Source organism: Schistocerca nitens, chromosome 10 (genome assembly GCF_023898315.1).
Source record: "Schistocerca nitens isolate TAMUIC-IGC-003100 chromosome 10, iqSchNite1.1, whole genome shotgun sequence".
NCBI classification, from domain to species: domain Eukaryota; kingdom Metazoa; phylum Arthropoda; class Insecta; order Orthoptera; family Acrididae; genus Schistocerca; species Schistocerca nitens.
In genome coordinates, this window is record NC_064623.1 from 74,398,294 (window position 1) to 74,686,651 (window position 288,358).

A 288,358-nucleotide genomic window follows, 5' to 3' on the forward strand; every position below is an offset into this window, starting at 1 on the left:
AAAGGCAGAGGAGGGACATGCAAAAGGACTCGGGGGAGAGAAGGGGGGCAGAGAGAGGGTAGGTGGGGAAAAAAGAGGATTGAAGGGGTGGAGAGGGAGCCCAAGAAAAGGATGGAGGAAAGGAGGGGGGGTAAGGATCAGAGTTAATAGGAGTGATAAATAGAGGGAGAGAGGGCATCATCCGGGATTGGGTAGAACGGGGGTAACCCTGGAGATTATATGGGCTGCAAGTTGGATAATCCATTGAGATAAACGACTTTGACAAAGGACAGATTATTATAAAGCAGATCCTGTGAACCCATAACTCAAAAACAGCGAGGCTTGTCGAATTTCACGTGCTACTGTCGTGAGCATCTACAGGCTGGTACATTGATAGTGAGCGGGCCAAATATCTCACGAAATAAGCGTCAAACGAAAAAACTACAAAGAACGAAACTCGTCTAGATTGAAGGGGGAAACCAGAAGGCGCTATGGTTGGCCCGCTAGATGGCGCTGCAATAGCTCAAACGGATATCAACTGCTTTTTTTTTTTTAATATGAACCCCCATTTTTATTACATATTCGTGTAGTACGTAAAGAAATATGAATGCTTTAGTTGGACCACTTTTTCGCTTTGTGATAGATGGAGCTGTAATAGTCACAAACGTATAAGTACATTTCCGCCAGTGCCGGCTGGAGTGGCCGAGCGGTTCTAGGCGCTTCAGTCTGGAACCGCTCGACCACTACGGTCGCAGGTTCGAATCCCGCCTTGGGCATGGATGTGTTTGATGTCCTTAGGTTAGTTAGGTTTAAGTAGTTCTAAGTTCTAGGGGACTGATGATCTCAGCTGTTAAGTCCCATAGTGCTCAGAGCCATTTGAACCATTCCGCCAGTGCGGATGGTATTTGCTTCGTCATACATTACCCGAGTTAAAATGGACCGTTTACCAATTGCGGAAAAGGTTGATATCGTGTTGATGTATGACTTTTGTGGTCAAAATGCCCAACGGGCGTGTGCTATGTATGCTGCTCGGTATCCTGGACGACATCATCCAAGTGTCCGGACCGTCCGCCGGATAGTTACGTTATTTAAGGAAACAGGAAGTGTTCAGCCACATGGGAAGCGTCAACCATGACCTGCAACAAATGATGATGCCCAAGTAGGTGTTTTAGTTGCTGTCGCGGCTAATCCGCACATCAGTAGCAGACAAATTGCGCGAGAATCGGGAATCTCAAAAACGCCGGTGTTGAGAATGCTACATCAACATCGATTGCAACGGTACCATATTTCTATGCACCAAGAATTGCATGGCGACGACTTATAATGTCCTGTACAGTTCTGCCACTGGGCACAAGAGAAATTACGGGACGATGACAAATTTTTTGCACGCGTTCTATTTAACGACGAAGCGTCATTCGCCAACAGCGGTAACGTAAACCGGCATAATATGCACTATTGGGCAACGGAAAATCCACGATGGCTGCGACAAGTGGAACAACCGCTACCTTGGCGGGTTAATGTATGGTGCGGCATTATGGGAGGAAGGATAATTGGCCCCCATTTTATAGATGGCAATCTAAATGGTGGAATGTATGCTGATTTCCTACGTAATGTTCTACCGATGTTACTACAAGATGTTTCACTGCGTGACAGAATGCCGATATACTTCCAACATGATGGATGTCCGGCTCATAGCTCGCGTGCGGTTGAAGCGGTATTGAATAGCATATTTCTTGACAGGTGGATTAGTCGTCGAAGCACCATACCATGGCCCCCACGTTCACCGGATCTGACGTCCCCGGATTTCTTTCTGTGGGGAAAGTTGGATATTTGCTATGTGATCCACCGACAACGCCTGACAACATGCGTCCGCGCACTGTCAATGCATGTGCGAACATTACGCAAGGCGAACTAATCGCTGTTGAGAGAAATGCCGTTACACGTATTGCCAAATGCATTGAGCTTGACGGACATCATTTTGAGCATTTATTGCATTAATGTGGTATTTACAGGTAATCACGCTGTAACAGCATGCGTTCTCCGAAATGATAGGTTCACAAAGGTACATGTATCACATTGGAACAACCGAAATAAAATGTGCAAACCTATCTACATTCTTTATTTTAATTTAAATACCTACCTGTTACCAACTGTTCGTCTAAAATTGTGAGCCATATGTTTGTGACTATTACAGCGCAATCTATCACAAAGCGAAAAAAGTGGTCCAACTAAAACATTCATATTTCTTTACATGCTACACGAATATGTAATGAAAAATGGGGGTTCCTATTTATAAAAAAGCAGTTGATATCCGTTTGAGCTATGGCAGCGCCATCTAGCGGGCCAACCGTAGTGCCATCGTTTCCCCCTTCTTTGTAGTTTTTTTCCGTTTGACGCTTATTTCGTGAGATATTTGGTCTGGTCACGATCAATGGACCACCCTGTATAGAAAGAAGTAGGACCGTGAAACTACCACTAGCCGCTAAATGGTTGGACGCTCATGACTCTTCATAGGGTTTGGGGCCTTGTCTGCCCTGTAAAGTAGGATAGATTGTGATCTGTGGCATTTCTGACCAAAGAGCACAACCCTGGTGGACGCACAAGTGTTTCTGAGTTTCGGAGCACACCTTTAATCGTACATTGTTGAACTTTGAGCTCCACAGCCGACCACCCCTACGTGTTCACGTGTTGACCCAACGAAGTCGTCAATTACGAATGCAGTGGGCGCGGGACCACTGGAATTCTATCGTCGACCAATGGAAACGTGTCGGCTTTTCGGGTGAATCATATTTTTGCTACATTAGGTCACCGGTCGCCTCCACAAACGCCGTCACAAAGGTAAATGGAAATGCCGGGTGGCTAGGGCCGCCCGTCGGGTGACCCTTCGTCGGGTGCAAGTCTTTCGAGTTGACGTCACTTCGGCGACTTGCGTGTCGGATGGGGATGATGATAAGGACAACACAACACCCAGTCCTTGAGCGGAGAAAATCTCCGACCCAGCAGGGAATCGAACCCGGGCCCTTAGGCAAGACGTTCCGTCGCGCTGACCACTCAGCTACCAGGGGCGGACGTCGCCAATGTGAACAGGAGCTTGGAACGTGCCGCGCGCCTTAGTTTCAGGCTGGTGGGAGACGTGTTATGCTGTGGGAGACATGTTCCTACGCTTGCATGGGACCTCTGGCGGTAATCGAAGACACGTGACAGCTGCAAGCCATCTGCATCCCTTCATGCTTGATGTCTTCCCCGACAAACTTGTCATCTCTCAGCAGTATGATTGTCGGCGTCTCGGAGCCTGAACAGTGTGGTTTGAGGATCATTACAGCGAACTCACGTTGATGTCTCGGCGACCAAATTCGTGATGTAAATCCTACGGACCCATCTGTATCACTATCGGGTGCCATCACCGCGTACGCATATCAGCGACCCATAATTACGACAATTACATGACATTCGCGTAGTGGCGGCAGGAAGGGCATCCGGCCACCCCTTCGCTTAACCTTGCTAAATCCGATTGTAACCACGCCGACCCTGCGAATACTGCGGGACAAAGGTGTAACCAAAAGAAAACATGACTGAAGCTAAATTCTTCTGGGTTATTAGGCCGCGTCATGTTTCTTCTAAAATGTTCGACGTTTCGACCCCTCTGCTGGGATCTTCCTCAGGATCTTTTGGTGTCTCCTACTGTTAGGCTGGAGAAGTGATAGTATTGGTTAAAATTCGTATGGCTACCATTGGCAGCTGGCAGTTGACGATAAATAACGAAAAGTGTCAGGTGATCCACATGAGTTCCAAAAGAAATCTGTTGGAATTCGATTACTCGATAAATAGTACAATTCTCAAGGCTGTCAATTCAACTAAGTACCTGGGTGTTAAAATTACGAACAACTTCAGTTGGAAAGACCACATAGATAATATTGTGGGGAAGGCGAGCCAAAGGTTGCGTTTCATTGGCAGGACACTTAGAAGATGCAGCAAATCCACTAAAGAGACGGCTTACACTACACTCGTTCGTCCTCTGTTAGAATATTGCTGCCTGTGTGGGATCCTTACCAGGTGGGAGGACATCGAAAGGGTGCAAAAAAGGGCAGCTCGTTTTGTATTATCACGTAATAGGGGAGAGAGTGTGGCAGATATAATACGCGAGTTGGGATGGAAGTCATTAAAGCAAAGAAGTTTTTCGTCGCGGCGAGATCTATTTACGAAATTTCAGTCACCAACTTTCTCTTCCGAATGCGAAAATATTTTGTTGAGCCCATCCTACATAAGTAGGAATGATCACCAATATAAAATAAGAGAAATCAGAGCTCGAACAGAAAGGTTTAGGGGTTCGTTTTTCCCGCGCGCTGTTCGGGAGTGGAATGGTAGAGAGATGGTATGAAAATAGTTCGATGAACCCTCTGCCAAGCACTTAAATGTGAATTTCAGAGTAATCATGTAGATGTAGATGTAGATTGGTGGGCCATAGTCATAGGCTAATACAGAAGAAGGAACGTTGGTAGCTCATCTCCTGTGGATACCATTGGCGGTCATCGTCATTGGATAGAAAGGCAATATTCCACACTTATGCTGGAGACGGGTTATTGGTTGAAATGCCTGCTACCGCTATTGTTTGGTCGTCATCAGTGGCTAGATTCGAAACGGACAGAGCAAGAGAGGGGGAATGTTTACCCAAAATATTATTGTCCGCCGAGGTGACTTGCAGCGCGTTGTTTATGCCGCTCACACACCGCGGCCGCTTATTTACTTCCTTTATGGCGGGGAACCACGATGCCGGAAGCCTATAGCCGTCTTCTCTATTGAAATTAGATGAATTCTTAGAAATTTCAACCGCTTCTCCGACCTTTCTCCTATAAATGTTTGTTTCTTTATCCAGTACACGTACGTTATTAAAATCGATGTCAGAGGCACAGTTCTCTTGATGTTCCGCTATTGCCGATTTTGCACTTTGATTTAGCCGCATATGCCGTTCGTGTTCCTTAATGCGTTCTTTAACAGTTCTTCCCGTTTCTCCTATACGCACTTTGCCGCAGCCACATGACACTTGATAGACGCCTGCATTGTGGATGTAATCAGGTGCATCCGTTTTCCGTCGGAAAAAGTCTTTTATTTTGTTTTGACTAAAGAAAGATGTCTGAATTCCATTTTTCTTTAAAATTCTGCGTATGTGGTCAGTGGCCCCACAAACGAACGGTAACCTGACGGAGTGAGAAGGCGGTTCCTCGTCATTCTTATTAGCGGTATAAATATTCCGCCTAAAAGCCCTGTCGATTGAATAACTATCATACCCATTTACCTTCAATGTCCTCTTTAAAAAATTAGCCTATGACTATGGCCCACCAATGCTATCCATATGAATTTTAACCAATGCTATCACTTCTCCAGCACGAACGCCAGAAAATTCCCCCTTTATAAGTGGACGCGACACTCGTCTCTGACAGTGTTGTAGCAGCAGTGGGTACCAAAAGATCCTGTGGAAGATCCCAGCAGAGGGGTCGAAACAGCGAACATTTTAGGAGAAACATGACGTGGCCTAATAACCCAGAAGATTTTAACTTCAGTGACAACGGCCACGAAAGCCTGCAGACTTGCAGAAAACATTACCTTTGCGTAGATATCTAATGCCACATACCTCCACGAACCTACCAGCAAACTGTCGGATCGCTGACACACATACATTTCATTCCAAAGATGGGCAAACAAGCTATTAAGCAGGTGGTCATAATATTTTGGCTCATAAGTGTATACAGTTAATGACACGGGGGTGGTGTACCGTACTTAAGAATACTACACGCGTCAGTAGTAGATGTGTTATGAGCTCGGTGGTGCTATCTCCCCTGTCCAAGGACGCAGCAAGACACAACACGTCATGCTGTTCCAGTAAAGTCAAGTTAATATGCAGAGTATCGATAAATTTCCACTATCATTTCAAAAAATCATAATTTCGAACCTATCAGAGACAAGTTGTGATACTGGGTTGGCGCACAAATCTGTACCGCATTTTCATAAATGCAATAAACACAACAGATACACATACCAGAGATATTAGTCATCAATAATATATACTCCTCCACTGTTTACAACACTGTGCCAACGCTGGGCTAACTTTTGGATTCCGTGACCATAGAAATCACGTGGTTTTGAGACGAAGAATTCGTCGATCCCTGTTGGGAGCAAATTTTCTTACGAAAAGAAAGTTCCTTAAGGGGCTCCGGAAAGGCTCAAAATCATGAAAAGTTCAATTTTTACTTTTTTGCGTTTTCTGAATCTGCAGACTATTACCTTTTAATAGATATATAATTTATTCAATTCCGAAGATTACAACTATTTTTAAATTTTTTTTGAAATGTGTTCTACATGGGCGTGACCCACTGTGGCGCTGTTAAACTGCTGTCAAATGGTGTTATTATTAACGTCCGTGTTCATCAGGTACATTTTAGTGATGTGAGATAAAGTATGTGTTGTGGCTAACCTGTGATGGTTCAATATATATCGCTGGTGTGATTGTCGATTGTTTCATGTTTATTTACTCTGTCGTTATCTCGAAAATATTCGTAATTAATTCTGTTTCTTGAGTCTCTGTTTTGTTGAAGTATAATAATGAGTAAAAGTAAAGTTATTAGAAATCCTCTGAAGGCTTTTAAGAAAAGGAGAAATGTTGGAAAGCCAAAGGTATGTGTTATTACTGTAAACAATAAAGACGATGAAAATCCCCAACATAGCTTGTGTCCCAAAGAAGAAGACAGTTGGTGTAAATATAACAAAGGATTGCTAACTGGTGAAGTGTACACTCATAAGCATAGTCTGCCTCATGCAATAATGGAGGTGATAAAACCTATTTTCAGAGACTTAGCAGCACCTGAACTGTTGAAAAAGTGTATTCACGGAAAAACTCAAAACCCCAATGGATGGTTCTGAGCACTATGGGACTTAACATCTGTGGTCATCAGTCCCCTAGAACTTAGAACTACTTAAACCTAATTAACCTAAGGACATCACACACATCCATGCCCGAGGCAGGATTCGAACCTGCGACCGTAGCAGTCGCGCGGTTCCGGACTGCGCGCCTAGAACCGCTAGACCACCGCGGCCGGCAAAACCCCAATGAAAGTGTAAATAGTGTTATATGGTCGAGAATCCCCAAGACTGTATCTGTTGGAATAGAAAATCTTCACTTTGGTGTGTATGATGCTGTTGGGACTTTCAATGATGGCAACATTGTTAGGTGCAAGGTATTTAGAAATATGGGAATGAAGATAGGTTCTAACATGGTACGAGCGATGCTTGCTTTAGACAAGGAACGCCTTCGGGCTGCAGACAGGGCTGTAAAGAGTCTAGAAATAGAAGCAAGAGTAAACAGGAGGAGGAACAAGAGGAAGCTGGAGGAGGAGTTTGCAGAGGATGAAGATAATCCATCCTATGGACCTGGAATGCACTAAAAAGTTAATCCAATCTTTGTCACTCGATTCCCAAAACTTTTATTTTCTCATACTAATTACATGTTTTCTAAGGATCTTCCAAACATATTTGTTTCAAACTTTCAGTAAATGTTACACAGTACCTTCTGCATAATTTAACACAGCCTTTTTCCAAAAAACTGTATATTTTTGAATATATAAATAAAAAATTGCAAAAAAATGTTGTGAATTTTCATTACCATTGAAAAAAAATCATCTTTAATAACTAAACAAAAATTTTGTAAAATCCCTGTGTTAAGTTGTAGCCCATATTCCAATAAATAATCTGTAAAAAGTTCAACTTCCTACCTCAAATACTTTGTGAGGAAAGATGTAATTTATAAGCGTTATTTTAACATTGAAGTATAGGGCGTTCCGGAGCCCCTTAAAGGTTGTCAGATAGAGAACGAAAGAAGTGAAAATGTGAGGGCATAAGATCAGTTGAATAAGATGGGAGCAGAATGACTTCCCAACCCAACACCGGTATAGTGTCTTTTGTCAGTTTAGCAGATTGCGGGCGGGTTTTATCATGGAGTAGCGTCAATTCAACCAGTCTGCCCAGTCGTTGTTCTTGTATTGCATGTGCAAGACGTCTCAGTCGGTCAGTGATGGTTATACTTCGGGGAAGCAATTCGTAGAACACCGCACCGTCGCTGTTCCACCACATGCAGGACATTATCTTTTGTGGATGCGAACAGATCTTTGTATGGGGAGCTGCTGCTCCGTTTAGGCTCAACCATTCCTTCCTTTTCCTACATTCTGCTAGACTGACAAAAAATTCTATACTGGTGTTGGGTTGGGAAGTCATTCTGCTCCCACCTTATTCACCTGATCTTGTGCCCCCACATTTTCACTTTTTTCGCACTCTATCGAACAACCTTTAAGAAACTTTCTTTTCGCAAGAAAATTTGCTCTGAACAGGTATCGACGAATTCTTCGTCTCAAAACCACGTGATTTCTATGGTCGTGGAATGAAAGAGTTATCCCAGTGCTGGCACACTATTGTAAACAGTGAAGGAGAATATACTCGTATTATTCACGACTAATATCCCTAAACGCCATTCCCCGTCATCAGTAACGATACAGGATACTTATGGTCGATGTTGCTCAAAATCCAGTTGATCACCAGCAAGCAGAGATAGCGATATGGGCACCTGCTGATTCTTGTCATTTTGGCTTGGAGCATGCAGTATCAACATACCTGATTTTTGAACCTTCCCCACTACATGCAAATGTCGCACTGTGGTGGAATGATCACAGTTCACCATGTTTGCCAGTTCTCGAATACACATGGAGCATTGTGAATTAATGCGTTTCAAGAATCATTGTCATATACTAAACAAATTGACTGTACTATTGGCATATTTGATATTTTATGATTTTTGCAGCGAATAAATTGTTTTTCATGTTTAGTTCACAAATCCCGTAAATTGTGAGCCAGTGGTGTCATGAACTTACGTCTGATATCCTTGGTTGTATTCATCTTCTTCCATCTCTTGACCGTGTGTGTAACATTAATTCTTGATCAGACTTCCTCTTCCGATGCAGACCGCTTGTTGACCTTACACTGAGATAATGCACAGAAGAAAGGAAGACTTTAGTGGTTTTGCACAAAAACGAACTTTGAGGCTTAGTATTTTTATAGGATTATTATTCAGACAATACGTTGATTCACAAGAAAAACGTCTTCTCGCCACGAGAACTAAAGACAGAGTCTCTCCATTAATTGACAAAAAAATTTAAAGGAGTTTTTTGCCCGCTAATAATTATCACTGCTTTCAAATTTTTGTCATAGCTTGTTGGGGCTTTTCCTTGTGTACCTATACACATAGTCCGAAGGTCTTCCTGATGATGATGATGTTTGGTTTGTGGGGCGCACAACTGACCGGTTACCAGCGCCCGTACAAATTCACAATCTTTTCTCAGTCCAATCTCGCCGCTTTCATGAATGATGATGAAATGATGGGAACAACACAAACACCAAGTCATTTCGAGCAGGTGAAAATCCCTGATCCCACCGGGAATCTAACACGGGACCCTGTGCTCGGGAAGCGACAACGCGACCGCGAGACCACGAGCTGTGGACGCAAGATCTTCCTGAACGTGGAGAGTAACTTACATCGAAACGATCCACCTTAAAACAAGAAAACCATTTTCTTGCCGTGTTGTGTGGCTCTGAGCACTATGGGACTTACCTTCTGAGGTCATCAGTCCCCTAGAACTTACAACTACTTAAACCTAACTAACCTAAGGACATCACACACATCCATGCCCGAGGCAGGATTCGAACCTGCGACCGTAGCGGTCACGCGGTTCCAGACTGTAACGCCTAGGACCGCTCGGCCACTCCGGCCGGCCTTGCCGTGCTCTGTCCAATGGTATTATCACCATACGCGGCGCAAATGTTTCTGGCAACCTCCACTGCTATCACCCTCTACTGAACTCAAAAAGAAGAATATGTTCCAAATGTTCCGATTTCCCCAGTTGGAACTCCATTTTCTAACATCCAGAGCTCCACTCAGTACCTCCAGATGATAAAACGATAAAATATAAACTCAAACAGCAACAATTAACCACAAATGGAAAATGACAATCGATAAATAAACCCACAGCAACACGCTAAACAACAACGCTCTCGAATTTATGCACCATTCTAATACTTCGTTGTAAAACATCGAATAGCTCTCTAAATTATTTTAAATTCTGATCTGTCTTAGATTTGACTTGAAATGCATCAAAATGACGATAGACTAGGTGAATGTGCAGTGCGTAATCTGGTATGCAAAATTCCAAACTGTGATAATGGTATCGCATAATTATAGACGCCATTTTAACAGAACACAACCGCCAAAATTAGGACTGTGAGGTGGATCAAAAACCTTAAAAGGCTGACCTCTCTCTAAACATAGCACCCCCCCTCCCGCCCCCCCCCCCCCCCTCGCATCCTCTCTCTCTCCTCCATTGCCTCAAGCACTTGTTGTCAGCTTGAAAGCTGACAGAATGGCGGTGTGCTGCGACTTCACACGGGAGGTGGAACGCGAACGATGCGCTTCCTAGAAGTGGCTGGACCGTGACGGTCAAGAAGTCACACCATTAGGCTTCTGTTTGTGGTGTTACGTCGAGGATCCCGTGTAGACGACGCTGGTCGATGGCATTCCTACCCTTCGTGCCCCCATCACTGAAGCAATCAGAAGTGTTGGTGCTACAATACTGATCCTCGCATGGGCAGATGGTTCAAATGGCTCCGAGCACTATGGGACTTAACATCTGAGGTCATCAGTCCCCTAGAACTTAGAACTACATAAACCTAACTAACTTAAAGACATCACACACATCCAAGCCCACACACATCCATGCCCGAGGCAGGATTCGAACCTGCGACCGTAGCGGTCGCGCGGTTCCAGGCTGAGGCACCTAGAACCGCTCGGCCACAGCGGCCGGCGCATGGGCAGAACTCGAATTTCGCCTAGATGTGCTACGAGCGACGAGTGGGGCACACATTGAAAGTCTGGCACGACAGAACAAAAATCTCTGAGAGCTGGTAAACGTTTTACAGCAAACCACGATGATCTTTCACTAATAGGTTCCAAGTTATAAACTTTTGAAATCATACGGGACTTTATAAAATCGCTGTATTTTATTGCAGCTCCGAGGCAAAGCTGAAAAGGTTGATAACAGTGAGCATGTTGCTCTTCTGCCATCTGATGTTGGTGATACTGTAAGTAAAGACGATGATTTAAGTAGAGGGAAATTGCAGCCTCACGGTGATGTCTGTAGTACTGATGTACTCAACCCTACCGTATCTTCCGCTTTATGTAACGAGCGAGCCGGCCGGCGTGGCCGAGCGGTTCTAGGCGCTTTAGTCCAGAACTGCGCTGCTGCTACGGTCACAGGTTCGAATTCTCCCTCGAGCATGGATGTGTGTGATGTCCTTCGGTTAGCTAGGTTTAAGTAGTTCTAAGTCGAAGGGACTGATGACCTCAGATGTTAAGTCCCATAGTGCTTAGAGCCATGTGAACCATTTGTAACAAGCGCTGAGGCGGAAGCAAATTTATTGCAAAATGTTGAATACGTAGGATACACAAAATCTCAGCTCGTGGAAACTGAAGGATGTGATTCTATGTTTAGTAACACTGATGAGCCTCAAGTCATGGCAGCAAAAATGGGGAAGAAATTTCTCTTCAGAAAAAGTCCGTTATTGGTGAAAATGTATTATTATCAACCATTTGTTGTATTGAAAATTTAACAATAGCACAGGAAAACGATAACTCTGATACTGTAGTTGTTGGAATGTGGTACAGTATGTATGTTTACTGAAAACAGGCAGTTGGTTCCATTCCATGTGTTTATTGTGCGAAGGTAGATGTAAATTGTATTTGCCTTGTCGTTAACGAATATTCTTAACGTGGTAGCAGTTTACTGTTGTTGAGTAAAAAGAAGATTGTTATTTGAAAAAGTAGTGCTCGGTTCTGTACTAAAACGAAGAGAAGTGGGCTTTATGAAATTGGACATGGCTGACATTAAGATACGAAAGTATGATGGAGGAGACTATGGGAACCGAAAACGGCGAATGGAATGTATCTGAAATTGAAGAAAAGCTATACAGTGGCTTCTAGGGCAAAACCATGCAAGCACAAATCGGATACTTAGGAAGAAGAAAATCTCACTGCAGTGAACTACATATGTGGAACGATTTCGAAAAAGCAACCGGAATTCATGAGTAATATGGTAACAACATTTGAGATAAGGACAAAATTAGATGTATTAAAACGAGGATAATGGAATGTAGTCGAATTAAGTCGGCTGATGCTCAGGGAATTAGATTAGGAAATGAGACACTTAAAGTAGTAAAGGAGTTTTGCTATTTGGGGAGCAAAATAACTGATGACGGTCGAAGTAGGATATAAAATGTAGACTGGTAATGGCAAGGAAAGCGTTTCTGAAGAAGAGAAATTTGTTAACATCGAGTATAGATTGAAGTGTCAGGAAGTCGTTTCTGAAAGTATTTATATGGAGTGTAGCCCTGTATGGAAGTGAAACGTGGACGATAAATAGTTTGGACAAGAAGAGAATAGAAGCTTTCGAAATGTGGTGCTACAGAAGAAGGCTGAAGATTAGGTGGATAGATCACATAACTAATGAGGAGGTATTGAATAGAATTGGGGAGAAGAGGAGTTTGTGGCACAACTTGACTAGAAGAAGGGATCGGTCGGTAGGACATGTTCTGAGGCATCAAGGGATGACCAATTTAGTTTTGGAGGGCAGCGTGGAGGGTAAAAATCGTGGAGGGAGACCAAGAGATGAATACACTAAGCAGATTCAGAAGGATATAGGTTGCAGTAGGTACTGGGAGATGAAGAAGCTTGCACAGGATAGAGTAGCATGAAGAGCTGCATCAAACCAGTCTCTGGACTGAAGACCACAACAACAACAACAACGACATACTCCAAGGAATCGACAGCACTACAAACTGTGTGCAAAAACAAATTGTTGAAACTTAAGTTAAAAGTTACAGTGACAGAGCAACATTTTTCAGTTTTTTTTATTATTATTCAAGTTCTCCCTGAGACATTTGAGTCGCATCGTACTTCTGCTTCCATCAATACCGCAGATTTTTCAGTCTGTCTGAAAAAAGCGAACGAATTAAAATTTGGAGGCACGATAGTGACGGAAAAGGAACAGCTTAATTGCATGTTGAAAACGTTGCCGTAATATTTCAGCTATGCAGCATACTTGATCGGTGTTTAGAAAGAAGAGGATAAGACAGTGAAATACTTTAAAAGCAAAATTCAGATGATTGATTTAAAAGGCAAAATATTGAATGTGTGGAATACACAAAACACCAGCTCGTAGAAACTGAAGCAAGTGATTCCGCATTTCGTAACGCTGACGAGGCTCAAGTCATTTTGCAATAGTGTGACACTAAAAAGAAAACCAGTGAGAGCTACGAGGAATAGTTACGTTGTGGATGTGGCAAACAAAGGTCCTTTTAGAGCGAATGACGTCAGGGATTAAGGACTCGTGGAGTACTTCATCAGCCCGCATCTCGTGGTCGTGCGGTAGCGTTCTCGCTTCCCACGCCCGGGTTCCCGGGTTCGATTCCCGGCGGGGTCAGGGATTTTCTCTGCCTCGTGATGGCTGGGTGTTGTGTGATGTCCTTAGGTTAGTTAGGTTTAAGTAGTTCTAAGTTCTAGGGGACTTATGACCATAGATGTTAAGTCCCATGGTGCTCAGAGCCATTTGAGTACTTCATCAGTCGCGGCAGTTGGGCGAAGCGAGGTGCGTAGTGTGGGTAACAATGAGCTGTTCGCATGGTAGAGGTGAACAGCGTCGTTCAGGAGGCGGTCGTCATCCAGAACGCAGAGGCTATCAACGGAACAGAACAGGCATGTCCATTGTTGTAACGGAGGTACAACCCACGAAAGCATGTCATAATGATAAGTCAGGTAGCAAAGTACCGACTCGCTGGTTACTGGATAGCGTTGTACAGATCATGTTGTTGATTGTGGAAACTATGTTTATGTATACATAACATTAATACTTTCTGTGATTATTAAAAACGTGGACAGTAAAGTTTAGCAGTCTACAAAAGTAGGAACCATAAATACACTACTGGCCATTAAAATTGCTACACCAAGAAGAAATGCAGATAATTAACGGGTATTCACTGGACAAATATTATACTAGAACTGACATGATTAGATTTTCACGTAATTTGAGTCCTTAGATCCTGAGAAATCAGTACCCAGAACAACCACCTCTGGCCGTAATAACGACCTTGATACCCCTGGGCATTGAGTCAAACAGAGCTTGGATGGCGTGTACAGGTACAGCTGCAAATGCAGCTTCAACACGATACCACAGTTCATCAAGAGTAGTGACTGGCGTATTGTGACGAGCCAGTTGCTCGGCCACCATTGATCAGACGTTTTCAATTGGTGAGAGATCTGCAGAATGTGCTGGCCAGGGCAGCAGTCGAACGTTTTCTGTATTCAGAAAGGCCCGTACAGGACCTGCAACATGCGGTCGTGCACTATCCTGCTGAAATGTATGGTTTCGCAGGGATCGGATGAAGAGTAGAGCCACGGGTAGTAACACATCTGAAATGTAGCGTCCACTGTTCAAAGTGCTGTCAATGAGAACAAGAGGTGCCCGAGACGCGTAACCAATGGCACCCCATACCATCACACAAGGTGATACACCAGTATGGCGTTGACGAATACAAGCTTCCAATGTGCGTTCACCGCGATGTCGCCAAACACGGATGCGACCGTCATGATGCTGTAAACAGAACCTAGATTCATCCGAAAAAATGACGTTGTGCCATTCGTGGACCCAGATTCGTCGTTGAGTACACCATCGCAGGCGCTCCTGTCTGTGATGCAGTGTCAAGGATAGCCGCAGCCACAGTCTCCGAGCTGATAGTCCATGCTGCTGCAAACGTCGTCGAACTGTTCGTGCAGATGGTTGTTGTCTTGGAAACGTCCCCACCTGTTGACTCAGGGATCGAGACGTGGCTGGACGATCCGTTACAGTCATGCGGATAAGACACCTGTCATCTCTACTGCTAGTGGTACGAGGCCGTTGGGATCCAGCACGGCGTTCCGTATTACCCTCCTGAACCCACCGATTCCATATTCTGCTAACAGCCATTGGATCTCGACCAACGCGAGCAGCAATGTCGCGATACGATAAACCGCAATCGCGATAGGCTACAATCCGACCTTTATCAAGGTCGGAAACGTGAGGCTACACCTTTATGAAAGTCGGAAACGGTACGCATTTCTCCTCCGTACACGAGGCATCACAACAACGTTTCACCAGGCAACGCCGGTCAACTGCTGTTTGTGTATGAGAAATCGGTTGGAAACTTTCCTCATGTCAGCACGTTGTAGGTGTCGCCACCGGCGCCAACCTTTTGTGAATGCTCTGGAAAGCTAATCATTTGCTTATCACAGCATCTTCTTCCTGTCGGTTAAATTTCGCGTCTGTAGCACGTCATCTTCGCGCTGTAGCAATTTTAATGGCCAGTAGTGTAGATATTTTCCAGTTTATGATGACGTGATTCCGACTGAGATGAGAAATGTATTTTGCGTCAAAGGCACGGATAGAGATTTGATTATACACGTGAAAGTAACAGAAAAATTATTCCAAAAGGATTTGATAAGCACAATAAGTTACTAGCGATTACTTTGAAGGAAGACAATCTGTATAAAATGACAAATAGAAATTATAAGGAAGAGATTAATATAAATAGTGTGAACAGTTAGGATATTATCTCAATAAAGGAGAAATAGAATTGGCAATGGAGCATGTAAATTTTCAGGGTTTGAGTATATTGTGTAAATATCAGGTGGGAAATATACGTATTCCCAAAAAGTTTAGAATAAGAATTTATAAACTGAAGCGCCGAGAACCATAAGGACCTAAAGCACGCTGTCGTCAGATCCACATGACAGCGAATCCCAGAGAAACCGGCGAGGCAGCTTTCCGTGAACGTTCATATGTACGATTTGGACCTGCAGCACAGATAAATCGGGCTCACCGTAAGACCAACAGATGCCAGAAGAATGCATACATGCTACAGTATCAAAATCGACGATGGTGTGCTTTAGATCCTTATGGTTCTCAGTGCTCAACTGTAAAGTTTGTATTGAAAATAAAATGCATAATTTACATTTTGAAAACAACGTAAGCAAAGTAAAAGAAACACTAAAGATTATTCATAGAGATGTGAACGGGTCACAGTCAACTGAAAGTTTACGTGGAGAAAACCACCCTCTGACTTTTATTGGTGACAGTAGTAAAGCAGCTACAGTCAACACTATCAATTCTTAAATTCAAGTTTATGAGAGTTTTGTGGAATATGTTAATGAAACTGGAAATTTAACTGGTAATACTATTAAGAAATTTAGGTGTGACTGTGGGAAAGAACGATTAAATTCTGATGTTTATCAGTTTACAAGAGAACAAGCCGATTATGAATATGTCACGATGCCTGTACTCTGAAACAAGAGTAAATAGGAGATTTTTGCCTGAAGTAGTTTATGTAACTGCATACCTTTAAATAGAGTTTTAGATAATACCGTCGAAAGAAAATACTTTTTTTGGGAAGCAGTCTAATATCAGATATTTAAAGTTGTATGGGACTACTGTTTTTGTACATGTACCAGAGTGATTTAGAAAATCAAATTTGGTACGTAAAGCAGCCTTGGGTATTGAAATAGGCTACAGTGAAGTTGGATACATATTTATTAACAAATCATAACTGTATACTGAATTTATACAGTCGTGGGAAGTTCCGCTTGTGAGGTTTCAGACAAACTGCTGGTCTCTCAACTGTGTGACAGACGTTCCATGTTTTTACAATGGGTATCGATATCTTGTAAAAACCTGTCAATGCACTCTAGCATTGGCCTTCCCTATTCCTGGTGCGATGGCAGCGTTTCGTCTGCAGCTATCACTCCACTTAAGATTTTTCTTCTTGCCCATAGTTCCACTTCCTTCCACAGAAATGCTCACCACGTCAGGCATGCCCTTCGCAAATCGAAGTGCTTCGTTACCAAGATAATTTCTCTTTTCTTTCAAAAAGTTCTATAGCTTCTCATCTTAGTAGTAAACATTCCGAAATTTATCCCAAAAACCTGTAAATACTTCTGAACGTGGTTGGCTTCTCCAAAGACAATAGTCTATAAACTTAAAAACCAAAAAAACGATAAATCACACAATGCAGGTACCAGAGTTTGATCATCTCCTCTGATTTCTGTAGTTTTCCTACAATCAGATAGTTCTTCAGTGCCACAAAGAATCTTTTTCGAGCACTGAAACACATATTTGATGACTCTGTAGTGAGCATGCCATCACGTATGTGAAAGTCTCTTAACTACAATACCAAACTTTTCAGAATAATCCACCTGCACGTAGAATCTAAGTAAAACTTTTTAAGGTACCCAAAAAGTCAGGCATAATGGAAATGTAGAAAGAGCGTGCCATCGGTACAGACTGAGGAAGAGGTTTCCAAAAGATAGGAATCAAAAACATGATAACCAAGCGATTTCAAATTAAACAATTAGGTGAAGGATTATTTTGGTATATATATTGACTACAATCATGCAAAGAATGTAATGACTCTTAGTCAAGAGATCTATATTGAATCTCTAGCCAAGAAATATCTGATTCTACATTCAAAACTGTGCAGTACACAGACTGAAGTGAATTTGAAATTAGAACCAGCACAAGATACAAACAATGATAATAAGTACAGAAACTTGATACGTGCTACCCTGTGCTTTAGCTCAGAAGCATATATAAGTTTCAGTGTGAATTACTTGTGTAGATTTTAAAATTTTTGCGATGATACTTTATGTACGCTTTGCAAAAACTGTATCACTCAAAATATTTGAAATTAACATGTGGAAAGACTAAAAATATTGATCTCTTAGATTGTTTTGTAGTTACAGATTGGGCAGATAACTGCACAGCTCATAAGGCTACATCAGCTTATGTAATTAGAATATTTAGAGTCATAATATTTTGAAAAGCTAAAAACAAGGAGGTGTTACGAAATCTACTCTTGCTGGGTATGTAGCATTGTCAAAAGCTGTCACTGAGATTAAGCTAATTCTGAATATTTTAAAGTTTTTTAAATGTACGAAGACATGTCAGGAACAGTCAGTACTGCTAGATATGGTAACTTTACAAAAAATTCAAAGTATGTTGCAATACACTACCATTTTTAGAATTGATGTTATGCGAATAGAGTTATAGACATTTGTAAAGCAGATTCACTAAACAATGCACCAGATATTTTTACCAAATCTTTGAGTGAGGTTAAATTTGTAAGACTTCTTGAATGTTGAATGTAATTTGACTGTAAAATAAATGTAAGCATAGGTGTACAACGCAGTGCATTTGTGTCGCTAGTATCTACAGTGTTGAGAGCGCCCTCAACAATCGGTATATATGTTTACAGCAAAGTGAACGATTTATTGTACCCAATATAGAAACGAAGCCATACCCACCACAATAGTAAAGTTTTATATGCCAGCAAGCTCTGCAGACGAGAAGGAGACTGAGAAAATGTATGATGAGATGAAAGAAATTACCCAGGTAGAGCCGAAAATTTAATAGTTATGGGTGACTAGAATTCGATAGTAGGAAAAGGAAGAGAAGGAAAAGTAGTAGGTGAACATGGACTGGGGAAAGGAATGAAAGAGGAAGCCGCCTGGTAGAATTTTGCACAGAGCATAAATTAATCATAGCTAACAGGTGGTTTAAGAATCATGAGAGAAGGCTGTATACGTGGAAGAGACGTGGAGATATCAAAGGGTTTCAGACTGATTATATAATGGTCAGACAGAGATATAGGAACCAGATTTTGAATTGTAAGACATCTGCATTGGCAGATGTGGACTCTGACCACAATTTATTTATTATGAACTGCTGATGAATTTAGGGAGATGAAACCTGAGTAAACTGAAAGAACCAGAAGTTGTAGAGGGTTTCAGAGGGAGCATTAGGGAATGATTCATACAAACAGGGGAAAGGAATACAGTAGAAAAAGAATGAGTAACTTTTAGAGATGAAATAGTGAAGGCAGCAGAGGATCAAGTACATAAAAAAGCGAAGGCTAGTAGAAATCTTTGAGTAACACAAGAGATATGGAAATAAATCGACGAAAGGATAAAATACAAAAGTGCAATAAATGAAGCGAGCGAAAAGGAATACAGCGTCTAAAAAATTAGGTCGACAGGAAGTGCAAAATGGCTAAGCAGGAATGGCAGGAGGACAAATGTAAGGATGTAGAAGCTTCTATCACTAGAGGTAAGATAGATACTGCCCAGAGAAAAATTAAAGAGACCTTTAGAGAAAAGAGAACCACCTGTATGAATATAAAGAGTTCAGATGGAAAACCAGTCCTAAGCAAAGAAGGGAAAGCAGAAAAATGGAAGGAGTATTTAGAGGGTCTATACAAGAGCGAGGTACTTGAGGCCAGTATTATGGAAATGGAAGAGGACATAGAAGACGATGAGAAGGTAGATGTGATACTACATGAAGAAGTTGACAAAGCACAGAAAGATTTAATTCGAAGCCGGCCGGAGTGGCCGAGCGGTTCTAGGCGCTACAGTCTGGAACCGCGCGACCGCTACGGTCGTAGGTTCGAATCCTGCCTCGGGCATGGATATGTGTGGTGTCCTTAGGTTAGTTAGACTTAATTAGTTCTAAGTTCTAGGGGACTGATGACCACAGCAGTTAAGTCCCATAGCGCTCAGAAACATTTGAACCATTTGATTTAATTCTAAAAAAGACTCCAAAGGTTGACGTCATTCCGTCAGAACTACTGATAGCCTTAGGAGAGCCAGTCCTGACAAAACTGTTCCATATGGTGTGCAAGATGTATGAGACAGGAGAAAGATCCTCATATTTCTAGAATAATATAATAATTCCAATTCCAATGAAAGTAGGTGCAGATATGTGTGAATATTACCGAACTATCAGTTTAATAAGTCATGGTCCCAAAATACTTCTTTACAGAAGAATGGGAAACAACTGGTAGAAGCCGACCTCAGGGAAAATCAGTTTGGTTTCCGGAAAAATGTCGGAACACGGAAACCTTCGTTTCTAGCATTTGTAGACTTAGAGAAAGCTTTCGACAAAGTTGACTGGAATTGTCTCTTTCAAATTCTGAAGGTGGCAGGGGTCAAATACAGGGAGCGAAAGGCTATTTAAAATTTATACAGAAACCAGATGGCAGTTATAAGAGTCGAGGAGCACGAAAGGGAAGCAGTGGTTGAGAAGAGAGTGAGACAGGGTTGTAGCCTATCGCTGATGTTATTCAATCTGTACACTGGGCATGCAGTAAATGAAATAAAAGAAAAATATGGAGCAAGAATTAAAGTTCAGGGAGAAGAAATAAAAACTTTGTGGTTTCCCAATGACACTGTAATTCTCTGAGAGACAGAAAATGACCTCGAAAAGCAGCCGAACGGAATGGACGGTCTCTTGAAACGAGGATATAAGATGAACATCAACAAAAGCAAAACAAGGATGATGGAATTAGGTTACGAGACGAGACACATACAGTAGAAGGCGAGTTTTGCTGTTTGGGCAGCAACATAACTGATGATGGCCGAAGTAGGGAGGATATAAAATGTAGACTGGCCACGGCCAGGAAAGCGTTTCTGAAGAAGAGGAGTTTGTTAACATCGAATATAGGTTTCAGTGTTAGGAAGGCTTTTCTGGATGTATTTGTACGGAGTGTAGCCATCTATGTAAGTGAAACGTCGACGATAAAGAATTTAGACAAGACGAAAGTAGAAGCTTTTGCAGTGTGATGCTATAGAAGAATACTGAAGATTCGTTGGGGAGATGACGTAACTAATGACGAGGTACTGAATAGAATTGGGGAGAAAAGAAATTTGTGGCATAACCTGGCTAGAAGAAGGGATAGGACACATTCTGGGACATCACCAGTTTAGTACTGGGGGGAAGTGTGAGGAGTAAAAATTGTAGAGGGACAACGAGAGATGAATACAGTAAGCAGATTGAAAAGGATGTAGGATGTAGTAGTTATTCGGAGATGAAGAGGGCTGCACAGGAAAGAGTAGTTTGGAGAGCTGCATCAAACCAGTCTTTGGACCACAGACCAGAAAAACAAGAACAACATACTTACCGGGCAAGAAACAGCTAGTTGCGTGCTGTTACAGTGTTCAATGTGTAAAGATAAATGCCTTGTTTTGTCATCAATAAATATTTGTAAAAGTTGTAATTATTTCGTAATTGTAAAAGAAAATTACGAAGCAACACGCCGGGACAGAAGCAAGAATATATACAACCCCAGGTTAAAAATGATGTCAGAGTAACCGCTGAAGTTAAAGCTGTACATAAAAATTAAGTGCAAAAATATTATTGCAGAAGTTGCCGAGAAAAAACATAAGTACAAATTTCTGCTAACTTTTCGACAAAGTAAGTCGGAAACAATAGAGGAAGATGTCATGACTAATCGTATTACATTGTGGCACGAAGGTACCGTGGAACAGGCAGAGCCACAGATTTGACAGCCCTGCACAGGAAACAACTGGTGCAGGTGAAGCAGAGAGACATGCACCTAATTCTTATGAGCCAGAGCAAAAATCTTTCATAATGTTTTTGGTCTGCAATTAGTAAGTATCGACTTACAGTAGCCAAACAGACTCAGTAACAAAATCTTTCATAATGTGCTTGTTACCAGAGCTGACGCAGCAGTCATAAGATGTAAATTCAGTTGTTTTGAGTCTCGGAGAACTATATGGAATGGGCAAACAACACAGTGAAAACAAGAAATGACGTTGGCACTTTTAGAAAGTGTTTTTTGAGGACATAATGATCGAATAAAATTCAGAAATATTTGTTAATTGACATCTGAACCGGAATAAGTATCAACAAAACTGCAGATCAATGACTACGGTTTGGGAGTATTCCAGGACGCATCTCAACTATTTAGACGCATGTACGGACGTAAAAATTTTTTGTCTGGAGTGGAACTACAATTCTGATTTAATTTGCGTCGTAGAATGATAGCAGCCACTGGAAATAATTATGACTAACGTATAAAATTATGTTGAAGTTAATGTTTTGAAGACAGTTTTCTTTGCCGTTTTTGTAAGGAAAATCGGAACCTAGTTTGACGCATAGTTGATTGAAAAAGTAATTTACGTTGCTCACTTCTAGTGACGTTGAAACTTAAACGGAGGTACAGATAAGAGGCTGACTCTGTCCTTGGTGATTAGAGCATTAAGACAAAGGAATGACATTAACATTTGCTGTGGGTATTAAAAGATGATTCCTGTTTTTACTTCGAGAATTAATTCTGTTTTAGCGGTAATTGAATTTACGACCTCTTTTGAAATCTCCTTATTACACTGAAATACCACAGCCTGTTTTTCGAGCTTTAGATTATAAAGCAAGTAATACTTGTGTCTCCTCAAATAATTGAACGTATACACTGGGAGATAGTGGTTTTGATGAAAGGGCTTTAGTAGTATCTTCTGCACTCCACGTGACACCATACCCATTTCTTATTCACCTTTTATATCTAGCGCGTGCACAGTCATTTCAGTCTTATATTTCATGTAACAATAATTTTTTGTAATACATAAGTTTCTTTATAATCGTACTTTTCTGGGCAATATTTCTCTTCTTTATTGTCTCTAGTTACTTGTTGAGCTCCTCTATTGTTTTATCACCAGCTAATGTGGATGGGTTCAGAAGTGATTCAGTGCTAATTGCCTGGTCAGCTTTCCTCTTTTTTCGATGTAATGAATGAAAACTTGCTAAGGCACTTTCTTTCCACACATATCTCGTTTAGTCTCATACTGTGACGATGTATAGTCAAAGACAAACAACGAGTACACAAAGTGTTGACAAATCACACATGCAGAATGACAGAAAGAGAAATTTTACTGTGTAAACTTTAATATAATTAAGAAATTACTTCTTATGTAGTCTCCTACAATGTTATAATCCCCATACAGCATTCTGTGTGTTATTTACATGCTATTTACATACTTTGTAGGAAGGGTCTGCATTTGGTGTCAAGGACCTAGCCAAAGAGGAGTCCACACCCCCCTATTACCTAAATGACATTACGAGCAACTTAGTTGCCAAGTGGTGAAATTGAAAGATGATATGATTTTCTATCATACGGCGAAAAAGAGATTTCACTATCGGCAATCAACGAAGCCAACGATATATTCAAAGTATCTACATATCAATAGCAGTATCGGCTATTGCCCAGCCAAGACAAACTTATTTACATTTCTTTGCCGTGCTGGAGCTCAACTGTCTTTTTGCTAGTCAGTTCAGTTCTTACTGGCAACTGAATTTAATGTAAGTGCTACCGTTTACTGTTTTTGTTGCTGTTTGCTGCTGTGATTCAGTTTCTTATTGTGGACAAGTCTGCAACACGAAATAAGAGGAAAATGGATTTTGTCACAGGAGATGATTGGTTGGTTGGTTTGTGGGACTGAAGGGACCAGACTAATAGGGCCATCGGTCCCTTTTTCCACGAAGTTGAAACACCTACAAAGAACAAAAACGAACAATGAAGATGACAAAGACGGCACAGGACATGAAAGACACAGACAGAGACCAGAAAAAAAGAAATTAAAACCACACTGAGTGTTCAAATGGTTCAAATGGCTCTGAGCACTATGGGACTTAACATCTGTGGTCATCAGTCCCCTAGAACTTAGAACTACTTAAACCTAACTAACCTAAGGACATCACACAACACCCAGCCATCACGAGGCAGAGAAAATCCCTGACCCCGCCGGGAATCGAACCCGGGAACCCGGGCGTGGGAAGCGAGAACGCTACCGCACGACCACACTGAGTGTGACAGTGGTTGGCCGACCATAGAAACAAAAAAGGAAAAGCCAACCACCAAGAAACGCACTAAGAACCCCAGTCTAAAATCGTAGGCAAAAGGAAAGACTCAACACAAAAAAGGACAAACACTTAGATCAAGCGATAAAAGCCCCCTGTACGAATAAAACTGAAAACTGAGTCTGCCATCGAAACGTCATCTGATAAAAGTGCAGGAAGTGTATCAGGCAGCGCAAACGTCTGCCTGAGCGGAGTAAAAGCGGGCAGTCCAGCAAGAAGTGGACCACCGTCAAAGCTGACCCGCAGCGACATATGGGTGGGTCCTCGCGGCGCAATAAATAGCTGTGCGTCATCCAGGTGTGGCCAATGCGCAGCTGGCAGAGAACAACAGACTCCTTGCGAGACACCTGCAAGAGGGAGCGCCACATACCGGTAACCTCCTTGATGGCCCGAAGTTTGTTGGGTGAAGGAAGGGCGCGCCATTCTTCACCCCAGGTGCGAAGTACCTTCTGCCGCAACAGTGAGCTGAGGTCACTCTCCGAAAAGCCAATCTCCAAGGCTGGTGCACCGACAGCCTGTTTTGCCAGTGTGTCAACACGTTCATTTCCCGGGACGCCTACGTGACCCGGGGTCCACACAAAGACCACGGAGCGGCCGCAACGGGCAAGAGTGTGAAGGGACTACTGGGTAGCCATCATCAGATGAGAGCGAGGGAAACACTGGTCGATAGCTCGTAAACCGCTTAGGGAGTCACTACAGATAACGAAGGACTCGCCTCAGCAGAAGCGGATATAATCTAGGGCGCGAGAGATGGCGACCAACTCGGCAGTGAAAACACTGGAGCCAACCGGCAATGAGTGTTGTTCATAATGATCCCCTAGAGTAAAAGCATAACCCACACGACCAGTAACCATCGAATCGTCAGTATAGACAACGTCAGAGCCTCACTGAAACAAATAATCTGCTGGAAAAAAAAATAGTGCAACTGGAGAGACGACGTCGATTTTGATTCGATTACGGAGTATGCTACCTGGGGGATAGTAGATGCACTAATAATGGTTTCAACGTCGTGCACCAACAGTGGCATTGCTACAAGAGCGCCATCTGTGTCTACTCTTTAATAGGGAACACTCACAGCCAGAAAGCTCAGCCTGGTGCAAACGTGTGAAGCAAGCAGGCAACCGTGACTGGAGATGTACTCGCGCCTCCTACAGCCAACTGAGCGAGTTTCAAAAGCGCCAAATTGTGGCCTTCGGAATGGAGGGATGGTCCAGCCACACAAGCTGGACGCGCTGCAATGATGCTGGTATCATTGGTCACTTGAACATTCTCACAGACATGGACGAGGCTCTGGACGTCCACGCAGCACAGACCGCCCGCCCCCCCCCCCCTTCCTCGCCCAGGATATTTGTATTTGAAGGGTAGTAGTGACAGATCGTGGGCCCTAAGTGTCAACATGAACAGTGGGACTATGGGCATGAAGACCTCTAGCGCCTCTTCCACTCGCGCCCCAGCATCGTCGTGCGCGGCTTGGCTGGTGTCGCCAGAGGATCACTTGGAAGATGGAATGGCCTACAGTGTTGGTGGAGGGACGCTAGCCAGCGCTCCAAATGTGCAGACTATTGTTAAACCCATTCTTTTGCTATTCTTGCAACAGGAAGATGATGTGTTTATTCCAACAGGATAATGCTTACCAACATGCTGCCCCTGAAACTCAACGTGTTCTGCAGGACGTGCAGCAACTTATTTGTCCAACATGCTCTTCAGACTTGTCTCCAATCGAACACATGTGCTATGCGATAGGGTGAGAGGTGACTCGTGCTACTCGTCAACCGTCAGTTCTTACAGAACAATGTGAACAGGTCGAGCAGGCGTGGAATAACGCATCCCAGGACAGTATCCGTCATCTGCACGTTGGAATGGCTGCTCGAGTCAGCGCCTCCATTGCCGACCATGGAGGCTACGCCACATACTAGTATGGGTGTTTCAGCATGGGTCCATACCTTGTACCTCAGAATTGCTTGTGCTATCGATCTGTAAATGTAATCGTTTCATATACTCGATATACACTGTTGCAACAATAAATCTCTGAAAGGGTAAACTAATTTTGCTCTGGAAGTATAGTTCGATAATGGAAAATCATCCACAAACTTTAAGTGGACGCACAGCTCCACTCATTAGTCAGTATCTCCAGAGTCTCACATTGTCTCCATAGCATCTGCCAAGTGTCGGTGCATGTAGATGTTAACAGTGCCAGAACTTACCTAATGCCACTGCCAGCAGAACCACTCTGGGTGTACTGTTAGTTTAGCTTTAGCTAGTCGTCGTTCACTGGGTTCAGAAACTAGACCAGAGCTTAAAGCTGTCTCTGTGATGGAACTGTTTAACAACCTCGTCATAACTCATTTTCATATTCATGTTATAAACAAACTTTGTCCAAACAGGCTTTGGAGTCCCAAACATACCGACAAACTGCCATGTCGTCCTCAGCCCATATGCATTACTAGATGCGAATATGGAGAGTCGTGTGGTCAGCACACCACCCTCCCAGCCGTTCTCAGTTTTCGTGACCAGACCTGCTGATTGAAGTAGCTCCTATGGTGGCCTCTTCAGGGTTGGGTGCACCCCTTGTGGCAACAGCATTCAGCAGAATAGAATGTTCTTCAAATCAATCGCAAACACTGGTTGCCAGTGACATGACACTTTGTCATCCATAAAAATTCCATCGTTGTTTGGGAACATGAAGTCCTTGAACGGCTGCAAATGGTCTCCAAGAAAGGGATCATAATCATTTCCAGTCAATTATTGGTTCCACAGCGTGAAAACACAGCCCACACCATTATGGAGCCACCACAGGCTTGCAGAGTGCCTTGTTGAGAACTCCGGTCCGTGGCTTCGCGGGGTCTGCGCCTCACTCCAATCATCAGCTCTTACTTAGTGAAATCCGGACTGATCGACCAGACCACAGTTTTCCAGTCGTGTAGGGCCCAACCGATATAATCATGAGACAAGGGTAGGTGTGGTGTCACCGCCAGACACCACACTTGCTAGGTGGTAGCCTTTAAATCGGTCGCGGTCCGGCAGTATACGTCGGACCCGCGTGTCGCCACTGTCAGTGATTGCAGACCGAGCGCCGCCACACGGCAGGTCTAGAGAGATTTCCTAGCACTCGCCCCAGTTGTACAGCCGACTTTGCTAGCGATGGTTCACTGACAAATTACGCTCTCATTTGCCGAGACGATAGTTAGCATCGCCTTCAGCTACGTCATTTGCTACGACCTAGCAAGGCGCCATTATCAATTGCTATTTATCTTGTGATGCATGTACCGTCAGACCGATGTTCACCAATTATGGATTAAAGTTAAGTGTTCCAACAGCTACATACTTTATTTGCTACACTCAAATCCTTTAACTGTTCCAGACCTCACGCCAGCCTGCGTGAGCTTAAACGCGTGCCTTTCGGCTTCACCTCCTAGTGGCTTGGCTGTCTTGCCAAGTCACAACAGTAGGCGCTGCAGGCGACGTGGTCCTGTTTAGCAAAGACAATCGCGTCGGTCTTCTGCTGCCATAGCCCATTAACGCCAAATTTCGACGTCACCCATTGTTTTCTGCCGTTATTCCACGCAGTGTTGCTTGTATGTTAGCACCGACAAACGCCGCTGCTCTCGGTCGTTAAGTAAAGGTCGTTTTTCCCTCGCTCCATTCGTGAGTGGAATACGAAAGGAAATGACTGGTAGTGGTACGTGGTGGCCTCCGACATATTCCATATGGCTGCGTTGTCCGTGGTGAGAGGTAATGCCTGAAATTTGGTATTCTCGGCACACTCTCACCACTGTGTATCTCGAAATGTTGAATTCCTTAACAATATCCGAAAAGGGATGTCCCATGCGTGTAGTTCCAACTACTATTCCACGTTCAAAGTGTGTTAACTCCGGTCGTGCGGCCATAATCACGTAGGACACCTGTTTACGTGAATCACCTGAGTAGAAATGAAAGTTCCGCAAATGCACTGCCTTTTTATAGCTTGCGTACGCGCTACTGCTGTCATCTGTATATCTGCATATCGCTATTCCACGACTTTTGTCACCACAGAGTGTATACGTGTAATGCATACGTCGATCGGTCCAGCACCGTGAAACTTCCTGGCAGACAAAAACTGTGTGCTGGACCGAGACTCGAACTCGGGACCTTTGCCTTTCGCGGGCAAGTGCTCTACCATCTGAGCTGCCCAAGCACGACTCACGCCCCGTCCTCACAGCTTTACCTCTGCCGGTATCTCGTCTCCTACCTTCCAAACTTTACAGAAGCTCTCCTGCAGTTCTGCAAGGTTCGCAGGAGAGCTTCTGTAAAGTTTGGAAGATAGGAGACTACATACTGGCAGAAGTAAAGCTGTGAGGACGGGGCGTGAGTCGTGCTTGGGTAGCTCAGATGGTAGACCACTTGCCCGCGAAAGGCAAAGGTCCCGAGTTCGAGTCTCGGTCGGGCACACAGTTTTAATCTGCCAGGAAGTTTCATATCAGCGCACACTCCGCTGCAGAGTGAAAATCTCATTCTAGAAACATCCCCCAGGCTGTGGCTAAGCCATGTCTCCGCAGTATCCTTTCTTTCAGGAGTGCTAGTTCTGCAAGGTTCGCAGGAGAGCTTCAGTAAAGTTTGGAAGATAGGAGACGAGATACTGGCAGAAGTAAAGCTGTGAGGACGGGGCGTGAGTCGTGCTTGGGTAGCTCAGATGGTAGACCACTTGCCCGCGAAAGGCAAAGGTCCCGAGTTCGAGTCTCGGTCCAGCACACTTTATCTGCCAGGAAGTTTCATATCAGCGCACACTCCGCTGCAGAGTGAAAATCTCGCTCTGGTTCAGCACTGTAACTGATGACAATTGGTGTGTGACAGAACTTGTAAAACTTCGTGTAGTGCCTTGGCTCGAACCAAGCACTGACGATGAAGGATTTAGTATGCTGTAGAATCGCTGACATGTGTTTGGAAAATGCAGCAGCCAATCAGTTACCTATTGTACCGTTCTCGATGTTTCCACTGTGCTTTTCCTTCTTTTTCATTCTTTTGAGAACTTTAGAACAGACTGTGAATATGATTGTAGTATTTCCATGTGTGTGTCTGTGTGCGTGTGTATGCGTGTGTGTGTGTGTGTGTGTGTGTGTGTGTGTAATATTCCAACACCTGTTGAGTTTTTAGTAAGTCCCTTTTTGTAACTACTCTTGAATCATAAGACATACTACCGCTAAGAAATGACTGCTACAGCACTCGGCGGCACGAACGCGGGAAGAGTGCGTATGTTGATGAATGTCCTTAAATGCCTTCAAGGGAAATCGACTCCGCCTAACTAATGACGTGACTCTCGTGAAGGCGCCGTCTATGTTAGCGTGATATCAACCGAAAGTGAATCACCGTTATTGGTTCCGATGGGCAGGCCAAATTCTCAAGTGTCTGGCAGGCACGACTCAGCAACTGCCGTAGCATTTCTTTTTTATGGGAGGCTTTTGTTACGCTCTGGACAAAGGGTGCTCAATCCCCCAGTCATAAAGTTTAGGAGATCCTTTACGGTATTTGTAAAGCAGAATATTATCTTCGTTATTTCTTATCCGTGTGTGTTCGTAAGATTTCTCAATGCTGTAAAACAAATGTCCATTTATCATCAAAATTAGATAATCTTCGTAGAGCGGGTGCTCTTTATGGACTGATTTAATAGACTCTTGAGTGCCAGGAAATATTTACTCCTGACACGACCGCAAGAAGCTGCCTGTACCAACAACTTTCCTGGTGGAGTGATTTAACGCAGGAGTGGCGTTGGCTCCAAAAATGTGGAAATCGCGTGGGGTGGGATCTGGACTGTGTGGAAAATGTACAATGGCGTCCCAGGTCAATTACTGCAGCGTACTTGAAACAACCTTGGCATCAAGTGAGGGGACCCACATGGCGATTAATACTGAAATAATAAATAGTCCACATAGCTTTTTTTCATCTGTCTCGTTTTTATCCGAACACCACTTGTACATCACATTACTGTGAAAACTTTTTAAAACGTTCCAAATTAAATTTTATCTCCTGAGTCTGAGTACAAAATAAGTTTTTTGAACCCATTCTGTTTTAATAAACGTAATAAAAAATCGTAACGTGACCAAAATTATGAGGTCTCGAAGTTTTCATAGCGAAATTTGATATTAATTTAAAGAATAAATTCTACTATTTTATGGCAATAAAATTGAAGATTTCAAAAGAATGCAGTTTTGTAAAAAGTAATGTTTGTTTACAGAACTGTTGCGATTGGAAAACTGCAAACGCCTAGAATATATGTGTACAAAACCACAAATTATGTAAGCACTCAAAATGTGCCATTGTGTCAGTCAGCTGTTAGTTAACTTTTAGACACACTTTCACTCCATTTGTCTGCGTCATGTGAACAATTTTCGAGTCTTTAAGTACGGCTCAGCTTTTGTCACGTAAACATGAGATTCAGTTTTCTGTTCACAATATGTACGATGTTATGAATACACACGAACGTCTGTCAAATAAATGATTCTTTTCGGAAGAAAAAATATGCTCTTGTCTGCCCACATCAAATGAATTTCATTTCGGAGAAAAAAAGTAACACCGAATAAATACGCAAAAATCATATAAATACAGCATCCACTTCACATAGACACTGATTCCAGTGGTGTGCAAACAATAATATTCAACAGAGCGAGGAAAGATGGATATTATCTTCAAAAAATTGTGAGTATTACTACCCTACATTACTTTCAGTGCCCAATAGTGGTTTTCCGTCCGCCTGACCTTCAGTAAGACTGAAATGTATTTTATGTTCCTTAATATGTACGTTAATTTGGGAAGGATATTTGTAATTGTGTTTCCTCAGCTGCGATATCTAGAATGCTTAGATGCCATGTGGGATGAGAAATGCTAATAATTTCGAGTTTGTGTAACCTAGGCTTATACAAGTATGTGGTATATTAGTAATAATGTGAGAACAAAAAGTGAAACATTGATAAGTAAAGTAGAAATAAAATTTAATCTTTTTTTATTAAACATCCCAATGAAACACGAATATTTAAAAAAAGTCTACTTCTATAGGTCCGTTGACATATGAGAATAATAGGAGCAATCGAAATTTGCGCCCTGCTCATATGACACTCCACACATGAAAAGGAGATTACTCGATGCGAGAAACTCGCACACTGGAAAAGACAACAGCAGGCGATAGAGTAACATCAGTGATATAACACTTAAGTATTACATGTGTATCGTCAAGGAGTAATATACTGCACAAAATACCTACATTCATATTAAAAAGTAAATATGGTAATGGAAACTACATACACAATTTTAACCCATACTGGGAACGAGAACAACATTTGATTAAAACCATGGTAGGATATCCTTCCTGCCGGTTCCAAATGTCGGCGCAGGACTAAACTTAGTCAACACTGTGGCTCAACTTCTTGTATAGTCATCCTCTTCCGAAATGAAATCCATCTCACTGTAAAGATACATTCTTATATTTATACAGGAACAACCCAGGTAGCTCCCTTTCAATTTGCGGGTAGAGTAGGGAAGGGAATCACTAGCAACGACACGAAGCAACCTCTACCATGCAGTATATCTTTATTTGCGCTGCGTGTGAGTGTGTGTGTCTGTGTGTAGGACCTGTGAGTTCCAGAAAAAGATCCAGATATATTACGTAAGCAAATTATTTGCAAATTAGTGTGGCCCTTATTTTGTACTTTTTAAATTTTTATGTAATTTTTCTTTAGTTCCATTCCATGTTAAAATGGGCTTCATTAAGTTTGAGCATACTGGGATAGAGGAAAGGAAGGTCCCTTGGCCCTCAAATTTATAAATGCAAAAAATTACATCCAGACAAAACAAAATTACATCCAGAAGAAATGGTCAGATGTCGACGTAGCTTCGTACGTGCACGCATCATTAGCTGGTACGTAAATGACTGGAGTTGCAGATCTCTTTGACATGTAGAATGGCCATCAAACCGAATTACTTTCATCCGTGTATAGTGGGGTTCCGAAGACCGGTGGGATGTATACAGGGTGGTCCATTGATCGTGACCGGGCCACATACCTCACGAAATAAGCGACAAACAAAAAAACTACAAAGAACGAAACTTGTCTAGCTTGAGGGGGGAAACCAGACGGCGCCATGGATGGCCCGCTAAATGGCGCTGCCATAGGTCATACTGATATCAATTGCGGTTTTTTTTTAAATTAGAAACCCCCATTTTTTATTACATATTCGTGTAGTACGTAAAGAAATGTGAATGTTTTACTTGGACCACTTTTTTCTCTTTGTGATAGATGGCACTGTAATAGTCACAAACATATGGCTCACAATTTTAGACGAACAGTTGATAACAGGTAGGTTTTTTAAATTAAAATGCAGAAGGTAGATACGTTTGAACATTTTATTTCGATTGTTCCAATGTGATACATCTACCTTTGTGAACTTATCATTTCGGAGAACGCATTCTGTTACAGCGTGATTACCTGTAAATATCACATTAATGCAATAAATGTTCAAAATGATGTCCGTCAACCTCAAAGCATTTGGCAATACGTGTAACGACATTCCTCTCAACAGCGAGTAGTTCGCCTTCCGTAATGTTCGCACATGCATTGACAATGCGCTGACGCATGTTGTCAGGCATTTTCGGTGTATCACGATAGCAAATATCCTTCAACTTTGCCCACTGAAAGAAATCCGGGGATGACAGATCCTCTGAACGTGTGCTTCGACGACTAATCCACCTGTCATGAAATATGCTATTCAATACCGCTTCAACCGCACGCGAGCTATGTGCCGGACATGCATCATGTTGGAAGTACATCGCCATTCTGTCACGCAGTGAAACATCTTGTAGTAACATCGGTAGAACATTACGTAGGAAATCAGCATACATTGCACCATTTAGACTGCCATCGATAAAATGGGGGCCAATTATCCTTCCTCCCATAATGCCGCACCATACGTTAACCCGCCAAGGTCGCTGATGTTCCACTTGCCCCAGCCATCGTGGATTTTCCGTTGCCCAGTAGTGCATATTATACCGGTTTACGTTACCGCTGTTGGTGAATGACGCTTCGTCGCTAAATAGAACGCGTGCAAAAAATCTGTCATCGTCCCGTAATTTCTCTTGTGTCCAGTGGCAGAACTGTACAAGACGTTCAGAGTCGTCGCCATGCAATTACTGTTGCATAGAAATATGGTACGGGTGCAGTCGATGTTGATGTAGCATTCCCAACACCGACGTTTTTGAGATCCCCGATTATCGCGCAGTTTGTCTGCTACTGATATGCGGATTAGCCGCGACAGCAGCTAAAACACCTACTTGGGCATCATCATTTGTTGCAGGTCGTGACTGACGTTTCACATGTGGCTGAACACTTCCTGTTTCCTTAAATAACGTAACTAACCGGCGAACGGTCCGGAGACTTGGATGGTGTCGTCCAGGATACCGAGCAGCATACATAGCCCACCCCCGTTGGGCATTTTGATCACAATAGCCATATATCAACACGATACCGACCTTTGCGCAATTGGTAAACGGCCCATTTTAACACGGGTAATGTATCACGAAGCAAATACCGTCCGAACTGTCGGAATGTTATGTGATACCATGTACTTATACGTTTTTGACTATTACAGCGCCATCTATCACAAAGAGAAAAAAGTGGTCCTACTAAAACATTCATATTTCTTTATGTACTACACGAATATGTAATAAAAAATGGGGGTTCATATTTAAAAAACCGCAGTTTATATTCGTTTGACCTATTGCAGCGCCATCTAGCGGGCCAACCATAGCGCCATCTGGTTTCCCCCTGCAAGCTAGACGAGTTTCGTTCTTTGTAGTTTTTTCGTTTGATGCTGATTTCGCGAGATATTTCGCCCGGTCACTATCAAGGGGCCACCCTGTTTAAGGAGCGTGAAAAGCACCTAATGTTGACTGATCACAAGGAAACGGAGAATTTCCGTACTTGTGTTACCACGCCATAGAATTTGAAGGCGCCTCATTGTGCGTCTATGTTTGGTTCTTGACTGAATTGTGCTGTATACAGATTTGTGGAATATTCGGATATTATAGCATACATGCAGTGGAACAGGAAAGGCGTAGTCATCATCAAAGCACTGGTCGGCAACAGCTGGCCATCACAAGGAAAGGTCGCCGTGACGTACACTAGGCACTTTGTAATTTATTGAGGGTATTTTTGTTCCGTCGTTGAAACTACAAAAATCCGTGATTTTTTCCACCAGACGCGTTTCGTTTTATTGAGGTAAAGCATCATCAGTGGCCTGTAATTAAGTCATTCGCATTTTGATTTACTTTTAGATCGAAAAACAGTTCGTTAAGAATATGCTGAATTGTACTTACAGCGATTTTCGCTTGATTTCTCGCTTACATGGAGAAATGCTGTCTCCTAGGTCGCTAACAAATCATACTTTTTCTGCGTTGGACACTGATCATTTTGGTCTAATTTTTAGTTGTTCTGCAGCACTATGCATTTCTTATCTTTTACACAGCACACTTTTATGCACACCCATGTATTCTGTTTGTTTCTATATTTCTAAGTATGATTTGTGATTTGTGTTTTGTAGTATTGCCAGCATAACATTTCCACTGCTTTGCTTTGATCTACAACCTTTTCTCTTTTCATTTCTTTTCTTTTCTTCTCTCTATTACATTATTGTATGCGTGTAATTCTATTTAACTATGTTGCTTTGTATTTATATACTGTGTAAGAGCAGGGAAGGAGAATAGTGATGGATGGACCTTTCTCTCCAGTGTAGGGGGGAGGGAGTAACCATGATGAGTGGATATAAGTGTATGGCAGTGTGATGGAGTGTGAGTTAGAGGGGAAGGTGTGGAGCAAGAAGTGAAATGAAAGTGTGAGTGAGGGGGGGGAAGGTGAAGGATGGAAAACGCTCTTTTCTTTTTCATGTAATTTCGTCAATTATTTTATATAGAGCCTGATTTACAATATTTATTTGGTCATTGAGGAACGGTTCATTTTGTGTTAAAGCTATTTGTATGGGGAAATTTTCTTGGAAAGGGAGGAGATGTCCATCCTCACTGATTTTTGTGATGTTCACATCTTTTTCAATATTCAAGATTTTAAACTGCAACTGTTTTGGCTCTCATCATTTACCGTGAAGTTTTTCAATATTACTTGGTCCACAGTGTTCTTGTTTTAGATGATCTGAAAATGTTGAATGGTTAGCACCGTACTTAAATACTAGGATATGTTCTAACATCTTGAGTAGATATGTCCTGCTAGTCATTCCAATGTATATCTTTTCACAATCTCTGCAACAGAGCTGATAGATACCAGATTGATGGTATCTGTCTGGTTTTGATTCCAGTTTTGGATGTGTTTTTGTGTTGAATTGTTTGTTTTGTAAGCAATGTTTATACTAAAACGTAGACTTTCACGGCCGGAAATGTCATGTCCATTATAATTATCTGGGCTGTTATGCCGTGGTCAGTGGCGAGCCAGTGGGTGTGTTGGACCTTCCATCGAGCTACAGACCCCCTTGAAGATGTCCCCCGCAGACGGGAACGAAACGTTGGGAATTTACACAGAATTCATCAACCGACCACGGCATAACAGCCCCGACAATTATAATGGACAAGCAATGTTTATGCCTTGTATATTGAATGCGTTACCTATTTTATGTGTGAATTTGTTGTGGTTCTCATTGATGCCATTTTTTTTTTGTAATGAGTTGGTGTGGTTTGGTAAGTTTCCTTCATTATATGTCTCTTTATTTTTTTTTTATTAGTTTAGCTACCATTGTTCCTTTGTGTCCATATTTTAATGCTATTGTTTAATAATGGCTCGCTCTTTCCTGTTCAGCCTGTTTAACATGTCTCTGATTGCTGCTTGTTTGTGGTTCCGCGCGTGGTTTGAGGTTGCATTTAAGATAACGTCACGCATTTTTGTAGTTGCAACTACAGAACAAGAATACCCTCAATGATTGTAAAGCAAGTACGGACACTATGGCCACACAAATGAAGAACTTCGTTAATTTCTCCCGTCTGTTCCTGCCATCCAGTAACAAGTGATGAAATTCCCTGCAACACTCTATGTGTCCCAGCCCTTTGGTTGGAGGCTGCCTACAGTCGCACTAGGGAATTACCGCCCACATGCAGGCCACTGATAAACCACAAACGGCTGCTTTTGGAGTGGTCCCCCTGATCACGTAGAAAGCACTTCTGAAGAAATACGTCTTAGCTGTATGCTCTGTGATGAATCGTCGCTTTGCATTCGCAAGACAATTACCGGCGGAGAGTATGACACCTGCCTGGTAAGAAGTCCCACCCTTCCAGTGTTCTGGACGGGCACATCAGTGCTACTCCAGGTGTCGTGGCATGACGAGCCATCACGTGTAAGGGGGAAACATATTGTCACCACACATTTGATATTCTTCTAGGTCCACATTTACAGGGTTATTACAAATGATTGAAGCGATTTCACAGCTCTACAATAAGTTTATTATTTGAGATATTCTCACAATGCTTTGCACACACATACAAAAACTCAAAAAGTTTTTTTAGGTATTCACAAATGTTTGATATATGCCCCTTTAGTGATTCGGCAGATATAAAGCCGATAATCAAGTTCCCTCCACACTCGGCGCAGCATGTCCCCATCAATGAGTTGGAAAGCATCGTTGATGCGAACTCGCAGTTCTGGCACGTTTCTTGGTAGAGGAGGTTTAAACACTGAATCTTTCACATAACCCCACAGAAAGAAATCGCATGGGGTTAAGTCGGGAGAGCGTGGAGGCCATGACATGAATTGCTGATCATGATCTCCACCGCGCCGAAAATTCAAAGCGTTTGACTTTGTCATCGGGTGTCAGGGCTTGTAGCAATTGTAAACGGTAAGGCTTCTGCTTTAGCCTTTTCCGTAAGATTTTCCAAACCGTCGGCTGTGGTACGTTTAGCTCCCTGCTTGCTTTATTCGTCGACTTCCGCGGGCTACGCGTGAAACTTGCCCGCACGCGTTCAACCGTTTCCGGCTCACTGCAGGCCGACCCGCTGATTTCCCCTTACAGAGACATCCAGAAGCTTTAAACTGCGCATACCATCGCCGAATGGAGTTAGCAGTTGGTGGATCTTTGTTGAATTTCGTCCTGAAGTGTCGTTGCACTGTTATGACTGACTGATGTGAGTGCATTTCAAGCACGACATACGCTTTCTCGGCTCCTGTTCCCATTTTGTCTCACTGCGCTCTCGAGCGCTCTGGCGGCAGAAACCTGAAATGCGGCTTCAGCCGAACAAAACTTTGTGAGTTTTTCTACGTATCTAAATGGCTCTGAGCACTATGGGACTCAACATCGTAGGTCATAAGTCCCCTAGAACTTAGAACTACTTAAACCTAACTAACCTAAGGACATCACACACACCCATGCCCGAGGCAGGATTCGAACCTGCGACCGTAGCAGCCCCGCGGTTCCGGACTGCAGCGCCAGAACCGCACGGCCACCGCGGCCGGCTTCTACGTATCTGTAGTGTGCCGTGACCATATGTCAATGAATGGAGCTACAGTGAATTTATGAAATCGCTTCAATCATTTGTAATAGCCCTGTATATTAGATCACTGTTTACGATGCACCAGATTATCAATCATTTCATTGGCTGATACTGGCTAGCACCAGGTACTAATAATTTCTGTAGTACTGCAAGTTAGGGAGTTAATTAAGGCTGAGCACTGACAGAAGAGGCGAAGGGAGCCAAACGTTCCTCAGAAGCCGCTTATCAGCTAAAGAGAAGCTGAGAAGAGACGCGTGGTGATCAGCGGAGGTGCGACATTTACTGCCTTCAGAGAGATCAGAGCATGGTCATTTTACGATGTAGCATGGACAGAGTGGGTGGGTGATTGTTCTCTGGTGGGATACAAAACGTTCCAGAAAAGCATACCTGGAGAAATATCGTCAGAGGCGGAAGAAGGGGACAGGACATACTTTTAGTGCGCAGGAATGCGTGGGGTCATAAACGATGGTGGTGAGCTGACTTTCAAGGAATCTTCTCACAGGAAGAACCGAGGCACACTTCTCACCGAAAAGCAGACACGCGTTTTTGATTGGCGGAGTTCTATGGATCCAGAAAGTCTTCTGAAAGGAATATGAGTTCCAAGTGATTGGCTGACAGATTCGTAACCCACGTAGTGCAAGGTTATGTTTCTGTCATGACCACAGGGATTCGTCGCCTGCGTGCAAGTGTAGTCGCCATGTGTCGATGCGGGTGTGGGTACGGCATGAGTGAGGACTTTCATGTGGGGACTGATCAGAGAACTTCGATCCCGATCAAAGACATTTCCCTCCAGGGACTGAGCCGTATTGGAGAATCTGCTGGTTATACACTCCTGGAAATGGAAAAAAGAACACATTGACACCGGTGTGTCAGACCCACCATACTTGCTCCGGACACTGCGAGAGGGCTGTACAAGCAATGATCACACGCACGGCACAGCGGACACACCAGGAACCGCGGTGTTGGCCGTCGAATGGCGCTAGCTGCGCAGCATTTGTGCACCGCCGCCGTCAGTGGCAGCCAGTTTGCCGTGGCATACGGAGCTCCATCGCAGTCTTTAACACTGGTAGCATGCCGCGACAGCGTGGACGTGAACCGTATGTGCAGTTGACGGACTTTGAACGAGGGCGTATAGTGGGCATGCGGGAGGCCGGGTGGACGTACCGCCGAATTGCTCAACACGTGGGGCGTGAGGTCTCCACAGTACATCGATGTTGTCGCCAGTGGTCGGCGGAAGGTGCACGTGCCCGTCGACCTGGGACCGGATCGCAGCGACGCACGGATGCACGCCAAGACCGTAGGATCCTACGCAGTGCCGTAGGGGACCGCACCGCCACTTCCCAGCAAATTAGGGACACTGTTGCTCCTGGGGTATCGGCGAGGACCATTCGCAACCGTCTCCATGAAGCTGGGCTACGGTCCCGCACACCGTTAGGCCGTCTTCCGCTCACGCCCCAACATCGTGCAGCCCGCCTCCAGTGGTGTCGCGACAGGCGTGAATGGAGGGACGAATGGAGACGTGTCGATTTGATATAATCCATTATGGAGTCGAGGTAGCAGTTGTCGTTATACTAGTTATCACATTTAGCATTCAACCGCGATTTTTATATATATTTTAACAACGCGTTTCGAGAGACAATGCTCTCATCATCAGGTTGTAAAATCTATGTCGCGAAATTAAACGTACTAAAAAGACAAAATACCATCACCAACTATTGGTGATGGTATTTTGTCTTTTTAGTACGTTTAATTTCGCGACATAGATTTTACAACCTGATGATGAGAGCATTGTCTCTCGAAACGCGTTGTTAAAATATATATAAAAATCGCGGTTGAATGCTAAATGTGATAACTAGGAGACGTGTCGTCTTCAGCGATGAGAGTCGCTTCTGCCTTGGTGCCAATGATGGTCGTATGCGTGTTTGGCGCCGTGCAGGTGAGCGCCACAATCAGGACTGCATACGACCGAGGCACACAGGGCCAACACCCGGCATCATGGTGTGGGGAGCGATCTCCTACACTGGCCGTACACCACTGGTGATCGTCGAGGGGACACTGAATAGTGCACGGTACATCCAAACCGTCATCGAACCCATCGTTCTACCATTCCTAGACCGGCAAGGGAACTTGCTGTTCCAACAGGACAATGCACGTCCGCATGTATCCCGTGCCACCCAACGTGCTCTAGAAGGTGTAAGTCAACTACCCTGGCCAGCAAGATCTCCGGATCTGTCCCCCATTGAGCATGTTTGGGACTGGATGAAGCGTCGTCTCACGCGGTCTGCACGTCCAGCACGAACGCTGGTCCAACTGAGGCGCCAGGTGGAAATGGCATGGCAAGCCGTTCCACAGGACTACATCCAGCATCTCTACGATCGTCTCCATGGGAGAATAGCAGCCTGCATTGCTGCGAAAGGTGGATATACACTGTACTAGTGCCGACATTGTGCATGCTCTGTTGCCTGTGTCTATGTGCCTGTGGTTCTGTCAGTGTGATCATGTGATGTATCTGACCCCAGGAATGTGTCAATAAAGTTTCCCCTTCCTGGGACAATGAATTCACGGTGTTCTTATTTCAATTTCCAGGAGTGTATTTTTACAAGTGTTGCTTTCGATACAGTGAGCGCGTGAAGTCACTTCTCCATGACAGAGTTGTTTTTCTGTTTACTCGAGTGACGATCGTTGAGTGCTCTGTGGAGTCTGACACGGTAAAGTGTTTCTTTATGGGAGAATACCTGAGTCGAATTTCTGTTCCTGGCTAGTGAGAAAACAGAAGTCTTGACTCGTGTTCTGTCTTGAACTGAGGTGGTTTCATGCACTAGGAGTTTGCTGAGTAGGCAGTTACAGGTACGCCACGTAGGTCACGTGCACAGCGGCCAACGCCCCAGCGAGCATACCATTGGCGCAGCACTTTAAGAGCTGATATGTGCTCTCTGTGTTTGCGCATAGGGAAATAGTAAATGCGTTGAGGTCCATTTGATTGTTTACTAAGCGTTTCCTGAAAGAGTCAGTCAGGATGAAGACCTGCTGTTTCTCACCGCTCAAAATATCAGCCAACTATATGTCCATCTAAAAATTTGGGTGTGGTCTAAAGAAAGTCAAATTTAAGTTCTGCCAATTTCGAGATTACATGTAGGGTAGAATCTGATATAGTGTACTTCTTATTTATACTTTTTTTTTGCACTCTAGATTTTGACAATAAATATTTACGGCATCCACGCTGTGATTTATTCTAGTAGCATAGGTCATCAGTCACCTAGAGCTTAGAACTACCTAAACCTAACTAACCTAAGGACATCACACACATCCATGCCCGAGGCAGGATTTGAACCTGCGACCGTAGCGGTCAGGCGGTTCTAGACTGAAGCGCCTAGAACCGCACGGCCACACCGCCCGGCTCCGGACTTTCAATTTGACGCCACTTCGACGACCTGCAGTCGATGATAGGCTGATGAAGAGGACAGCACAATACCCAGTCCACAGGCGGAGAAAATTTCCCCACCCAACTGGGAATCGAACCCGGGCCCAGAAGATTGACAGTCCGTCACGCTGACCATTCAGCTACCGGGGGCGGACTAAACTGAAGTAAAACCACAACACAACACTTTTTTTTACGGAAATCCGTAGATGTAGGTTGTCAATGGCATTGTCATCTTAACCATTTGTAGACGTGAGAATTCCATTGCGGACACAAAGTTTGGCAACTACACATCCTGCGCCCCACATGTTACACACACAACGGTGGTTTACACGGGTATTACTTCAGATCATCAGTGGTAGTGATTTCGGAACCTCTGACGACACAACACTACACCACGGTCATCCTGCGCCAGCCTGTGTTACCTCTCATGCACATACACTACTGGCCATTAAAATTGCTACACCACGAAGATGACGTGCTACAGACGCGAAATATAACCGACAGGAAGAGGATGCTGTGATATGCAAATGATTAGCTTTTCAGAGCATTCACACAAGGTTGGCGCCGATGACGACACCTACAACGTGCTGACATGAGGAAAGTTTCCAACCTATTTCTCATACACAAACAGCAGTTGACCGGCGTTGCCTGGTGAAACGTTGTTGTGGTGCCTCGTGTAAGGAGGAGAAATACGTACCATTACGTTTCCGACTTTGATAAAGGTCGGATTGTAGCCTATCGCGATTGCGGTTTATCGTATCGCGACATTGCTGCTCGCGTTAGTCGAGATACAATGACTGCTAGCAGAATATGGAATCGATGGGTTCATGAGGGTACTACGGAACGCCGTGCTGGATCCCAACGGCCTCGTATCACTAGCAGACGAGATGACAGGCATCTTATCCGCATGGCTGTAACGGATCGTGCAGCCACGTTTCGATCCCTAACTTATGAGGACGTTTGCAAGACAACAACCACCTGCACGAACAGTTCGACGACGTTTGCAGCAGCATGGACTATCAGATCGGAGACCATGGCTGCGGTTACCCTTGACGCTGCATCACAGACAGGGGCGTCTGCGATGGTGCACTCAACGACGAACCTGGGTGCACGAATGGCAAAACCTCATTTTTTCGGATGAATCCAGGTTCTGTTTACAGCATCATAATGGTCGCATCCGTGTTTGGCGATACCGCGGTGAACGCACATTGGAAGCGTGTATTCGTCATCGTCATACTTGGGTATCACCCAGCGTGATGGTGTGGGGTGCCATTGGTTACACATCTCGGTCGCTTCTCGTTCGCATTGACGGCACTTTGAGTAGTGGACGTTGCATTTCACATGTGTTACGACCCGTGGCTCTACCCTTCATCCGATCCCTGCGAAACCATACATTTCAGCAGGATAGTGCACGAGCGCATGTTGCAGGTCCTGTACGGGCCTTTCTGAATACAGAAAATGTTCAACTGCTGCTCTGGCCAGCACATTCTCCAGATCTCTCACCAACTGAATACGTGTGGTCAATGGTGGCCGAGCAACTAGCTCGTCGCAATACGCCAGTCACTACTTATGTTGAACTGTGGTATCGTGTTGAAGCTGCATGGGCAGCTGTACCTGTACACTCCATCCAAGCTCTGTCTGACTCAATGCCCAGGCGTATCAAGGCCGTTATTACGGCCAGAGGTGGTTGTTCTGGGTACTGATTTCTCAGGATCTCTGCCGCCAAATTGCGTGAAAATGTAATCACATGTCAGTTCTAGTATAATATATTTGTCTAATGAATACCCGTTTATCATCTTCATTTCTTCTTGGTGTAGCAATTTTAATGGCCAGTAGTGTATATATGGTGGTGGCATTTTTCAGTAGGACAGTGCTCCTACACACACATTACCCATCTCTCTATAGACTGTGTGAATTATGTTGAGGTACTGCTCTGGGCAGCAAGATCTCCAGAACCATCAACAATAGAACCAATAGAACATGTGTGGGACCAGCTAGGTCGTCAACTCCGCTACATTGTCTGTATAGAGGATATCAACAACCAAGTCCAACAACTGTGGCCATCTCGTCACCGGAGAGGACACAACAGCTTTGTCAAACCCTTCTAACCAAATTATGCATGCATCCAGGCCAGGGAAGTGCAGCGTCATGCAGGTAAGTGGACTCGCACTGCTACACTCTTCATTTCATTTTCTCCTGTCATGTGTGGTTCACCTTTTTTGTCAGGTAGTGTATCTATAAAAGTATCAGCCTTCCTATTAGTTCTGCATGATAAGTTCATTCATTACCCAATAGGCAGTTTGGTTACCTCATTCTCCTTAGTTGAATGTGTAGTCGCGTCACAGATCTCTTTTTTTGGGTCACGTGGTAGCCCAGTCTCCCCAAAACAGGCAGAGAGGGGCGGAGCTGGGCGGCCTGTTCCCTTTTACTATCCATTCCAGGCCACTTCAATAGTCCTTCACTTTCAAAGGTAGGTATCGCTGATAGCAAGGACATCGCCGCCATCTTCATTCACAGGAGATGGTTAATTTTCTCATTATTCTCATGAAATAACTGAAAGCCAACAGCCACTACATTTAAACGTTTCTCTTTTAAAGTAGCCGAAGCGTAAATTACTTTGCATCAAAGTACCACACTGGCTGTGCAGGAACTGAAAATTAATTGGGGGAAAAGCACGAATTGGGATACAGGACTTATAAACTGTCTATCAACATTCGAAGGTGTGTACCAATAGCAGAGACAGATACAAAACCCGCCGGAAGGTCGTCGGACATTCGAGTTGAAAACCATTTACGATTTACGTGTCCTGTATATATCATCTTTGCGGTTTTTGATCCTAATTTGTCTTGTGTTTCGAAGATGAAAACGGTCAGAGCATTAAAATTTATAAGAAGGAATCTTCAAACTAAGATATTAAAATGTATCGAGAAGGAATCGATTAGTTCCAGAACTCTTCAATAATAGGCTCAGTCAGTTTCTTTCTAATAAAACAAAAATGAGTGACAAGTCCATTTACAGTGGTATTAAAACGAATATGTCGTCAACACACTGCATCTAGTCAGAGTCAGCGCCTGCATTGCCGCTGTGAAAGCTACACCTCTTACTAGTATGGATGCTTCAGCATGGATCGATACCGAGAAGCCGGCCGAAGTGGCCGTGCGGTTCTAGGCGCTGCAGTCTGGAACCGCGAGACCGCTACGGTCGCAGGTTCGAATCCTGCCTCGGGCATGGATGTGTGTGATGTCCTTAGGTTAGTTAGGTTCAGCTAGTTCTAAGTTCTAGGGGACTGATGACCTCAGAAGTTGAGTCCCATAGTGCTCAGAGCCATTTTTTTGATACCGAGAACCTCACTATCTCCAAATGACAAAATGACAGCATTTAAAATCAAAATAGCAACAGTGAACTCGAAATAAAAAAGCAGAATAGATAAATAAACCAATAGCAACCGGAATACAAACATGCAAAACTAAAACACTACCGATGATGCTGCCACCAAAGCGGAGTTACTGAATACAGTTTTCCGTAATTCCTTCACGAAAGAACACGACGTAAATATTCCAGAATTCGAAACCAGAACAGCTGTTAGTATGAGTGACATAAAGGTTGATATCTTAGGTCTTGCGAAACAATTCAAATCACTTAAGAAAGTCAAGTCTTCGCGTCCAAATGCTATACCAATCAGGTTCCTTTCAGAGTATGCAGACACAATAGCGCCTTTCTTAGCAATCATATACAACCGCTCACTTGACGAAAGGTCTGTTCCTAAAGACTGGAAAGTAGCACAGGTCACACCAATATTCAAAACAGGAAATAGGAGTTGTTGTTGTTGTGGTCTTCAGTCCTGAGACTGGTTTGATGCAGCTCTCCATGCTACTCTATCCTGTGCAAGCTTCTTCATCTCCCAGTACCTACTGCAACCTACGTCCTTCTGAATCTGCTTAGTGTATTCATCTCTTGGTCTCCCTCTACGATTTTTACCCTCCACGCTGCCCTCCAATGCTAAATTTGTGATCCCTTGATGCCTAAAAACATGTCCTACCAACCGATCCCTTCTTCTAGTCAAGTTGTGCCACAAACTTCTCTTCTCCCCAATCCTATTCAATACCTCCTCATTAGTTACGTGATCTACCCACCTTATCTTCAGCATTCTTCTGTAGCACCACATTTCGAAAGCTTCTATTCTCTTCTTGTCCAAACTAGTTATCGTCCATGTTTCACTTCCATACATGGCTACACTCCATACAAATACTTTCAGAAATACGGAAAGATTTGCAGTCATGAAATAGGAGTAACCCATGGAATTACAGACCCGTATCGCCGACCTCAATTTGCAGTAGGATATTGCAGCATATACTGTACTCGAACATTATGAATCAGCTTGAAGAAAATGACTTATTCATACATAACCAACACATACACAGAAAATATCGTTCTTGTGCAACGCAGCTAGCTCTTTATTCCCATGAAGTAATGAGTGCTGTCGACAAGGGATCTCAGATCGTTTCCATATTCCTAGATTTCCAGAAGGCTTTTGATACCGTTCCTCACAAGCGACTATTAACCAAATTACATGGATATGGAGTATCGTCTCAGTTGTGTGACTGGATTCGTAATTTCCTCTCAGAGAAGTTCGTAGTGTAGACGGTAAATCATCGAGTAGAACAGAAGTGATATCTGGCGTTCCGCGAGGTAGTGTCATAGGCCCTCTGCTGTTCCTGATTTACACAAATGATCTAGGTGATAATCTGAGCAGCCCTCCTTAGATTGTTTGCAGATGACGCTGTAATTTACCGTCTAGTAAAACCATCAGACGATCAATTCCAATTACAAAATGATCTAGAGAGAATTTCTGTATGGTGCGAAAAGTGGAAAAGAAAAGTGCCAGGTCAGCCACATGGTTACTAAAAAAAATCTGATAAATATTGTGTATACGATAAATCGCACAATTCTAAGTGCTGTCAATTCGACTAAATACCTAGGAATTACAATTACTAGCAACTTAAATTGGGAAGACACATATATAATATTGTGGGGAAGGCGAAACAAAGACTGCGCTTTGTTGACAGAACACTTAGAAGATGGGACAAACCCACTAAAGAGACAGCCTGCATTACACTTGTCCGCCCTCTGCTGGAATATTGCTGCGGGATGTGGTATCCTTTCCAGGTTGGATTGAAGGAGGACATCGAAAAAGTGCAAAGAAGGGCAGCTCATTTCGTGTTATCGCGCAATAGGGGTGAGAGTGTCACTGATATGATACCCGAGTTGGGGTGGCAGTCACTGAAACAAAGGCGGTTTTCTTTGCGGCGAGATCTATTTGCAAAATTTCAATGACCAACTTTCTCTTCCGCATGTGAAAATTTTTGTTGACACCCAGCTACGTAGGGAGAAATGATCATCATATTAAAATAAGAGAAATCTGAGCTCGAACGGAAAGATTTAGGTGTTCCTTTTTCCCACGCGCCATTCGAGAGTGGAATGGTAGAAAAGTAGTATGAAAATGGTTCGATGTACCCTCTGCCAGGCACTTAATTGTGAATTGCAGAGTAACCATGTAGATGTAGATGTAGAACTTAGGCACCAACCTAATACTAGGCGGTAAGCTGGCTTTTGCAAGACAGTTGTGGACAAAGGCTCCCATCAAATAATTCTTATTGCTCGGAGCAAATTTTCTTTGATACATGGCAAGGAAAAGCATATGTTACTACTGAATAAGAACAGGGAAACTGACCAATTTAATGAACTATTTCGCCCTCAAAATTACGAAATTAATCGACAGGATACGTCTGCGATGTATTTTTAACTCGTGCAGACAGATTAGAGACCAAAAGATTATAGATTTCTTAAAAACTCTCTCTTTCTTGGAGATAGTGACTATGGCAGTTTGTACAGACTGCAGTACTGACTTCGTAAGGCATGCCCGACAAACTTGTAATGAGCTGCTAAGTACGGTCCGCCACGCAGATTGCAGTGGCGATATATAAGGCGATGCGGTGCGCCGTGACCGCAGTAGCTGACGGGCAGTTGCAGCAGCAGCCATGGATGTGAGTGTCGTATACTCGCTGGTACCTGCTCTGTTGGTAGTTATGGCGAACGAGGGTGAGTTTACTTCTAGCAAAGATTATATTTCTCACTGCCACGTGCAAAACGACTGATTGGTTAACTAGAAATTTTTATGGTTCTTCGTTGCCATTGCCAAGCGTTAATCATTGTATCATTTAATTTCTGTTGTTTTCTTCTGACTAGTTTGTAACGGCCTACCTCCATTATCTGTCCTCCGAGACATCTCTTCGTTGCAGAATGCGATTTGCGCCCAACACACACACACACACACACACACACACATGCAAAACCTTTCACATAAAATTAATTAATTTCAGGCATAGCCATAACAGCTTACATTTCGTAATTTTTGCGTAAATATTTTGTCTGCATCAAGTTGTATATGGTTGCAGATGACAAACTGTAAAAAAAAGAACAGACACTGTAAACACGTAATACAGCAGGAAAACGACACAATGCGTTAAGAAAGTATGTGCTCTTCAGACATCTGTAATTACGATTTGAAAACTAATATTTTCATGTATATAAACAGTAAAGAACATTCCTTATGTTTAACAGCCATAAAATTTAAAAAAAAAAACAATGATGATGCTGTAACTGCAGTGAAACATGTCTGGGACCAAATTGTGTTTTTTTAAAGGCGGACCCCACTGAAAAACGAATTTATTGTTAAAGCGAACAGAGACCAAAGAGCTTCAACCTCAAGATGAGTTACTACTACTGTTTGATATTTGTACTCACTTGTTTCGAGGCACAATGGATCCTAAAATTAAGCACCATAACCTCTTTTCCAAGCAGAAATTGTGCATATTGTTTCTCAAGAATTCGTCTTAGTTCTGCTCATACGGGAACACCTCTTGCAAGAGTCCGATGATCAGGATGTAGCGTGTGCAGTGAGTGGAGCCTATCTCCCTGGTACTAAAATCTGCAAAACGCTGTACGCAGCACTTGTGTACACCCACTACATCAGTTTTCTAGCCGAGAGTATTGCAGATATCAGTTCGCCCATTATTTCCTACAAAGATACGTAGTAGGGAAGTACTGCCCCATCAGATGCCATGCAGACACCAGTGTATGCACGGGGCAGTACAACGTGGTACACTGTTTCGTCCTCTACTGCTTTCACTCTATCGTCTATCAAAACCACCCATTCATCTTGCATTGTATCCTTTTCTTCCGTTTCAGCGATATGCCTAACTCTTCCTTCGACACTCTCAGCATCCTCCGGTTACTTCAAGTTATGCGGATCCCATCTCCCTAATTTCCTACATTTGTGCAATCTCTTCGTTTGCAGTCTTGCTCATGTCGAATAAATTATGGTCAGAGTCCGCATCTGAACCTGGAAACTACTTCAAAATTTCGTTTGTAAGTCTGCCTCATTACAAAATCAATCTGGGGCCTCCTCACCTACCGAGCGAGGTGGCGCAGTGGTTAGCACACTGGACTCGCATTCGGGAGGACGACGGTTCAATCCCGCGTCCGGCCCTCCTGATTTAGATTTTCCGTGATTTCCCTAGATCACTTCAGGCAAATGCCGGGATGGTTCCTTCGAAAGGCCACGGCCGATTTCCTTCCTCATCCTTCCCTAATCCGAGCTTGTGCTCCGTCTCTAATGACCTCGCTGTCGACGGGACGTTAAACACTAATCTCCTCCTCCACCTCCTCACCTGATTCTTAATCCAAGTGTCAGCGATAATTAAATTATGCTCTGACCAAAGTTCTACAGTAGGGTTTCCTTTTCATCCCCGTCCCGACGTCGACATTCTGCTGGTATACATGCTTTAAAAAAAAAAAAGCTCTGAGCACTATGGGACTTAACACCTGAGATCATCAGTCCATCAGTCCCCTAGAACTTAGAACTACTTAAATCTAACTAACCTAAGGACATCACACACACTCATGCCCGAGGCAGGGTTCGAACCTGCGGCCGTAGCGGTCGCGAGGTTCCAGACTGAAGCGCCTAGAACCGCTCGGCCACACCGGCCGGCATTTGCTTTTCTCCGTTTCTTAATACAGAAATACAGTCCCCCATAACAATTAAATTTCCGTCTCCATTAACTATCTGAATAACTTGGTTCATCTCATCATACGTCCTTACAGTCTCATCACCGTCTGAGAAGCTAGTTAGGCTTTACAACTGTACCACTATCTTGGACGTTGGATTATTGCCTGTTTTGTTTACGATAATGCATTCAGTATGCTATTTTAGCAGCTTTCCCGTATTGCTATTGGCTCATTCATTACATTATTAGATCTATGTCTGCGTTACCCCTATTTGATTTTGTATCGATAACCTTGTACAGATGCGATAACGGCACAGAAGTTTTCTATACCTACCTGGGACAGAGGGTAGCGAAATGGGTGAGGTTAGCTGGATATTTTGTCGCTTGACATTATCACTATGTATCAATATGTAGCAAAGAGGAACAAGCCATTTAACTGAAAGTGTAAACAGAGAACTTCAACATTATATTCTTTCCTACTCCCTACAGCATACCGCTGTTGAGAATCCAAACTCTGTTAACGTTTTCTGAGCTCTGTCTAGTCAGTCAACTGTTGACAGTCAAACTACCTCTTATCAAACCTAGGGATATGTACCACCAGCTCTGTACAGGCTACAGAAATCCGAATGTGGTGCTATTTTATTTACGGAGTAATACGAGGTGTGGCTAGAAAAAAACCGGACTAGTACTGGTGAAACAATAAAACGAATGCAATAAGGCTGAAAGTCGCGTGGCCTGTCACGTGACTCTCGCTCCGCCTACTGCTCGAGTTTCATCTGCCTCCTGCACTCAGTCTGCCCGTGGCGTCTGTTTTAAGTAGTTGACGTTTTGTCTGTGCTTCGGAAAATGTTGAGTGTACAGAAAGAACAGCGTGTTAACATCAAATTTTGTTTCAAACTAGGAAAATCTGCAAGTGAAACGTTTGTAATGTTACAACAAGTGTACGGCGATGATTGTTTATCGCGAACACAAGTGTTTGAGTGGTTTAAACGATTTAAAGATGGCCGCGAAGACACCAATGATGACACTCACACTGGCAGACCATTGTCAGCAAAAACTGATGCAAACATTGAAAAAATCGGTAAACTTGTTCGACAAGATCGCCGTTTAACAATGAGAGCAGTGTCTGAGTTAACAGGAGTTGACAAGGAACAAGTTTACCGATTTTTTCAATGTTTGCATCAGTTTTTGCTGACAATGGTCTGCCAGTGCGAGTGTCATCACTGGTGTCTTCGCGGCCATCTTTAAATCGTTTAAACCACTCAAACACTTGTGTTCGCGATAAACAATCATCGCCGTACACTTGTTGTAACATTACAAACGTTTCACTTGCAGATTTTCCTAGTTTGAAACAAAGTTTGATGTTAACACGCTGTTCTTTCTGTACACTCAACATTTTCCGACGCACAGACAAAACGTCAACTACTTAAAACAGACGCCACGGGCAGACTGAGTGCAGGAGGCAGATGAAACTCGAGCAGTAGGCGGAGCGAGAGTCACGTGACAGGCCACGCGACTTTCAGCCTTATTGCATTCGTTTTATTGTTTCACCAGTACTAGTCCGGTTTTTTTCTAGCCACACCTCGTATATTCAAGAGGATGCCATCATCATTAAGCAATAAGGTGGAGCTGCATGCTCCTAGGAAAATCACAGTTATACTCTCCCCATAATTTCAGCTGTTCATAGAACCAACACAGCAAGAATGCGTTGGATAATGTTACAAGGCCAGGGTCAGGTAATCATCCAGTCTGTCGACCCGCAGGTATTATGGCCACGAATGAGTAGATTAATGAGCTATTCTAGAGTGTCGGAAGATGCGATTTTTTTGAATTTGGGAGTGCTGCAAGCGTGAGTACATGTACTGTACCACAATTTTACGAGAATTAGCAGGTGTTGTGTGGGAAATACGAGGGCTAGGTTTAAACGTGCAACAAGCCACGCATTTGCATCACATGTACAACTGAGTGCTAATCCTCTGTCACCTGGACAGTTCTTGTCATAGTTACAGAAAGCATGGAGAGAGCTGCCACCTGAATTAAGCCCGATAACATACTTGTGGTGTGCATACTGTAAGACCTTCGGTACACACACCATCAGATTATTTGACTTGTCGCTCTAACAAAGTAGGCGAGTGTCAGCAATATGTCTCGTGGTCTTATCGTGGCGTGTTTATCTTCTGCCGTTAGGTCAGATGATAGAAATGCCACTTGCACGCTTAGAGTAGCAGAATGACGGTGACCAACTTTAAACAGAACTTGATTAACTTTCACACACATTTATTAAAATAATAAAAAGCGTAGACATTACGTAACTTGATTCTGGATGGTATGTACAGGAATATGGTTATCTTATGAGGCGCAGACTGAAATTTGACTATAGACTGGTACAGACAAATGCAGACTGGTACAGACTGGTACAGACAAATGCAGACTGGTACAGACTGGTGCAGAGAAATGCAGACTGACTAATCGGAGGTCTGTACACCTGTTATAACACCTCGCACGTTCAGGTATCACTGCGCGAGTTTGTTCCGCGAGGAGAAAAGGTTCTACGTTAGCAGCAATCTCATTGGCTGCATTACATATTAATACGTGGATCGGCGGAAGCAGAATTTGGTCCGTCTCTAAGGCAGCGCCATCTTGTAGTGCGGAGATGGACGAGCGCTGCACCTGCGCTGTTGTGCTTAGCGGGGCGCGCTCTAGTGGGAAAGTTGTGTACGCGCTGACTATGCGGAACTATGTACACAACAATACTATAAGGCAAAATCACCTTCTACTGCCTGCTATAGCTCTATGCACTAACTCCCTCCCAGAGTTAGTGGCATCGTACAGCAGGCCAGCAGCATGTCTGACTCCTGCCTACTGTCAGCAAGTGACTCGCCGAGCACACCAACCATCTTCCAGCATCGAGGAACAAGTGCCACATGGCATTTGGTTTACCCAGATGTGACACAGCTGGGTGCCACTGGGGCAGCAGCAGATTCGGCATTGTCGAGGGTACACACTGCCAGAGTGCAAGCCTCACTGCTCGCTTATGTAATGGGGCCGCTGGCACACGGCGAATACTCAACATCGGGTTCATAAGGCATGCGGGTAGGCAGCACAGCACAACTCAGCCGCCAACCGGCCACTGGTTTGGTATGCTGCGCAGTGCGGATGCTTCAACAGCGAACTTGTTAACTCAACAACTGTCTTTCTTCTCTGGAGCCTCTTGGGTTCCCCTTTCGCCCTCGACACCTGCTCACTCCATGCTGGCTTATACCCACTCCCACCTCCTCTTGGGACATTACAGAATGACACTGAGTGTGCTAGAAAAGGGAGAGAGAGGAAGAGAGATAAGATTCATACTTGAAGACGTTTTAAGTGTGTGACTTGTTTTGACTTCAGCCTCAAAGCATTTTAAATCAGCATATGTGCTTTAGTCCATCTCTTATGGCATTAAATTCTTCAAGAATGCCATTAAATTTCAGCCAAATGATTTGTGATTTGCCTGCTGTTACTAAATGACTGTACTTTTGCTTATAGATTCGTCATGATATTGTCAGCATGTGCCACTATCGAGGAGCTACACATAAAGTTTATAATACGATTTAGCTCTACAAGTATTGCTTTAATATTACATCAAAATATACTACCAAACGACTTAGATTTATGGTTTCTACTTCTGTTGACATTTCTCATTCTGTTTACTGAACCAGTTTGTAACAAGAAAGTACATACAAAACGATTGTCTTGTAGTACTTTAGCATTATATGTTTTAGAAAGTAGAAAAGACATCTTCTCGAGATGTCTGCTAACACTTCCTCTTTATATATAACATTCAGATATTTATATACAACAGGTGTTTAAACAATACATAGCCTATGTCCGTCTTAACTTTTAGCAAAGTTTCATACAAAACTTGAAAAAATCAGTCATGATTTTTCGAGGTTTATGGTAGCAAAGTTAAAATATTGCTTTTCCTCTTATTCTTGCGACAGTTTTTTGCACCATAAACTAACAAACATATGGATGCACATAGACTATATCCTTCTAAATACACATAATATATTAACCTGTATATCATATAGTAGGAAAATGTCATCATCAAAAATCTAGAAGAGTTCTTTAGTGAAGTTTCACAAGATGCCATAATAATCATTTGGACAGACTTAGGCGACGTGTATATATTATTACGGTATCTTGTAAAACTTTGAAGTAAATCGCTAAAGAAGTTTTTTAGATTTTTGGTAATGACATTTCCCTACTATACGATATAAGGTTCATATATTACATGTGTTTAAAAGGATATAGTATATGTGCATCCATATATTTGTTAGTTTATGGTGTAAAAACCTGAAGGAAGTCGCAAGAAATTTTCCAGACTTTGCCAACAACATTTCTCTTTTACGTAGTATGTATAAGTTGGTGAAGGACTTTTCGATATCATTGGTAACAATCTTTCCCATTTGTATAGTATGTATATACTTTATACCATATGTATTAAAATGTGTAGCGTGTCTGTGTGACTGTTTATCGGAATAACATGTAAAAATCTGAAGTTAGTCGTTCAAGAACTTTTCAAGATTTGTGGGAGCGATGTTAAATTATGAATTGATCGAACATTTAGCGGAACACTGTGTAAAAATTTCAAGTAAATCGGTCAATAACTTTCCGAGATTTTTTATAAAAACCTTTCCCCTTTCTATAGTACAAATATAACCTATGTCTCGCCAGACGTTTATGAAAACGTTGAGTCAAGATTGGAAGTAAATCTTTCGAGACTTTAACAGACTTTTCCTAACAAAGTTTTTCCTTTATATTGTGTAGAGGATGACTCAGGAGGAATGTCACATAATCTGTGAGGTGATTGTACATGTGAAAATAAACTAAAAGTCCTATGGACACGTGCCTGATTTTCAATCGTTACAGAATTGGAGCAGGTTTAAAGCTACACACATCCACGAATATTTATGAAGACAAGTGTGAATATTACTACTGAAATGCTGTTTAGGCGCTGTTGCGGACATAATAAGGAATGTTCATAAAGTTCCCCACTCATTTCAACGCCCCTGTCAACACATGGGACAGTGTGTTTTGCTCCACTCGATCATCATCTCGGCGGGCTTTAATGTGGGCAACAACGGCGATGTTGCAAGTGACTAGTTCTTCACGTGTATCCACGTTCGCAGAGTACAAATGTTCAAATGTGTGTTCGTATGTGTATGAGTTTCTAATGGACCAACTGCTGAGGTCATCGGTCCCTACTTAAACCAACTTACGCTAAAAACAACACTCACACCCGTGCCCGAAGGATGACTCTAACCTCCGGCGGTAGGGGCCGTGCAATCCGTGACATGAAGCCCTAGACCGCACGGCCGTAGCGTACACATTTCCCTTTATCCAGCACCATAAACAGAGATCTGATGGGGCTGAGTCATGTGATCTGGCAAGCAGTTGATGGGTCCACCGCAGAAAATCTACCGTTGAGGAAATGTGTTATTCAGATACTTGTATACTTGTCTGATACAGTGAATTGGTGATCCATCGTATTGCATTTGCCGCCATTGCTCTAATGTCGCGTCTTTCAAAAGTTCTGATAGGTCTTCTATCTGGAAATATGTGTATGCTGAGGCTGCCATTCGATTTGGCCGGGAAACAGGGCCTATCACCATCTTATCAATCATACTACACCAGACGTTCACTGAGAACCTAAATTAGGATCTTGTTCCCCTAGTTTCATGTGGGTTCTTCATCGCCCATGTACAAGAACTGCGGGTGTTCATGAGACCCCCGCGTGTAAATGTAGCATCATCTATTAATAAAGTGCATTGCATGACATATTTGTGTACAGCCAACGTTCACAAAATTGTTTCCTGCTTATTGAGTCGCCTGGATGCAGATGTTGCACGGGTTGCACATGGAATGGGTGCACGCCCTCACTCCATAGTGTACGCCACATTCACGTTTGCGGAATATCGAGTTGGCGGCTAAGGTGCCATGTACTGATGGTGGGACTCTGTCGTACTGTTGCAATAATATCTTACGTTTCCTCAACTGACTGGACAGTCACACGTTCTGATATTACATGTGCACTGGGTAGTGTTCACGATTCACGTAGTGGTTGTAAAACCCTGGCAAATACCGTGGCACGGGTTGTTCGTCGATCAGGGAAACATCTCTGGTATTCTGTCACAGTGGCATGGGAACTGCCATCAAAGCACAGGTGAACAGATGCGACTTGTTGGTATTCGCAGACACAATCCATTTACTCAATGATACAACACTCAAGCACAACACGCACACGGCCTGACAACTGCACAGGAATGAGTGTGACGTTATTTTGGAATATAGCAATGTTGTTTTTCTGCCTTTTAATCGAGGTCTGTTAGTAAATATCCTAATCCACCGTTCCTGTGGGTGTATTTTTCTTATTTGATGTTCTTACAAACACAGTTGCATCATTTGATGAAGTAATAGTCAAGTTTTAATCACTAACAAACGTCTTACACGAAGTCCTTTACACCACTGGCCATTAAAATTACTACACCAAGAAGAAATGCAGATGATAAACGGGTATTTATTGGACAAATATACTAGAACTGACATGTGATTACATTTTCACGCAATTTGGGTGCATAAATCCTGAGAAATAAGTACCCAGAACAACCACCTCTGGCCGTAATAACGGCCTTGATACGCTTGGGCATTTAGTCAAACAGAGCTTGGATGGAGTGTACAGGTACAGCTGCCCATGCAGCTTCAACACGATACCACAGTTCATCAAGAGTAGTGACTGGCGTATTGTGACGATCCAGTTGCTCGGCCACCATTGACCAGACGTTTTCAATTGGTGAGAGATCTGGAGAATGTGCTGGCCAGGGCAGCAGTCGAACATTTTCCGTATCCAGATAGGCCCGTACAGGACCTGCAACATGCGGTCGTTCATTATCGCGGGTCGTATCACATCTGAAATGTAACGTCCACTGTTCAAAGTGACGTCAAGGCGAACAAGAGGTGACCAAGACGTGTAATCAATGGCACCCCATACCATCACCCCGGGTGATACGCCAGTATGGCGAGGACGAATACACGCTTCCAATGTGCGTTCACCGCGATGTCGCCAAACACAGATGCGACCATCATGATGCTGTAAGCAGAACCTGGATTCATCCGAAAAAGTAACGTTTTGACATTTGTGCACCCAAGTTCGTCGTTGGATACGCCATCGCAGGCGCTCCTGTCTGTGATGCAGCGTCAAGGGTAACCGAAGCCGTGGTCTCCGATCTGATAGTCCATGCTGCTGCAAACGTCGTCGAACTGTTCGTGCAGATGGTTGTTGTCTTGCAAGCGTCCTCATATGTTGACTCAGGGATCGAGACGTGGCTGCACGATCCGTTACAGCCATGTGGTTTATCATGTCAGCACGTTGTAGGTGTCGCCACCGGCGCCAACCTTGTGTGAATGCTCTGAAAAGCTAATCATTTGCATATCACAGCATCTTCTTCCTGACGGTTAAATTTCGCGTCTGAAGCACGCCATCTTCGTGGTGTAGCAATTTTAATGGCCAGTAGTGTATATCTAAGTTCTACCAGAAATAGAATCTGTATCTGCATAGCTTGAATGTGCATGCTGCCATTTCTCTGAACGAGACACCAGTTTGTTGATACCATGTTTGCAGAATGTTGGACATTGTTGACGGAACCGCAGTATCACTTCTTCTTGCACCGCATCGTGTCGCAGCGCTCGTGTTGGGTCTGGCAATGCTGCTACCATATCATTATCCTAAGTGAAAATCCAGTGTCATCCCAACTGACGCACTTGGTCACAGGCCAAACAATGTCTCTTAAACAAATTCAAATTACCCTGATGGAAGATGATGTGTATCAAAATAAAAATCGGAGTCCATGAGAGATGGAAAAGGAAAGGTTAACGACAGCCCCGGACATTTGCACAAGCCCCGCCCATTTACCCCCCTCCACACCTACCCCCGCCACACCAACCAAGAGCGCATCAATATGATCTTTGGTAGTCCTCGTCGCTGTCGTGTTTTTATTCGTCGTTTTTTGTTTTACCGCGGTTGTTCATACAGGGTGTTTCAAAAATGACCGGTATATTTGAAACGGCAATAAAAACTAAACGAGCAGCGATAGAAATACACCGTTTGTTGCAATATGCTTGGGACAACAGTACATTTTCAGGCGGACAAACTTTCGAAATTACAGTAGTTACAATTTTCAACAACAGATGGCGCTGCAAGTGATGTGAAAGATATAGAAGACAACGCAGTCTGTGGGTGCGCCATTCTGTACGTCGTCTTTCTGATGTAAGCGTGTGCTGTTCACAACGTGCAAGTGTGCTGTAGACAACATGGTTTATTCCCTAGAACAGAGGATTTTTCTGGTGTTGGAATTCCACCGCCTAGAACACAGTGTTGTTGCAACAAGACGAAGTTTTCAACGGAGGTTTAATGTAACCTAAGGACCGAAAAGCGATACAATAAAGGATCTGTTTGAAAAATTTCAACGGACTGGGAACGTGACGGATGAACGTGCTGGAAAGGTAGGGCGACCGCGTACGGCAACCACAGAGGGCAACGCGCAGCTAGTGCAGCAGGTGATCCAACAGCGGCCTCGGGTTTCCGTTCGCCGTGTTGCAGCTGCGGTCCAAATGACGCCAACGTCCACGTATCGTCTCATGCGCCAGAGTTCACACCTCTATCATACAAAATTCAAATGCGGCAACCCCTCAGCGCCACTACCATTTCTGCACGAGAGACATTCGCTAACGATATAGTGCACAGGATTGATGACGGCGATATGCATGTGGGCAGCATTTGGTTTACTGACAAAGCTTATTTTTACCTGGATGGCTTCGTCAATAAACAGAACTGGCGCATATGGGGAACCGAAAAGCCCCATGTTGCAGTCCCATCGTCCCTGCATCCTCAAAAAGTACTGGTCTGGGCCGCCATTTCTTCCAAAGGAATCATTGGCCCATTTTTCAGATCCGAAACGATTACTGCATCACGCTATCTGGACATTCTTCGTGAATTTGTGGCGGTACAAACTGCCTTAGACGACACTGCGAACACCTCGTGGTTTATGCAAGATGGTGCCCGGCCAAATCGCACGGCTGACGTCTTTAATTTCCTGAATGAATATTTCGATGATCGTGTGATTGCTTTGGGCTATCCGAAACATACAGGAGGCGGCGTGGATTGGCCTCCCTATTCGCCAGACATGAACCCCTGTGACTTCTTTCTGTGGGGACACTTGAAAGACCAGGTGTACCGCCAGAATCCAGAAACAATTGAACAGCTGAAGCAGTACATCTCAACTGCATGTGAAGCCATTCCGCCAGACACGTTGTCAAAGGTTTCGGGTAATTTCATTCAGAGACTACGCCATATTATTGCTACGCATGGTGGATATGTGGAAAATATCGTACTATAGAGTTTCCCAGACCGCAGCGCCATCTGTTGTTGACAATTGTAACTACTGTAATTTCGAAAGTTTGTCTGCCTGAAAATGTACTGTTGTCCCAAGCATATTGCAACAAACGGTGTATTTCTATCGCTGCTCGTTTAGTTTTTATTGCCGTTTCAAATATACCGGTCATTTTTGAAACACCCTGTACTAGCAGTGTTGTGCTGTTAGTACTTCTTAACAGTTTGTGTAATACTGTCAAAATGAAACATAGACATGCACTCTCAATAAAGTTTTCATACACAAGGTACCTAATCTTGACTGTTGTGGCCAACTGCTGTCAAAACTGATATCTAAAAAGACGTTAAAGTACGACAAGATGTGTTGGAATGACACTGACGAAATTATGTACATATGTTTAACAATAGGCAGCTCTAAAGCTCTCAAACACTGAAGAAAAACTCAACGTAATCTCGTGTCTGCTATAAGCAAGCAGTCATAAGAGTTCACAAGTAAAAATTCACCCATTACACAGGCAAATATTAATGAAGAATGTCACTGTATAAATATCTGACTGCTTGCATTACGCATTTCTACATTATCCCACTCTTATATTCTGTAGTCTTAATGAGGTAATCAGAAACAAACCAAGACATCGACTTTGCCTTGTTTATGCACAACATTGACTTTAGACAATCGAGATAATGGACAGCATCCTTGGCAATACTACCAATAATATTTCCCAACAGAATTTCTTACACTACGCGAGGTGACGGAAATTTGCCCTTACTGCAGTTAACAAATATCAGATTTTTTGATATAGTGCACATGAAAGCTCATGAAATAAAAAAGACAGTGTGGATACCATTTTATTTTTATTCCTTATTGATGATTTTTCAACTCGCATATTCAATGAACATATTTCTAATTCTTTTCACAATGGTATCGGAAAAACTGTATTTCGTACTAACTACGAATTTTCTCCCTTGTTATGACTGGCATATCTGTGATGCGAACAACTTTCATGTTGGAACATGCGGCAGACCATGGGCAGAGCTTAGGATATGGATTGGTGTGGAGGGGGGTGATTGGGCGGGACTTGTGCACCGTCCGAGGCTGACGCTAACTTTACGTGATGGAAACCACTGTTTGCATGCAAATCATGTTTATAATTAGAGGAAAATCTTGGTTGTGGCAATCAAAGGGCCTTTCGTCTGAAGGATTCGCCTAGCTGCAGATCCAGCTTTTGCAATAGTTCTCAGGTAGATAAAAAGAGCCGAGAATTAAACAGAATTGTGTCAGAGCGTGACGTCTTGTTTCAGACTCATGGGCAGCTCCTGAGCGCGGAATCTTTCGCATCGTCGATGGCAAAAACGCCACGAAGTGCCAGTTTCCACATCAAGCCCTCGTCCTAAGCGACGAGAAGACTATATGTGGCGGTTCGCTTATCACGCAAACTATAGTCCTCACCGCTGCGGGCTGTACTGTAGGGTGAGTTGAAACAACAGCTAGGCGAAAACTTGCACAGACTGTTCAACGTGTGACGTAGCCGTACTGGGCAATAACCAAGTTTAATACTGTAGCTGTATACTCGTCTGGTTAGATTATGTCACGTGTCGCAGTTTAATAATTTGTTGATTTGTTGATTTGTTATACCATATGTTTGTCATGGCAAGAAGAAGTGTAAAGTTGACTACACATTAATGCAAGATTGCACATCAAGGACAGGGTGAGAATGCTGACTGTACATTTCTGTGTATCAATATACCATATGTTTGTCATGGCAAGAAGAAGTGTAAAGTTGACTACACATTAATGCAAGATTGCACATCAAGGACAGGGTGAGAATGCTGACTGTACAGTTTGGACACGGAGGACGGCTAGAAGCTATAACTCATCTACATCTACATCTACATGGTTACTCTGCAATTCACACTTAAATGCCTGGCAGAGGGCTCATTGAACCATTTTAATACTACTTCTCTACCATTCCACTCTCGAATCGCGCATGGGAAAAAGGAACACACAAATCTTTGCGTTCAGGCTCTGATTTATCTTATTTTATAATGATGATGATTTCTCCCTAGGTAGCTGGGTGTCAACAAAATATTTTCGCAAGCGGAACAGAAAGTTGGTCACTGAAATTTTGCAAATAGATCTCGCCGCAAAGAAAACCGCCTTTGTTTCAGTGACTGCCACCCCAACTCCCGTATCAAATCAGTGACACTCTCATCCCTGTTGCGCGATAACACGAAACGGGCTGCCCTTCTTTGCACTTTTTCGATGTCCTCCGTCAATCCAACCTGGTAAGGATCCCACACCGTGCAGCAATATTTCAGCAGAGGAGGGACAAGTGTAATGTAGGCCGTCTCTAAAGAGACTTCTAAGTGTTCTGCCAACAAAGCGCAGTCTTTGTTTCGGCTGCCCCACAATATTATCTACGAGGTCTTTCCAATTTAAGTTGCTCGTGATTGTAATTCCTAGGTATTTAGCCGAATTGACAGCACTTATATTTGTGCAATTTATATGGTTCAAATGGCTCTGAGCACTATGGGACTCAACTGCTGAGGTCATAAGTCCCCTAGAACTTAGAACTACTTAAACCTAACTAACCTAAGGACAACACACACATCCATGCCCGAGGCAGGATTCGAACCTGCGACCGTAGCGGTCGCGCGGTTCCAGACTGTAGCGCCAGAACCGCTCGGCCACCAGCGGCCGGCTGCAATTTATAGTATACCCTAAATTTATCGGATTTCTTTTAGTACCCCTGTGGATAACCTCGCACTTTTCTTTGTTTAGTGCCAATTGGCACTTTTCGCACCATACAGAGATTCTCTCTGGATCATTTTGTAATTGGAACTGATCGTCTGATGATTTTACTAGACGGTAAATTACAGTGTCATCTGCAAACAATCTACGGGGGCTGCTCAGATTATCACTTAGATCAATTATGTAAATCAGGAACAGCAGAGGCCTCATGACCCTACCTTACAGAACGCCAGATATCACTTCTGTTCTAGTCGATGATTTACCGTCTATCACTACGAAGTGTAACCTCTCTGAGAGCAAACCACGAATCCACTCACACAACTGAGACGATACTCCATATGCACGCAATTTGATTAATAGTCGCTTGTGAGGAACAGTATCAAAAGGCTTTTGTAAATCCAGGAATATGGAATCGATCTGAGATCTCTTGTTGGCAGTACTCATTGCTTCATGGGAATAAAGAGCTAGCTGTGTTGCACAAGAACGATATTTTCTGAATCCGTGTTGGTTATGTATCAATAAGTCATTTTCTTATAGGTGATTCATAATGTTCGAGTACAGCATATGCTCCAAAATCCTACTGAAAATTGAAGTCAGTGATATGGTCTGTAATTCAGTGGATTACTCCTATTTCCTGTTTTGAATATTGGTGTGACCTGTGCTACTTTCCAGTCTTTAGGAACAGACCTTTCGTCAAGTGAGCGGTTGTATAAGATTGCTAAGAAAGGCGCTATTGTGTCTGCATACTCTGGAAGGAACGTGATTGGTATACCATCTGGACCGGAAGACTTGCCTTTCTTAAGTGATTTGTTGCGCAACACCTGAGATATCGACTTTTATGTCACTCATGCTAACAACTGTTCTGGTTTCGAATTCTGGAATACTCACTTCATCGCCGGCCGGAGTGGCCGCGCGGTTAAAGGCGCTTCAGTCTGGAACCGCGCGACCGCTACGGTCGCAGGTTCGACTCCTGCCTCGGGCATGGATGTGTGTGATGTCCTTAGGTTAGTTAGGTTTAAGTAGTTCTAAGTTCTAGCGGACTTATGACCACAGACATGTAAAAACCATTTGTCACTGAGGTAGCTACATTTTCATATCATACTCTGATGCACAGTTAGTGTTTAAGGATGACGGATTGCGTCACAGGTACTATGATAGACCACTAGTCTATCATAAGGTTTCCTACTCTGTTATCACGCACTTAATGCGCTATTAACTACGGAGCTGAACAGTGGCGTCTTTCATTTTGAAGCATGGCACTTCGCTGACCACCAAGTATTCGGGCTGCCGATATAGATCTGAGCGTTTGGAGGACTCCGGCTATCCGGTATGGGCTTCGAGAAGACGCGAGTGTTTAAATCGGTCAGACGCATAAGGAATGGTACTGGCGAGTTGCAGGAGGAGCAGAGGACATCGCACGTGACCTGGTCAGGAAGTCCCCAACCTACGCCGCAAACTCAAATTTTATGGCATCTCGAAGACCACCTGTACGGTTGGTTCAAATGGCTCTGAGCACTATGGGACTTAACCTCTGAGGTCATCAGTCCCCTAGAACTTAGAACTACTTAAACCTAACTAACCTAAGGACATCACAAACATCCATGCCCGAGGCAGGATTCGAACCTGCGACCGTAGCGGTCGCGCGGTTCCATACTGTAGCGCCTAGAACCGCTCGGCCACCCCGGCCGGTCCACCTGTACGGATTGGAGACAATAGCGCCCCAGTAACCCCTGACAGTCACGGCGGCTTCAAGCCTGACTGGAGTTACTTGTCGTTTTCTTGTTTTTTGGCTACTTGATACTGCAAGGCCACGTCTGTGTTAATGTGGAATTGAACCTGTTATATCAAGTCGCCTCCGAGTCATTGTGCGTATGATCATAGGCCAGTGTAACTGACGCCAATTTGTTGTTCCAGGCCATATTTTGTGCAAGTGTACGAGCATCATCTGTTATCCAGGGTGTAAATTTTAAGTTGACAAACCAGAATAACTCGAAAAACAAGCTTCACACGAAAAAATATGTGGAATCCAAAGTTGATTATTTTCGAGGGGGACATCTGCTGTTGCTAAAATTAGCCCACCCTGGGGGTGGGGCGGGAGGCAGCTTTAAAATTTCAAATGTTAACCCCCACTTTTAATGGCAGAATCAGATTCTACATAAAAAAACGATGTACATTTTGTCTTAAACATTTGTTTTGATTCTTGGTAGTTGGCGCTGTAATTCAAGAAATTGCATCTTCTCATTTTTGCGTGCAAAATGGTTACGGATAAATAAAAAATACTTATTTACTTCGTAAGTTTTGATTGCCTAAAACTAAAACTCTCCCTCTCTCCCCATATGGTGGGGTCTAAGAGAGAGGAATTAGAGTTTTACAAATGCTGACAAACAAAACTTATCCGAATCTGCGGAAACAATTAATATGTCGGACAACATTTGTAAAACTCTAATTTATCTCTATCAAACCCCACCCTATGGGGAGAGAGGGAGAGTTTTAATTCAGCGAATCAAAATTTTTTACGAAGTAATTAAGTATTTTTTATTTATCCGTAACCATTTTGCACGCAAAAATGAGCACATGGATTTCCTTGAATTACAGCACCAACTACCAAGAATCAAAACAAAGGTTTAACAGAAAATGTACATAGTTTTTTATGTAGTATCTGATTCTACCATTAAAAATGGGGGTTCACATTTTAAATTTTAAAGTTGCCAGGGGGCTGGGGTGGCGGGCTAAGTTTAGCACCAGCAGATGTCCCCCTCGAAAATAATCAACTTTGGATTCCACACATTTTTTCATGTGAAGCTTATTTTTCGAGTTATTCTGGTTTGTCAACTTAAAATTTACAGCCTGTATTTTGAAACAACGAAATTAAATTTGTAACATAATTTGTGTTAGAGGCGAAGCACCCTTAATCTTTGCATCCAAGGCGCTGAGATTTCTTCTTCCAGTTTACAAGCAATTTTAAGGAGTGATAAGCTTGTATGTGGGGTCGCTTTCTCAGTAAGTTGAGATTTCCAACATCTTGGGCATTCTCGTCTGTAGCCTTATATGCGCGGGTTACTGTTCCCTTCTGATGCATGTTGGCAGGGTAGCTTTGGCAGCGAACGACGCGTTCGTGTTCCTTGTGCTTGGAGCAGAGACGTGTTTGCTTTCTGCCGTGGCGACACTTCCGTGTTGCACTGGCTGGCAATCTGGCGATCTGGTGACTTGGTGACTGCACCAGCCGCGCCGCGGTGGCTCAAGCTAAGTAAAGTTGATCGTTTGATGCGTGCCGCGGCGGAGTGTCGCCGATTAATCGGTAACCATTCGTCTGTCCTCTTTGGTGAGAAGGTTTATAGCGTGTTCTGAAAGCCCGAAGTTCCTCCTCGCTATACCTGCTCTTTAGCTACTCGTTTAAACCTTGTAACCTTATTTGCTCCTTCTGGAACTAGTTAAGTTTTAAGGCCATTTACCTATCAATATAAACTGTCGAATGTTCTTTTCGATCCATAGTCATTAGCTAACTCCACTCATTGTGAAACTTGCCTGCTTGTTCCTTGTTGACTGTGGTAGGCGTTTGTTGTAGTTCTCAGCTTGCCTTGTATTTTGGGCGACTGTAATTTATATTAAAGGCCATTGCCAATGTCTCTGCTGGTGTGTACCAGTTGAGTGTAGCATTTAAATTGCACGTCCTCCCAACTTATCGTGTGTTCTGGGCAATTGTATTTTTATTAAGGACCATTGTCATCGTTTCTGCCGATATGCAACAATTTATATGGCAGGGTAGCTTTGGCAGCGAACGACACGTTCGTGTTCCTTGTGCTTGGAGCACAAGGAACAGATCGCCAGATTGTCAGCCAGTGCAACACGGAAGTGTCGCCACGGTAGAAAGCAAACACGTCTCTGCTCCAAGCACAAGGAACACGAACGTGTCGTTCGCTGCCAAAGCTACCCTGCAGATTAAATTGTGTGGCTTCCGAGCTCTGCCTGTATTTTGAGGGATTGTGCATTTTATTGCTTACGGGATTTTTATTAATGCTTATTGTGTCTTGAAAGGAGAATATAAGATGAACATCAACAAAAGCAAAACGAGAATAATGGAATGTATTCCTGTTAGGTGATGCTGAGGCAGTTAGATTAGGAAATGAGACACTTAAAGTAATAAATGACTTTTGCTATTTGGGGAGCAAAATAACTGATGATGGTCTAAGTAGAGAGGATATAAAATCTAGACTGGTAATTGGAAGGAAGGCGTTTCTGAAGAAGAGAAATTTGTTAACATCGACTATAGATTTAAGTGTCAGGAAGTCGTTTGTGAAAGTATTTGTATGGAGTGTAGCCATGTATGGAAGTGAAACATGGACGATAAATAGTTTAGACAAGAAGAGAATAGAAGCTTTCGAAATGTGGTGCTGCAGAAGAATGCTGAATGTCAGATGGGTAGATCACATAACTAATGAGGAGGTACTGAATAGAATTGGGGAGGAGTTTGTGCCACAACTTGACTAGAAGAAGGGATCGGTTGGTAGGTCATGTTCTGAAGCATCAAGGGACCACCAATTTAGTATTGGAGGGCAGCGTGGAGGATAAAAATCGTAGAGGGAGACCAAGAGATGAATCCACTAAGCACATTCAGAAGGATGTAGGTTGCAGTACGTACTGGGAGATTAAGCAGCTTGCACAGGATGGAGTAGCATGGAGATCTGCATCAAACCAGTCTCAGGACTGAAGACCACAACAACAACATGCGTTGTTAAGAGTTTTCCAACAGGCAGAATCAGTGGTGTGGCTTATTATCCTTTTGTATTTTGCATGGGCGTTATCCACTTTGTGACGTCTTACCTATGCTTGTAAACTGTTAGTACATTTAGTGGCCGTCATTCTAATTCATTTTACTGATGGAATTGTTTGTTGAACCCGCTTGCAGCCATGCCTAGTTGGTGTGACTTCTTTCTTGTATTTGGGAGCAACACGAGGTATTAGAAAAGACAGTACAAGCAGTTACGGTGACGTTTCTTACCAGAAAAATTAGGGAGACACCACATCTTATATGGACTGGAAGAAGGACATTAATATTGCTTCTACATTCTGATGCATTTGCAACCTACATACAGATCTGTCACCCAAACATTCTCTCCATCTTCATTGTGTTGGACCATCCAACAGATAAAAATTATCAGCAATAAAAACTGTGCTAACGTCACCCAGCAGAGAACTTGATATTACCGCAACTCTCTCTTGCAATACATCGACAACAAATACCGTCTGCGTGCCGATGTTGAGCGTAAATGAGCTGCAGCAACATCTCCCTTTCTCTATACGAGTAAATGCATCATTAGCTGACCATTAAATCGTACCTTATTGCAACCTCTCTCAGCCAATCAATGCATCAACTTTCTATCATCCTTTAACGCAGATCCATACCAACTTAGAGGCAGTTGGTCCTCTTTTCCAGGAAATCATAAAAGTCAGCTGTTGACTTACATGTATCGCTATTACTTCAATAGACATACAGCAACAATTTTAGAATACGTGGCGAGAAGTGATGTCATGATCGCATGGTCGGGAGTAGAGTGCTGCAGCGCTCAATGTTTGACCGGTCACGGCTCGCCTGTTGACAGTGGGACCGAGCCGCTCGTGTCCGGCCCCACACGCCTCGGCTCGGTCACGTACTCGCCCCATGTCTGTTGTCCGGATTCCGGACTCGCGGATAACCGAGCATGACCGGTCACCGCCGACGTCTCACCTCGCCTCGCCCCGGCTCGCTGCACTGCGCTGTACTAGTCCACCGTCTCTCTCTCTCTCTCTCTCTCTCTCTCTCTCTCTCTCTCTGTCACACACACACATACAAACACACACACACAGAGAGAGAGAGAGAGAGAGAGAGAGAGAGAGAGAGACACTGTATTTATCTCTGTCTCTCTCTCTTTTAATACAAAAGTAAAGTTTCGAAGAACGAGTACGTGACACAGCTAAATTCATAAAGCACTTGTAAAGTAATATGATATTTCAACACAATCGCGGATAGGAGATGTAGCAATTTTATGTCTGGAAGTGATCACAGTCTTCTCACAAACGAAAGTCAAGGGTCGATTTTTTATCCTTTGTACCTCCTCTTAAAAAATACATATGTTACTACACATCAATTACGCTAGTTAATTATAAAACTATCGCGTGTCATAATGAAACAGTGCTTTTAACTGCAGTAATTACTCACCTGACAGTCAGTGTCACTGACACTGCAAATTTGTTGCACTTTGTGAAACCGAAGTAGAGCTAACTGGATTGTCGGTTCTTTTTCGCCTTCTAATTCATCTGTGGCCTCTTTAAATGGTCTCAGAAAATGCGCAATTTTTCCTCCAAACTCACTATCATATTCTTGCAATCTGTAAGCGGAGTGCTTTTCCGTCAGCAAAGCAGCAACTTCGTTATACTGAGTGTGTAAGGATTCCAGCATAGTGTACAAGCTGGTCCAGCGTGTGCAGACCTTTTGTTTCAACGATTATTTCAAAGACGAGCAGAGGCCATTTTTGTTAATGAACCTTACAATGAATTTCGCAGTATATATTGTTGATGCGATGTTCGGGCATGATTTAACAAGAAGTTATCTTCATCGAAAGTATGGCTAAGTGCTGTGTTTATACAATGAGCAGCACAAGGAATCCTTTCTTGATTTTCCAAAGCCTTTATTACATTAGCAACCTGGTCGGAGACAAACAAAACTGTGCAACATGAGCGGCGAAATGTCCGAATCAGTCATCCTCTCTTCAATTGCTTTCATAATATTTACTCCCGTCTTCTTAACGTCAGGGAATTTTGTTGCAAATAAAATATTGTTCACAGGAGACCAATCTGTGTTAAAGTAATGTGTTGTAAGTGTCAAACAGTGCACCTGATTACGCGAATCAGTCCACATATCAACTGTCACAGCACTTGTTTTATTAATAACTTCCGCAATAACAGAAGGCATTGTGCTGCTTCGCATTGCATCAGCTTGTTCTTTGACATGTCTGCTTATAGTAGAGGGATGTGGCATGATATCTGCCACGTTAACTTCTCCATAATGCGCTCCTAGATGTAGTAATTCTTGGCCTAATTCTCTGAAACCTTTACCGGAAACAGCATTAAAAGGTCTCATATCTTTAGCACAGATTGCAACACATTTTGCTGTAATACTATTTTTTATTAGTGCTGGTATTCCTCAGGGAGCTGTATCTTTGTGACCGAGGTTTCGTGCAACTGTGTTCCTTTAAATGAGGGTTTCTCGACTGGAAACACAATAATGTGGAGCCGTTTATGCACGATACGAACCCAGTGGTCGCACTGTTTTCGTCTACAACCAACAGAAATGTACTCCATACTTGGCTTTTTAGACCTCCCACTCCTTCAATGTGTAAACAATGGTTTCAATCTTAGGTCTTACTGCACTGGCTTCCTCGCGCTGCTTGATTACAGAGAGAGACACACCACGAATGAGAAGCCCGTACTGGCTGCAGTCTCACACGGATAATGACAAGTGTAAATGTGTTTGAAGTTATGTGCTACGTATTCGGTCACGGCTTCAATGTTCGGTCACTAGAACTAGTGCGGGCAGCCTATCCAGTTAGGGTGTGCTCGCCCCATCTCGTATTTCGTGCTCGCGTACTCGGTCATGCAGGACTCTAGTCGGGAGTGACATAAAAATGATGAAATTACGAAAATTGGCGAAAAATACGTATAAATTGAGGGACAATACGCCAAAATGCTTGAACCAGTGAAATGCTTGTAGATGAGAACGAGTATTTGGGAGCAAGATGAATACGAGAGGAAGTTGACATGGAAGTACCAGGAACCAAGGAAACAGTCATTTTTCATCGATATGAATTAGACGGCTGGAATAGAATGTTTAACGTTAATGATCATCAAATGTAGACTAATAAATTTATATTTGTCGGATCACAAGCCAAGGCGTGGCCCCAGAGTTGGCGGAAACTATCTTATAGACTTTTATAAAGCGTCCTTAAGAGCGTTGCTTTACCAGCTGGGGGGATTGCAATATGCACCCCCAGAATGGATCGCGTGTTTGACTCTGCGCAAGACTGTTTAGGAGTTTCAAAACCTAACAAACAGTATTTATGATGCGCTTCTCTATACTCTTCACGAATCACAACCATGTAGTGTCAGAAAACAAACACCTTACAGAACAGTTGCTGCATCGTTTTTAACAACATTGTACTGTATGTCTACTGAGGTAATAGTGATACACGCAGGTTGACTGTGTCTTAGATCCTTGCTTGGAAAAGATAACCATCTACCTATAATTGACATGGATCTGCATTAAAGGCTGACAGAACGTAGATGGAGTGAACGTTTGAGAGGGGCTGTAACGAGGTATGATTTCATGGTAGACTGATGCATTCCAGAGAGGGCGAGATGTTGCTGCAGGGAAATTATCATGCATTTAACAATTTTTTCCGTTGATCTCTCAGGGTACATCAGTTGTGTGGTATAACTTGTGAACGACTCGTGTACAATTGCGTGTTCTATGTGTGACTTAGAGCGCTATCTACCTTCAATTGTTACCAGCAAACGTCTCCATACAACAGTTAGCATGTGTGACCAGTCATGTCCGTAGATGGAAAAACTTATTTTAACAGTCTCCTCTAGATGAACAAGGCTGTATGCCATGTACTCTGTTTCTCTGCCACATCTTGGACACAAATCGAGTGCAGTTTCATAACTGAAGTGATTGTAAGTTGGTAACAGTTGTTTGTGAGATTTTGCAAAACTTACATATGGATTTGCTTCAAAGTCGTCTTGCTTACAGAGTTAGGGCAGCATGGCGTCTAATTTTACATGTCAAACACCGCTGTTATGCGTTTGTCTGTTTCCTTGTAAGAGAAATTTTCCATTGCTGAAAGTTGGATGTCTATGATTCTGCGGTGTGCATACACAAAGTCTGAGATATTACACTACTGACCATTAAAATTGCTATACCACGAAGATGACGTGCTACAGACGCGAAATTTAACCGACAGGAAGATGATGCTGTGATATGCAAATGATTAGCTTTTCAGAGCATTCACACAAGATTGACGCCGGTGGCAACACCTACAAAGTGATGACATGAGGAAAGTTTCCAACCGATTTCCCATACACAAACAGCAGTTGACCGGCGTTGCCAGATGAAACGTTGTTGTGATGCCTCGTGTAAGGAGGAGAAATGCGTACCATCACGTTTCCGACTTTGATAAAGGTCGGAATACTGCCAATCGCGAATGCGGTTTATCGTATCGCGACATTGCTGCTCGCGTTGGTCGAGATCCAATGACTGTTAACAGAATATGGAATCGGTGGGTTCAGGAGGGTAATACGGAACGCCGTGCTGGAACCCAACGGCCTCGTATCACTAGCAGTCGAGATGACAGGCATCTTATCCGCATGGCTGTAACGGATCGTGCGGCCACGTCTCGATCCCCGAGTCAACAGATGGGGACGTTTGCAAGACAACAACCATCTGCACGAACAGTTCGACGACGTTTGCAGCAGCATGGACTATCAGCTCGGAGACCACGGCTGCGGCTACCCTTGACGCTGCTCCACAGACAGGAGCGCCTGTGATGGTGTATTCAAAGACGAACCTGGGTGCACGAATGGCAAAACGTCATATTTTCGGATGAATCCAGGTTCTGTCTACAGCATGATGATGTACGCATCCGTGTTTGGCGACATCGCGGTGAACGCACATTGGAAGCGTGTATTCGTCATCGCCATACTGCCGTATCACCCGATGTGATGGTATGGAGTGCCATTGGTTACATGTCTCGGTCACCTCTTGTTCGCATTGACGGCACTTTGTACAGTGGACGTTACATTTCAGATGTGTTACGACCGGTGGCTCTACCCTTCATTCGAACCTTGCGAACCCCTCATTTCAGCAGGATAATGCACGACCGCATGTTGCAGGTCTATACGGGCCTTTCTGGATACAGAAAATGTTCGACTGCTCCTGCCCTGGCCAGCACATTCTCCAGATCTCTCACCAACTGAAAACGTTTGGTCACTGGTGGCCGAGCAACTGGCTCATCACAGTACGCCAGTCACTACTCTTAATGAACTGTGGTATCGTGTTGAAGCTGCGTGGGGAGCTGGACCTGTACATACCATCCAAGCTCTGAGTCGATGCCCAGGCGTATCAAGGCTGCTATTACGGCCAGAGGTGGTTGTTCTGAGTACAGATTTCTCAGGATCCATGCACCCAAATTGCGTGAAAATGTAATCACATGTCAGTTCTAGTATAATATATATGTCCAATGAATATACGTTTATCATCTGCATTTCTTCTTGGTTTAGCAATTTTTTATGGCCAGTAGTGTATAATTTCTGAACTGTACTCAGATGTGAACCGTGTGTGCTATACAACTCTTGGAAGCTATATTGTGTATGTATCATATAGATTCTATGTTTTTCTTTGGTGTCGACGGAAGCTGTTTCATCATCTTATGTTTTGTCACAGTAGTGAGTGGGACAGAGAACATGCAGGGTGAATGTATGTCAGATGTTGGACATAAGAGGTATGGTTGTAAAGTTTTAAGAATGGACGTGTAATTGTACAATGGTGTTACTTACATTGTACTGTCATGCACCTCCTTCAAAATAGCCCCCTTCTGACTGGTGTTTCCACTTTTGGAAACATTCCTAGATTTATTTTCCTGAAGTGTGTTAAGGACACTCTCTGTATTTGCCTGGATGTCTTCAATCGAGTCAAATCGCTTCCCTTTCAGTGAAAATTCCAGTTTAGGAAACAGGTATAAGTCTGCAATGGCCATATCAGTGGAATATTGCGGTTGTGGAAACACAGGAATTTTGAATTTGGTCAAATATTCAACAATGGAGAAGGCATGATGAGCTGGAACATTCTCATGGTGTAGCACCGAACTCCAGTCTTTTCACAATCCAGGCCTTTTCTTCCACACCTTTTTGTGCAACCGCTGAAGTACACATTTGTAGCATTCGTGGTTAATTGTCTGTCCTCCAGAGGTACATTCATGACGCACAATACCGGTAGAATCGAAAAAATGGCCAACATTATCTTCACCTTTGACCGACTTTGCCGTGCTTTCTTCAGTCGTGGTGAACCTGGTGTCTTCGACTGCGAAGATTGCACTTTGGTTTCATGATCATATCCATCACCTGTAATTACCCTATTTTACAAATCTGGGTCATTTTTAGTCCGATTAATCAGTTCTTGACACACTTCAGGTCGGTATTGTCTCTGGTCACTTGACAACACTTTTGGAATGAATTTTGCGGATACTCGACGCTTGTTCAGATCTTCGGTTAAAAATGCCTGAAATACATAGAAACAAATTAAGTTCATCAGAAATCTCCCTAATTGTAAGTCTACGATCAGTGCGCACTAAGTCGGGAACTTTCACAACATCTTCATTCGTTTTTGAGGTGGAAGGATGGCCGGACCATGTTCATCTTCAAATGATGCATGGCCATTTTTTAAATCTGTTGAACCAGGCAAAAACATTTGACTGGCTCATAGAATTATCTCCAAAAGCTGTTTTTAATATTTCGTAAGTCTCAGAAGCTGATTTCTCGGTATCAAAACAAAATTTCATACTAGTTCGTTGCTCCGTTTTTACGTCCATTTTCATGCAGGCAGAATCCGGCAACAAGCCCTATCAGACTCGCACTCAACCAGCTGCCACAAAAAACTGAATAAAGGAAACGCAGTTTCCTGTCAGAGGGCGTTCAAGGACAAGGCAATGAGTCACTCCCGCCCTCCGTGTATGCGCCCACAAAACCAGTAAGCAGTAGCGGATCCAGTGTAAAAACTTTCCAGTCACACCTCGTATGTGTCCTGCATCAGAGCGTTACACTCCACATGACTTACGTTTCGGCAACAACTTGGCTTTAACATTATCACATGTTTAAGCGCAGAACCGTGTAGCCTTAGGAGTGTACTGGGTGCTCAAAAAGTCAGTATAAATTTGAAAACTGAATAAATCACGGAATAATGTAGATACACTCCTGGAAATGGAAAAAAGAACACATTGACACCGGTGTGTCAGACCCACCATACTTGCTCCGGACACTGCGAGAGGGCTGTACAAGCAATGATCACACGCACGGCACAGCGGACACACCAGGAACCGCGGTGTTGGCCGTCGAATGGCGCTAGCTGCGCAGCATTTGTGCACCGCCGCCGTCAGTGTCAGCCAGTTTGCCGTGGCATACGGAGCTCCATCGCAGTCTTTAACACTGGTAGCATGCCGCGACAGCGTGGACGTGAACCGTATGTGCAGTTGACGGACTTTGAGCGAGGGCGTATAGTGGGCATGCGGGAGGCCGGGTGGACGTACCGCCGAATTGCTCAACACGTGGGGCGTGAGGTCTCCACAGTACATCGATGTTGTCGCCAGTGGTCGGCGGAAGGTGCACGTGCCCGTCGACCTGGGACCGGACCGCAGCGACGCACGGATGCACGCCAAGACCGTAGGATCCTACGCAGTGCCGTAGGGGACCACACCGCCACTTCCCAGCAAATTAGGGACACTGTTGCTCCTGGGGTATCGGCGAGGACCATTCGCAACCGTCTCCATGAAGCTGGGCTACGGTCCCGCACACCGTTAGGCCGCCTTCCGCCCACGCCCCAACATCGTGCAGCCCGCCTCCAGTGGTGTCGCGACAGGCGTGAATGGAGGGACGAATGGAGACGTGTCGTCTTCAGCGATGAGAATCGCTTCTGCCTTGGTGCCAATGATGGCCGTATGCGTGTTTGGCGCCGTGCAGGTGAGCGCCACAATCAGGACTGCATACGACCGAGGCACACAGGGCCAACACCCGGCATCATGGTGTGGGGAGCGATCTCCTACACTGGCCGTACACCACTGGTGATCGTCGAGGGGACACTGAATAGTGCACGGTACATCCAAACCGTCATCGAACCCATCGTTCTACCATTCCTAGACCGGCAAGGAAACTTGCTGTTCCAACAGGACAATGCACGTCCGCATGTATCCCGTGCCACCCAACGTGCTCTAGAAGGCGTAAGTCAACTACCCTGGCCAGCAAGATCTCCGGATCTGTCCCCCATTGAGCATGTTTGGGACTGGATGAAGCGTCGTCTCACGCGGTCTGTACGTCCAGCACGAACGCTGGTCCAACTGAGGCGCCAGGTGGAAACGGCATGGCAAGCCGTTCCACAGGACTACATCCAGCATCTCTACGATCGTCTCCATGGGAGAATAGCAGCCTGCATTGCTGCGAAAGGTGGATATACACTGTACTAGTGCCGACATTGTGCATGCTCTGTTGCCTGTGTCTATGTGCCTGTGGTTCTGTCAGTGTGATCATGTGATGTATCTGACCCCAGGAATGTGTCAATAAAGTTTCCCCTTCCTGGGACAATGAATTCACGGTGTTCTTATTTCAATTTCCAGGAGTGTAGATAGGTACAAATTGATGCACATGCTTGGAATGACATGGGGTTTTATTAGAACCAAAAAAATTCAAACGTTCAAAAAATGTCCAACAGATGGCGCTTCATCTGATCAGAATAGCAATAATTAGCATAACAAAGTAAGACAAAGCAAAGATGATGTTCTTTACAGGAAATGCTTAATATTTCCACCATCATTCCTCAACAATAGCTGTTGTCGAGGAATAATGTTGTGAACAGCACTGTAAAGCATGTCCAGAGTTATGGAGAGGCATTGGCGTCGGATATTGTCTTTCAGCATCCCTAGAGATGTTGGTCGATTACTATACACTTGCGACTTCAAGTAACCCCAAAGCCAATAATCGCACGGACTGAGGTCTGGGGACCTGGGAGGCCAAGCATGACGAAAGTGGCGGCTGAGCACACGATCATCAGCAAACGACACGCGCAAGAGATCTTTCACGTGTCTAGCAATATGCGGTGGAGCCCCATCCTGCATAAACATCGTACGTTCCAGCAGGTGTTTATCAGCCAGGCTGGGGATGATGCGATTCTGTAACATATCGGCGTACCTCTCACCCGTTACGGTAGCAGTTTTGCTGTCCAGCACCATCTGTCGGACATTTTGTGAATTTTGTTTTTTATTTTTTCTAATAAAACCCCATGTCATTTCAAGCATGTGTGTCAATTTTTACTTCTCTATCTACATTATTCCGTGATTTATTAATTTTTCAAATTTATACTGACATTTTGATCACCCTGTATGTGTTTATGTTCTACAATCAACCTTCTTGTACTGGCCCCAGTCACTAAATACTTCAGAATTGATAGCACAGTTGATCTACGTAAAATGCTTCAAACCGTCCATCCGGAGCTCCATCATGCATAAACCACATGTTTCGTGTTAACCATCTGTTATATCATTGCAGTACTCTCATATCCACTATACACCGATAAGGGGTGCTAATCTCCACGACATGCACAAATCTGGAGATATCTTGTGCACTTGGATGGGTGCTGTGAGTAAGAGTTGTTTGGAACAGTCCTTGCTGAACAGCAGTTACTGGCTAAGCTTGCTCTAATCCTTCACAAGACGTGTAATATGGTAGACCCTCCTACTTCTGGTCAGTTGCAAATTAAATCGGAGACGATGTTGCAGGGATGGTTCGTCAAAGACAATGCGGGGACAACTTTAAATCTCCAACTTTATCCTATGAATGCCAGGATACTCTGTGACTCCCACCCACATAGGGAATGATGGGCAACCGTAACTGTAAATTCCACACTGCAACCGAAGTGCCAGAAATATGTAGATAACCTAAATGCATCGTTATAGGACGCTGTCTGGTGTACTTTGGTGTATATGTCCGATAATTAACCATGAATGAGCGGACTGGACGGTCATCTACCTACGTTCTCAATCTAGTATATGGTACTCGCAAATTAGTGGAGGGGTAGTTTACTGATGATATATAAATTGGTTATCATGATTCCATGTCACTGGTTGGCATTGAAATTACGGAAAAACTGGTAAACTTAATAAAACTGATCACACTATCAACTGTGATGCTTATTACAGTACATCGTCCCATATTGACAGTGTCTTTTCCAACCCATCTGTCCACTGTTACACTGTTGATTACCACATAATGTTTGAGCGACACCTCTTGTTTGAGATGGAGAGGCCCGCATCTCGTGGTCGTGCGGTAGCGTTCTCGCTTCCCACGCCCGGGTTCCCGGGTTCGATTCCCGGCGGGGTCAGGGATTTTCTCTGCCTCGTGATGGCTGGGTGTTGTGTGCTGTCCTTAAGTTAGTTAGGTTTAAGTAGTTCTAAGTTCTAGGGGACTGATGACCATAGATGTTAAGTCCCATAGTGCTCAGAGCCATTTGAACCATTTTGAGATGGAGAGAGTCTTGTTGGAATCAACACCTCCGGTGATGGCCACCACTGAAACAGTGATCATATACATGGCTTGAATATGAAGAATAAAAGCTATTGGTCTCTTTAAAATTGAACACTGAGGCATTTGCTACCCTGTCACTGTGGAAGATGAGATTAAATGTAAAAGTCATCATCTTCCGACAGCGGTCTGTAAAGCCCCACAATGCCGCAAACTCTTCCACATTCCGTATGTTGCTATGTCTTCCTCATTTTTGTTAATTAGAAACACGTTGTGTGAGCAGAATAGTATACACCATTCGATGTGTAGCAGATGATGCAGTTGTTTATACCAAAGTAGCAATGCCAGAAGATAGCAAGAATTTGCACAAGGACCTGCAGAGAATTGATGAATGGTGCAGACTCTGGCAGTTGACCCTGAACATAAATAAATGTAATACATTGCGCATACACAGGAAAAGAAATCCACTATTGTACAGCTACACTATTTACACTATTGATGACAAACAACTGGAGACAGCATCTGCTGTAAATTATCTGGGTGTAACTATCCAGAGCGACCTTAAGTGGAATGACCATATAAAACAGAGAGTGGGAAAAGCAGACACACGATTTAGATTCATCTGAAGAATCTTAAGAAAATGTAACTCACTCACGAAGGAAGTCGCTTATGATGGTCTTGTTTGCCCGATTCTTGAGTATTGTTCATCTATCTGGGACCCCTATCAGGTAGGACTGATAGACGAGATAGAGAATATACAACGAAGAGCGGCGCGTTTCGTCACGGGATCGTTCAGCCAGAGAGAGAGCGTTACGAAGTTGCTAAAAAAAACTCCACAGGCAAACGTTACAAGAGAGACTTTGTGCATCACAGAGAGATTTACTACTGAAATTTCGGGACAGCACTTTTCAAGAGGAGTCAGGTAACATATTACTTCCCCCACATACACCTCGCATATTGACCATGAGGAGAAAATTCGATAAATAAGAGCTAATACAGAAACTTACCGATAATCATCCTTCCCACGCATTATTCGCGAGTGGAACAGGGTTGGATCCATAGAATCCAACGCAAATGTAGGGACTTGATTCTAAATGTCAGAAAGAATTTCTACCAGAAAGCGCAGTGCTATAGATAAAAAAAGCCAGTGTAATGGTCATAGGATTTTGTACATTTCTTTTGACTTCAATCCTACATTGCATTTTTAAAATGATTCCTCACATAGCACACCATCTACTGTATGCGATCGTTCTCAATCAAGCATCATCCTCCCTCACCTATAACCCAGTGGATCTATCGCAGAACCTCTGTACCTGCCTACATAACTCCGAGATCTATTTGTTAGTGTGATAAATATACAACTGGCCATTAAAATTGCTACACCACAAAGATTACGTGCTACAGACGCGAAATTTAACCGACAGGAAGAAGATGCTGTGATGTGCAAAAGATTAGCTTTTCAGAGCATTCACACAAGGTTGGCGCCGGTGGCGACACCTACAACGTGTTGACATGAGGAACGTTTCCAACCGATTTCTCATACATAAATAGCAGTTGACCGGCGTTGTTGGTGTAACGTTGTTGTGGTGCCTCGTGTAAGGAGGAGAAATGCGTACCATCACGTTTCCGACTTTGATAAGGGTCGGATTGTAGCCTATCGCGATTGCGGTTTATCGTATCGCGACATTGCTGCTCGCGTCGGTCGAGATACAATGACTGTTAGCAGAGTATGGAATCGGTGGGTTCAGGAAGGTAATACGGAACGCCGTGCTGGATCCCAACTAGCAGTCGAGATGACAGGCATCTTACCGCATGGCTGTAACGGATCGTGCAGCCACGTCTCGATCCCTGAGTCAACAGATGGGGACGTTTGCAAGACAACAACCATCTGCACGAACATTTCGACGACGTTTGCAGCAACATGGACTGTCTGCTCGGAGACCACGGCTGCGGCTACCCTTGACGCTGCCTCACAGACGGGAGCGGCTGCGATGGTATACTCAACGACGAACCTGGGTGCACGAATGGCAAAACGTCATTTTTTCGGATGAATCCAGGTTTTGTTTACAGCATCATGATGGTCGCATCCGTGTTTGGCGACATCGCGGTGAACGCACATTGGAAGCGTGTATTCGTCATCGCCATACTGCCGTATCACCCGGCGTGATGGTATGGGGTGCCATTGGTTACACGTCTAGGTCACCTCTTGTTCGCATTGACGGCACTTTGAACAGTGGACGTTACATTTCAGATGTGTTACGACCTGTGGCTCTACCCTTCATTCGATCCCTGCGAAACCCTACATTTCAGCAGGATAATGCATACCGCATGTTGCAGGTCCTGTACAGGCCTTTCTGGATACAGAAAATGTTCGACTGCTGCCCTGGCCAGCACATTCTCCAGATCTATCACCAATTGAAAATGTTTGGTCAATGGTGACCGAGCAACTGGCTCGTCACAATACGCCAGTTACTACTCTTGATGAACTGTGGCATCGTGTTGAAGCTGCATCGGCAGCTGTACCTGTACACGCCATACGAGCTCTGTTGACTCAATGCCCAGGCGTATCAAAGCCGTTATTACGGCCAGAGGTGGTCGTTCTCGGTACTGATTTCTCAGGACCTACGCACCCAAATTGCGTGAGAATGTAATCACATGTCAGTGCTAGTATAATATATGTGTCCAATGAATACCCGTTTATCATGTGCATTTCTTGGTGTAGCAATTTTAATGGCCAGTAGTGTATATAGTGGCAGCATGAGGAAGTTGCAGATATTGACTTACTTCCACGTTCCTTAGCCAAATAATTTTCCAAATTCGGCGAGAAGGGTGATTTTATTACTAGCTTACACCGTTGGCGACGTACACCCGCGATTTCGATTTGTTAATACACACCCCAGCGAACACCATTTGCAATCAATGTCGCTGTATTTGTATGGAATAGTGTTATATCCTAGCCAGTAATGCCACCCGAGCCCGCTGCCAAAAGGTTGGCAGCATCACAGTCCGGACGCCATCCGCATAAGCAGCGCCAGCGAGACAGGAAATCGCCGCAAGTCTGCGCGCGCCACCGCTGGCTTCTGGCTTCTTAAGCGCTGGAGTCGCGAGCGCTAGGACAGTTCTGGATTCGCCGCTCAGTTGTATACTCGCCACCGAATTGTGTACTTCCTAGTCAGTTGTGTGTTCATCACAGCAGAGTTGTTGTTTGTCGTCAGCCGACGCTGACCTAGCCGCTCCGACTCGAACTAGACAAATCTCTGTATCTTCGTTAATAAAGATAAGTACCGACTTTTATTTAATCAGAGTGTATGGGTTTTCATCTTTCTGTTCACTGTTCCAGCGGACCGGTCGGCCCGCTATTAAAAGTGTGGCTGTGACTTCGTAAGCCGTTTCTACAGCGAAGTGTTTGTAGCTACGAACACCGCCACAAAAAATACCACTTCATTCGGAAGTAATGTCGTAGGCACTTTATAAAGCTTGTATAGTTTTTAACATGCATAGTCAGTCATACTTGTGTGCGCCTGTAGAACCAAGACCACTTTTTATGCTGGGTGACTGTGGTACTGTCGTTGCTACCGTGTTTTTAATAGCTGGCTTCTTATAAAACGATTACGTCTCTCTTCCTAAGACACACTAGTCCCACTCGTAAGAAAAACAAATGAAGGATGTCCATCCATCGCGAATTTCCGCTCAGTACTGTTTGTTGTCACCAGCATTCAGTTATTGGTGAAGTATTATACGGGGGATATTCGGAAAGTAAGTTCCGATCGGGCAAGAAATGGAAACCACTGTGAAAATCTAATGAAGCTTTCCACATTTGTGTTTGACAGTTTCTCTAGTATCCCTGTCGATTGCATCACTTCGCTCTTTTCAGTTCTGAGCGCGTGGTGAGCACATAAAGATGCGTAGAAAATGCGTGTCTCCCGCCACGTATGAGGTCCTCGTGAGAGATTTCGCCTGATGTTATGCAGCCCAAATTACAGAACTGTCATACGGTTCCTACTTCGTGACAATTCTCGGTCGCAATCTGCAAGGGCAATGAAAATGCTCCGGCAGCGTTTTCGATGGGAAGTGTTTGATCACCCGCGCTACAGCCGGTAATTGACTCCCTCTCTGTTTCATCTCTGCTCACATTTGGCTATGAAGACAACATTTTCGCACAGACAACGAGCTATAGATGAGCGTAGAGAATTGGCGGCAAGCACAGGCGGCTGTCTTTTATGATGAGGGTATTGGGAAGTTGGTATAATGGTGAGGCAGATGCCCTAGCTGGAGCAACGACTATGTAGAGAAGTAGATGGAATGTGGAGCCAACTGTCGCCAATAAAACATTTCTGATTTTCAATATAGTTTCCTTTCGCGACTGATCAGAACTTACTTTCTGGACAAGCCTTGTATTTAGCAGGGGTTGTGTGATAGATTCGCTGTGATCAACAGGAATACAAAGTATGTGTTGGAGTGTAAAGTTACTCTGGTCAATCTTCGAACATGAACAAAGAAATTGACTATGTTCAATCGTAAGGGAGCTATGGATTTCACGTGGAGAATTGCGATTTCATCACATCGAGAGCCGTAAGGGGCACGAAAGATTTAGCGTGGAAAATAATGTCCAGTCATAAGGAGGATGTATACAGGGTGGTCCATTGATCGTCACCGGGCCAAATATCTCACGAAATAGGCGTCAAACGAAAAAACTACAAAGAACGAAATTTGTCTAGGTTGAAGGGGGAAACCAGATGGCGCTATGGTTGGCCCGCTAGATGGCGCTGCCATAGGTCGATCGGATATCAACTGCGTTTTTTTAAATAGGAACCCCCATTTTTATTACATATTCGTGTAGTACGTAAAGAAATATGAATGTTTTAGTTGGACCACTTTTTTCGCTTTGTGGTAGATGCTTTGTGGTAGATGGCACTGTAATAGTCACACACGTATGGCTCACAATTTTAAACGAACAGTTAGTAACAGGTACGTTTTTATATTAAAATACAGAACGTAGGTACGTTTGAACATTTTATTTCGGTTGTTCCAGTGTGATACATCTACCTTTGTGAACTTATCATTTCTGAGAAGGCATGCTGTTACAGTGTGATTACCTGGAAATACCACATTAATGCAATAAATGCTCCAAATGATGTCCGTCAACCTCACTGCATTTGGCAATACGTGTAAAGACATTCCTCTCAACAGCGAGTAGTTCGCCTTCCGTAACGTTCGCACATGCATTGACAGTGCGCTGACGCATGTTGTCGGGCGTTGTCGGTGGATCACGATAGCAAATATCCTTCAACTTTCCCCACAGAAAGAAATCCGGGGACGTCAGATCCGGTGAACGTGCGGGCCACGGTGTGGTGCTTCGACGACCAATCCACCTGTCATGAAATATGCTAGTCAATACCGCTTCAACCGCACGGGAGCTATGTGCCGGACATCCATCATGTTGGAAGTACATCACCATTCTGTCATGCAGTGGAACATCTTGTAGTAACATCGGTAGAACATTACGTAGGAAATCAGCATACATTGGACCATTTAGACTACCATCGATAAAATGGGGGCCAATTATCCTTCCTCCCATAATGCCGCACCATTCATTAACCCCCCAAGGTCTCGCGGTTCTAGGCGCGCAGTCCGGAACCGTGCGACTGCTACGGTCGCAGGTTCGAATCCTGCCTCGGGCATGGATGTGCGTGATGTCCTTAGGTTAGTTAGGTTTAAGTAGTTCTAAGTTCTAGGGGACTGATGACCACAGCAGTTGAGTCCCATAGTGCTCAGAGCCATTTTTTTGAACCCCCCAAGGTCGCTGATGTTCCACTTGTCGCAGCCATCGTGGATTTTCAGTTGCCCAATGGTGCATATTATGCCGGTTTACGTTACCGCTGTTGGTGAATGACGCTTCGTCGCTAAATAGAACGCGTGCAAAAAATTTGTCATCGTCCCGTAATTTCTCTTGTGCCCAGTGACAGAACTGTACACGAAGTTCAAAGTTGTTGCCATGTATTTTCTGGTGCACAGAAATATGGTACGGGTACAATCGATGTTGACGTAGCATTCTCAACACCGACGTTTTTGAGATTCCCACTCACGCGCAATTTGTCTGCTACTGATGTTTGGATTAGCCGCGACAGCAGCTAAAAAAATGGTTCAAATGGCTCTGAGCACTATGGGACTCAACTACTGTGGTCATTAGTCCCCTAGAACTTAGAACTAATTAAACCTAACTAACCTAAGGACATCACACACATCCATGCCCGAGGCAGGATTCGAACCTGCGACCGTAGCAGTCGCACGGTTCCGGACTGCGCGCCTAGAACCGCGAGACCACCGCGGCGGGCCAGCAGCTAAAACACCTACTTGGGCGTCATCATTTGTTACAGGTAGTGGTTGACGTTTCACATGTGGCTGAACACTTCCTGTTTCCTTAAATAACGTAACTATCCGGCAAACGGTCCGGACACTTGGATGATGTCGACCAGGATACCGAGCAGCATACACAGCACACACCCGTTGGGCATTTTGATCACAATAGCCATACATCAACACGATATCGACCTTTCCAGCAATTGATGAACGGTCCATTTTAACACGGGTAATGTATCACGAAGCAAATGCCGTCCGCACTGGCGGAATGTTACGTGATACCACGTACTTATACGTTTGTGACTATTACAGCGCCATCTATCACAAAGCGAAAAAAGTGGTCCAACTAAAACATTCATATTTCTTTAAGTACTACACGAATACGTACAAAAATGGGGGTCCTATTAAAAAAAAACGCAGTTGATATCCGTTTGACCTATGGCAGCGCCATCTAGCGGGCCAACCATAGCGCCATCTGGTTTCGTCCTTGAAGCTAGATGAGTTTGGTTCTTTGCAGTGTTTTTCGTTTGATGCTTATATCGTGGGATATTTAGCCCGGTCACTATCAATATTTCCAGAGCCTCAGCCGTCAGGAGAGAGTATTTCTGATATTTCGCCCAATGTCAAATGTCAGCAGATTGGGGCCACGTTTGTAGTATTTAATTGCAATTACAGTTAAATATTAGCCTGGTTTCCTAGGACGTTGCGGTTTAGCGTGTGGGCCCTGTTGCAGAGGTATCCGGTGAAGACAAAGAGCTGACATTTCTGGCTTACGGTCCGAGCTGTAGCTCAACAGCCCGAACAGGAGATGTGAGGTACGAAAGTGCAGCCTGCCTGTGTCACCCTCTAGGTGGGTGAATAACGAACTAATACTCAGTATGTGCTGGGCAGCCTTCATGATGGCGTGTGTTGCGAGTATTCTCCGATGGAAATGGAAATGCCGTGTGGCTAGGGCCTCCCGTCGGGTAGACCGTTCGCCTGGTGCAGGTCTTTCGAGTAGAAGCCACTTCAGCGACTTGCGCGTCGAAGGGGGTGAATTGATAATGATAAGTACAACACAACACCCAGTCCCCGAGAGGAGAAATTTTTCATCCCAGTCGCGAATGGAACCCGGGCCGTTAGGTATGACATTCCGTCGCGCTGATCACTCAGCTACCAATGGCGGACATTCTCCGATTTTTATGCAGGAATTTGAGAAGATTCAATACAGAAATTATTTGTGATGGACAGTTATTCCCTCCAATGTAAATTGATCGATTGACTGCTTGTATTTTCACACTATACATTTCCTTCCTTTATTTAGTAGAGTGAATATTGATTGTGATGTGTGTTGTTTGGATCTAGATGGTGAAAAATAGGTGGACGAGACATTTGCTGGTTCTCTAGACATGAGAAACATACGATTATATATATTAATACCTTAATTGACTTTCTGAAGTACAAGGGTGATCTGGAATCTGTTACATCGTTAACATCGCTATTCGTTACAAAACACAAGTGGAACTTCCAATTTGCTCCATTTTCTAGTTTTCATGTAATGATCTTCGCAGACAGGTTAAGTTTCTAGTTAGTCAGTGGTTTCCATCCCACTCCTCCAGACCCTGGAGGTGATCGCAACTTACACACTACTGGCCATTAAAATTGCTGCACCAAGTTGCTCCACTGGCCGGACGTTTTCAATTGCTGAGAGATCTGGAGAATGTGCTGGCCAGGGCAGCAGCCGAACATTTTCTGTATCCAGAAAGGCCCTTACAGGACCTGCAACATGCGGTCGTGCATTATCCTGCTGAAATGAGGGGTTCGCAGGGCTCGAATTAAGGGTAGAGCCAGGGGTCGTAACACATCTGAAATGAAATATAACGTCCACTGTTGAAAGTGCCGTCAATGCGAATAAGAGGTGACCGAGACGTGTAACCAATGGCACCCCATACCATCACGCCGGACGATACACCAGTATGGCGGTGACGAATACACGCTTCCAATTTGCGTTCACCGCGATGTCGCCAAACACGGATGCGACCATCATGATGCTGTAAACAGAACCTGGATTCATCCGAAAAAATGACGTTTTGCTATACGTGCACCCAGGATCGTCGTCGAGTACACCATCGCAGGCGCACCTGTCTGTGATGCAGCGTCAAGGGTAACGCCAGCCATGGTCTCCGAGCTGATAGTCCATGCTGCTGCAAACGTCCTCCAACTGTTCGTGCAGATGGTTGTGTTGTCTTGAAAACGTCCCAATCTGTTGACTCAGGGAGCGAGACGTGGCTGCACGATCCGTTACAGCCATGCGGACAAGATGCCTGTCATCTCGACTGCTAGTGATACGAGGCCGTTGGGATCCAGCACGGCGTTCCGTATTACCCTCCTGAACCCACCGATTCCATATTCTGCTAACAGTCATTGTATCTGGACCAACGCGAGCAGCAATGTCGCGATACGATAAACCGCAATCACGTTAGGCTACAATCCCACCTATATCAAAGTCGTGATGGTACGCGTTTCTCCTCCTTACACGAGGCATCACAACAACGTTTCACCAGGCAACGCCGGTCAACTGCTGTTTGTGTATGAGAAATCGGTTGGAAACTTTCCTCATGTCAGCACGTTGTAGGTGTCGCCACCGGCGCCAACCTTGTGTGAATGCTCTGAAAAGCTAATCATTTGCATATCACAGCATCTTCTTCCTGTCGGTTAAATTTCGCGTCTGTAGCACGTGATTTTCGTGGTGTAGCAATTTTAAAGGCCAGTAGTGTAGTAGAAACCATGACAGCTAGCAGACCAGACCGGAATCAGTACCGTTAGCAGACTCATTTGAACTGGGCGAACCAGCCCATACTCTGTACACCAGTTTGGAGAGTGACTTCTGTCTGTTGAGGACGCTCTGATCGCGCATCAGGCAAGCTTGTGCGGGGGCAGTTGCCTCGTGACCACTGGCCACCGCGGGTGACTGACTTTCCTCACGGGGAATATCTAGTGCTGCTACGATATACGGTGCATGTGCTTATCTTTTTCTTGGTATGTGTCTGTCTTTATGGTATATGTATGTGTCTGGTGGCCGACAGTTATATGCAGGATGCAGAAGTAAAGATTTTGTGTGGTGCTGGGTACAAATTCTGTTTACTACTTCGATATGGATGGTTGTACAATCTTTTTTGGTGACAGCCTGGATGGAAATCGGTTTCACGATGAAAAATTCAAGCCTTCCTCGATAGCACCAGAACAATGTAATTGAGAATGTGTCTTTGGAGGCAGTTTCCGTATTTCATTATCTGCAGATCACTTTTGCAAGGTTTAACTATCAGTGCAATATGACTGCTGTATGTTTTTCGATCTGTACAAAATAGATTGCCGCTGAAATTCTCGCAGTTTGTCTGTCTGCAGAAAGTGGTGGGCAGTGATCCCACACCGGCAGCTAAATTCAGTAAGAACCAACCAGAATGCTCCAATCACAGCAAGTCCCATGACGTGTGAGACTCACAAGGTAACCTTTGAACACGGTATGGTACCCTCTACAGATTGGTTCGAAGAACAAGACAGGGTCAAGGAGTGCTAGTTCTGCAAGGTTCGCAGGAGAGCGTCTGTGATGTTTGGAATTAAAGCGGAATTAAAGCTTTGAGGACGGGGCGTGAGTCGTGCTTGGGTAGCTCAGTTGGTACAGCACTTGACCGCGAAAAGCAAAGGTTCTAAGTTCGAGTCTCGGTCTGGCACACAGTATTAATCTGCCAGGAAGAGTCAGGGGCAAGGTGTCTACGGAAAGTTCCGTGACATCTGACAGTCACTTGATGTCTTCTTTGTTCGAGTGTTCAGAGATAAGTCCAAGCAAACCAACGTCCTCTGGTTTGGACAAGTGAGATGGTGTCCCCCAACCGTCATGGTGGCTTTAGAGCAGGTCCAGACCAGCAGTTATAGGGCATAGAAAAACCACCGACAATTCCAGCCATTTTTCTCACTACTTCGAATTTTTGTGTGTGGTTTTTTTTCACGATCTGTTTGCGCGTTTCGAAAAATATCATGAACTTTTAGATATGTAGTTGTTCTGATTTTTCCCGTCTGTGCTTAGATACCAGTGTGCCCCGAAAAGGTCGGAAAATAATAAATAAGAGCCTTAACATCTGTGGCTCCAGCAGCAAATATATTTCCAGCAGCAATATTTTTCTCTCTGTGGCAGTGCCTTCAGACAAGCAGTTACAACTCGAAATGTGATGGCCGTCCTATTTAGAGTTACAGAAATATTTACATCGTCGTTTTGATGTGTAAAATCGGATATTGCAGTTGGTATCGGTTTCGGGATCGGTAAACTAATTCGGGACTGACGAATCATTTCTCATTGGCATAGCTTAGAATGCAAATATTCATGCAATTCCAGAGTATCGTGATGGTCGCAGCTCCAACTAAAGCTCTCAAAGTGATTTACGCACAAGAGTGTTTCGAGTTGTAGTTTTGTGATATATTCAATTTTTGAAGCGAATTGTTTAATTAATGTTTCCTATGGCGCACATCTGTTGTATACATGGAAGAACCCTGGAGATACTAAAAGGTATCAGATAGATTATATAATGGTAAGACAGAGATTTAGGAACCAGGTTTTAAATTGTAAGACAGGGGCAGATGTAGACTCTGACCACAATCTATTGTTATGAACTGTAGATTAAAACTGTAGAAACTGCAAAAAGGTGGGAATTTAAGGAGATGGGACCTGGATAAACTGAACGAACCAGAGGTTGTACAGAGTTTCAGGGAGACCATAAGGGAACAATTAACAGGAATGGTGGAAAGAAATACGGTAGAAGAAGAATGGGTAGCTTTGAGGGATGAAATAGTGAAGGCAGCAGAGGATCAAATAGGTAAAAAGACGAGGGCTAGTAGAAACCCTTGGGTAACTGAAAAATATTGAATTTAATTGATGAAAGGAGAAAATATAAAAATGCAGTAAATGAAGCAGGCAAAAGGGAATGCAAACGTCTCAAAAATGATAACGACAGGCAGTGCAAAATGGCTAAGCAGCGATGGCTAGAGGACAAATGTAAGGATGTAGAGGCTTATCTAAAAAATGGCTCTGAGCACTATGGGACTCAACTTCTGAGGTCATTAGTCTCCTAGAACTTAGAACTACCTAAACCTAACTAACCTAAGGACATCACACACATCCATGCCCGAGGCAGGATTCGAACCTGCGACCGTAGCAGTCGCGCGGTTCCGGACTGAGCGCCTAGAACCGCTAGACCACCGCGGCCGGCAGAGGCTTATCTCACGAGGGGTAAGATAGATACTGCCTACAGGAAAATTAAAGAGACCTTTGGAGAAAGGAGAACCACTTGCATGAATATCAAGAGCTTTGGCGGAAACCCAGTTCTAAGCAAAGAAGGGAAAGCAGAAAGGTGGAAGGAGTAATAGAGGGTCTATACAAGGGCGATGTACTTGAGGACAATATTATGGAAACGGAAGAGGATGTAGATGAAGATGAAATGGGAGATATGATATTGCGTGAAGAGTTTGACAGAGCACTGAAAGACCTGAGTCGAAACAAGGCCCCCGGAGTAGACAACATTCCATTAGAACTACTGACGGCCTTAGGAGAGCCAGTCCTGACGAAACTCTACCATCTGGTGAGCAAGATGTATGAGACAGGCGAAATACACCCAGACTTAAAGAAGAATATAATAATTCCAATCCCAAAGAAAGCAGGTGTTGATAGATGTGAAAATTACCGAACAATCAGTTTAATAAGCCACAGCTGCAAAATACTAATACGAATTCTTTACAGACGAATGGAAAAACTAGTAGAAGTCGACCTCGGGGAAGATCAGTTTGGATTCCGTAGAAATGTTGGAACACGTGAGGCAATACTGACCCTACGACTTATCTTAGAAGATAGATTAAGGAAAGGCAAACCTACGTTTCTACCATTTGTAGACTTAGAGAAAGCTTTTGACAATGTTGACGGGAATACTCTCTTTAAAATTCTGAAGGTGGCAGGGGTAAAATACAGGGAGCGAAACGCTATTTACAATTTGTACAGAAAGCACATGGCAGTTACAAGAGTCGAGGCGTATGAAAGGGAAGCAGTGGTTGGGAAGGGAGTGACACAGGGTTGTAGCCTATCCCCGATGTTATTCAATCTGTATATTGAGCAAGCAATAAAGGAAACAAAAGAAAAGTTCGGAGTAGGTATTAAAATCCATGGAGAAGAAATAAAAACTTTGAGGTTCGCCGATGATATTGTAATTCTGTCAGAGACAGCAAAGGACTTGGAAGAGCAGTTGAACGGAATGGACAGTGTCTTGAAAGGAGGGTATAAGATGAACATCAACAAAAGCAAAACGAGGATAATGGAACGTAGTCGAATTAAGTCGGGTGATGCTGAGGGAATTAGATTAGGAAATGAGACACTTAAAGTAGTAAAGGAGTTTTGCTATTTGGGGAGAAAAATAATTGATGATGGTCGAAGTAGAAGGGATATAAAACGTAGACTGGCAATGGCAAAGAAAGCGTTTCTGAAGAAGAAAAATTTGTTAACATCGAGTATAGATTTAAATGTCAGGAAGTCGTTTCTGAAAGTATTTGTATGGAGTGTAGCCATGTATGGAAGTGAAACGTGAACGATAAATAGTTTAGACAAGAAGAGAATAGAAGCTTTCGAAATGTGGTGCTACAGAAGAAGGCTGAAGATTAGATGGGTAGATCACATAACTAATGAGGAGGTATTGAATAGAATTGGGGAGAAGAGTAGCTTGTGGCACAACTTGACTAGGAGAAGGGATCGGTTGGTAGGACATGTTCTGAGACATCGAGGGATCACCAATTTAGTATTGGAGGGCAGCGTGGAGGGTAAAAATCGTAGAGGGAGACCAAGAGATGAATACACTAAGCAGATTCATAAGGATGTAGGCTGCAGTAGGTACTGGGAGATGAAGAAGCTTGTACAGGATAGAGTAGCATGGAGAGCTGCATCAAACCAGTCTCAGGACTGAAAACCACAACAACAACATGGCACATCTTCTGAAGCAGCAGCATTTGTAGAGTTTTGCGACATATCCGAGATATGTGTGCGACAGTGTTCCACACATTGCATGAACACCAGATTTAATATTTCCTGAAGCAGTTTGTGTTCATCGACAGGGTGTATTCGTGTCACACTCTCACTAACACAGTAACCTTTTAGAAACTGAGTCCAATGCATCAGTTTGTTTTACAGTACGTGCTCTCACGTCTCCCCCACGGATCTCAATATTTTTAGTAAAGGAAAATATAGATAAGTCAAAATCACATGTGGAAATGAGGAAAAAATCCTAAGTTAACTTTACGCGTGTGCCACATAGCGACATGAGAAGTTATGTGTTTGCAAATAATTTACAATGAAGCGGGCGGCGTGCCAAACATTTATTTCATTTTTACCTCAAATACTGGAAAACACACATAGAAATATTACTTACTGCTAAATTTCCAGCATTTCAACAAATAATACATCATTTCCAAAGTGAACATTGCGTTATAGATACAGATGTCTTCCTTTACATTACAGAATACGTCCACGCTAGCCTTAGGCAAAACAGCCTCACATCATTTTTATCAGACTACTACTAGAAGCATCGTGACTTGCGGCTCAGTTTATAAGTATCTGTATGAACCTTCTAAAGCCTCACAACATTTACGAGTAGTTTCTGTTTATCACAGTGTACTGTCCATGCAACATGCATACTTACATTAAAATGGGTTCTCGCGTTGCATTTCCAATAACTACTATTTGCATACACAGTACAAGTAGTTTTCGAGTAACATAGGTAGTGCAGGGCCCCGTAATCTGTAGATTTAACATATACAACCATCGTAGACCAGCTTGCTTAACCTAAATGCTAACAGTCTAAATTTTCCACCTGTAATTAACATCTAACTACCAACAACACTAAGTTCATAGACTTGTTTCAATTCATACAGATTCCACATGTACATAGGCCACCCAAAGTTTCCAGAAACAGCACTTGTTAACTGATAAAGCACTATTAATATCTCAGGTACATCCATTTATTTGATTTAGTATACAAATGACAATTATCATTTGTGTAGATTTTTTTTAATCTTGGTGGGCACCAGTCGCTTAATATTGTTGGTTTTAGGATAAGCTAGTAGCTACCTTCCTTCTTGAAGCATCGTGACTATCTTTCATAGACCTATCTCTTAGAATTCCTTTTGCGTAGAAGGTTTCGGCTACTTTTTCTAAATAATACTTTCTGTTACCTGATATCTTTGTATTTGTCATGCTTTCTTGACGCAATAAACATTGAAAGCGTGCTCTCTCAATGAGCGTGATTAAGGTTTGTCTTTTCTTCTCAGAAACATTCTTCCCTCTGAAGGATGGAAATGGATCTGTCCGTTCATTCTTCTCTTTCGTTCTGCATACTATATCAGCTGGAGTGTATTGTATTGTTCACAGTGGCAAAATATTTCCGGTCTGTCCGAATAATTCCAGACATTCTATCCATTGTGTCTGGTCTGTTGACTATTTTCACAAGTGCGCATAAACCTGAAAATATGCGAAAAATACTTGCTGGTGCGTTGCTTTTGGGATGAAAACTTGATATAAGTATTTTTTTAGTCTTTAATTCAAGAAAAAATGTTTTCTATGCTCAACAGGCGACATTTCGTACGTCAGCTGACAGCAAGGTCCCAGGCTTGCCAACTCTAGGCATGCAGTCATTTGCTCTTCTTCCAACGATTGGGCCTGTTGCAGTAGAATATAGTTTAACATTCTTGGAGAAAATATCATACAATATTACTTCATCGTAACTGCATCTCTGGTTAAGGGCAAAGATTGTGCAATATCAAATCAAACTATTTGTAACGGCTTTGATTACGAAATGGGATGTAATTCTGCATGATTGCATTTGTTTGCCGGATTTCTTTTCTAACATATAAGACATTTCTTAAGCAGCTGCTGTATTCGTCTCCTCATCCTTGGAAAATAGCAGAACAATTTGATCTTTATTCCACATTTAGTTGCGCTGTACTACCCCCACACATGATATGTGTACCAAATTAAGGAATTCTCTCATTCGGCTGGAATGCAAACACACCATATGTCAGATCATACATCATTTCTAGGAAATAGAACTTAATTAAGTATTTTATAATGTTGCTTCAATTTTTCAGCAGTTCTTGGGCACCAGTGCTGGGAAGCATTTAGCATATCAGCCATATTTTTGTACATATATAAAAATTACTGTTCTTGATAAATAACGTACAGTAATCAATGGTTTGTTCCAAAATGACCAACACACAAAGCATGACTTCTTAGAGGCCCAAACTGCATTTGGAATTTCCAATTCGATGGCAGACTAGGCATGTACACATTCTGGCAATGCGCATCTAGCAAAGCTTATAGTAAAAATATCGTGCATGTCGTCTTCTTCATTAACTTGAAATAAACACGCCCCAAAAGCAGTGAATGAGGTCTCACTAACAACATAGGAATCCTTGGAAATATCTGGATGATGTAAAATATCAGAATTAACTAAAGTGTATTTCACTGAATCAAAGTGTTGCTGCTAGTCCCTTGTCACACCTACGATGCACTTTTCTTGAGCAAGTTTATTAAGGCTGTGCTGTTCTGGTGTTGATTAGGTATGAAATACCCGAAAACTGAGCGTGATCCAAAAAATATCTTGAGCTGTCTTTTAGCTCGTGGGTGAGGAAACGTCTTTATAGCACTGATTTTGTGTATATCAGATGTTTATATGGCCTACAATTTAATCTTGCGTATTACAAATTTTGAATGCAGTAGATGTGCTACAACTCCAGTTTCTGACCACTTTTGTAATTTTATCTACAATAAACCTAAGTGCTCTTCCTATGCAGCGGTGTTAATAGATCAACAACATACAATGCTACGTCATGTAATGTCAGGGCCTAAAGCTGTGTCCAAGGCATTAATAAATACTGTTAATGATAAAGCTTAATAAAAAAGTAATATATACACCAAAACTATAATTCGAAAGGAAATGCATCGAACTGGTAATCCTTCCTCCAAAGGTGAATGCAGTACATTTTCAGGATTATTTTATTAGGCTTACCTGCCTGTATGAAGATCTCAAATCTATGATGGTACAATAAGTTTGGTGACACAAAACAAAAGTATGATGTATAGATCAGGGTAAGGACGAAAAAGGCTAACATAAAAACATAACTCAGGAACACCTAACGCAATTCCTACAACATTTGGTATACATCATTCATTATTTGTATAAATGTACTGTCAGAGTACAATACATCTGAAACGACATGCTGTTATTTCTTTCCTGTAATTACATGATTTGCAACACTATAAATATATGAAGCACAACCAGTTCGCAAGAGTGAGCACTGCAGCAAAGCCACTAACTCTGACAGCATATTTCAGGCCAAAGATCACCCCTACAACTGAATACCCCAGACGTATTGAACATCCTCTGCTGAGACGACCGTGTAAAACAGTGGAAAATCAGACAGCTGCCAGCGAAAAATATGTGTGATATACGTGCTTGTGGTTAAAGCTATGGGCTAGGAGACAGCTGACCAGATTTTCTGAGGCAATAAGAATTTTTTAACTTTTATGAATTATTCTCTCAGCACCCGATGTATATAAACATATTAAAAGCTCAAATACACTGCATTAATGTTCACAGTTTTTCATTGTGAACCGTCTTTCGGCTTTCTAGACCAACATCAGACAACTGGACTGTCTGTTCATTTTTAAGTTTTTGACGAGCGTCAGTCCGACCAATTACAACTTTATAACTGGAAATAATGTTCTTTACTTTTGCTCCCTCTTTATTCATTAACTTAATAACAAAACTCATCATGATTATTATTTTTCATTTCCTCCTCATTTGAAATTTCATCCCCTGATTCATAGCAGAAATTTGTGAATATCTATGCACCCAGTTTCTCTTCATTACATGAATGATTATGATTTATAACATTAACATTGCCTCATTTTCAAAATTTTCTATCAGGTTATTGTCAGCTCTTATGGTATGCTGCCCTGTTATCATGTCCATAAGATTTTGAGTTTATTCTCCGCTAGACTCTTAGCTTTTTATTATTTACATCTCTTGTCTGTAACTTACGGGCTCCCAATGGGATGTCCCTCAGTTTCACTAAAAATTCCCCCGTGTCTTCTATTGTCCCTGATCTATTATTTCCATTCTGTGGCCTGCCTATGTCTTCCAATTCTCTGTTCGCATTCCTGTTTCTTTCATTTCAATGAAAATCTGTTTCTACCTGCCTCAAAATCATTCCTATAATTTAAAACATCTTTCCTCTCCTGTTTTCCCCCGTTATAATTTTAATTCCACCCCCATGTTCACAACCTAACAATTCACATTAATTAAAATTTTGTCTCATATTGTTCTCTAAAACTTGGTCCAGCTTCTCAACATATTTTAGAAACTATTCATTTGAGGCATCTGCTCCATAAATTAAGCCCTACTCCGTTTCTCCTGGTTATCTTCCTTTTAGGGCATCTATTTGAATAAACTCATCGAAAAGTCTGCACAAATGTATTAGTCCCATAAACTGTCTCTCACAAAATTCGTTCGCTCTCTCATGTCCTTCTCTATAGTTTGGCCTATTCAGTACTTCCATTTAGAGCCTCCCTTGTTCTGATCCCCACCAACTTTTATTTAGAAAACATTTTTGAAATGCAGTGTAAGACATATCTCAACTGGGCTTTTATTAATAGTTTAACTTTTTATGACTGCTGGCACGTTATAAAAAATGTGTATTCCTCAATAATGGACACCATTCTGGTACTAATGTAATGACTTCCTACCTTTGTGAAATTTACTTACATTTCTATTACTAATAAACTAATGAAATGGTCTGATAAATGTATATTATTTAACATGAATTTCATTAATGAATAAACATGCTGTGGAGCTGCAGTTAGTGTCCTGAGTTCCTTGAACAGACATTTGCACGATATTCTTTGGTTCATACAGCAGTATTACATATTTTTGCACTAGGAAAACTTTAATTTGGCTTGATGAGTTACCCAAAAAATGGTACCGTGCGGCATTGTGGACTGTAAGTAAGCGAAACATCTGCAGTGAAACTAATTCTTTTTAAGGTGCTTCAGTAGTTTCATGGCATGTTCTTGTCATCTGACTTTATTATCAAGCAGTAATCTCAAGGATAACACTGTCAAGCTCTTACATCTGCTCGTCATCATGTTTGAAGTACACACACGGAGGAATCCTCTGTATGTACTAGGTTTTTATCAAAAGAAATTACCTAGGATTCATCAGTTTCCAGTTTTATGATGGCTGATACCATAATAAAAGACTCTTACCTACTTACACTCTTTGTTTCGCATCAGAGAGATACCATTTGAATCATTTTGCTCTACTTCCTGGGACACTTTAATATTCTAATTTATTTAAAGGATTTTGTTTTTTACTTCGTCCAGTACCTTCCGCAGATCACAATGTATACCAATAACCTGCATTTATTGTCTAAGGAATTAATTGTATTTTCAGTATTTCTGTAACTAGCCTTCTCAGTTTCGTAACCATTTAGAAATCCGAACTGTGACATTGAAAGTTTATTATTTGTAATCAGGTGGTTAAGAATCCGCTTGTAGATCACCTTTTCCGAAATTTTCGAGACTGTTGGCAAGAGTGGAGTAGGGCGGAAATTTGGTGGTACTTATTTATTTCCCTTCTTATGTAAACTCTTGACTTCAGCATATTAAAACAATTCGGGAAACGTTTCACTGATAAATGCCTGAGTACACAGGTAACACAGTATACTAGTAATTTAGAAGAACACAGTTTAATTAATTATGTTTATACAGTATTGTGTTTGAGTGTTGTAGATGTACTTTTGATTACTACACCCATAAGCAAAAGTTAGCGACCTTGCTAGACTTCTTCATAACTGAAAAGAGGAAATTTACTGTCACAGGTTCAAAAAACTGGCCATCCGCCTGGGAACCAACCAGCGGACTCAGAAGGATACAAACACCTGGACCGCCGTCTCCACCTGGAGCAAGGCGCACCCTGACTACGACTTCGACAGCCATAATGAAAACGATGTGGCTCTCGCGTTCCTGCCTGAGAAAGCTCCTCTGGGCGGTGAGTTGAGCAAAAATAAAGTAGCATTTTTGTTTTATACACAGAGCATGAGAAAGACGGAGGGAGAGTGTGTAGTGATTGAGCAAAACCCAGATCCTAGTAGACTGAGAAAGCACTGCATGCTGTTCTGACACTCATATTTTCCTTTTTATATACCACTCATATTTCTCTTAGTTAATTCAGTACATTATACACTGTTTTTTACATTAATTATCTGATAGACTGACAATGCCAGGTAACGTACATATCTCTATCTTATATTAACCCATTAGCGCCGGAATTAATTTTTTCGCGATTTTTTAAAAAAAATTGCGTTATTATGTCTGTAAAAGGCATAAATTACACAACAGAGTTGTTTTGACGAAAGTCATTACCGCCATTAGCGAGATATTTGATGCTGCCATATGGCAACGCTAGGCGCTTTCACTACCGAAGTTTATATGGATTATTACAACTTCAACTAAAATAAGTAGGTTATTGAAATTTCTTATTACATATACAAGTTTTGTGCAAATTTATTATTCAGTCTTCATCATACAATTGATACTTTATAACACAGTACAATTAATAATCAAAAATCAAACCTTTAACTTAGCATTATTTTACACAAAATGGAATAAAACAGTCAATACACAATCCCACATTACACTTTGAACGCACTGTTCTCATAATAGATTTACAATCCTTGTGTGCGCACCTTTTCTTCTTCTTTCCTTCTGTGTGCTGGACGAGGTGGTCAGTCTTATAAAACCTAATTGAATCTGATATGCGGCTGTCGGAACATGCCCTTGATGCAGACGGTCTCCCGGCTCCTTTTGGTAAAGCTTGGTGTCTTTGCAAGTACACTGTTGCTACTTCTCTCTTGAAATCGAGCTGAGAAATAGTATGGTTTCTTTCTTTATTATACAAAATCCAACTGTTTTGTATGGCGACATCTAACATCCATGTAAAGAGACACCAGTACCATTTGTTGCTTCTTATTGCAGTGCGATAGCACGCTAGATTCTGATCCATCTGATCAGTACCTCCCATATATGTATCATATTTGGCTACCAGTTTTGGTCTGGGAATCATTATATTTCGCTTTTTTAGTTGCGATAATCTCTTGACTTGGCCAACTTCTTGTGCACCACATGAAGAAGAGATCATTGTGACAACCGAGTTGTCCAGCCACTGCACATACAATAATCCATCATTCATCTCTATTCGGATCTGGGGGCTCAACAAACACATCACCTTCAATATCGTCATTATAAAGAATCTCCAGCACCTCAGCAATCAAGAATCCTCTTCTAAAACAAAAAAGAGAAAATTCGTCCTTTTACTGAGTACAAGCGCCTAGCATTGCCATATGGCAACACCGACGTTCAAACGGCCTAAATGAACGTAATTTATTTCACCACAAGCAATAACCTCCAAAGAATATATATTTGTGTATTTAAACCACAACCATACTAAAAAACCAAATTATATATCGTAAGTTACTGTGTAAAACATACTTACTCGGACTTATACTCCATTTTTCTTCGTCATTCAGCAAACGACGACTTCCAACACTGCAGAATTTAAATGTATTGTTAAAACTGTTGCATTGTAGTGATCTTAACTGTCTTGTGGAACGGAATCCAGTGCAGCCAACACTCTCGCTTCATTGATGTCGTGGAATCAACGATTTTAAAAAAGTGTTACAAACGTTGCCATATGGCAACGCACGGCGCTAATGGGTTAAATTAGCTAGGGTACCCAGCTCCGCTCAGGGTTACGCCTTAACTGGCTCTACATCTACATCGATAATCTGCACTCCACCTTATGGCGTGAGACGGAGGGTAGCTCGGACCATTATTACTCATTTCCTTTCCTGTACCACTCGCAGATAGAATGAGGGAAAAACGACAGTCTATATGCCTACGTATGATCCCTAATCTCTCGTATCTCATCTTCATGGTCCTTCTGAGTACGTATTATGAGGCAACAGAATCGTTCTGCTGTCAGCTTCAAATACCGGTTCTCTAACTTTTCTCAATAGTGTTTCTCGAAAAGAGTGTCACCTTCCCCCCAGGGATTCCCATTTGAGTTCCCAAACCATCTCTGTAACACTTGCCTGTTGTTCGAATCTTCCAGTAAGCAATCTAGCAGCCCGCCTCTAAATTGCTTCGATACCACATTTAAGCTGACCTGGTAAGGATGCCAAACACTCGAGCACTACTCAAGAATAGGTCGCGCTAGCGTCCTATGTGCGGTGGCCTTTATAGGTAAACCACACCTCCTTAGAATTCTCCCGATTAACCGAAGTCTACCATTCGCCTTTCCTACCACAATCGTCACACGCTCGTTCCATTTCATATTGCTTTGTAACGTTAAGCCCATTATTCGAAGGACATAATGTCAAGCAGGACACTGCTAATGCTGTATCCGAACATTATGAGTCTGTTTTCCCTACTCATCAACATTAACTTACATTTTTACACATTTAGTGCTAGCTGTCGTTCATACTAACTAGAAATTTTTTCTAAGTCATCATGTATCCTCCTACAGTCATTCGACTTTGACACTTTGCTCTACACCACAGCATCATCAGCAAACAACTGAATTGTATGTATTGTATTGTATGTTAACCGGGGACCTAGAAACGACGCAGAGGCTCCGTCCCCGCCGCAGCCGCAGTGGTCCACAACCCTACGACGACTACAGCAGTCCACTTCACCCCTTCGCCGCCCCACACCGAACCAAGGATTACTGTGCGATTCGACCCCCGGTGGACCCCCCAGGAACGTCTCACATCAGATGAGTGTAACCCCTATGTTTGCGTGGTAGAGTAATGGTGGTGTACGCGAACGTGGAGAACTTGTGTGCGCAGCAATCGCCAACATAGTGTAGCTGAGGCGGAATAAGGGGAACAAGGCCCACATTCGCCGAGGCAGATGGAAAACCGCCTAAAAACCATCCACAGACTGGCCGGTTCACCGGACCTCAACGCCAGTCCGCCGGGCGGATTCGCGCCGGGGACCAGGAGCTCCTTCCCGCCCGGAAGGCCGGGCGTTAGACTGCACAGCCAACCGGGCGGGCAAACAACTGCATACTGCGGCCCATCCTGTCCGCCAAATCATTTATCTATATGCATTATAATAATGGTCTTATCACACAGCACTGGAGCGCTCCTCACGATACCCTTGTCTCTCATGAACAGTAACTATCGAGGACAACTTACTGGGTTCTATAACTTAAGAAGTCTTGCAGCCACTCGCATACCTGTGAACCTATTCCAGATGCTCATAGCTTCGTTAACAGCCTGTAATTGAGCACCATGTCATATGTTTAGGAAATATAGAAATATGGAATCTGTCTGTAGCCCCTCTTCTATAGTTTGCAGTATATCATGTGAAAGAAGGACAATCTGAGTTTCGCAAGAGCACGAGCTACCCATAAGTGTCCCTTTTATCACTTCACACCCCCATATCCCCATATTAGGTTACCACAGACGCGTTACCTCAACACAATACTTTTCCAAACGATCTGTGTATAACGTTGGTTGAAATTACTACAGATGTCCGAGAGCTTCGCTGGGACACAGACGTACATGCAAGTGCACAAACACATGAACAGATGCACACACAGTCATTCATTTTCTTTCCAAGATGACCAACAATTCCATTCTTCGCTTCTGAGTTGCGGTGGCAGTTTTCCTCGAATCAAGGTGCTCATAGAGTACTACAGATATGACGACATGAGATAAATTCTGTAACAACAACCATGTTGTGATTTCAGTGAAGCTTTTAGGAGGAAATACCTATCGAAGTAACTTTCTGATAACACAGGTTATTTGTACTTTTCGGGTCCCGCATATTACTACATTGACTTGTATAATTTGTTACATGATCTTCCACTAACAGCCAACATCCAGGAGGTCTGGCTGGAAAACTGTCTGTTATTTGCGATGGATGGGTGGTTGTATTGTATTGTTATGTACTGTAGTACATTCAAAGAATTAAATTGATGAAATTCTAATGACAAGAAAGGTCGTTCCGTATCTGGACGCCAAAATGTAGTGAACTGAAAATCTGGCACGCAAAGTGTGAGAGTGAAAACGAATGTTTAAGGGATTTAAATTTGTAACGCTCGAGCCGGTGAAATAATTTTTACTTTTTCTTCACATATTGATCTGGTAAGAGGTGAATTTTATTTATGAGCCAATCAGCTGGCATTATTTTGTGTGCTGAGATGAATACGTATATGTACTACTATGCTGTGGTTAGCATTATAACAAATAGGAAGATTTTGTTTCATTTTCTGTGACATTATTGCTGACTAAGATTATGCTCCAGTATAAATTTTTTTTTTTGTTTAAATGGAGATGAAGAGTAGGCATGCGGCGGCGCGGTCAGATTTTGCCACATTTCACTCACTTTCTGGTGAATCTCTTCTCACACGCACCCTCCTTGAAATTATTGAAATGCAGTTCTCAGCCGGAAAAGACTATAGAAAAAACAGCTATACACCTGGTAACCACAAGTCGTACTAAAAATTATTTCGTCACTGGAAGGTAAATAATTACATGAAAATATTGAAGTGCGTAAAATTTCACCCTGTTACGGTAAGCATGCATACACCAGTTATCACCAAGCCTTATTCTATCTAAGCTATACAAAGTTTGAAAAGTCAACACGCACACATCATTCATAACGGTAGCCAGTTTGTGATAATTATTAATTATCCTTCATCGAAAGTTTACAAATGGGTTGTTTCTATTAGAATACCTCGCTCAAATGTTGCTATAATGGTTTTCACACAACAAAATGTTCACGTTCGCTAGTAAGCAATACACCACGTGGAATTTAGTTATTTAAAATGTCACCAAAAGTTCTGAATTTCACACTGGGTATTAAATCGAACTCTCTTACACACTTTACGGCACTTCTGAAACTGTTTGATACCGAATGTTACAATATTAATAATCAGTACGTCTGATCACTATGAGAGCCAAGCCCCGACTCTACTCATCTCTCTACATAAAAGAAGTTTCTAGTTCCCAAAACAGTAATGAAATCCTGAACTCAGATTGGAATGTATACCGCAGAGACAGGCTGGACAGTGAGGTGGGAGGCGTGTTTTTAGCGAAGGTCACGGTTAAAGCAGGCTCAGACATGGTAATTGGATGTCTCTATACGCCCCCTGGCTCAGCAGCTGTTGTGGCTGAGCACCTGAAGGATAATTTGGAAAATATTTCGAGTAGATTTCCCCACCATGTTATAGTTCTGGGTGGAGATTTTAATTTGCCGGATATAGACTGGGAGACTCAAACTTTCATAACGGGTGGCAGGGACAAAGAATCCAGTGAAATGCTTTATCTGAAAACTACCTTGAGCAGTTAAACAGAGAACCGACTCGTGGCGATAACATATTAGACATTCTGGTGACAAACAGACCCGAACTATTTGAAACAGTTAACGCAGAACAGGGAATCAGCGATCATAAAGCGGTTACTGCATCGATGATTTCAGGCGTAAATAGAAATATTAAAAAAGGTAGGAAGATTTTTCTGTTTAGCAAAAGTGACAAAAAGCAGATTACAGAGTACCTGACGGCTCAACACAAAAGTTTTGTCTCAAGTACAGATAGTGTTGAGGATCAGTGGACAAAGTTCAAAACCATCGTACCAAATGCGTTAGATGAGTATGTGCCAAGCAAGATGGTAAGAGATGGAAAAGAGCCACCGTGGTACAACAACCGAGTTAGAAAACTGCTGCGGAAGCAAAGGGAACTTCACAGCAAACATAAACATAGCCAAAGCCTTGCAGACAAACAAAAATTACGCGAAGCGAAATGTAGTGTAAGGAGGGCTATGCGAGAGGCGTTCAGTGAATACCAAAGTAAAGTTCCATGTACTGACTTGGCAGAAAATCCTAAGAAATTTTGGTCTTATGTCAAAGCGGTAGGTGGATCAAAACAAAATGTTCAGACACTCTGTGACCAAAATGGTACTGAAACAGAGGATGACAGACTAAATGCCGAAATACTAAATGGCTTTTTCCAAAGCTGTTTCACAGAGGAAGACTGCACTGTAGTTCCTTCTCTAGATTGTCGCACACATGACAAAATGGTAGATATCGAAATAGACGACAGAGAGATAAACAATTAAAATCGCTCAAAAGAGGAAAGGCCGCTGGACCTGATGGGATACCAGTTCGATTTTACACAGAGTACGCGAAGGAACATGCCCCCCTTCTTGCAGCGGTGTACCGTAGGTCTCTAGAAGAGCGTAGCGTTCCAAAGGATTGGAAAAGGGCACAGGTTCTCCCCGTTTCCAAGAAGGGACGTTGAACAGATGTGCAGAACTATAGACCTATATCTCTAACGTCGATCAGTTGTAGAATTTTGGAACACGTATTATGTTCGAGTATAATGACTTTTCTGGAGACTAGAAATCTATTCTGTAGGAATCAGAATGGGTTTCGAAAAAGACGGTCGTGTGAAACCCAGCTCGCGCTATTCGTCCACGAGACTCAAAGGGCCATAGACACGGGTTCACAGGTAGATGCCACGTTTCTTGACTTCCGCAAGGCGTTCGTTACAGTTCCCCACAGTCGTTTGATGAACAAAGTAAGAGCATATGGACTATCAGACCAATTGTGTGATTGGATTGAACAGTTCCTAGATAACAGAACGCAGCATGTCATTCTCAATGAAGAAAAGTCTTCCGAAGTAAGAGTGATTTCAGGTGTGCCGCATGGGAGTGTCATAGGACCGTTGCTACTCACAATATACATAAATGACCTTGTGGATGACATCGGAAGTTCACTGAGGCTTTTTGCAGATGATGCTGTGGTGTATCGAGAGGTTGTAACAATGGAAAATTGTACTGAAATGCAGGAGGATCTGCAGCGAATTGACGCATGGTAAAGGGAATGGCAATTGAATCTCAATGTAGACAAGTGTAACGTGCTGCGAATACATAGAATAAAAGTTCCCTTATCATTTAGCTACAAAATAGCAGGTCAGCAACTGGAAGCAGTTAATTCCATAAATTATCTGGGAGTAGGCATTAGAAATGATTTAAAAAGGAATGATCATATAAAGTTGATCGTCGGTAAAGCAGATGCCAGACTGAGATTCATTGGAAGAATCCTAAGGAAATGCAATCCGAAAAGAAAGGAAGTAGGTTATAGCACGCTTGTTCGCCCACTGCTTGAATACTGCTCAGCAGTGTGGGATCCGTACCAGATAGGGTTGATAGAAGAGACAGAGAAGATCCAACGGAGAGCAGCGCGCTTCGTTACAGGATCATTTAGCGTTACGGAGATGATAGATAAACTCCAGTGGAAGACTCTGCAGGAGAGACGCTCAGTAGCTCGGTACGGGCTTTTGTTAAAGTTTCGAGAACATACCTTCACCGAAGAGTCAAGCAGTATATTGCTCCCTCCTACGTATATCTCGCGAAGAGACCATGAGGATAAAATCAGAGAGATTAGAGCCCACACAGAAGCATACCGACAATCCTTTTTTCCACGAACAATTCGAGACTGGAATAGAAGGCTGACCCGATAGAGTTACTCAGGGTACCCTCCGCCACACACCGTCAGGTGGCTTGCGGAGTATGGATGTAGATGTAGATGTAGATGAATATGCGCGAATGTGCTAATTTGTGATTGGCAGAGAAACATCACGGCCAATCGGAAAGCAGAATCAAACCCGCTCAGTTTCGCGCGTGTATACGGACCAATCGCAGTTTGTCACTGAATCAAAACAGTAAATTGACATATATACATTCTGAAAATTCACAAATATAAAATCAACTCCCTCTTAACAAAACTACTTTACTAAAATCATAGTCTCACTTCCGCAGTACCACGAACTGACGAAATAGTTTATAACAAATCCCCAGATACGAATAACTAGCATACAAGCAATTCTCGAACATTCCTACGAGCCCAATTACTTCAATGTACAGTATTAAAGCTTTACATATATCATTATTTCACATTCACACCTTCATTGACTATCATAACTAAGCACAATTATGATAGTAGTTAATAAACAGAAAATTAAACAAACAAAACTGCAAATAAAAATGTTGTTGTTGTTGTTGTTGTTGTGGTCTTCAGTCCTGAGACTGGTTTGATGCAGCTCTCCATGCTACTCTATCCTGTGCAAGCTTCTTCATCTCCCAGTACCTACTGCAACCTACATCCTTCTGAATCTGCTTAGTGTATTCATCTCTTGGTCTCCCCCTACGATTTTTACCCTCCACGCTGCCCCCCAATACTAAATTGGTCATCCCTTGATGCCTCAGAACATGCCCTACCAACCGATCCCTTCTTCTGGTCAAGTTGTGCCACTAACTTCTCTTCTCCCCAATCCTATTCAGTACCTCCTCATTAGTTATGTGATCTCCCCATCTAATCTTCAGCATTCTTCTGTAGCACCACATTTCGAAAGCTTCTATTCTCTTCTTGTCCAAATTATTTACCGTCCATGTTTCACTTCCATACATGGCTACACTCCATACAAATACTTTCAGAAATGACTTCCTGACACTTAAATCTATACTCGATGTTAACAAATTTCTCTTCTTCAGAAACGCTTTCCTTGCCATTGCCTGTCTACATTTTATATCCTCTCTACTTCGACCATCATCAGTTATTTTGCTCCCCAAATAGCAAAACTCCTTTACTACTTTAAGTGTCTCATTTCCTAATCTAATACCCTCAACATCACCCGACTTAATTCGACTACATTCCATTATCCTCGTTTTGCTTTTGTTGATGTTCATCTTATATCCTCCCTTCAAGACACCATCCATTCCGTTCAACTGCTCTTCCAAGTCCTTTGCTGTCTCTGACAGAATTACAATGTCATCGGCGAACCTCAAGTTTTTATTTCTTCTCCATGGATTTTAATACCTACTCCGAATTTTTCTTTTGTTTCCTTTACTGCTTGCTCAATATACAGATTGAATAACATCGGGGAGAGGCTACAACCCTGTCTTACTCCCTTCCCAACCACTGCTTCCCTTTCATGTCCCTCGACTCTTATAACTGCCATCTGGTTTCTGTACAAATTGTAAATAGCCTGTCGCTCCCTGTATTTTACCCCTGCCACCTTTAAAATTTGAAAGAGAGTATTCCAGTCAACATTGTCAAAAGCTTTCTCTAAGTCTACAAATGCTAGAAACGTAGGTTTGCCTTTCCTTAATCTTTCTTCTAAGATAAGTCGTAAGGTCAGTATTGCCTCACGTGTTCCAGTATTTCTACGGAATCCAAACTGATCTTCCCCGAGGTCGGCTTCTACTAGTTTTTCCATTCGTCTGTAAAGAATTCGTGTTAGTATTTTGTAGCTGTGGCTTATTAAACTGATTGTTCGGTAATTCTCACATCTGTCAACACCTGCTTTCTTTGGGATTGGAATTATTATATTCTTCTTGAAGTCTGAGGGTATTTCGCCTGTTTCATACATCTTGCTCACCAGATGGTAGAGTTTTGTCAGGACTGGCTCTCCCAAGGCCGTCAGTACTTCCAATGGAATGTTGTCTACTCCGGGGGCCTTGTTTCGACTCAGGTCTTTCAGTGCTCTGTCAAACTCTTCACGCAGTATCGTATCTCCCATTTCATCTTCATCTACATCCTCTTCCATTTCCACAATATTGTCCTCAAGTACATCGCCCTTGTATAGACCCTCTATATACTCCTTCCACCTTTCTGCCTTCCCTTCTTTGCTTAGAACTGGGTTGCCATCTGAGCTCTCGATATTCATACAAGTGGTTCTCTTCTCTCCAAAGGTCTCTTTAATTTTCCTGTAGGCAGTATCTATCTTACCCCTAGTGAGACAAGCCTCTACATCCTTACATTTGTCCTCTAGCCATCCCTGCTTAGCCATTTTGCACTTCCTGTCGATCTCATTTTTGAGACGTTTGTATTCCTTTTTGCCTGCTTCATTTACTGCATTTTTATATTTTCTACTTTCATCAATTAAATTCAATATTTCTTCTGTTACCCAAGGATTTCTACTAGCCCTCGTCCTTTTACCTACTTGATCCTCTGCTGCCTTCACTACTTCATCCCTCAGAGCTACCCATTCTTCTTCTACTGTATTTCTTTCCCCCATTCCTGTCAATTGTTCCCTTATGCTCTCCCTGAAACTCTCTACAACCTTTGGTTCTTTCAGTTTATCCAGGTCCCATCCCCTTAAATTCCCACCTTTTTGCAGTTTCTTCAGTTTCAATCTACAGGTCATAACCAATAGATTGTGGTCAGAGTCCACATCTGCCCCTGGAAATGTCTTACAATTTAAAACCTGGTTCCTAAATCTCTGTCTTACCATTATATAATCTATCTGATACCTTTTAGTATCTCCAGGGTTCTTCCATATATACAACCTTCTATCATGATTCTTAAACCAAGTGTTAGCTATGATTAAGTTGTTCAAATGGTTCAAATGGCTCTGAGCACTATGGGACTCAACTGCTGAGGTCATTAGTCCCCTAGAACTTAGAACTAGTTAAACCTAACTAACCTAAGGACATCACAAACATCCATGCCCGAGGCAGGATTCGAACCTGCGACCGTAGCGGTCTTGCGGTTCCAGACTGCAGCGCCTTTAACCGCACGGCCACTTCGGCCGGCGATTAAGTTGTGCTCTGTGCAAAATTCTACCAGGCGGCTTCCTCTTTCATTTCTTAGCCCCAATCCATATTCACCTACTACGTTTCCTTTTCTCCCTTTTCCTACACTCGAATTCCAGTCACCCATGACTATTAAATTTTCGTCTCCCTTCACTATCTGAATAATTTCTTTTATTTCATCATACATTTCATCAATTTCTTCGTCATCTGCAGAGCTAGTTGGCATATAAACTTGTACTACTGTAGTAGGTGTGGGCTTCGTATCTATCTTGGCCACAATAATGCGTTCACTAAGCTGTTTGTAGTAGCTTACCCGTGTTCCTATTTTCCTATTCATTATTAAACCTACTCCTGCATTACCCCTATTTGACTTTGTGTTTATAACCCTGTGGTCACCTGACCAGAAGTCTTGTTCCTCCTGCCGCCGAACTTCACTAATTCCCACTATATCTAACTTCAACCTATCCATTTCCCTTTTTAAATTTTCTAACCTACCTGCCCGATTAAGGGATCTGACATTCCACGCTCCGATCCGTAGAACGCCAGTTTTCTTTCTCTTGATAACGACATCCTCTTGAGTAGTCCCCGCCCGGAGATCCGAATGGGGAACTATTTTACCTCCGGAATATTTTACCCAAGAGGACGCCATCATCATTTAATCATACAGTAAAGCTGCATGCCCTCGGGAAAAATTACGGCCGTAGTTTCCCCTTGCTTTCAGCCGTTCGCAGTACCAGCACAGCAAGGCCGTTTTGGTTATCGTTACAAGGCCAGATCAGTCAATCATCCAGACTGTTGCCCTTGCAACTACTGAAAAGGCTGCTGCCCCTCTTCAGGAACCACACGTTTGTCTGGCCTCTCAACAGATACCCCTCCGTTGTGGTTGTACCTACGGTACGGCTATCTGTATCGCTGAGGCACGCAAGCCTCCCCACCAACGGCAAGGTCCATGGTTCATGGTCAATAAAAATGACGACAGTATTTTGACTACAACTCAGTCTCCGTCAGCTAGTAGCCTGGTAACTACACATACTCACACACTCAGCCGCTTGACAGCACCTGCCCTTCGTGTGACGAACACTGCGGTTAACAAAATTCAAGAGGATGCCAAAATCACGGGAGAGATCGTTCACAAAATCTTAATCTGAACAACACCGTGTTGCTAGAGGAGGCCGAAATGCACGCGTTCAAGCTCACGCAGACTGGCGTGAGGTCTGGAACAAAGGAGTTGAGTCTAATAAGTAAAGTACGAAGCTCTTGGAATACTTAACTTTAATCAATAATTGGAGAACATCGCTCTTGATGATTTATTAATAACAATCTCAATATAAACTGGTAATGGCGCCTTGCTAGGTCGTAGCAAATGACGTAGCTGAAGGCTATGCTAACTATCGTCTCGGCAAATGAGAGCGTATTTGTTAGTATATCATCGCTAGCAAAGTATGCTGTACAACTGGGGCGAGTGCTAGGACGTCTCTCTAGACCTGCCGTGTGGCGGCGCTCGGTCTGCAATCACTGATAGTGGCGACACGCGGGTCCGACGTATACTACCGGACCGCGGCCGATTTAAAGGCTACCACCTAGCAAGTGTGGTGTCTGGCGGTGACACCACAATACTTCGGAGGCGAAAGTGGAAAATGTTAACTGTGGTGTCACCGCCAGACACCACACTTGCTAGGTGGTAGCCTTTAAATCGGCCGCGGTCCGTTAGTATACGTCGGACCCGCGTGTCGCCACTATCAGTGATTGCAGACCGAGCGCCGCCACACGGCAGGTCTAGAGAGACTTCCTAGCACTCGCCGCAGTTGTACAACCGACTTTGCTAGCGATGGTTCACTGACAAAATATGCTCTCATTTGCCGAGACGATAGTTAGCATAGCCTTCAGCTACGTCATTTGCTACGACCTAGCAAGGCGCCATTACCAGTTACTATTGATACTGTGAATAATGTAACGTCAAGAGCGACGTTCACCATTAATGGATTAAAGTTAAGAATTCCACCAGCTACGTCTGTTTTTTCTAAATTCTAATTTCCTTGTCCTATTCCAGACCTCACGCCAGCCTGCGTGAGCTAAAACGCGTACCTTTCGGCTTCCTCTAGTAACACGGTGTTTGCTCTCCTGCCAACCACAACATTAACTACTTTACTCCACCTCTGAACAGGGAAACCACTAGTCACCAGATTAAGCCCCAGAATGCTGGTTATTGGTACGATTAGGCGCAATGATATTAATGTAAAGATAATCTATTATAATGGTGGGAAGAATTGTATTAAGAACCAACCGAATTCAGTTACTAGCCTAGCAGAGGAAGTATCGCAGTCGGCTCTGCAAGCACATTTGGAGGCTATCCCTGTTGTGAACGTTTTGCATACCAACGCTGCGGGGAAGTGTAGTGTCTACCAAGTCATAGAAAATAATTTGTGACTCTGCCAAAATAACATTTCGCCACTTGCTGTTGTTGTGGTCTTTAGTCCAGAGACTGGTTTGATACAGCTCTCCATGTTACTCTATCCTGTGGTTTGACACAGCTCTCCATGCTACTCTATCCTTCTTCATCTCCCAGTAACCTCCTGGTTCGCAGGAGACGAGGTACTGGCAGAAGTAAAGCTATGAGGACGAGGCGTGCGTCGTGTTTGGGTAGCTCAGTTGGTAGAGCACTTGCCCGTGAAAGGCAAAGGTCCCGAGTTCGAGCCTCGGTCCGGCACACAGTTTTAATCTGCAAGGAAGTTTCATATCAGCGCACACTCCGCTGCAGAGTGAAAATCTCATTCAGCTCAATAAGATATTTGGTTTCTGTGCGTACTACTGCCAGAACCAAGTCAAGTAGTGACATATGCTCAACAGCAAATCAGCTAAGTAGTGACGTTGGTAGCAATATGTTTATTAAAGCCCTGAAATAACTGCAAAAAATAAACCAATAAATACAAATAAAAATAAAAAATAAAAATATGGAAAGGCAATAAGGAAGAGAATAATTCAGAAAATACGCAGCCGGCCGGAGTGGCCGAGCGGTTCTAGGCGCTACAGTCTGGAACCGGGCGACCGCTACGATCGCAGTTTCGAATCCTGCCTCGGGCATGGATGTGTGTGATGTCCTTAGGTTAGTTAGGTTTAAGTAGTTCTAAGTTCTAGGGGACTGATGACCACAGCAGTTAAGTCCCATAGTGCTCAGAGCCATTTGAACCATTTTTTTGAAAATAACGCAAATTAAAACAAGATTAGAAGAATTTTCACACGATATGAAAGCATTTCAAGTCTCTCAGCTGTGGTAACTAAGACAAATTGGAGTAAAAAATGAGGCTCAGAAACCTCACTGACTCTTTAAATTGGCATCCCACATGTGCAAGTCAGGTAAATTAAAAATACAACAACAATTAAAATGAACGCGCACACACTTATCTGCCGAATACTGGAAAAAAACGTCTTGCAGCCCACTGCTCTAAGCTTCGCACCGTAAGTTGCAACTGACAGGTCGCTGTTGCAACACTGGAGGAGGAACAAAAAACAGCAAACTCGTTCACAAGTAAGGAGCATTGTACAGGATTGCTTACTTGTAGAAGTGTTACTGGCTATGGCTATGACAATGAGAGTGACACTTAAAACACTTCCCTGAGGAACATCATTCGCCTGCTCAAAACGATCCGACAGCATTTCACCAGCTCGGGACCTAAAAAAGTGGTTAGACGGGAAGGACCGAATAAAGATGGGGAGATGGCCACAAAAGCCCCACTGATGGAGTTGCACGAGGATACTGTATCTCCAGGTAGTGTCGTATGCCTAACTGATATCAAAGAATATACTGGGACAGTGATGGTTACGTGAGAAAGCCTACTGAATAGCCCCTTCTGGCAGGGTTGTCGACAGTGGACCGAAAGCTGCGGAATCCATACTGAGAGCGGATAAGGAGTTGCCTGGTCTCCAAGAACCAGACCAGACGAGAGTTTACCATTAGCTCCAAGGTCTTTGGTACACAGCTCGTTAAGGCGACGCTCCAGTAACTACCGGGACATGTGCGGTCCTTCCCTGGTTTGAGGAGCGGTATCAGAATTGCCGAGATGGGGAAGTTGCCCTTCTACCATTAAGATTAAAACAGTCGAAGAGGATTTCCTTTAACGCTGCTGGCAAATGTCTAATCATGCATTAACGGATATGGTCGTGACTGGGTGTGGTATCACAAGTCTCAGAAAATGCTGATTCCTGTTCCCACATGGAGAAAGGGCACTTATGAGACTCACTAGGGGAGGCCTCGACGTTTGGAACGCGGATTTACTGCAAACTTCGAACACTCGTAGTACTCCATTTGGACAACAAAATGTGTAAGCAGTAGCACGTACTTCTCAAGCGTTATTGAGAAAATCGCAAAATAATTTCGATCGTCAAATAGATACACCTGTGCGTGGCCATTTATACCACGGAAGCGGCGGCAGCCGACTGGTTAGCGCTCAAGCCTTGTAATCGTTGGGTCGCTGGATCGAGTCCCGTTCGTCAGTTTTTTTTTTATTTTATTTCCAACACAGTCATTTTCTTTACTATTTGTATTACAATTGATGTAATGGCAAAAATATGTGTAATCGGATGAACTTTTATTAAATTTACAATGTTATTTGGCAGTCTACAAATTTTTATTATCACAAATAATATAATTTACTATCGACTAGTAAACGACCAAACGCATAAAGTGATACTGAAAATGTATGCTTGTCCGTGTCTTCAAAATTGTTCGTATTTAATCGAAAGAACGAGAAATTGCTTCTCGTGAAGACGCTATTAAAATACAGTCGATGCTGCATGACCAATCAACAGCGTCGATATTTAAGGAAATGCTGCGTTATGCATGGTTTGCTTCCAAATTATCGTCTGAGAGAGAGGTTTTTCAAAATGTTAACGAGGTTTGTTTCCCCACGGAAAACCTCAAAAGACCTTACGTATGCGGAAACATGGCATTTATTCAATGCAACTGGTGCCGTTTTCCATGTTTTTACGAAAAATACCATCCTGCACCTTGTACTCGTAATGCCGAAAGCGACGATTAATTGTACATCTTCCGAAAGCCGTCTGTGCCGCTCATAAACTTGGATGTAACAATTCGCTACGGGCTCCTTCCAGGTATGAGGGATTTCTCAAATCACGGACAAGCGTACATTTTCAGTATCACTTTATGAGTTTGGTCGTTTACTAGTCGATAGTTATGAATATATTATTTCTGCCAAATAACATCGTAAATTTAATAAAACTTCATCCGATTACACGTATTTTTCCCATTATATCAATTGTAATATAAATAGTAAAGAAAATGACTGTGTCGAAAATAAAATAAAAGAAAAAAAAAACTGATGAACGGGACTCGATGCAGCGACCCAACGATTACAAGGCTTGAGCGCTAACCAGTCGGCTGCCGCCGCTTCGTGCTATTAATGGCCACGCACAGGTGTATCTATTTGACGACCGAAATTATCTTGCGATTTTCTCAATAACGCTTGAGAAGTACGCGCTACTGCTTACACATTTTGTTGTCCTAATGGAGTACTACGAGTGTACGAAGTTTGCAGTAAATCCGCGTTCCCAACGTCGTGGCCTCCCCTTGTCAGAGTTGTGCTATCGCCAAGTCCAGCTTTCCGCCCTGTGAAGTCTCACGGTATCGACGGAAAGCCGGATCCTGGCTGACATCGGCAGTAGTCGTTGGAAAGTGCGCTGCCATCTTCTGAGTAATGTCTCCAGGCGTTGTTTGGCGGCACCCATGTTTCCGCACCGCTGCTATTGGTAAACGATTGTGTGTACCGGAACACCTCCGAATGGCTTCCCATACTTCCACAGAACAAGTGGAGCGGTTTATAGAGTGCAGGAACGCTTGACATTACCTTTTCTCGCTCTCCGTAATTACGCGTTGATTCTTGGCTCTCGCTACTCGAAAGACTGTGTCTGCAGTTGGGCGGCATTTAAACGGTCGAAGAGCCGCACGCCTGGCCCAGATTTCCAAACGGCATTCATCAGTACACCGAGGTGCGGGATGCCTCCTAAGATGACCTGAAGACGTTGGGATGGATAATACAGCGACATGACAGATCACTCATGTGTTATGGTCCGCCCATTCCTGGACTTTGTTGCAGTGTTTAAACTCAGCCAGCTGGCTGAATGGCATCCAGTTAGCTCTGCTGACCATCCAGTTTGGTGCCTTCTGTTCAGGTAATACTCCACCCAGGAGGCGAATACGGAGTGGGAAGTGCTCACTGGAATGCAGGTCGTCAGTGACTTCCCACTGAACAGCGTCGCCCAGGGCTGGAGAGGATACAGTCGATGGCTGATAATGACCCAGAAGCAGCACAGAAATGAATAGGTGTACCGATATTGAGGATGTATAGCTCGTGAGACATCATGAGGTTCTCCAAAACCCGCCCCCAGGGGGCAAGTACAAGTCAAGCCCCACAAGACATGATTGGCATTGAAGTCTTTCAGTAGGAGTAATGGGTGAGGAAGTTGCTCTATAAGATCCGTGAGAGCCTCAGAGTCTATTGCATCTGGGAGATATAAATACAGTAAGCAAACATAATGAACTTCAACTGCAAAGGCTTGCTGGTCAGGGGGGGGGGGGGGGGGGGGAAGCACAGGAGTAGTGTTTGTTATTGACAAACTAAGCAACCCCTCCTTTGTATCTTTCCCCAGCCATGTCATGCTTGTCACAGGTTGTACAGCCCTGAGGTGCAGGGCTATCAGACACTTTAAAATTCATTTCCTGCAAACACAAGCACTGGGTCCATTCCTGTACTGGCAGTTTCTGTTCTTCCAGATACGTCCTGGACCCATTAATGTTCCACTGTAATGTTGTTGTTGTTGTTGTCGTCTTCAGTCCTGAGACTGGTTTGATGCTGCGCTCCATGCTAGTCTATCCTGTGCAAGCTTCTTCATCTCCCAGTACTTACTGCAACCTACATCCTTCTGAATCTGCTTAGTATATTCAACTCTCGGTCTCCCTCTACGATATTTACCCTCCACGCTGCCCTCCAATACTAAATTGGTGATCCCTTGATGCCTCAGAACATGTCCTACAAACCGATCCCTTCTTCTAGTCAAGTTGTGCCGCAAACTCCTCTTCTCCCAAATTCTATTCACTATCTCCTCATTAGTTATGTGATCTACCCATCTAATCTTCAGCATTCTTCTGTAGCACCACATTTCGAAAGCTTCTATTCACTTTTTGTCCAAACTGTTTATCGTCCATGTTTCACTTCCATACATGGCTACACTCCATACAAATATTTTCAGAAATGACTTCGTGACACTTAAATCTATACTCAATGTTAACAAATTTCTCTTCTTCAGAAACGCTTTCCTTGCCATTGCCGCTGTAATATGGGAACCAAATACCAATGGGGTCGTACTTTCACCCTGATGAGCCCATAGTGGGTACAAGCTCAGTCTTGGGGCGAAATGATTGCCTAATCCGATATCAAGGTCCATTAGCTCTACAGAAGAATCTTGTAAAAGGTGTCAGAGAGAATGACGTCGACGTCATCGGACTGTTTACTTCCGGGCTTCATCAGCGGTGGACACTTTGATTTTTCGGCCTGGGTAGGCTTTGGAGCCACAGCTGCGGCGGTGGAAGTGACAGCACTGGACAGAATCCCAGATTGAATCTTTGGAGAGGCTGGGAGCTTTGAACTCTGCCACTGCCCTGCGACGCCCTTTTCTGAAGCTCTTGAGAGAGGTACAGGTGCCTAAGCAACTCCTGCTGCACTTCAGAAACGCAGGTGTTACTGCTGACACAAGCGACCTCCGGTCATGTAGCAGCATCGGCTTTCTGCGTGGGCTGTTTAAGAACCAAAGCAAAGGAGGTAGTGAACACTGGGAGCAGCATGGCTTTTTTGGCCTCACCAAATGGGATGTGCTTCGTAGTCTTAAGCTCTTGTACCTTCTGTTATTTGAGATACGTGCTGCAGCGCCGATTCCAGAGAGGGTGAGCCCCTGAGCAATTCATACACTTCAGTGGTGATGAACACGTGATTCCTTCATAGGCACCCTTACCACATTTGCCACAAGTGGCTTCTCTCTTACACCCAAGAGTAGTATACCCAAACGCTGGCATTTGAAACAGCTCATTGGCTCGTATACATAAGGCCGCATGCTTTATCGGAGGAAACTAGTCTTAACGTCCAGAATGAGATTTTTGTGGTGTCACCGCCAGACACCACACTTGCTAGGTGGTAGCTTAAATCGGCCGCGGTCCAGTAGTACATGTCGGACCCGCGTGTCGCCACTGTGTGATCGCAGACCGAGCGCCACCACAAGGCAGGTCGCGAGAGACTGACTAGAACTCGCCCCAGTTGTACGGACGACGTTGCTGGCGACTACACGTACGAAGCCTTTTCTCTCATTTGCCGAGAGACAGTTAGAATAGCCTTCAGCTTAGTCCCTGGCTACGACCTAGCAAGGCGCAGTTAACCATATCTGGAGAGAGTCTCACTTGTATTCACCATAGAGATGTACCACACGAGAGAATAAAGTTAAGTATACGAGAAGCTCCGTTCTTTTCTTTATAGCTTTCATCAAGTATCCTGTTTCAGACTTAACGCAAGACGGCGTGAGTTGACGCGTGCCCCTTTCGGCTACCTCCGTGTGGCGTAGCTACCTTGTTACGCCACAACAATTTTCACTCTGCAGCGGAGTGTGTGCTGATATGAAACTTCCTGGCAGATTAAAACCGTGTGCCGGACCGAGACTCGAACTCGGGACCTTTGCCTTTCGCGGGCAAGTGCTCTACCAGGAGAGTTTCTGTGAAGTTTGGAAAGTAGGAGAGGAGGTACTGGCGGAAGTAAAGCTGTGAGGACGGGGCGTCAGTCGTGCTTGGGTAGCTCAGTTGGTAGAGCACTTGCCCGCGAAAGGCAAAGGTCCCGAGTCCGAGTCTCGGTCCGGCACACAGTTTTAATCTAACAGGAAGTTTTAGTCTTAACGTATTCTAGAGGTTTTATGCTGCTGAAAGTCAGTATAATGAGTCCTATTTGACAAGATTGCCATCCACCCTTTTCATGATGTTTCGCACATCAACTATTCGTTCTTGAGCCCACTTAATAATAATAATAATACTCATGAGAGAAAATTGTATCTCACCTGAGCGGTGAGTGTTTACTTATAATAGGATATTACAATGTTCTTTTTCTTTCACTTTCAGCCGGCCGGTGTGGCCGAGCGGTTCTAGGCGCTTCAGTCTGGAACCGCGCGACCGCTACAGTCGCCGGTTCGAATCCTGCCTCGGGCACGGATGTGTGTGATGTCCTTAGGTTAGTTAGGTTTAAGTAGTTCTAAGTCATAGGGGGCTGATGACCTCAGATGTTAAGTCCCATAGTGCTCAGAACCATTTTTTTCACTTTTATTTCCAAGTTATTTGTAATATTTCACTAAGGACGGTACAAGATTATGTTAAAAAATAAGATTTTGAAGCCAAAAGAGTGGGAAATAATATAGTTTATTGGAATGCTGAATAAACCCAATATGCTTTCAGAAAAAAATGTGGAGCAGTGCTTATCGAAAGCTTCCTGTAAGCAGTTCAATTGGGTATTTTTGTTCCTGTGCAACCTACCGCCAGAACCAAATCAAGTAATGATATAGGTTCAACAATAAATGAGATACAGAAAGGAAACAAGGAAGAGTAACAAAAAGAATGTAGAATAATTCAGAAAAAACTGGATATTAAGATAGGGAATTCAAAAAAGTGTCCAAAAAGTAGCATGAATCTTTGAAAACTTTAAGATATAATGAAAGCATTTGTTGAGGTACACAGTCATAAGCTAATTTGTCTGCCCAAATACAGAAAAATGAAAATATAGAAACTGATGTTGCATGCCCATTTCTGCCTGTGTATTTGGGCAAATTTCAGGAACTACTGTAGAGATGTTAATACAGTTTTCATTAACAGCTGATCTGATTCACAACGTAGGTTCAAGTACATAATTTATACATATTTCATGGAAATTGGCTCAACTGTGATCAATAAAGCCAGCCTCCCATGTGAAAACGATGCCATCCACATGTATCTGTGAATGACATAAATTGGCGATACAGCCAGCGCCATTTTGAGGCCAAAGTGACACAGGTTGCCGCTAGGGGCGCCAGTGAGAAAGGTGGGGCAGAGGCACCACAACTGTGACGTCTCCATACAGGACAGACCGATTAAAATTATTTGATAGTTGACGTCTGTCACTTGTTGCTACTGTGTCGCCTCATATGTTGCAGGGTACCGCTCGGTTACAGGCGACACACAAACACGGCGCTCACTTCAGGAAAAATTTGGAAATTTGTGATAAATTCTTATGGGACCAAACTGCTGAGGTCATCGGTCCCTGGGCTTAGACACTACTTAATCTAACTTAAACTAAATTACGATAACGACAGCACGCACACACCAATACCCGAGGGAGGACTCGAAACTCCGACGGGGGCAACCGCGCGAACCGTGTCAAAGCGCGTTTGACCGCTCGGCTATCCCGCGCGGCTGCTCACTTCGGAAATGCAGTTAAGGTGTAATGCCGAGCGACGCTGGAAGCGGCCATTGCGAGGTATGACCGAAATAGGAGATGCTCTGTCGACATCTGATTTAAAGCGACCAATGACTGAACTGCGGCAGACGACTCGTTTTGTAGCCCTGAATTTAAACTCATGTTCTAACCTAACTACAGCTTCGTGATGCACAATGTATCCGAGAAAACTGCAATCAACAATCTGCGGCAGAACTAAAATTACGATCGCTTTGCTGACGGCGTTTAAGGCTAATCTCTACGAGCACACTCAAAACAGCAAAAAGTTCATAATATATTTGCTTTCATAGCCACTTTTGCAGCAAAATTTCAGTTTAATTGGTAAAAGCAAACTACAATTTCTCGCTGTCGCTGGTTACCTGAAACTCTTCTCACACTGGCTACGTGGGATGCCCCATTATTAACCGATGAGAAGTTCGCGTCGACACTTGTTTCCAGATTATAGGCAGTACAAGCAGTCTAAAAGCGAAAAAATAATGATACAAAGAAAAGTAAGAGCAAATGAAAAGTCAATACGATAACATAAATAATTTGGTAAAGTATTAGAAGTAAAAAAAATACATTTAAACCAGTTAATTGAATAAGAAAATTCGCTGCATTTGGTAATATTCTAACCTTCGACCTTCGACTGGTTAGATTTGTAAGTTAACCACTAAACCATGCAATTCCTCTGGAAGAAGCTTTCCTATCTACAACTCTGGTGTTCCAGTCGCAACGATCGACAGCCGTCGGAAATTTGGCTTTACGTAATGTGGTGCGAAGCTTATCAAATGTAATCCGACCTCTGTGATTATAATAACTGTATAAATGACGCTGAATCGCGTCTTGTGCGGAAGGATACAATATCGTGTGGCCAGTGCTGCATATGAAACATGTGTATTTCGTTAGCATCATTGTGTGTGTGTGTGTGTGTGTGTGTGTGTGTGTGTGTGTGAGTGTGTGTGTGAGTGTGTGTGTGTGAGTGTGTGTGTGTGTGTGTGTGTGTGTGTGTGTGTGTGTTGTTTTTGGTATGGTTATCACGTGTGACGAAATACGAAATAAAAGAGCCAGACCCACAATTTGGGATCCAAACATACCAACAAAGAAAGCCAGACAAGTAATTGGAAGGGAACTGATCAACTGTTGTTAAGTTTGGCAACGGCGAACGGTTCAGGTGTGACTTTGTGCGCTCTAATTGGAGGAAATCAACTACAAAGCATGAAGTGTCAACTATCAAGCAATTTTAATTGTACTATAGCAGCGGTCACTTCGGGTGACAAGCTGACAGGGGCGCCAGGGGCACCCAAGTACAAGATTTATAAGCAGTGCATATCACAGTTGGTACTAATGTAAACACCGTCCGATCAGGCCTTGAAGACCCAACCATACCGACCGACCACCATGCCATCCTCAGCCCACAGGCGTCACTGGACGCAGATATGGAGTGGCATGTGGTCAGCAAACTACTCTCCCAGCCGTATGTCAGTTTATGAGACCGTAGCCGCTACTTCTCCATCAAGTAGTTCCTCAGTTTGCCTCACAAGGGCTGAGTGCACCAAGCTTGCCAACAGCGCTCGGCAGACTGGATGGCCACCCATCCCAGTGCTAGCCCATCCCGACAGCGCTTAACTTCGGTGATCTGACGGGAACCAGTGCGACTCCTGCGGAAAGGCCGTTGTCATTAATCACACCCTATTACGTGCAAACTGGTTAAAGTATGACGAATTAAAGTCCTGGCTGTGTCTTTCTCTCCGTACGTGAAATCTAATCCCAGGGATTTTGATACAGTTTTCGATAACACATAAAATGGTTCACGAGAAAGGTTTCTGTATGTAACTTATTACTGCTACACCAAACATGTCGTCTGGTCACAGATAGTCCTACCTGTGTGAAACCAGTGTGGATCCCCATTGATTTAATAGAGAGAGATGATTGTATCACTTGAGTGGATGACGTAGGAAATCGGTTGGTCGTAGATGCTACAGAATCGACCAGTGCAACAGAAAACAGGTATAAAGAAATGAAAACTCGAAAAATTTAGATCGACAAAAACCAGACATACAATGTGGATCAGCAAAACAAATGAAAAGGGTAGAAAATTGATGTACAAGTAGCTCATGTTAGGTAAAGTGCTAATACTCAATATACAGCGGGAAAACAAGGAAAACTGGAAAATTTTAGAAGCAGGCGTGTCAAAAGCAGCTTAGAAATAAGCAAAGGAGATTAGGCAGGATTCGTAGTACAAATTTAAACGAAGACCACTATTTAAAAGTGCTTCGAGTATTCCATTTGTGGAGAATGTAAAAGTATTTTTTGCTTCTTTGTGGATAGGCCAGTGAAAAATTAAAGAATAGTGAAAGCAATTTATCATATGTTACAACGAAGAAGGTTTTGAGCTAGAATATCACCCAAGGCATTGCATTGATGTGACACTAAAAATAAATTTAAGGCAAAAACCAATTGAATGGCTTCAGGTAAAGATAACAAATTAGATTTGTATATTTAGGATAAAAACTGCTCTAATCAAGAGGAACACATCAGCAAAGCGGCGAAACGTTTCCCAAGTGTAGTGTACTGTATTATGTAAATAGAATAAAGTTACTGCAAGGGGAATATCTTAGTAGTGCCAGGAGAAAAGCAAAATGTGCAACTAAGCTAATGGATTACAGAGAACTTGACAAAAGATTGAGGTAAGGGAAAATTAGAAAATAAAACCATTTCAGAACGAGGCTTTCAGGCATGGTGATAACATCACACAGTATTTTGTAGATTGGTCTTATCTGTGGTGGAAAAAATGGAAATTTACTAAGCTGATTATCAGAAATATAATGTAAAACACGTTATTACATCAATTTCTACCATTAGTGGAACACAAAACTGTCATAAAATGTTAATTATGGATAAGTTGTAGTTCAGGGAGATATAAATGTGTGCAAGACCCATGGTGTGGAATGCCTATCAGTATCAGCAATAATTGTGTGGTGGCAATATAACACAGAGATGGTGTTTGATTAAGGCAGGATTGATGATGTCTGGGCAATAAAACAGTAGTTACTGTTAAGGACTTTAAGAAAAGCTATATTATTAATTTATATTGGGAAATACAGCGATTGGAGCAGATTTGCAAGTTATGAGAAGTTATTTTTGATAAGTAAAAACACAGCTTTTGAAGATGTGTGGGTGTAAACAATATATAAGGCATAGACTTGCTGTGCACGTTGCACAAGAGCTGAGTGGAGGGAGCATGTAAATTTTTGAGACATTTCTGGACGCTGTCAATATAAGACTTAGGGATAAGGGTCTGATAAACTGCCTGAATATTATCATACTAGGATTTTAATACTCTGTTCAGTGGTTGCAGAGAATTTATAATGGTAAATTAAAGTGGGTCTGCCATATTGATCTGTCTGATATCAAACATGTTACACCATAGCCGTTGCTTCTTCAACAAGTTTCTTCCTTTTATTGTTCCTGAAATACGTATATTCATACAGTTTTATGTAGGCTAAGACTACATTTCATCAGATTTTGTTATTGTTTAAATTACGTATGTACATTACATTACGTATGTACGTGTGTGTTCTGCTCCTACTACCAGAGATCATCCATAGATCTAAATTATGACATCATGCCCTCTGCAACATAAGTGTGTAACGGCAACGTCTGAATTGAATTTTCGTTTAGAATACAACCATTAAAATACTGTGTATTATGCTGAAGTTGAGTCATGTAACCACTTTCTTTCGGCTTGACCATTTTGAATCTACACATCTACAATTCAATACTTGACCTGTTGTGCAAGAGCAAATACGCTTTAATAGCTTACACTTGCCACATGCACTTGTAGATCCTAACCGACCTAGAAATATACGATTCCTAACAGCTATAATTATTTGTCTTCAAATGAAGTAAATACTGCTGTAATTTTGCTCAGTTCACTGTTCTCAGTCTATAATATAAAAATGAATCGCAAAATGTGTTGGTAAGCGCATAACTCAACAACGCCTCGACCAATTTGGCCAAATCTTTTTTTAAAATGTTCGTTGAAGTTCAAGGATGGTTTTTACGGCGAGAAAAATTAGAATTATTGCTGGAAAAACCCTAAAAATAGCCCTTTTCTTTTTCCTATACAAATGATTTGTAACTAAAACGTAGTCAATTTGAGCTTTATTGCTATGGTATAAAGTTCATATTAAATTACAAGCACTCACTGTTGTCTAAGCAATGTAGGTGTGTTCCTAACGTCAAAGATCATATCTATCAAAACAATGTGCGTGTGTGCGTTGGAGCACAGAATACATAGTTGGAGAAGTTTAATGTCGCGTTCCGAAACTCGCGTTTCTTTTGTATTAGTTTCGGCACGCGAGATAAAATGCATCAGTTTCCACGTCATTACATCAGTCAAACAAAAATCGCGTTACAATTCGTACGGCTTAAAAGGATTTGACTTCAAGGCATATAAAATTTAAAAAAAAAAAAAGTTGTCTGTGACCTAATCTACTGAGTTTGCTTTTGTCAACTGATACACGAAACAAATTCGTGTTTTGTGCAGAGTGTTTACTTAGTTAGTGTTTGTTTAGTTCGTGATTAGTGAAAAACTAATTTATATTTGATATGCCTCCTATAAGACGAAGCAATTTAGGTAGAAGAACCAGAAATGCTACAAACCAAGCTAATTACCGATCTAATCGTACGGCACAAGAACGTGACGACGGAAATGAACGTGAAAGAATTCGGATATCACAAACGCGTGAAGCGCGAGCGCGACATTCAACTAATAATCGCGCAAGTTTGAATCGAGCTGCTTTCAGTTACGATGTGTCAATTGACTACAGTAACTACCAATGTGTTGTTATTGGTTCTATGAACTCGGTTTGCTCACACTGTAAGGCATTAAAATACAAAAACGAAGCCAATGGATTGTGTTGCGCAAATGGTAAAGTGAAATTGATACCATTGGACCCACCACCAGAACCATTGTACTCATTGGTTTCAGGAATAGGAACAGATTCTATACACTTTTTGACACATATCCAACAATATAACAATTGCTTTCAAATGACTTCATTTGGGGCAACAAATGTAGTTCGGGAAAATTTTATGCCAACTTTCAAGGTATGTATTATAGCAGTTACTCATAATTATTTTAGCGAACAAAATTTTCTGTCACAAAAGTTAAGATGTGTCATTAATCTTCAATTTCTTAATCACTTATATATCACTTAGTCATCATATTATATGGTGATTCAGTTTCAGTGACACTTTTATTATATTTTATATTTGATAGATATTAGTTTAAACTAAATATATACTTTTTAAGATCAAATATTATTTAAGTTTGATCACTGACAATCCATTAATTTATACCACACCATAATATTTTATTTTATTTACAGATACAAGGGCAAATATATCACAGAGCAGGTTCACTGTTACCAGTGTCAGATAGCGACAACAAATTCCTGCAAATTTATTTTATGGGCAATTCACCACAAGAAATTGATCTGCGTTGTGCACATAACAATTTAGTAAAGAGGTCTATTGTAGAACAATTACAAACTTTATTTCATCAACACAATCAATTGATTATATTGTTTAAAACTGCCCTGGATCTGATGCCATCCGATAATCACAAAATTGTAATCAGAGCTGATAAAACACCTGCAGGTCAACATACAAGACGTTTTAATGCACCAACTATTGATGAAGTTGCTATCGTTGTAGTTGGAGAAAACTTGGAATCCCGTGATATTGTTTTACATCGTCGGAATGATCAATTACAACGTATAAAGGAAACACACCGCTCATATGATGCACTGCAATATCCCATTATATTTTGGCAAGGTGAAGATGGCTACGATTTCTCAATAAAAATGATAAATCCCATTACAGGTAACTAAAATATTAATTTAGCTATGGCGATAATATCTCAGTCATTATATTATGTATTTTAATTTTATATTTGAATGTTATTAAAAGAAAATCTATTTACAGGTTCAGAAACCAACAAAAAAGTCAGTTCAATGAACTATTATTCATACCGCCTAATGATTCGGGAAAATGAAGAAAATCACATATTGAAATGTCGGCGATTATATCACAAATATGTTGTTGACATGTATGTAAAAATTGAAACGGAGAGATTAACATTCATCAGGTTGAATCAAACCAAACTCCGATCTGAAGAGTATATTCACCTTCGAGATGCGATTAATACTGATGGAAATGCACAGAATGTCGGTCGGATGACTATTCTTCCAGCAACATACATCGGAAGCCCTCGGCATATGCACGAATATGCTCAAGATGCCATGTCGTATGTTCGTCATTATGGTACAGCAGATTTGTTCATCACATTTACATGCAATCCGCAATGGATAGAAATCAAGCAGGAGTTATTCCCTGGGCAATCACCCATTGATCGTCATGATATTACAGCCAGAGTCTTTAGACAAAAGTTGAAATCTTTAATGGATTTCATCGTAAAACATAATGTGTTTGGTGAGACACGCTGCTGGATGTATTCTGTGGAGTGGCAGAAACGAGGATTGCCACATGCACACATTTTGATTTGGTTGGTTGAAAAGATAAGGCCAAATGAAGTTGATGCAGTGATATCAGCTGAAATCCCTAATGTACAAGTAGATCCTGGATTGCATGAGGTAGTTATCAAAAACATGATACATGGTCCCTGTGGAACTCTTAATCAAAATTCACCGTGTATGATGGATGGTAAATGTTCAAAACGATATCCACGGACATTAATATCGGAAACAATTACTGGTAATGACGGTTATCCATTGTATCGTCACAGATCGACAGCAGACAATGGAAAATCAACAATTGTCAAATTAAATCAACAAGATATTGAAATAGATAATCGTTGGATTGTTCCATATTCACCCATTTTATCAAAGACATTCAAAGCACACATCAACGTTGAATCTTGCCATTCAGTGAAATCTATTAAATACATTTGCAAATATGTAACCAAAGGGAGTGATATGGCTGTGATTGGAATTGGTGCAGAGAATTCCAATGATGAAGTTACCCAATACCAAATGGGCCGCTATGTCAGTAGTAATGAAGCAGTTTGGCGAATATTTTCTTTTCCTATTAATGAGAGACACCCTTCTGTTGTTCACTTAGCTGTGCATTTAGAACATGGACAAAGAGTGTATTTTACAGCACAGAACGCAGTACAAAGAGCTGCTCAGCCACCATCTACTACATTAACCAGTTTTTTTGAGACATGCCAAAACGATCATTTCGCACAAACATTGCTATATTCTGAAATGCCAAAATATTATACCTGGAATCAATCCTCAAGGAGATTTATACGACGGAAACAAGGAAAACCAGTTCCAGGATATACAGATGTATATTCCACCGATGCGATTGGCCGGATTTATTCAGTACATCCAAGCAATGATGAATGTTTTTATTTACGACTGCTATTAGTCAATGTACGTGGCCCAACATCATTCCAACAGTTACGAACTGTTCATGGTGAATTGTGTGGATCCTACAGAGAAGCCTGTCAACGTTTGCAATTGCTTGAAAATGACGCTCATTGGAAGCAAACTCTCAATGATGCTGTAATATCATCACACGCTCATCAAATACGAACATTGTTTTCTATAATCATATCTACATGCTTCCCATCAAACCCAATTGATTTGTGGATCAAGTACAAAGATTATATGTGTGATGATATTTTGTATCAAATACGGAATAGAATGGGAAATCCAAATATACAAATCAGTGAAGAAATTTACAATGAAGCATTGACTTCAATTGAGGACATGTGCTTGATAATGTCAAACAAACTATTAATTCAATTAGGCCTGACCGCGCCCAATCGTCCAATGCATGACGCTTTTAACCAAGAGTTGCATCGAGAAAAACTGTATGATCTCAACGCTTTGAAAGAATTAATTCAAACAAATCTTCCACTGTTAACTGAACAACAGAAGTATGTATTTGAAACTCTTATGAAAGTAACAAATGATGAAACTGGAGGGATTTACTTCTTAGATGCACCTGGTGGTACAGGAAAAACTTTTTTGATTTCATTAATATTAGCAACAATTCGCTCACAAAATAAAATTGCACTTGCACTCGCTTCGTCGGGAATCGCAGCAACTTTGCTTGAAGGTGGTCGAACAGCCCATTCAGCACTAAAATTGCCATTAAATATGCAAAGCAATGAAACTCCAACCTGCAACGTTTCGAAGAACTCTGCAATGGCAAAGGTTTTGCAGCAATGTAAATTGATTGTTTGGGATGAATGCACGATGGCACATAAAAAATCTTTGGAGGCTTTAGACAGAACCTTAAAAGATCTACGGAGCAATAATAACCGATTTGGTGGTGCAATGATTTTATTAGCAGGAGATTTTCGTCAAACATTGCCAGTGATTCCACGATCAACGCCAGCTGATGAACTCAATGCATGTCTAAAGTCCTCCAATTTGTGGAAACATGTCAAAGTACTTCATTTAAGCAAGAATATGCGTGTCGAGTTGCGAAATGACCAATCTGGAAACATATTCTCTAAACAACTCATTGACATTGGTAATGGCAAATTTCCTATAGACATGTTGACTGGCTGCATTAACTTTCCTCAAAGTTTTTGTCAGTTAACTCGATCAAAAGATGAACTTATTCAGAAGGTGTTTCCAGATGTTTCTCAAAATTACAGAAACCATGATTGGTTGAGCGAACGAGCTATACTGGCTGCAAAAAACATAGATGTAAATGAATTAAATTTCAAAATTCAAGAACAAATTACAGGCGAATTGAGGATATATAAATCAGTTGATTCGGCTACTAATCAAGATGATGTAGTCAACTATCCACCGGAATTTTTAAACTCGCTGGATTTGCCAGGATTGCCACCTCACAATCTTCAATTAAAGGTTGGATCGGTGGTTATAATGTTGCGAAATATCAACCAACCGCGTCTTTGCAACGGTACACGGTTAGCGATAAAAAAATTACTAAACAATGTGATAGAAGCAACTATACTCAAAGGAAAGTATAAAGGAGAAGATGTTCTCATACCGCGCATCCCAATGATTCCGACTGATGTGCCATTTGAGTTTAAACGACTACAGTTTCCAGTGCGGCTTGCTTTTGCTATGACTATAAACAAGTCCCAGGGGCAATCATTAAGTGTTTGTGGTATTAATCTAGAAAACCCATGTTTCTCAGATGGTCAATTGTATGTTGCCTGTTCCCGTGTTGGAAAACCATCAGATTTGTTTATCTATGCGCCAGGTAATCAAACAAAAAACATCGTATATCACAAAGCACTACAATGATAATAATAATAATTATGATTCACATGATTAACAATAAAGCGATTACTTACTTTTAAATCCTTATATATGTTTTATTTAATTATTTTTTATTCACAACGCCCTATCACCAGGGTGACGGTTCTGTTCAGGAGAATTTTTTTAAATACGTAGGCAAAAAAACTGCCATATTACAAATCTTTTTGACAGGACGAAGTCTGTCGGGTCAGCTAGTCACTAATAAAAATATCTGTGTTTATATCACTAACACTCATTATACTGAATAACGGTCTCTGCGCGTTTTCTGGTACATTCTTGCTTTGTTGAATTAATTCAGCGTGAAGGAAAATTCGCGCTCTCGTATTTCGCAGTGCTATTTTTCACATACTGTCACAAAATTTAGTCCTACACATATTTCTGGCATTAAACTGGCGTTAAAGATTGGCAATCTGGCAACACTGTAATCATATGTATGACAACCACCTCTTGCAGCAGTTAGGACTAGTACTGTGCAACTGGTGCAGTGGACAGCGTGTTGCAGGAGGGCGAGGGTTCGATTCTGGGTTAAGGCGTATGTTTTTTTTATTTCCTAAATGTAGTCTGCATGGTACGGCATCTGGCGTCTTGATCGTCATACAGCGATTACAGTGGGTCTTCTACAAAACATTGGCATTTATGTTGTATGAACACAGAAATGGAAGTACAATCATTTAAAGAAGCCTTTTGCACCTCATGAAAGGGAACTGTTTCGCACCACTGCATCTACTAGATACCAAATCTGTTTTCTATGTACCTTCCCCCAATGGTCACATCGATTAGCACCAACTATTATTCTTGCTATGTTCTCTTCCATAACATCTCATTAGGACGCTATGTCACCATTAGAGCTGGCAACGTGCTTTGCAAGTAATTTGGTTACCATTTGTTTTTATTATCACCATAGAACCATTTATTATCGCCGCGCGAGATCAGCCGAGCGGACTGAGGCGCTGCAGTCACGGACTGTGTGGCTGGTCCCAGCGGAGGTTCGAGTCCTCCCACGGGCATGGGTGTGTGTGTTTGTCCGTAGGATAATTTAGGTTAAGTAGTGTGTAAGCCTAGGTACTCATGACCTTAGCAGTTAAGTCTCATATGATTTCACACACATTTGAACATTTTTGAACTAATTATCCCTTTCAGCTTTGTGTCTGATAAGCGTATGCTGTTTATTAAGTACCTTCATGCATTACTATTATTACTATTATCGATGGAAATGTGGAAACACCACTTCCATTAACGTTAAGAAAATAGTGTAATTCGAAAATTAACATTTCACAATTAGTAGATTCGGGATGAATCACGCAGAACAAGAGCTGTACCAGAGGTGATGCACGTCAGGTGGAACAGCCCACTGTGACTAATGACTTTTTATGTACTGTATGCGCTGTTCACCAGATGGGGACTAGTTGCCAGCGGAGTAATGCGCCCGTGACAGACTCCATGTACATTCATACACATATTGTGCTAACAGCCTGGCAGACGTATGGCATACACACACGATGAATATGTGGATATGCTTCTCATCCTTGGCCAGTGTTGCTGCTCGTGAACATGCTGCTAGATATCGTGGTCGATGTCTGTAACTTTGCATTCTGGGGATAGGTTCTCTCCTTCCACCATCATATGACAGAGGTCGTTCATGGACTCCCCGTGCTCCAGCTACTGAGGAAGGTATTCTGGACGTCATACAGCAAGAACTCCACAAAGTACACTTAGCGTAGCATGCCTTAGGTGCATGTCTCGCACCACAGGGTCATTGACGTGCTGCACAATCATGGGCTGCACCCCTATCAATACTTCTGCAACACCTACCCCCTCCAGATCACCATCTGGGTACACAGTTCAGTGAATGCTTCCAACAACAATAGGAAGCCAACGACTTCTTCATAAACACTATAATATAGTCGGATGAAGTAGCGTTCATTCATGAGGATGTCTTCAATATGCACAGTGCCCATAATTGCTGTGACGTTAACATGCACGTCACCAACAACCATGGATATTAAGTTCCCTTTGGCATCAACGTCTCGGGCGAAATATTGGGAGACAGAAGACTGGCTCCCTACTTGGTGACTGGCTGGTTGACTGCATGACGGTATCATGAATTCCTCTCAAACCATTTACCTGATGCACTAAAAGATTCAACTTCATGGTCGTCAGAGATTATGGTTCCAAACTGATGGTGCACCTCCTCTCTTTAGAATTAGTGTTCGCCGGTATTTAGACAACATTTCCTGGGAAACTGCTCGAACAGGGAGGTCCAGTTCTATGGCCTGCACATTCATCTGACCTAAATCCCCTGGATTTATTTCTGTGGGAACACTTGAAGGAGAACATGTATTTTACTCTGCGAACGTATGTGGAGAACTGATAGCGCAGCGTCTGTGGATCAGCCATGTTGCGAAGAGTCCAGAGATGTATGATCCAGCGAATCGTGCAATCCTTGGACGTGCAGGGAGTTACTTTTCGCGTCTGCTCAGACAATGTATTCTTTTCTACATGCGATCATTAATATGGAAATTATTACTGTCACTGATTGCTAATATGTTACATCTGTGCAGACGCACGGTATCTAGTATAAATCAAAAGTAAATGTTGAGTTTTTTAACTGTGCAGCCATCTTTAACTTCTCGAAAATGATACTGTTTTTGTACTTATTCTGTCCTATGACAGGTCATTTGTTTCAGCTGTCTATTTATGACTTGTCTGACGACGTTTATGTTATGTTTACCATTACAAAGCACTATATTTCGTAAATGTATACATGTGGCTTAGGAACCAGTGTATACTAGCGTATTATAATGCAAAATGAAGTTGGCAAATAAAAACAAATATGTCTCGACTATGAATCGAACCCTCGACCTCCTGCATGCTAACCCAGAAATCTATCCAATGCACCAACTGCACGATACTACTGGTACATACTCACAGAGGTAGTAACCGTACATGTAATTACAGTGTTGCCAGATTGCCAATCTTAAAAGTCCATATACTGACGGAAATATGAGCAGGACGAAATTAATTTTCTTGATTTTGTCATTTAGCTCACTTAGTTTTCTAATCTTGTTTAAATTTGTGTAGTTATTTTGTAGAGAAATGGGCACGTTCCTAGCTAAATGATAAGTGAAGCTATTCTGAAATTTATGTTGTCTGATTGACAGGGCATGCTTGTAAATTATTTGGAAACTGCTGAGTGGACATGCTCTGTGTTTGTTTTATCTCATTCTTACTATTTGGCTTTGTGAGAGGATTGATTTGATGTATTTTAATATCTTTTGTGCATATGCTTTGAATATTTTTGTATGCACACTTTTTAGTCTTGTTATTTGGTTTTCTGTAATGAACTTCAGTGTATAGTCCCTGGTACAGTTCCTTTCATACCGGTTCTTGTGAACGTTAGTTCACGGGTCTTCAGGAAGTTGTTTATCACTTTGCTGTTTTCTCCTCTTATCTTGTTATTGATGGTTCTTGTGTCCTTTCCAATAATCCAGCTGATTTACTTTGATACCAGTCCTGAGACGAATTTTACATTGAAGTTCCCTGCATCTTTCCTGTCTTCCTGTTTTAATGTGTATTCACTTTCTGCAATGATGTTTTCTGTTTTACTTTGCGTGAGATATGTGTTTGTATTGTGAATGGGTTCCTTTTGGACCGATTTTTCTTCTTCCATTGCAGATTTTTTTCTGTTAATCATCATCTCTACCATAGAATGTATCTCAGTAGGCTGATATCTGTTGTTTATATTGTGTGATTTTTGTTTACTGTTTCTTCAGTTTCTGGTCTTGTTTCTCCAGTTTCTTTTCTATTATAGTTTCTATGTGGGATTTCATCTGCTCAGTAATGTGACAAAGGATTTCAGACAGCTTAAAGTGAGTGCCTAATTGTAAACTTGTTTTTGTATAGTGTGGCATTAATTAGCATTTCTTTGAGGACAGTTCTTGTATTTCTTTTCCAAGCATGGCGAATTCTGTTTTGTTTTTGTGTATTAAGTCCTAGATGACATTTCATTTATATTAACATTGACATAGTTTGGAATAACATGGATAGATATACATATTTTGTTAAACATAATATTTGATATGAGTTGGATGGGCAGCATTGCTATACTTCTGTATTTGCTGTAGAACTCTGAGGAAAATGCTTGGCTTGACAATGTATTCATCCTATGAGAATTTTAAGCTCTGTATCTGTGCACGCAGAAAAATAGTAATGATGAAATTTAGAGGGTATGTCTTTCTCCAGAAGTGCAATTATTGTTTTGTTTAATACCCAAGCATATTTCACAATGATTGTGGCACCTTCAGTTGATCTTCCTCCTTTTATTCTTCTTCAAATATATACACAAAGATTTTATTAAGGTTAGGAATGTGTTGCATGATATTAGTGTTATTTAATTGTCGCATCTTCCTTCCCTTTTGTTATTTTATGTAACCTGTGAGTGCCAAAAGAAATCAGCACAGGTCTAAATAAATACTGCACATTGGCTGCAGCTTAAGGATGTTAGGGCAACATTTGAACTGAATTATTGTTTACAATACAACCCTTAAAAATTATATACTATGGAAAAGTGGTAGCCTATGCCCAGACAAAAAGTCTCAATCATTTTGAAAACAATGACACGATAAATTTATTTCAAGTTTATACATGAATTCTGTATATAACATGAAGGAATTCCCATGGGATCAACCACGAGTGGCTTACTGGCCAATATTTACCTTTATCAACTTGAAAACAAAACATTGAAGAAATAATGAAATCTAAACCATACTAAGAAATATATGTGAGGGTGAGTCAAATGAAAACCTTAAATATTTATTTAAATATTATTTATTGTACAGAAGTGGTACAAAGCTGTATCACTTTTCAACATAATCTCCCCCACGCTCAATGCAAGTTCTCCAGGGCTTAAAAAGTGCATAAATTCCTTTAGAAAAAAATTCTTTTGGTAATCCGCGCAACCACTCATGCACCACGTAGCGTACCTCTTCATCAGAACGGAACTTCTTTCCTCCCATTGAGTCTTTGAGTGGTCCAAACATATGGAAATCACTTGGGTCAAGGTCTGGTAAGTATGGTGGATAAGGAAGGCAGTCAAAATGCAGGTCTATGATTGTTGCAACTGTTGTACGGGCAGCGTGGGGCCTTGCATTGTCATGTTGCAAAAGAACACCTGCTGACAGCGATCCACGTAGCTTTGATTTGATTGCAGGCCGCAGATGATTTTTTAGGAGATCAGTGTATGATGCACTGGTGACAGTGGTCCCTCTAGGCATGTAATTCTCCAAAATGACGCCTTTTTTTGTCCCAAAAGAGAGTCAGCACAACCTACTCTGCTGATGGTTCTGTTCGTAACTTCTTTGGTTTTCGTGATGTGAAATGGCGCCATTCCTTGCTCGCTCTCTTCGCCGTGGCACCTATCTTGCAGACACTTTGTAAAACTGGAGCACATCATGCACAATGTGGTTTGCTGACCCAAGACTAATCTGTAAACATGCTGAAATGTCATTCAGTGTCACTCGGCGGTTTTCCTTCACTGCGGCTTCAACTGCTGCAACGTTTTCTCGAGTCACAACTCGTGCCTGATCTGGACGAGGAGCATCTTCAACTGAAGTCACACCATTTGCGAACTTCCTACTCCATTCGTAGACTTGCTGTTGTGACAAACATGCATCAACGTACTGAACCTTCGTTCGTCGATCAATTTAAAAGGATTTCACACCTTCACTACGCAAAAACCGAATAACAGAACGCTGCTCTTCCCTGGTGCAAGTCGCAAGTGGGGCGGCCATTTTTATACTGATACTGCGACGGTATGTGTGCATCTGCACTATGCTGCCACCTACAGGCCATTCTGCACGCTGTTTGTAGCACGCTCACCAACTTACAGGATAAAGGCGCGAAATTTCGTTTTGTTATTACAAATTTAAGGTTTTCATTTGACTCACCCTCGTATATATACTGCAATGTTAATGACATAATTTAATTAGCAATCACATAAATAGAAATACTGTTATACAGGGATCAGAGATAGCAATATTGCCCATCCAAAGATCCCCTTAACACTTGATGTTGAAAGAGACAAAAATCACAATCACCAGTTCTCAGTGCACACAAAACCTAAATCAACTAATACAACAACACACAACAGGTCAAATCAACCCACAGCCCACAAACTGGCCGTCCTGAGATAACTTTTGGCCAGATTAAACAGAATGCCAATGAATAAAGATAGCTACAAACAAGAACTACACTTAATCTGACAGATTTTGCTGCAGAGAATGGTTACAAAATAAGGCTGAAAAATTAAGCCAAAAGTAAACTCAACTAAAGCACAATAAATGAAGAAACCACTAAAAGCAATAAAACATGGCACTCTATGACATTTATGAAATAACAACAGAGTAAGAAACATTATGAGGCAACAGGGAGTACATGTAACATGCAGAACAAACAATACACTGCAAAAAAGTTTAAAATACCGAACACAACCATAGATAAATTCAACAAAATAGGTTTATACTAATTAAACTGGAAGTGTAATTCGATATATATTGAGCAGACATGTAGAGATATCCGAACAAGATACTTGGAATATTTAAGAGCATTGAAAATCGACATCACACTCTCCACAGTTGGAGGTCGCCTCAAAACAAACAACCACCTCCCTAAGCATGAAGGTTCAGAGCTCCACATCTTAAAACACAGTAATCATCGGTATCTCATACTAACAACAGAAAGGAGACCAAATCCAAGAAGCAATCACACAGGGCGAAAAAGTAGTCAATGATCAAACATTACTCTGCAGTAAAACATTATTTAATACCCTAAGAGACCCATCAAAGAACACTATTAAAATAACATGTACACACATATGAAAGTGCATGCCCTAACACTCACACAGATACACATAACCAAAATGAAAGCACATCAGAATGCATTCAGATTTGATGGCCACCAACCGGAAACAAAACAGTGAGGAAATGACTGTCAAGAGGGCATCAGGAACTTAAACCGTACAGTGATACGTCTGTCTAAGACACAGTTACATAACAGGACCCGGGATATTCATCAGTGAGAAGCAGAGAGTGCAAGTAAAGGTTCGTAATTTACGCGACATCATCTATAAAGGAAGCCAACACTAAACAGGTCTCTAGACCGAAACCTCAGAACATTTTTACCGATGTCTACTGGTCATTTTAATTATAAAACCAGCAACGAAAATAGTTCGACAGGCGAGTAGCAACCAGCTACAGCTCTGTACAAGTCAAATGCAGCAATGGTAAGCCTTAAAAAAGGCTAATGGCTGGATTTTACGGGAATGCACAAATTTTACAGGTTGTATTGTAAACGAAGATTCAGTTCAAGCGTTCCTCTAACATTCTGCAGGTGACAGGGCATATTAATTTATAAAATGTAAAAAAATAAAGTGCTGCTACATCACTGTGACTATTATGGACTGAAACTCGGAGAGATATGTGTCATTTTCCTGCATGACTTGTAATTTTCGCGCAGCCGTCATGTGAAACCTTGGAGGTGCTTCAGACATACCCTTTACAGTTCTGTACTAATAAATGGGAATCGGTAATTAATGAGTATCCTTCATCCCCTCTCCATGAATCAAGGACCTCGGTGAAGTGGGTATCCTGTGTGGCTGAACGATACAGATGGCTGTGCCATAAGGGCAACCTTAGTGGGGGGGGGGGGGGGGTTCTGTGCAAGTGCCAAACTAATTGAGTTGTTTCTGAATAGGGACAGTAGCAGTGGCAACAGCCTGGATGGCTGTGTGACCTTTCTTCTTCTCTGCTGGGCCTGCAGCTTGCATAAGGTCATAATATGACATTTGTTTTGTACTTTGACAAAAATTTGCAGCATAGGGAAGAGGCCTTTTCAATTTTAGCCAACATGATTTTACTGTTTTGGTACTTAAAAAAGCTGAATGTAAAGTGACACTACAGCCTTTTTCTTTTCGAGGGCATGAACTTTTGCTGTATTACATAATGATGATGGTATCTTCTTGGATGATGTGTTCCGCAGGTAAAATAATCCTTTACTTGGATATCAGGACAAAGATGATCCTGGAAAATATTGTCATCAGCAAAAACAAAACTACCGTTCCTAATGGGAAGAAATTCGAAATAGTAGGCATCCATAGAATGGAGAGTAATGAATCTAAAGTATGCTACATCGGTAAAACTGGCAAGAACTTTAAATACGTACAGAGAACTTACGGAAAGAGGAAGAAAACATGTCGCAGACAAATTTATCATTACATGTAGTTTACGCAGGGGAAGACAGAGTTTCTACGATATGGATAACATTCTGACAAAACTACATAAAATGGAGGTACTTGCTCACAGGAGCTGAATACTTGATAAATATAGAATACTTCGACGCCTTCCAAAGAATTTTCGATGGATTACGGTGTGAGTAAGTCTGACTGTGGGACCAGCTGCTTCTGATCATATGTGATTGTCTACCTAATCCCCCCTGTTTGGCTCGCACATAGAAAACCAAGCCTTGCTCACTACTTTCCTGGCATCTGGTAAACATCTTATTAGTGTGTAGAGATGCATTGACTTCTTGGCGAGTTACTTGCCGTCAGTGGCTCACTTTGCTTGACATTTCTTCTGATATATCCTTCAATGCGTCATCTACTGTAGTTAACTCCCTCAGAAAATCAAGTACTATTTTACAAATTCTGTTGCCTGCTATTGTTACCTTCAGACATGTCGTACAGTGCGTCTTACTATGTTACATTTTAGGTTTATGATACTAGCTTTGTCCACACATTGCTGTAGAATTTTTACCCACACTGTTCTCTTCTATCCTTTCATGGCACTTATTGTCGGCTAATTAATCACCGACTCTCCAAATGGTTGGCTCTGAGCACTATAGAACTTAATATCTGAGGTCAACAGTCCCCTAGAACTTATAACTACTTAAACCTAACTAAGGACATCACACAAACCCATGCCGGAGGCAGAATTCGAACCTGCGACCGTAGCGGTTGCGCGGTTCCAGACTGAAGCGCTTAATCACCGACTCTCCATATCTTGCACTTGTTCGCCTTGCTCCTGAAAAGATTCACGAAAATTTAGATGTAGGTTGATGCATTACCTATTTTGTGTGACTCGTAATGCAATAGCAAATTGCTATGTAACATTTAATCTTTTATTATGTGTAATTTACTCAATTCTCTATCCTAGTGTAGGACATTTGTGATATGTTTTAAATCAACTTTATGTGAGATATTTGAGTTGTAGCTTAAGGTGATATTCTTAACATTAGGACGAGTTGCTATGCAACATTTGAGATTTCATTACATTTAGTTCCCTCTACAATCTACAGTTCTAATCGCATTATAATACACTCCTGGAAATGGAAAAAAGAACACATTGACACCGGTGTGTCAGACCCACCATACTTGCTCCGGACACTGCGAGAGGGCTGTACAAGCAATGATCACACGCACGGCACAGCGGACACACCAGGAACCGCGGTGTTGGCCGTCGAATGGCGCTAGCTGCGCAGCGTTTGTGCACCGCCGCCGTCAGTGTCAGCCAGTTTGCCGTGGCATACGGAGCTCCATCGCAGTCTTTAACACTGGTAGCATGCCGCGACAGCGTGGACGTGAACCGTATGTGCAGTTGACGGACTTTGAGCGAGGGCGTATAGTGGGCATGCGGGAGGCCGGGTGGACGTACCGCCGAATTGCTCAACACGTGGGGCGTGAGGTCTCCACAGTACATCGATGTTGTCGCCAGTGGTCGGCGGAAGGTGCACGTGCCCGTCGACCTGGGACCGGATCGCAGCGACGCACGGATGCACGCCAAGACCGTAGGATCCTACGCAGTGCCGTAGGGGACCTCACCGCCACTTCCCAGCAAATTAGGGACACTGTTGCTCCTGGGGTACCGGCGAGGACCATTCGCAACCGTCTCCATGAAGATGGGCTACGGTCCCGCACACCGTTAGGCCGTCTTCCGCTCACGCCCCAACATCGTGCAGCCCGCCTCCAGTGGTGTCGCGACAGGCGTGAATGGAGGGACGAATGGAGACGTGTCGTCTTCAGCGATGAGAGTCGCTTCTGCCTCGGTGCCAATGATGGGCGTATGCGTGTTTGGCGCCGTGCAGGTGAGCGCCACAATCAGGACTGCATACGACCGAGGCACACAGGGCCAACACCCGGCATCATGGTGTGGGGAGCGATCTCCTACACTGGCCGTACACCACTGGTGATCGTCGAGGGGACACTGAATAGTGCACGGTACATCCAAACCGTCATCGAACCCATCGTTCTACCATTCCTAGACCGGCAAGGGAACTTGCTGTTCCAACAGGACAATGCACGTCCGCATGTATCCCGTGCCACCCAACGTGCTCTAGAAGGTGTAAGTCAACTACCCTGGCCAGCAAGATCTCCGGATCTGTCCCCCATTGAGCATGTTTGGGACTGGATGAAGCGTCGTCTCACGCGGTCTGCACGTCCAGCACGAACGCTGGTCCAACTGAGGCGCCAGGTGGAAATGGCATGGCAAGCCGTTCCACAGGACTACATCCAGCATCTCTACGATCGTCTCCATGGGAGAATAGCAGCCTGCATTGCTGCGAAAGGTGGATATACACTGTACTAGTGCCGACATTGTGCATGCTCTGTTGCCTGTGTCTATGTGCCTGTGGTTCTGTCAGTGTGATCATGTGATGTATCTGACCCCAGGAATGTGTCAATAAAGTTTCCCCTTCCTGGGACAATGAATTCACGGTGTTCTTATTTCAATTTCCAGGAGTGTATATACTATATGAACCGCTTTTAACAGCCTTTTGTCTTTGCGCAATACAACAATTGCGTATGGCCTTGGGTGCCGAAAGAAGCCTTATATAATATAAAAAAGCGACTCTTCATAGGTCATGTACAAATCGCGCCAAGAATAACTAATTAAAAGGCACTATGCACAGTGATTGGTGTAAGTGTGTCTTTGGGGTCTCTTTGGAATATCAAGTCTCGTGATAAATGATTATATTTTCTGTTTATTTACTAGTGGGTGTACCATTGACCAAACCCCTGGTGATGCTTTCCAGTCGCCTGCCTCGCACAGTTACATATTATTGTCAGTCCACACAGCCTCTAATTTTATCGGCTACTAGCTGACCCGACAGACTTCGTCCTGTCAAAAAGATTTGTAATATGGCAGTTTTTTTGCCTACGTATTTAAAAAAATTCTCCTGAACAGAACCGTCACCCTGGTGATAGGGCGTTGTGAATAAAAAATAATTAAATAAAACATATATAAGGATTTAAAAGTAAGTAATCGCTTTATTGTTAATCATGTGAATCATAATTATTATTATTATCATTGTAGTGCTTTGTGGTATACGATGTTTTTTGTTTGATTACCTGGCGCATAGATAAACAAATCTGATGGTTTTCCAACACGGGAACAGGCAACATACAATTGACCATCTGAGAAACATGGGTTTTCTAGATTAATACCACAAACACTTAATGATTGCCCCTGGGACTTGTTTATAGTCATAGCAAAAGCAAGCCGCACTGGAAACTGTAGTCGTTTAAACTCAAATGGCACATCAGTCGGAATCATTGGGATGCGCGGTATGAGAACATCTTCTCCTTTATACTTTCCTTTGAGTATAGTTGCTTCTATCACATTGTTTAGTAATTTTTTTATCGCTAACCGTGTACCGTTGCAAAGACGCGGTTGGTTGATATTTCGCAACATTATAACCACCGATCCAACCTTTAATTGAAGATTGTGAGGTGGCAATCCTGGCAAATCCAGCGAGTTTAAAAATTCCGGTGGATAGTTGACTACATCATCTTGATTAGTAGCCGAATCAACTGATTTATATATCCTCAATTCGCCTGTAATTTGTTCTTGAATTTTGAAATTTAATTCATTTACATCTATGTTTTTGCAGCCAGTATAGCTCGTTCGCTCAACCAATCATGGTTTCTGTAATTTTGAGAAACATCTGGAAACACCTTCTGAATAAGTTCATCTTTTGATCGAGTTAACTGACAAAAACTTTGAGGAAAGTTAATGCAGCCAGTCAACATGTCTATAGGAAATTTGCCATTACCAATGTCAATGAGTTGTTTAGAGAATATGTTTCCAGATTGGTCATTTCGCAACTCGACACGCATATTCTTGCTTAAATGAAGTACTTTGACATGTTTCCACAAATTGGAGGACTTTAGACATGCATTGAGTTCATCAGCTGGCGTTGATCGTGGAATCACTGGCAATGTTTGACGAAAATCTCCTGCTAATAAAATCATTGCACCACCAAATCGGTTATTATTGCTCCATAGATCTTTTAAGGTTCTGTCTAAAGCCTCCAAAGATTTTTTATGTGCCATCGTGCATTCATCCCAAACAATCAATTTACATTGCTGCAAAACCTTTGCCATTGCAGAGTTCTTCGAAACGTTGCAGGTTGGAGTTTCATTGCTTTGCATATTTAATGGCAATTTTAGTGCTGAATGGGCTGTTCGACCACCTTCAAGCAAAGTTGCTGCGATTCCCGACGAAGCGAGTGCAAGTGCAATTTTATTTTGTGAGCGAATTGTTGCTAATATTAATGAAATCAAAAAAGTTTTTCCTGTACCACCAGGTGCATCTAAGAAGTAAATCCCTCCAGTTTCATCATTTGTTACTTTCATAAGAGTTTCAAATACATACTTCTGTTGTTCAGTTAACAGTGGAAGATTTGTTTGAATTAATTCTTTCAAAGCGTTGAGATCATACAGTTTTTCTCGATGCAACTCTTGGTTAAAAGCGTCATGCATTGGACGATTGGGCGCGGTCAGGCCTAATTGAATTAATAGTTTGTTTGACATTGTCAAGCACATGTCCTCAATTGAAATCAATGCTTCATTGTAAATTTCTTCACTGATTTGTATATTTGGATTTCCCATTCTATTCCGTATTTGATACAAAATATCATCACACATATAATCTTTGTACTTGATCCACAAATCAATTGGGTTTGATGGGAAGCATGTAGATATGATTATAGAAAACAATGTTCGTATTTGATGAGCGTGTGATGATATTACAGCATCATTGAGAGTTTGCTTCCAATGAGCGTCATTTTCAAGCAATTGCAAACGTTGACAGGCTTCTCTGTAGGATCCACACAATTCACCATGAACAGTTCGTAACTGTTGGAATGATGTTGGGCCACGTACATTGACTAATAGCAGTCGTAAATAAAAACATTCATCATTGCTTGGATGTACTGAATAAATCCGGCCAATCGCATCGGTGGAATATACATCTGTATATCCTGGAACTGGTTTTCCTTGTTTCCGTCGTATAAATCTCCTTGAGGATTGATTCCAGGTATAATATTTTGGCATTTCAGAATATAGCAATGTTTGTGCGAAATGATCGTTTTGGCATGTCTCAAAAAAATTGGTTAATGTAGTAGATGGTGGCTGAGCAGCTCTTTGTACTGCGTTCTGTGCTGTAAAATACACTCTTTGTCCATGTTCTAAATGCACAGCTAAGTGAACAACAGAAGGGTGTCTCTCATTAATAGGAAAAGAAAATATTCGCCAAACTGCTTCATTACTACTGACATAGCGGCCCATTTGGTATTGGGTAACTTCATCATTGGAATTCTCTGCACCAATTCCAATCACAGCCATATCACTCCCTTTGGTTACATATTTGCAAATGTATTTAATAGATTTCACTGAATGGCAAGATTCAACGTTGATGTGTGCTTTGAATGTCTTTGATAAAATGGGTGAATATGGAACAATCCAACGATTATCTATTTCAATATCTTGTTGATTTAATTTGACAATTGTTGATTTTCCATTGTCTGCTGTCGATCTGCGACGATACAATGGATAACCGTCATTACCAGTAATTGTTTCCGATATTAATGTCCGTGGATATCGTTTTGAACATTTACCATCCATCATACACGGTGAATTTTGATTAAGAGTTCCACAGGGACCATGTATCATGTTTTTGATAACTACCTCATGCAATCCAGGATCTACTTGTACATTAGGGATTTCAGCTGATATCACTGCATCAACTTCATTTGGCCTTATCTTTTCAACCAACCAAATCAAAATGTGTGCATGTGGCAATCCTCGTTTCTGCCACTCCACAGAATACATCCAGCAGCGTGTCTCACCAAACACATTATGTTTTACGATGAAATCCATTAAAGATTTCAACTTTTGTCTAAAGACTCTGGCTGTAATATCATGACGATCAATGGGTGATTGCCCAGGGAATAACTCCTGCTTGATTTCTATCCATTGCGGATTGCATGTAAATGTGATGAACAAATCTGCTGTACCATAATGACGAACATACGACATGGCATCTTGAGCATATTCGTGCATATGCCGAGGGCTTCCGATGTATGTTGCTGGAAGAATAGTCATCCGACCGACATTCTGTGCATTTCCATCAGTATTAATCGCATCTCGAAGGTGAATATACTCTTCAGATCGGAGTTTGGTTTGATTCAACCTGATGAATGTTAATCTCTCCGTTTCAATTTTTACATACATGTCAACAACATATTTGTGATATAATCGCCGACATTTCAATATGTGATTTTCTTCATTTTCCCGAATCATTAGGCGGTATGAATAATAGTTCATTGAACTGACTTTTTTGTTGGTTTCTGAACCTGTAAATAGATTTTCTTTTAATAACATTCAAATATAAAATTAAAATACATAATATAATGACTGAGATATTATCGCCATAGCTAAATTAATATTTTAGTTACCTGTAATGGGATTTATCATTTTTATTGAGAAATCGTAGCCATCTTCACCTTGCCAAAATATAATGGGATATTGCAGTGCATCATATAAGCGGTGTGTTTCCTTTATACGTTGTAATTGATCATTCCGACGATGTAAAACAATATCACGGGATTCCAAGTTTTCTCCAACTACAACGATAGCAACTTCATCAATAGTTGGTGCATTAAAACGTCTTGTATGTTGACCTGCAGGTGTTTTATCAGCTCTGATTACAATTTTGTGATTATCGGATGGCATCAGATCCAGGGCAGTTTTAAACAATATAATCAATTGATTGTGTTGATGAAATAAAGTTTGTAATTGTTCTACAATAGACCTCTTTACTAAATTGTTATGTGCACAACGCAGATCAATTTCTTGTGGTGAATTGCCCATAAAATAAATTTGCAGGAATTTGTTGTCGCTATCTGACACTGGTAACAGTGAACCTGCTCTGTGATATATTTGCCCTTGTATCTGTAAATAAAATAAAATATTATGGTGTGGTATAAATTAATGGATTGTCAGTGATCAAACTTAAATAATATTTGATCTTAAAAAGTATATATTTAGTTTAAACTAATATCTATCAAATATAAAATATAATAAAAGTGTCACTGAAACTGAATCACCATATAATATGATGACTAAGTGATATATAAGTGATTAAGAAATTGAAGATTAGTGACACATCTTAACTTTTGTGACAGAAAATTTTGTTCGCTAAAATAATTATGAGTAACTGCTATAATACATACCTTGAAAGTTGGCATAAAATTTTCCCGAACTACATTTGTTGCCCCAAATGAAGTCATTTGAAAGCAATTGTTATATTGTTGGATATGTGTCAAAAAGTGTATAGAATCTGTTCCTATTCCTGAAACCAATGAGTACAATGGTTCTGGTGGTGGGTCCAATGGTATCAATTTCACTTTACCATTTGCGCAACACAATCCATTGGCTTCGTTTTTGTATTTTAATGCCTTACAGTGTGAGCAAACCGAGTTCATAGAACCAATAACAACACATTGGTAGTTACTGTAGTCAATTGACACATCGTAACTGAAAGCAGCTCGATTCAAACTTGCGCGATTATTAGTTGAATGTCGCGCTCGCGCTTCACGCGTTTGTGATATCCGAATTCTTTCACGTTCATTTCCGTCGTCACGTTCTTGTGCCGTACGATTAGATCGGTAATTAGCTTGGTTTGTAGCATTTCTGGTTCTTCTACCTAAATTGCTTCGTCTTATAGGAGGCATATCAAATATAAATTAGTTTTTCACTAATCACGAACTAAACAAACACTAACTAAGTAAACACTCTGCACAAAACACGAATTTGTTTCGTGTATCAGTTGACAAAAGCAAACTCAGTAGATTAGGTCACAGACAACTTTTTTTTTTTTTAAATTTTATATGCCTTGAAGTCAAATCCTTTTAAGCCGTACGAATTGTAACGCGATTTTTGTTTGACTGATGTAATGACGTGGAAACTGATGCATTTTATCTCGCGTGCCGAAACTAATACAAAAGAAACGCGAGTTTCGGAACGCGACATTAAACTTCTCCAACTATGTATTCTGTGCTCCAACGCACACACGCACATTGTTTTGATAGATATGATCTTTGACGTTAGGAACACACCTACATTGCTTAGACAACAGTGAGTGCTTGTAATTTAATATGAACTTTATACCATAGCAATAAAGCTCAAATTGACTACGTTTTAGTTACAAATCATTTGTATAGGAAAAAGAAAAGGGCTATTTTTAGGGTTTTTCCAGCAATAATTCTAATTTTTCTCGCCGTAAAAACCATCCTTGAACTTCAACGAACATTTTAAAAAAAGATTTGGCCAAATTGGTCGAGGCGTTGTTGAGTTATGCGCTTACCAACACATTTTGCGATTCATTTTAATATGAACTTTATACCATAGCAATAAAGCTCAAATTGACTACGTTTTAGTTACAAATCATTTGTATAGGAAAAAGAAAAGGGCTATTTTTAGGGTTTTTCCAGCAATAATTCTAATTTTTCTCGCCGTAAAAACCATCCTTGAACTTCAACGAACATTTTAAAAAAAGATTTGGCCAAATTGGTCGAGGCGTTGTTGAGTTATGCGCTTACCAACACATTTTGCGATTCATTTTTATATTATAGATGAAAGGAATTATGGCAACACCAGTACTTAACTGATAAGCCAGAACATTATGACCACTCCCCAACGTGATGTTGAATGCGTGCATGTGACGCAGTGGCGAAAGTATGTAAGCGGAGCAGGCACGGCCGAGGGATTACCCTAGAGAAGGTATGGGCTGGAAATGAGGAATACATTGAGTTAAGCGACTTTGACTAAGGACAGATTATTACATTACTGGCCATTAAAATTGCTACTCCAAGAAGAAATGCAGATGATAAACGTATATTCATTGAACAAATATATTATACTAGAACTGACATGTGATAACATTTCCACGTAATTTGGCTGCATAGATCCTGAGAAATCAGTACCCAGAACAACCACCTCTGGCCGTAATAACGGCCTTGATACGCCTGGGCATTGAGTCAAACAGAGCTTGGCTGTCGTGTACAGGTACTGCTGCCCATGCAGCTTCAACGCGACACCACAGGTCATCAAGAGTAATGACTGGCGTATTCTGACGAGCCAGTTACTTGGCCACCATTGACCAGACGTTTTCAGTTGGTGAGGTATTTGGAGAATGTGGTGGCCAGAGTAGCAGTCGAACATTTTCTGTATCCAGAAAGGCCCGTACAGGACCTGCAACATGCGGTCGTGCATTATCTTGCTGAAATGTAGGGTTTCGCAGGGATCGAATGAAGGGTAGAGCCACGGGTCGTAACACACCTTAAATGTAACATCCACTGTTCAAAGTGCCGTCAGTGCGAACAAGAGGTGACCGAGACGCGTAACCAATGGCACCCCATACCTTCACGCCAGGTGATACGCCAGTATGGCGATGACGAATACACGCTTCCAATGTGAGTTCAGCGCGATGTCGCCTAACACGGATGCGACCATAATGATGCAGTAAACAGAACCTGGATTCATCCGAAAACATGACGTTTTGCCATTCGTGCACCCAGGTTCGTCGTTGAGTACACCATCGCAGGTGCGCCTGTCTGTGATGCAGCGTCAAGGGTAACCGCAGCATCGTCTCCAAGCTGATAGTCCATGCTGCTTCAAACGTCGCCGAACTGTTCGTGCAGATGGCTGTCTTTGCAAACGTCCCCATCTGTTGACTGAGGGATCGAGACGTGGCTGCACGATGCGTTACAACCATGCGGATAAGATGCCTGTCATCTCGACTGCTAGTGATACGAAGCCGTTGTGATCCAGCACGGCATTCCGTATTACCCTCCTGAACCCACCGATTCCATATTCAGCTAACAGTCATTGGGTCCGCCCCCGGTAGCTGAGTGGTCAGCGCGACAGACTGTGAATCCACATGGCCCGGGTTCGATTCCCTGCTGGGTCGGAGATTTTCTCCGCTCAGGGACTGGGTGTTGTGTTGTCCTAATCATCATCATTTCATCGCCATCGACGCGCGAGTCGCCGAAGTGGCGTCAAATCGAAGGACTTGCGCCAGGCGAACGGTCTACCCGACGGGAGGTCCTCATCACACGACATTTCATTTCATTTCAACAGTCATTGGATCTCGACCAACGTGAGCAGCAATGTCGCGATACGATAAACCGCAATCGCGATAGGCTACAATCCGACCTTTATCAAAGTCGGAAACGTTATGGTACGCATTTCTCCTCCTTACACGAGGCATCACAACAGCGTTTCACCAGGCAACGCCGGTCAACTGCTGTTTGTGTATGAGAAATCGGTTGGAAATTTTCCCCATGTCAGCACGTTATGGGAGTCGCCACCGGTGCCAGCCTTGTGTGAATGCTCTAAAAAGCTAATCATTTGCGTATCACAGCATCTTCTTCCTGTCGGTTAAATTTCGCGTCTGTAGCACGTCATCTTCGTGGTGTAGCAATTTTAATGGCCAATAGTGTATTAAGCAGACCCTGTTGACCAGTATCTCGATAACGGCGCAGCTGGTCGAATCTATGGAAAGAGTTTAGGAAGACCGTTAAACTACCACTCTGCGCTGAGTGGTTGGGCGTCCACGAGTCTTCAGAGAACGTGGGGTTCGGAGGCTTGTCTGCTATGTAAAGTAGGACACATTGGTGATCTGCGGCATCTCTGCCGAAAGAGCACAATGATGGTGCGCAGACAAGTGTTTCGAGCACACCATTCATTGTACATTGTTGAACGTGGAGCAGCAGACAACCCCTATGCGTTCACATATTGACCCAACGAGATCTTCAGTTACGATTGCAGTGGGCACCGAACCATTGAGATTCGACCGTTGATCAGTGGGGATGTGTCGGCTGTTCGAGATAATCACATTTTTGCAAACTAGGTCGATGATGATGATGATGTTCGGTTTGTTGGGCGCTCAACTGCGCAGTCATCAGCGCCTGTACAAAGTCCCAATTCTTTCACAGTCCAATTTTTTTCACAATCCAATCCAGCCAGTGATGATGATGGCATAATGAGGACAACACAAACACCCAGTCCTCGGTCAGAGAAAACCCCCAACCCGGCCGGGAATCGAACCCAGGACCTCGTGAACCAGAGGCAGCAAAGCTAGCCACTAGACCACGACCTGCGGGCAAACTAGGTCAATGGTCTCTCCATAAACGCAATCAACGAGGTGAATGGCGGCTCGAAAAGTGCAGCGACACACGGAAGCAGGCTGGTGGGAGCAGTATTATGCTATGGGAGACATTCTCCTGCACTTGCATGGGACCTGTGGTAGTAACCGAAGATACGCTGACAGCTGTGGACCGTCTGTATTCCTTCACACTTGATGTCTTCCAGCCAGAACCGTGCTACAGTAGTTTGAGGCGCATTTTAACGAACTCACGTTGACGTCTCGTCGACCAAATTCGCCTGAATAAATACTATGGTACCCACCTGTACAGCTATATGGAGCCATCCGCGCGTACGCAAATCAGCGGCCCGTTATTTACGCGAGTTGCGTGACCTGTGCGTAGACATCTAATGTCACATACCTCCACAAACCTACCAAAATACTGTCAGATCCCTGATATTCTGATTTGATGATGTATTTCGTTCCGAAGACGCCCAAACAAGCTATTAAACAGATGGTCGCAATGTTTTGGCTTATCAATGTATTTTGTACATTCCTCAGCAGCCCACATTTACTCCTCGCATCTGGAAGCTGATCCAAACATTTATTTTTCAGACTCTTACACTGAGCAGTAAACACTGTAAGGTAAATGTAAAAGTAAGTTTCACATTTCTTAGCGTTACAAGTATCATGCAAATAGAATTAGGCATCTACTTGCGGTAAATACTGAGCCAGAAATAATTATCTAGTAATTAAATGACTAAAACTATGTTATATTTTTTGTTCGTAATTAGTTATTCACTGCAAATAACACATCGGCTGAAGCTAAAAGTCACTCTTTTTACACAATAACTAGCTCACAAAGATCCATTGCTTATTTTTTTCTGCAAATTCTATTCTTGAATTTCTCTTCAAGATCAATTCCGAAAGTTCATTCTTTTTAAGACAACCATTTCCGTAAACTACTTTCAAAGTTCATATCCTTTAGGACAACCAAAAACATAAAAGACTCACAACAATTAATAGCCTTCAAGTTTAATTAACACATTGTCACTTCGATAGAGATTTCATTACTTTGAGTGATTCTTTGATTGATAACCTATAGTTCACGGGATTTCGTACAAAAGTGATATCATTTTGACGTCATACGGTCTATCAAAGACGAAAAGAGCTGTCTTTCGACTTTGATGAGTGTTTGGTTCACAACATGTGAGCTGAGCATTAAGTTCAAAAATAATAACGTGCTCCTCAAGAAGAGAGCACTGGAGGTTATGATTCTTCTTTACTGTGGTGTACGTTAAGCTAGAAGTTACTTTGTTTATGGACTGGGCTGTTGATGAGAGAGAGATTAAAGTGTAGCCAACAGTCAACATCGAAACTTACCGAAAAAGTTGTGCTAACTGTTTTCGTTATAAGTGTTCATAACACATAAATAAATAAATAGGCTGAAGTCAGCCAGCATTGAGTCCGATAACGTTTATATTAAACAAGATAAATTTATTTTTAGAGAATCTAGTTTCAGGAGTTGGTCTGTACTTAGAAAAGGTAATTAGCCATTCTAGGAGACGAATTCTCGAAGACGCATCGCGTGGTAAAATTTCTTGTAATTAAATAACCAGAAACGTAATATTGGTAGCTGAAGATGTACTTTTGTTACAGACCTTTGTTTGGATGAGAAGTAACTTTAGCCTTGTAAACAGTCATATAACTGTAAATATGGCTCAGACTAAGCTGCCTTTTCATTCCAATGCAAGTCTGTCAATCCTTTCTTTGCTTTTCAATCTGATTGGTAGTTTGTTTTATCAAGTGATCAACGTGATTTCAGTATTTAATCGCATTTGCATGTTTTTTGTTTAGTTTGTAAATTATGGACAATGACAATTCACTCCTGAGAGAGAAAGAGCACGAGCTCTTACATGTACAGAACGTGCTTATGCAGGGTGGGGCAAATACACTCCTGGAAATTGAAATAAGAACACCGTGAATTCATTGTCCCAGGAAGGGGAAAATTTATTGACACATTCCTGGGGTCAGATACATCACATGATCACACTGACAGAACCACAGGCACATAGACACAGGCAACAGAGCATGCACAATGTCGGCACTAGTACAGTGTATACCCACCTTTCGCAGCAATTCAGGCTGCTATTCTCCCATGGAGACGATCGTAGAGATGCTGGATGTAGTCCTGTGGAACGGCTTGCCATGCCATTTCCACCTGGCGCCTCAGTTGGACCAGCGTTCGTGCTGGACGTGCAGACCGCGTGAGACGACGCTTCATCCAGTCCCAAACATGCTCAATGGGGGACAGATCCGGAGATCTTGCTGGCCAGGGTAGTTGACTTACACCTTCTAGAGCACGTTGGGTGGCACGGGATACATGCGGACGTGCATTGTCCTGTTGGAACAGCAAGTTCCCTTGCCGGTCTAGGAATGGTAGAACGATGGGTTCGATGACGGTTTGGATGTACCGTGCACTATTCAGTGTCCCCTCGACGATCACCAGTGGTGTACGGCCAGTGTTAGGAGATCGCTCCCCACACCATGATGCCGGGTGTTGGCCCTGTGTGCCTCGGTCGTATGCAGTCCCGATTGTGGCGCTCACCTGCACGGCGCCAAACACGCATACGACCATCATTGGCACCAAGGCAGAAGCGACTCTCATCGCTGAAGACGACACGTCTCCATTCGTCCCTCCATTCACGCCTGTCGCGACACCACTGGAGGCGGGCTGCACGATGTTGGGGCGTGAGCGGAAGACGGCCTAACGGTGTGCGGGACCGTAGCCCAGCTTCATGGAGACGGTTGCGAATGGTCCTCGCCGGTACCCCAGGAGCAACAGTGTCCCTAATTTGCTGGGAAGTGGGGGTGCGGTCCCCTACGGCACTGCGTAGGATCCTACGGTCTTGGCGTGCATCCGTGCGTCGCTGCGGCCCGGTCCCAGGTCGACGGGCACGTGCACCTTCCGCCGGCCACTGGCGACAACATCGATGTACTGTGGAGACCTCACGCCCCACGTGTTGAGCAATTCGGCGGTACGTCCACCCGGCCTCCCGCATGCCCACTATACGCCCTCGCTCAAAGTCCGTCAACTGAACATACGGTTCACGTCCACGCTGTCGCGGCATGCTACCAGTGTTAAAGACTGCGGTGGAGCTCCGTATGCCACGGCAAACTGGCTGACACTGACGGCGGCGGTGCACAAATGCTGCGCAGCTAGCGCCATTCGACGGCCAACACCGCGGTTCCTGGTGTGTCCGCTGCGCCGTGCGTGTGATCATTGCTTGTACAGCCCTCTCGCAGTGTCCGGAGCAAGTATGGTGGGTCTGACACACCGGTGTCAATGTGTTCTTTTTTCCATTTCCAGGAGTGTAGAAGTCGGGCGGACTAGTTGATACGATTGGACGTGATCGTATGCTTATAACCACACCACGTGACGCACATAGCACGTGTACGCCCGCCAGCCCTTCCACACCGGTGCAGAGCCTGTTGGGCGCTGTGTCAGTGTGAATGAAGCTGAGCTGTTCAAAGGGAACGATGGTACTCACAGTAGAGCAGCGGGTGTTCGTTGTGGAAAGTTAACGTGGCGACAGAGTCGTGGAAACAGTGCGGTCAGTTGTTTGCTGACGACTTTAATAGTGTCAAAATGCCAGCAAAGAGTAACTGGCAACGTTTAGCCCCAAAATGGCGTCAGACAGGGTCTGTTTTGAACGCGACTGCACACCAGAAAATGTGGCTGCAGTTCACCTGAAAATGCTTCAGAGTCCTAGAAAATCAACTCGAGAGACCTCCAGTCTGCTTGCGGCCCTAGCTGGCCATCCATGTCACCTGACCCGTCAGTAAGCAATTTCTTTGTATAGTAGTAATAGTAGTAGTAGTAGTAGTTTTATCCATCCGTAGATCTCTTTTTACAAGGATATAGGACATGTCAAAGTATTTACAAAAAATGGTTCAAATGGCTCTGAGCACTATGGGACTCAACTGCTGAGGTCATTAGTCCCCTAGAACTTAGAACTAGTTAAACCTAACTAACCTAAGGACATCACAAACATCCATGCCCGAGGCAGGATTCGAACCTGCGACCGTAGCGGTCCTGCGGTTCCAGACTGCAGCGCCTTTAACCGCACGGCCACTTCGGCCGGCAAAGTATTTACAAGTTTAGACCAATTTAACATAAGCTAATTCGTATACACATATATTTACGGACTTCTAGTTAGAGACAATCATTAGATTTACTCCTGGTATGCAATACTTTTTTTACAAATAACTTATTAAATAATGTAATGCCACACTGTTCACTCATATCTCACCATCAGTCACTGCACATGCTAACACACGTTGTTTCATAACACTTCACTCACTACACACACACACACACACACATACACTAATGATCTCTGGCTGATTTTCTGTACCGCAACTTCCCATTTGCAATCCCGAAAAACTGAGTCAGCACCCATCCATAATGAGTGAGCTGGTGAGCTCAGAAAGAGAAATACGTGTTTGTATTGTGCTGTGTATAGCTTGGGGGTAAGTATTTCTAGAAAGGAAAAAAGGAAGGGAAAAACGTAAAGTGAAGGTGTTGTGTGGAATGTTGGATGTTTTATAATCATTATTATTATTATTATTTATTTGTATAATATTTTTTTTACCAAACCCCTACTCTGTTTTATCTAAGTAATCCTTCAATGTATAAAATGTATTGCATATCAGGTACTTTTTAGCTGCCTTTTTAAATAAGTGTGTTTTTGCAATTTCTTTAATCTCTTTTGGTAATTTATTGTAAAGTTTTATTCCTTGGTAGAAAATGCTGTTTTGAGTATTATACTTATTTTTTCTTGGTAAATGTAAGTTGAGTCTATCTCTTGTTGCACGGTCATGGACAGAGCTGTTTTTGCAGTAATCTCCAACGTTATTTTTTATGTATACAGCTGACTGGTGAATGTATTCACATGGAACAGTTAAAATCCCCAGTGTTTTGAACAGATCTTTACAATGAGCTCGACTAGTATTTTTGATTATTATTCTTATGACTCTTTTCTGGAGTATGAAAATTGTGTTCATATTTTGTGCGCTTGTTCACCAAAAAAGAATGCCATAACTGAGTGTATATATGAATAAAATGTAACTAAAAGACGCTGCATGTTACACAGTGATGATAGGATTCTAAGGGCATAACATGCAGATAACATTCTGTTAACAGGTACTTTTTAGCTGCCTTTTTAAATAAGGGTATTTTTGCAATTTCTTTAATCTCTTTTGGTAATTTATTTTACAGTTTTATTCCTTTGGTAGAAAATGCTGTTTTGAGTTTTATGTTTATTTTTTCTTGGTAAATGTAAGTTGAGTCTATCTCTTGTTGCATGGTCATGGACAGAGCTGTTTGGGCAGAAATTACCAATGTTATTTTCGATGTGTACAACTGACTGGTAAATTTATTCACATGGAGCAGTTAAAATCCCCAGCGTTTTGAACAGATCCTTACAATGAGCTTGACTACTATTTTTGGTTACTGGTATCATTCTTATGTCTCTTTTCTGGAGTTTGAAAATTGTTTCACAAACTGCGACATGGCCACGTATACCTACAGTGATCCAATACTGTCAAATGGTTTTTTTTTATTTTTCCAGTCCTTGATCACAATATCAATTCTTTAGAGGATGACCAGTTTCAGATCGTAATGACCATCCTCAGATCTACAATATACAAATACATATACCTAGTGAGCAGTGTGTCTTTCAGCATAACACAGCAATACGTATCACACTATACTATCATTGGTTTCCATGATAGTTATCAATTTTAAAAGTCTGCTACATGTATTATACCGTATGTGTTTGTATCAGATTATGTTTATTTGCGTAAATGATGACTACATCTAAGCCCACAGTAGCGACATCTAGGGAGAATGTAGGCAAACAGATTTCTGGTAGCTACTGTACTTCAGTAGCCAGTTGCAATAATGACTGTGTGGACAATGTGGCCTATTCTAAACCTTATTTTACATATATGTGACGATGCTGTGCTGATTATATTTATATGTTTTGACGATGCCATTATGGCCTTATCACTTTAGGACATTGTGTAAAAAAAGGTACGTTTTACCGTATTTTATCTATGTATTTCCCTGTTTGTATGATAGTATAGCGTGATACATATTGCTGTATTATGTTGAAAGACACACTGCTCACTAGGTGTATATATTTGTATATTGTAGATCTGAGGATGGTCATTACGGACTGAAACCGGTCATCGTCTAAAGAATTCATATTGTGATCAAAGACTGGAAAAATAAAAAACATTTGAAAATTGTGTTCATATTTTGTGCGTTTGTTCCCCAAAACAGAACACCATAGCTAAGAATTGAGTGTACATATGAATAGTATGTAACTAAAAGACACTGCATGTCACACACTGATGATGGGATTCTAAGGGTATAACATGCTGATGACATTCTGTTTGCAAGTACCTTTGTGTGTTCACACCACTTCAACTGAGAATCAGTATTCATTCCTAGAACTATTGCACTTGTTACACAGCCTACAGAGGTGCCATCTACATTTAATTTAACAGTCATTTTTCCTCTTCAAACTGAAATTCTTGGCATTAGTTTTCTTTATGTTCAATGTCACTTTATTGCTTATTGACGAATCGTAAACTTTCTAGAGAGTTTCATTTGCTTTTTCTCAGTGACTATAATATTGCTGTCATCAGCGAAGAGAATGTGTGTGTGGAGCCCTAAAGTCTAAGGTGTATCGCAACGGCTATCATAGTTTTCAAGGACTGCAGCAGAACGTTTCAAATGAGACTAGAGCAATTCCAGCGCACCAGCTTCGATCTGCCTTCAGCTTGCTCACCAGAGCTCAAAAGTGCCAAGAGATGAATTGTGGTCACTTTCAACATCCGCTGTATTCATATTAGTACTGTATTTCCTTTCGTCTGCTGTGTTTCTCTGTACACTGGAACTCTGTTCTCAAGGCCACTTTTATTTGCCCAAGCCCATATTAAATTAATATGGAACTGCCACAAACCTGAGAAATGCAAAGGTGAACAAAAATTAGGATGTGGCAGGGCACGAAGCAGCTACATAACTACATTCCACTTTATTACACCACGCTTTTAATCACCACACCAAAATAAATTTTCAAAACATTGATCTCTTACATTTTAAGAAGATATTAACCTCCGATACGTCATTAAATGGCGTTTAATTATAATAAATCGTACCAACAACGACGAGTTTTTAATGAATCTTCATTGTGCCGTTGGTTTGAAACTGCGGTCTTCGATAACTGTGTGTGACGTCAAAGCGAGGTCACGTTTGCGCGAAGCATCGTGAACTGTAGGTTACCCTTCCTTCATAGGGTGAACATATCGTCTCTATATCAGAGCTGTATTCTGTCGGCAAAATTTTGAACTGTTAAGGTCTGTTTCGTCTCGGCATACACAGATGTCGCCTCAGCTCACGTAATTCAAACATACAACATCAGAAACAAACAAACAATAAGAAAAACCTAAAAGATGGTTTAGAGAATCACATCATGTGATGATTTACTTTCATACTAATTGCTCTTCCTTTACGGTATTACTAAGACGGTAAAGAGCAAGAGGAAAGGGAAGAAAAAAAGAGACATTATGAGTATCAGGTCAAAGTGGCCTGACAGACAGACAGCGGTACTTAGACGACTGTTATACAAGTATATTTCAATATTCATGACTTAATGGTAGTAGTACTTCGTAATCAAACTTTCGCGGAATAGTTGGCGTCTACTCTCTGGCATCTGCCGCTATTATTCTCATAGCCACCTGTATTACCATCTCACAGTATTGCTGATTCGTTCAGTATCTTTAGTTAGTTACTGCATTTCACATTTAGAGACTCCAAATCTAACACACTGTCAGTCTGATTTGTAACAATTTCTCCTCTAGCTTGCATCAAGACAGTGCCGCTACCTCTCAAAGCCGACGTCAATAAAACCTACGTGGGACAGCGTCCTCTCATCAGTGGCTGGGGACGGACCTCTAACAGTAAGTGTACCGACACAGTTGACTTTGTGACACGTTTCTACAATAGATGCAGTACAGAATTAAGTTCATTTCAGTCGTTTTGAAAACTCTCCTCTTTCTAACCAGAGTGTGATTTTTTTACTGTGTATTGCACATGCTGGAAAATGTACAATTTCTTGGGCACTTCTGACTCGCTTACATGACGAAAGATAGATGACAGTGGCCAGTAATGACTATCTGCACATTCATAAAAACATTCACATTTCGATCAATACCATTACCCAGTGCTGAATGCTCTCAAGTTCATTTCTCGCGGAATTAGAACCTTCCTGGGTGTTACTCACAATGGGCCGTCAACTGAAAACGAGCCAGATGGGAAAAATGTAAATAAACCGTTTATTGTAGCAGTAGTAATCTCCATAGCTGTTAACACATTTATCGAACTGTGAGACAAGTTGGGAGGGTCTACATGTGGCCAAGGTTGTTTCGAAGCTGTAGAAGTTTCTCTGACAAGGGAACCTCCCCATCGCACCCCCCTCAGATTTAGGTATAAGTTGGCACAGTGGATAGGCCTTGAAAAACTGAACACAGATCATTCAAGAAAACGGGAAGAAGTTGTGTGGAAATATGAAAAGAAATAAGCAAAATATACAAACTGAGTAGTCCATGTGCAAGATAGGAAACATCATGGAAATTGTAAGCTAAGGAGCGCCGTGGTTCCGTGGTTAGCGTCAGCAGCTGTGGAACGAGAGGTCCTTGGTTCAAGTTTTACCTCAAGTTTAATTTTTTATTTTCAGACAATTATTTTGCGAAGCTGCACAGGTACACAGAGCAATATTGTTTACGTGATCGTGTGTCAATTATCAAAGTTCAGGCACTCACACATAATCAACTTCGCTCTCAAAAATTCCGGGACGTGTTCAGATTTGCTTGGACATATGCAGGATTTGACGGTCTACACACGGAAAGATTTGAAAACGTTAAAAACATATGTTTTGATAGAGCACAGGGAAAACTGTGCGACTGTGAAACTGTTGCGTTCGTTTGTTGCAGTTTATGTGACAAGCTCTTATGTTTTCATCACTTTTTTGGGAGTGATTATCATATCCACAAGAAAACCTACATCGGGCAAGGTAGAAGAATCTTTTTACCCATTCACCAAGTGTACAAGTTAGGTGGGTCGACAACATATTCCTGTCATGTGACGCACATGCCGTCACCAGTGTCGTATAGAATATATCAGACGTGTTTTCCTGTGGAGGAATCGGTTGACCTATGACCTTGCGATCAAATGTTTTCGGTTCCCATTGGAGAGGCAAGTCCTTTCGCACGGTTTTGCGGTGCGGTCGCAAAACACAGACACTAAACTTATTACAGTGAACAGAGACGTCAAAGAACGAACGGACAGATCATAACCATGCGAAAATAAAGAAAATAAACTTTTCACTCGAGGGAAGATTTGAACTACGGATCTCTCGTTCTGCAGCTGTTCACGCCAACCACAGGACCATGGCACTCCTGTGCTCAGGCTGTCCTTGATGTTGCCTATCTTGCGCATGGACTACTCAGTTTGTATATTTTGCTTATTTTTTTCATAGTTCCCCACAACTTCTTCCTGTTTTATCGATTGATCTGTGTTCAGTTTTTCAAGGCCTCTCCACTGTGCCAACTTATAACTAAATCTGAGGGGGGTGCGAGGGGAGGTTCCCTTGTGAGAAGGCCTTTCACGTCCTCCAAACAGTTCCATGCTCCCCACGTCAGATTTCTGTATTTTTGGAGCCCTGACGAAAGACGTTCGTGGACGTCGCTTTGCTTTGCACAAATAGGAACTGTGTACAGTCGTGGCTCCATAGGCACATCTTATCAGTTTTCATGAAGGCAAAGATCATCTTAGTGATTAAAATTCTTCTGGGTATTATGCCGCGTCTTCGCTAAAAACTAACAACAATAATAAACTAAAACCGACGTTTCGGCCGAATTGCAACGGCCTTCCTCAGGGCACGACTGGTTTCGCATAGGGATAGGTGCTTCTATTTATTACAGACTATCGATGTCTGACGTCACTGTTGTAAAACTTTTAATTGGCCCTCTAATATGATTGGCTAGTCATGACGTCAGGGAAGATGGAAGGAAAGAGGCTATTCGTGGATGTCCATGTCGTCAACAATTGGTAGCTGTCCGCCAATCAAAAATGGTTCAAATGGCTCTGAGCACTTTGGGACTCAACTGCTGTGGTCATAAGTCCCCTAGAACTTAGAACTACTTAAACCTAACTAACCTAAGGACATCACACACATCCATGCCCGAGGCAGGATTCGAACCTGCGACCGTAGCAGTCGCACGGTTCCGGACTGCGCGCCTAGAACCGCGAGACCACCGCGGCCGGCTGTCCGCCAATCAACGTTCGGATTACTGTGTTTTAGAAAGCACAGACACACTAGGCTAATGGCCTACCTTTTGTTTCTGTTCCTTTGACACAAGTTTGTTTGATTTGTTTACGTATTTAACAGTGTGTTAGAGCGTGTTTATGGCCCATCCGTAGGAATACTTACTTAATTTCAAGTTATTTAAATGTAAATCCAGTATTTCGTATCCCCTAGACAACGAAACCAGCCAAAACTCTGAGTCAGAGGGTATGTAGTTTAGGGCCACTCATCACATTTTCTGTTTGAAGGCCCGCAACATGTCTGGAGACATCCCAGACAGCGGTGGGATAACAGCCTCCCCCCCCCCCCATATGGCTTCCCATATACTGTCGCCTTCCCATATACTGTCGCCTCCTGCAACCAGGAGTGATTGGATGGGGAGTCATTTCATTTCATAGCCAGAAACTTTCGGTTGTCATTGGCAGCGCACTTACAGCATAGCGCAGCGTCAACGATATCCTGTGCACCGTTTTGGTACCCTTCATGGCAAGTCATCTGGGCTTACCTTTCAACAAGAGTTTTTTCTACTGGTTGTCTTCGTAGTTTCCAAACGTAGTTTGCTAGCAAGGTCGCCAGGTTTCTCTGCAACTGAGAATGTAAGGGGCATTATCGACAGGGCCCTCCAGTTATCACCAAGAAGCAAAGACACACACACGAGTGTCAGTCTCCATCAGAATTCTCACTCTTCTTGCTGTGTCGCCCGAGCAAGACACAGCCAGGGCAAGAGCACCACAGGCGAAAAATGCGAGCTGGTGCCGGCGCCATAGAGACTACTAGCACAACGGACAGCGCTGAAGATAAAGATATCGACTTCACCTCGGCCAACTGCCGCCAATCGGCCAAGGACCGGACGACAACGAACAGAGGCCTATTCCGAAGACAGAAGAGCAGCTCTCGCCCACATACTCACTACTGGCCATTAAAATTGCTACAACACGAAGATGACGTGCTACATACGCGAAATTTAACCGACAGGAAGAAGATGCTGTGATATGCAATGATTAGCTTTTCAGAGCATTCACACAAGGTTGGCGCCGGTGGCGACACCTGCAACGTGCTGGCACCAGGAACATTTCCAACCGATTTCTCATACACAAACAGCAGTTGACCGGCGTTGCCTGGTGAAACGTTGTCATGATGCCTCGTGTAAGGAGGAGAAATGCGTACCGTCACGTTTCCGGCTATGATAAAGGTCGGATTGTAGCCTATACTGATTGCGGATTATCGTATCGCGACATTGCTGCTCGCGTTGGTCGAGATCCAATGACTGTTAGCTGAATATTTAATCGGTGGGTTCAGGAGGGTAATACGGAATGCCGTGCTGGATCCCAACGGCCTCGTATCACTAGCAGTCGAGATGACAGGCATCTTATCCGCATGACTGTAACGGATCGTACAGCCACGTCTCGATCCCTGAGTCAACAGATGGGGACGTTTGCAAGACAACAACCATCTGCACGAACAGTTCGACGACGTTTGCAGCAGCATGGAGTATCAGCTCGGAGACCGTGGCTGCGGTTACCCTTGACGCTGGATCAGAGACAGGAGCGCCTGCGATGGTGTACTCAACGACGAACCTCGGTGCACGAATGGCAAAACGTCATTTTTTCGGATTAATCCAGGTTCTGATTACAGCATCATGATGGTCGCATCCGTTTTTGGCGACATCGCGGTGAACGCACATTGGAAGCGTGTATTCGTCATCGCCATACTGGCGTATCACCCGGCGTGATGGTATGGGGTGCCATCGGTTACACGACTCGGTCTCCTCTTCTTCGCATTGACGGCACTTTGAACAGTAGACGTTGCATTTAAGATGTGTTACGACCCGTGGCTCTACCCTTCATTCGATCCCTGCGAAACCCTACATTTCAGCAGGATAATGCACGACCGCATGTTGCAGGTCCTGTACGGGCCTTTCTGGATACAGAAATGTTCGACTGCTGCCCTGGCCAGCACATTCTCCAGATCTCTCACCAATTGAAAACTTCTGGTCAATGGTGGCCGAGCAATTGGCTCGTCACAGTACGTTAGTCACTACTCTTGATGAACTGTGGTATCGTGTTGAAGCTGCATGGGCAGCTGTACCTGTACACGCCATCCAAGCTCTGTTTGACTCAATGCTCAGGCGTATCAAGGCCGTTATTACGGCCAGAGGTGGTTGGTCTGGGTACTGATTTCTCAGGATCTATGCACCGAAATTGCGTTAAAATGTAATCACATGTCAGTTGTAGTATAAAATATTTGTCCAATATTTATCATCTGCATTTCTTCTTGGTGTAGCAATTTTAATGGCCAGTAGTGTAGAACATCGTACGGGGCTGAGACAGACAGGGAACGTCGTTAAGTGAACACTGAGAAGTGAACAGTCAGTTTCTGTAAATTACATTTTCTATGTACTATGAAGTTTATTTACGATTATTTCCACTTAGCCACTGAGGGCCTTTCTTGTGTTATATTACAAGCAGTGTTGCAGACATCACTACTTGACAAGTCACAAAGATTAGCAAACTTTTTTAACTCATTTGTGTGACTTTGTTACTAAACTGTTGGAGTGTTGTAGAACCTTCGTTGTTCTATCCTGTTACCTGACCCTGGGGCATAGCTGTGTAATAATGGCAGGGGGAAATTCTCATAGCTGTGTACTTCAGCAGAAGCCGTTTCATGAACTCACGTACTCGACCTACCGTAACGACAGCGATAACTCGGCCTCCACAGCTGTAGCGACCAGGCCTTTACAAAACTGGGTATACAAAATTTCTCTCTTGCATTTTCCCTACTACAACCAAAGTTGCCTCCTCCACTAAACTTCAGTGGTTAACAGGGTTTACTGTTCTCACTCGCGGTTGAACACTGACTCTCTTCCTGGCGCCTCTGTTACTTTGCAGTTCTCCTCAGCCGTGGTTTGGTCCACCTTGCGACCAGGTGCAGTTAATGCCTAAATGCCCAACCAGAAACAGCTGCTTACAGTGCTCGCAGTTTAGCTCGGTGGTATGTACTTGACTGGGGTCATCGCTGTGGGGAGGGAAGGAATGGCCGCCATATTCTTCTCCTCTTAACGATGGTTTACTTCACCAGTGAGGACAACACTGAAGCTACCTCAACTTAACCAGATGTTTGTGGATTGATGCAGCGGGCAAATACATCCACAGTACGTGCTTCGGCTTCCTCTATCAACACCGACTCAAAGCAAGGCCTCGGCGCTTGTTCGTGACGTCACGTCAGTTAGGCACGGCGAACGCCAGGTCTGTTGTAGGCATACTCATAATGGTGGTGTCTCCCTCTCTGACACAGGAAAATGTGAAACTATTGGCGGTAGTTGACCAACACACATTGTTCTGAGAGATTTCTGCAATCAATTAATTGTGCAATTCATTACACTTCTTAACAAATAGTGTAGTCCTGAACTTAAATTTGCACCTGTTTTAAGGACTGACATACAAAAACAACTTCATGGTCCAGCAGCAACAGAATTCGTGTTTCTTTACCTTATTTGTAAATCTGAGGAAGTTACGTTTGTACTGGGTTGCTTTTACAAGAAACTGTGAACGTATTGGTGCTCTTCTTTAGGTATCTTGGCTGACTATGGGGTGAGGAGCACTGAATGTTAATGAAAGATCTTGCGATTGTACACGTTACACGTGGGGGGGGGGGGGGAGGACAGAAGGAGAGGCAAAAGAGATACATGTTTTCTCAAATAAAATTTTTTTTATCTTATAAAGTTTCTCCTTTCAGTTGCAGGAGGGGAATATTTATCTTTTCTAATGGACATGTTTAAAAAAAGTTTAAGATCAGCATTATTTTCGATGTATGAAGCTATTTTGTTTCCTGTTTAGAATTCCTTTCGTTGAAAACGACTGTAATCTAATGACTGGCAACAGTTGGGCATTTACACATGTAAATTAGTTCACATTTCCAGTGACGATGTCAAACGAAAATAAATAAAAGAAACGAGTTAATTGTAAGGGGGTTGGGGTAAGTTTCGATAACAAAATGGATCAAGTAAATATAGTTACTTGAATGTAAAATTTCCGAAGCTTGCAATGAGGCAAAGCATCTTCTCATGTTGATCTACGTTTGTTTCGACAGGATTCAGTAATACAGAACTATGATCTTCATTTGTAGCCTTACGATAGTAACAAAATCTTTCACCTAAATAAAACTGCAGAATCCAAAACAATGCCAAACATTTTGTCCAAAAATAAGACGTTTATAGTGATAAGCACGCCCAGGCGTGTCTGCCTGCAACAGACCTGGCGTTCACCGTGCCTAGCTGACGTGACGTCACCAACAAGCGCCGAGGCCTTCCTTTGAGTCGGTGTTGCCTCTATGTCATTGCTTGTATGGCAGGAAACTGCTTTGACTCTCTCAGCACACACGACGAAACCCACCATTCGGTGTCTGTTTTACAGTGTATTGCAGTAATAACTCTCTTACCAGAGTACCACTGTGCTAAATCGCGCGATTTCAAATCTCTCTGCATTCTTCGTTGTATCAACTGACTCGACGTAAGTGCTTGCATTAACCGATAATTATAACTTGCTACCTATAACTGAAGGCCTTGAGGCCAGGTGCACATACTACCAATACCATGAAACTTCCATAGAAATGTGTGTGGATATTCACTGCTTCTGGATGACTCTGGAACACACTGTCTTTCAGGAACCCAACACAGCAAAAGGTTTGGTATTGAGGTGGCCAAGCTGTTTCGCCGAAACGAGAGGCGGCAGTTTCGAACATTCTACGAACTATACTGATACATCGCTGGTGACCGAGCGGTTCTGGCGCTACAGTCTGGAACCGCGCGACCGCTACGGTCGCAGGTTCGAATCCTGCCTCGGGCATGGATGTGTGTGTTGTCCTTAGGTTAGTTAGGTTTAAGTAGTTCTAAGTTCTAGGTGACTTATGACCTCAGCAGTTGAGTCCCATAGTGCTCAGAGCCATTTGATCCATTATACTGATACTGCTTCGCTTCGGTGTGGGCTGTTGCCCCATCCTGCTGAAAATATACGTTTGTAGGGTCAAAATAAACTAACACCAATTCTTTACAGTTGAATGGGAAAACTGGCAGAAGCCATCTTCAGGGAAGATCAGTTTGGGTTCCGGAGAAATGTAGGTACACGCGAGGCAACACTGACCATACGACTTCTTTTATAAGATACGTTAAGGAAAGGCAAACCTACGTTTATAGCATTCGTGAACTTAGAAAAACTTTGACAATGTTGACTGAAATACTCTGTTTGAAATTTTGAAGGTAGCTGGGGTAAAATACAGAGAGTGAAAGGCCATTTTCAACTTGTACGGTAATCAGATAGCAGTTATAAGAGTCAGGGGGCTGCAAAGGGAAGCAGTGGTCGAGAAGGACGGTAGCCTATCGGCAATGTTATTCAATCTGTATACTGAGCAAGCAGTAAAGGAAACAAAAGAAAAATTTCGAGTAGGAATTAAAGTTCATGGAGAAGAAATAAAAACTTTGAGGTTTGCCGATGAGATTGCAATTATGTCAGAGACCGCAAAGGACTTGGAAGAGCAGTTGAACGGAATGGATAGTGTCTTAAAAGGAGGATATAAGATAAACATCAACAAAAGCAAAACAAGCATGATGGACTGTAGACGAATTAAGTCAGGTGATCCCGATGGAATGATACTACGAGACGAGACGCTTAAAGTAGTAGACGAGCTTTGGTATTGGGCAGCAAAATAACTAATGATGGCTGAAGTAGAGAGGCTCGTAAAATGTATACCGGCAAGGAAGGTGTTCCAGAAGAAGAGAATCTTGTCAACATCGAATACAGATTTAAGTGTTAGGAAGTCTTTTCTGAAAGTATTTTTTCGGAGTGTAGCCATGTATGGAAGTTAAATGTGGAGGATAAACAGTTTAGACAAGCAGAGAATAGAATCTTTTGTTATGTGGTGCTACAGAAGAATGTTGAGAGTTAGGTAGACGGATCATGTAACTAATGAAGAGGTACTGAGCAGAATGGGGTAGAAAAGAAATTTGTGACACAATCTGGCTAAAAGAAGGAACTGGTTGATAGAACACATTCTGAGACTTGAATGGATGACCAATTTAGTACAGGAGGGAAACGTGGGAGAGGGTGGGGGGGGGGGGGTTAAAAATAGTAGAAGAAGACCAAGAGATGAACACAGTAAACAGATTCAGATGGGTGGGTGGGTTGCAGTAGTTATTCAGGAGATGAAGCGGCTCGCACAGGACAGAGCAGCCTAGAGACACAACAACATCAGCGTCAGTGAGATTGCTAAAAGAGATAAAATACCACTCTTACAAACAGCAACTGCGCAGCAAATTGACGGAAGTTATAAGGAAGCAAGACCTGTTTTCTGCACCACCATGAGTGGTTTGTTACGGGAAAACCCAGACATTCTGAATAATTCGCCAATGACCAACGAAGCACATTTTCATGTTCCTGACTGAATAAACAAACATAACATGCGATACTGGTCAACAGTGAGCCATAAGGAACTGCATGAAAATCCACTTTAGTCTGCTAATGTACGAGGTGCATTCAAGTTCTAAGGCCTCCGATTTTTTTTCTAATTAACTACTCACCCGAAATAGATGAAACTGGCGTTACTTCTCGACGTAATCGCCCTGCAGACGTACACATTTTTCACAACGCTGACGCCATGATTCCATGGCAGCGGCGAAGGCTTCTTTAGGAGTCTGTTTTGACCACTGGAAAATCGATGAGGCAATAGCAGCACGGCTGGTGAATGTACGGCCACGGAGAGTGTCTTTCATTGTTGGAAAAAGCCAAAAGTCACTAGGAGCCAGGTCAGGTGAGTAGGGAGCATGAGGAATCACTTCAAAGTTGTTATAACGAAGAAACTGTTGCGTAACGTTAGCTCTATATGTTTCGGGGGCGTTGTCTTGGTGAAACAGCACACGCGCAGCCCTTCCCGGACGTTTTTGTTGCAGTGCAGGAAGGAATTTGTTCTTCAAAACATTTTCGTAGGATGCACCTGTTACCGTAGTGCCCTTTGGAATGCAATTGGTAAGGATTACGCCCTCGCTGTCCCAGAACATGGACACCATCATTTTTTCAGCACCGGCGGTTACCCGAAGTTTTTTTGGTGGCGGTGAATCTGTATGCTTCCATTGAGCTGACTGGCGCTTTGTTTCTGGATTGAAAAATGGCATCCACATCTCATCCATTGTCACAACCGACGAAAAGAAAGTCCCATTCATGCTGTCGTTGCGCGTCAACATTGCTTGGCAACATGCCAAACGGGCAGCCATGTGGTCGTCCATCAGCATTCGTGGCACCCACCTGGATGACACTTTTCGCATTTTCAGGTCGTCATGCAGGATTGTGTGCACAGAACCCACAGAAATGCCAACTCTGGAGGCGATCTGTTCAACAGTCATTCGGCGATCCCCTAAAACAATTCTCTCCACTTTCTCGATCATGTCGTCAGACCGGCTTGTGCGAGCCCAAGGTTGTTTCGGTTTGTTGTCACACGATGTTCTGCCTTCATTAAACTGTCGCACCCACGAACGCACTTTCGACACATCCATAACTCCATCACCACATGTCTCCTTCAACTGTCGACGAATTTCAATTGGTTTCACACCACGCAAATTCAGAAAACGAATGATTGCACGCTGTTCAAGTAAGGAAAACGTCGCCATTTTAAGTATTTAAAACAGTTCTCATTCTCGCCGCTGGCGGTAAAATTACATCTGCCGTACGGTGCTGCCATCTCTGGGATGTATTGACATTGAAAGCGGCCTCATTTTAAAACAATGCACATGTTTCTATCTCTTTCCAGTCCGGAGAAAAAAAAATCGGAGGCCTTAGAACTTGAATGCACCTCGTAATGATTTGGTGTGACGTTGGTGCTTTCGAAGTTGTAGGTCCGTATTTCGTTGGAAAAAACAATCAACAAACACTGATGGTTGATTCACAACGTTACGTGACTACGTTGGAAAAGTTCTGTTGAACAAAAGATTTGATAGCAAAAATTTATGACAGAACCGAAATTTCGGTGCTTCATGGTCGCAGTATCGACTGGGAATTTCATTCTGTAACTGCGTGGTTCGGAGACTAATACTACATGTCGACGTTCGGTGATGAATCTCACGGGAAAAGTTTTTGATGACGCAGCTTCATACGTGCTAGAGAAAGGTTTAAATTTTGTACCGACCCCCAAGGGGGCGTCAGTAGTTGATACTGTTAGTTCCGTTGAAAAGACTGTTTTTAAACTACCTCCTGATGATGGATAGGAGGATGGGAGGGTGGCATGTCGTGTGTTGACTGGGGCACGCCCACCCGAGGCTAATATCACAGCGGTTGGGTGGGCTGCTTTACGTAAGCTTGGTGTTAATTTGGATCTTGCTATTGTCTAGGGCAACGTCGCTGTTGTTTTGGTGAAGCAGGGTTACATTCAAAATGGCTCTAAGCATTGGTGGACAACCATAAATTTGCAGATACTCATGGTCCCCTTGCAGAAAGTCTATGCAGATGTGGCAGAGAACTGCACTGGCGTCTGTTACCATCTCAGTAAGGTTGCGCAAACTTGTCTGGTCTCCCACCAGCCAGTCACCCACAGCTGTGACTCCTGCAGTGTTGGAACGTGTGGACACCCTCATTTGAGATGATGGACGAATCACAGTCAAGCACCTTGCACCACAGCTGGAGGTCGATGTTGGTTGAGCTGACACACTCGTCCATCAATTGGCGTCCCCAAAGGTGTTTGTCCACTGGGTTGCTCGCCGTCTAACTGAAGATCATAAAGAGTAATGAAGGGGCGTCTGTGAGGAATTGGTTGGTCGTTACCATACTGTTCGCGACAATTTTTTAAAATCATCGACACAAGCGATGAAACATGTCTTCACCACTTCGAATAAAAAAAAAACAAAATGGCAATCCGTAGAGTGGTCCCACAATACCTCTCCTCCCAAGAAAAAGTTTAAAGTTGAAGCTCTACGGTTGCACGTTCGAATCCTGCCTCGGGCATGGATGTGTGTGATGTCCTTAGGTTAGTTAGGTTTAAGTAGTTCTAAGTTCTTGGGGAAATCAGCAGTTAAGTCCCATAGTGCTCAGAACCATCTCAACCTTTTTTAAAGTTGAAGCGTCTGCACGTAAAGTCATGGCGACAGTCTTCTGTCATTCGGAAGGGGTTATCCTGTTTCACGTTCTCCCCCGTGAAGTGTATTGTGCCACTCTCTTTAAGAAACGACTGCAGTTTTTTTCATCGCCACAAAAATGCCAACTAACTTCTCCCGCCGGCCGGAGTGGCCGAGCGGTTCTAGGCGCGTCAGTCTGGAACCGCGCGACCGCTACGGTCGCAGGTTCGAATCCTGTCTCGGGCATGGATGTGTGTGACGTCCTTAGCTTAGTTAGGTTTAAGTAGTTCTAACTTCTAGGGGCCCGATGACCTCAGACGTTAAGTCCCATAGTGCTCAGAGCCATTTGAACCATTTAACTTCTGCTTCTCCATGACAACGCTAGACCTCACGCAAATCTGCGCACCTGAGAGGAGCTGATAAAACTTCGTTTGACTCTACTTCATCATCCACCCTACAGCTCGGATCTTGCATCTCCCAACTTCCATTTGTTTCGCCCAATGAAGCATTTACTCCACAGAAAGTAGTTCACTGGCCCAATGTCGACCAGTAAAATGGTACCATGTGGGAATACAGGCCCTCCCAGTAAGATGGCGTAATGTAAGACCGTCGCATGGAACGGAGATTATGTTGAAAAATAAAAACTACTTATGTGTTTCGGGTAAACCTTTTTTATTTTTCTACATAGTCTCCTTTTAGACTTACACACTTCTTCCAACGCTGTTCGAATTTGTTCATCCCTTCCGAATAATAGGAATTGTCCAAGTCTGCAAAGTAGCTATTAGTTGCTGCATCACCTCCCCGTTTGAATAAAATCTTTGTCCCGCTAGGCACTTCTTCAAAATCGGGAACAAATAGTAGTCCGAGAGAGCCAAGTCTGGAGAATAGGGGGGATGTGAAACGAGTTGGAATCCTGTTTCTATTAATTTTGCTACAACAACTGCTGAGGTGTGTGCTGGTGCATTGTCGTGATGGACTTTTTTGCTGTGGCGATTTTTCTTGCAGCTCGCTTTTCAAACGCTCCAATAACAATGAATAATAATATGCCGCTGTAATACACTCCTGGAAATGGAAAAAAGAACACATTGACACCGGTGTGTCAGACCCACCATACTTGCTCCGGACACTGCGAGAGGGCTGTACAAGCAATGATCACACGCACGGCACAGCGGACACACCAGGAACCGCGGTGTTGGCCGTCGAATGGCGCTAGCTGCGCAGCATTTGTGCACCGCCGCCGTCAGTGTCAGCCAGTTTGCCGTGGCATACGGAGCTCCATCGCAGTCTTTAACACTGGTAGCATGCCGCGACAGCGTGGACGTGAACAGTATGTGCAGTTGACGGACTTTGAGCGAGGGCGTATAGTGGGCATGCGGGAGGCCGGGTGGACGTACCGCCGAATTGCTCAACACGTGGGGCGTGAGGTCTCCACAGTACATCGATGTTGTCGCCAGTGGTCGGCGGAAGGTGCACGTGCCCGTCGACCTGGGACCGGACCGCAGCGACGCACGGATGCACGCCAAGACCGTAGGATCCTACGCAGTGCCGTAGGGGACCGCACCGCCACTTCCCAGCAAATTAGGGACACTGTTGCTCCTGGGGTATCGGCGAGGACCATTCGCAACCGTCTCCATGAAGCTGGGCTACGGTCCCGCACACCGTTAGGCCGTCTTCCGCTCACGCCCCAACATCGTGCAGCCCGCCTCCAGTGGTGTCGCGACAGGCGTGAATGGAGGGACGAATGGAGACGTGTCGTCTTCAGCGATGAGAGTCGCTTCTGCCTTGGTGCCAATGATGGTCGTATGCGTGTTTGGCGCCGTGCAGGTGAGCGCCACAATCAGGACTGCATACGACCGAGGCACACAGGGCCAACACCCGGCATCATGGTGTGGGGAGCGATCTCCCACACTGGCCGTACACCACTGGTGATCGTCGAGGGGACACTGAATAGTGCACGGTACATCCAAACCGTCATCGAACCCATCGTTCTACCATTCCTAGACCGTCAAGGGAACTTGGTGTTGCAACAGGACAATGCACGTCCGCATGTATCCCGTGCCACCCAACGTGCTCTAGAAGGTGTAAGTCAACTACCCTGGCCAGCAAGATCTCCGGATCTGTCCCCCATTGAGCATGTTTGGATGAAGCGTCGTCTCACGCGGTCTGCACGTCCAGCATGAACGCTGGTCCAACTGAGGCGCCAGGTGGAAATGGCATGGCAAGCCGTTCCACAGGACTACATCCAGCATCTCTACGATCGTCTCCATGGGAGAATAGCAGCCTGCATTGCTGCGAAAGGTGGATATACACTGTAGTAGTGCCGACATTGTGCATGCTCTGTTGCCTGTGTCTATGTGCCTGTGGTTCTGTCAGTGTGATCATGTGATGTATCTGACCCCAGGAATGTGTCAATAAAGTTTCCCCTTCCTGGGACAATGAATTCACGGTGTTCTTATTTCAATTTCCAGGAGTGTAGTTATATCCTTTCCCAGATAGTCGATGAGGATTATCCTTTGCGAATCCCAAAAGACAGTCGTCATATTGTTGTTTGATCTCAGGAGTATAGTAATGTATCCACAGTGACGAAACGACGCTTAACGTCCTACAGATTCTTCCTGAACGGCTGCAAACCATCCTTGCAACACTTCACTCGATTCTGTTTTTGGTCAAGTGTGAGCAAGCGCGGAACCCATCTCGCAGATAGCTTTCTCATGTCCAAATGTTTATGCAAAATATTATGTACCCCTTTCATTCGAGATGCCCACAGCACTAGCAATCTCACGCACCTTAACTCTTCTGTCATCCATCACCATATCATTTTATCAATGATTTCTGGAGTCGTAACCTCCACAGGGTTGTCCAGAACGTTCAGCATCACTTGTGCTCATATGGCCACTCCGAAAATTTTGAAACCATTTATAAACTGTTCTAATCGAAGGTGCAGAGTCACCGTAATGTTTAGTCTCCTGAGGCGTTTTGCCTTTCATAATGTTTAATCACCACACAAATTCTTCTTCGTCCATTTTTTGACAGTCACTCGACTTCCTTGATTCACATGAATGCCAAACACAAAGAAATAGATCAATATGGGTGAAACTTTGTGTGTCTTGTTTCCAAAGATGCTGCTACCTAAACAAGATCTCGATATGCGCCGGGGGTGCACGGACTTCCCAAACGCCCCTCGTATATACCGGGTAATAATACACTTCGTCGGCCTAGAATCCCGTTGGCTGGAGTAGAAATGTCTTGAGTGATGAGTTCCACTTCGGACCGAGTTCCGATGACCAGCGGTGGGATACCAGCTTCACAGCTTGACAACCAGGAGCGATGCCCTGGGGTGCCATTTCTTTTCATAGCAGGATCACTTTGTTCAATAGCCGCGGCACCCTTGGAGCACAGCGATACGTTGACGATGTTCTATGCCCCGTTTTGTTGCCCTGCATAACAAGTCGTCCTGGGCTTACATTCCAGCAAGATAACAATCGCCCGCACTCGGCGAGAGTTTCTACTGCCTGGCTTCGTGCTTGCCAAACCCTACCTCGGCCAGCAACGAAGCCGGATCTCTCCCCAATTAAGGACGCTTGAACCGTTACGGGAAGGACCCTTCAACCAGTTCAGTATTTTGACGATCTAAGGCGCCAATTGGACAGAATTTGGAACGATATCCCTCATGAGGTGAACCAGTGCGTTATTGACTTGCTCAATTTGCGAAGCTCTTCCTCTTCAATAAATTACCCAATTTTACTGAAATTTCAATCTTTTTTTGTCTGGACTTGTACATCACATCTGCCAATTTCTATCCAGTTAGGATAATTCCTTCGTGGTGCGTCGTTTCTTTTTTCTCTTTCTTTTGTGTTCCATAGTTTATTTAGTGTGTTAATGTGTGCAATAAATTCATCTGTGAGTACCTAGTATGTAACTCTGTAGACAAACATGTGATTTACTAGTGGATTGGAAACTGATTCAGTCTCTAGAATAATGAAACCAACTGAGCAAATGGTGTTCAGCAACCATTCTTACAGCGTTTTATTTATTTTTTATTTATCATTTGTTAATATTATGTTTCTACTGAAACATACAGTAACTAGATGTTTCGAAGATGACTTGATGAAATTCTTTCGGTTCCAGCCTCAGAATATCCAGAGAACCTTCGATGGATTCGAGTGACGGTTATTCCCAATGATGTTTGCTCAGTGATCTACGGCCCAGGTGTCATTAGAGATAGTACGCTGTGTGCTGCAAGTAATACACCTGGCATATGCTGGGTGAGTGGAAAATGTAGTTCATCTTGACCACTTACTCCTGAGCAACTGCTTATGCTGCGGCTCTTCAAACGCTGTTTTACTTGTGAAAACGTAAATACTTTCCACAGTGCAAACTTGTATACAATTAATGCTGTAACAATTTATTGCACCGAGTGTGCTTGAACTGTGAATTTACTTTCAAAATCTTTTCTTAAAGAATTTACTTTGTTTACTAGCGATTCACCAAGAACATTAACACATTTAATCACACTAGGTGAGCGTGGAAGTAGTTACCAGGAAGTAATTAATGGAAAATAAAATTACCTGTAACAAATGTAAATTTTATTCCTAAAAGCCTTTTCAAAAACAGATTTAAAATTACAATCAGAAAGCATCCTCTAAATATCAAGTTACAATTATTCAGAAGCAGAATAACTTTTTTTTTTTTTTTTTTTTTTTTTTTTTTTTTTTTTTTTTTTTTTTGCAGTAGGAGCCTTCGGGCTGAGAAGCTTCCGACCCCCTTCAACTTCAACCGTAGTCACGACCGCTTTAACAACTCACACAAACACATTAAGAGGCACCCACTTGCCTTTCTCATACTGTGGCATCAAGCAGTCAGGCCTGCAAGATGAGTGGTTTGCCAAGCGAGTGGATTCTTCCTTAATTTATCGAGCAACATGAATTCTCGTATCTTACTATTTAGTTACAAATTATCCTCCTGCATGAATAATACGCAACGGAAACACGCATCTGACTATCAGTGATTTATAGAACTCTGACCGTACACTACGCACTGGCAATACCACATTTACTTTTTGTCTTTGATTTAACGGCTTTTATATAAATTCGGGACATTACGATAACATACAATTTAATGAAAAACGCCGCCAATCTCTTTCTTTCACTATTTGATTTATTCCTAAACACACAAATTCTACAACCTACAACAAAATCAGCTCCGGTCGCAGGTTCGAATCCTGCCTCGGGCATGGATGTTTGTGATGTCCTTAGGTTAGTTAGGTTTAACTAGTTCTAAGTTCTAGGGGACTAATGACCTCAGAAGTTGAGTCCCATAGTGCTCAGAGCCATTTGAACCATTTTCAACAAAATCACATGAGAAATTCCACCCAATGGGCATGGCTTTACGTTAGTGAATCTCTATACTATGGTCTCGTAATCTATTTACCGCAACAGTGCACTCCCTGGATCGGATGGTGGATCTTTTATTATACCTCACACTTCGCCTCTCACAATCATCCTCACGAAACATTCCTCCAGATCGAGCGATACAGAAGGAACAGGCATACCCACAAATCTTTCGAAACTACCTTGCTACTCCCATGCAAAACACACATACCCAAATTACAAGACATACACAAAACAACAAAATGAAATACTACACAAAGAACTGTTACAACATCATCACTTTCCGCTTTCCCACTTCAATCAATATTTATCCCAGTTTCACACGACACTGCCCCACTTTGTAATTCTACTTTCCTACTGTGAACTCTGGAGATAAACGCACGTCTTCCTGTACAATGCAAGCCAAGTGGCGTTGCTGGAAGAACGGCCGACTCACCTTGATTCTCTCTCAGAGTTTAAATTTAGCGTCACACGGAATGATATTTCTTAAATACTTCAACTTATGATACACACGCTATTTCTTAAATATTTCAGCTTATTGTACACACGCTATTAATTCTTAAATATTTCAGCTTATTGTACACACGCTAGTATCTCAACTTATAACTACACGTGGGCTCATTGTGACCGTTGGTTTACTACAATCCCCTTAAAATTACCTGCCTCACTTTGTAATTTTCCCCACAAAAGGTCCTGTGAAAGAGAAATTATTAATTCTAACTACTCTTAAATATTCCACATCCATACCATGCCTCCACACGTTCATTACGGAGCACAACAAAAAAACAGGTCTTTACTGCAGAAGGTATTCCGGTTCTCTCGCACCTCTCTCGAAGTGGGAGAAGCACCTTGCTACCTTATTGGTCAGCCACATTTCAGACGCTCAAAAGCTCTGGTAACTTCCATCTCTTTGGTCTCACCAAAGGTAGCCAAAGGATCGACTCAAAGATGCTCATATATTCCCATTCACTATCTGTGGTTAGCAGACGACCATACATTCATTCTGTTCACAGATCTCACCAAACTGGATGTGGGGATTTATTTTGAGGGAGTGCACATTTGATCAATTAAATAAATAAATTGTCATTCTTTCCCACACTGGTATCCGGCTTCGCTGTATTAATTGAAATTGAGTTACTTTTACACAAAAAATGTGCTGTTCTGACAAGAATTTCGTACCTATTTTCAATGTTGGGCGGTACTGTACCCTTTCACCACCGGCTACCCATGCAGAAAAAAATGGCACGGTACTATCCTTGCAATGCGAGGGTAGTTCCGAACATTTTTTTAAGAAAACTGTATTAAAACAAACGTAGCAATTCATCAAAATAACCAGGAGGAGACCTTAGCCCCTGGTGACCTCAAATAGACGACCAAATTATTGACAGTTGTTGCATTATTGTACTCTCCACAATCTGGAGTAACGTACACATACAAATATATAACAATCCACATGACAAATAAAACATCACATCATAGAAATGAAAAAATAATATTGAGATAAAATTTTGCTTTAGTTACTGGGATCTTCGTTATTTTTATGAGTAATCCAAATTTCAATAATTCTAAAACAAATAAAAAAAATACTAATTGTAGTCATGAAATTTTAAATAGCTCACCGTCCAAACACAGAGCAAGTAATCTGACATTCATAAATTGCGCTGTAAAAACCTTTACACAGCAAAGTCTAAATACAGAACAAAATCAACAAAAGAAAAACATTGCGTACACTAGTTACACGTAGAATGTCAGGCTCCATACCATTACTCTAAAATATACCTCAAACCTACAGAGAAATAAAACTGAGAAGAAAAAACAATGAAATATAAGACATCATGTCATACCTCATTAACTATCATCACCTAAGCAATTGCCACTACTACTCGACAGTGAGTTTAACCTTATCCTTGTCCATCAGTACAAATACCTGCTGCTGAGCTAGTCAGTCCATCAACTTTGCTCAATACACGCAGTAAATAGTTTAGCAATAAGTACTTGAATCCACCAGTAGCTCTCGTATTCTACTCTATTGCTCATTTCTCTGTTGTCACACATATAGACGACAAGAACTTGCATTTCGACTAGCCTCCGTTACACTTTAATGTGAAATATCACCACTGTGATAATGAAAATAAGTGGCTTCAGTCAAAACACCAACAAGATTATTACTATGCACGACATCAAAATACATCAGTTAATTCCGATATTTGTTGTGCAATGCAAACTCTTGTCCCCTGTGACAATCTTACTGATCAATGCTACATGAACCGCTACGTTAGTATTATGCCACTGGCTTATAATTAGAGCATCATTGTACCAAATATTCTAATAAACATGCTACGTGAACTTGATAACCCAGAACAGACAAAAAACAAACACTAATTATTCTAAACACAAATATTAATAAAATACAATTACGCTTGCTGTCCCTTCAGGAATGAAACATATAAAAAAAAAACATTTACATAATTACAAATACATTATTCCCTATCTTGCGAGTCACACGGAAACATTTCATTCTGTGATTTTCTTGGGGTCAAAAAGTTGCTGATAGTTTTCCTAGAACCACTGTCTCGGTGTCAAAGCTCTCCCATGGTTACCCGGACGAAAGTCTTTGAGTCACTCAAATCGGCATTTTGAACACGCACTGAACAGTAAACTGTATCTCACATTAAACACAAATGTCATAGTCACTGTCAGAGTACCATCCACACGAATCTGTTCGTCCAAAAAAATGGCCCTACAACTACTATTACCCACGGTTCTGTCCTTTCAGTTCATGGTGTAATTAAAAGTCGTAAGTTTCAACAAACAGCACTTATTCCCGCACCAGTTCAAGAAATGTCTCCTACTACAGACGCAAATGTCAATGTCCCACTCTAGTTTCTTGCCTTCATACAATAATTGTTCACCAAACGACAACTGTCCTCTAAGTATACCAAGTGTCCCACATGCAATTCACAAAGCACACTTAACAAGTCACTGTCAAAAGTTTATGGATCCCACCATTCAGTGGTCAAGACAAAACAATCGTCCTGTCTGCTACAGACAAAATCTTTTCCACCACTCACAACGTGGAAACACCAGTCCTTCACTTTCCACATTATGGAAAGTCGCAGTCATCTTGTTTCACGGCTCCACAGTCCAGTACTAGTTAATAGTTGCTGGTAACAAATGCCCGCCGGGCTCTGCGTCACGCCGTTCATTCTGCCTTGGCGCCGCCGCGCGCGCGCCGTTGAGCAGAAGAAACCACCCGCTGTTGCCTCCGCGGGATACTTTCCCCAGTCGTAAGGGTGGTGGAACTCATGAATGGCCAGTGGTACGTGCGTGTCGCCCCAGGCCGTTGACCTGCTGTAGCGGGCGCGTGGAGTGTACCCCGTCCGACAGTGGAGTGGGGAGTGCCACGGTTCTGTCGCCCGTCGCCTGCATGGCTAATGTGGTACGGGCGTGTTCGATGTAGCCCTCAGCGCTACGACACCCAATCAGTCCGACCCTTCCGTGATCTCGCAACATTACAGACAAAAGGATATTGTTACATTATTTAAATACTCATTGATTACATGTATGATCTATTAGATACATTGGTAATAAAAGAATCTTTGTTCTAAAAAACATAAAATTATACACCCTAGTCTTCTACACACACAACATCAAAATTTATCTCTTTTCTACATACAGCCCATACTTGTGTTATTCATTGTACCTGTCGTCCCTCATACAAAACATGAAAGTGTAAAATAAAATACAAAAGGAGTAATAAGCAAACTGTACTGCTCATAATTACAATATAAAATAGTAAACTACTCTAACATCCTATCACAGTGAAAATATTAGAAACTGTTGATTCTAACGCCACAATATACAATGAACCTTTGTGTTTGTGACAGACTGAAATTAATACCCCTTGAAAGTGTTCTAACAAAAAAATAAGAAGTAATCTACACAGCTCTCAATTACCTAGCACAGGTTATTAAATATTAAACTACTTTAACATCCTATCACACTGAAAATTTTAGAAACTGATGACTCTAAATCTACAACAAACAATGCACCTTTGTGCTTGTGACAGACTAAAATCAGTATCTCTTTACATATTTTACATTTTATTATATATAACAACATTTCTAGGACACGTATGAACCATCCACATGATGTCAGATCCTGACCTGCCATCGAGGTTCATCCAAATCAAACAATACATAATAATGTTTTGGTTACGAATCGGTAGCATCCCCTTTGCAGGAGTGTGCGCATTGATCACCCTACTCTACGACTCTCACTCACCAGACATCACATTTTCCTTCTCATTCAATCCATTAATACACTAACAGAATAGGTCTAGAAGTCAGCTAACCTTAACACCACCACACTCACTACAACATACCATACCTTTGCTCCCTTATATTCAACCACATAACACATGAAGCTGTTTCGGAGATAGCATTCCAGTCTCCGAATTCGCCCTTTCACTCTGGCACCTCTCTCCATCGGCTTACCTCCGCATTCGCTTTACCCATTAATCATTCTGCTAAACACCAACTTAGAATTGCGACATTTCATCTAAGAACAAAAAATACACAAATTAATCAACCTGCAAAAATAACTGCACACATTCTTGGTACCGTTTTGATTAGTTATACTGGTACAAGTCTTCAACAACAACAAAAAATATTATTTTTCTCAAATCGCAATTGTTATGCTAAGAATTAGATCTACACCTATATTACATCTTACGTCAGTATTCCACAACGTTCACCATCTGGGTCTCATACTCCCTTTACGTCCTTTCACATTGTGCAGTTGTCCTCATCTCTTCATTCGTATTTCGGCTCTCCGTCCGTCAATTACTCCATCATTTCCTGGTCTTCCTTCGCCATTGGCATCAATCTCTATTGCAGCATACACAGGCCTCTCTGTAACATACATCTAAGACATCTCCACATTATTCAATTCTACTCACCTTTATTTACCACTGTTTCATCACGTCGAATCTCTCTTTATTAATCACACTGCTTCACGTCGCTTCTTTCCTTACACCTCACCTTTATCCACTACTATTTATCACGTCGCTTCTCTATCTACCATCTTTATTCACTCATTAATCATCACGTCGTTTCTGCTTGATCCTCATTCATATGACAAAAAATACGTACATACACCACTCTGTCGACTCCTGTTCATGACTCATTCGACCAGTCTATTCCGTCACACTTCCTGACATCCCGCCTGAAAATTCTTATGTTCGATTTGACCCTGCACAACGTTACACATCACAAATAAATACACTGACCATCTACCATAAATTTCCTACCTTAGATCTATCCTTAACTTTTCCATAATTTGATGTTAGAAATGTGATGAAGCCCACGAGACTGTTTTCCTTTGATCGTCTCAATCAGTACAGCATTTTCATGGACAATCCGCCTCACTCTGAATGGTCCACAATACACAGTAAAAAATTTGCTAGTTTGGAATCTGTGCTTACACGAAAATTAAATGTGTGCAGAGAATATACAAGCTGGGAGAATTGGGCAGCCCAAGTGTTAGTAACTTTGGTGCTAGTGGCCTCTTTCACTAACACCAGATTCCGAATAACCATACACAGCACTTCATTATAACTGTCACCACGACAATGACATACTATAGATCAGATGGCATCTAATTTAAAACTTCGTTCACAATGTTTACCTCTTACATTACGTGTTTAGTATCTACAATAGTCAAATCACACTAATTCAACTGGACTCATTGGCATTATTACATAACATTTCTTTTACTTTACTGTTCGAAATAAAAAGTTGCAAATTTTACTGAGATACCAGCCTAACAGATTCCATTACTGCCGTTTTATTCTCTGATCAGAAGTATGGTATTTGCATTCCTACATATTAGTTGAGTTTGTCTGCTACATAGACAATTTTCAGTGCCAGCTGCATGTGTTTTAGAGCAAGATATTAAGGGCTGATATGTTGGATTAGTTTCTCCTATCCTTCAATCCATTATGACAAGAATGAAATGCCTGGATTCCATGCTCTCCTGTCGTTCTGATACTTTCTGTCGTTCCTATCCTCGATACTAACTGACTTATGACTCGTGTCTCCGTTCACAACATTGCTTTCATTACCCAGTTCCTGTAACAAGTGCTGAAACGGCACAGAATCGTCTACGCCTCTGCCTGCTATCGCTATATCTCTGCGCAATTTCACTGGCAACTTCGTTATATGGATCCTAATGAACTCCGCTGGTTCGTATGTCACATCCAAGTACCTGTTTCGTCTGAACATCTCCTGATAGCACGACACTGAATCTCTTATACCACCTTCGTTACAATTTGGTATCATCAATATGCTTTGCTTAACCTGGTCCTGCTTATTTTTCGACCAGAATTCATTTAAATAGCTACTACAGTCTTTAAGGTCTTCCTCCATTTTCGCTCTTGCCTCGTCCCTCAAATAGTTATACACAAACTTCGTTTTGAGGAGCAGTCCCCACGATGAAGGTAATGAATCGTGAAATTGAGACAGCCTTGGACTATACCCAGTTGAGTCTGCCACCTGTTTTATCCGACACAACCGTTCTTCTGACTCTGTGAATTCGTCTTTCTCTTTCTGCCTATTTTCGCTTTCTGAGTTTATCTCACTCTCCCTCTGCAATCTACCTGGTGGTGTGTCACCTTCGCTACTGCACGCTAATTGCAACTGTGCTAGTTCACTATGTTTCCTAATTATTTCTAATTGTGCCTCTTTAAACTGTAATGGCAGTTGTATCTCCTCCTGATCGGCATAAACCTCTCGCTGCGTACTGTCAGAACTTGTCTCGCCTCTTGTACTGATCTTTTCTGCATCTGCACTAATCGTATTCATTCTGACCACTACCTCTTCGATTCGCTCATCCGGCAACACGTCCCTACGCTCAGTAGTATCACTCTCTATTGTCATTATTCGTACCTCCAAATTACTGGCTTTTTCTTTCTCGGCGTCACATACTTGCTTCAACGCACCCAGATTCTTCTTCCCCTCATCTAACCGATTATTGACTGCGGGCAGACGCTCATCGATAACTGAGTGTCCCTTCATCCTTGCCTCTCTATTTCCCTTATCCAATGCCTCCACACTTTCCTTACTATCTTTATCCATTGCTTCCCATCTTTCCTTATACTCCCTATCTCTCTCCTTGTTCTCCCTATCCATCGCTGCCCATCTTTCCTTATTACCTCTACGCATCGCGTCCAATCTTTCCATAAACCCCCTATGTCTCTCCTTAGCCTCCCTATCTCTCTCCTTAGCCTCCCTATCTCTCTCCTTAGCCTCCCTATCTCTCTCCGTAGCCTCCCTATCTCTCTGCTTATTATCTCTCACCAAACTCTGTAACAACTGTAGCATCATATCGTCATTTGCAACTTTCGACGCGCTCACCTCGTTCGCCTGTGAAACCGTAGCCTCGCTAAGAGTAGCTGCACTTTCACTGCATACCTGTCCTAATCTCGGCTCGCCCGCGTCGTCGGGAAAGGCCCGCGTTTGTGGACAAAGCCCGCCGCATAAAGGATCACCCAGGAGCGGTCCACTGAACAATTCAACCCCTTCCGAGTGTTTGTCTTTCTCGCTCGTTAACACATGGTCAACAGCTACTTCCTGCTGCACTGCTACGTTCATGCCAGAATCGCTATTCTCCATGGTGACTACACTTTTTGACTGCGACCTAGTTACTACGGACATTACGCAAAAAAAATTATACCACGATCTTCCAGCCTTGTACGATATAGCAATTAAAAAAAAATAGAAGATCCTCACCAATCCAGAAAGAAATTGCAAACAAAAAAAATTTTACTTCTTAGCGCTATCACAATATATTCCATCAAAAAATTAAAAAAATCTTAACAGCAATAATCCTGGCAGGGTCGAAATTATAAGAGGCACCCACTTGCCTTTCTCATACTGTGGCATCAAGCAGTCAGGCCTGCAAGATGAGTGGTTTGCCGGGCGAGTGGATTCTTCCTTAATTTATCGAGCAACATGAATTCTCGTATCTTACTATTTAGTTACAAATTATCCTCCTGCATGAATAATACGCAACGGAAACACGCATCTGACTATCAGTGATTTATAGAACTCTGACCGTACACTACGCACTGGCAATACCACATTTACTTTTTGTCTTTGATTTAACGGCTTTTATATAAATTCGGGACATTATGATAACATACAATTTAATGAAAAACGCCACCAATCTCTTTCTTTTCACTATTTGATTTATTCCTAAACACACAAATTCTACAACCTACAACAAAATCACATGAGAAATTCCACCCAATGGGCATGGCTTTACGTTAGTGAATCTCTATACTATGGTCTCGTAATCTATTTACCGCAACAGTGCACTCCCTGGATCGGATGGTGGATCTTTTATTATACCTCACACTTCGCCTCTCACAATCATCCTCACGAAACATTCCTCCAGATCGAGCGATACAGAAGGAACAGGCATACCCACAAATCTTTCGAAACTACCTTGCTACTCCCATGCAAAACACACATACCCAAATTACAAGACATACACAAAACAACAAAATGAAATACTACACAAAGAACTGTTACAACATCATCACTTTCCGCTTTCCCACTTCAATCAATATTTATCCCAGTTTCACACGACACTGCCCCACTTTGTAATTCTACTTTCCTACTGTGAACTCTGGAGATAAACGCACGTCTTCCTGTACAATGCAAGCCAAGTGGCGTTGCTGGAAGAACGGCCGACTCACCTTGATTCTCTCTCAGAGTTTAAATTTAGCGTCACACGGAATGATATTTCTTAAATACTTCAACTTATGATACACACGCTATTTCTTAAATATTTCAGCTTATTGTACACACGCTATTAATTCTTAAATATTTCAGCTTATTGTACACACGCTAGTATCTCAACTTATAACTACACGTGGGCTCATTGTGACCGTTGGTTTACTACAATCGCCTTAAAATTACCTGCCTCACTTTGTAATTTTCCCCACAAAAGGTCCTGTGAAAGAGAAATTATTAATTCTAACTACTCTTAAATATTCCACATCCATACCATGCCTCCACACGTTCATTACGGAGCACAACAAAAAAACAGGTCTTTACTGCAGAAGGTCCAGCACCAGAGTGCTGAAACATGGCCGTATTCCGGTTCTCTCGCACCTCTCTCGAAGTGGGAGAAGCACCTTGCTACCTTATTGGTCAGCCACATTTCAGACGCTCAAAAGCTCTGGTAACTTCCATCTCTTTGGTCTCACCAAAGGTAGCCAAAGGATCGACTCAAAGATGCTCATATATTCCCATTCACTATATGTGGTTAGCAGACGACCATACATTCATTCTGTTCACAGATCTCACCAAACTGGATGTGGGGATTTATTTTGAGGGAGTGCACATTTGATCAATTAAATAAATAAATTGTCATTCTTTCCCACACTGGTATCCGGCTTCGCTGTATTAATTGAAATTGAGTTACTTTTACACAAAAAATGTGCTGTTCTGACAAGAATTTCGTACCTATTTTCAATGTTGGGCGGTACTGTACCCTTTCAACATTAACTATGCACCCCATAAGAGGGATGGAAATGGTCCAACACTCACACTAAGAAATTATTTGCCACCAAAAGTGCAATTTTTCTTGTGGTGGAAGAGTGGCAACTTTATAAAAATGACTATTTAAATAAAACCCATGAAATTCAGACTTACATAAAGTGTACAACATCCTCTACATTACGCATATACCGCCTCGCAAGATGATAGACAAGATAAAAATATATTTCAGGAATTCGGCCTTTACCTTAATTCTACAAATTCGTTAACACTGAATCCGACAAACATGACAGAGGCAGCTATTAACGTATGGCAGACCGACAGATAGACAGACAGACAGACAGACACTAACTGCCTAAAAAATGCGGATGGGAAACAGACGAGCAAGCTGGGGACGAGAGACTGACCAAGAAGACAATTAGAATTTAACAAGTAACTAAAACAACATATCACTAATCACTTAATTTCTAATAACTGTGATTTCTGGCGAAGACCTGGCGCAGCATCCCCAAAGATCCAAAGAAGAGCGGCGCGTTTCGTCACAGGGTTATTTGGTAACCGTGATAGCGTTACGGAGATGTTTAATAAACTCAAGTGGCAGACTCTGCAAGAGAGGCGCTCTCCATCGCGGTGTAGCTTGCTCGCCAGGTTTCGAGAGGGTGCGTTTCTGGATGAGGTATCGAATATATTGCTTCCCCCTACTTATACCTCCCGAGGATATCACGAATGTAAAATTAGAGAGATTAGAGCGCGCACGGAGGCTTTCAGACAGTCGTTCTTCCCGCGAACCATACGCGACTGGAACAGGAAAGGGAGGTAATGACAGTGGCACGTAAAGTGCCCTCCGCCACACACCGTTGGTGGCTTGCGGAGTATAAATGTAGATGTAGATGTAGATGTAGAAACGCTTTCCCGAACCGTCCTCTGCCAGCCGCTTCAACGGACGCAGGATGGCGCGTCGATCTCCCGCCTCACGGCGTCGCAGCTGGCCCTGGCCAGACCGATGTCGTTGGTTGGCTCCTGTTGCTCTCGTGTCGGCCGCGAAGCCACTACCCCTCACTATACGGCGCGGCCAGTGGACTCACGTGGCGACCTCACATGCGCCGACGCTCCATGCGGAGGACAAGTGATCTCGTGTTCCAGTGCGCGACCGACCAGCTGATCGATCCAACTGCCAATGCCCGTTGCCTGAGCAAACTCGAGCAGACTGGCGGCCTAACACGTACTAGCACTCCGGACGACAGACAGACACTAACCGCCTCACCAATGCGGACAAGAGACAGACCCAGACTAACTTGGCTGACCAACTGACCGGACTCGCCCAGACAGACTCCCCTCTGCCGAGGTTTTTTTTTTTTTTTTTTTTTTCTTTATTGAATTTCAATTCCCCCCCCCCCAAGGGGGCGGGCTGCCAGCAGCTTAGTATGCCGCTCTTCAGCCTACAGACTTTGTGAGAAAAATGAAGAGAATAAATAATAAAAACAGGCGATAAAATCGGAGACTTAAAGAGTAACATGGCGAAAATAAATCGTGGAACTTAAAACAAAGAACAGAGGGATGATGAAGCTAATAAAATACATACGAAGCAGACAGGTAAAACAATAGACAGACAATTAAAAAACATGGCGACAGTCTGGATTCTGTTCGCAAAAGACATAAAATTCACACCTAGTGACAGCATGGTTTCTGTTCGCAACACGAGAAAGACGAACAACACTGAATAGTCACTGGAACACTGCACTAAAAAGTTGGCAAATGTGACATACCACAGCCGAGAGCAGGTGGGGGGAAACTGGACAGATGATGGGAAAACAAAAAAGGGGGGAAACTCTGCCGAGCTCATAGCGCCCCTTAAATGCACGTGAACAGGCAACTTTCCCCCTTTCTCACCCGAGGGAGACACGAAAGCCGCGATTGCCACAGCGGCTCCACCGCCAGAAACGGAGGGCGACTGCTTTACACTACGCGCTGCGGCGCGCTCTTCAAAACAGCAAATTTTACCACGGTTCAGTGCTATTACTAGTAAAGTCACGCAGTCTGCTTGCGTGCGCTGACAGCCCATCGAAGTACTGTGTAATCTAGCCATGAGCAACAGCTAATCTACCGAATTATTCAGTTGTTATTAATTTTTTTTACCGTCAAAAAGTGTCAATGTGACAGAAACTGGATAGAGTTGATATCGTTCTATGCACTTCTTCCGTAGGAATTCGGTTTCATATTTTTGATGATACCCACACTAATAAGCAACCTAGGTGGTAATGGAATTATTTATAACCAGACATTGTGAAACTAACAAACATTATTATTGTTGTTGTTGTGGTCTTCAGCCCAGAGACTGGTTTGATGCAGCTCTCCATGCTACTCTATCCTGTGCAAGCTCCTTCATCTCCCAGTACCTACTGCAACCTACATGCTTCTGAATCTGCTTAGTGTATTCATCTTTTGGTCTCCCTCTACGATTTTTACCCTCCACGCTGCCCTCCAATACTAAATTAGTGATCCCTTGATGCCTCAGAATATGCCCACCAAGCGATCCAAGCGATTCCTTCTCCTAGTCAAGTTGTGCCACAAATTTCTCTTCTCTCCAATTCTGTTCAATACCTCCTCATTAGTTATGTGATCTACCCATCTAATCTTCAGCATTCTTCTGTAGCATCACATTTCGAAAGCTTCTATTCTCTTCTTGTCTAAACTATTTATCGTCCACGTTTCACTCCCATACATGCACACTCCATACAAATATTTTCAGAAACGATTACCTGACACTTAAATCTATACTCAATGTCAATAAATTTCTCTCTTCAGAAACGCTTTCCTTGCCATTGCCAGTCTACATTTTATAACCTCTCTACTTCGACCACCATCAGTTATTTTGCTCCCTAAATAGCAAAATTCATTTACTACTTTAAGCGTCTCATTTCCTAATCTAATTCCCTCAACATCACCCGATTTAATTCCACTACATTCCATTATCCACGTTTTGCTTTTGTTGATGTTCATCTCATATCCTCCTTTCAAGACACTGTCCATTTCGTTCAGCTGCTGCTCCAGGTCCTTTGCTGTCCCTGAACCTCTGGTTGGTCAGTTTATCCAGAAACTGCAAAAAGGTGGGAATTTAAGGAGATGGGAAATTCCCACCTTTTTGCAGTTTCTTCAGTTTTAATCTGCAGTTCATAACCAATAGATTGCGGTCAGAGTCCACATCTGCCCCTGAAAACGTCTTACAATTCAAAACCTGGTTCCTAAATCTCTGTCTTACCATTATATAATCTATCTGAAACCCTCCAGTATCTCCAGGCTTCTTCTAAGTATATTATTATAAGTTATTAATTATAAAAAATGTACACCTGAATGTAGAAAAGGGAATCAGTAGGTCGTAGCTCCAAATTATGCAATGCAAATAGTTACACAATAGTTTTATTTCAATAAAGCAAATGTACAGTGACAGAAAAAAAAAGTCACAAGACCGAGCAGAAGTTGAGCCACATAGGCGAAAATTGGTAGACGTGTTCCTACATTTGAAAGACGGTCTTTAGTAGCGCCACTATGAGCATACACATCATGTTTGCTTTCAATTCGTGTTGTAACCGTCCTGAGCATTAGTTACTTTTGAAATTGGACTTGGTGGGTTGATATTAGTCAGTGATGCCTTGAAGGCGACAAATACACTATTATCAACACCTCATTGAATTTGAATGAAGTAGTGTCATAGGGCTAAGGGAAGCTGTGTATACCTTCTGCGACATTGCAGAAAGATTTGGCAGGAATGTAGCCACTGTACGTGATTGCATGTAGCATTGGTCACGATAATGTACGGGCGGCCACATGACACTACCGAGATGGACGACCATAGTGAATGGCGTTATGGCTGTGGTGCATCGTACTGCATCTGCAGCAGCAGTTTGGGCAGCAGCTGGCACCAATGTAATGTAACGAATTGTTACAAAACGGTTACTTCAAGGGCAGCCCCGAGCTAGACGCCCTGTAGCGTGCATTCCACTCACCCCATACCTTCCCCATTTACGACTTCAGTGGTGCCAAGCGACAGCTCATGGGAGGACAGAGAGGAGACCTTCTATGTTTTCTGATGGAATCTGCTTCTGCCTCGGTGCCAGTGATGTTCGTGCGTTGGTTAGAAGGAGGCCAGTTCAGAGCATGCACCCTATCTTTCTGACTGCTAGACACACAGCACCTAAACTGTTATCGTCTCTGGTGCGATATCTTACGACAGCAGAAGCACTCCGACACACAATGACCGCAAATTTGTACGTCAGTCTGGTGATTGACCTGTTGTACTGTCATTCATCGACAGAAGTCTAGGGGGTGTCTTCCAACAGGATAACGGTCGCCCACACACCACTGTTGCAACCTGCAAAGTGTCGACATGTTGACTTGGCATGCTCTATCACCAGATCTGTCGCCAGTCGAGCAAACATGCGACATTATCGGATGACAACGTCAGTGTCATCCACAAACTGCATTAACCGTCTCTGTTTTGACTGACCAAGTGCAACAGGCATGGGATGCCATCCCACATATCGACATCTGGCATCTGTACAACGCAATGTATGCACGTTTGCATGCTTACATTCAACTTTCTGACGGGTACACTGGTTATTAATGTACCAGCATTTCACATTTGAAATGCCTTGTATCGCACTTGCGTTAACCTGTAATCTTGAAAAGCTAATCACTTACATATGTTACCTGCACAAATATATTCACGAAATATTATTACTCTACATTAATTATATTTTGGTGTTGCAATTTTTTTTCATGAATGTATATTACATATATCCTTATTAAGCAGAAGGAACGCATGTTATCTTTCTGGTATGAGTATGTCTGAAGTTAAAAGGTAGAATTTTCGTGAATTAGCGACCTATAGTAGAATGCAATAAAAATGTAAACAGGTGTTGATGAAAGAATTAAGATGGTGACTTCTGTGGAGAAATCGTTTAGACAGTTTATGAGAGTGCACTCCAAAAGTGCAAGTGTAGATGGCATGCTTAACCAGCTTCATAGTTGGAAACAAATATACCAAGTTCGTACATAATGACTTCCTGGAAGATTAAAACTGGATGCCGGATTGAGACTCGAAGTCTGGGTCTTTGCCTTCCGTGGGCAAATGTTCTACCAAGTGAGCTACCCGATCTGCCTCATTCTGTAAACTTTCAGCTACCTCTTTCGCCGTTATCTGCGCATTAACAAAACTTTCTTCACGGAAATTCTCAATAAACTTCACTAGACTTTCGAGGGATTTAGTTGATACTTTCTTGTCCACGTTTCCTGCCTGACGTGCCTTACTTGCTGCGTTAATGGCAAAGAGAATGTCAAACCATACGACAACGCCTAGGATAAACTCGAAGCATTCTAACTCGTTCACAGCAAGCGAGAGTGCTTCGCTCTTTGTTTTCGATTCAACAGTGCTATACTCACCTCAAGAAAAGATTTTCTGACCTCTTTTGTATTTTACTTATAGCTTTGACAATCTACACGCTACTTTCCCATCGAGTATCTGAAAACCGTTGAAGTTGGAACCCTCTTCAATAAGATTTCCCATCTCTGAGTGGATCTGCTGAAGACAATGTATCTTCTCTGAATTACACAAAAAAATTGAGTGCTTTTTCTGTAGATTTTACCGCTTCTGGTAACACAAGATTAAGACTGTGGCTTGTACATGAGAATTAAAATGCTCTTGGATTGCGCTTTAGGATTCTGACTTGAACACCACTTAAAAAACCTTTCCTATCTTTAGTCTCTGCAATCATGAATAATGAGTCCTAGTTGATCTAGTTTCGACAAAAGGATTACAGTCAACCTTTCTCTTGTTGTTGAAGTGACGTTCAAAAAGTCGAGGACGTGTTCTTCTGCAGTCACTGCGTCTCTTGATATATCTACAAACCTAGCAATCTATGTCATTCGTTCATTGTGGCTTGTATCAGGACTACAATCAAGTATGACAGAAAAATATTTACTTTCTTTTACAAAATTAACAATTCTGTTTTTTTTTTTAATTTGTTGCCAAGCAAATATATGAGTTCATTTTAATGTCTTTTTTTTAAGATGTTGGTGTTGTGGTGTTCAGTCCTGAGACTGGTTTGATGCAGCTCTCCATGCTACTCTATCCTGTGCAAGCTTCTTCATCTCCCAGTACCTACTGCAACCTACATCCTTTTGAATCTGCTTAGTGTATTCATCTCTTGGCCTCCCTCTACGATTTTTACCTTCCATGCGGCCCTCCAATACTAAATTGGTGATCCCTTGATGCCTCACAACATGTCCTACCAACCGATCCCTTCTGCTAGTCAAGTTGTGCCACAAACCTCTTCTCCCCAATCCTATTCAATACCTCCTCATTAGTTGTGTGATCTACCCATCTAATCTTCAGCAGTATTCTGTAGCACCACATTTCGAAAGCTTCTATTCTCTTCTTGTCTAAACTATTTATCTTCCATGTTTCATTTCCATACATGGCCACACTGCATACAAATGCTTTCAGAAATGACTTCCTGAAACTTAAATATATATTCGATGTTAACAAATTTCTCTTCTTCAAAAATGCTTTCCTTGCCATTGTCAGTCTATATTTTATATCCTCTCTACTTCTACCATCATCAGTGATTTTGCTCCCCAAATAGCAAAACTCAAAAAAAAAAAAAATGGTTCAAATGGCTCTGAGCACTATGGGACTCAACTGCTGTGGTCATAAGTCCCCTAGAACGTAGAACTACTTAAACCTAACTAACCTAAGGACATCACACACATCCATGCCCGAGGCAGGATTCGAACCTGCGACCGTAGCAGTCGCACGGTTCCGGACTGCGCGCCTAGAACCGCGAGACCACCGCGGCCGCCAAATAGCAAAACTCCTTTCTACTTTAAGTGTCTCATTTCCCAATCTAATTCCCTCAGCATCACCCGACTTAATTCGACTACATTCCATTATACTCGTTTTACTTTTGTTGATGTTCATCTTATATCCTCCTTTCAAAACACTATCCATTCCGTTCAACTGCTCTTCCAAGTCCTTTGCTGTCTCTGACAGAATTACAATGTCATTGGCAAACCTCGAAGTTTTTATTACTAGGCTACAACCCTGTCTCACTCCCTTCCCAACCACTGCTTCCCTTTCATACCCCTCCACTCTTATAACTGCCATCTGGTTTCTGTACAAATTGTAAATAGCCTTTCGCTCCCTGTATTTTACCCCTGTCACCTTCAGAATTTGAAAGAGCGTATACCAGTCAACACTGTCAAACGCTTTCTCTAAGTCTACAAATGCTAGAAACGTAGGTTTGCCTTTCCTTAATCTAGCTTCTAAGATAAGTCGTAGAGTCAGTATTGCCTCGCGTGTTCCAACATTTCTACGGAATCTAAATTGATCTTCCCCGAGGTCGGCTTCTACTAGTTTTTCCATTCGTCTGTAAAGAATTCGCGTTAGTATTTTGCAGCTGTAGCTTATTAAACTGATTGTTCGGTAATTTTCACATCTGTCATCACCTGCTCTCTTTGGGATCGGAATTATTATATGCTTCTTGAAGTGTGAGAGTATTTCGCCTGTCTCATACATCTTGCTCACCAGATGGTAGAGTTTTGTCAGGACTGGCTCTCCCAAGGCTGTCAGTAGTTCTAATGGAATGTTGTCTACTCCCGGGGTCTTGTTTCGACTCAGGTCTTTCAGTGCTCTGTCAAACTCTTCACGCAGTATCATATCTCCCATTTCATCTTCATCTACATCCTCTTCCATTTCCATAATATTGTCCTCAAATACATCGCCCTTGTATAGACCCTCTATATACTCCTTCCACCTTTCTGCCTTCGCTTCCTTGCTTAGAACTGGGTTTCCATCTGAGCTCTTGATATTCGTACAAGTGGTTCTCTTTTCTCCAAAGGTCTCTTTAATTTTCCTGTAGGCAGTATCTATCTTACCCCTAGTGAGATAAGCCTCTACAACCTTACATTTGTCCTCTAGCCATCCCTGCTTAGCCATTTTGCACTTCCTGTCAATCTCATTTTTGAGGTGTTTGTATTCCTTTTTGCCTGCTTCGTTTACTGCATTTTTATATTTTCCCCTTTCATCAATTAAATTCAATATTTCTTCTGTTACCCAAGGAGTTCTACTAGCCCTTGTCTTTTTACCTACTTGATCCTCTGCTGCCTTCACTACTTCATCCCTCAAAGCTACCCATTCTTCTTCTACTGTATTTCTTTCCCCCATTCCTGTCAATTGTTCCGTTATGCTCTCCCTGAAACTCTGTATAACCTCTGGCTTAGTCTGTTTATCCAGGTCCCATCTCCTTAAATTCCCGCCTTTTTGCAGTTTCTTCAGTTTTAATCTACAGTTCATAACCAATAGATTGTGGTCAGAGTCCACATCTGCCCCTGCAAATGTCTTACAATTTAAAACCTGGTTCCTAAATCTCTGTCTTACCATTATATAATCTATCTGAAACCTTTTAGTATCTCCAGGTTTCTTCCACGTATTTCAAGATAATGGTCATGAATTGCTTGAGTTTTTAGCTGCCCTAAATGTTCCAGCGAAACAGGATCAAATTCTGCTATCAGTTTGGTCAAACCAAAAATTTAGCATGATATTCTTGATAGAGTTTATCACTAGTCCCCCTTAAGGCCATATTCTTTCTAGAACCTGACACCAATGCCCCTTCTCTTTTTTCGGTAGCTCAAGGTCTGTTTGCTCAATGCCACTTTTTTGTTTCAAACATATATCACATTCCAACGATTTTTTGCACAGTTTATGTGGTTAAATGACTGTTCATGCACTTGAAGCCGGTTTGCTAAAGGAACCCAATCACGGAGTCCATCACTTGACATCTTGTTTGAAGGACATCCAAAACTTTACAACAAAAAAAAACTTTGTCAGTAGATTTGGAATACACAAGCCATTTATGATACATTTTTCTCCATTTGGTAAAGTTCTTACATAAAAATGAGTTGAAAAATTTCTTCTGCTCTCATTAAAGGGATACTCAACATTTACAATTTTAGTAGGGCATTTCTGTACAATTTTATTAATCATGGAGGATGTTAACATGTTAGGACAAGTACCTGGGTCCGAAATTGTGATTACTTCACAATTGTTACTACTAGGCCTACCTGAAAATGGCATAGCAGGAGGCCCGCATTCCATTGCTTCATGTTTAGTTGTACCTAAAGCTCCACATGATGAGAGGCTACTGTTAATGTCATCATCCTTTACGTGCACTGTAGTCACACTGACTGAATTTTTGGTCGAAGAAATTTTTCGAAATTGGCTTTTTGTGAGTTCAAAAACCGTTCATGTTGCAAAAACACTGTATCTTCACCCAGAGGCCACAAACAACACTTGAAACGGCGTGAGCTGGGAAAGTACCTAACGATAATGAACAAATCATTCTGTTGGTAACACCTGGTGATGGAAGAATGTAATGGTTGTTTGTTAGCCACAACAATGAGTAGAATGGGCGCGGGAAGGCACTGATAAACAACGAATCAAGTACTTCTTAATTTATGCATGAACAATAGTCATGTGTTGACAACAGATATTACTACAGCACATCATTATCATAGCCGCTAGTTCTCTTGACTTCAATGCAGGCATAACTTCCTGAGACATACTCAGGGGGCCACATCCGTATCATAATGGGTATAAAACTGAATTACATTACGTTAAAAGTAGTTTCAAAACCAGCTTACTTTTTTTTTCAATTTACCTGTAATAACAAAATTACGGGTGACAGATTTCAGATCACCTTCTGATATTTTGCGTGGGGCCCCTAGAAGCACGGGGCCCTGTGTGGTTGCACCGTTTGCACATGCCTTAGGCCGCCCTGACCACAAAAAACAATTTTAAAAATGCAAATTTCGTTAACTATCGTCGACTTCATTCACAACATACTTTTTAAAGATATATAGTCGTGTAAGCAGGATCCTGAACCAGAAAGTATGAATATGAAATTTGTTTCGAAAACTGACATTCACTACTAAGACATATATCTTTGCTTTAAGTTTTGAGAAAAAAATTAAAAAAAGTACGGAATCTAGTATAACAAATCATTAAAAATAACATATTTTTTCGAAATTTTAAAATATAAATCACATGGTTAGATTACATCTTCAATGGAAGAGCTTACCTGTGGCGTGCGATGCCATGCTGTACTATTTAGATTCGACAGTTGCGGAAAGGAACTGTATTGAAATAAGCATAGTAACAACAGGGAATGTATTGCAAGTACCAGCGGCAGTGGTTTCTGGTACGTGTGCAAGAAGTGAAGTACAAATGAAACATTGAACACCATCATCATGTGGAAAAGAAAACGGATTTAACTGGTACGTGACCTCAGCATCATGGCACATCAATGATGACAATGTAGCGAGCTATCTTCTCAAGCCCCAAAAACCTGCAGGTTCCGCAAAAGCTTTACTTTAAAGTGGGGTGGAGGGTGACATGGTTGCTGCAGACCATGTTCGATAGAAGTAGTAGCGTATTTTTCACAGTGTTGTGAATAAATGAGTATATAATGATGTCAGGAAGGGAAACTCAGTGTAACGAGGCTAAATTAGTAGAAATCATGGATGGACTTGTCGAGAGCGGCAGTGAGGTGAGTTGTAGGCTACAGAACATAAAACCAGAAAGGAAGGTGGAAGGGAAGAATTCAGTAATCCCAGACATATCAGTAGCAAGTACAACAGAGTTTTATATAATCACCTAGACAGTAAAAAGTACTATTTCAACAATGCTCCAAACAGGGGAAAAAAACCTTGAAAGTAAAGGGAAGATGCAGAATAGAAACAAACCCAGATTATACTGGGGGAAGAGGGGGGGGGCAAAGGGATTCAGACATGCTGTTGCTCTTAGTAGCGACAAATGTATCAATGGATCGGCTAACCAAAAGCTTGAAAGGGAAAAATGCAAACCTGCTGGAACAGAGTGAAAATAAATGAAAACACAGCTGAAATGCAGGAAAAAATATAAGAGAAAACAGTCCAAATGAGAGGGATACATGGTGAACGAGGAGAGTTGCTCATTAAATGGGATTAGCTATTGAAATAATACAAACGATGAGCAACAGGGTGCGTAGAAATGAGTCACGAGCACGAACTAAGGATTATGCAGTGGAAACAGCTATGACGTGCTGAGCTGATAACTTTAACCAACTTGGTGCACAGTTAGTCTCTGTGGGAACTGAGGCAAAACCCATTCCAGATAAAATAGAAGTTACCGGAAATAGCGAGGCACAGATCACAAAGGTAAACATGATAATAGCAACATACATCAATATAACTGCTGATGCTGTAACCACTACTGTTGTATCCTAGCCGGTAATGCCACCCGAGCCCGCTGCCAAAAGGTTGGCAGCATCAAAGTGCGGACGCCGTCCGCATAAGCAGCGCCAGCGATACAGGAAATCGCCGCAAGTCTGCGCGCGCCACCGCTGGCTTCTGGCTTCTTAAGTGCTGGAGTCGCGAGCGCTAAGACAGTTCTGTATTCGCCGCTCAGTTGTATGCTCGCCACCGAATTGTGTACATGCTAGTCAGTTGTGCGTTCATCACAGCAGAATTAATGTTTGTCGTCAGCCGACGCTGACATAGCCGCTCCGACTCGAACTAGACAAGTTTCTGTATCTTCGTTAATAAAGATAAGTACCGACTTTTATTTAATCAGAATGTTTGGGGTTTTCATTTTGATGTTCACTGTTCCAGCGGACCGGACGGCCCGCTATTAAAAGTGTGGCGGTGACTTCGTAAGCCGTTTCTACAGCGAAGTGTTGGTGGCTACGAACACCGTCACAAAAACTACCAGGGGTAAAACAAGTACTGTCTTACAGGAAATTCTGCAGATAGAATGTGGAAACGTGAATATATAGAAAAGAACCTTATCTCAATAGCAGCCTGAATTTATTTTTTCTTGATTTTTTTGTTTATTTAATTTTTGTATTTCTATGTCTATAAGGCATAAATTATACCACATAATCAATTTTACTAAAGTTGTAAGTAGGCTGTTTAGGTCTTTTTAGCGCTCTGTATGAAAATCACTGGCTGCGCTGTGTGCAGTCTGTGGCTGGTTGGCATTGTTGTAATACTCGCCATTGTAGCGTTGGGCAGCTGGATGTTAACAGCGCATAGCGTTGCGCAGTTGGAGGTGAGCCGCCAGCAGTGGTGGATGTGGGGAGAGAGATGGCGGAGTTTTGAAATTTGTAAGACTGGATGTCATGAACTGCTATATATATTATGACTATTAAGGTAAATACATCATTTGTTCTCTATCAAAATCTTTCATTTGCTAACTATGCCTATCAGTAGTTAGTGCCTTCCGTAGTTGGAATCTTTTATTTAGCTGGCAGTAGTGACGCTGCTGTATTGCAGTAGTTCGAGTAACCAAGATTTTTGTGAGGTAAGCGATTTGTGAAACGCATAGGTTAATGTTAGTCAGGCCCATTTTTTGCAGGGATTTTTGGAAGTCAGATTGCGTTGCGCTAAAAATATTGTGTGTCAGTTTAAGCAAAGTCATGTACAATTGTTCAAAGGGGACATTTCAAAGTCATTACTGCCTTTAGGGAGATATTTGGTGTTACCATATGGAAATTTTAGGCCCTTTCACTACCTAAATTTATATGGATCACTAATTCAACAAAATAAATAAGTACTGAAAGTTCTTATTACATATACAGCTTTTGTGGAAATTTATCATAAACTCTTCATCACACAATTAATATTTAATAACACAATACAACTGATAACGATAAATGGCTAAGAGAATCAAATACTTCAACTCAGCATTACTGTACACTAAATGGAATTAAAAAGTCTATACATACTCCCACATTTCACTTGGAACACATTGTCCTCACAACAGATTTGCAGTCCTTGTGAGCACACTTCTTCTTCTTCTTTCCTTCTGTATGTCAGAGAGAATGGTCAGTTTGGATCTGATGTACGGCTATAGAAGTGTCCTTGATGCAGAAAGTCTTCTGGTTCCTTTGGGCAAAGCTTGATATCTCTGCAAGTACACTGCTGCTACCTCCCTCTTGAATGACAGTTGAGAAATGTTTTGGTTTTTTCCTTTATTATACAAAATGTAACTGTTTTGTATGGCGACATCTAACATCCCTGTAAAGGTACACCAGTATCATTTCTTGCTTCTCATTCCAATATGGCAGTATGCTAGATTCTGATCCATCTTATCAGTACCTTCCATATATGTATTATATTTGGCTTCCAGTTTTGGTTCGGGAATTATTATGTTTCTCTTTCTTTGTTTCGAAAGACTCTTGATTTGGCCAGCTTCTTGAGCACCTCATGAAGAAGAGATCATTGTGACAATTGACTTGTCCATCCATTGCACACACAATAATCCTTCATTCTTCTCTGTTACTGTTCGAAATGTCCACTGCCTTCTTGGAAAATATATTTTTTTTTCCAGTGGACATTATTTTGGATTCTGTGGTGGTACCAATGTCACAGTATCCACAGTACTTGAGAAATGAAAACAGAGATGCGCCTGAAAACAGACTGTCCATCTAGAAGCTGTTGCAAAGTTCTCTCTTCACTTCAGGAATTTTATTTATTAAAACAAGTAAGGGCTTGCCACCTTGCCAAACAAACTTCCCATAGACTGCATTTTCTTTAGAACCTTTTCCCTGATACAGTTCATAATTTACCAAATGTCCATCTTTGGTGTTGAGGCTCCAAATTTTATAGTCGAATCTAACAGGTGTTTCACGGATCAGTTATTTGCATCTGTGGCAGCCAAAGTACTTCACCACACAATCATCATATGACACATGTTCCACAGGTATGGAATTCTCAATCCAGTGCTTTTTCAACATCTCCATAACAATGGATTTTCCATGTCTTGTCATTTTGATCGATGTTAGTGTTATCGGCACACTGCCTTTCATGACAATTTTTGAGTTCTAATAGTTCCTTTTCGAAGGTAACTTGCTGTAGCCACGAACATACCATATCTCATGTGCTGTAATTTTTGGTTCATAACGCTTTGTTTAACAAGAAACTGAGACACCACAGTGGCGAAAAGTCCGCTGACACCTCGTATATTGAGGGCAAATGCCCGCATCGCAAGCTGCCAAGACGTTATGTCTAGCTGAAACACCCCCATTTCAGAACAGTCTGTTTGATCATTCCATCTGCATCTCAGATTCCAACGCAATGACAGTCTCGCTAGATACATGGTAACTTGGTTGTCACATCGTAATGTGTTGCCTGCTAACAAGAGAAAATTTCACCACCGACACCGTGGCCTGCCAGCTGCAGTGGTGTTTGGCTGCTGCAAGCTGCCACTGCTATTTAGTCACTACACCTATATCGTCTCCAAACTGTTGAGCGAGGCACCTGAGTACTGCTTTCCCAGCTGTAAACAGTACCTCTTTCCTGGCTGTACACTGCATTGCTAATTCGGGCCCTGGGCTTCTGCCTACACAACACTCGCCTTCCATGATGTGCTGTTGGCACCCATTTAACCCCATGTCCATCTATGAGAGTGGTGGTGCAGGCCAGACTAGCTGCTGGTGAGTTTGCATCTACAGGCACCTCTTCCGGCTACCTGTATGACATTGCTGTTAGGTCCTGACCTACACCACGGTCATAGCTGACAAATCGTTGCATTCCTTTTCGCACTGGAGTGTGCAGTTCAGTGTGCCTTTTTGTGTAGTGGACAAGACATTCCTGAAAAGTCGCAAGTAATAAATATGTTTCCAGACAACGCTATTCAGCTGTTGCCTTAGGGCATATGAGAACCATCCACACCAGCTCCTGAGCTTGGCATCCTCCAGCTGTAGTGTCACCAGCTCAACTGCTCAGCCTCCTCGACCATTAGATATCCTCCTTGCCCACTAAATATCCTGACCTGAGGGGTAACTGATACGACTGATGTCCAGAAGTGGGCCTCACGCCAACACAGCTACAATTGGCAGCAGAAGTGGCTGATCACAATGATAACTGTTGGCCATAAATGGACCTCAAGTTGCTGCCCCTGCAGCAGCTGACACCGCTACAACTGTGCTGGTTTCTACTGTCACCATCATCACTATAGTAGCTCTGCTCACTTTAGCTATTTGACAGAAGATTCTATTGAATGTGCATGGGTTGTTATACTAAATAAGAAAAAAAGTAACTTGTTTTGTATTGTGTACTCTGTAGTGTGAATCTGGTGTTCATGTCCTTTTCCATTTATATTGTATATTGCTTTATTATTGACTGGTAGCAGAATGCATAAGATGGCGGTAAAAAGATGTAGCGGTAATACAGGTGATTCCGTTGCCGCTGTGACAGAGCAGTATTTGAACAGAAATCTGGGGATGTACAGCATTACAAGGCCCAGACCTAGACACTGTGCCCTGGGGAGCAACAAGTACTAGGGTAAGTTAAGACTGAACCAAGCATATCCCCTCCTTCTATTGATCCTGCAACTGCAAATTGATAACACCTCCTTCTGGCAAGACAATAGAGGATGTAACCATGTTTCTCAATGACATGTTAGCTGCAACCAAGTTAGACGGTTGATTTGACGAAATTTGCATCTGTATGGCCAGTTAGGCTAAATTAGGCCAAACATGTGGTTGATACTATTGTGGGGCAACTGATAGCACTTCCCCAGTTTTTACCAATAAACCAAAGTCTACCACCTGCTTTACCCATGACGAAAACTGTGTGATCATTCCATTTCATTTCCCTACAAAGTGTTATACCAAGGTACTTGTATTAGTTGTCCAGTTCCAACCGTGACTCATTGATATTATAGTTATAGAAAACTAAGCTTTTCATTTTGTGAACTACAAAATTTTACATTTTTCAACATTTAGAGCAAGTTGACAATCTTTGCACCATGTTGAAATCTTATCAAGATCTCACTGACCATTTATGTACCTTCTCTCAGATAGTATTTCATTATATATAACTGTATAATCTGCAAAAAGACAGATTTTACCATTAATATTGTCTTCAAGATCAATAATATACAATATGAACAGTAAGGATCCCGACACACTTCGCTGGGGCATACCTGAAGTTACTTCTGCACTCTCCTTCCAAGATAACGTGCTGTCCCCTCCCTACGAAAAGTCCTCAATCCAGTTATAAATTTCATTTGATTTCCCACATGATGATACTTTTGATGGTAAGTATAGGTGTGATACTGAGTCAAATGCTTGTCAGAAATCAAGAAATACTGCATCTACATGGTTGTCTGGATACAAAGCTTTCAGTATGTCATATGAGAAAAGTTCCAGTTGGGTTTCATATGATCGATGTTTTCGAAAACTCTGCTGCTCAGCATTGAGAAGGTCATTTGTTCAAGACACCTCATTATGTTTGACCTCAGAATATGTTCAAAAATTCAACAACAAATCGATGTCAAGCAAATTGTATGGTAATTTTGTGGATCACTTGTACACAGTTATGTTGGAAAACTGCTACATTGGAGGAAAATTCATTACAGTTTTGATGTAACATACATGAGTATATTGATGTTTTGCTGTATCAAAAGGATGTGACCTTCAAATATTGAGAACTATATGGGTCTTACCAAGTGATATAAGGCAGAATATGGTAAGGCATTGCATGTAATTGCCAGGGTACAGGTAGTCAGACTATAGACTAACCACCATTGCCCCAAACTGTAAACTGGCCATTAGTGTCCCATGCTATCAACTACATATATGGGGCAATGTGGGTTGGCCATTGCATATGTAAGTAGACACTGTCAGGTAAAGGTGTTACAAAATTCTTTTAAGATAGTGTAACTGACACAAGCAGTAGCTAATTCCCCTATAAACTGCGACCCCCAGTATCTGACACCAACTGTACATAAATGCTGCCAGCTTCTGTGGTTACAGTATAGTTTTAAGATCCAGTAGCTAATGCCCACAGTCAAGTCATGACACACACACACTGCCAGCTTCTGACCTTAGTGTTCTATTTCAGTTCTGAATGTCTGTTTGTTTATGTCATGTTCAACTGCTTTGCTGCTTACAATTGTACCTTACAATATTAATAGTATAATATAATGTTACCAGCAGATAGCTACAAACATTTTGCATTACAAGATAAAATTAATCCCCTATCATGGAAACTCTATAATGTTTGGTGACTTGGAAAGTGAGTAGTTGAGCAGATCCAATCTGTGGCTCTAGTACATTTTAATCAAAAGTACTTTTTAATATTTAGATATAAAATCCCAACTATAAAATTCAATCCTAAAGCTGCAGTTCCAATGCATCTTAGATTAAGAGATACCAATTGGTTAAATTAAGAAGTAAAATAATTAAAAATTAATGAATAAAAATAAAAATTAAGGAATTAAAATAATTGAATTAATTAAAAATAATGAATAAAAATATAAAATAACAAATAACAATAATAAAAATTAAAAAACAAAAAATGAACATAATGGAATTAAAATTATCTAAACTAAATTGAAATTAGTGAATTAAAGCAATTACAAAATAACAAATAACAAATTAAAAAACAAGAAATAAAAATGAAAAACATATTCATATTAAATGATATGAACAGAACGATCTTTAATTTGTTTTTACCCTGATATTAAAATTTTAAATCAATAAGAGTCTTTAGTTGCTCTTCATCTCCCAAAAAGATTTTATTATACATAGTGGAAGAATAATTTTAAATTTGTCTTCTCCAACTAGAGATATCTTTTGACCAAATTTAGTTGGAATATGTTCAGCCTCTGAAATATAGTAAATTTTTTTTTAATTCTGTTAATATCATTAAGCCTTTAGAGACATTGACACTATTGGGACCATTTAATATTTCATTCATATCATGGCTCATACTTGTTTGATTTTTATTTATGTATAAAAATACATTTAAATTTTAAAAAAAATTCTTCTGAAGTTAACTAAGAACATTGTTTATGTAGCAAAATATATTAATTTATTTTTAAAAACCAAAATTTTTATGAAGTTTAAACATAAATATTATATTTGTTTCAGCTTTACTCCAAATTTTATACATTAATTAAACCAAATAAAAAACTAAGAAGCAATCTTTGTATTGACCTCCACATAATTTGCAAGTTGCAGACTCCTCTGATCTTAGATACACTCATTACCTGAAGACTGATTTCTGAAATAACACCAGTGTTTCATTTATTTGGGCCACTATTAAGTACATAGATGAGTGTGTTAGTTGTTGTAGCCAATTGGCAAGCACTCTCTGGTCTATTGACCTCTGGTAATCCTCACACCCTTCAGTGAATGCATGTGAGAAGTTTGGATAATGTAGATATTTTCAAAAATTGTACATATAGTTGGTAAATGAGTGACAAAGTTCATCCAAATTAAGACATTTTTACATTTTGTTTTGGATGCAAATAAATTATTTTCTTCACATTGCTATATTTTACATAGAGTCATGAAATGTGAATAACATGTACAGTTACTTAGAATACTTAAATTAACATTATGTTATTTTCAGATATCTTAATATATCTAGTTATCTTATTATATCTAGTTATATTAACAGAAATGGGCAAAAGTGATAGAATTCAATTTCACTCATGTATTAAGGATAAAATTTCTTAAGACACTTGTAAAATAATTGTTATAGCAGCACCATTGAAATCAATAAAATTATCATTTGCATTAGTTACAATAATTTCTAAATTCTGTATTAAAACACGAAATATATACAGGCAAATATGGTTCTAAAAATATTGGATCGCCAAATTCAACATTAGGTTTGACTCAAGCAGTATTATTATATTTCTTAGGAAACTGATCAGCATGTTTAACAAATATTTCATTAGCCAAATTAAGATTATGTTGATTAATTTGAATGGAATTATCTTAGGAATATCATTAGCAACATTTTTTCTTTAGCTGGAACAATTCGATAATTAAAGCCTAAAGGTACTGTCTATTATATCCATGAGTAATTTATCATAACTCTCAATAATAACCCTATTTAAAATTATATCTTCTTTAATATAAATATTAGGTTTTTATGAATTCATATATTTCTCTACACTTTTTAAATATGTATTTCATAAGGAATTTCAATTATATGTCAAATACAATATAATTTATTATTTTTTGAAGTGATATTTGCAGTTCAAAGAGTAGTATAAATACTGATCAATGTAATATTATTATTGCTGCCTCATACAGGAACAGTTAGTTTATTTTTGTTTTTTGTTTTTTTTTAGAATAGACAACTTACCACTCAATTGCAAAAGATGACACATTTAATACCAATAAAAAATTATATAATTAAATCATACAAAAAATAATTTGGAATGACAAATAAGATGTGAGAAAAAATTAAAAGCAAAGGGAAACTTTCAGAAAATTCTATTTGATGAGCAATAATTAGTCCATGTGGATGTCGAAAAACAACATTAGTGATTGATAATATATTTTAGTTCCAGGATGCTTAAATTGTGGTAAAATTAATACGTTATATATCAATTTTGATAATTCAGATCATCCAAAACACTCCAAATTTGTAAAAAATTTGGAAAAATCTAAAACAAATACATTGAAATATTGTTACTTTTATTGAAATTATTTATTAAATTATACCCTTAGATGAATGTGAAAAAATTTGCTTGTTATATGTGATGATTTTACTCATGGAAATCAAGATAGTGTTAAATGCTACTTTATTAGAGGTAGACATTATGGAATAGATTGTTTTTATTTTGTTCAAACATATTAAAAACTAATAAAATAGTGAAAGATAATTTAAATAATTTAAGCAATTTTAGACAAGATGATACTAATGTAGATCATAGGTATCATGCATACAATGGTGGCGATTATAAAATGTTATAGTTATAAATAAATGTGTAGTTAACTTTGCACTGATGATAAATTTGGATTTATTACAGTAGTTATGACAAGAAAAATTATTAATGGAAAATGAAGAAATAAAATTAAATTTTTAAAAACATGAACATAAATGGAAATGGAAACATAAACGTAAATATTAACCATACATGTCCACATAAACATATAAGTAACTAATGTTTTATCCCTAATATATGCTTGCAAATTATGACTCAGAGGATTTTAAAAATGAGAAAAACATCCTACAACTGAATATGAAAAAATAAAAAAGAAAATAAACTCGTTATTGATGTTACTGCAGATTTTGCTGGTAAAATTTTAAAAACGATTCATTAAAATAAACAACTTGAGAAACAAATTGTTCCTTATCATCAACAGATTATTTCACATAATTCAACGATATTCCATGAATTAAACAACACAACTATTCATTAAGTGAATGAGAAATACAAGATTTATTGACTAAATGTGATGAAGCAACTAACAAAAGAAAAAAGTTAAAAGACAATGAAAGTAATAAATTTAAGTGTAAGAATGCTGGAACATATCAGCCACAGTGAAGATCAAACTTTTGAAGCAAGAGCTGTTGGTACTTCATATATATTGGATATTTGCCAGTAACATTTAATGCAGATAAATTAACGATTAATGGAAAGAAATGTAGAGGTACAGATTCAGTAACGAATATTTTAACTAAAAATATTTCTGTAGAGGATTTAGGAGAAAAATTTAATGGTGACAATATATTAAATTATGGTAGAATTTTATTTGACTCAAAAGCATGGTATAATGAAAATGATCCAAATAAAATAAAATCAAGTAAAGGAAATAAAGACAATAATTTGATAAGAGGCACACTATCCTCTGTGCCCTCAGTGACTCAGACGGATAGAGCAGCTGCCATGCAAGCAGAGATCCCGGGTTCGAGTCCCGGTCAGGGCACACATTTTCAACATGTCCCCAATGAAGTATATCAACGACTGTTTGCAGCTAGTGTGTCCATTTAACTATCATTTCATTCTACCTGAAGCTGCATGGTCATCAATGGTAACTGTTCTTTCGGGAACAAATACTACCTTCATATACAGTTATATAAATATATAAAATGATAAATATGTTTCAATTTCATTAATTTTTTTAATCTGAGTAAAAGAATACACTTAATCGCCTTTGACAAAACCATATTTAGTGTCCCAAATGTAAAAAAATTACTGATACACAACATCCAAATAGAACAACAACAAAAATATAAGAAAGGATTGAAGAAATTTTATTAGTGTGCAAAATTAAAAGAAGTAAAACTGTCAAAAAATGTAGGTGATAGGGCCCAGCCAAATAAAATTCCTGAAGAAATAGCTAATGAACTACATAAACCGCTGAGAAAAAATTATACAAGAAGAAAAGTTATTTCTTTTGGTATAGATGATTTAAGGAAAGCATATTTAGTAGAAATGGGCTCAGGTAATGTAAAAGGATATCCAAAAATAAATAAAGAATATAAATATTTATTGATTGTTACTGATCTTTTTTCAAAACTTCCTTGGGCTATTCCATTTTAAGTTAGTAAAAATGTAGTTGATATTTTTGAACAAATTATAAAGCAATGATACCTGAGACATTTACAGACAGATGAAGGTAAAGAATTTTATGATAAATATTTTCAAGAAGTATAAAAATAGGGATTACCCAACTTTCATCTGTAGTTGAAAGATTTAATATAACATTAAAAGCAAAAAATGTGAGAAACTTATCTTACAGTGTAATTGTAAATGGACTGGATATAGTCCAATGTTTGCCTTAGCTGATGCTGCTTTAGTACATAATTTAACTGATTAATGTAACAATACAAAACATTCAGCAATAAAAATGAAGCCAATAGATGTAAGTAAAGCAATTGAAAGAGATATTACAAATTGTTTATATAACAAATTTATAAGATACTAATACTAAATGTCAAGTAGGTGCTAAAGTAAGAATAATAAATTAAAAGTAATTTTTGAAAAATACTTCACAGAATATTGGTGAACAGAAATTTTCGAAGTTGAAAAGAATATTCATTCTGATCAACTCACAAACAAATTAAAATATATACATAATGACGAAGCAAAAGGAAAGTCTTATGATCAAGAACTAAACAAAAAAATTCCTGAGGCATATGTTGTTAACAAGGTATTGAGGAAAAAAGGAGACAAAGCTTATGTTAAATGGTTATGATTTGATAATTCACACAACAATTGAATAAAAAAACATAAAACTATAATTATATTAAATTTTTGTACACTTAAATAGAAGCTATTATTGATAATTTATAGCTGTTTGATTTTATTGTAGTATTTTTTCTTCCAAATGTCTTATTAAAGAAGATAGAGTATATTTTGGTATTAAAGCAAAAGTTAATTAGAAAAACATAGAGCTGGAAATATTTGAGATTTCTACATATGAGCAGATTGAATCATATGGTCTCAGTGCATTTTGTTGATTAGGTTCATAAAAAAAGTTTCATGAACGTTAAATAAAATTTAATTACAAAAAATAGTCAAATTCTCACATTGTTGAAGAAGATTAATTATATCACAAACAATTTCGTCTTCTCTGTATCCATTCATAACATTAAAATAATTGTGATAACATTCAATTCTCAAATTTTCTTTACTACATTGACATAAATTTATAAATTGGAATAATAACAGGTTGTTCAAAATTGAGATGTAAATTTTTAATACAATTTTATCCAATCTTTTTCTTTGTGTTTTAATAACATCATACAATTATCAAATAACAAAGATTGCTCTTACATACAATTCGATTCTCTCAAATACATGAGGGAACAAACCATTTATTTCTTCATTTCTATCAGGTAAAATATCTATAACTCTGAGAAATGTTTCATAAGATTTTTTATAAGATTTTTGAAAATGATTTACTTCAGCCTCATTAATTTTTTTCTATATGGTCTGTACACTTCCTGTATGAGTTAATACCTTCCTTTATAATTATATATTCTTCATTTTTTTCTTATAGATTTTAAAACATTTTTAGATACCTCTTTTTTTAATTTGGTAGATTCTTCGTTTTTAGAACATAAAAGTAAGGTATATACCCCAGATTAATCTATAAATAAAGATGATTTTTCATTACCTCTATAAGACATGTACAAGTTGCCATTTCTATTTCGATAAATAATATTATCAACTTCCTCAATTGCTTCTTTCTTATCATTATATTCTAATGTCTCAGTAACATGTTTCGCTTAAAATGGCAAATCAGTTTCATTAATAATCATTAAAACTTATTACCATTATATTTAGGTTTATTGTTTGTAAAAGTAAGAAGATTACATTTATTACAAAAAGTTTTTTAGAAAATGTAATTTTCGTTTTTAAATTTATAATAAGTTATTCATATTTAAATGGAGAGTTCAATTAAAGTGAACAAGAAAATCAATGAATAAAGGAATAAAATAACAAGAAAGAATTTCTTGGCAAAACTGGTTGTATTAATTGTATAAGAAACAATATAAAAATTATCTACAACTTACAATAGAAATTGTCAGTGAATGTAATAAAGAAATATGTCTTTGAAATTTGTAAAAAAAAGTTCGAAAATTTTCTTAATATATTCGCAAATGTGATCATCGATCAAAAAATGAAGTAAATCTTTAAACTGTAACTATAATAAACTTTGTAAAGGGAGTACTAACACATGTCAAAAAGAAAAAGCAAAGCATCATGAAAGTCTTTGTGGAAATTTGATACTAGAAGCAATGGAAATCTCAACAAAAACTGACTTATTATTGAAAAAATTTTAAAAACTACTTATTATTAATTTTTATTTAATATTTTTAAGTACATGTATCTACTTAATAGTTAATTTTTTAAACATTTATATTTTCATTTTGTTAATGTTTGGAAATAATTTATGACTTTTACAGTGCTGTTAGTGTCTACTCCATTTTTAATAAAAATCCCTTATCATCATGGACACATAAGACAATTGCATTGCATTCAACAGTGTGTGATTCATGTTTATAAGATACGTTGTGTAAGTGTTTATATAAAATCTAAAGTAATTTCAGATTTTACTGCAGATTTTTAATATTGTTGATGCTCTACTCTATATAAAAAAAAATTATCAATTTTATGCTTAATTGTTCTAGCATATATCATCTCAATTTTCATAGACTAGTTTGTCAAAACTTTTTATCTAGTGGTCAACGATGTATCTTATCTTTTGTATAATGACTTCTATCTCATTTATTTATTGTCGATTTTTTACATCACTATAAAAATCTTTGGTCCTTATATAATACATAAATTAATTAGTATGCACTTAACATAAATAGATATTTTACCCATTCTCGTGTTTCATAAAGTTACAGTGAAAATCATACCTTTATATTTCCAAAATATATAAAAGACTTATACCAATGTACATTGGTTTATCAAAATTCTTTTTCATCTTTTTCGTGTGAATCAATATAACATTTTCTGAAAAAATTGTTGTATCTTAATCATTTGGTTTTGAATCACATTTTGCATATTTTTTAGGATCTGATAACCAAAAACAGAAATATACATTAATTTATAAACATCCTTTTCAAATACTTAATGTCATAAATCGAAATGTATCTCAAAATCTTAAATTTATCATTTTCAATCACTTTACTGAACGAACATATTTATGTTCATTATTCAGAATAGTGTTAATATTTTAACATCTTTAGTAGCTACTACTACTTATTTAATCGCAAATGGATATCACAGTTGTAAAATTGTAAGAAAAGATGGGCTTTTATAATCAACAATCTTCATGGGCAACCCCTCGTACTATTCCTGTTGAATGACAATGATCTCTCCAAGTCTGCAATAGTAAATTTTTTCATCGCATTAAACACAAGCTTCCAAAATTTACATTATATTCCTTAGCTAATATTATTGAAAACTTTTTTGCATAAAATGTCTTAATTCCTATACATTCTCATTTTAACATTTCTACAAAATACTGAGGAACATAATGTATCCACAGTCTTGTACACAGGCAATCTTGATCTTCTTGTATATCTTCTCCTCCTGTACGGCATGGCTGCTCTGTGCGGCGGCCTCGAGTCAAATGAGCGTGCAGCTGCCTGTACTGAGGAAGTTACTACTGATAAGACTGGGCGCGGCAAGAAGTCGCGCGCTGATAATCCAACATGGCGCACCGGAAGCTGAGTTTTCCAACGAATCGCGCTCTGTTAAAACTAGAGCGCGATCCGCCGCGGCGCTGCAGCTGCCGAGCGGCGCACACAGCCATTTTGAATATTTATTTAATAGTTTTATATACACTTCTACACATTGATCTTGCCAAAACCCGAGAAGAGATTCTTCTTAGTGTTTTAGCTCTCTGGGGCACTCTGGGATGCTCTCTGTGTGACTCTGGGATGCTCTCTGGGGCACTCTGGGATTCTCCCTGGGAGAGTTTTGTATGCATTTTGTTTATTATTTGTTTATTTATCTATCACCTTTTAATTTTTAATTTTTTATTTTATTGGTCATTATAAAGTTGCGAAGCATCCTTATCTATCTCGTGAGATTTTTTTTTAAAAAAGTCTACCTCTAATTTCATCTTAAATTCTTATCTTTTACATCTCTAAATTAATTATTTATCAATTATAATATGTCTCTGGGTTGCAGGGGTTCCGACCCCTGGGGAGGTGGGTGGGTATATAGCATGGCTGTGTGTGACGCCATATTGGCGGGTGACCTTGAACGAGCTTCGCTTGGCAGCCGCAGCGCCGCCGCGGATCGCGCTCTAGTTTTAAATGAGCGCGATCCGCTGGAAAACTTAGTTTCCGGTGACGCCATGTTGGATTATCAGCGCGCTACTTCCTGCCACGCCCAGTTGGTTGCTAATTATCTGCAGGAAGTGTGACGTATGGCGCTGCTCTTATCAGTACTTGCAGGCGGCTGAGCTGTGTTCTGCCGACTTGTAGTGCCTTTGTATTACGAGGTAGCTGCAATTAATTTATCTCGATAATGGTAGATATTTTATATATTTATTAATATACCATTACTGACATAATTTATAGGCTGTTTATATTCTCCATTACAATATTTTATATAATAATTAAAAGATAATGGTATATTAATATAAACTTTATTGGATATTTGGTTGACAAGTAAGAATACTTTTAATAAACATTCGAAATTAGCATAATTTCAAAGAGGTAAGCTTAATTTAAGTATTATAATTTTTAGATTTAATTTTATTTCTTTTTGTGGTATCTCTATTTTTACTTTATGTTCTCTACAGTGGTGTTCTAATTTTTATTGAGGATAAAAAAGTCTTAAACATATATCACAGAGATCTGATTTATTTTTAGTTGTTTGAAAACTAGTTTTAATAAATCTTTTACCCAACGATAATGAGTATTTCTTTCATTTTGAATCACAAGAAGGATAACGAGTTTCTATTTTTTGTGTGATAAAGAGAATATATAACAAATTTTTGTCACAAGTGTAAACATTAGTTGACATATTCGATTTCTTCAAACTTACCACTGTCGTTAATTGAAAAGAAAAATTAATGTTTTTCTTTTTCAAAAATTACTTGTATTTCTAGACCAACATTTTTAACTCTCTTCTCATCATAATTTGATGGAGATTAAACAGATTTTATTGAGTACCAGTAACATTTTGGTCGTTAATTTTAACATTAAGTATATCATTTTCAATTTTATTTTTGGTTTATCAATATATGAAGAACCAAATTTGGATTTTGTCTCTTAATACGTAATTACAGATTTTATACCCCTACCTGATCATTGTCTTTGCATTTCTTCCATTTGGTTAATAATTTATTTGTTGATTGGTGAAAATAATCATTTAAATCTGTTGTTCCTGATAAAACATCATTTTTTAAACTACAATCTCTTCCTATCTTCCAAAGATACAATGGAATCTGACGTTAACAGTAATTTTTCTGCTTTCTATCAAAATATCTTTAGATTTAGTAATTACTACTTTAATTTCATTAAGACAATTGTGCAGTTCTACAGTATTATCAATATTATTCTTTTCATAAGCTATAAGTCTATATTGAAAGCCATATATTTTCTATAAATCTGATTAGTTATTTCATTTCGAAGTTGTTAAAACCGTTATTATCGAGATTTAGTAAGTTATAACATGAAACATATTCTGATAGGCTTTTTGTATATTTTCATTATATTTATGTACTAGAATTTTTGAAAATAATTATCAGAATTTCGTTGTTGTTAGTAATATTAGCATTAATAGGAATACTGAAGATATTAATCACAATAAGGTTAATTGCTCTTTGTTTGTTAGGCTTAGAATGAATATCCTTCTAAATTTCATCTTCTACATATTTTTTTAAGTTCCTTTACAGTTTTATTTTATTATATATTATACATATTATTGATATTAGTATTAATATTTTCGAAAAAAATTATTTATCTTTGTTCATTAAATTTACCTCAGATTTTTAAATTTATTGATTTACATTTATTTTGATGTTCTCTTAACGTTTTATTCTCCAATCCATTTCCCTGATTATTAGTATTAACCTTATTATTTTCAACAAAATTAATAATTTTTTTTATTTTGTTTAGAATAGTTTTTAGTTCTTTTGGTTTACAAATTTTCTGAAGTACTTTCATATTTTTGTTGCAAATGCTTCACTTTATAGTCATCAATAAATAAAATAAGCTCTCCTTGGCTCAGATTTGAAACCTTTTGAGTCTATTTGCCTAACAATGACTAAGCAAGGTTTATTGCCATTTTCGTATTGTATTTATAAGGAAAAATTTATTATGTTTTTAAACAAACTTTATTTAAATTTAAAAAATGAAAAATTACTTAGTCTAATTTAAAATAATTACTTGTAAAGATAAATAATAAGTAAAGTAAGATTTTCCTTTTACAATTTTTATTTTCTTTTTTCATTTTTTCAGGTCCTTAATATTTTTATTTCCTTATTTTTAATTTTTTGATTCATTAATGTTAACTGTTTGGTATCACTTAATTTAAACAGCATTTGGATTGAAGGTTTAAAATGAGGGTTTTATAATGGAAAATTTTAAAAATATGGTTTTGATTAAAATGCAAAATATTTGTGGGTTGAATCGAATCAGTTGGATGTATAGCAACCCTCTTTTATTATGTCATTTCTATATGAATGTGTATTATTACTATTTAGTATGCTTTTACATCAAAATGCCATATAGTTTTCACTATCTGAGAGCATGATTTTACGTTATCTACAGAAGATGATGAACATCTTGTTCTGCAAGATAAAGTTACTAGCATGACATTTAGACAGAATAGTGTTTGGCTGATTTTGATGTTTGTTTTAGACAAAATAAGACGTGTTTTGTCATTAAAACTACTGAGTTCAAGAGCAATACTATAGTTTTTTGGCAAGATATTTCAGGTTCCATTTGTTGAGGCTGTATTAAAGCTGATGTCTTAGTTAGAGAAATTAAGTGCCCAGGTAAATAATGATGAACTTGCTGCACGTGCACACATCCTTCTTAAGTTGTGGGTGGGTGGGTGGGTGGGAGAGTGTGTTGTGTCACTGTGAGTATGTATGTGTGTGTTTTTGTGTGTTGCTGACATATTTTTGCAGGCTTTTAGTCACTTGTTTACCAATTGACATTTGGAAAGGTTCACAGAAAAAATCAGACATTGAAAACATTTAATTTTAGGGTCTTTGTGACTTACACCAAGTGTAAGTCTAAACATGAAAATGTCAACTACACATGTAGGATGTTATTTCTTAGCTACATATTTTGGTAGCAATTTTGAATGTGGAAATAACATTCAGGCACTTAATTTGATTGTTCATAGTCATGATGTAGGTATTCAGTTTTCGTTCTATAGACCCATAAAATGAGATGATTCTCGTGGGTGTGGAACATGTCAGAAAGTATAACATAAAAAACATAAAACATTTGAATATAATACTTACTATCCTGAACATTTGTCAGGAGGTTCTCAGAGTATGTGAATACAATACAGAAAACTGGAACAGCTAATATTTACTGAATTAATATGCTGTCACAATGAAACATTCTTATGAATAATTAATAAATTTATCATACTCAAAATTCCTAATCTTGACTCTCGTGACCAAGTGCTGTCAAAATTGAAACCTAACAGACATTTTACTTAAGCTGATCTAATAGTCTATGTTATGATATTCATCTAAAGAATAGGAGTTGCCTGTCAAAAAATTTATCAAACCCTGTTTAAACTGTGATTTATCTGAAACCATGTTTTTAGTGGTTGCTGGCAATTTATTGAAAATGTGTGTTCCAGAATATTAAACGTGTTTCAGAATAAATTAAGTAATTTTAGGTCTTTATGTAGGTTGTTCTTATTCCTACTATTGATACTATATATTGAGCTATCGATTGGAAATAGAGAGATATTACTTGCAACAAATTTCATTAAGTAATAAATATACTGAAAAGCAGTGGTCAGAATACAAAGTTCCTTGAACAGTTTCCTACATTATGTTCTTGAATTTACACCTCAAATTATTCTTATCACACACTTTTGCACACTAAAAACTTTTGCTCAGTTTGATAAGTTATTCCAGAGTATGATCACAGATGAAATATCAATGTAAATAAGCAATTTATATTTATATCTCTTATATCTGACATCATTTGCACTGCAAATACAGATTTGTTTAGGCGTTTAAGCAGTTCTGTGGCATGCCCTTCCCAACTGAATTTATTATTGAGGTGTAATCCCAGAAATTAAGCACTGTGAACCTCTTTGATCAGAATGTCTACACACGTTTGAAGGAAATCTCTTACAGGTTGTGAACTGCATATAGTGGATCTTTTGAAAGTTTAGCTTTAAACCACTTATTAATGTCAGTGAAAATTTGATCAACAGCTATTTCGAAATCTTTACTTGACATACTACTTATAGCAATGTTTGCATTATCTGCCAACAAAACAAACTTAGCATCTGGCAATGTAACAGATGAGAGGCCATTAAAGTAAACAAGAAAAAGGAATGGACCCAAGATGGAACCTTGAGGAACACCACATGTAATTAATTCCCAATCAGATAAAGACTGACTGCTTACTGCACAGGCGTTTCGCTATTACACCCTCTTTTCCTGTTGGTTAGATAAGACTCAAACCACTACACAGCTTTTCAGGTGACACCATAATATTCTAATTTATTTAAGAGAATGCTGTGGTTCACACAGTCAAACTCTTTTGACAGGTCACAGAAAAAGCCAGTAGCCTCTGATTTATTATCTAATAAATTAAATACATTCTCACTGTAAGTGTAAATACCTTTCTCTATATCAGAACCCTTAAGAGCCCCAAACTGTGCCTTGACAATACATTATTTGCAGTCAGATCCATAAGGAGAAGCTTGAACACTTCAAATATTTGTGAGAAGGCCGGCAAAAGTGAAATTGGTCGATAGTTTTATGATATCGCTTTATTCCCCTTCTTGTAAAGAGGCGTAACTTCAGCATATTTCAGCCAGCCTGGAAATGTTCTGCTGATAAGAAATTGATTACACAAATAACTTAAGATAGAGCTCAACTCGCATGAGCACTGTTTGATTAACTTCGCTGGTATGTTATCATACCTACTAGAATACTTAGTTTTTAAGGATTTTATGATGGATGTTACTTCTTTGTGAGATTTGAGTGCCATTTCAGTTTTACTGAAGTTATTTTTAACGTGAAAACCCCAAGCTGTCAATAACAGAAATGAAGGAACTGTTTAAGATGTTTGCAACACTACATGCACTTTTTAGCAAAGTTTCATTTATTCTTAGAGCTATCTGTCCTCCTTCCTTTTTAGCCACACCTGTCCCTGTATTCACTGTACATCATACAGTTTTTATTTTGTTGTCCGATGTAATTATCTTTTTCTCATAATGAAGCTTCCTCAATTTCATAGTGTGAAAGTGATATGAATGTTACGGATGGAATTTGCCAGACAGAACATAGTGACTTTTGATAAGCATGCAGAAAGTGTATACACTGGTGTCCAAAATGCAAGCAACAAACGGAAACAAGTAATATTAAGGTAGAAACAATGTAACGAATGCAGAACATAACTGCTATAAGCATAACGGTAGACAAAAATGTTCGTTTTTTCCACATTAACGGATTTGCACATACATTCCAACCACTGGTTAATGTGCTCAGTACGCGGTATGAGCACCTCTAGCACCAATATAGACCGGACAACGACGGGGCATGCTGTGAATGATATTGTCAATAGCACTTTGAGGCAATTACACCCATTCTTCCTGTGGAGCTGCCCGCAAGTCTTGGACAGTGGTAGATGGATGCATCTCAGACATGCTCTACGGGTTTCAAATAGGGGGAGTGAGCAGGCCATGCCCTGCGTGCAACATTCTCTGTTTCTGAGAAAACATCAGCCACCCGTTCTCTATGAGGTCTATTATTATCGTCCATCAGTAGGAAGTCTGGGTCCAAACACCCTCACAACAACTGCACATGAGGTCCCAAGATATAATCATGATACCTGACTGCAGTTAAACCTTGCCAATTCACCTGTACAATTTCATGAAGAGGTGTTCAAATGATCCACATAATCCCTGCACACACCATTAGAGATTCTGCTTGATATCGGTCTCTTTCCACAATGCTTGGGTCCCAAAATCGTGTTCTACGTTCCTTCCAGATGCGAATGCTTGGAGAATCACTCTCCAAATCAGGACTCATCTGTGAAAGGTGCATTGGCCCATCTTCGACCACCAGCAGCTATGTCGAGGACTCCATACTAGACGTTCTCTTCAGTGAAGATGTGAAGCATCAGAGATACACATACAGCAGATCTCTGACAATAAAGGTCACTTTGCTGAAGCTATCTGTCACCGTTTGTCTCGATATAACATGTTCATTGGATGCTGCAAGATCAAATGCCAGTTGCTGTGCAGTACTAAGGCGGTAGCATTGTGCCCTTACAGCCAAATAACACTCCTCTCTTTCAGATATCACACATGGGCGGCACAGCCCTGGTCTTGAGGATACCGTTTCGGTCTCTATAGATTGTTGCCACATTTGAGAAACAACGTGATGATTCACATTAAGCCGTCAGCTACATTAGTTTGTAACTGTCCTGTTGCCATTCTTCTTTTGACCCTTCACACAGCAGAGAGTCCGATAGGCGTCTTCTTTGTGCTATACCACCCGGGTCGAGCGATTGTGGATCTGGGACTACCCGACACACACTATGCCATTAGACAGGTGCCCTGAGGTCATGTTGGCGTGGTTGTCAGCTGACCAGAATGCCACCTTCCAGGCAGAAAACGATTGTACGGACATCGGTTAACAGTTTCTATGCTACAAGGCTGGGTAATAGCTGTTTGTTGCTTTAATTTTGCACACCAGTGTAATTTGAGTGGCGTTGTGCCTTATACGAAGTATGGTACCGAGATCGAATTGTAAAAGTTCATAATAGGTGTTCAACCTGTAAGTTCATGCAGTTACACTGTGTGTGTGTGTGTGTGTGTGTGTGTGTGTGTATGTGTGTGTGTGTGTGTGTGTGTGTGTGTGTGTGTGTGTGTGTGTGTGTAGTGATGACGTATTTTAGATGTGGAGCTACCGTCAATTATCTTTAGGTATATTTTCACATAAAAACGTTTGAATGATGCACAACAATTCAGATCGTTCAGATACTTCTTAACACAGCTAAATTTTAACAAAAGTAATTAGTAAATCAAAGAGTATGTGCATTACTTTTGAAATTAGCTGTTAAAATAATAAAAGCAGAACAATTTGGAATATAGTAAAGAGGGAAATAGAAACTTCATTATCTGACAATGTAAGAACTACTGTCCTAAAAGTTTATGATTCAGAAACAGTTGATAGTAAATGGGTAGCAGACACATTTAACAAATACTTTTTAACTGTCATTTCTCAAATACGTTGCAGTGATGAACTAGGTGAAGCTGCAGACAATCTGAAACTTAACCTTCCTGCAATTTCTGATGATATAAATGTATCACCCATAACTGTCAATGAAAACAAAAAATAAAAGTAAAAGATCTTCAGGTGTAGTTAACATCTCTAGCATGCTGTTTAAAGTCTGTAGTAATGAAGTGAGTGTGGTATTTCCTCACATTTGCAACACATCTCTTTGTGTAGGATTTGTTCCATAGAGGATGAAATATGGCACTGTGAGACCTCTTTACAAATCCAGCGTTGCTACAGATGCCACTAATTGTCGTCCTATCTCTCTGTTAACAACATTTTCAAAGGTTATTGAAAAAGCAGCGTATAGCAGGATTGTGGCCCACCTAGATAAATATAATATTATTAAACATAGACAGTTTGGTTTTCAAAATTTGCTTTCAACAGAGCGAACCATATACTCATTCACAAATGATACCTTGGAGTCTATTAACAGTAAGAAGTCACTAGTTGGTGCCTTCTGTGATCTTTTCAAGGCTTTTTATTGTGTAAACCACAAGATACTCTTAGTGAAGGCCTATCATTATGGAACCAAAGGGCCTATAGGTAATTGGTTAAAATCATATTTCAAAGACAGGAAACAAAAGGTGGTCCTACATGGCTACAACAATGGTGCCCTTAATACAGTGGCTTCTGAATGTGGCAAAATACAGCATGTGGCTCCCAGAGATCTGTCCTTCGGCCCTTGCTGTTTTTAATATGTGTTAATGATCTACCCCTGTCCATCAGTGAAACATGAGAATTCACAATGTTTGCTGATGATACAAGCATTGTGGTAGATAGTACGCCCACCAGTGATCTAGAGCCTGATGTTGATGTACTGAGAGAAGTTAGAGCTTGGTTTACAGTTAATTGTCTTTCAGTTAATATTAAAAAAAAATAATTTTAATCGGTTCTACACTAGAAATAAAAATCTAGAAAACACAGTCATTGCACACGACAAGCAGGTACTAGAACAGCTGCACTCCTGTAAATTCCTAGGTGTTTATATTGACAGTAGGCTGGATTGAGAACATCATGTGTCCCTGACTCTATAAAGGCTGTCATCAGCAACTTTTGCTTTAAGAATCATCGCTCATCTTGGGGACATCACCATTTTAAAAACAACTTATTTCAGGTACTTTCAATCATTAATGAGTTATGACATAATCTTCTCGGTTATTTCACCATTCTCAAAAAAAAACTTAACTACTCAGAAGAGAGCAGTCAGAATTATGTGTGAGTTTCTCCATGAACCTCATGTAGAAAACTTCACACTGTTAAGAATACTGACAACAATAAGTCAGTACATACAATCTCTGATGAATTTTGTCATTAAAAACGATCCTCAATATGAAACAAATTGTTCACACCACAACTATAACACTAGATGTAAAGATGATCTGCATTTTGAACTAAAATATTTGTCACTTGTACAGAAGGGAGTAAAGTATGCTGCTATTAAGACTTTTGATGCACTGCCTAAGTATATTAAATGTACAGAAGAAAATGAAATTCTTTTCAAATGTAAGTTAAAGAATTACCTGCTTCACAATCCACTTTACTCCTTGGATGGATTCTTTTCCAGAAATAACTGAAAGGACCCATACGCACTTTTATGCACTTCTGGAATAAAAAGATATACCTTGTTTTCTGTTATTAGCTGAAAGATATAATACTATGTTAATGATAGACAGTGAATTACAATACCAGATAAATGTTAGCTACCAAATGAAAAACACTGACACTTACTATTTGCATTACTGTACTATGTTATTATTGTTCTGTAGTATTAATTGTATTTGTATAATTGTATTGACACATTCCAAATCCAGGTGAATTACTCACATGTACAGACCCATGGTATATGCATCCCAAACAAAAAAAGTAAGAGGTTTCGGCACATACTGGGACCACAGTGATGTTTTAATTTGTACACCATTACTGAAGAACGTTCGAGTATTATCGACGTATCAAGTGTCTTGACGCTGAATTCAAGCTGTATGCCTGGACGCTTAATGCACAAATGCCAACAGTCACCCTCCAATTACTGAGATAGGGCGGTAATGGATCGATCAATGGGAGAGCTTCTTGCACTACAAAGAGACGTTTATGAATGGCAGGCCATGCGAAAACTTCCTTGCTCTTCGCATTTTTAGACTTTCTTAGTGCATATAACTGCATCGAATATTGCTATCTAAGACAGCGCCTACTGACTTGCTGTTTTGTTCCCATCACCGTTGAAACCATAATGGAATGGGTATTGCACAATAAAACGACAATCAGGGTCAATCATTCTTGCACGCCTCACATAACTCACGATTAGGATCTGAGACAATGATGCCTTATGTTGGTGACATTATATGCATCAACTATCGAATCACTTCCACAGTGTCTACATTCTAACCTCGAGGACTTCACATTATTCCGCCAAAAATATGGAGTTCGGGCATATGCAGATGGCGTTAGAGTGCTATTGTAATAGATCTTCGCCTCACATAATAACTTGTACAGAAATATGAGGAAAACAGCAGTGCCATCCTCAGTTGGCAATAATTAGCCGTGCTTCAGGTGAGCTGTGAAGTATCCATGCACCAAATGTACTGGTTATCAAATGTCTTGTTCCGCAAGCAACATCTCAGCCAACGTCAAGGGTATGTTACCCAAGAATAGGATGAACAAAATGCAATACTTTATTAGAAGTACCGACTGCAGTATTTTTATGGATAGAAAATTTCCCATTTCATTAACACACATTATTTAACTAAGCTTGAGCCGTGCACGACCCCTGTTTATGTCATTTATTGTTTGTCATGTTCAATTACAGTACTGTTGCCTCATTTTTTTATTCCTTTTACTGTTGGAATATTCCCGCGAGCAACAACGCGGTTTTCAAGTTGGAAAATTCTAGCCACCTTCCAGTGAAGTTTCACTGTATTTGGTTGTTTGAACTGAGGTGCCTTTTAGCCGTTAACGTTCCGGTTACCTGCCCTGGCCGTTGACGTAAATTTTTGGCAGTGTAGTTTCCTCATCGTGAACTCCCTGTTGTGCCCTGGTTGGGTGAAGTGGAAGTTGCCTTGTCAGTGGGTACGTTGGCTGTCGGTTGGTTGGGTTGTCATCGGATCGTGAATGGTTGGCCCAACTGCCTGTCTCACCTAAGCGAGCGTTAGTGTTCCAGGCCGACAGTCGAACATCTGAACGCCCTTGGGTGTACTGCCTTTTCTTTTATTTGTTCTTTTTGTTTGTATTTATACCGCTTCTAGTCGATTTTTTTTTTAAATTAAGGTTGTTTTGCCCTTCAGGTGTAAGATTATTTAGGCCTTCAGCCTAATTTAAAGAACAGTTTCACGTGAGACCTTTGGCATTTTAAAGGCTTTAATGTTGTTGAATTTTAAGTGTTGGGCCTTCAGCCCACTTTGACTTTCAGTTGTTTTGCTCTTAAGTCCTTCAGCCTAAATTAAAGAACTGTTTCATGTAAGGCATTTGGTATTTAAAAAAAATATATGTTATGGAATTTTAAGTGTTATGCCTTCAGCTGATTTGAATTTAACTTGTTTGCTCTTGAAGTGTCTGATTCTTTGGGCCTTCAGACTAACTAAGGAACTGTTTTAAGATAAGGCTTTGCCTTTTAAATTTCTGTTTTACTTGAGCTTTGCTTAATTAAGAACTTGGCCTTGTTTTTAATTTTTTAAAATTTTCATGTTGTTTAGCTTCAAGTCTTGGGCTTTCAGCCGATTTTGAATTCAAATTGTTTGCTCTGAAAATCTCAGCTTCTTTGGGCCTTCAGTCTAAATAAAGAACTGTTGGAAGATATGGCTTGCCTTTTAAATTTCTGATAATGCTTGCGTTTTAAGATATTGGCCTTCAGCCATTTTTCATTTAAAGTGCCTTTTAAATCTTTGATTATGCTTGCGTTTTATTTATTGGCCTTCAGCCGTTTTTAAAGTAAAGTGGCTTTCAGCTGGTAATTAAATCACAAAGATGAAAGCAGTGTGTCTGAAAAAAATTGGGCTCTTGTAATGTTTGATTAAATAATAAATTTGTATGTTCGAGTGAAACTGACAGCCCCTTATTTTGGCCCCTTTCCACAATTTATACTCCTGTCCTGTCCTGCGGGTTTAGCAGGGCGTTTCAAAGCTCTAACTCGTCACACCACTTAAACCAAGCCCAGCCAGCACAGCAAAACGGATTCTGGCAGCCGCTGCTTGGGTAGTCTGGTCGTCTAATATTTTGCAGTTACCCTCTCTGACAGCCACATCCATATAAGAAGGCGGTTTGAGTTTATGTAGTTTTCTATTTCAGTTCAATATTATTTACGCTGTATCCGTTTTTAGTTTCTTGTTACTAGAAATTCTCTAACCTTGTTCAAGGTTTTGACATACTACCACCAACATTCGTGAATGAAGTAAAATCCCCGCCACGTTATGTACAGTCGTTTTTAGTTATGGCAAGTTACGTGAAGGAGGAATCCCTCTTCCATTCCAGAGGAATTCGTAGCGTTTTTCTATAAGTTTTGTCACAAGAGATACACATAACAGGGGCTTTAGTCATCAATAATATATTCTCCTTCACTGTTTACAACAGTCTGCCAACGCTAGGGTAACTTTTAGATTCCGCGACTAGGAGAAATCATGTGTTTTTTGATGCTAAGAATTCGTCGATCCATGTTCGGTGCGCATTTTCATCAGAAAAGGAAGTTCCTTGAAAGTTGTTTGATAGAGAACGGAAGAAGTGAAATCTGAGGGTGTAACATCGCGTGAATAAGGTGGATACGCAATTATTTCCAAACAGAACTCCTGTAACGTGTTTTTTGTCAGTTTAGTAGAATGCGGGCTGGCGTTGTCATGGGGTAGCATCACTTCACCCAGCCCTCCTGATAGTTGTTCTTATATTCCATCTGCCAAACTTCTCACAATACATGTCAGCACTGATAGTTATAACTCGAAGAAGCAATTCATATTTCACCATACCGTCTCTATTCCATCACATGCGTAACATTCGCTTTCGTCGATTCCTTACTTTCCCGTCACCATTAAAGATACAGGCTAGCAATGGTCGGTGTTGTTCAGCAACCGACTGATGACGAGCAATTACAGGTGCACATATATAGCCATCCACTCATTTTCGTGATTTTAGTTTAGAGCATGTTTTAAACCTGGTTTTTCAACCTTTTCATTAGATGCAAATGTCGCACGACGGTGGAATGATCACAGTTCATCTCATTTGCCAGTTCTCGAGTACAATGACGTGGATCATTACGGATCAATGCATTTAAACGATCTTCATCAAGCCCCAAAGATGTTCCTGAATGCGAAGAGTCACTAATGTCAAAACGATCCTCCTTAGAACCAGAAAACTATTTTCTTCTTGTGCTCTGTCCAATGGCATTATCCCCATACATGACACAAATGTTTCTGGCTGCCTCCTCTGCTGTCACACGTTTATGGAACTCTGACAAGAATATGTCGGAAATGTTCCGATTTCTCCACGTGGCGCTTCATTTTCTAGCGTCCACAGCTCCATCCACCATCTCCAGATGGCAAACTGACAATACGTTATCTCAAACAGCAACAGTGAACTACAAATAAAAATGACAATCGAGGAATAAACCCATAACAACTGGAATACCAACTTGCAAAACAAAAACGTTACAAACTCATGCAACTTAATATATATCAACAACCATTACAACATCCACCAGTACATTCATTTTACAGGAGCTACGCAGTGACAGACTGGAGCAGAGTCTGAAGAAATGCTCATCATAAATTCCTATTGTCAAATGTCAAACACATTTAGATGGATGTAATCCATGGGAAAGTTGGAACTGGAGTGAATCCACGCAACATCAATCTAACACCAAACCCTCTGTGCAAAAGAGTCAGTTACAGGACACGCCAGCACGCAGATTCATTTGCTCAGATCAACATGCAATTTGATCATGGTCAAGCAAGGAATCTCCTTTAAATACAAGAATGAGTCCTTCTATCATTGACTTGAAATCATATTCGCAGCAGACTGGCTCATGGTCCCAGGAATAAGACACCAGTCATATACTTGGTACGTGGTTGATTTCACTCGCTATTCTAAAACCAGACCTACTCTGAACGTACTGGACTTTCAGTCACATCTACAACACCAATACTGCATCATGCGACAAAGGTAAGCTAGAAAATCTGTAGAGTAGTTCCAAAAGTGTTTAATCTTTTCTCTCAGATTTCATTCATCAAGCACAGAAGTTGGAATTCAGTGAGGCTCGATGGCGATCTTGGAGTGATTATGGTTTTTACTGGACCATAAAGAATATCATAATCCTGAATAGGGCATTTTTTTCTTTTTTAAATTTGAAACATGAAGAAATTTAAAATTAAATAGCACGTTGAAGAACATAGCGTGATAAACTGGCAAAAGAAAGCTTTTTCGGAGACAAACAGGATGGACTGAAGGGAAGATGGGAGGCATGAAAAGAAAGAAAATAAAAAAAAATTTATGTAGGGGATAGCGCCATGGGCTGGCGTTCCCCATCTTACCAGCTCAAATGCATACACCAACAATCATTTGTTCTTTTGCTTTAATCATTTCTGTATTGTTGTAGTCACTTGTTACGTTTGTAAATTCTTGAATAACTTGATGTTTGTATAAATAGCGCACGATCTTTCCGGGTTACAAGTTTTCAGTTCATTAAGGATCAAGTTAGGAACATTTGTAGCTATATTCCACAAGCTACCTTGCGGTCTGTGGCGGAGGGTACTTTGCGTACCACTGTCATCTGCCCCCTTTCCTGATCCACTCGCAAATAGTTGCCGGAGAAACGATTGCCGATAAGCCTACTGCATGAGTGAGTTCGAAACTCTAATTTAATGCACATGCAATACGTTGCATTTCTTTATGTTCAAAGACAATGTCCACTTCGAGCTTCTAAAAGGATTGGCTTATTTTTAGTTATCTGTTAGTTACTAGTTTATTTTTGTAGTTTCTTGCGTATTTGAGTACTTACTAGGCACAGCCTTTCATTTTGAACGACAGTCTGGCATAAGGTACCGCTGTTGTTACCGACCCTTGCCTCGACCCCCGTAACGTACAGGTGTTTTTTTTTTTTTTTTTTTTTTTTTAGAACAGTTCCGTGTCGGCTAGAGACAGTATTTAGCGTTTCTGCTGCTTTTAAGGCGAGCACATCGTTCGTTTGTTTCATATTTCTACTAGCTTCAAACACAAACGACTTATTTTCAGTTATCTGTGTAGTTATTAGTTTAGTTTTATAATTTCTTGCGTGTTTGAATGCCTTTTTTTAGTTTAAAGTCGTTAATTTCGTGCACGTTTATTCATCAGGTACAGTTCCGCATTTGTTAACTGTCTAGTATATATCTTTCGCCGTCTTTAGTATGGATTAGGACTGTGAGTGCTATGTACAGACGCGAGCTGGGTTGCTGACCCTTCACTCACAGCTCCAGGCTGTGCTGGTTTCTGTCCAGAGGTTGCATCTGCTGCCAATGTGCATAACTGTGAGGGTTCGGATGTGGAGATCCGAGGGATGTCGAGTACACCCCTGCTGTGGCCTCCCCAGTTACTGCCTGCGCTGAGGCTGATCCCTCACCTTTTGTAGAGTTGGAGATCTTTAGACCGTTCCATGGTCTGGCAGGCAATCAGAAGGCCACCCGCATTCGTCTTGAGGCGCCGTCTGTGGCTAATGATTTCCCAGAGACAGATCCAGATGCTGCCCCTGTTCCAGAGGAAGCCTCTCCCCCACAAGGTCTGGACTTTCACAGAGTGTGGGTGGGAGCTCCAACATTAGGTGCATAATGGGGCTCTTAGGGACATGGCTTCCGAGGAGGGAAGGAGTCCAGTGCGTACTCCATGTGCGCGTACCAGGTGAAGTCATTCCAGTTGTGTAAAAGGTGCTTCTGGATGCCATAAAGAGCACAGGCTGCATCCAGCTGTGGATGGTGGCTCATGTCGGTACCAAAGATGTGTGTCGCTTCAGATCAGAAGAGATACTCTCCAGTTTCGGCCAGCTGGCTGAAGTAGTAAGGACTGCCAGTCCTGCCTGAGCTCACAATCTGCAGCATGGTCTACAGGACCAGCTGTGGTCCTTGGGTACAGAGCCGAGTGGAGGCTCTGAATCAGAGGCTCAGGCAGTTCTGCGACCGTGTAGTCTGTAGATTCCTCGACTTGCGCCCAGGGTGCTGGGTTTCTGGGTTCCACTTAATAGATCAAGGTCTTGGGAAACTACAGAAAGAGTATCAGTCTAAAAGGGTGCTTGACAAACACAGGAAGCTACACTCATGCTCATAAATTAAGGATAATGCTGATACATGGTGAAACAACGCTCTGGTGGACGGTTTGCAGGTTTAAATCACCTCGGGGTATGACCATGCGGTGCATTTGACTTGCAGTCGTCGCACGGTGGCGCTGGCAGCTGTCCACATACGCAGAGGTGTGTTGGTGCATGTCAGAATACGGTGCAGTGAGTAAGTGTGCAGACGTTTTCAGAGGTGTTAATGGTGACTGTGTGTTGAAAATGGATCAGAGAACACATATTGATGACGTTATGAGGGTAGAATACTAGGGCGACTGGAGACTGGTCAAACACACCAGGTTGTAGCATGGGCCCTCCGTGTGCCACAAAGTATGACCTCAAGATTATGGCAACGATTCCAGCCGACAGGAAACGCGTTCAGGCGCTACAGTACGGGACGTCCACAGTGTACAACACCACAAGAAGATCGATATCTCACCATCAGTTCCAGCAGACGGCCACAGAGTACTGCAGGTGGCGTTGCTGGGGACCCTACTGCAGCCACTGGAACTGTTGTCTCCAGACACACAGTCTACAGACGACTGAACAGACATTGTTTATTCGCCCAGAGACCGTGGTCCCAGGTTATGCTCACGGACTAGTCCAGGTATAGTCTGAACAGTGATTCTCTCAAGTTTTCATCTGGCGTGAACCAGGAACAAGATACCAACCCCTTAATGTCCTTGAAAGGGATCTGTATGGAGGTCGTGGTTTGCTGGTGTGGCGTGGGATTATGATTGGTGCTTGTACACCCCTGCATATCTTTGACAGAAGAACTGTAACAGGTCAGGTGTATCTGGACGTCATTTTGCACCAGTATGTCCATCTTTTCAGGGGTGCTGTGGGTCCCAACTTCCTCCTGGTGGATGATAAGGCACGGCCCCACTGAGCTGCCATCGTGGAAGAGTACCTTGAAACAGATGATGTCAGGCAAATGTAGTGGCATACCTGTTCTCCAGATCTAAACCCCATCAAACACGTCTGGGATGCTCTCGGTTGACATGTCGCTACACGTCTTCACACCCGTAGGACACTTCAGGAGTTCCGAGAGGCACTGGTGCAAGAATGGGAGGCTCTACCCCAGCAGCTGCTCGACCACCTGATCCAGAGTATGCCAACCCGTTGTGCGGCCTGTGTACGTGTACATGGTGATCATATCCCATATTGATGTCGGGGTACATGCGCAGGAAACAGTGGTATTTTGTAGCACATGTGTTTCGGGACGGTTTTCTCAACTTATCACCAATATCGTGGACTTACAGATCTGTGTCATGTGTTGTCCCTATGTGCCTATGCTATTAGCGCCAGTTTTGTGTAGTGCCACGTTGTGTGACAGCACATTCTGCAATTATCCTTAATTTATGAGCATGAGTGTAGATATAGCAAAATATTATAGTGTAGTTGTAAATTGTCGTAGCTATATTGGGAAAGAACCTGAGCTCCAGGCACTAATAGAAATCATTGAAACTCAAATCGTTATAGGTACAGAAAGCTGGCTAAAACCGGAAATAAGTTCAGCCAAAATTTTTTCAAAGGGCCTAATCGTTTTTAGAAAGGGCAGATTAAATACAATCGGTAGTTGAGTAGTTTATCATGTTGTGAAATTTGACTAGGTTCCTGTGAGTTAATATGGGTACAGATTATACTGGACAACCGGAATAAAATAGTAATTGGTTCGCTTTATGGACCCCTGATTCAGATGATGCAGTTACTGGACAGTTGAAAGAAAACTTGAGTCTCATGTCAAATAGATACCCCACTCAAACAATTTTAGTTGGTGGTGACTTCAATTTGTCCTCGATATGTTGGGAAAAATACGTTTAAAGCGAGCAGTAGGTATTAAACGTAGTTCGAAGTCGTACTGAATGCTTTTTCAGAAAATTATTTCGAACAATTCGTTCAGAAGCCCAATCGAAATGTAAATGGTTGCGATGACGAGCTTAACCTATTAGGAACAAATAATCCTGGACAAATAGAGAGCATTATGATGGATACAGAGATTGGTGACCGCAAGGCAGTTGTAGCGAGACTGAATACCATAACATATAAACCCACCAAAAATAAAAGCAAAGTACATCTATTTAAAAAAGCAGATAAAAATAAACTAGACGCCTATCTAAGAGACAATCTCCACTCCTTCCGATTTCACTATGTAAGCGTAGACCCCATGTGGCTTGAATTCAAAGGAACTGTATTGATGGCAGTTGAGAGACACATACTACGTAAATTAATAAGCAATGGTACTGATCCCCACTGGTACAGTAAACGGGTCAGAACACATATGCAGAAGCAAAGAAAAAAAGAGTGCCAAATTTAAAGGAACGCAAATCCACAAGATTGGAGAAATGTTACAGAAACTCGAAATTTAGAGCGAACTTCAATGTGAGATGCTATTAATAGTATCCACAATGAAACTTTGTCTCGAAATTTGGCAGAAAATCCAAAGACATTCTGGTCCTATGAGAAGTATACCAGTGGCGAGACGCAATCAATACCTTCACTGTGCGATAACAATGGTTATGTCGCTCATGACAGTGCCAATAAAGCAGAGCTCACTTCGTTAAAGTGTATGGTACAGTGCTCTTCAACTTAGTTCACTGAGATATGTCCAAGGAAATGAAAAGTGGGGGGGGGGGGGGGGAGCTGACAAATGAATCTTTCTTGTAGGTCTTGCTTGTATTAAATTAATAATTGTGGGTTATGGGAGGGTATATTCATAGACTGAATTCAAAGAGAAATGTATTAAATCATTATAATTGACAGTGTTGACTGTATGTAGAACAATACAGGATATGAAATTACAAACCTAATTATCTCACAAACTGGAGGTGAGTGCAAGGTTGAATCTGAAGACGTGCAAATTAGTTCCCTTGTGATATTCGAAAGGGAAATGATACTCCCATGGGTTTATGGAAGAAACTCTGGTAATCTATTGTATTTAAGTGAATAAGATATTCAGTGTCAGACTGGTGATGGTGATTGTGTTGATGAAGGGGTCAAGCACACTTGAGGACTAAACAGAAAATCTACAGAGTCTCAACACACGATACTCTATCGATCTAAGTGCCTAGTTATGTGATGCATACAATGCCCCTGTTTCCACATCAATATTACAGACTCACCTCATTGCAGTGTGGACTTACACTTAATATGAGAGTCTGGATGGTGAGCTTGCAGTTGCTGAAGGACTGCTGAAGGTCATAGCGTATTCGTCAAATAACAAATGGAACCATTTGTGTATATTTATAATTTTTAAAATTTATGTAAGACCTTCCTCTAGTCATTTAACTTTCAATGGTTTGTTATCTAAATGCTTTGGTATGTGCATAACTAATATTTCCTTGCTGCTGAAATGGAGTAAACACAGATCTGAAACAAATTTTGCTTCTGTGTGTTGCATTAACTGAGATGAAACAAGACAAGATAACTCTTTTATCTCGCAATAGTGTGAGAACCCATATTCCTAAAAATATAGCAAATTTGCATGTTTTTCTCTCTTGCATTTCGTTATTTTTAGTAGACATATGAATACTTGGTAACCTTCATCAAATGAGTAAACATTAATAGACACATTGCTTCTCAGTCTAGGAAATATTATGATACATAAGAGAAAATTCCAAATTTTCAACTTTTTTATTAGTATCAAGATGAACATTTTTATGTATGTTACCTCTATCCGCATATTTATTTACAGGAATCAAAGAGAGCCCAAAGAAAGCATATCTGATCATTATATTTCACAAGATATAAGCTTTAATTATTTTATTATTTCTGGGAGTTCAATGTATGATGATCCTCTCAGTGGAACATATCTATTAATTTTTAGTTGCAAGTCAATAACCCCAGCCAGAACAATGAGCTTGCAAAGCAGACAATTAGACATAATCTCTCTTCTTCCTCTTTTATCGACTTTAGTCGCATCTCTTTCATTTGTGATCCTATATTACTCTGTCGGGAACCTAACTTCCATAATATTTTCAAATGTCTGCATTTGATAATGACAAAAACTTTGAAATTTACTTTTAACTATGATATATTCATTGCTGGTCTTTCATAAGTTTCGTACACCAATGCACTCTAGAAGTCTGGGTCATTCAAGTTTAGGTTCACCTCCATATTTATCGTTTGTAATGTCAGCAAATGCTTTATTGACTAGATAATCATTAACTGCTTTTCAGCTCTTTTGTTCTCTGAATATATTGGTAGCAATTGGAAAGATTTTTTTCTATGGTTTATCCTTACCAGTTTCGAAAATTTCACCATCACTTTCAATTTTAAAATAAGGTAATTGTTTCCAAAGACTTCTACCAATACTTTCCTGAATACTATAAATAACAGTAATTAGATCAACTTTTCTTAATCTTCTACATCCAGTCAAATTATTTCTTCTACATTAATCACAAAGTTGGACAATCATAAGTTGCTCCATTTATTTGAAAACAGTTTTAACAATAAGTTAAATTTCGTTGGGCTCAACCTGATTGACAGGTTTCCTATTTTTAATATGTTCTTGAGTGTAGTTTTACATCCACCTTATCTTTAGAATATAAATCTATGTAAAACATGATGTTAATTTAGAGAGATCTGCTACAGTTGTACTAATTATATATTTAAACCTTGACATGATTCATAAGTTTAAGATCCCATCTTCAAGTGTATGAAACTATAACAGAAAAAGGAGAGGAGAGAGGAAATACAATGCAACATATCTGTAAAAACCAAAAGAGCAGATTGCAGTCATTTGAGCTCTTGCTCTGATTGAACTGACCATGAGTTACATGTTACCAAATACAATAAGTAAATCACCTTGATTTGGCAGTCTACTCTTTTGATTTTTACACTATTTCGTATTATATTTCTTCCCTCCTCTCTTTTGTATGTTGCAGTTTCATATACCTGAAGATAGGCTTTTGAAATCCGGAAACTGGTTGTGGTCTGTATAAGTAATTAATACGTATTCTTATTGACACATATGTGATATAAATGCTTTATGATCATATCTACCTTGCCATAGAAGATTGTGCATTGGATCAGTGTTCTTTGGGTATTTTCAAAATTCTGTATGCATGTACCTCAAAGAGAGGTTCCTATGTGCAAAGCAGAATGTATGGGCATTTTGGTCAGCCTGTCCACGTGCTGGTGGCACCCTGCTGCTAAGAAATGACAACCATTGAGCCTCATCTAGTTCTGACCCACAGATCTCTAGCTGTGGAACCTGGAAGCACAAAATATCAATCATTGTAAGAAGGAAGAGTTGTTTGTCGGCAACCAGTTGTAATCCTATTACATTATTCGCCTACCTGTTTCTGGTATTGGCGTTTTTGATCGTCCATCAGCATACTTTTCGCATCAGTAAACACAGAGTATTTGAGTTCTTCAATGCTCTTGGTGTAAGCTTTATATAGGTCAACGAGTAATATCGTTCGTAAGCATTCTTTGTGTTTCCAGCATAAGTATACTAGACGTCTGTAAGAAAATAATTGTCTGCACTGCAGGGTGACCACGGCGGTGCCCTTGTTCTCAAGACTGAGGAAGGCTACACACAGATCGGTGTGGCCAGCTATTGCGGCGGGGACTGCCACTCAGAGGGGACACCTGCTGGGTACTCCAGAGTGACCTCCTACCTCAACTGGATCGCCACAACCGGCGAGATCACTCTTCCGTGAGAAGACGGTATCACCTGCGACAGGTTTCCGTTCTGGTTCCATCTCAGTGCTCAGTTAATTTGAAATGGATTTCTTTCCAACGTACTTCTGACTCTGTTTTATCGCTGGTATGATGGACCTTAGGTAAAATAAAAATATATTAGGAGAGAATGTTCAATAATTGCCCAAAAATTCGCCTCAGACCTCTACCTCTTCAGTCCTTATTTCACATACATGTTACATCCACGGATACTAGAATACACGGTAGGGGCCACACGCAGGCAGGATGTAAGGTGTGATATCACCATGAACCGTCCCACCATGACGCACTGCACTGAAGCTTATAGGCACACGACGCACACATGTTTAACTCAAAAGCAGGTATGCACGTAATCGAGATTGTCCTGGTAGTAGTGTGTTGTTGTCACGGTTATTAAGTTTTATATTTGTTAGACAATTTTTTCTATGGTTAGTGAAATGCTAGTGTAAACCCTCTGAACTACGTCTTTTTCAAATTTTGTTAATAACTTTGAGTTTTCAAAACGTTAAGGCTTAAGTGAATAAAACGCAGTGGAACGCTAGTTTGCAAGAGTCTTTTTTTTTAAATAGGACTTCACTAGGAAGAGGATATTTTAATACGTCTCTGGCAAAAACACTTTACAAGATAGCCAACATAAAGTCGCAGCCTTTGCAATATCTTCAGATTACCAGTTAGTAAACCATCCTTTTGTAACCACTTGTTGTTCGCAGTTGCAGATCCTAAAGATGAATATCACTAATATATCTCAGAGTTAGACGTAATTTTATTTTTAGCTACAAGATTCAATTATCTCCTAACGATGGCCTAAAAAGTTGAAAACTTATTCATGGTTTAGAAAAACAATAGTTGAAGAACATGAAGAAAGTTTTACCGAGTTGATATTAGTACCGTTATCTAGTAAGCAGCCTTGGAGAATCTGGGTGGGTAAGACAGTATCCCGTCCAGCCAATATATATTTGCTTCAGTGATTAGCGTAGGATTTGTTGTAATATTAGTTTTCGGTATTTCTTATCGCATACATATGCTACTTTCCCACTTATTAGTTGCATTTAAATAGCTACAAATGATACTGACTAAAATACTAATTGTATATTGGCAGTATTATTCTGAGCACATGCATTTCTAGATCGCAATTATCTTATAGGTTGAGAGTAGGCAATGAAAGCCAATGTACGTTTGAGAGAGCTCTGATGGACTAAAATCCAAACTGAAGCGAAGACAAACTAATGTTTTGCCTCTACCGGAATAGATATTAACTTAGAAAGGTCGCTGTTAACTAAGTGACGCAGACAGAAACCAGTTTACATGACAAGAGGGTTACGGAGCACGTCCAGCAGAATAAATCTGAAGTTACGAAGATTCTCAGCTTCCTTATGAACTGCTTTCTTTCAGACGGCAAAGATTGTTTACTCTAACGAATGATAGAAATTACAAAATCCTTACACGAGAGTGCTGAAAAACAGTGACTCCGGATTTTTTTGTTCTGTTCTCAATATCGGTTGAGGTATTATCATGCACATTACTTGGTCGACTTTCCCGCAGCCCTCTTCCACTATATGAGAGAGCTATGAATTGGTTGTGTGTAACGTGACTACGTCGGTATGAGGGAAACAGCTTGCTGTGATCGAGTCAAAGCACGAATTCGAAGCGTTTGTCCACATACGGAACACCTTCGCCTTTACCACAATGCCTGCCAGACCACACATGACCACTGTGACATCTGCAACAATCCGACGACTTCGTTTCACAATATCCTCCATACAGTCACGACTTCGTGCTGTCCGATTTTCACCTGTTTTCAAAATTTAAAGAATACCTTGCAGGATTTCACTTTGATTGTTATGAAGCGGAGCAAGCTGTCAACAAAGTCAAACATTCTACAGTGACGGTATCAACAGACTGGTGCCTCGATGGGTGAAATGTGTTCCTCGTCAGGGTGACTATGTTGGGAAATAAATGTGTGGACATGAAGAATGAAGATGTAATTTTGATAGAGATTGTTTTATTTAAAATGCTTTAACAGTTTTCAAATAAATTCTGAAGCACTGCTTTTCAGTACGCCCTCCTACGTACTGATAATTATGGTGGTTAGCACTGTACATAAAACGTTCACTAAAATGATAATTTCAGTTATACGTTTTTACTATTTTTCATGGGATAATTTTTGAATGCCGGAAATTATATTGTGGTACTGGGTATGAGACCCGAGAAGATAGTTTAGTACTGTCACACTTACAGGGGAGTCCATTAGAAAATATCGCTATTTCGATATTTGTGGGTGGTTCAGACATTATTAAAGCAGCATGAAATTTTGAGCACTGCTATGAATGAAACCTGGCTGTGTCGGCAAAACGATCTATATAGTAGTCTGAAGCCTAAGGTAGGCTGCAAGGTGACAGAAGAAAGGATGATATTCACTATTCTGGATTAAATCTCACTTTGGTACAGAAAGATGTGAATTAGGCTGCCACAAAAATCTTTGGTCATTTGCAAAATAGTATTAAAAGTCTGACAGATAGCCAACCAACATTTAAAAGCAAATTAAAAGAATTTCTGAATGACAACTCCTTCTACTCAATAGATGAATTCTTAGATATGTAGTAGTAACTGTAAAAAAAATAAATTACCTTGTGTAAAGAAAACTTATGTAAAAGTGACACATTCCAAACCATTACGAAATGTCGTATTCATGATCTATGGAACAAGGATTAATGCAAGTATACAGGGTGTTACAAAAAGATACGGCCAAACTTTCAGGAAACATTCCTCACACACAAAGAAAGAAAATATTATGTGGACATGTGTCCAGAAACGCTTACTTTCCATGTTAGCGCTCATTTTATTACTTCTCTTCAAATCGCATTAATCATGGAATGGAAACACACAGCGACAGAACGTACCAGCATGACTTCAAACACTTTGTTACAGGAAATGTTCAAAATGTCCTCCGTTAGCGAGGATACATGCATCCACCCTCCGTTGCATGGAATCACTGATGCGCTGATGCAGCCCTGGAGAATGGCGTATTGTATCACAGCCGTCCACAATACGAGCACGAAGAGTCTCTACATTTGGTACCGGGGTTGCGTCGACAAGAGCTTTCAAATGCCCCCATAAATGAAAGTCAAGAGGGTTGAGGTCAGGAGAGCGTGGAGGCCATGGAATTGGTCCGCCTCTACCAATCCATCGGTCACCGAACCTGTTGTTGAGAAGCGTACGAACACTTCGACTGAAATGTGTAGGAGCTCCATCGTGCATGAACCACATGTTGTGTCGTACTTGTAAAGGCACATGTTCTAGCAGCACAGGTAGAGTATCCCGTATGAAATCATGATAACGTGCTCCATTGAGCGTAGGTGGAAGAACATGGGGCCCAATCAAGACATCACCAACAATGCCTGCCCAAACGTTCACAGAAAATCTGTGTTGATGACGTGATTGCACAATTGCGTGCGGATTCTCGTCAGCCCACACATGTTGATTGTGAAAATTTACAATTTGATCACGTTGGAATGATGTCACATCCGTAAAGAGAACATTTGCACTGAAATGAGGATTGACACATTGTTGGATGAACCATTCACAGAAGTGTACCCGTGGGGGCCAATCAGCTGCTGATAGCGCCTGCATACGCTGTACACGGTACGGAAACAACTGGTTCTCCCGTAGCACTCTCCATACAGTGACGTGGTCAACGTTACCTTGTACAGCAGCAACTTCTCTGACGCTGACATTAGGGTTATTGTCAATTGCACGAAGAATTGCCTCGTCCATTGCAGGTGTCCTCGTCGTTATAGGTCTTCCCCAGTCGCGAGTCATAGGCTGGAATGTTCCGTGCTCCCTAAGACGCCGATCAATTGCTTCGAACGTCTTCCTGTCGGGACACCTTCGTTCTGGAAATCTGTCTCGATACAAACGTACCGCGCCACGGCTATTGCCCCGTGCTAATCCATACATCAAATGGGCATCTGCCAACTCCGCATTTGTAGACATTGTACTGATTGCAAAACCACGTTCGTGATGAACACTAACCTGTTGATGCTACATACTGATGTGCTTGAGTGTAGAGCAATGAGTCGCATGTCAACACAAGCACCGAAGTCAACATTACCTTCCTTCAATTGGGCCAACTGGCGTTGAATCGAGGAAGTACAGTACATACTGACGAAACTAAAATGAGCTCTAACATGGAAATTAAGCGTTTCCGGACACATGTCCACATAACATCTTTTCTTTATTTGTGTGTGAGGAATGTTTCCTGAAAGTTTGGCCGTACCTTTTTGTAACACCCTGTATATGTATGTATGTACAGATTGGTAGGGCGTCCGCCAAGTTAACCCATGTAAATGGAAAATAGCTGGCTGAGATGATACAATCCTCTGCAACATAACTTGAAGACTACTTTTCCTGTGGAGATATCAGGTGTAATTGTGAGATGTTGCATAAAAGACAGCATTTTCAGATAGGAATCAGGTTTTAGTTACACCTGAAGACTATGTATCCCTCTTGAATTGGATTAATCAATTAATCATGTCTATGCAACGATGTGAAATCTCCACGTTCGGACGTATTGCCTTATATGCGAACAGACCTATCAACGCAAGCATGAGTGATGTTGGATGACATGTGCCTCATGGTCAATTGCTTTTTTTTGTTTTTATTTTACAATTTCGTTCTCTAAAAGAATGCTACATCTTGGGAGTGGTGAAATGAACATTTAGTTTTGTCCGGATTGTAAAATTCATTAACTGGCACATATTTGTGTAACATATAAAAATTTAACCTCCATTTCCTTTCTCTGACGACATTTGAGATCTATTTGATTACAATGGACGTGAGAATAATTTGGCGCTTCTGAATTCGTGGTCTGTTTCGAACGTGAGTTTTTTGTAACGTTGGATGAATTGTCTCTGTCAGTTGCCGAAATGAGCGAACAGACTGATCTTGCAGTTTTATTCAACTGAAAAGGACACAAAGAAAGAGCTCATTCGTACGAGACCAGTGTTTCATCATAAAAGGGAGAACGTCTGAAGTGTGGCAGCGTAAAGCATGTGGCGCCTCTTTCTTAAGTTTAAAAGTTTTTATGTAGTTTTAATGGTTTCTTAGTTACGTATGATTAACAAAAGGTAATGTGGTAATGTTCAAGCACAGTGGCTAAGATAATGTAGGAGAAAGGAGAAACTAATCTCAGAGACAATACAAACTACGTCATAACCTGACGATAATATTTTTTCGCAGTTGATATACAAGAGACGAAACAAAATGGACTCACACGTTAGCATTTGCATTCTCTTTCGCCTTTGCATAGCATTCCTTTAATGACTTGATTCTGATTTCTGTTCATTTCTGAATAATTGTGCGCTGAAAATGAAATCTGAAAGTAAAGTGTTATCCAAAGTCGTGTGTATTATTTATGCAATCCCAGTCACAACTTAACGTCAAAACAAAAAAAATGGTTCAAATGGCTCTGAGCACTATGGGACTTAACTACTGTGGTCATCAGTCCCCTAGAACTTAGAACTACTTAAACCTAACTAACCTAATGACATCACACACATCCATGCCCGAAGCAGGATTCGAACCTGCGACCGTAGCGGTCGAGCGGCTCCAGACTGTAGCGCCTAGAACCAATGTCAAAAATATTGTGAGACAAGTGGCATATGTTAAAGACGAGATTTTTGTGAGAGAGTTTTCAGTCAGCTTCACCATCACCTAACCTACTGTATATTTGAAAACGTTACATGCAATTTTCGACATTACGTTAAAGAAGTTCGGTGACTTTCGTGATGGGCGACATGGTCAAATATTTTCATTTATTGATTCAAATCACACAAGGCAAAATCACAGAGAACTTTGATTTGGAGTGGACCTATTTCGTGAAAGACATTAATTAACATAAATTATGAAATATTGCAATGTTTTATCTCATTGGCTTTCAAACGAAAAAAATTGTTGATAACAATTTATGAACCAAAGACACAACACGATCGCAGTCCAATTCCGTGTAAGATCTCATTGTTATAGCTAAATAAAAGTAATAATACTCTATGAACATCAAAAATGGAAAGCAAAGTGTAGTACTGAGGGAAGAAAATTGTAGTGAATATTGATTTCTGTGTGCTTAGACAATGATGAAAATGCAGCATTAAAGATGCCGTGAGCGTACTGTACATCCTAACTACGTAGTGCACTTTTTTTACCATCTGTCTTTTTTTTTTTTTAGCTATTATACGTACATCCAGCAAGAGTTGGGTATTACTGTTGGGGAAAGACAGTGTCTGAATGGGCATTGTATATTAAGGAAATGGGACCTGCATAAATTGTAAGAACCAGAGCTTGATGCGAGTCTCAGGAACAGCATTAAGCAACGATTTTCTGAAAAGATCCAAAGGAATACAACAGTAGACGGGTAAAGAATGGATAATCCTGCGAGACGAAGTGTTGATGGCAAATAAAGGCAAAGAAGAGACTCTGTAGAAATACATGAATAAGACAAGTCATACTGAATTTAAATTACAAAAGCAGAAGATCCCAAAATCCAGCAAATGAATGAGGCAAAAGAAAATATCAACGCCTAATAAAGGAGAATGACAGGAAGTGACAAATTTCTAAGCACTAAAGGCCAGACAATAAATGCAAGGTTGCAGAAGTATGTATGACGATGGGAGAGATAGATGCCACCGATAGGGAGGTTAAATAGATTTCTGTACGAATCAAAAGCTCTTGCGTGAATAATAAGTATTCAGGTGGCAGCCCATACTAATTAAACAAGGGAAAGTTTGGAAGTGGAAGGAATACATAAATGGTCAAAACAAGTGAAACAAGCAAGAAGCAAATATCATAGATGTCTTTTCTGAAGTTAATTGTCTGGACTGCAACCCTGTACGGAATTTTAATGTGTACTACGAACTATTTACAGAAAAAGAAAATACGAATTATTTAACAGTGGCGGTACAAAAGAATGCTGAAGACCACGTCGTTGGATCGAATAACTAATGAAAAGGTTTCTTGAGCTGGCCATTTTCGCAGCAGCTGTGTGTTAATTACAGTAGTTCAATAGAAAAACGTCTTTTTGCATGCTGTGCGTTAAGTTTTCTTATTTCTCTTGTGTACCCAGACGCCTTAGTTACAAGGCATCCTCAGTGAGTGTCTAAATTACTACAAGATTTTTTTTCTTTTTCACATACAGTTTATAGACTTAAGACAGTTCATTGAGGTTTTCTAATAAAACAGAAAAGTCCTCACAGATCAGCGTCTAACTCATTATTTGGAAGCCAAACAGCTGCCTTAGGTAGAATATTTCCTGAACAGGTACATGAGGCAGAGGTAAATTTAGTATGAAATCAAAGGCAACACAGACTGTATCATCGGGCTGACAGGACTCTGAGCATGCTTTCATCTAGGAATAAAATGTGCGACTTCTGTTCTTGTGAATACTTAGTTCACTTGCTACTGCTAATTTAATATTTTGCGATAAGTGCGGAGACTTCATGGGTACTGCACTCATCTATTTGAGGTTCACTGAATCTGCAGCCAAAGTTCTTGTTGAAACAATTAACATAAAATACATATTTTAATTTAAGATAAGGATGTTCCTCACAAAATAATTCATACATTTATTTAAGGTTCAGCTTTGCATCCAAGTACTTTACTTCTTTTCCCCCATAATGATATGTTTTGATAGGAAACTTGAAAACGTGGTCCCGAATTTCAGTGCAGATTTCATGTGATGTAGCATGTTGTTGTTGTGGTCTTCAGTCCTGAGACTGGTTTGATGCAGCTCTCCATGCTACTCTATCCTGTGCAAGCTTCTTCATCTCCCAGTATCTACTGCAACCTACATCCTTCTGAATCTGCTTAGTGTATTGATCTCTTGGTCTCTAGCATATGTCTTATTAAATCCTCTCTTGTCTACTGGGCTTTCGCATTTCGCCAGCAGCTTAGCAATCCTGCGTTATACCATGAAAACTAATGAATGCATTCCTACATACCTGCAGACGCTCGTGATGTCTAATTACGTAATATGTACACTCCTGGAAATGGAAAAAAGAACACATTGACACCGGTGTGTCAGACCCACCATACTTGCTCCGGACACTGCGAGAGGGCTGTACAAGCAATGATCACACGCACGGCACAGCGGACACACCAGGAACCGCGGTGTTGGCCGTCGAATGGCGCTAGCTGCGCAGCATTTGTGCACCACCGCCGTCAGTGTCAGCCAGTTTGCCGTGGCATACGGAGCTCCATCGCAGTCTTTAACACTGGTAGCATGCCGCGACAGCGTGGACGTGAACCGTATGTGCAGTTGACGGACTTTGAGCGAGGGCGTATAGTGGGCATGCGGGAGGCCGGGTGGACGTACCGCCGAATTGCTCAACACGTGGGGCGTGAGGTCTCCACAGTACACCGATGTTGTCGCCAGTGGTCGGCGGAAGGTGCACGTGCCCGTCGACCTGGGACCGGACCGCAGCGACGCACGGATGCACGCCAAGACCATAGGATCCTACGCAGTGCCGTAGGGGACCGCACCGCCACTTCCCAGCAAATTAGGGACACTGTTGCTCCTGGGGTATCGGCGAGGACCATTCGCAACCGTCTCCATGAAGCTGGGCTACGGTCCCGCACACCGTTAGGCCGTCTTCCGCTCACGCCCCAACATCGTGCAGCCCGCCTCCAGTGGTGTCGCGACAGGCGTGAATGGAGGGACGAATGGAGACGTGTCGTCTTCAGCGATGAGAGTCGCTTCTGCCTTGGTGCCAATGATGGTCGTATGCGTGTTTGGCGCCGTGCAGGTGAGCGCCACAATCAGGACTGCATACGACCGAGGCACACAGGGCCAACACCCGGCATCATGGTGTGGGGAGCGATCTCCTACACTGGCCGTACACCACTGGTGATCGTCGAGGGGACACTGAATAGTGCACGGTACATCCAAACCGTCATCGAACCCATCGTTCTACCATTCCTAGACCGGCAAGGGAACTTGCTGTTACAACAGGACAATGCAGGTCCGCATGTATCCCGTGCCACCCAACGTGCTCTAGAAGGTGTAAGTCAACTACCCTGGCCAGCAAGATCTCCGGATCTGTCCCCCATTGAGCATGTTTGGGATTGGATGAAGCGTCGTCTCACGCGGTCTGCAGGTCCAGCACGAACGCTGGTCCAACTGAGGCGCCAGGTGGAAATGGCATGACAAGCCGTTCCACAGGACTACATCCAGCATCTCTACGATCGTCTCCATGGGAGAATAGCAGCCTGCATTGCTGCGAAAGGTGGATATACACTGTACTAGTGCCGACATTGTGCATGCTCTGTTGCCTGTGTCTATGTGCCTGTGGTTCTGTCAGTGTGATCATGTGATGTATCTGACCCCAGGAATGTGTCAATAAAGTTTCCCCTTCCTGGGACAATGAATTCACGGTGTTCTTATTTCAATTTCCAGGAATGTAGCAGATTCGTTCATCTATTATGTGGTTGACGCTAATGTTCGCTACACCGGTTCTCCACTGTTCCGATAGGCTGTTCAATATATGACATGGCACAACTGCAAGGAATACGATACACACCCATCTTACACAATTAAAGATGATCCAAAATGGAATCTAACGGAACCGTAATCTTAGGCGATAATCGAGAAACACATTTCACGTCATATTTCCACAAAATACGACCAGTGCTGTTGAATCCCTGTGTACCGCAAAAACGGTGTAGAATTTGGTGCCAGCTCAATATTGCCATCACTGACATGGTGCACAGATGGTTGATAGTGCAACACACGTCTGATCAGTTTCTCACTCTAACCATTCCGACGAAAGGTGACATTAGGATGTGCTAACTCAGCTGACAAACTCTCAGGGTACAAGATGAGATGGATCCTGTCAAACAATGTACGAAGTACCCCTTTGTGCTGTGTGGAGTGGTGAAAACTATCAGCCTGCAGATACAAGTTAGTGTGAGAAGGCTTCCTATAAGTGTTATGTTCTAATGTAATATCGACCTTCCCCCTTGTAAGATGGCAGAATAAATAAATGGTCAATTTCGCACCTTACATAAGAGTTTTATACATCGTAACGGGAAGGTGAATATGACACCCAACTTACTTCGGCGGTAAGGAGCAGATTTGCCTAGAAGTATGTAATGCAAAAGGGATGACACTCATGTGGGGCAGCTGGTGGATTTTTAGTTGCTGTATTATATCTGGTTTGTAATGTAATGTAGATGCAGAAAAGATGCATTTCCCGGCCGATTCACCAATTGTGGGGCGGCGGGTGGAATTTATTGTTTATATATATGTTCCTATTATTGATGCTGCCTTTTGCCGTTCTCAACACTGGCTCTCTAACTACAATATTGGCAACCAGAAAGTGATTAGCAAAACCTGAAGCCTGTAATTAGAATTCCTAGTGCCCACTTCATCTGAGAAACACACTTATAGCTACAGCTTAAAGCTCTGAAAAATTAGGAGTCTGGGATTCATAATCAAAAACGATCCTGTAAAAACGTTCGCTATATTCTGAAAGTCACAGATAAAAAAAAAGGATCCACACAATCTGACTAACAGAGCAGTTCAGAGGCTAATGCGCTGATGCAACTATAACTGTCCAAATTAAAGGTTTAAGTGAATGCTCGCCATAATTTGATGATAATGTTCATCAAACGCCACGCTAAATAATGGTAGAATGTCTGTCTCGCGGCGGCACATGAAAATACGACATACGCAAAGTGAAGATAGATCATTGAAGTCATTCCAGAATTAACACTTCACTCGAAAACGATTTCATGGTTACGCGTATCCCGAGTAACTTAATACCGCATCCGAGGCTGTTTATAGCAATGATACCGACGTGACGCGACTCCCGACACAGGTGGTGTGCTATTCAGCGTCTGGAGAGAACTGGGGCCTTTTTCTCTCGCGCAGCGTTCTTATATACACTCCTGGAAATGGAAAAAAGGACACATTGACACCGGTGTGTCAGACCCACCATACTTGCTCCGGACACTGCGAGAGGGCTGTACAAGCAATGATCACACGCACGGCACAGCGGACACACCAGGAACCGCGGTGTTGGCCGTCGAATGGCGCTAGCTGCGCAGCATTTGTGCACCGCCGCCGCCAGTGTCAGCCAGTTTGCCGTGGCATACGGAGCTCCATCTGGTAGCATGCCGCGACAGCGTGGACGTGAACCGTATGTGCAGTTGACGGACTTTGAGCGAGGGCGTATAGTGGGCATGCGGGAGGCCGGGTGGACGTACCGCCGAATTGCTCAACACGTGGGGCGTGAGGTCTCCACAGTACATCGATGTTGTCGCCAGTGGTCGGCGGAAGGTGCACGTGCCCGTCGACCTGGGACCGGACCGCAGCGACGCACAGATGCACGCCAAGACCATAGGATCCTACGCAGTGCCGTAGGGGACCGCACCGCCACTTCCCAGCAAATTAGGGACACTGTTGCTCCTGGGGTATCGGCGAGGACCATTCACAACCGTCTCCATGAAGCTGGGCTACGGTCCCGCACACCGTTAGGCCGTCTTCCGCTCACGCCCCAACATCGTGCAGCCCGCCTCCAGTGGTGTCGCGACAGGCGTGAATGGAGGGACGAATGGAGACGTGTCGTTTTCAGCGATGAGAGTCGCTTCTGCTTTGGTGCCAATGATGGTCGTATGCGTGTTTGGCGCCGTGCAGGTGAGCGCCACAATCAGGACTGCATACGACCGAGGCACACAGGGCCAACACCCGGCATCATGGTGTGGGGAGCGATCTCCTACACTGGCCGTACACCACTGGTGATCGTCGAGGGGACACTGAATAGTGCACGGTACATCCAAACCGTCATCGAACCCATCGTTCTACCATTCCTAGACCGGCAAGGGAACTTGCTGTTCCAACAGGACAATGCACGTCCGCATGTATCCCGTGCCACCCAACGTGCTCTAGAAGGTGTAAGTCAACTACCCTGGCCAGCAAGATCTCCGGATCTGTCCCCCATTGAGCATGTTTGGGACTGGATGAAGCGTCGTCTTACGCGGTCTGCACATCCAGCACGAAGGCTGGTCCAACTGAGGCGCCAGGTGGAAATGGCATGACAAGCCGTTCCACAGGACTACATCCAGCATCTCTACGATCGTCTCCATGGGAGAATAGCAGCCAGCATTGCTGGAAAAGGTGGATATACACTGTACTAGTGCCGACATTGTGCATGCTCTGTTGCCTGTGTCTATGTGCCTGTGGTTCTGTCAGTGTGATCATGTGATGTATCTGACCCCAGGAATGTGTCAATAAAGTTTCCCCTTCCTGGGACAATGAATTCACGGTGTTCTTATTTCAATTTCCAGGAGTGTATAAAGCCACGGTGCAGACGGCTAAGGGAACGCCTGATCAAATCGGCTCTCCCGACTAGCCGCTGGGCAATAATGCACCACTTTAAGTTATCGAATAAATCATCGCTTCCTTTGCTGACGGCCGATGAAGCTCTCAATTTAAATGTGCAATCAGTACACAGGTAAGTATTCATAATAAAAGCTTGACGTGGCTAAGTCAAATATTTTCGGCGAGAGAATTAATTTAATTACACTACACGCAGTAGACGAGCTCTGAACGTGCCCTTTGGAAATACGTTATCGCTATAGTTTTGTAGTTATTCAATTGAAACTTCTCACATCTTTATGATTATAGCGGATCTCCCTTCTACTTAAATTTAAACATCCTAGCGTTATTTATTAGCCTACTTAATGTATCTTGCTTCCATAATTTTTAAGACAAAAACCAGAAAATCATGAATTTCAACAAAAATTTTAATTTCTGAGATCCAGAATACTGTTTCTACTAAATTATTATGAAAAAGGAATCTAAATATAAATTTTTAAGTTTCTAGCTCTTTTCTGTTGCCAATGACTTTTACCGAAAAATGTCCAGATTTCGAAAATGGTTAACGTTATTGAACTGATATTCAACACATATTGATTTAGTATTACTCCTGACATGCTAGAAACGTTTCAGGTTGTTTACTTGATTTTTAAATAATTGCGCAACATTTATGACGTCAGAGCTACTTACAGAGGACTAGGCTGGCACACAATGGAAAGAGTAATGTGAATTTTATACGGCGTGAGTAGGCTGCTTCCCTACATCACCCTCTACTTAAATTTTTTTTTTGAATGTTAATGAATGAAGAGAAGAAAAATTTAATTACAAAAAGGGAAGCAAGAGTAGAGCTTAACTCCCTATGAAAAATTAAAATTGAAATGTAAACATATAGAAATATTAAAAGAAAAACTGATTACCTACAATTATTTAAATTGCTGGCATGTTCACTACCTCTTAAGCAACATTATCACTCAAAATTTAAGCAAAATCAATTAAACACTTTGGCTTACGTATTGCCTTAGACAGACAAACACATAAAATATGTAAAATTATGAAAATCTTAAACCCATTAAATACATTTTTACATACACAAATTCAAAGAAAATAACACAGTTATTCATGATATATAAACAGATGATTATATCTTAGCAGTCTTTTCTAAACCTGAAAGAAAATTTCACAATCATGACAATTTCATTTTTACACACGTGGTTGTAGCCGCTTTGGCTGGAGTTCTACACTTCCATTCACAAGGGTAGAGGAGAGGAAGTTGCTATGGTGTGCGTCCTTCACGTTCACTCTAAATTACATGGGGAAAGGGGAGGGGTCACTGTCAATTGTGTCCAAGTCACTCCACACTTTCACGCAGCTACCAGGCTGCCATTATCTGGTTTGTCCTGTAGAGCAAACAAAAAGAGTGCCTCAGGCTCTGTTCACTTAATATCTAAGGTTGGGTCACAATGAAATGGGGATATATACATTTTATCTTCCAATATGTTACTGGAACAAAGTTAACAGAACTTTTTCAATTTTACTCTCGCGGTTACCTAACTGTCAAAATCGATAAACAAATGGCTCAAAACGCCGTTAATCACGTACTAGAGAAAATTTGTGCTCAAGGCATACAATCATAAATTCTATTTAATTTCAATTTATTATTTCTGGGCCAGAACACTGAACCAATGCTCGGTACATTCCTGATACATTTGTATTTTATTTACTTAACTGACTCATCTTCGATTACCTTATTCTTAGAGATAGTATGAGTATATTTGATTAGTAGTTGTCTTCTCAGCTTCTTTGTACATGTGAGTAACTTGTGGTAATAGTACAGTTCTGAGTGTACAAAACACACTACGTTTAGTTGACTACTAAATCCACTTATTGGTCCTCTGCTGTTGTGTCAGTTCCACATCTACAATTATGTACTTACTTCATCGAAGTGTATTTATGCTGAGCTATAAATGTTTCACGTCTGCCATTATGTTACTCAATTATGTTGCTAGTGTATGTACTTATTTAACACTCACTCTATTAACATTTAAAGCATAGGATAGTACATTTATTTCATATCTATAGTGTATTGCAGCTGATCAGTTTGCTCACGTGGCAATCCATTTCCACTCGATCGGACGTTGAAACCACAGGTAGTCTCTCTCGACCTACCACTAAAGTGCATCGAGTAATTATGGACGAGCGTAATGCTAAATTCCTTAAACCTATAGGACACCATGAGGTGCTCTGTCTCATCTAACATAAGGGTACCTATGGTCGCATTCACGCCTTCAGCTCATAACCTCTATACATGTAGGTGTGTCCTGTCACACACTACACCAAAAAACGGCCAGCTCCAACCTTATAAATATTTCCAAGTGTCCTCCACGTTTCAACCACAAACACTGAATTCTATTACACTGCCATTCCTTGCTACACAAGGTGAGTTCATTTTTACAACTTATCTGCATATTTTTCATAACACTAAGCAATCTCTTTTACTGTTGGTTAGTTAGCTCTACAGCATACAATAGGTTTCATTGCCACTTCATATCCTGCTTATTCACGAATTATTATATCTTTTTAAATTACTGTTGGTGGACCATTTCCAATAAAACAACACTTTATACTTACAATATTACCAGGGTTCTATACATACTTGTTACTCAAATACCTTTGTATCTTAACTGCATCATACTTATCTGCTGTTTACTTCACTGTTAGGTTTGTCACATTAGGTATTTTCTTCACTAATCGGTGGATAGAATGGTTACAGAACTCATGGCTTGATAGCCATGACGGAAAATTTTTGTGTTGGAAAGAAGAGGTCGAAATTTTAGGTGGATAGAAAAGATGAAGAGTGAGTGAGACCTGAAAAGGAAAGAAGATCTCACACAGCTGGGACTGCACAGCTGCAACACTGTGTAGAGGTTACAGAACAACCTCCTCCCTACAGAATTCATTAGCTTAATGCTGGCTTGATAACCGTAACGGAATATTTAGTATTTGAGAGTAAGAGCCGAAATTTTGGTGGATAGGAAAGATGAAGAATGAGTGAGACCTGAAATGGAAAAGAAGATCTCACACAGCTGGGACTGCACAGCTGCCACACTGTGTAGAGGTTACAGAACAACCTCCTCCCTACAGAATTCATTAGTTTATTAAAATTTTCATATTGGAGAGAAGGGGTCGAAATTTTTGTGGGTAGGAAAGATGAAGAAAGTGAGACCTGAAATGGAAAGAAGATCTCACACAGCTGGGACTGCACAGTTGCCACACTGTGTAGAGGTTACAGAACAACCTCCTCCCTACAGAATTCATTAGTTTATGAAAATTTTCGTATTGGAAAGAAGGGGTCGAAATTTTCGTAGATAGGAAAGATGAAGAATGAGTGAGACCTGAAAAGGAAAGAAGATCTCACACAGCTGGTACTGCACAGCTGCCACATTGTGTAGAGGTTACAGAACAACCTCCTCCCTACAGAATTCATTCATAATCTTTGACCACGCCAGGTCGATTTGAAAATACCTTATGATGCCTTTTTAAAACCTGTCTCAGTTCTTCCTTCTGATTAGCTGAAATTTTATCGATTTCCTGCAATTTAGCTTATATCTTGTCCAAAATAATTGATTCTTCTTCTTCTGTGTTTAGCTTACTTTACTAAGATTAACACCTTCGTCCCAATATCTTCTATTTTTCAGAACTCGTATAGGCAGCTCCCAATTTTCATCATTAGTTACTACATGTTTATCACTGAAAGGTACTGTAATTACTCTGGTTATCGGCAAGACCATTTTTAACTGGCTTCTTTCAAAGTCAACAACACTCTGATATTTCGACAAGAAATCTATGCCAATTAAAACCTCAATACTGAGATTGTTTACAATTAAGCATGAATGATCAATTAAATTACCATTAATGTTAAAGGGCAGCAAAGCTTCTTGCTTTACCGTTTTTGACACCTTGCCAGTAGCACCAATTATTCTTAGTCCTGATACCCTCATTACTGTAAGCTTGTCTTTACCAGGTAACGCATCAAAGAAGGACTGAGATATCGCACTCATCTCACTTCCACTGTCTAAGAGACAACGTACATTGATACCCAACATGTTCACTATTATCATAGGGTGGCTTATTCTAGTTTGTACAGGTGGTTCCTCAAACTCATCTAATAGTTCCTTTTGGATTTGTCTCCAACTAAAGTGATCGACATCATTACATTTAGGTCAAAGTGTGTAGGGGTTTCCTGAATTACATTTTCAGCTGCCTTTTCCAGTCGGTCTATTAATTTCAAATCGAAACACCGCACGACTTCATTACATTTAGTTTGCTAAATATTGCCCAAATTACTGTAGTCTGAGCGATTCTGCGCCTCCAGACCGGGGATAACACTAGTTACAGCTAAACCACTTTCATTATTATCGTCGGGTTCCTTCTGAAGTGACAACTGGTCACAGCTACTGGGTTCATCGACCCCCAACAGGCTATCCTCTACATTGTCACTTACCTCCTGTCCTAAATCTATTAGTACAGTATCAACATCCTGCACAGGCACTTTAGGTAAGAGCACATCATCCTCATCGTAAATATAAGCATGAATTTCTTCTGCTTCTTCACCTGACAATTCAGTATTTTGTAGCTCTTCCCTACTGTTACACTGCTGCGCCTTCTCTTCCTCTTCCCACTTAGAAAGCGTCTCTAACACGGTATCTATCAAATACTGTGAGTGAGCTAATATTTCTGCAGTATTCTTAGATGCTACCGACCCTTCATCCACATGTTCAGTTTGAGTATTCTGATCTGTCTTACCAATTATTGTAATTACTGGCTTAGGAAAAGTAACCGCCTGGTGAGCGCCAGTGTCCTCATAGACGGGAACTAGTTTTCCTGCCTCGGCCTACTACTGTTTCCTTTATTTCCATTATAGTTAACTGGCACAGCATTGCTTTCCGCACTGTTGTTTACCTGCATAATTTTGTTCGGAACAAAATTATTATCATTTGGATGCCATTGTTGGTTCTGATAATTATTTCTCCAATTCCTGCCTCTCTTAGGATGGCGAACACCTACTGTTCTGATGTTTACATTGCCATTCTGCTCGTTCTTAAAATTACTACTACTGTTATTAGCATTTCTGTTATTACGTGCTTGCTCCTCATTGGCAGCCACACGCTCTACACGTTCCAAATATTCAATGAAGCGATCCAGATTGTCTCTAGGGGCAGATATAATTCTAGTTTGCCAATACCATGGCAGTTTGGCTTCAAGACCTAGTATTATCATTTCAGGTTTTAGCTTTTCGGCCAAATGTGACAAACGTGAGATCCATGACCTGGCAAACTCTTTAATAGATTCCTTGCCTACAGTGAAGCGTTTTCGACTCCAAAATTCTCTCAACACTTCATTTTGCTTATTACTAGACCAATACTCATTAATGAAAGCTGTTTTAAATTCCGATAATGTTTTACACTTCAACATAACATCAGCTGACCAACGCATGGCGTCACCTGCTAAATGGCTTCTAATAAATGAGATTTTCTCTCGTTCAGACCAAGTTGGTGGAATCACATCTTCAAAATCGTTCCAGAAATCTAGCGGGTGGATATTTTTATCTGGATCGAACCCCAAGAACTGCCGACACCCGATAAAAGCGGCGTTTGCAGCTACAACTTGTTGCATACTACCATTACCAGAAGTTACTGAAGCTACTTTACTCTCAATGTTAGCAATGTTAGTACTAATATTTTCTACTCTCATTTCAACATTATCTACTCTTTGCACATTATGAGTAGTATCAGTTTTGACTGCATCTACTTCTTGACATATGTTTACTTTTATATTAACATCTTTAAACCTATCGGAGCACAGTTCAGATTCCGTCTCGATCTTTTCTGTTAACTTGTGCTCCAGCTTCTCATCTTCCACTTGGAAGTCTTTGCGACCCTCAGCAACTTCGGATTTTACTGTTTTATACATCTCAGATAACTTTTGAGCAACCTTTATCTTAATATCCCCATGGTTGTAATCAATTTTATAATTTAAACTGTTCAGATCCTCTTTCAACTTATTGCAACTAGCCTTGAAGGAAGTTTCTAATTCAGTTTTATTGGATTCTAATTTATTGTCCATTGCCTCAAACCATTTATTAAAATTGGTTTGGCTGGCCACAATCTCATATTTTAATTCAGCATTACTGCTTTTGACCTGGGTTATTTCGGACTTTAATTCAGCATTACTGGTAGCTATTGCTTGTAATATAACATTTAAATCAATAGACAGTATCTTTGGGTTGCTCACTAGCTGGCTTTTTATCACACTCAGGTGACAAAAAACTAGCTCCAACACCAGAATCATCAAAACTAAATGAAACTTCTGATTGATCAGTCATATCTAACTTCTCCTGTTTAAACTCTACCACTTCTGATGGCTGTTTCGTTTTTAACTCATCAGATAAACTATCATCCAATAAGTTAACAATTTCTGATTTCTGCTTTACTGCAGGGGTCTCTATTATTGAATCATTGCTCCTTCTCACACTACTGTCAGGAGACAATACTTCATATTTCACTTTAACATTCCTATTTTCATGCATATTTACACTTGAATCGTTGTCTCGATTTACAGTTCCCACAACAGACATAGGTTCTGATTTAAGTTTAACCTCAGTTTCTTCTGGCGGTTCCATCGCCAACAGTCTTTTAGTGCAGGTTAGTAAAATTTTTAACAGCTTTCCACTTAACTTAGTTCCTTCTGCACGACATATGGCGTTACCGGCGCGGCGTACCAGGATTACTGATGCGGCGCAGCGTGTTGAACTGCAGACGGCACTTCGACGGCTGCTGTGTGTCTGCGTGGCCCGCAACTGCAGGCGTGGCTCCGGTTGCTCCGGCGGACGACTGCGGTGAGGCTAAACCGGCTTCTCGCGATGCTGGCAGCGCCGCTAGACTCAGTGCCAGCTCCGTCAATCCAGATGCGTTGTTAATCCAATTGCGTCGTCCACATGCACACGTAACACTATCACTGTTCTGTCACTCAGTTGTGTGTCGCATTTCGGTCCCGAATTCGAATATTTAAAAAATCACTTTCACTATTACTCAGTTTCTTTCTTTCCGGGCCGATGCACCATATGTGGGGCGGCTAGTGAAAATTAGTTGTTATTTAAACTGTATAGAATGTTTTGTAACGTAGATGAGGTGCATTTCCTGGCCGATGCACCAGTTGTGGGGCGGCGAGTGGAATTTATTGTTTGTATATATGTTCCTATTATTTATGCTGTCTTTTGCTGTTCTCAACAATGGCTCTCTAACTACAATATTGGCAACCAGAAAGTGATTAGCAAAACCTTAAGCCTGTAATTAGAATTCCTAGTGCCCACTTCATCTGAGAAATACACTTATAGCTACAGCTTAAAGCTCTGAAAAATTAGGAGACTGTCTGGGATTCATAATCAAAAACGATCCTGTAAAAACGTTCGCTATATTCTGAAAGTCACAGATAAAAGAAAAAGGATCCACACAATCTGACTAACAGCAGTTCAGAGTCTAATGCGCTGATGCAACTATAACTGTCCAAATTAAAGGTTTAAGTGAATGCTCGCCATAATTTGATGATAATGTTCATCAAACGCCACGCTAAATAATGGTATAATGTCTGTCCCGCGGCGGCACGTGAAAATACGACATACGCAAACTGAAGATAGATCATTAAACTCATCCCAGAAAACGATTTCATGGTTACACGTATCCCGAGTAACTTAATACGGCATCCGAGGCTGTTTATAGCAATGATACCGACGTGACGCGACTCCCGACACAGGTGGTGTGCTATTCAGCGTCTGGAGAGAACTGGGGCCTTTTTCTCTCACGCAGCGTTCTTATATATAAAGCCGCGGTGCGGACGGCTAAGGGAACGCCTGATCAAATCGGCTCTCCCGATTAGCCGCTGGGCTAGTAATGCACCACTTTAAGTTATCGAATAAATCATCCCTTCCTTTGCTGACGGCCGATGAAGCTCTCAATTTAAATGTGCAATCAGCACACAGGTAAGTAATCATAATAAAAGTCTGACGTGGCTAAGTCAAATATTTTCGGCGAGAGAATTAATTTAATTACATTACACGCAGTAGACGAGCTCTGAACTTGCCATTTGGAGATACGCTATCTCTATAGTTTTATAGTTATTCAATTGAAATTTCTCACATCTTTATGATTATAGCGGATCTCCCTTCTACTTAAATTTAAACATCCTAGCCTTATTTATTAGCCTATTAATCTATCTTGCTTCCTTAATTTTTAAGACAAAAACCAGAAAATCATGAATTTCAACAAAAATTTTAATTTCTGAGATCCAGAATACTGTTTCACTAAATTATTATGAAAAAGGAATCTAAATATAAATTTTTAAGTTTCTAGCTCTTTTCTGATGCGCCAATGATTTTTACAGAAAAATGTCCACATTTCGAAAATGGTTAACGTTATTGAACTGATATTCAACACATATTGATTTAGTATTACTCCTGACATGCTAGAAACGTTTCAGGTTATTTACTTCATTTTTAAAGTATTGCGCAACATTTATGACGTCAGAGCTAGTTACAGCGGACTAGGCTTGCACACAGTGGTAAGACTAATGTGAATTTTATACGGCGTGAGTAGGCTGCTTCCCTACACTCAGTCCACAGTATTAACACACCACTCCTATACAGGGTGGTCCATTGATCGTGACAGGGCCAAATATGTCACGAAATAAGCATCAAACGAAAAAACTACAAAGAACGAAACTCGTCTAGCTTGAAGGGGAAAACCACATGGCGCTATGGTTGGCCCGCTAGATGCCGCTACCATAGCTCAAACGGATATCAACTTCGTTTTTTTTTTAATAGGAATCCCCATTTTTTATTACATATTCGTGTAGTACGCAAAGAAATATCAATGTTTTAGTTGGACTACTTTTTTCCCTTTGTGATAGATGGCCCTGTAGTAGTCACAAACGTATAAGTACGTGGTATCACGTAACATTCCGCCAGTGCGGACGGTATTTGTCTCGTGATACATTACCTGTTTTAAAATGGACCTTTTACCAATTACGGAAAAGGTCGATATCGTGGTGATGTATGGCTATTGTGATCAAAATGCCCAACGGGCGTGTGCTATGTATGCTGCTCGGTATCCTGGACGTCATCATCCAAGTATCCGGACCGTTCGCCGGATAGTTACGTTATTTAAGGAAACAGGAAGTGTTCAGCCACATGTGAAACGTCAACCACGACGTGCAACAAATTATGATGCCAAAGTAGGTGTTTTAGCTGCTGTCGTGGCTAATCCGCACATCAGTAGCGGACAAATTGTTCGAGAATCGGAAATCTCAAAAACGTCGGTGTTGAGAATACTACATCAACATCGATTGCACCCGTACCATATTTCTATGCACCAGGAATTGCACGGCTACGACTTTGAATGTCGTGTACAGTTCTGCCACTGGGCACAAGAGAAATTACGGATAGATTTTTTGCACGCGTTGTATTTAGCTACGAAGCGTCATTCACCAACAGCGGTAACGTAAACCGGCATAATATGCACTATTGGGCAACGGAAAATCCACGATGGCTGCGACAAGTGGAACATCAGCGACCTTGCCGGGTTAATGTATGGTGCGGAATTATGGGAGGAAGAATAATTGGCCCCCATTTTATCGATGGCAATCTAAATGGTGCAATGTATGCTGATTTCCTACGTAATGTTCTACCGATGTCACTACAAGATGTTTCACTGCATGACAGAATGGCGATGTACTTCCAACATGATGGATGTCCGGCACATAGCTCGCGTGCGGTTGAAGCGGTATTGAATAGCATATTTCATGACAGGTGGACTGGTCGTCGAAGCACCATACCATGGCCCGCACGTTCACCGGATCTGACGTCCCCGGATTTCTTTCTGTGGGGAAAGTTGAAGGATATTTGCTATTGTGATCCACCGATAACGCCTGACAACATGCGTCAGCGCATTATCAATGCATGTGCGAACATTACGGAAGGCGAACTACTGACTGTTGATAGGAATGTCGTTACACGTATTGCCAAATGCATTGAGGTTGACGGTCATCATTTTGAGCATTTATTGCATTAATGTGGTATTTACAGGTAATCACGCTGTAACAACATGCATTCTCAGAAATGGTAAGTTCACAAAGGTACATGTATCACATTGCAACAACCGAAATAAAATGTTCAAACGTACCTACGTTCTGTATTTTAATTTTAAAAAACTGTTCGTCTAAAATTGTGAGCCGTATGTTTGTGACTATTACAGCGCCATCTATCACATAGCAAAAAAAGTGGTCCAACTAAAACATTCATATTTCTTTACGTACTACACGAATATGTAATAAAAAAATGGGAGTTCCTATTTTAAAAAAACGCAATTGATATCCGTTTGACCTATGACAGCGCCATCTAATGGGCCAACCGTAGTGCCATCTGATTTCCCCCTTCAAGCTAGACAAGTTTCGTTCTTTGTAGTTTTTTCGTTTGACGCTTATTTCGGGAGATATTTGGCCTGGTCACGATCAATGGAGCACCCTGTATAATGCATCTCAATGAGCAGAAGGTGAAACAAGCAACGAGAGGAAACGTTTTGTGTGGAATCCAGCATGGGCAGACACAGAGGCCACACCCCTGGAGGCACTGCAGAAAGCTCTTAAGGCGGGGCGTCCCACAGAGGGTCAGCGACCGGACAAGTGATGCATACTGCAGGACGAGTAATGGGGCCGCCAGAAGTAGGACAGAAAGAAGTTTTAGAAAACTGTGTTTCAGAATGCCAAAGGGATGCAAACAAAACCAGTGATTCATTCTATCATGTGAACTGCAAGTGGTACACACCTGACAGACACAAGTAACTTTTTAGCCGTCTGGAGCAGGCACAAAACGTCCGATTGGTGGAAACACCCCGGGAAGGAGTAAAGTGCCGAAATTTCGATGCAGTTTTCATGGTAGGACCCTTGCGATTGGTAGAGAGAGTTTCCATAAAATAAGAGGAACGCTCCTATTGGTTGAAAAAGGCCGTGACGTGGAGAACGAAAGAACCCAGGTGGGGAGAGAGTTCGGGTACGAGAAAGACGAGAGCGAAATTTTCGGATACTCTTCTCTGAACTGGCGTCAAGTGTAGAATGGAGCGCATAACGCTCTGTTATGACGCTGAGTAGAAATTTGTGTGAACACTGTGTTCGCAGTGGCTGACCTCCAGCTAGAAATAAGCTGTAGCGTCGTTGAGCTCTAACTGTGGAGAAACGAACCAGCCAGTTAGTTAAGAACCAGCCAGTTAGTTAAGAACTTAAAGGGCATTATAATATGCACACTGCTCCAACCATGCACATGTACAGGGTGTTTCAAAAATGACCGGTATAAAAAAATGGTTCAAATGGCTCTGAGCACTATGGGACTCAACTGCTGTGGTCATAAGTCCCCTAGAACTTAGAACTACTTAAACCTAACTAACCTAAGGACAGCACACAACACCCAGCCATCACGAGGCAGAGAAAATCCCTGACCCCGCCGGGAATCGAACCCGGGAACCCGGGCGTGGGAAGCGAGAACGCTCTCGCACGACCACGAGATGCGGGCTGACCGGTATATTTGAAACGGCAATACAAACGAAACGAGCAGCGATAGAAATACACCGTTTGTTGCAATATGCTTGGGACAACAGTACATTTTCAGGCAGACAAACTTTCGAAATTACAGTAGTTACAATTGTCAACAGCAGATGGCGCTGCGATCTGGGAAACTCTATAGTACGATATTTTCCACATATCCACCATGCGTAGCAATAATATGGCGTAGTCTCTGAATGAAATTACCCGAAACCTTTGACAACGTGTCTGGCGGAATGGCTTCACATGCAGATGAGATGTACTGCTTCAGCTGTTCAATTGTTTCTGGATTCTGGCGGTACACCTGGTCTTTCAAGTATCCCCACAGAAAGAAGTCACAGGGGTTCATGTCTGGCGAATAGGGAGGCCAATCCACGCCGCCTCCTGTATGTTTCGGATAGCTCAAAGCAATCACACGATCATCGAAATATTCATTCAGGAAATTAAAGACGTCGGCCGTGCGATGTGGCCGGGCACCATCTTGCATAAACCACGAGGTGTTCGCAGTGTCGTCTAAGGCAGTTTGTACCGCCACAAATTCACGAAGAATGTCCAGATAGCGTGATGCAGTAATCGTTTCGGATCTGAAAAATGGGCCAATGATTCCTTTGGAAGAAATGGCGGCCCAGACCAGTACTTTTTGAGGATGCAGGGACGATGGGACTGCAACATGGGGCTTTTCGGTTCCCCATATGCGCCAGTTCTGTTTATTGACGAAGCCGTCCAGGTAAAAATAAGCTTCGTCAGTAAACCAAATGCTGCCCACATGCATATCGCCGTCATCAATCCTGTGCACTATATCGTTAGCAAATGTCTCTCGTGCAGCAATGGTAGTGGCGTTGAGGGGTTGCCGCGTTTGAATTTTGTATGGATAGAGGTGTAAACTCTGGCGCATGAGACGATACGTGGACGTTGGCGTCATTTGGACCGCAGCTGCAACACGGCGAACGGAAACCCGAGGCCGCTGTTGGATCACCTGCTGCACTAGCTGTGCGTTGCCCTCTGTGGTTGCCGTACGCGGTCGCCCTACCTTTCCAGCACGTTCATCCATCACGTTCCCAGTCCGTTGAAATTTGTCAAACAGATCCTTTATTGTATCGCTTTTCGGTTCTTTGGTTACATTAAACCTCCGTTGAAAACTTCGTCTTGTTGCAACAACACTGTGTTCTAGGCGGTGGAATTCCAACACCAGAAAAATCCTCTGTTCTAAGGAATAAACCATGTTGTCCACAGCACACTTGCACATTGTGAACAGCACACGCTTACAGCAGAAAGACGACGTACAGAATGGCGCACCCACAGACTGCGTTGTCTTCTATATCTTTCACATCACTTGCAGCGCCATCTGTTGTTGAAAATTGTAACTACTGTAATTTTGAAAGTTTGTCCGCCTGAAAATGTACTGTTGTCCCAAGCATATTGCAACAAACGGTGTATTTCTATCGCTGCTCGTTTAGGTTTTATTGCCGTTTCAAATATACCAGTCATTTTTTAAACACCCTGTATATTGCCATAGTCTGAGACTAGGGATGAGTTCATGTTTTCTCGCATATTGAGAGACATAGGGAAAGTTTCTGTTGGCAAATTCAGCAAAGATTTAATTAGATTCATAGGAATTTCAGTGGGCAAGAGCAGCCATCCAGATGACTCATCGCAGCTAAGGTAAATTCCACGTGCAGAGGCGTAAACTTGTTGGTTCACCAACTTGCGTCCACTGTAAACTCGAGCGACCTTAGGTAATCTTTTGCTCGACTTGTCACAAAATTAACCATCCTCTGTAGACTGGATTGCCATCCTAAAAATAGTACCGAACTTTGCCGGCCGCGGTGGTCATGCGGTTCTAGGCGCTTCAGTCCGGAACCGCGGGACTGCTACGGTCAAAGGTTCGAATCCTGCCTCGGGCATGGATGTGTGTGATGTCCTTAGGTTAGTTAGGTTTAAGTAGTTCTAAGTTCTAGGGGACTGATGACCTAAGATGTTAAGTCCCATAGTGCTCAGAGCCATTTGAACCATTTTAGTACGGAACTTTGAACCGGAATCGGATGATTTATCGTAGTACTGACCAACGTCATAACGTAACCGTAAGAATAATTTTGTAAAGAAACTTCTAGTTAAAATTTAATATAGTTGGCCATGCGGAGTGACTGTTCGGTTAGAGGCGCCATGTGCGGCCCCTCCCATCAGAGGTTCGAGTCCTCCTTCAGGTATGAGTGTGTGTGTTGTTCATAGACAAGTTAGTTTAAGTAGTGAGTAAGTCTAGGGACTGATGACCACAGCAGTTTGGTCCCTTAGAAATTCACACACATTTGACCATTAATATTGTTGTGTTTAGGATTATTTAACTTTCTGAGAGTTACAATTTAATACTGTTGTGTTTAGGATTAGTTCACTTTCTTAACATTGTCACGTTGTTGTAAACTGTGTAAAAGCGTGATTTCCGTGACAAAATTGCAACTGTGTTATTACAGCTTACACAGTTGTGTTCTGTCATAGAATAAGAAACCACCTAACTGTAACCTTACATCCTGATCGACACATTAAGGAAGAGGAAGCAGGCACCCTATTCCACCGCCATTGTGAATTCAGGTGTTCTAAAAGTTCGCTCAAATTCTCACAGCCACGAGGCCATATAACAAAACTACTGTCTTCATATCTTCAAGAACACGCAGGTTACAAAGCCACCTACTCGAAGGCATGTCCTTAGAATTATCCAAAAAATGGTTCAAATGGCTCTAAGCACTATGGGACTTAACATCTGAGGTCATCAGTCCTCTAGACTTAGAACTACTTAAACCTAACTGACCTAAGGACATCACACACATCCATGCCCGAGGCAGGATTCGAACCTGCGACCGTAGCAGCAGTGCGGTTCCGGACTGAAGCGCCTAGAACCGCTCGGCCACAGTGGCCGGCTAGAATTCTCCCATAAACAAGTGGGCAATAACTGTAGGCAACAGTCGCAACCCATCGCAACTCAATCTATCTACTCATAGTACTAGTCATTCAATAAAAAGTGTGTGGAAGTTAACAAATGTCAAAATAGGTTGGTTAGTTCAACACCAAACCTAACCTAACTATAACGAATCAGGCAGAGGAACATGACTGAAGGAAGAGACCACAATTTGCTAGAATATCAGAGTTATTCAAACGCATTCACTCTAACCGATGTAAGAAATCCGCCAAGTTTTCATGTGATGCTCACACCGACCACGCTAGTGGGGTACTAGTGTAGTCAGCAGCATAGCAAGGTGTTGTAATACACGGTGTGCTGGAGCGCCAACGTTACACAATTGGCCTAAGAAGAACTCCTTCCTTGTGGTCCTTCAGAAGGCCATATAACCTAGGGGACAGCACGACACGAATTAAGACTCTTGATAGTCTCCTACAACAGGAAACTTTTCTTCGGGAAGTTTTTAGTCTCTCAATACATTTTCGAAAGAGCACCACCAATCTAAATCAGATAGTAAGCACTAAATACACTGAAGGCAATGCTGTTTGTCCAAACCAAACGTTTAAATTTTGCACCAACGACCAAGCGTTTACCGGTGGTTGATTTTATTAGCTCTGTTGAACAGAATGTTTTCAAATTATCTCCCGATGTTGCAAAGGAGACTCAGAGGCAAGAATTTCGTGTGTTGACAGGGTCACGTCCGCCGAAGTGTAATACAAGAGCAGCTGTGATGGCTGTTTTACGTACACTTAAGAGCCTATCCTGAACTTGTTATTTTGCCCGCAGGGCAATGCTATCGTTGTTTTGGGCAAGAAGGATTGCGTTCAAAATATGTAGTTTTTCCTGTCTGATTCAGCATATCGCAGGATCGGTACTGGTCCCACAAGAGGTGTTGAGAGAAAGAGTGACAGCCTCCTGAACAAAATTTACTTGCCGGAGGAGACTATTAAGAGGCTTTATTGTTCCAGAATGAGATTTTCACTGTGCAGAGTGAAAATCTCATTCTGGAAACATCCCCCAGACTATGGCTAAGCCATGTCTCCGCAATATCCTTTCTTCCAGGAGTGCTAGTTCTGCAAGGTTCGCAGGAGAGCTTCTGTGAAGTTTGGAAGGTAGGAGACGAGATACTGGCAGAAGTAAAGCTGTGAGGACGGGGCGTGAGTCGTGCTTGGGTAGCTCAGTTGGTAGAGCACTTGCCCGCGAAAGGCAAAGGTCCCGACTTCGAGTCTCGGTCCGGCACACAGTTTTAATCTGCCAGGAAGTTTCAGCCTTAATTCTTGTTGTGCTGTTCCAGCCTACTATAAGGCCTTCCGAAAGTCTACAAGGAAGGGGTTTCTCTTAGGCCCATTTTAATATTCGTGTTCCAACTTATCATGTATCAAAAGACCTTCTGAGGCCAATCACTAGTAGGTCGATGTGAACGCCGTATTAAGAACCCGGTGGATTTCTTATGTCGATTAGAGAGAATGCGCCTGGATTACTCTGATCTTCTAGTAACTTCTGATATGGTCTCTATCTTCACTCGCATATCCCTGATTCGTAACAGCTAAATGAGGTTAGTGTTGTGTCTAGACCATACAGCCTAGACACAATGCTGTAGCCGATAGGGCACGCAATTGCTAACGCAGACGGGCGTGAAGTCTGGAACATGAGACTTATAAATGAATAAGAAGAAAAGTACGTAGATGCTTGTTACTTAACTTTTAATTAGTCCTTGGAATACATCTCTCTTGAATATTAGTAAGCTATAGGCACTGATACAAATGGCGCCTTGCTAGGTGGTCGCCAGTTAACTTAGCAGAGGGCTATTCTACTGTCTATCTCTCGGCAAATGAGAGCAAGGCTTAGCACGTCCAATCGCTAGCTATGTTGTCCGTACAACTGGGGACGAGGTCTCCTCAGTCTCTCGAGACCTGCCTTGTGGTGGCGCTAGGTTTGCGATCCCACAGTGGCGACACGCGGGTCCGACATGTACTACAGGACCGCGGCCGATTTAAGTTACCACCTAGCAAGTGTGGTGTCTAGCGGTGACACCACAGTTAGTGTTGGTGTTGAACTAACGAAAGTATTTCGACACGTTTTGACTTCCGCTTACTTTTCACTCAGGAGCAGTACAATTAGCAGGAAGAAAGAGTGGCAATGGGAAGCCCGTAGTCACCTGTTATTGCCAATTCATTCAGGGAAGACTTAGAGGAAGGTGCCTTGAGGTTGGCGGCTTTCAAATCTGTGTGCTTTCTCAGATATGTAGAAGATACGTTTCTTATTTGGTCTCATGGCAGTGAGAATTAGAATTTATTTGTCACCCGAATATTCGTTTCATGTTGGGCATGAAAAAAGGATGCCCTTCCTTGATGCGCTGGTCAGGAGGAAGGTTGATGGTTCAAAAATGGTTCAAATGGCTCTGAGCACTATGGGACTCAACATCTGTGGTCATAAGTCCCCTAGAACTTAGAACTCCTTAAACCTAACTAACCTAAGGACATCACACACATCCATGCCCGAGGCAGGATTCGAACCTGCGACCGTAGCGGTCACGCGGTTCCAGACTGAAGCGCCTTTAACCGCACGGAAGGTTGATGGTACATTGGGACATGTTGTATATAGGTAGCCCATTCAGACTGACTTGTTTCTACAGGCAGATAGCTGTCACCATTCGGACAGTGTGAAGAGATACTTCGTACCTTGGTTCACAGGGCCCTTGCCATCTTATACCCTGAGAGTTTGTCAGCTGAGTTAGCCTATTTAAGGTCACTTTTCAACAGAATGGTTGTAGTGAAAGGCAAATCATATCTGTACTGTGCTATCGACTAGCTGTGCCCTGTGTTAGTGATAATAATACCAAGGTGGCAACTTAGTCTACATCCGAATGACCTTAACAGGAATCGTTTCCAACAGGATTGGTCGTGTTTTGCGGAAATATGATGGGAAATGCGTTTTCCAACCACGATCTAAGATTAGGATCTCGAAAGTTCCGTAAAGCATCATCTTGGTTTGCGCAAAGTAGCTGTGCCGTATCATGCTCTGAAGGAAAAAATCGTAACATTAAAAAATAATTAATGCAGAGTAATGAAATTTCGGGAATACATTTGTTTATGTAACGTATATAGGCTTTTAACGTTGGTAGATCACAGGTCAATGTAAGCGTGAGATAAGCCATTGCAGGTGCAAATTTGGCGCAGTTAATGCAAGAAAGACATGTAGAAATGTTTGCATGTGTAATCGTTTAGGAATGAGACATGGGTAGAAAAGATCAAACAAGTGAGAAAGGCATAATGTTGATTTTATTATAAACTGTTGCTTACACAATTTGTTCAATATGAGACGTCAAATCATCATACAAACAACGTGCAGCGCCAGATTTGCACTTGCTGGCCAAAATTGGAAGAAATCTTGTTCCAGCATAAATCGGTTCCACATTAACGCATTAGACTATCGACAAAGTTTCGCTGCCATATGATAATTACAGCCCACACTTGGCCTGCATGAGCAGCTGCACTTTAATTATAACCATTCGCCATAATACGTCCTACTATCTGCCACAAGAGAAGTCGTTCCACACTACCTCTGCCTCTCTTTGTGACGAATGAGGCGGTTCCCCATCGTCATTGCCCCATTTCTCTAACTTGAAATTTGCTTATATTAGCCGTTCTGTTGATTATTACATTGTGTCAGCGTTTAATTTCTGCAGAGTCAATATGCGGAGTGGCATCTCAGGTTTTCAAAGATTCTAAAGCGCAGGATTCCAAAACGTCTTCGAGATGTTTGTCTTTGGTGTACATTTCATCACGACAGTGGATTCTGCTAAAAAGCAAAACACTCACTCCCCTCTCAGGTTGTAAAATGCTTTTGCCAGTAGTTTTCACGCCGGGAGCAGCTATCAGAGTCCATTCAGAACAAAGCTGGACATCCTGGTAACGCTCTACAAAAGCATGAGCAATGACCAATGTTCTATTGACCCTCCCTTCAGCCTTGGCAGGCTTTCTGCGAAATGTGGTAAATGTGGCTGCTGATTCTAATAAACCTAGCGATCTGCATTATTCTTTTTCCACTTCACAATGTCCTTTCATTTCTACAAGGCACTCAAATTCGAATCAGCTGTACAAGAAGAGTAAGGTTGCATTGGTCAGTTACCAACAGTCACTAGTACTCATGTTTATCATATTCCTCTCCAAGATGCTACTCCAGGCGGGTGTAAAATGAATGGGCGCAACGGAAAATAATAAACGCTAAATGAAGATTTAGCCCTGTCTGATTACTACCTGAAGCAGAGCCTAGGATCTCTACATCAACTCTACATCTACATACATACTCCGCAATCCACCATACGGTGCGTGGCGGAGGGTACCTCGTACCACAACTAGCATCTTCTCTCCCTGTTCCACTCCCAAACAGAACGAGGGAAAAATGACTGCCTATATGCCTCTGTAGGAGCCCTAATCTCTCTTATCTTATCTTTGTGGTCTTTCCGCGAAATGTAAGTTGGCGGCAGTAAAATTGTACCGCAGTCAGCCTCAAATGCTGGTTCTCTAAATTTCCTCAGTAGCAATTCACGAAAAGAACGCCTCCTTTCCTCTAGAGACTCCCACCCGAGTTCTTGAAGCATTTCCGTAACACTCGCGTGATGATAAAACCTACTTGCAACAGATCTAGCAGCCCGCCTCTGAATTGCTTCTATGTCCTCCCTCAATCCGACCTGATAGGGATCCCAAACGCTCGAGCAGTACTCAAGGTCGCACCAGCGTTCTATAAGCGGTCTCCTTTACAGACGAACCACATCTTCCCAAAATTATACCAATGAACCGAAGACGACTATCCGCCTTCCCCACAACTGCCATTACATGTTTGTCCCACTTCATATCGCTCTGCAATGTTACGCCCAAATATTTAATCGACGTGACTGTGTCAAGCGCTACACTACTAATGGAGTAATCAAACATTACAGGGTTCTTTTTCCTATTCATCTGCATGAATCTACATTTATCTATATTTAGAGTTAGCTGCCACTCTTTACACCAATCACAAATCCTGTCCACGTCATCTTGTATCCTCCTACAGTCACTGAACGACGACACCTTCCCGTACACCACAGCATCATCAGCAAACAGCCGCACATTGCTATCCACCCTATCCAAAAGATCATTTATGTAGATAGAAAACAACAGCGGACCTACCACACTTCCCTGGGGCACTCCGTATGATACCCTCACCTCCGATGAACACTCGCCATCGAGGACAACGTACTGGGTTCTATTACTTAAGAAGTCTTCGAACCACTCACATACTTGTGAACCAATCCCATATGCTCGTACCTTAGTTAGGATTCTGCAGTGGGGCACCGAGTCAAACGCTTTCCGGAAGTCAAGGAATATGGCATCCGTCTGATGCCCTTCATCCATGGTTCACAAGATATCATGTGAAAAAAGGGCGAGTTGTGTTTCGCAGGAGCGATTCTTTCTAAAGCCGTGCTGATGCATGGACAGCAACTTCTCTGTCTCAAGGAAATTCATTATATTCCAACTGAGAATATGTTCGAGAATCCTGCAACAAACCGATGTTAAGGATATTGGTCTGTAATTTTGAGGATCCGTCCTTCTACCCTTCTTACACACAGGCGTCACCTGCGTTTTTTTTCCAGTCGCTCGGGACTTTGCGTTGGACAAGAGATTCGCGATAAAGGCAAGCTAAGTAAGGAGCCAATGCAGTAGAGTACTCTCTGTAAAACCGAATTGGAATCCCATCAGGATCTGGCAATTTATTTATTTTCAACCCATTCAGCTGCTTCACAAGTCCAGGGATGTCTATCACTATGTCCTCCACACGGGAATCTGTACGAGACTACAACTGCGGTATGTTTGTACGATCCTCCTGTGTGAAAGATTTCTCAAATGTAAATTTTAAAATTTCAGCTTTCGTTTTTCTGTCTTCCGTTGCCAGGCCAGACTGATCAGTGAGTGACTGGATGGAAGCCTTCGACCCGCTTACCGATTTTACGTAAGGCCAGAATTTCCTTGGGTTTTCAGCAAGATCTTTTGCTAAGGTACGACGGTGGTAGTGGTTGAATGATTCGCGCATCGCTCTTTTTACAGCAGCGCGAATCTCTACTAACTTTTGCCTGTCCTCATTCTCCCGATCTTTCTTGTACCGCGAGTGCAACTGCCTTTGCTTCCTGAGCATTCTCCGAATAGCGCTGTTAAACCACGGTGGGTCTTTTCCGTCAGTAACCCACTTTTTCGGCACATACTTGTCCAATGCGTGATTTACAATGTGTTTAAAATTTGCCCATAATTCTTCCACGTCCATCGTACCAGAAGTAAATGAAGTCGATTCATTTACTAAGTGGGATGCTAACAACTTCCTATCTGGTCTTTCTAGTAAGAATACTCTCCTAGCCTTCCTGACCGACTTTTTAACTTTCGTAATCGTAGTCGTAATGACAACATCATGATCACTAATCCCTGTCTCAACATTGACACCATCGATGAGGTCTGGTCTGTTTATGGCTACCAGATCTAAAATATTTCCATTACGTGTTGGCTGTCGATTTACGTGCTCGAGACAGTTTTCGGATAATGCGTTCAAAAGTAATTCACACGACGGCTTGTCTGTACCACCTGTAATGAAACCATAGACATCCCAGTCTATACTAGGTAGGTTGAAGTCGCCTCCGACTAATATAGCATGATCCAGGTACTTCTGCGATACAGAATGTAGACTCCCTTTGAATGATTCTCGAACTGTCACGGTGGAACCTGGTGGCTGGTAATAACACCCCACGATGAACTTTATTTCCCCTAGCCCTGTTAAACGTGTCCAGATAACTTCACAATCACACTCTACTTCGACCTCAGTAGCCACAATATTTTTGTCAACTGCAATGAAGACACCACCTCCTACGGTGTCTAATCTGTCTTTCCGATACACGTTCCAACCCTCACTAAATACACTCCTGGAAATTGAAATAAGAACACCGTGAATTCATTGTCCCAGGAAGGGGAAACTTTATTGACACATTCCTGGGGTCAGACACATCACATGATCACACTGACAGAACCACAGGCACATAGACACAGGCAACAGAGCATGCACAATGTCGGCACTAGTACAGTGTATATCCACCTTTCGCAGCAATGCAGGCTGCTATTCTCCCATGGAGACGATCGTAGAGATGCTGGATGTAGTCCTGTGGAACGGCTTGCCATGCCATTTCCACCTGGCGCCTCAGTTGGACCAGCCTTCGTGCTGGACGTGCAGACCGCGTGAGACGACGCTTCATCCAATCCCAAACATGCTCAATGGGGGACAGATCCGGAGATCTTGCTGGCCAGGGTAGTTGACTTACACCTTCTAGAGCACGTTGGGTGGCACGGGATACATGCGGACCTGCATTGTCCTGTTGGAACAGCAAGTTCCCTTGCCGGTCTAGGAATGGTAGAACGATGGGTTCGATGACGGTTTGGATGTACCGTGCACTATTCAGTGTCCCCTCGACGATCACCAGTGGTGTACGGCCAGTGTAGGAGATCGCTCCCCACACCATGATGCCGGGTGTTGGCCCTGTGTGCCTCGGTCGTATGCAGTCCTGATTGTGGCGCTCACCTGCACGGCGCCAAACACGCATACGACCATCATTGGCACCAAGGCAGAAGCGACTCTCATCGCTGAAGACGACACGTCTCCATTCGTCCCTCCATTCACGCCTGTCGCGACACCACTGGAGGCGGGCTGCACGATGTTGGGGCGTGAGCGGAAGACGGCCTAACGGTGTGCGGGACCGTAGCCCAGCTTCATGGAGACGGTTGCGAATGGTCCTCGCCGATACCCCAGGAGCAACAGTGTCCCTAATTTGCTGGGAAGTGGCGGTGCGGTCCCCTACGGCACTGCGTAGGATCCTACGGTCTTGGCGTGCATCCGTGCGTCGCTGCGGTCCGGTCCCAGGTCGACGGGCACGTGCACCTTCCGCCGACCACTGGCGACAACATCGATGTACTGTGGAGACCTCACGCCCCACGTGTTGAGCAATTCGGCGGTACGTCCACCCGGCCTCCCGCATGCCCACTATACGCCCTCGCTCAAAGTCCGTCAACTGTACATACGGTTCACGTCCACGCTGTCGCGGCATGCTACCAGTGTTAAAGACTGCGATGGAGCTCCGTATGCCACGGCAAACTGGCTGACACTGACGGCGGCGGTGCACAAATGCTGCGCAGCTAGCGCCATTCGACGGCCAACACCGCGGTTCCTGGTGTGTCCGCTGTGCCGTGCGTGTGATCATTGCTTGTACAGCCCTCTCGCAGTGTCCGGAGCAAGTATGGTGGGTCTGACACACCGGTGTCAATGTGTTCTTTTTTCCATTTCCAGGAGTGTATTTCAGATCTTCCTATCTCAGGGTTCAGCCAGGTCTCAGTCCCGAGAATAATTTGCGCGCCACACGCTTCCTGGAGGGCAGTAAATTCAGAAACACTCTGAAAACGTACTGTTAATATCTTAATAGCTGAAGTGTCTCTACACTAAGCGCGTCCTGATTTCCCTGCCTGCACGTCGACTGGTGAGTGTTCATCAGGACACCTCGCACTACCGCCTAGCCTAAAAACCCCCATGTGCGCGCCACAAGTACTCTGCTACCCGAGTAGACGCTTCCTTTGCGTAGTGCACCCCTGACCTATCTAGGGGCGTCCTACAATTCCCCACCCAATAGCGCAAGTCTAGAAATCTGCAGCCAAGACCGTCACAGAGTCGGCGAAGCCTCTGGTTGAGACCCTCCACTCGGCTCCAAACCAAAGGACCCCGACCCACTCTGGCAACGATGGTGCCAATAGAGAGCTCTGCTTGCACCCCGCGTGCGAGGGCAGCGGTCTTCACCAAATTCGCCAGCCGCCTGTACGAACTATCGCCTCAGAACACCTCTCTTAATTCTATAAATTACAACCTAACACAAATGAATAATGAAGGCAACTAATCCTACTAAATGATAAACGTTGTTCCTGCTTATATATTTATTGTAGATTAAAAGAAAACTTTATATTACAAAGTTTACATTTCCTAAGTAAAATTACTAAACAATTGCCCAACTCTGCCCCTTATTATGACTGCGCAGTCTAATATCAATATTGCGAAATTACTGAGATCATCTACTTATCAAACGCTAGAAAACACTACTTTCAAAGATGATCTACAGTGGTGTGGAATCTCAGAGGAAACAAACTAACGTAATCACAGCTGTTTAGATTTTATACCCCTAATAAGAAGAGGCAATTTGTGATATCACCGTATGTACTGCGTATGGTGCGTCGGCGTGCTGGTTCTCGTACACGTCTGCGACGATGGAAGAACTCCAGCCACAAAATAACACTTTCAAACATTAGGACGGCAGAAGGCGGTCCTCTAATACTGTCTTCTCCCAGCCACAACGACGCACTTCAGATAATGTCTCAACGTAAGTACAGGCAGAAGAAGTGCTCTCAATTACTGAACACTGCGTACTCAACAACGACTTCCAATCCGGAGGGGAAGTCCAGAATCGTATAGGTTCGCAACAGTACAGTGCCTATCTGTTCTAACTATAAACTCTCCTTAGAGCAAAGACAGCAAGTCCTTCCGTACCAGTAAAGCTGATATCGAGTGACCGTCACACACGGGAGCTCACAATGAAAGACCTCGTCTCTCCACCGCTGGCCTCCCAGCAAGGCTCGGCTCCCCACCATCGTAATTCCGAAAACGAATCATATTCCAGAAACCACGGAGTATTCTCCCTCCCCACAAATTCTTCCGATCGCCAACCAACCATATTTTAGTCTTTTGTCGTCCAGCGCGGAAAGTTTGCGAGGAAAATCCTATACTAGTACAATGACAGGCTTCTGAGTAAAAATCCTTGCAAAATACCCAGCCTGCGTGGTTTCCGCGGTGCCGCTTCTTCGTTCCTCTCACCTGCGTCCAAGATTTGCAAAGTTCGGAAGTATTATCTGGTTACCCTTCTGGCCCTACTACAATAGCGGCCGGTCGCCCCTGTATTGTGTTTTCGCGTTCAGGTGTCACGTCTGTCTAGCTACTTCCTGTGTTTAAGCAGGACCAACACACCTGTGTGGGCCTTCCATCCAGGGCTTAGAGTTCCGCCTGCCGTTTCATCTCCACTGGCGTTCCAACCTCTGCTAGTATAGACCATCATTCATTAAGCCGTTCTGATAATAAAGACACTCCGTCACCTTTCATGCAATAAGCGTTAACAATTATTTAGAAGGCATAGGTGACAATGTCAGTCTCCTTTATGGATTCATATACAGGGTGGTCCATTGATAGTGATTGGGCTAAATATCTCACGAAACAAGTATCAAACGAAAAAACTATAAAGAAAGAAACTCGTCTAGCTTGAAGGGCGAAACCAGATGGCACTACGGTCGACCCGCTAGATGGCGCTGCCATACGTCAATCGGATATCAACTGCGTTTTTTTTTAAATAGGAAACCCCATTTGTTATTACATATTCCTTTAGTACGTAAAGAAATATCAATGTTTTAGTTGGACCACTTGTTTCGCTTTGTGACAGATGGCGCTGTAATAGTCACAAACGTATAAGTACGTGGTATCACGTAACATTCCGCCAGTGCGGACGGTATTTGCTTCGTGATACATTACCCGTATTAAAATGGAACGTTTTCCAATTGCAGAAAAGGTCGATATCGTGTTGATGTATGGCTATGGTGATCAATATGCCCAACGGGCGTGTGCTATGTATGCTGCTCGGCAACCTGGACGACATCATCCAAGTGTCCGGACCGTTTGCCGGATAGTTACGTTATTTAAGGAAACAGGAAGTGTTCAGCCACATGTGAAACGTCAATCACGACCTGCAACAAAAAAATGGTTCAAATGGCTCTGAGCACTATGGGACTTACCATCTGTGGTCATCAGTCCCCTAGAACTTAGAACTACTTAAACCTAACCAACCTAAGGACGTCACACACATCCATGCCCGAGGCAGGATTCGAACCTGCGACCGTAGCAGTCGCGCGGTTCCGGACTGAGCGCCTAGAACCGCTAGACCACCGCGGCCGCCGACCTGCAACAAATGATGATACCCAAGCAGGTGTTTTAGCTGCTTGCGCAGCTAATCCGCACATCAATAGCAGACAAATTGCGCGAGAGTCGGGAATCTCAAAAACGGCGGTGTTGAGAATGCTACATCAACATCGATTGCACCCGTACCATATTTCTATGCACCAGGAATTGCGTGGCGACGACTTTGAACGTCGTGTACAGTTCTACCACTGGGCACAAGAGAAATTACGTGACGATGACAGATTTTTTGCACGCGTTCTATTTAGCGACGAAGCCTCATTCACCAACAGCGGTAACGTAAACCAGCATAATATGCACTATTGGGCAACGGAAAATCCACGATGGCTGGGACAAGTGGAACATCAGCGACCTTGCCGGGTTAATGTATGGTGTGGCAGTGTGGGGGGAAGGATAATTGGCCCCCATTTTATAGATGGCAATCTAAATAGTGCAATGTATGCTGATTTCCTACGTAGTGTTCTACCCATGTTACTACAAGATGTTTCACTGCATGACAGAATGGCAATGTACTTCCAATATGATGGATGTCCGGCACGTAGCTCGTGTGCGGTTGAAGCGGAATTGAATAGCATAATTCATGACAGGTTGTAACACTCCCTTGTTATTTGGTGTTTCCGCTCGTTCGCGGATCTGAATAGCAGCCCACATAAGTATTAATTAATATGACCGTGTACCTAATGGGGCCGGCAATCGGATTGGACTGCTTGGGAGTTGTTACATTCCATTCTGTCCTTCTCAAATGCTGTAATAATGAAATGTCTGGTGGCAACAGAACAACAACACAGCTTCACTAATCAAGACCTATATTCCTATCAAAAACACAAAAATAAGGAGACAGCCACTGCCTTCGTCATACACTGTTAATAACGGCTAATCTCAGCACAGGTTTCTTCGTTATTCGTAATCGTCACACGCAAAATCCAATCACTGTAATCCAACACTGTAATCCAAATAATGCCGGCGCGGTAGACGCGGAATCTCAATAACGGCACATAAATATCACTGAAATCACTCTGTTAATTATACTTTCTCACTTTCCCGTATAATACTAACACAAAGGGGTTAAACCGCGGCGATGGCCACTCCCTTTGTCGGTAATTTGTATCAACCACTGCTGGCTTCTGCACAGCTCACTGCCCGCTTCGCGGGAACCTACAACACACACTGATTCACTGACTCTCGCTCTCGCGACCCAACACACTATCGATAGTTGCCCCGTCGACCTGTGTGAGTGCAAACTTAGTAGTAAGGGCCTGCAGACCCCTTACATCCCCGCCCTCGAAAACTTCTTTAGAGCCGCAGGCGAAAAAGAATCGGCAAGGGAATTAAACATTGCTACATTTGAACAAAACATACAGTGTAAATAATGAAAGAAATAACAATTCATCAAATTAATCCCTCGACTCTGGTAGTGGGCTGCCCCCACAATAATTTCTACAAAAGGTTATTACATCACATAAATATGGCATTGTCCAAATTACAATTTTTTTTTATCAAGCAGCAATAGTCCTCTCTAGACCAATATTGAATGAAACACATAACATATACACTCAAAAATTAATACCTAAACACATGACATATGAATTACTACACTACAAAATAGTTGTTACAGATTTTATACCTATTCTCAGATAACCTTCGATATGAAATATGCAATTCTAATTGTAATACATCACAAAACACAATGTAAATAAACCTTTCCCTTTTTCAAATGTTCGTTTAATAATTAAATGTTCTAAACATGTCCTACCCCACTACATCAAGGAGCTTGAATACTCTCAGTTCAGACATTTGCCCTAATCAAGTTTCTCTTCCTCGTCTGGGTTATCCCTGCTCTCGTGTGAGTAGTACCTTTTTATGTTTTCCACATGTTCCTTACCATGCACTCTCTTTGTCCGTGCATATTCCAATTCCACAGTGTTAGGATGACCAATTTATATAATCCTGTACGGTCCTTTATAAACGTGGTTAAACTTATGTATTTCAGAGTTTATCTTCTTTGATTTAGCATGAACCTTTACTAATACCAGGTCTCCCACTCGGTAAGTTATCGGTTTCACTAGCTTGTCGTGTCTTTCCTGTCTTTTCCTAGCCTTCTCCTTCATACTTAATTCCACCAGCTCCAATTTCCTTTCCCAGGTCAATGAACTTCCTGGTGGGTAGACTACCAACTCGCGAAAAATACTATCGGGTTCTTGATTGAGCAATACTTCACATGGGGCAAACCCCGTAGAATCATGTGGGAGGTGATTCCTAACCCGCTCAAATTCTTCCAGATATTCTTTCCATGAACCATGCTTCCTATGACAGTAGGTTCGGCATAAACGGTTCAATTCCTTCATTGTTCGTTCCGCCGGGTTAGAAGCTGGCCTATACCTAGAAATGGCAATTTGCTCTATTCCGTGCTCCCTTAGCATCTCTGTCCATTCCTTTGACCTGAACTGTGACCCATTATCACTCAAAATTCGCTTAGGAATACACACCTTTTGAAAATAGTCTTTCTCAAAATGGTTAATGATGGCTCTACTAGTAGCTTTCTTCAATGGGTAAAATTTTATGTACTTGGAAACCAGTTTTTCCACTACTAAGATTTGTGTGTAATTCCCTCGTGAAGCAGGAAGTGGCCCAAAGAGATCCACTGCAACTATGTCCTTAATTGCTGTTGGTACAATTGGATGCATATATCCTTTGTGCTGTACTGTAGTCGTTTTAGATTTTTGACAGGTGTCACATGTACTCAGTATTTTACGTATACGCCTTCCCATGTTGTTGAATGCACAATCTAATTTCAACTTTTCCAGGCACTTCTTCGGTCCATAATGCGCATTACTATAGTGCGTATACCAAATTAATTTTTCTACCACATGCTCAGGCACACAGAGTTTCCAGTTCTCCTCACTCTCCCTGTTTCTTTTATAAAGTGTCCCATTGTGAATATAATAAAATGTGCGAATTCTCTCCTCTCCTGCACACCTGTATTTGTTTTTAATTGTCTTTAATTTCTCGTCCTCGTTCTGTTCCCTGCGCACATTCTTTAGGAACTTCCTTATGAATTCTTCATACTGTACTCCCTTCATCAGGTTAATTCTAACTCCTTCTCCTTCCGGCCTGTCCACCAACATTCCTCTTGAGTCAGCTGGTAATCTTGACAAAGCATCAGGTATTATATGTGTTGCTCCTGGTTCATAAATTATCTCGAAGTCATAGTCTGCTATGCCTCAATTTGCTTGTAGTCAGAAATGTAAGGGCCTTATGGTCAGTCACGACTTTCACATGCCTCCCAGCCAAATAATACCAGAAACGCTTAAACCCCCACACAATTGCCAATGCTTCCCTTTCAGTAATCGAATATTTCCTCTCCCAAGCATTTAAACTTCTGCTACCGAACGCTATTGTTCTCACACTCTCACCATTTCCGCTCCTCTCTATTTGGTACAAATGTATTCCTAGTCCATAGTCAGAGCTGTCTGCTCCTAAATAAAAATCCTTGGAAAAATCCGGGTGGTACAATATATCTGCATTATATAGTGCTTCCTTGATATTCTCAAACTCGGTTTGGCACTCTGCACTCCAATGCCACGGCATCCTCGCCTTGGTCAATTCCCTCATACTCGGGGCATTAAGTACAGATCCTTTGACAAATTTTCTATAAAACTCACAAACCCCAAAGAATGCTCGCAACTGCTTCTTACTATGGGGAGTCAGAAAATTTCTAATAGCCTCCATTTTACTAGGATCAGGATAGATACCCTCCTCGGATATTATATGGCCCAGAAATTTTATCTTTGATTTGCCAAATTCCGACTTGTCCAGGTTTACAGTTACCCCTGCGGTTTCAAAAGCTGCCAAGATTGCATCCAGTCTATTCAAATGTTCTTCCCATGATTCGCTTGCTATCAAGAGGTCATCCACGTAGACGGTGACCTTCTTAAGTAACTCCTCGCCTAGTATCTTATCCATCGCTCTTATAAATTCAGATACTGACACATTAAGCCCAAATGGCAACACTCTAAATTGATAGCACCTTCCTCCATAAGTAAATGCCGTATACTGGCGAGACTCTGTGGCCAATGGTATCTGCCAGTAACCAGCAGTCAAGTCGATACTACTAAGCACCTTTGCTCCTCGGAATTTTTGAATCAGTTCTTCTATAGTCTCTGGTTTGTCCCTCTCCGGTTCGATGATTTTGTTCACTGTTCGTGCATCCAAAACTATCCTCACCTTTCCATCCTTCTTATCAACGACAAATAGGGGGTTGTTGTATTGACTATTGGCCCTTTCTATAACACCAAGGTCCATCATCCTCTGTATTTCTTCATCTACTGCTTTTCGTTTCGCCTGGGGAATGGAATACTGTTTTATATTGAACGGTTTATGGTTCTTTATCTTTAGCTTACACTCCACCCCTTTCATGATACCTGGCCGTTGAGAAAATACTTTACAACGCCTGTATAATACTGTGGCTAATTTCTTCTTAGTCCTCTCATCTAGGTGTGTCATCTCCTCCAACTTTTTCCTGATCTTATCCTCTTTATGTCTATCCTCTCGTGCTAATCCCTCAAGGTATATCAATACTTCTCCTCCTAGTTCCTCTTCCCCGTATTGTAACGTTCCCTGGCATTTTCACAGTTTATTTGTGCCATATACGCCGCTCTGGGCAAGTTGTATATACATCGTAATTATTCAACAAAAATATTACTGAATGTGGTATAAAATACGTTTGTTATTCTCATTATGTTTTATTGTAATATTTCTCTGTATTTAGGATAGGAATTTTTCTGTATTTAATATGCGAATGTAAAATGTGTCAGTATTTGCGGTATCAGCGATATAAAAATTTGCCAGAAATCAATTTACAAAGAAATGTTAATAGTCGGGAAATGCTATATAAGGACTAAACATTATGTATTCTTTGGTCTTCCCTGTTCTGACGTGATCGAGGTAGGACGCTGTGAAGAAGCTTTTAACGAATGTGTAGACTTCTTTTGTCTCTGTCTGGACTTAGCCGCCATTAGACGATGCGTTACGAATTAATGTGAGTTGAATTGTTGTTTGAGCTAAATATATCAGTATTTATCAAAAGTGTGAATTATTTATGTAAATTAGCTTGCCCACGTCATCTATAAAATTTCTTTAAGAATTTTTCAGCACTTTTTAGCGGTGTTGCTGGGCTGTGCCGCGACCAACAATCGCAGATCTGAAGAGGCGGCACATTTAAAAAATTATCAAACCCGTAAATCGGGAACAGATGCATAAAAATCAATCGTGAATTAAGAAATTGTTCTTTCTTTTCAGTGATCCTGTGGCTGATAACATTTGAATTAATTATACGTTTGTGCATTCGTAGGCGGATAGTTAATGTTAGTTAACATTGAAATTTAAACAGTTTGGTTCTTTAAATAACTCAAATGCGTAGTGAAGTAGGTTTGATCAGTGATAAATGTCGGCTTGGCAATAATTAAAACATTTTCTGCTAATGGAGATAATCTTGTGTTCTGTGGCTATTGTCGGGATAAAATTCAGTAAAATTATTTAACAAAAAAAAAACCCACTGCATCTGGAAAGTGTATGCCAAGGCCGAATGATCTAAAGGACTCAATTCTCAACTAAATATTATTATCCAGTTAATATGAGTGCACGTAATATTTTTCTTTAAATGTACGTAATTCTTCAAAAAGTAAAATTTTTTATTACCACACGAAAATAAGAGAGTGGTTCTACAACAAAGTTCGCACGAAAGAAAATTAACTTAAAAGCAAAAAGATAAAATTTATTATTCATTCTTTAACGAAATTTAAAATCAATTCCATATTTCGACGATTTCGTTAAAGTATCCCGTGGTGGGTTCCTCTTCATGACACAAATTTATTCTTCTGAATACTTCCTCTTCTTCGATTGCATTCCCCTCAGCAAACTTTAACCTCTTCTCTTCTCCCTTTCTTCCTTTGACCTTGATAGTACCTTCATCAAAACTCACTACTGCATCAACTTCATTCAACCAATCTATCCCTAAAATAATTGATGTGTTCAATCCGGCCACCACCAAAAATGTTGCTTCGTATTCTTCTCCCTCTATCTCGAAGGTAATCAACACTTGTTCTTTAATAGGTTTACTCCTTGCACCCAACGCGTTCACAATTCTCACTCCACTCACTGGGAAACTAGGCAAGCTAGCATTTGCTTTTAGTATCTGTTCATATAACCTTTTGGATATTGCACACGCTTCACTTCCTGTATCGACCAATGCCTCGATATTCAGTCCACATAACTTGATCCCTATCATGGGTAACATGGGTTCTTTGGGAATCCCACTTCTTTCCTCCAGTAGATCTTCTCTTAGGTCTCCACCATTGTCGTGTCTTAGTAGGTTTACCCTGGTCCTCATAGCTCTCACTCCCGATCGGACCTCATCTGGAGTGTCATTCAGTTTTCCGGTCTCTCCACCTCTTCTATATGCACCGTGTCATTCATTCGCCTATTCCATCTTCTCTCATGATCTCTTGGTTCTTCACTTCTTCTCCAATCATTTCTCCATTGACGTTCACCACCATGGTTCCTGTACCTATGACCACCACCTCTTCCTCTATAATTAGACGAATTACCAAAATGATTCCTTGGGTCATTACTTCCCCCTCGGTTTTGATCATTAGCTTGATTGTGTCCCTGTGATCGAACAGATTCCAACTGTTCCAGTATTTTCATCAAGGCCTCCCTATCTTCAATTAGGCTCCCGGATACAGTTTCTTGCATTCTCTGGCTAATTCTTCTTTTTATCGCTGATATCATTACGTCATCACTCAGGGGTTGTTCCAAGGTCTCGTTCAATTCCCACAAATGTTCGGCAAACTCTCTCAATGTTCCTCTCCATGTACTAAGTGACTTGCGATGTAGTAGGTCCTCGATTGCTGCACATTGATGGCTTTTGGACCAGTATTTTTTCAAGAATTCCTCTTCAAACTGGTCATAACTAGTAGTCCCTTCCTTCTTCCTGACTCCCCAAGTGAAGGCCTCACCTTCCATTCTATCTATTGCAAATTGAATCTTGTCTGAGTCCTTAAGATGTGCTGGGAAAACTCCTTTTAGCCATTTCATAAATATCATTGGGTGCAACCCTCCTTTCGGTCTAAATTTCTGCCCTGTATTACTTTGGATGCACCGATTATCACTGCTCATCAATGTAACGACCTTACCTCCCCCAATGGCTAAAGTGGCATTGCTAATTCGTTTATCAATTTCTTCTGTCTTGCTCTCCAATTGCTGCACTCCCTGTTGTAACTGCTTCACCTCCATTTCAACCCTCTTGTTATCCTCTTCTCGTTGCACGGCTATAGCATTTTTCAGATTGACAGCCAGTTGGTTTTGCCTATCTCCTATCCCCTTAACCGCATCATTGCATTGTTTCTGCATTTGCGCCACCTCGGCGATTCGATGATTGCAATTTGTTTCCACTTCGTCGATTCTTTCTCCCAATTCAGCTTTTGTTTCTTCAATCCCATCTTCCATCTTCTTTGTTAACTTTCCTTCCATCTTCTCCACATCTCCCTGGACTTGGTCTATATTCTTCTGCAGCTTATTCTCTCTCTCGTTGATATCCCTTTTCAACTGTTCTTGTAGCTCCTGCATTTCCTTCTTCAGATTACATTCCATCTTCATCTGCGATGTTTTGATCTCTTGTACTATAGTTTCTTGTAAATCTTCCTTTAATGATGCGTTATTTTCTTGTAACCTTTTTAGTGATTCTCTTGTTTCTTGTAAACCTTTCTCTACTGATTTGTGGAATCTTTCTTCCCTCTCTCTACTTTCTTTTAGCAAGGCTGACAACATCGACCGCATATCTGCATCCTCTGAAACTGGCCTAGCTCTCATCGTTTGTCCCGGTGTCTCAGGATAACTAGTTGAATGTGCTGATGGGCTTCCTAATGACAATCCACAATCACTGATTCCCGAATCATCTCTGTCTTCCTGTCCTATCCCTTTCCTTTCGACTACTGCCTCACAGACCTGCTTATCTTCAGTAGACATGTTTGGTTTATTTTTAATGCACAGGCAAGTAATACAAAATACCCTCTAGTAACCCAAAAACACTCCTAATTATCATGAAACTAATCAAACAGTACCTGCAGTCCTTTCAGTTAATCCCCAAAATAATACAACATGCATGAGTACTGAACATAACAACCCTCAAAAACCTAATAATTTCCAATAACAATTTTCACATACACAGTTTATGTAAAAATGTTATAAACAAGATAATCACAACACTCACAAAATCTATAAATGTAAAATCCCCAAAAACAATTACCATTTAGACATTGCAGTGTGCATAAATAAGTATGCTATAGTTCAAAGTATGTTTCGCAAACTTTTCGGAATTTACTATAATTGGGCACTTTTCCTAATGTGAAATTCAGTTAAAAACTGTTTATTTATCGCGAAGACTGCACACTGCAATTTAATGTTATGTCAACCAGTCGTCTTCACTCACCAACCGACGTTACCGCGAGTCGCGATGTTTTGACGTTTGAGGTGGGCGTGGCGCTGTACTGTCGCTGGAGCTGCGTGAAGTTGAAGATCTGCGGCGAGACAACGTAGTTCTCCGTCGGCCGCTCCATGGCGCTGCAGGCGGGTGTAGTTTGTAGTTCGGCCGCTAGATGCCGGTACTGTGCTCGGTGTCTCGAAGTCGCGTCGCTCAGCCGGTCGCTCCGTGGTGGGGTGTCGTGTGAAATCACCTCGCGGATCGAAGCTCTTTGGTGTAACTGCTACACAGGTCTGCGTGACGTCACTCAATAATTGCGTCGCCACAATACATTGTCGTCCGCATAACAGTTTATGGGTCCACACGAAGCTGTCCGATTTTCACTGTTCAAAAGGCAATTTCAGTCAAAATACTACCACTAAACACTTCTTTAGCAACTTTCGTGACGAATTCTTAATTCGTCTTGCTATTTTACTGTTCACACGTGTCTTTCTTTAGTGTTCACTTTTCACAGTTTTTCGTGCGGATTTACGCATTTGCACATTACAACACAGTTTATTGACACTATTATTCTCATCTAATATGGCAAGAAAAAAGCTTAGTCACAATCGTAAGATATTATTACTTCGTATTGTTCAAAAATGCACTGTTCTTGTCGCGATTTTAAAGTTCCTACTCTGTCTCGATCCAAATTGAAAAAATATTTCCTTGCGTTAAGCACGTTAAAATTACCTATTGTTCATTACGATTCGTCCGAAAATTGCACTTGTCCTTTCACGGTAAGCCAAGGGTGTAACACTCCCTTGTTATTTGGTGTTTCCGCTCGTTCGCGGATCTGAATAGCAGCCCACATAAGTATTAATTAATATGACCGTGTACCTAATGGGGCCGGCAATCGGATTGGACTGCTTGGGAGTTGTTACATTCCATTCTGTCCTTCTCAAATGCTGTAATAATGAAATGTCTGGTGGCAACAGAACAACAACACAGCTTCACTAATCAAGACCTATATTCGTATCAAAAACACAAAAATAAGGAGACAGCCACTGCCTTCGTCATACACTGTTAATAACGGCTAATCTCAGCACAGGTTTCTTCGTTATTCGTAATCGTCACACGCAAAATCCAATCACTGTAATCCAACACTGTAATCCAAATAATGCCGGCGCGGTAGACGCGGAATCTCAATAACGGCACATAAATATCACTGAAATCACTCTGTTAATTATACTTTCTCACTTTCCCGTATAATAATAACACAAAGGGGTTAAACCGCGGCGATGGCCACTCCCTTTGTCGGTAATTTGTATCAACCACTGCTGGCTTCTGCACAGCTCACTGCCCGCCTCGCGGGAACCTACAACACACACTGATTCACTGACTCTCGCTCTCGCGACCCAACACACTATCGATAGTTGCCCCGTCGACCTGTGTGAGTGCAAACTTAGTAGTAAGGGCCTGCGGACCCCTTACAAGGTGGACTGGTCGTCGAAGCACCATACCATGGCCTGCACGTTCACCGGATCTGACATCCCCGGGTTTCTTTCTGTAGGGAAAGTCGAAGGATATTTGCCATTGTGATCCACCAACAAGGCCTGACAACATGCGTCAGCGCATTGTCAATGCATGTGCAAACATTACGGAAGGCGAACTACTTGTTGTTGAGAGGAATGTCGTTACACGTATTGCCAAATGCATTGAGGTTGACGGACATCATTTTGAGCATTTATTGCATTAATGTAGTATTTACAGGTAATCACGCTGTAACAGCATGCGCTCTCAGAAATGATAAGTTCACAAAGGTACATGTATCACATTGAAACAACCGAAATAAAACGTTCAAACGTATCTACGTTCTGTATTTTAATTTAAAAAATCTACCTGTTACCAACTGTTCGTCTAAAATTGTGAGCCATATGTTTGTGACTATTACAGCGCCATCTATCACAAAGCGAAGTGGTCCAACTAAAACATTCATATTTCAAGATTTTAAACATGGCTGCAGCAGCAACTGTTAAAATTCTTCACAACTGTTTTTGGCTGTCATCCTTTATTGTGAAAAAAACATTCATATTTCTTTACGTACTACACGAATATGTAATAAAAAATGGAAGCTCCTATTTAAAAAACGCAGTTGATATCCGTTTGACCTACGGCAGCGCCATCTAGCTGGCCAAGTATAGCGCCATCTAGTTTCCCCTTCAAACTAGACAAGTTTTGTTCTTTGTAGTTTTTTTCGTTTGACGCTTATTTCATGAAATATTTGGCCCGGTCACGATCAATGGACCATCCTGTATACGATGTAAAACCTATCAAATGATACCTAATTGTGTTTGTAGATCACAGCAAAGTATGTGGATGGGTAAGGTGCGAAATTATAACCACCTTACACCTCGACATCAATAAATATTACGATCAAATGGGTCTTTCAATATAAATTTTCATACGTTACGTGACTGTTTCCACAAAAACTATCGCATGACGAAACTCCATCATTCTGGTTTCTGTATTTTTGCCAATGTAGTTGTGCTCAAAACGTATTAAAGCAGAAGTACATCAAAGAAATCTCGGTCGTATGTGGCACTGGAGTTGCGTGCTCAGTTGAGACACTGCTGAGGATGTGGATAGTGCCAAGACAACATGATTCCTATTTTATCTCATCATTCCTAGTAAACTTATCAAACGATTTCTCATGGGTTTATCAAATTTGCTGGTGAAATGAACTTCTACTTGTATTAGAGGCCATCTTACACTCATTCATGCACTTTACAATAAGTTACTGGTTAATCCACGCTGATACCAAAAGAGTTTATAAACTGTATGTCATGTTTACTCATTCACAGACACTCATCGAGTAAAACAGGAAATGTTAACGGCCCTCTATTGTTCCTGATACACATTATAACGACATACATCTGAGTAGCCCTCTTAGATTATTTACAGACGATGCTGTCATTTACCGTCTTGTAAAGTCATCAGATGACCAAAACGAATTGCAAAATGATTTAGATAATATCTCTGTATGGTATGAAAAGTGTCAATCGGCCCTGAATAAAGAAAGGTGTGAAGTTATTCACATGAGTTCTAAAAGAAATCCGCTAAATTTCGATTACACGATAAGTTACACAAATCTGAAGGCTGTAGATTCAACTAAATTCTTAGGGATTACAATTACAAATAACCTAAATTGGAACGATCACATAGATAATGTTGTAAGCAGAGCAAACCAAAGACCGCGATTCATTGGCAGAACACTTAGAAGGTGCAACAGGTCTACTAAAGAGACTGCTTACACCACCCTTGTGCGCCCTATTCTGGAGTACTGCTTTGCGGTGTGGGATCCACATCAGATGGGACTGACGGATGACATCGAGAAAGTACAAAGAAGGTCAGCTCATTTTGTATTATCGCGAAATAGGGGAGACAGTGCCACAGACATGATACCTGAATTGGAGTGGCAATCATTAAAACGAAAGCGTTTTTCGTTGCGACGAGAATCTTCTCTTGAAATTTCACGCACCAGTTTTCTCTTCCGATTGCGAAACATCCTGTTGGCACCCACCTACAGAGGGAGAAATCATCATCACGATAACATAAGAGAAATTAGGGCTCGCACAGAAAAATTGAAGTGCTTTTTTTTCCCGCGCGCCGTTCGAAAGTGGAACGGTACAGAGACATTGAACCCTCTGCCAGGCACTTTAATATGAATAGCAGAATAATCACGTAGATGTTATACTTTTTGCTGATTCGTTAATGACCGTCTGGTCCAAGGGATCAATTTGGAATAAATTTTGAAAATTATAATAATAAGCGTTTTTACTGGAAATTCTTTCTCAAGTTAATCAATTCTTGACTGGTACAACTTCAAGTCAACAATGTTACGTACTCCTAACAACTTGCCAAAATTAGGAAAAGCTAAACAGTAAGCTTTAGTGTGAGTTATACTGGACAATAATGGTCCATTATAAATGAATTTAAATTTTGAAATCTCAATATCGCCATTGTTTGATTTCTCGTTCGCTTTCACGAGAACGAGGTCACCAATTGCAAATTTAGCAAACCGCGCTTTCGCGTCATGCGCCGTATTCGCGTCTCAGCTTTCTTTTTCAATACCTATCGTAAACGTACTTTCTTCACCTCAATGTCAGTACTAACTCGTGGGGCGAAATCAGTTATCTCTTCCACCAAAATCTTAGACTTATGGTGTAATAGGATTTCCTCCAGAGTGAATCCTGTAGATTCGTGCGTCATAGCATTCATAATCTTTTCAAAACCTTTTATAAATTTGTCCCACGCCCTGTGATTGTGGTGACAATGCATTCGGTAAAGTCGCCCCAGCTCACGCATGTGTCGTTTCGCTGGATTTCTGGTCGCGCAGTAGGCCGAGATGTGTATCACTTCAGCCCCGTTGCTTTCCATACCTTCATTCCATAACTTGGAAGCAAACTGTGCTCCATCGTCGGACAAAATCGCTTTTGCTTTGCCGATATGCAGGAAGTATTCGTTTACATGTCTGTTATAACCCGCTTTAGCTGTTGCCTTTATTATCGGTTATAACTTAATGAACTTCGAAAACACTTCAAGCACTACTAATACGTAGGTGAAATTACCCGAGGTTTTTGGGAGGCGGCCGTATAGGTCTTACTAAGTGGTTCCTTGTAAACGGACTCTCACTGAATTTTGATAAGACACAGTACATACAGTTCCGTACAATGAATGGTATGACGCCATTAATAAATATAGACCTTAATCAGAAGCATATAGCTAAGGTAGAATATTCCATATTTTTTGGTGTGTCCATTGATGAGAGATTAAATTGGAAGAAACACATTGATGATCTGCTGAAACGTTTGAGTTCAGCTACTTATGCAATAAGGGTCATTGCAAATTTTGGTGATAAACATCTTAGTAAATTAGCTTACTACGCCTATTTTCACTCATTGCTTTCATATGGCATCATATTTTGGGGTAATTCATCACTGAGGAATAAAATATTTATTGCACAAAAGCGTGTAATCAGAATAATAGCTGGAGTCCACCCAAGATCATCCTGCAGACATTTATTTAAGGATCTAGGGATATTCACAGTAGCTTCTCAGTATATATACTCTCTTATGAAATTTGTTATTAACAACCAAACCCAATTCAAAAGTAATAGCAGTGTGCATAACTACAATACTAGGAGAAAGGATGATCTTCACTATTCAAGACTAAATCTAACTTTGGCACAGAAAGGGGTGAATTATACTGGCACTAAAGTCTTTGGTCACTTACCAAATAGTATGAAAAGTCTGACAGATAACCAACAAGTATTTAAGAAGAAATTAAAAGAATTTCTGAATGACAACTCCTTCTACTCCATAGAGGAATTTTTAGATATAAATTAAGAAAAAAAAATTTAAAAAAATAAAAATAAAAAAATAAAGAAAAACAAAAAAACAAAAAATAAAGTTGTTATATTCTTAAGTATGTTGTTAAATTAACCTAATTATGTCATGTATTGGAAAATTCGACTCGTTCCACATCATTACGAAATATTGTATTCATGATCCATGGAACTTGTATTAATCTAATCTAATCTAACACACTAACTCTAGTACATCGTCATATCGTATGCTCTGCACGAGGCCACTATTTGTACAGTTGGCCACTTTCACCCTCTGACGCATATCGCAGGTCTTTGTCCTGTCTGTAACTGTCTTTAACATCTTGTTAAAACTCACAACCTCAGCAATTTTCTCTGTAAATTTCTTTGGTCTGCAATGACCATAGGCTATGTGACAGTAGGCTACTATTTCGGTGATGTACTTGGTGGGCCAACACCTGACAAGCGTGGTTGTCCTCATCTTTGCATATTTACAGAATGAGTCTATACAAGGGCGATGCTCTTGAGGACAATATTACAGAAATGGAAGGGAATGTAGACGAAGATGAAGTAGCAGATATGATACTGTATGAAGAGTTTGACAGAGCACTGAAAGACCTAAATCGAAACAAGGCCCCGGGAGTAGATAACATTCCATTAGAACTACTGATAGCCTTGGGAGAGCCAGGCATAACAAAACTCTACCATCTAGTGAGCAAGATATATGCGACAGGCGAAATATCCTCAGACTTCAAGAAGAATATAATAATTCCAATCCCAAAGAAAGCAGGTGTTAATAGATGTGATAATTACCGAACAATCAGTTTAACAAGCCACGGCTGCAAAATACTAACACGAATTTTTTACAAAGGAGTGGACATCCTGGTAGAAGCTGATCTCGGGGAAGATCAGTTTGGATTCCGTAGAAATGTTGGAACACGTGAGGTAATATTGATCCTACGACTTATCTTAGAAAATAGATTAAGGAAAGGCAAACCAACGTTTCTCGCATTTGTAGACTTAGAGAAAGGTTTTGAGAATGTTGACTGGAATACTCTCTTTCAAATTCTGGAGGTGGCAGAGGTATAATACATGGAGCGAAAGGCTATTTACAATTTGTACAGTAATCAGATGGCAGTTATAAGAGTCGAGGGGCATGAAAGAGAAGCAGTGGTTGGGAAGGGAGTGATACAGGGTTGTAGCCTATCCCCGATGTTATTCAATCTGTATATTGAGCAAGCAGTGAAGGAAACAAAAAAAAAATTCGAAGTAGGTATTAAAGTCCATGGAGAAGAAATTAAAACTTTGAGGTTCGCCGATGACATTGTAATTCTGTCAGAGACAGCAAAGGACTTGGAAGAGCAGTTGAACGGAATGGACAGTGTCTTGAAGGGAGGATATAAGATGAACATCAACAAAAGCAAAACGAGGATAATGGAATGTAGTCGAATTAAGTCGGGTGATGCTGAGGGAATTAGATTAGGAAATGAAACACTTAAATTGGTAAAGGAGTTTTGCTATTTGGGGAGCAAAATAACTGATGATGGTCGAAGTAGAGAGGATATAAAATGTACACTGGCAATGGTAAGGAAAGCGTTTCTGAAGAAGAGAAATTTGTTAATATCGAGTATAGATTTAAGTGTCAGGAAGTCGTTTCTGAAATATTTAGATTAAAGTTCAGTCTTGATCACGTTATGTCTGTTTTAATGAGTAACCGGTTTCGGTTTTTTCTATAAAACCATCTTCAGACCTGTGAATAAATTTTAAGAAATGCTAGATACCAATCTTTAAATGAATGAAAAAGTCTAATGATGTCAAAATTTTTAACAAAATAATATAAAATTAGTTATACCCATTGGCTCCTTTGGGCTGGTAGGTGGAGCTCCCCTTGCTGCTGTGCAGTCAACTGATGGTTATGAGTGCTGAGCACGAGCTTAAATATGCAGAGGCTCCGCCTACTTCCTGTCACACTACTTCATAACTGCCAATCAGCGTTCATAATATGACGCCATCGTCAAAGTATAAAAGTAGGAAATACACTAATAACATAAAATTGATTCATTTAAATATCTGATTAACAGATAGTAGTTGTGTCTACAACTTATTTATATTTTGAATAAAAACAGTGAATTACGATGTGTGATAGCTGTGCCCTCTATGGACAACCTTAATACTATTACAGTGCCAGTTACATCAAAGATGTAAAATCCTTGGCGTTGTGGTATATATCGATTATACCAAGTCGCCTACATCACAATTGCATCTTTGTTGGATGCTGCAGAATCGTCTTGTTTTAACTGTAGTTTTTATGGCAATGTTCTTTATAGCATTAAGTTAGCAGCCAATAGTATGTTCCACATTATGTATATCTGATTAACTGATGAGACTGCTGATGCAGCATATTTTACATACATTGCTTTTGCCATGGGTATAACTAATCTTATATTTTAAAAAACAAAAGAGTAGATGCTTTTATTATAAAATTTCATCAAAACGGTCGTAATAATATTTTTCGCGAAAATCTAATTGTTCATTGAGCAGCATTGATGATTTTGTTTTCAAATGAGCATATATCTCGATTTCTTCTAGGATATTCATAAGTAAGCCTTTATTTGCATAATGAAGAACTTGTAAATTCTGTTGTACTGTCCCCTCAGCATGATTATTGAATGTTATATGATGACCAAAAACAGACTTTGTTCGTGAGGTACCTGACGTATGTTCTTTGTACCTTACTGCAAAATTTCGACCTGTTTGGCCGATATATATTTTCTCACAGTCTCTACATTGGATCTTGTACACTCCTGATCTGGTAGATTTTCCATTATCTTTATTTACGGTATGTCTTAATTTTTGTTGTAAAGTATTGTCAGTTGTAAATGCTATTGTTATTCCAGAATTTTTGAATAAGTTAGTGATTCTATCTGATATGTTTCCCATATCAGATAGAAAGTATTTGTATGGAGTGTAGCCATATATGGAAACGAAACGTGGACGATAAATAGTTTGGACAAGAAGAGAATAGAAGCTTTCGAAATATGGTGCTACAGAAGAATGCTGAAGATTAGATGGGTAGATCACATAATTAACGATGAGGTATTGAATAGAATTGGAGAAAAGAGAAATTTGTGTGACATCGGTTGGTAGGACATGTTCTGAGGCATCAATGGATCACAAATTTAGCATTGGAGGGCAGCGTGGAGGGTAAAAATCGTAGAGGGAGACCAAGAGATGAATACACTAAGCAGATTCAGAAGGATGTAGGTTGCAGTAAGTACTGGGAGATGAAGAAGCTTGCACAGGATGGGGTAGCATGGAGAGCTGCATCAAACCAGTCTCTGGACTGAAGACCACAACAACAACGTTGTTGTACATCCTGTGTTACTTTCTCAAGTTTTCTCCGTCTTTATTCTTTTTCTCATACTTGGTCTTCACTATTTTCAGGCTTCATCCTCACTTTGAGGACGACGCATATTTTTACAAATACCCTCTCTCTTCTTTCACTCTTCTACATCGTGAAAGTAGTAGCATTTGGTACACCTTCTGATTCGTTATCCCCTAACAAGCCATCATCCACATCTAGGTCATTCCAGAAAAATCCGTCCGGCTGTGACACCGATAGCAGTTTATCTGTTGGTTTTTTAATTTTCTGTTCTTGGACATTCATAATTTCTATCAGTCTGTTCTGCGGTTGTTGAAGCCTTTTTGACCCCAACACTGTAACCTTTTTATCGATTTCTTCAATTTACGAACCTTGCATTACCAACAATTCGCTAACTGTCAACACAGGTACATTTTCTTCGGGATTATGGCTATCATCTTCCAAATTGGTAGGAGAAATATGCTCTGTTTCTGCTTCTAATTCTTCTCCCGAACTCACACAACCGATACCACTCTCGTCTGACTGTATGACATCAGCCTTAACTTTGTAGATGTTATAATCTACATGGCTTTCAATTAGCCGTACCTGGTCATCATCGGCAAATTCGTCTTACTCCTCTTCAGCAATTTCGCCTCGGTTTTCTTTAGGATCAGCATCGTTGAGCTTGGCTGCTTCAGTTGCTACAACATTTGGAAAAGCCTGCCTCTTTGGTTCAGAGCTTTCCGTTTCTCCATAAACACTAATTTCATGTGGGTTGTGAGAATCATCACATATTGTCCGCTCTCGCCATTAGCACACCTCCCTGTAATTCTTCGTCATATATCTGACCGAACTGACCTAGCCTACACCTCCTCGCATTCCATGTTGCCCTGTGCGATAACGAAGTTTAATCCGATATCAGCTTCTTAAATGCGTCAGTGAATCACACTGTATTGGCGTCTGCGGTACCATCGTTGCCTTAACAGCTGCCGCCTCTTCCTTGCTGACCAGTACTCTGTTTTCACTGTTAACTTAAAAAATGGTTCAAATGGCTCTGAGCACTATGGGACTTAACATCTATGGTCATCAGTCCCCTAGAACTTAGAACTACTTAAACCTAACTAACCTAAGGACATCACACAACATCCAGTCATCACGAGGCAGAGAAAATCCCTGACCCCGCCGGGAATCGAACCCTGGAACCCGGGCGGGGGAAGCCAGAACGCTACCGCACGACCACGAGCTGCGGACAATTGTTAACTACGGACAGTGATCCCTTTGTCGACTGCCGTTTCAATTGTTACCGCGGATACGTTACTAACTCCGTGTTCTTGCACATACTCCCATCGCCGATTTATCCGTTCGGATCTGTCACAGCAACGTTGCTTAGACTTTCTTCTGGGCAGCTAAGGTCTTCCACGCCCGTTGGGCCCCAAAACTGCGCAGCTAATGATTTCCCTGACTAAATACGACAGGCCTGTTTCTAACCATCTGTCGCAATTGCTGATTTTTCTCCTGCCTAATAACATGCTACTGAAAACCACGTACCATATTCACATGATACTGGCCCCTATCATTTCTGCTACTATTATTCTCACTGTGACTGTTATTGTTATAGTGGTGTGAGTTATTATCACCATGGAGGTGGATACCATAATAGTCATTATGGTTTTTGCCATTGTGGTAATTGCTGCTAATAGCACGTCTTTTAAAATTTTCGCGGTTATTCCGCTAGTTACCGTCATCTTCGATCCTTTCTAAAAATGCAGTAATTGTTCTGTAACGACTGCCTATGTACCTTTTGGAATCATGTGGAAGCTTCTTCCACAACTCCCAGAGAATCGACGATTCAGTGCATCTATTTCGCAAATATTCTAATTTGCAGACGCAATATTCGAAAAATTCTTTCATCCAGCAGCGTGAGTTTGCGTCATAGGGTTTTGACAATACAAAATCACACCATACACTCTCCTGCTTCTGCTCAAATAGCTCTGTGCACTATGGGACATCTGAGGTCATCAGTCCCATAGAACTTAGAGCTACTTAAACCTAACTAACCTAAGGACATCACACACATCCGTGCCCAAGGCAGGATTCGAACCTGCGACCGTAGCAGCCGCACGGTTCCGGACTGAAGGGCCTAGAACTGCTCGGCCATTGAGGCCCGCCCTGCTTCTGCTCTGACCAATATTGTCTCAAGAATATGTTCTTAAATTCTTTAAAGCTCAAGTTCACAACAGCGAGTTTTAAGCCCCGTGGCTTAGCCTCACCCGCTAGCACTTCGATTACAGCGTTAATTCATCCGTCCTTGATTCAGGCAATACCTTTTCGCGATTTTCAATGAAGCTGGTGCGTGCAATCCACCCTTCCTTCTTAAGAGGGTCGAAACGCTCCTCCTTCGCTAAGATTTTAGTGCAGCTTTTCGTCTAATCTCAGTTCTAGTTCGGTTACTTTTGTAAGTACTTGGTGAGTGGTCATCGCTAGCGTTTCCACTTTCGTCTTTTTCTCATCACAGGTAGTCGGCTGTTTCTTCACTCTAGTATCTATGCAATTTTTTTTCCAAAATGCTTCCTCAAATTGAGGTACCATTTTATCCAATGTTATACATTTGAAGGAGACCAAATTTTTACCAGATATACATGACATTATGGCTGATGTACTATACATATTTAATTCCACATATTATGTGTATTACAAGGATAAAAAAATATTACATCTTACATTTAAATTTTTGTAATTTTTTCCTAATAAAAATGTTATTTTTTCTATAATTTTGTTGATTCTGCAATAAAGTTTAGGTCTACTACAATTATGGACCAATGCAAGTTACAAAAAAAAATTAGATCAATGATTTATAAACTTTAGGAAATATTTGTACCGGAATTCTGAAAAATACAACTTGCAGGAAATTGGGACTGAAGATACAAGTCCAATTAAACTGTGCCTCAGAACATTCCTGAAGCATCATCCTACAGCATTTCTTCACCTTCAAGCTTCCTCTTGGCATTCCTTTTAGCACCTCTTACCTCTTTCGTAACTTGAAGAGCGAATCTTTCAGCTTCAGACACCTGTTCTCTGTCACACAGAAGCAACTGATCTTCCATATTAGAGTCACATTTTATGCTCAAATTTCTCAGGACTTCCAACCTTCCTATCACTCCATCTCTGAAACATATCACTGCATCTAGTACACCAACTTTTAATGTATTTAGTCCTATAAAAACATTCTTGGGTAATCTTTCCCATATGAAATGGTTGAAACTTTCATTTGTATTTTGAGTGTCCTTGTGAAAACATTTACTGAGTAAAATAGGGTCACTCAGGTCTCAAAAACATTTGTTTTATTTCATTCATAACAGGCTCAGGAAGAGAATGCTTATGATTGTATATTTGATCACTTTCTTTTTCTTTTTGGTAAACACTCAAAGAATCCGCTCTTTAAGGCGAAGTCCATGAACAGGGTTGTCATCTGTAGACAACTTATGAAAGCGGTGGCCCATACAGCTTTTCTCATTGCTGTAACATTATTCAGAGGTGCAGTTCATCTAATGGCCAGTCCATAATAACTCTGAAGAAGATTTATTTCAGTTTCTGTCAATCTGCCTCGGCCAGACAGAGATTTTCCATCAGATAGCAACTCTCCTTTCATTTCTCTTCATAGCTTCCTCAATCTAGCACCCATCCTCTTCTGCACATGTCCACAACACTCCAGTTTTGTTACCAAGGTATCACTATAAACATTGAACTCATTAATTTTATTGAGAGCGTTAGAGCCCCAATCGCCTAGGGGCTACGTATACCTAACGCTATAAACGGGCACCGACCTGTGAAATATTTTTAGAGCTCCATCACACTCCATACCTCCACTGTTACCATCATAATTCTTAGAACACTGATGTTCAAAATGTTATTCAGTGTTTCCATGGCAGGAGTGGCAGTATGTAGATAAGCACTCAACATCAACAACTTTTCCATTCTCCAGAGAAGTAGCACTTACACACCATTCAAGGAACGATGTCCTCGACATTGCCATGTCCCATCAAGTGCAACAGCAATGTCCCTGGTTCCCCTAATATTTACAGTTTCTTCTACTGCAATTTTCATAGATGCTTTAGACACAACCGTCAATGCACCTAAACGGATTTTTAAGTACTTTCTGAACCAACTGGGAGGAGGGGGAAAGTCCATCAAACCGCAAAACGTTTGAGCAGCCTTCTTTCCTTTTCCTGTAGCATGCATTGCATACACAAACTTCAAATTCGCGTCATATGAATTATGCACAATGTTCGAAGTCATTTTTAAGGTAGATTTATTGCAGGATCCACACAGAACAACTACTTTTGACGCTAAACCTTTCCTGCTACTTTGTTGTCCAGTTATTTCCAGACAGCGTACACCATGACATTGTTTACATTTCGCCACTTTCTTTATCAAAAAACATAAGATGCCCACATCAACAACAACAAATCCACTACAGACAGCATCACTGTTAACACAAAAATTTGAATCACCAGGAGGCGTGCCATGTGGGAGTTTCTTCCCTGAAGAACTGATACATAGGTTTCTTTCAACAGTGTGGCTCGCTTTCTTTGTGAACTGGTTACCAAAGAATTTCCTTTTATTGAATTTCTTGATGTGTGGCATAGTTCGTATTTATTGCACACTTAAGGATATGTACTTCCACAAATATATGTGGCACTTTTGCAACGAACATTCAGTAACATATGAACAAACTGCTTCACCGTAACAAAAGTAAATACTAGCAAGATAATCATTTACAGACACTAGAAATCTGCTCTGTTACCAACGTATACAATGTATCATACGTATAATCGCTGGAAATAGAAAGTTCAGAGTTCTTTTCTTAATAATACTGGTTTCTGGAACAGAAATACAGGGGGCGTGGTGGCATACCTGACTGTAACTTTAAAATTTGGTATACATAGGTCATTTTTCATTTGAAACCCTACAATGTATATAACAATTTGATCAGGAAATACTATAGTATTTAATAAAGTCATAAAAAATTTCGATTTTTCCACCATTTATAAGTACTCTGTATCCTTAAGAAAGGTAATGGCAAAGAAACTTAAGCAAATAGTCACTGGCGTAGCAACATAAGGTTATCACGCTTTTCCACAACACAACAGTTCACGAGAAGATAATTGAATCAGAAAGGAGTTACTTATTCTGAAATACTAAACTTTGAAAGTGAAGTTAAATGAAGTTACTGGTTAAATAAATGCAACTAAAACTTTACTATGTAAGAAATGATTTTCAACCTCCATGCAACGTAATGTAAAATTTAGAAAAAGGCAAGCAATTTACTTGTGATTGTCGAAAGATTGAATTGAGTTTCCAGAACGAGATTTTAACTCTGCAGTGGAGTGCGCGCTGTTATGAAATTTCCTAGCAAATAAAAACTGTGTGCCAGACTGAGACTCGAACTCGGGACCTTAGCCTTTTGTGGGCAAGTGCTTCACCAACTTTTTTTTTCTTTATTTTGTTCGGTATTGTTCGTTGCGTTTTCGTTTGGGCGGACGTCACGAGATATCCGTTCAAGTTGATCGTTGATTCCTTTACTCAGTTTGTTTTACTACAGAGGGCGAGTAGCCCTTGACCAAACACGCTGAGCTACTGTTCCGGCGCCAACTGAGCTACCCAAGCACGACTCACGCCCAGTCCTCACAGCTTTTAATTTTGGCCAGTACCTCGTCTCTTGCCTTCCAAACTCCACAGAAGCTCTCCTGCGAACCATGCAGAACTAGCACTCCTGGAAGAAAGGATATTGCAGAGACAGCCTGGGGGATGTTTCCAGAATGAGAGGAGAGCCTCTGTGAAGTTTGGAAGATAGGAGACGAGGAACTGGCAGAATTATAAGCTGTGAGGACGGGGCGTGCGTCGTGCTTGGGTAGCTCAGCTGGCAGAGCACTTGCCCACGAAAGGCAAAGGTCCCGAGTTCGAGACTCGGTCCGTCACAAAGTTTTAATCTGCTAGGAAGTTTCTGAACTGAATTTACTTTACCCAAATGAGCAACTATAAGGCGCTTTTGAGGTCTGTGTCCTCGGCTGAGGGCCTCCGTTAGTATATGTCAGGATTATTGCGGGCATTGGGTC

General features: G+C 41.6%; 1 protein-coding gene and 1 non-coding gene across 2 annotated transcripts; both read left to right on the plus strand.

The window, feature by feature from the left end:
- The first annotated feature begins 46,696 nt into the window (after positions 1-46,696).
- On the plus strand, positions 46,697-227,061 carry LOC126209885 (venom protease-like). Its single transcript, XM_049939009.1, has 6 exons — positions 46,697-46,711; positions 46,794-46,879; positions 95,640-95,809; positions 153,681-153,779; positions 169,404-169,540; positions 226,818-227,061. Exons 1-6 carry the CDS (start codon positions 46,697-46,699, stop codon positions 226,986-226,988), a joined length of 678 nt encoding a protein of 225 aa, XP_049794966.1. The 3' UTR covers positions 226,989-227,061.
- Trnas-uga (transfer RNA serine (anticodon UGA)) lies at positions 109,059-109,133 on the plus strand. Its single transcript has one exon. It is a non-coding gene; the product is annotated as a tRNA-Ser (tRNA).
- Positions 227,062-288,358: the final 61,297 nt, after the last annotated feature.

What these genes read in the sequence shown, in the direction of transcription:
- LOC126209885 (XM_049939009.1), top strand. An exon ending in TGAGAAAGCTCCTCTGGGCG is followed by an intron (nt 95,810 to 153,680) that starts GTGAGTTGAGCA and finishes TTTCTCCTCTAG; the next exon opens with CTTGCATCAAGACAGTGCCG. An exon ending in ATACACCTGGCATATGCTGG is followed by an intron (nt 169,541 to 226,817) that starts GTGAGTGGAAAA and finishes TCTGCACTGCAG; the next exon opens with GGTGACCACGGCGGTGCCCT.